This window comes from Rhinoraja longicauda, chromosome 20 (genome assembly GCF_053455715.1).
Source record: "Rhinoraja longicauda isolate Sanriku21f chromosome 20, sRhiLon1.1, whole genome shotgun sequence".
In the NCBI taxonomy this organism is placed as follows: domain Eukaryota; kingdom Metazoa; phylum Chordata; class Chondrichthyes; order Rajiformes; family Arhynchobatidae; genus Rhinoraja; species Rhinoraja longicauda.
Window position 1 is genome coordinate 33,455,059 of NC_135972.1, and position 219,174 is coordinate 33,674,232.

The 219,174-nt window shown below is 41.8% G+C and overlaps 3 protein-coding genes across 3 annotated transcripts; all 3 read right to left on the reverse strand.

Annotated features, from left to right (window-relative positions):
- Nucleotides 1–4,824: 4,824 nt before the first annotated feature.
- Nucleotides 4,825–136,319, reverse strand: otogl (otogelin-like). Its single transcript, XM_078416640.1, has 58 exons — nucleotides 136,199–136,319; nucleotides 135,560–135,605; nucleotides 135,358–135,406; nucleotides 130,589–130,649; nucleotides 125,760–125,858; nucleotides 124,956–125,110; nucleotides 124,748–124,869; nucleotides 122,851–123,056; nucleotides 119,351–119,478; nucleotides 118,232–118,338; nucleotides 118,021–118,127; nucleotides 115,593–115,718; nucleotides 113,977–114,085; nucleotides 113,693–113,739; nucleotides 111,307–111,452; nucleotides 102,541–102,673; nucleotides 100,191–100,368; nucleotides 98,015–98,139; nucleotides 97,665–97,877; nucleotides 95,132–95,297; nucleotides 93,597–93,671; nucleotides 93,001–93,044; nucleotides 91,470–91,641; nucleotides 86,088–86,195; nucleotides 84,815–84,953; nucleotides 72,874–73,008; nucleotides 69,266–69,412; nucleotides 64,412–64,531; nucleotides 61,405–61,521; nucleotides 60,027–60,183; nucleotides 57,677–57,703; nucleotides 55,536–55,703; nucleotides 49,153–49,431; nucleotides 42,606–42,723; nucleotides 37,581–37,660; nucleotides 35,650–36,473; nucleotides 34,433–34,526; nucleotides 33,033–33,175; nucleotides 30,096–30,119; nucleotides 29,898–29,987; nucleotides 27,666–27,855; nucleotides 25,377–25,597; nucleotides 24,213–24,351; nucleotides 22,485–22,676; nucleotides 21,152–21,364; nucleotides 20,296–20,400; nucleotides 20,028–20,135; nucleotides 19,554–19,655; nucleotides 18,055–18,159; nucleotides 17,936–17,976; nucleotides 16,134–16,197; nucleotides 15,008–15,186; nucleotides 12,987–13,088; nucleotides 11,997–12,116; nucleotides 10,286–10,331; nucleotides 8,261–8,332; nucleotides 5,672–5,751; nucleotides 4,825–5,310 (listed from the first exon to the last, which is right to left on the reverse strand). The coding sequence occupies exons 1-58, from the start codon at nucleotides 136,317–136,319 to the stop codon at nucleotides 5,110–5,112; spliced, it is 7,785 nt and encodes a 2,594-aa protein (XP_078272766.1). The 3' UTR covers nucleotides 4,825–5,109.
- A 14,938-nt stretch (nucleotides 136,320–151,257) lies between these two features.
- On the reverse strand, nucleotides 151,258–160,585 carry rps16 (ribosomal protein S16). Its single transcript, XM_078416641.1, has 6 exons — nucleotides 160,504–160,585; nucleotides 160,348–160,400; nucleotides 157,376–157,477; nucleotides 152,429–152,525; nucleotides 151,542–151,589; nucleotides 151,258–151,447 (listed from the first exon to the last, which is right to left on the reverse strand). The coding sequence occupies exons 2-6, from the start codon at nucleotides 160,393–160,395 to the stop codon at nucleotides 151,302–151,304; spliced, it is 441 nt and encodes a 146-aa protein (XP_078272767.1). The 5' UTR covers nucleotides 160,396–160,400; nucleotides 160,504–160,585; the 3' UTR covers nucleotides 151,258–151,301.
- Nucleotides 160,586–165,006: 4,421 nt separating this feature from the next.
- gnsa (glucosamine (N-acetyl)-6-sulfatase a) lies at nucleotides 165,007–197,181 on the reverse strand. The gene is made up of 14 exons (XM_078417374.1): nucleotides 196,959–197,181; nucleotides 196,388–196,447; nucleotides 195,612–195,818; nucleotides 194,132–194,197; nucleotides 193,722–193,820; nucleotides 186,855–187,022; nucleotides 181,971–182,053; nucleotides 181,760–181,878; nucleotides 179,196–179,299; nucleotides 174,455–174,556; nucleotides 173,840–173,947; nucleotides 171,788–171,898; nucleotides 170,255–170,415; nucleotides 165,007–167,148 (listed from the first exon to the last, which is right to left on the reverse strand). The coding sequence occupies exons 1-14, from the start codon at nucleotides 197,094–197,096 to the stop codon at nucleotides 167,076–167,078; spliced, it is 1,599 nt and encodes a 532-aa protein (XP_078273500.1). The 5' UTR covers nucleotides 197,097–197,181; the 3' UTR covers nucleotides 165,007–167,075.
- Nucleotides 197,182–219,174: the final 21,993 nt, after the last annotated feature.

Sequence of the window (219,174 nt, forward strand, 5' to 3'; positions counted from 1 at the left end):
AATGTTAAGTGTATTTAACAGTAAACGCACACCGGGCGCTTGAAAACTATCAATTCGGCCACAATTCAGAGCTGTAACTTAGTGCCAGGCTGTGTTATTACAGCACATGGAGAAAGATGCATGTTGGTTGCACTGTAGTTATCAAGCCGCATCTTTCAGTATGTTGTTTATTATTAATTCCTAGGTATTTTGGGCGCGAAAATTCCAACGCGGGTGGAATAAATGAAGGTTATGTGTAGGAAGGAACTGCAGATGCTGGTCCACACCGAGGATAGACACTCGCTGAGTTACTCCAACATTAATGAAGGTTGGGCACAAAATGCTGGAGTCACTCAGCGGGACAGGCAGCATCTCTGGAGAGAAGGGGCTCCAGCATTCTGTGCCTATCTTCGATTTAAACCAGCATCTGCAGTTATTTCATACACATAAATGAAGGTTAAACGGATTTACCTGCAACGGGGAGAAGAGTTTGCGATCGGGAACAGACCTTTCTTTTCCAGGTGGGGGATTTAATGCTCAGGGTTCTCTCATTCTCTCCGGGCCATCAAACGATTCACAAGCGCTGGCTGTGGGTCGTCGCTGCTCCCTCCTCTCTCTTTGTTCCGCAAGGATGGTGTTGCCTTGGGGACACTAGCCTGTCTCTGGGCGGGCTTGGCTGACACCTGTGTGGGAAGGAACTGCAGATGCTGCTTTAAAACCGACGACAGACACAAAATGCTGGAGGAGCTGAGTGGGTCAGGCAGCATCTCTGGAGAGAAGGAGTAGGTGGCCCTTCTTCAGACAGAGTCAGGGGAGAGGGAAACGAGAGATACAGGCGGCGATATATAGAAATGAATAGAACAAATGAATGAAATATATGCAACAAAAACAATAACGACGATCAAGCTGTGGGCTAGGTGAAAACGAGTTATAGACAATGAAACTCACCAGGACGACAGTGAAACTAGTACAACGACAAGTGCCGAGGAGGGACAGAGAGAGAGGGGGGATGCAAGGGTTACTTGACGTTCGAGAAATCAATATTCATACTGCTGGGTTGCAAGCTGCCCAAGCGAAATATCAGGTGCTGTTCCTCCAATTTGCATTTGGAGTTTGTCAGCGTGAAGCCAAATGCAAATTGGAGGAACAGCATCTCATATTTTACAGGATGATACTATGAAGGTACCTGAATCAAATCCTCTGACTGATGCCCATGAAAGCTGGTAGGACTGCCTGTGTAGTATAAAGCATAGTAGAGGGTTAACATGCTTCCATTCAAGAGTCTATTTTCTTGCCCGAGACTCTGTACTGCAAACTCTAAATGATGGGGTCCATCATTCCATAAGGTTTTCAAAAAAAAAATCTTGGTGTCCTGAAAGAGTTGTTTGTTTTAAATTCAGAAAGCAGTTATTGCTTGGAAAATGATGAGATGACAACCCTTTATGTGGGAATGGTGTGGGAGGGTAATCCTTGTTTTTTAAACCCAACTCCTTGTCTGCCATTTTCATATCAGCAATATCCCCCTGAATATTCTCCCACTCAGTAATGGCACTTCTGAAAGCATTTCATGTTGAAATATTACAGCTGTGCTTAGTGTATCCAAGGAAGAAATTATATTTTATGTGAAGGTTTACTTGGAATTTGCATTCACATTAAATTTACTTTTACCACAAAATGACTTTAGCCGGAGTAACTACATTATTTTAAGAAAATTACAAAGCAGTACAGTGAAATTGGGATTCACAATTTAGTCCAAAGTTCCCATTTGACTGAGAACATTGACAAGTCAGAATGGATTGCGTATTCTGAATGAAAACTATAGCTTCATCACAAAGAAAATATTTTTCTCCTTTTTATATTTTGTATCAAATATTTCCATATCGTAGATAGCATAGTTTAATATTCTGCCCTGCCATTGATTTGTAATGTATTAGGAGACATTTCTATTTTGACCACCAGTCATCTTAGATGTTTCACTGGTTATTAATATATAAATATACTTGGAGCTTTGCCTAACAAAAATAATATTTCAACTGATGAGCATGCATTCTCCAGTTTAGTTTTTGAGTTTAGAGATACAGCGTGGAAATGGACCTTTCAGTCCACCGAGTCCGCCCCAACCAACAATCACCCCATACACAAGTTCTATCCTACGCACTGGGGACAATTTACAGCAGCCAATTAACCTACAAACCTGCGCATATTTGGAATGTGAGAGGAAACTGGAGCACCTGGAGAAAACCCACACGGTCACAAGGAGAACATACAAACTCCATACAGACAGCATCCGTGGTCAGGTTCGAACTCGGGTTACTGGTGCTGTAAGGCAGCAGCTCTACCACTGTGCCACTGTGCCACTGTGCCACCCCAAACTTTTGTCCTAATTTGCTTTACTTTTAGTAGGTAGAGAATTATTTGCAACATGTACCCACCTCTACTTTCACTCCCAGCAAAACAAGTTCTCCACCAAAGACACAGCAACATCTTCATACATTCTATCAGTTTATATTTATGGACTTTTGCCTTGAAGGCAGGATGGAAGCCACTCAAATTGATTTACACAGAGGAAACTCAAGAGGCATCAACCAAAATGGTCAGTTTGCCCAGTTCATAATCAATAATTATAGGTTGATGTAAAATGTATAAGTTCCCTCACATTGTATTAAATTGTCAAATTGATAAATTCTGTTGTTTGACAATGTCTCAAATTTGCACTTCAGTGGCAGTGTGGTTATATTCAGCAATTGCATTTAAATGTATATTTTAAATATATCCCTACAGATTTTTTAAAAAACAGTGGGTCACAATCCTTTTGTTCCTATTATTTTTGTCAAGAAATGTAATTACATATTATGTAAGAAAATAACTGCAGATGCTGGTACAAATTGAAGGTATGGGTAACATTTCGGGTCGAGACCCTTCTTCAGTCTGAAGAAGGGTCTCGACCCGAAACGTCACCCATTCCTTCTCTCCTAAGATGCTGCCTGACCTGCTGAGTTACTCCAGCATTTTGTGAAATAATGACATATTATGATTTTTACAGCAATATAATGCATGAAAATGGCTTTGTTTCTGGCTGGAATGCCAATACAATGGCTTGTGGGTTAAATTGCAATGCTTTGGGAATACAATCAGACACCCTCGAAAATTGACTGAGCACTTGCCACAAATCTCAATTGTGGAAATACTAAATTTGCTGCAGACACAAAGAATGCTCGTTTACAAAAACGAGCACCAAGTAGTGGACTAACTCAGAAGATCAGGCAGCATCTGTGGAAGGCATGGAAAGGGGACGTTTCTGATCTTGCAAACAAAACGATATCATTCACTGTGCAATGCTTGTTTAAGACATTGCCATGGGTAATTAGACCATGTGTATATGAAGCTTGTATGCTCTGGGACAATATATATCCCTGAATACCATGATATATATATTTTTTAATTATTAGAATTTCATGGATATCTCAATTACCACATGGAATTAACTGACAGCCATGAAATAGGACAATATATTAACTGACAACCAATGAAATATTTCATATGACTTAAGTGCGGAATGACTTCGTTCCCTTGGATCATCATTCAATACGCTTCTTTTTCCAATTATTTTCCACTGTCGCTTGCTGTCATTGCCTTTAAGGTTCATGTTATAAAATAAAATCATGCCTTTAAAGATGTTTGTCTTTTGGACCTGCTAATTCAGGACTGACAAAAAGTATTTCCCAAGAAAAAAGGATTGATTAACATATAATTGTGAGAACCAATTCAGTCCAGTTTATCCTTTAAAATACAATACTTGGCCTCATGTTCTGCTTTCTTTTCGTATGTTGGTGGAGATGCCAAGTTTTATTTTCACAATCGCATGATCAACGATAGGTGGCGCAGCGGTAGAGTTGCTGCCTTACAGCGAATGCAGCGCCAGAGACTCAGGTTCGATCCTGACTACGGGCGCCGTTTTGTACAGAGTTTGTACGTTCTCCCCGTGACCTGCGTGGGTTTTCTCTGAGATCTTCGGTTTCCTCCCACACTCCAAGGACGTACAGGTATGTAGGTTTATTGGCTGGGCAAATGTTTTTTTTTAAATTGTCCCTAGTGTGTGTAGGATAGTGTTAATGTGCGGGGATCGCTGGGCGGCGCGGACCCGGTGGGCCGAAGGGCCTGTTTCCGCGCTGTATCTCTAAATCTAACAATCTAAACCACTTTCAACATTGGAATGCAGTACACAATAAATCAATTTTCCTAATTGTCCCCTCTTGATGACATTTTTAAATAATATTGTTAATTGGTTCAATATCATGAGGAAATGTTGAAGAATAAGATTTTAAATAAATTTAAATAACAAAGGATGTTTTGAAGCAATTTATTTATTCATTTATTGCAATTTTTCATTTTATTATTTGTTACATAACTGAGCTTAGCAAGTAAAGTATGCTACACTGTAATTTACAATTCATAACTCCGGCAATTAATGAACAATACAATTTGTAGGCAGTCTATAAAAAGTAAATTGCTTGATATAAACAATCAGAAGGTAAAGCATCTATTTATGAAATTAATGTCATATAGCAAAGAAAATGCATGAGAAACTAAATTTTGTAATACAAAACATTTATCACATAGTCAAAGCATTAATAGTTATAAAGTATTGCTCTTATATAATAGCTAAAATAGGTGAATACAAATTTTATTGGATTACTCTTACAACATTGACCCTGCTAATTTCCACAAACATTTACTTCATTATCTACTTAATTTACAAATGTTATTTGTAAAGTATTAAACAAAACAATTATAAATTTGTAGTTAATGTTTTGAAATGTATATTTGAATGTTGAGTGGCCCAGAAATTGGTTTGTCTTGGAGTGTGTCTTCCCGCAGAGCAATGCAGTTCAACAATTTGTTATGGACCTTATTTAGAGAGAGTGAGCTGCAGACACCTACTGGTTGGGTTCCAGCAGCTCATCGGTGAAAGCCTCCTTTTGTTACAGGCACTACGATGCCTCTTTTTCTATTTCCAATAACAAGAGTGATTGGCACTCTGTTACATCATGTTGAGCATATTTCCAGTAAGACAACAACTAATTTCTAGGCCATTATCCAACTCTGTGTTTTACTCGTACTTAAAGTAGATTAATTCCATCGACAGGAACAATCTGTTGGCTCTTGAAATGTAAATTCAATCCAAGTGGCATTTCCCGCACAATAAAGTGGCACAGACTGATTTGTGAGGTCGACTTCTCGGCAGCATTTGCAGAATTTTGCATAGCTGTTGATATTAGTGTTGAATATCATAGCTGATGGACACTTACCATCACACGAAGCTACAGTGACCTGAAAGGAAGTAAGAACCATCAGGAATTGTATTATCTAATACTCAGGAGATTCTTCATACATGAAAATTAAGTGGCTAACTGCTTCCTTCCAATACTCCACATTTCCCTGACAACTAGATAACATTTACAGTGTTTACTGCCAATCAGTTGCATTCTTTGGTGTGTAACTGAGTTCAACAATTAATCATAATTTAGTCAGAGTTAGGTTATTTGGCAAATAGAAAATCAAAATACAGCTTCAGAACCTTTAGCAAGGAAACTTGTGAAATTGTACGTTGAACCTCTGCAAGTTCTGTTGAAAGCTGTAATTGGAAATATGTGGTTTTATGGAATGAAAATAAAGCTAGGATTTTACATACAGTGCCAGTGGTACGGCAGTCATCTTTTCTTATGATCATTTTGACATCTAATTTTCGGCAAGGCCTTACATCTTCTTTGCCTAGTAGCAAATGGGCACATTAAACAGTTTGAAATGTCAGCACGTTACTAATACAAGTGTTAAAAATAATGCAAATGTTATTCTTATTTGTTTTATGAACAGTCATGGCTCAGACCAATCCAACTATGAGCATATGTATTATTAGTTACATCATTTTATGACAGCAAATTAAAATAATTGTCATCAAGTCAGAGTTCAGTTGACTGCTTTAAAATATTTTCAAACCAGTGGTGTGTTTATTCCCCAAAAGAATAACTGCTCCAATGTCATACTAAATACAATGCATTTACTAATTGACAGTGCATTCATTAATTATAGCATTTTTAGATTATTGAAAAACAGGTAAATTTCCAATTAGATAATAAAATAAAAGTTGCATATTCAAACATCATTTCATATAACTTTGTAAGATTTTGGAAACATTTTTGATGGACATTGCCTGGTCCATTATGGAACATACAATCAAAGGGGTCTAACAAAAGAGCCTAAAGAAAGCAGCTAATATCATTGAAGACCCATAATACCCTGGCCATGCTTTCTTCTCACTGTTAGCACTGGGAAGAATGCACAGGAAACTGAGATCCATTACCTCCTGGTTCAAGAATAGTTTCTTCTCATCAACCATTAGGTTCTTAAAACTACCTTATTCAACCCTAACTCAACCATGTCAATTCTACTGAACAATTATGTCAATTCTACTGAACCATTTGGTGCTGTCACAACTATTTTAAATTCCCTTTTAGTTTTCCTTGAAAATGTAATGATGGTAATAACATGAAGCAGGGGTGGAGGGAATTTTAATTCCATCAAAGCTTTAATGTAAGTAAAACTTTGCAATTAATTTATTTTGTTTGATGAAATGATGATGTAAAGTGTTCACCAGTATTTCTCAGGCTACAGATAAGAGCCCATGTATACATTAATCATGGAAGTAGACACAAGGGTGCATTTTTCTGTTACTAGTTGGAAAAAGGAAGATTAAGGAATATGGAATGATAAGGAATGATAAGTTCAACAATGTGAAGGAGAATATTGCAGATTTTGCTCTATTAACATATTCAGTTGAATACACTTCTGGGACAGAACACTGAAAAATTATTTGGGAGGTGTGTGCCCATAATCTGGATATTCCCTAATTTTCAACCCGTCAATTTAAAAGCATTGGGAATCACTCAAGTGGCATTACAAAAATGCACTGGCTTCCATCCAGTTTAGCTTCTGTGCTGTATCTTTGGGAAATGATTGGTTACAAGAACAAATCTGTTTTAGTAGCAATCCATAAACCTCCCACACACAAACATAGTTCTGATAAAATGCCATACAAAGGCATGTAGAATCAGGTTTCAGAAAACAAAGATAGGAAGAATTAACTTTTGAAGACTAAAGGGATTTGGTAACAAGGTAGAGGAAAGTGGGAGGGGGGAATGGAGCCTTATGCAGATGTTAAAAGTTAATGTGTTATTTGGACTGAATGGTTTGATCCCGCATTGTGTATCCATGAAATTCACAGAGTATCCATATTGATCACAACTGGATGCATGTTGCTTGGCTATATCCTTGGTCTCAGGGTTGAGGCATTTTTGCATGATACCAAAATGTATCAAGGCACAGAATAACACAAAGTGAGTAGATTACGGTAAATATGATTTGATATATCAAGTGTGATAGTAAGATGAACAGAATATAAAAGAAGTGGAGGTAATGTTAAATCAATTTCTATGATTCTGTTCTTGACAGAGGAGAGGCAGGTTCCATTCTGGTCTTCAAGAGGAAACTGAATAAAGCTGTGGCAAGAACAATTTGCAAGACCATGGAGAAATGGATGGAGGGTGGAATTAGACAACAGTTCTGGTAGAGAGCCAGCATGGACAAGATGGGCTAAATGGCCATCTGTGCTGTAACCATTCCATGATTCTATGAAATAGAATCCTGTTAGATCTGACTTGCAATACAGTGTGCAAATTGAAAATTACAAGTCCTAAGCTGCAATACTGAAAAATGGATGGATATAATCTTCAAGAATGTTACCAGACTGTGTGGCTGCAACAATCAGGCTGTAGATTGACATGGGGAAAGGGAAGACTGGGAAGTAGGTAAAACATTAAAAATATATTTGGTAGAGTAAATAACAAGATAGTTTTCAACTTGCTGGTGTGCCCAGTACAAAGGAAACTATATGCAAGATATCTACGAACAGATCAAACAACAGATATACATGGAATATCTAGTTTGAGTGAATGAGACACTTTCAAATATAATTGATAAGGAAAAATGGAATAGAGAGGTATTATAGTAAGGTTGGAAGCAATAATTAGAGTGGTGTATTTGGATTGTAAAAACTAATAGAGGCAATTTGCAGTTTCTGCAGTGCGAGTTCCATGTAGTCCGATACAACACAGGTCATTCTGTGTTTTGTACATAATACCCAAACCATGCATCTCATATACAATACATTTTGCTGTTGATAAAATACTGAAATTGCAAATAAAGTACATAATGGGTATAGTACCTGTGTCACAGTTAGTACTACCAGTTGGGACTACTGGACTAATGGTAAAAGGTAATAAACCCAATCCAGAACCTGGCAGAATTATCAATATCAGTTTAATATAAAATGACAGCATAAATTACAATTAAATCTTATATATCTGGCATGCATTAACTCAAGCTGGTGTAAATGTTGCTGCCAAAAGGAATGCATATGAACAGAAGCTGGTGATGAATTTGAAAGGCCATTCAACTGCACATGCTTTTAGTTTGTGATAGCATGTTTATAAATCAAAATAACACTAAAGAATCACATGTAAGCAAGTGTTTTGAATTTAGGTGCATTCCCTGCAGCCACATCAGTTTAAACATATACAATTCTGAAGTATAACAGTTTTTGTATGCTTATGGACTATTACCTTTGGAAAGGATTTCAGTTGAAATATTATGTTTGTTTTACAAAGTATATTGGAGATTTAAAATATATTGGCCAGTTTATTTTAGCCCGTTGTTAGCGATGGTTAGCTTGGTCAGTTTACCCTAAATTTCCTAAACGCCTACAAGAAAATGTCCAGCTCCCACAGCTCTATGCTTTTCTTTGAGCAATATAGCACTAACTAATACTACCGCCAGCAATTGTTTAATGTTATGTGGCACGCTAACAACAGGACCAACAGGATGCGCAAACCCAACATTTAAATTTGGGCACCCAACACCCACCCCAAAGTCATTTGCTGCACCGGGTAGATTATGGATCAGTTCCCATTATAACATGTCCAAAATTTGAAGGAACAAAAAGCCTTAGAGGGACACAAAAAGCTGGAGTAACTCAGCGGGACAGGCAGCATCTCTGGAGAGAAGGGATGGGTTACGATTCGGGTCAAGACCCTTCTTCAGACTGGGAGATATAGACAATTAGGTCTCTTTTCAATTTCCATTTCCATTCCATTTCCAGAATACTGACTCCAAATGAATTAAATTTGACAGGTTATTAAACTTGTTCAAGGCATGTCTGTCAAATTGTAATCTTTCTACCTATTAGAATTCAGGAAAATATTTAATTGTAAAAATGGTAAATCTATTAATGTTACTGGTTTGTAAGCCCTTCCTTTTATCATTAATTAGATTTCAATTGTAAAATGGTGGAGCAGAAACGTAGGTATATTACCACATGAAATATATACCCTCTAAATTAAAAGAGAAAGCAATGAAGAAACATTGAGGGGAAATAGTTAAACAAAAAAACTGTTTAAAGTTAATGAAGATTAAATGGAAATTGAAAGCTAATGGAGAAAACAATAACAACATAAACGACTTACATATGAAAAATAGGGAGCCAAATATTGGGAGAGGAAGGATTCATGAATATCATTATTCTACTCCCCATCTATCAAAAGATGCAATGAAATTCACAAACTCTAATTTTACCCATAGACAATGATTTTGATCATTAGCAGGACAATAAAAGTCATAGAGCGTTTGTGAATATGAGTACATGAATCTCTAACATTGTGCTTCAGAATAATGTTTAGAGTTTGAGGGAGACTGTTATCTTTGGTCACTAGCGATAACTACAAAGGTTTGACTGGAATGTACTCAATGGCAAAGAGGATCGAAACATGTAGAACTGGCTGTCAGTATCTGTGCAACCGTTTGGTGCTAACGTCCAAAAATGAACATCTCTTCCATTTTTTCAAGTGGTATTGTTTCAAAGTTACTCCTTTCCTCATCAATAGTGAATAGTATTCCCAAACGTCCCTTTAAAATAAGATTGGAATAAATAATTCCACTTTTCTTTATATAACAGTTATACTCCAGAATAAATTTGAAAGTAACTGTATCAGCAGCCTGGATTTATGAAACAGCAGCCCCAATAAGCAGTGCAACAAATAGTTCACAACTGTTTACAATGTTAACAAACTGGCATTAAGACTGATTTCATTTATTACATGCTCTTTCCACTCCATTTTCCCAGCAATTCAGGAATGAACCACAGCTATCCAAAATCAAAGCGAAACAAGCATAATATGCAGCCTTGTTCACTTACAAGTCCTGCAGCAGCCATCCATATAAAGCTTTGTAATTCCCCCTTTCTGGAAAAAAAGTGCAATTATCAAAAGAAACAGATCTCAGTAACAGAGGACATTGCATTAATCATTTCTAATTAATGTCAGCTTCCAGGCACATTTGATAGGCACCCACACAAGAAACAATTAGGAAGAGGAAAACTACATGGAATTGGAGCCAACCTGGGTTTAGTTTAATGTTTAGAGATACAGCATGGAAACAGGCCCTTCAGCCCACCGAATCCGTGCCGACCATCACATGAGCCCAATTTCTCATCCACTCCCTACACACGAGGGGCAATTTACAGATACAGGCAGATGAAATGAGTGGAGACAATTGTGATGGATGAAGTTATATGTGAATAAACTTGAGATTATCATTTTGAAAAAAGATAAATCAGAGTATTTTCAAAATGGCTAATAAACAGGAAAATGGAGGGGTAAACACCATCAGGAGTCAATTTATAAAAATCAATAAAGGCCAATTAAGGGTTCATAAAGAATCAATGACAAATATATACAGAGCATGTATCGTGGGGTCTAGGGATATAATGGAAAACGATAGCTCCAGGTGCTTGTTTTTGTTAATAAAACCCACCTGGACAACTGGTTTTCATAGGAACTATATGTATCAGGACAGCTACAGCAGTCTCGGAGAAGGTGCAGAATTATGTGCACTGGTTGCAAGAAACTTCCCTCTGTTTGTTGAGCATAGATTATTGAGGAATGATCTATTCAATAGTTTTAAGAATATTTGCTCTCATCTGAGAATCCAGAATAAGAGGGCATAGTTTGAAAATCAGAGCCAAGCTCAATAAGGAAGTGAGAAAAAGCAGATGAGATATATCCATACACAAAGTTTATACTTCAAGGCACCGAGTAATTTCCAGTATTTTGCTGCAAAGTCATCCAAAGGAATTGTGTGAACAACTCAAGACAATAATTAAAATTAGGGAATCTCAAAATCAGAATATGATCTCAAAATGTCAGGTAACAATTTTATTCAGTAAGCAAGAAATAACAGCCCACAAAAAAAATATAACATATTTTCAAATATTGACTTTATATTTATTAGATAAAGAAAATAAGACACCTCCAAACTATTTGTACTGCTGACCAACTCCAGTATGAGTTATCTATCCTTGTCAAATATGATAAGTAATTGAATGCCAACTTCGCCACTCTAAATTCTGAGTTTGATTTTTCCTTTCATGAACTTTAGACTTCAGAGACAGCAGTTTTGTACCACAAATGGTTACGATACAGCCTAGTCTCAAATGTTTAAAGAACAGAGTGCGACTCTCCTACATTTCTCCAAATTGGAAGCAGAAAAACAGGGGGGAAAAATGCATACGAGTACAAAAGACCAAGAAACATGTTGTTGTACAGTCGACCTGCCACCGGCAGGTAAAAGGCAATAATATTTTATGTTCGACAGCCAGCCAGTCTTTGTTGGGGATGTTGAAATGTGTGTGCGTATGCATTTGTGTGTATGCGTGCAAGCATTGAGAAATGTTGATATCTGTGGGAGGCATTGCTTTCTCAAGTGGAACTCTATTTTTTTGTTGCTCTATGATTCTCTGCAGATGGAGAGCTTGTTCCTTTTTGAGCATTCAAAAAGTTGGATAGCTCTCTCCAAATTGTGTACCTCTGTGGAGGGAACGGTATTATTACGATGACAAAAGTACAAACCTGTATGCATTCAGTCTCATTAAATGGTGGGCAGACCATTCCAGAGCCAAGCATCGTGACTCCAACAGTTGTCTCCAGACATTCATATCTGATACAGTCAGCAATCCAGGAGCTTCCAGCCTGGAGTTAAATAAATGAGCATAAATGATATAAAACATTTTGGAAAGTCGACATATAATTTTCCTAATTTATATTAATTTATTATTAATTATGCATTTAAAAAAAAATCATGCAAAATTATGTACCAAGCATTTGGTAAATAAATGGTTAAACCAGACGGGAACAAAACATATCCAAAGTGTTCACCTCTGAAATTTGCCTGAGGAAATAAAATCTATGTAGAATGCTATACAATTTTGCAGGTTTTTATTATATTTGCGGCATTTCACAAATAATGATATGTATTTTTTAAATTTATATTCTAAAATTAATTAATATCTCATCCCATTCCATGTGGCAATATTTTATCTGCAACCCAAACTTAGGAAAATTAGGTAACTATTTGTATTCAGAAACAGAAAATGCCAGGCAGCAGATCAACCTTTTGTATTGTCATGCAGGGTCCTTTCTGAACAATCAACTATCTTCGACCACACACATAACCAACACCCCCCCTCCCCCCTCCCCACCCCCCTCACCCCCATCTCCCACCCCAGATCTGGCATCATAAATGGCTGCTGGTGAGATATCTGCTGTGGACGACATGTACAGTTTTAGAGGTGGAAAGTATAATGTCAACTTAAACCCTTTTCCAATGTCATGGAATTCATTTTTAATAGGGGAAAGTCCCCGCCCCACTGCAAATTCAGGCCTTAAAACAGGTTCACTTTTTCACCTATCGTTAGCTACTATTTCAAACTCATAATTTCGCAGCTTTATGATAGTTACAAATGTTCTTACATCTCTCTAAACAAATGACTTGCATGTCATTGGTATTAAATGAATAGAAAAAGAATTAATCATATTACATAATACCCTGGATCAACTTACATTATGTAAAATAATACTGCCTTCTTCCTCAAAAGGGCATGAGATATTCTTACAGGTTCCACAGCAAACGTACGGATCAGTTGAAGGAACATAGACTTGGTGCTGTTGATTAATACAATCATTATCTTTACGGCAAGAAAATCAGAAGTGGATTATCAAAAAAGATACTAAGAGAATTCCTATCACCTCAGTCTTGGTCAATGTTTACATAAATCACAATATCTTTGCTCAACAAAACTCATCACAGGTGATGATAATTGCATTAAAATTATTTGATACACGCATAGCAAAACATGTCTTCAATGTGTCATATTGCTGGCATATTGCAAAAGTTGTTATGAATCACAGGTTGGCAATTTGTTTTATAATAAATATCAGTAAATGTTGGCATAATTTATTATGCTGTTGTAAATGCAGTTGCACAAAAGTAAATTTGTAACCAGAATAAAGAGGTAGTTTCTCTTTTGCAGTTTGTATAAAACGTTAAACTCGACTGTGCCTGCAATTGAATCAACAATGTACAAGTTACAACATAAGGAACATCTGGCTGAAATAGATCAGATTATAAACTTTGTGAAGGAAAAAACAAATTGCATTTGAAATAGTATTCAAACTGATCCTTGGAAAGCAATGTTTCTCTTCTCAGGAATATTGCAAATAAATCAACTGTATTCACAAAAGAGATAGATCGTGCTACGCCAACATTAACTTTCATTGATATATTGTTTTGTTTAGAGCTACTTTAAAAGCCTGGTGCAGATAGATACTGGAGGTTAATGTGATTTAACAATCAGCAAAATACAAGGGCAGACATACAACTCAGAAGAGATGGATTTTAAAACAAGCGAACATAACAGGCACAGCAGTAGAGGAGATTATGGCTGTATTCACAGCATGGGAAATTTGTGGCTAAAAAAACTAAGCAATTATATTGGAATGACCCAAGGTAGAAAGGAGTGGAAAATGGGAGAGAATTAATGTACATTGTGAAGGAGGGGAGAGGGTAGGTGCAGATGAGGAGCCAAGGTCATAAAAATATTACATGAAATTTTTAATTTGAGGAACTATGGGGCCAGAATAATTACAACTATGGGACCAGGGTAGGCAATGTAGCAGATCCTGATGCTCTATAAGATATGGCAGCAAAGTTTACAATTACCTCAAATTTATGGAGTAAATCCAATAGGACAGGGATGAAGCTTTCAAACTCAGAAATGAATAAAACTTGCATCAGGTTTCAAAGTTAGATAGTCTGGGATATGGGTGGGGAATTGGAGGGAAAGAACATGGACTGTAAATCCAGCTCAGGATTAAACAGAACACTGAAGTTGCAAACAGCCTGGTGTTGCCAGAGTCTGAATGTAAGGAACTAGGCAGAGTCAAAGACAAGAGAAAAGGGTTTGTAATCATGAATGAAAACAATTCAATCTTCTGGCTGGAGGTTCTCATTTAATGCAGAATATTAATGCAGATAACTGCACATAGGCATTGGGAGCCTGGCAGTAATAAAGAGATTTGGTGGAGATATTGAATTGAATATCGTTGGTAGCCTTGTAGAAGATCACATGACACAACATGCAGGTAAGCAAAGAAAGATTCAAGAACAAAAACACAGGGATGCCAGAGGATGGTGAATGGTTGGAAAAGAGAGTGGTTGCTGAAGGTGCCCTTGTCATACACGGGCAACAATTGAACCAAGAGAAAGCCACTCCCGGCAAAAGCTTCGGAGAACACTTGTGTATTTGACCATCGTAGCAGCTGCAAAGTGTTCAAATGCAGAGGGGGGTGGGGAAGGGGGACCAGGCTCAGAGTTGCTGGGAGACTTGGGTTAAGACCAAATTATCAAAGACAAGAAATCTTTGATACTTGGAGAGTTAGTAAGCTAGACTGAAATAATTCTGTTACACATGAATTCTTTTAGCATAATAAATGTTAGTTGTTAACAGAAAACCTTATGTAGCATTGAAAGATGGAATACTTTGTAATTTTCAAAAGTCAAATGACTATATTTATAAACTTACAGGTTCACATTTTGCAGAACAGTTAACTATTGACACTTCCATTGAAGGAGATTCCATGGGTTGATCTGCACTCTGGAAACAACTTGCTATATAACATTGGTCACCTTCAAGGTGCTGAACCAGTGACTGACCAAGTTTAAGTGCAGTGACACCTTCGAAGAGACAGACATCAGCTTTTCCTGAAACAATTAAATGCGTACTCTAATTAATAATTATAGGTGCATTATCATCAGAATTATTCAGTTAAAATAAAATGTGCTTATTATTACTATTTTTTCAAAATTAAGCTATAATACCAATTGATTACTTAACCTAATCTGGAGCAATGAATACAAAATGAAATATAAATGAAAAATAATTGTTATCGTTTTATAAAGGGAGAAAAGCTTGTCTTAGTTCAATGGTATGGCAAAAGTTTCAGACTGTAGGCTACTCAAACCTTGGTGCTCATCCTTTGATATTACCCCTCGTAATGTACAAAGGGGTAAAACAAGCACCATTTAGTGTTAATGATCCAGGGAAACATTCTCCGCTGTAGATTCCATGTCTACTTATACAGTATATTTTACCTATTTGTGTTTAAAATTATTTAACTTATAACATAAATCTATTCAATAACATTAGTGCATTTCTATAACATAATTCATATTTTATCGAGATGGTATCTCATCCCAATTTCACAAATATTTTTCTCAAAATTCAGTTAAAGAAAAACTGGAATCAATGGTGGTATTCTATTCTTCTGTGAAATCTGGTTCAAATATGGACGTGGTAAAGGGAATTAAATCAATTTTTCTAAATATGCTGTATCATATTAAAAAAAATGAATTTGTGACATTTCGAAGTTAACAACACAGGTCGTCTCGAATATAAAATACAACTCAAACACTTGTTTGATAGATATATTGACTGGTAGTGAAAGAAAATAGATCTGGTGTTAGGGCATCCTAGCAGACCACCATGGGAATATTAATGACATAATAATCAGATGCATGTCAGATGCCAGCCCACCTAATAAATAAATGTGCATGGTTACTGTATGAAAATGCGTGAGCCAGCCAGCGGTCAGAGTGCTTCAAATTTATCTAAAAGATGCTAAAGTTCAGGTAAACAGCAGGGAACTTACTGCAGATGGAACGAGTACAGCCACAGATATCTTGAAAGCCAGGGTCCTCTGTTAGAACTTCCCCCTGATTTTTTAATTAAAGCAAAATTCAACAACATAAGAAATGACTCAAGAGTCACAAACAAGGATATACTGTGGCTACAAAATAGGCAGGCAATTGTTTAAAACTGAGGTGTATAGAAATCTCTCTTCTACGAGTGTTGGGAATCTCTGGAATTCTCTGCCCCAGAGGATGGTGGAGGGAAGATCACTTGAGCTTTTAATCAGCTCTCTGCAGATCAGCAAATGCCCTTGAACATTAACCATATTAGAGCATACTTATAACTGCATTAATGCAGTTTCTAGTATAATTTCAATAAGAAAAGTTGGCGAGGCAAAAATGTGTCCTCTGTTGTAACACCAATGCAGTAACATCTGTGTCCTTATCTCCATGCCATAGAGTCATACAGCATGGAAACAGGCCCCTTTGGCCCAACGTGCCCACACCGGTCAATATGCCCCAGTCCCACCTGCTTGCATTTGGCCCACATCCCTCTAAACCTGCACTATCCATGTACCAGTCTAAATCTTTTTTTAAAGTTACGATGGTACCTGCCTCAACTACCTTTACCTTTCAAAGTAATTTACCTTTTTACTTCTGCCATTGTTTAAATAAAGCTCCAATTTCCTTCCACATCCCAAAGACTGTAGGTTAATTGGCTTCTGTAAATATGTGCGGGAGTGGATACGAATGTGGGTTAACGTAGAATTGGTGTGAATGGGTGATTGATGGTTGGTGTGGACATGGAGGGCCGAAGGGCCAGTTTCCATGCTGTATCTCTAAACTAAACATTTGCCATGTTGGCTTGAGAATTGTTTATGAAATAACTTAAATGTAGAATTATTTTTGGTTGCTAGGGCTTGGTGTTTAAGTTACCGACACACCAATGATACCGAGGCAGCACAGTGGCACAGCAGTAGAGCTGCTGCCTCACAGCGCCAGAGACCAAGGTTTAACTTTGACCTCGAATGCTGTCTGTGTGGTGTTTGCACATTCTTCCTGTGACCATATGGGTTCCCTCAGGGTGCTTCAGTTACCTCCAACATCCCAAAGACATACAGGTTTGTAGGTTAATTGGCGTCTTAAATTGCCCCCAGTGTGTAGAATGCAAAAGTGGGATAACAGAGAGCTGGTGTGTAGGTGATCGATGGTCAGCATGGACTTGGTGGGTCAAAGGGCCTGTTTCCATGCTGTATCTCTAAACTAAACTAAACTACCTCCTCCGGCAGTTTGTTCCATACACCCACCACCCTTTGTGTAAAGACATTACCTCTCAGGTTCCCATTAAATCTTTCCCCCCGTCACCTTAAATCAATGTCCTCTGGTGTAAACCAGCATATGCAGTTCCTTCCTACACATTAAAACAAAATGTGTGAGACAGGAAGATTGAAGAATTGTAAATTAGGAAGCCAGAGGAAGGAATGTATGAAGAGGCCAGGGGGGGTGGAAGGGGAAAAATAGGTGTGAGTCCAGTTGGGGAACAGGGCAGGGGAGGGGAGGGAAAGAACAGGAGGGTTCCAGGGGAGAATGGGTAGGAGGGAGGGATTGTTAGAGGTTATCTAAAATCGGCGAATTCAACGTTCAACTAATTCAGGGAACTAATCAGAGATTTTCAGTATGTATGCATATGTCATCCTTTTAAAATCTATGTGCAGACAGATTAAAAAAAATATTTTGAGACATTATTTTATGTTCTTATTAGGCTTGTTCTAAGGACATACTACATAGTGATACACTAATTCACATTGCATTATTAACATACCACTCTACACATCTTCATGGTCGTGTTTTCACAGCTGCAATCTGCAAAACAAGAGAATAATTAACCGAAGCATTGATCTAAAACTAATTATGTTGTAAAAAAACACATTTCATAATTACCACATTGCCAGTCAGGGCAGCAGAGTCCTGAAATCTGCACTTTCACCAGTTTCATTCCAACAGCACAGGTCTTGTTGGGAGAGGGACACAAGTCTTCATCACAGACTGCATTGAAGAAGAAAATAAGAAACATAAAAATCGTTAAATTTATTTGAATTGAAAAGGATACCAAATTGTTACACAGTTCGAGTAGTATACACTACTTATCATTTCTCCAGAAAAAGGGAGACCAACTGAATCATCCTAACACAACCAGAGAGCAGTGCTGAACTACTGTACTATCTACCTCTTTGGTAACCCTTGGACTATCCTTGGTCAGACTTTGCTGGCTTTACATTGCACTAAACGTTATTCCCTTATCATGTATCTATACACTGCAAATGGTTCGATTGTAATATTTTTCATATTTCAGATACAGCACGGAAACAGGCCTTTTTCGGCCCACCAAGTCCGCACCGCCCAGCGATCCCCGCACACTAACACTATCCTACACACACTAGGGACAATTTTTACATTTACCCAGTCAATTAACCTACATACCTGTACGTCTTTGGAGTGTGGGAGGAACATGTATTGTCTTTCTGCTGACTGATTAGCAAGCAACAAAAACTCTTCACTGTACCTCGCTACATTTGACAATAAACTACATTGAAACTCAAGACATAGAAATGAACTGATGGAGGTCAGTTAGGTTGTGAGAGGACATGTGTAGAGAAGATGTTTCCACTTCAGAAGAGAGTAGAACTGGGGCCTTGAATGGAGGATATACTAATAAATCTAATGGAGTTGTCCAGAGAAACTTCATTACCAGGTAGTAATGTAATGAGGAGAGAATTACCCATGGAGTGATGGAGAAGATATTGTTATTAAAGAGGAGTTAGAGAAGCATGAGGAAGTAGAAGAATATGTTGATAGAGTTGAAATAAATAAAATGAAAGGAGATGCATGTGAAGCAGAAATACCCCATGCACCTGATGGACTGAATGGTGCTGTGAATTGGGGTTTTTTTGCAATCATACATTCTCTGGCATCATCAGCCATTTTGTCCTGAATTCTTCCTCAACTTAGCATATACATTTAACCTCACATCTGACAGCTTTAATAAAATAAGTTCTTCCCCATTGCATTTTGAAATGTTTGGGGAACAGATTCCCTTTATAATCTGGCCACCTTCCCACATATGTTTGTGATAACACCAGAGAAAACCTGTGACAGCTTTATTCCGTCAATGGTTATACTATCTTGTAAATGCAAAAGCCAATTGCTTAATGCATATCTGAAGAATGGTAATGTTAAGAAAGAAATGGAAACATTTTAGCACTTTTTAGTACATGTTAAGGAAGATTCTTCCCAAAATTGCCAAGGTATTTTATTTCTCTGAAAAGTGGATTATCATCGTTTCTATGACAAAAAAACATACATACATTAAAAAATATTAAATATGTCACATCAATTACTTAGCAAACAGTTTGAAAAAGTAAGTGTGATATTTCACTCACCACAGTGGTAGAGTGGACAGCAACGGTCAGCAGTGTTGAGATCTACTGCAAGAAAATCTTCTTCATTGCACATTGGAATTGGGTCAATGCATGATTCACACACTAGAAAATCCAAAAGTTATTTGTGAAATCAACAGTAATCATCTCACTAACTCTGTTTTTTTAAGTAGAGTTTTGTGCTACAGCCAACCAATACCATGCAGAAAACATTTTTAAAAAGCTGCCTAATGAAATCAATCATTTTTTTAATAAATATATACATGATCTACAGCTATAATATGTAGCTACTGGTTTCATTTTCCCCAGTGAATTAACCTTTCCTTTGAAGTTAAAAATAATTCCTACTGAGAACTGTTAATTGAGTTGATCCATTTTGCTTTTAAAATTTGAGTCATGAGAGACTGCCTTTCCTGTCCAATCTTGTTCACAGCACGCTCGTTAATATGAAAATCAATTCCTACATCATTAACTCACCGCATTGAAATGAGAAACAGCAAGAGTCGTCTCTTCGCACTTCAACCAGGAACTGGTCCTCCCTGCATGCAGGTAGTGAACTTGTTGGACATGCCAGAGGGTCACATTCTGTTATTTTGAACATCAAAAATGACATGATAGTAAATTAACAAAAGTAGCAATTAATATTTTGCATTGCCATAACATAAGTGTATTCAAATAAGAAAGCAATGACAAATTTGCAGTCCTCTTAAATGTAGTCAAGTGATGTAAACTTCCTTGAACTTACCACATCGGTACTCAGGGCAACAGGAGATGGCACTATAGCCGATCATCAATTTGTTTCCGTTTTCACATGTCAGGACATCACTTTCACATATGGTCAAGTTGCACTCTGAACAAAATGCAAGTAGTTAAAATGCTTGAAATCTATTTTTTAAAAATATTTCCAAGCAATGAATATAGTACACTTAATTAGATATTTAGCAAAAAGTCAAATGATAAGATCAGAAAGGCCATTTACTCCGTGAAGGAAAAATGAAAAAAAACACAGGGGCAAGCAATTCTTTTTCACATTTGGCCATGAGTAAAAGCCAGCTAATGCTTTGACTTAATTATCAGACAAGATTAGCAGAATAAATAGGGAAATTGCCTATGGCGGTACAAAAGATATTCCACTCACAATTTTCTCCCAAACCTGCACGTTTCACCACCAAGAAGGACAAGGGGAGCACAGAGGCAGCAGTACTTATATGTTCTCCAGCTAGTCACACAACATGCCAACTTGGAAATATATTGCTGATATTGTGTAGGAAGGGACTGCAGCTGCTGGTTTACATTGAAGATGGACACAAAATGCTGGAGTAACTCAGCAGGACAGACAGCATCTCTGGATAGAAGTAATGGGTGACGTTTCAGGTTGAGACCCTTCTTCAGACGAAGGGTCTCGACCCGAAACATCACCCATTCCTTCTATCCAGAGATACTGCCAGTTTGGTGATATTGTGGCTGGAAGTCTCCACTTAATTATGCACAAATGTTCTGCACAATTCTTGTCCAAAATGTGGACTCTACAGTTCATAAAAAGCAAAGAACTTTACACTCATTTCTAACAATGGAACTTGCTATTTACTCATAACACATACCACAAATCTTCTTTGGACAGCATGCTCCTTCTTCAATGACATTAATAATAATCTCTCCTTCTCTTTCACAGATTGGCGATGATACTTCACTGCATTCAGGTTCGATAGAGATGATGGTTCCATTATCCAAGCAGTTGTACATACAGCACCCTTTATGAGATCCATTCCAGGTCTCACCTGCCGATCGTGGTTGACCTTCATTGTCTGTGCAGGCTGGAACAAATCGAGACTTAAATAGTTAAAATCAACACACGTTCGGATCGCATGATTTATCACATCTTGTCCTTAAGTCAAATTTAACGATGCATTCATTTATGAGTTTTTTGGATGCACATGTGCATTAGTTTGTTCAAAATAATATAATCATTTTATTAGAAACTAAGAGATTCACTTTCCTTTAATGCATTTGTATTACAAACAAAGATTTAGTGAAAAATGACACCATGCATATTCATAAGTGATAGGAGAAGAATTAGGCCATTCAGCCCCTCAAGTCTACTCCACCATTCAATTATGGCTGATCTATCTCTCCCTCCTAACCCCATAATTCTGCCTTCTCCACATAACCCCTGACACTTGTACTAATCAAGAATCAATCTATCTTTGCCTTAAAATATCCATTGACAGCCTCCACAGCATTCTGTGGCAATGAATTCCACAGATTCACCACCCTCCGACCAAAGAAATATCTCCTCATCTCCTTCCGAAAGGAATGTCCTTTAATTCTGAGGCTATCACCTCTGGTCCTGGACTCTCCCACTGGTTGAAACATCCTTCCCACATCCACTCTATCCAAGCCTTTCACTAGTCGGTAAGTTGAAAACTTAAATTTGCTACTGTACGAAAATCAAACAAAATTGGATACAATTGCCAATTAGCTGATTAGCTTAACTACAGAGTAATAATCTTTGCTTACAGGTGAGGAGAAATTATGGAGGAGGTGCAGGTGAACCTCTGTCTCACCTGGAAAGACTGTTTGGGTCCTTGGATGGAGTTGAGGGGGGAGGTAAAGGGACAGGTGTTGCATCTCATGTGGTTGAAGGGGAAAGTGCCCGGGGATGGGGTGGTTTGGGTAGGAAGGGACGAGTGGACCAGGGAGTTACGGAGGGAACGGTCTCTGCGGAACGCAGAGAGGGGAGGGGATGGGAAGATATGGCCAGTGGTGGGATCCCGTTGCAGGTGACGGAAATGTTGGCGGATGATTTGTTGGATCCGCTGGCTGGTGGGGTGGAAGGTGAGAACGAGGGGGATTCTGTCCTTGTTACGATTACAGGTGTATTATTTTGATTTGCTACACATTTTGTAAATAATTCAAACTGCTGCGATTACTAACCACATTTTTCTTCAGTAATGCAATAGTTGGAATCAGGCTGGTGTAGCACGGTCCCACGCGGACAGACACAACTCTCACTGATGAACGAACAAGTGGGGTCGTGCTCCAAATAGAAGTCCTTATTCTGACACATTTTGCTTTCACAAGCTGGCACACAAGGTTGGTATTCCATGCCTATAGGGCAGCTAAGTGCTGTATGGACAACAATGGAATTAGTTAATGCAAAAATGTAGGCTTGAAGCCATCAATTTATAAATAGGCATCATACCTAGAAATATTTTATCAAGCAAAATTATCGGCTGGGCTGTTCATGAAAACCAATTTCGAATGCATACTATTTAGAAAATTTCCTGTTAACATACCTCTAAAAATTACATGCAATTCCAGTTCGACCAAAGTTGTATTCATGATTATAGACACACAAAGCTGGAGTAGCTCGGCGGGTCAGACAGAATCTCTGGAGAAAGGGAATAGGTGACTTTTCAGGTCGAGACCCTTCTTCAGACTGAAGTAGGGTCTCGACCCAAAATGTCACCTATTCCTTTTCTCCAGAGATGCTGTCTGACCCGCCGAGTTACTCCAGCTTTTTGTGTCTAACTTTGGTTTAAACTAGCATCTGCAGTTCCTTTCTATACACATTGTGTTCATGATTGTTCACCACAACATTTTAAGCATGGGTTCTAATTCTACTCCAAAACGTTGGTCACCTTACAAAGCACAAATCCTTGTGAATGTGTCCTTTGTTGTATAAGAAAATAACTGCAGATGCTGGTACAAATCGAAGGTATTTATTCACAAAATGCGGGAGTAACTCAGCAGGTCAGGCAGCATCTCAGGAGAGAAGGAATGGGTAACGTTTCGGGTCGAGACCCTTCCTCAGACTGGGTGGTAACTTACTTAACGATGTCCTCATTAATGTCCTTGTGGCATATTTCTGATTAGTTCTCCACTAACACAGTCATAACTTCACTTACACTGTCAATAACTTGAAGTAAATCTCGAGTAGATCATCCCAATGGAGCAGAAGTAGAAAGGAGAGGTTTGCCACGCATTAAAAAGCTGAACAGGAATATTTCAGACAATGAAAACTTGCTTGGAAACTCTTCAATCTGAGAACAGTTGCCTGTTGAGAAGAGACTCCTGAGAGACATGGCAGCTGGTTTGGTTGAAAGGCTTGGTGTGAATGGTTTGGTTTGGCCACTTTCCTTTGAATGGAAAAATCAATTCTCTACTTCCAGTCAGAGTACAGTTTTGGAAGAAAATCTACCTTAGAGATGGGTAAATGTGCTATCAGGCAAATGGAATCAAATGATTATAAAAGATAGAGCAAGGCTGGGAATAATTTGATATAATTTAATTACTTTTCTAGTTGCCAGGAATTGTTCTAGATCATTGGAGCAAAAAGAGACTTAATTACAAGTGTGACTGTAGAACTGTATGAAAATTGTAATATTATGACATTAATAAAATAATACAAAGTAGCAGGAAGTCCGTGCTAACATATTCTTTTTTTAAGACTCTTTTTTTTAAGACTTCGAAAGATGCACTGTAGAAACAGGCATTTCGGCCATCTAGCATTCTACTTCATTTTCATTTTATATATAAATCCAGGAAGAGTTGATAAAATTTAATTCTGACCAAACAGAATGAAAGGATTGGTTACTGGAGTTTCATGGCAATTATTTTCTAATGACTAATGATAATAGTACAGCAGGTATTAATACTTACGGCAAAATTCTGGAGTTCTCCATGGAATACAAACATTGTATTTATTGCAAGCAGCTGCATATAAAGCCAAGGCATCACACTGGTGTGTCACATAGTGAAAATCTCTAATCCACAGCTCACAAAATATTTCTGGGGTGACCTTAGTGTGGACAAGATAGTTATGAACAGGAACATGAACAAATAATGGAACCTTTATACCCATTACCCCTTGAATTAAAAAGCAAATCATCAATGCTTCTCCAAATAATTATTTTGTAACAAACATTACCAATCATAAATACATTCTCATGGAAATCAAAAACGAAATTTCCGATGCTGGACATATACAATAAAAAAAGGAATCAGAAGCAAAATTCTGGATTAAGTCAGCAGGACAGGCAGAATAAGAGTGACCCCATTCCTTCTCTCCAGAGATGCTACCTGTCCCGTTGAGTTACTCCAGCATTTTGTGTTTATCTTCGGTGAAAAGCAGCATCTGCAGTTCCTTCCTACAAAAAAAAGAAACACTCAGGCAGTCAAGCAGCATCTGTCGAAAAAGAAACAAAGTTCACATTCAGGATGCTGGCGAAGAGTGAAATGTTCATTCTTTTTTGCTTTTTAACAGATGCTGGTTGACCTGCTCTGTCTTTCCAGAACGTTCTATTTTTATTTCATCTTAGTAGGAATTGGATTGCTGTTGCACTTTGATATCTGAAGGTAGGATTGCGAGAAAATGAATAATATTAGTAACTACCCACCCAAGCAATTTCCAACTGAAAGTTTGTATTCCAGTGTTCAAGAATGCAAAGAGGATTGTTAGCTACTTGATACCATCGTGATTTATATAACCCATTTCCTGATTTGTTTTTTCCATGATTATTGCAGAGGCCATTTTGCTTGCTCTCCCATATTAAAATATGTTTCAATTCTTACCACGAGTGCACTTCACAAAATTAAATTAGGCCAAGTTATAAAGGGGCAGTGGGAATGGAGGTAAATGGATCACGTGCAGGCAGAGGAGATTAGTTTTATGTGGCTTCAAGTTTGGCATGGACATGGTGCTGATATCTATAGCGACAGGTCAATGTTCGATTTATCCACGAGGACAACACCACATTTCTTCTATTACACAAGATTTTGATTAATGCATAATTCGAAAATGAGATGGGTCTTTTCATTACTTACATGCTGATGACATAGGGTCCAAGGATTCTGATTCAACATATCAAAGCAAGCAGTGCAGTTACCAGTGGTGCAATTCTGTTTTCGGCATCTAAAGCAGTCTCGCTTTAATCCAGATGTTTCAACCATCCAGCTTTCGAGGAAAAGTCCTATATTTTCCACTTCTGTAACAATAGTTCCATTCGATAGCTTGAGATCGTCAGCAGGGCTGCCATTGCAGCAGCCTGTGTAAACAGATATTGATCAGTCCATAACGCGTCCAATAATTTCTTGTAGACAATGAATTAAACAGATATTGATCAGCCCATAATGGGTCCAATAATTTCTTATAGACAATGAATTAAACAGATATTGATCAGCCCATAACAGGTCCAATAATTTCTTATAGACAATGAATTAAACAGATATTGATCAGCCCATAATGGGTCCAATAATTTCTTATAGCAATGAATTGAAGATGGCATTCCCAGCTATGTACATTGTCTTAATTTATTCAAACTAATATCTTCCAATAAATGTTAAAATAATATGGTAGGAAGGAACTGCAGATGCTAGTTTAAACCGGATAGACACAAAAAAGCTGGAGTAACTCAGCGGGACGGGCAGCATATCTGGAGAGAAGGAATGGGTGAGGAAGGGTCTCAACCTGAAACATCACCCATTCCTTCTCTCCAGAGATGCTGCCTGTCCCGCTGAGTTATTCCAGCTTTTTGTGTCTATCTTCAAAATTATATGGTGTTCAGTGATGGAATTGTAAACTAATAAATAGAATTGAATGATTATTTATAACACCATTTATCAATGTGGTTTTAGTATGGCAATTCATTTATCATCCAAGTCAGAATGCCAATATTTTGTGCTTTCTAAATGTGACCAGAAAGTCGCAGGTTAGAATTTTTAATCTATGTCGGGTTAGCTGAATGTAGTCAGTGTGGCCATTGTGGATGCTTCATTTGATTTCAAACAGCTCAGCCCAGACAAACATTGAGCAAAGCTTGCTCTCCTCATCAAAGTTTAATGAATTTCACTGAACAGCATTTGCAGAAATAATAAAGACTGAAATTCACTCGTTCAGAAAATATTCTCATAATACTTATCCACAAAATGTTTGTGTGTAGGATGAGCCCTTGTATAAAATATTGTTGTCAGTATGTATTAAATCATAAATTGTTAAAGACTTCAGGAAATAATGGGAGAGATGGTGGTGATTGGGGGTGGATGAGTGGAGACAGGCAATCTCCTCCATTCGTCAATGAACATATTAGGACTCATGCATATCCCAACAAGTATAATATATATCTCCCACACACTCTTCTAAAAGCAATCAGAATCGAATTATTATTTATTCTCTCATGTAGATGACAAACTTGCATTTGTTTCTCAATCATTTTTAGTTGTACTCTGCCTCAGAACAAAAAAAAAATGATTTTAGTGCTGTGGAGTACAGTGCATCATTCTGACCCCTGCATTTAAGAGAGAAATGTACCGGCATTGAAGCCATTCCAAGAGAGATTCATTAGGCTAACTCCAAGGATCAGGGTGCTGTCTCATCATGACGCCAAAAGATGTTGGATCTTTATCCATTGGAATTTAGGTGAATGAGGTGTGATTATATTGAAACATACAAGATCCATAGAGGTAGAGTAGATATCGAGATGTTTCTAGTATTGGGAGAAAATTGAATGCGAGGATGCATTTACAAGATTAGGAAGAGGTGATTTAAAACCAAGACATGTAAAAACTTCTTCTTCTCCATTTAATTCCTTCATTTCATTTAACCCCTTTAATTCATTACGTGATGGACCTTTATTAGAATCTCATTGATTTGTTCTCAAAGCATGCGAGAGGAACGTTTTGCATGGTATATGTTCTATGTATATAAACTGCATGGATATGCGCACACACACTGTCAACTTTGAAAATTACAATCCCATTAAACTGGGGTTGACATCAGTCTCTTGATTTTCTAACCTGACCATTTCAGCACAACTTCTGACTGCAGAATTTTCCAAGGACATTGCCAGGGAGACGTAGGACATGTTCATTCCTTTGAGATGTTCTCTAGGGTATCCTTTTTCCATCTAAGATGTTCCAGCAGTTTCGCCCCAACCTTGATCAAATCTCTTTATCTCTTCCTGCAATGGCATGGCATCCCACAGGATGCCCCCCTATGCTCCCCAAACCCTCCCCATGGTTTCCCTTCAAATCAGTGAGGGCCTCTTGCATTGTACCGATTCATTGTCTTTTTATCCTCTGAAGAATATTTTGGCCTCGTATCTATGGTACACTCACCACATAAGCCTTTAGTTCCTATGGTCCTGTTGGAAGGCAAACCAAATTCCAACACAATGATGCCTGTGCTACGATACCACTGAATAGTGACATCTGCTGGAGTCTTGATCAGGTACATTGCTCCAGTATCCTGTATGTGGAAGCCTAATTTTGTGAAGGGGAGTCGAGCAGGCCGAGAGTTCACTGTTGTCTGCAAATAAAATAGATACGTCAACAACCTTTTCAAACAATGTGCAGCCGGAGTTGAATATTTATACACATTAATTAGCTAATATAAAAAATGTATTTGCAGTGTATTTATTTAAGGCACAATGCCCTCTGGTACTAGCTTTTTAGTCTATATTTACAAATGCTTACTGAAGCCAGAATATTACATTAGTAATTGTGCATAATTTTTTCAAGTAGCAAATTTGATCATAATTTTTGTGGCCCATGAGGAATCAAATCTAATGCATGTAGTATTCAAAGCCTGGCAGATACTACAGATACTCATAGGTTTGTTTGCCTTACAGCCAAGATTCAAATCTCAAAAGTGTATCAAACTTTTCCAGATCATTTGTTGTCATGCAGACCATGTCCAAGTTTTGTCTCCTCCTCTGATCACCCTCCTTCCAACTTCAACTCTGATCATCCACCTCCCATTGATCATCGGCCTCCCAATCCTCTCAATCTCCATCATCCCTATCACATCCTCCAAAGTGCCTTACCATTTTGCTCCTCAGTACCTTCTTTCCCAATCACCCCTGTACTGATCAGCTCGGGACATCATGCCACGATGATGGCCCGAGCACCTTCTTTTCCCAGTCACCCCTTTTCCAATTACTGCATTTCCCATTTACTAACCTCCCCAGTCACCATCCATCACCGTTGTCTTCTATCCTAGTTGCCCTTCCGACTAGTTGCCCTTCCGACTATCCTAGTTGCCCTTCCGACTGTTATCTGGCAGTTAGCCCTATCTTATTTAATCACTTTTCCCAGCTACAATTGAATCCAATCACCTTCTTTCTCAAAAGCTCCCAGTAATTGCCTTCTTTCTCATCCACCAATTTTCCAGTGTCCTGGTTGCATCCCACCCTACTGGTCATGTTTTTCCTAGTCATGACTGATTACAATCTTTCCTCTTTGCTCCTTTTTAATCATCTTTTCTTTATTGATTTAACCATTATCTTCTTTCCCACCTGCAGTTCCTGTGGAACGTTCCTCGCCAAGTTCCACATCCCACCTATTCATGATCACCCTTTTCCAAGTTGTTTCCTCAGAATGGTTTACAGCATAGAAGGAGGCCATTCAACCCATCACAATCATACCAGCTCTAAGCTAGAGCAACCTATTCCATGCCATCTGCCTCCACAACTACCTTTGGCAGAGCAGTTCACATCCTACCTTCCTGATGTGTGAGAAAAAAAAAATCCTCATGTCATCTTTGGTTCTTTTGCCAATCCCCTTCATTCTATGTCTCTTCGTTTTTGACTTTCCCACCAATGGGAACAATTTACCTCTATCTACCCTTCATGATTTCAAACACTTCTATCCGATTTACTGACGGTTTCACAGCTCCAAGGGGTATCATTGCAGTTTCTCCAGTCTGTCCACATAACAAAAGTTCTCCATGCCTGGAATAATTTCAGTAATTCTCTTCTACACTCGACAAACCCTTCACACCTTTCCTAAAGTGTGGTACAACAAAGTGCCACAATACTCAAGGAGCAACCAAGCCAACATTTTATAGACACTCACCATGAGTTCCACCAACCTCCCTCCTTCCCAGCCACCCTTCTCCAGAACATCAAAGCTCACAATGGATGGAAAGCAAGCAGTCGAATCTGCTCAATGAGTTCACCAGTTCAGGATTAGGAATTCCCTCTACCCAATATTGGAAGACAAATATTTTAGCCCAACTTTTGAAGGAAAGGGAAAACACAAGTGCTTCACCAATGTAGTTTTGTTTTATCAAGTACATCACATTTCTAGATTGCTTAACACAATAAATTAATGTGCCTGAGATGGGAAAGTAATATCATACAATAAATAACACGAAAATCATGAAATAATCCAATATATCACTAGAATGGCAAAAAAAAAGACAATTTATTACTTATGGATGATTGATGTCTGGATAATACTTTACATTCGTTTTGCATTGGTAACATATTAGTAACAGCAGGAGTGAATTTAGAAAATTAATGTAAAAGAGGTTAGCTATCATATTTAAATTATGAGTCTTGCACTTACCAATCTTTCAAGTCGATCAATGAGAACTCTGTGCTTACGTGAAGTTATGTTCAACTTTTTAAAGCATAATCCAGAGTTTCCCCCAGGCACCTTATAGGCAAACGAAATGTGCAAAATTACAAAACAAATATCCTGCATTGATAATAATTTGAAATGAGCAGCATCAAAATTTAATAAAAATAATTGTCATTTACTTACAGGACGCCTTATAGAATTTGCACTCTGGAATTAATAAAAGTATTTTTGAGAAACATTTCAGCCAATACGTTCCAACAATCAGTGAGTAATTTTCATTAGATGATAAAAATACTATGGCTTAGAAATTAATTTAACACAAACGTATTAATAATGAACAGCAGTAGGTCATACGGCATCTTAAGCCTGCTCTAACATTGAATAGGATCATGGCTGATCTGATCTGGGACTTGACTGGCTAAGTTTTCCCAGTATTTTCTGTTTTTGGTAACCCATAATTCTCCTATTGATAGAAACGTAACCTGTTTCAGCCTTCCATAAACTCCACAGCTCTCTGGGGGAGAAAACTGCAAAGATTCATGACCTTCAGTTAAAAGAAATTCTTCCTGCGCATCACCTGTAATGAATGACTCCTTATTATGAAACACGGGCCTCTAATTCTAGATTTCCCCAAAAGGTGAAAACATCCTCTCGGCATCCACTCTCTCTATCCCCCTATGATCCTTCAGTAAGGCATCTCTTCTCCTTGCAAACTATAGGTCTTGCCTATAGGTCTTTCTACACCCAAATGAGTAAGAGACCAACCTGAACAATGTTTATTCATAATACAATGCCTTTGTTTCAGGACTCTTTGTGACCAATCCATCGCCAATCCCTCCTACTGGAGCCCAAGCTGTTTTGCCCAGGTGTGGTCTTGGTTGCAGCAAGACTTGCCTGAAGGGTTTTACACTCCATCTCCTTGCCATAAAGGTAGTTTTTGCATTTTCATGATTTATTTTGTCTACATACTTATTTCCCATGCTCCATTTCCAAGGACCGTTAAATTCCCTGTACAGCATCATTCTGGAATCTCTTTCCATTTAAACGCTGTTCAAAGGTTTCAAAGGTCAAAGGTCTTTTATTGTCACATGTACCAATTAAGGTACAGTGATATACGAAATACCATACAGCCATACGAAAAAAAGCAAGAAGACACACAACTACACACAAGTTAACATAAACATCCACCACAGCAGATTCCCCACATTCCTCACTGTGATGGAAGGCAAAAAAAGTCCAGTTTTCATCCTCTTTATTCTCCCGCAGTCGGGGCAGTCGAACCATCCATCCATTGAAGCTCCCATAGCCAGCAGTCGAAGCTCCCGTGTCGGGGTGGTCGAAGCTCCCGAATCGGGCCAATTGAAACTCCTGTGGCTTGGAGTTATCATATCATCATCATATATCTACAGCCGGAAACAGGCCTTTTCGGCCCTCCAAGTCCGTGCCGCCCAGTGATCCCCATACATTAACACTATCCTACACCCACTAGGGACAATTTTTTTACATTTACCCAGCCAATTAACCTACATACTTGTAAGTCTTTGGAGTTTGGGAGGAAACCGAAGATCTCGGAGAAAACCCACGCAGGTCACGGGGAGAACGTACAAACTCCTTACAGTGCAGCACCCGTCGTCAGGATCGAACCTGAGTCTCCGGCGCTGCATTCGCTGTAAAGCAGCAACTCTACCGCTGCGCTACCGTGCCGCTGAGTTCCCGAAATCAGTCTCCAACCAGAGACCGTGAGCTCCGCGATGTTAATGTCCGCAGGCACCCACGGCTGGAGCTCCGAGGTCGATCCCTGGCAGAGGGATCGTGAGCTCCACGATGGTAAGTCTGCAGGAACCTGCGGCTGGAGTTCCCAAAGTCGGTCTCCAGCAAAGGCCGCTAACTCCTCGATGTTAGGCCACTGTGAGGATGGTGACATGATACGGAAGAAAATCGCATCTCTGTCGGGGTAAGAGATTAGAAAAAGTTTCCCCCAACCCCCACATGAACAAAACACTAGAAACATACATTCAACACATACTATTAAAACACAAAGAAGGAAAGGACAGGCAGACTGTTGGCGAGGCAGCCATTACTGGCGCCACCCAGTGGTACCTCAGGTTCTGATGTTCTATCTAAAAGATCTTTTCTATCTTCTTGTCACATTATACTATCAGCCAAATTTCTGCCCACTCACTTAACAGTTATAAAGATGCACAAAATACCAATAATGATGAATAGCATATTATTTTGTAAAGGCTGATGGCAGTTTAATGCCCTGCAACCTCAAGAGATGTAACACCTGTCCCTAACCTCCTCTCTCACATCCATCCAGGGATACCAACAGTGCCACCAGGTGAGACAGAGGTTCACATGCATTTTCTCTAACCTCATCTACTGCATTGGGTGCTCCCAATGTGGCAAGACCAAGCGTAGACAAGGCAACTGTTTCATGGAACACTTGTGCTCGATCCACCAAGGCCTGCTGGATTTCCCGGTTGCTAACCATTTTAACTCCTCTTCCCATTTCCACACCAACCTTTCGATCCTGGGCCTCCTCCACTGCCAGAGTGAGGCCGCTTGCAAACCAGAGGCACAGCAGCTCACCTTCCGCTTGGGTAGCTTACAACTATAAGGTATGAATATTGAATTATCCGATTTTAGGTAACTAACCAACAACAACAACCCTTTTGCCTTCCCCCATCCTCTTCCACCTGTACCTTTCTTCTGGCTTCACATTTCACTCCTCTTCTCTCCTAATCTTACAGCCTTTTGTCTTCTTTCCATCTCTGGCCTTTATCCACCCATCAGCAAATCAACCCAACCACCCCCCCCCCCTTCCCCGCTCACCTGTTTGCACCTATCACTTGCCAGGCCTGGTCTCATCCCCACCCCTCTTCTAGCTTTCTCCCTACTACTACAATCAGTCAGAAGAAGGGTCCCAACCCAAAATGTCACTTATCGATGTTTTCCCCCAGAGATGGTGCCTGACCAGTTGAGTTAATCCAGCACTTTGTGCCTTTTTTTGTTGTAAATCAGCATCTGCAGTTCCTTGTGTCTATAATTTAATGCACATTTTTAATAAAAGTTCTACCTTCAATGTTACATTCTAGTCTTAGAAAAGCAGTTCATTACCTCCCGGGTTGAACACTGTTCAATATGAGCAACAATAGTCTCTTCTGGTAACAGGGTCAATACATAGGCCGCAGCATCATAAACTCCTACGTCATTGCCATCAAATGTAATGACGTGTAGGTCAGAGAACATTGAGCAGCGACCTGACAAACCAAGTTTAAAAAATAATTATTTGAATTAAAAGAATTATAACATATAATTCTAATATTTTATGTACATTGGGCTTTTCTATATTTAATGAGGGAACTGTGGTTCACACAGTTTCCAGGCTAGATTTTTTTTTTAAAGGTTTATTACATCTCCAACGACACTTGTTTTTTGCTGTAGTTTCCCAAAATGGCATTTCCCATGCACACCTAAACCTAAATTATACTGGCATAGGATGATATAAGTATTTTACCACCTTCTTCTTATGTGACCAATAGTCATCCCAAATAGATCTCTAGCTGTAATGGTTTATCGGAAAATAGCTGAAAGTGTGATCAAAGATTGCAGGGATTGCACTTCTCTCTTTAAAAATAAGCATTCACCTTAGACTTCCAGAAGGTCTTGATGTTGTTAACCAGTTCCAAAACCTTTTATTTTACTTATTTGGTCACAAGATATGGACACAGTCAACGTTTACTGCCCATCCGCTTTTGACTTCTAACTAACTATGCTAGTTAGTTAGAAATCAACACACAGGTGAACCTTGACTGATGTGGTAAAGACTGCAGATTTTGTCCCCAAAGGACATTGGAGAACATGATGAGTTTTGCAATAACTGTTACTGAAACTTACATTTTTTTTTAAATTACAAATTGAATTAAATACTTTACATTTGCCAACAGCCATAGTGGGATTCAAACCTGTATCTCTAGATCAAGAACACAGACGGCTTGTTCAGTAACTTAAGCAATGCACTGCCTTCGCCTTACAGTTGTGCTACTGATTTCTGATCTCATCGCCAGAACAAATCTAGCTGAGTGGGAAATGAATCTGGGTTGTACCCACAACATAGAAGTGAAGTTCAGGACTGGAGTTCTGAGGATGTCTATTACCCACTGAAAGGCAAGTGTAACAAAAGCAAAAAACTGCTGGAAATACTCAGCAGGTCAGACTGCTTCAGTGGGAAGTGAAAGAGTTAACATTTCAGGTGGAAAACTTTCCTCAGATCCTCTGAAATATTAACTCTGTTTCACTTCCCACAGATGCACTCCGATCTGCTGAGAATCTCCAGCATTTTTTGCTTTGATTTCAGATTTCCAGCACCTGTGGTTTTTCAGGTTTTCAATTTCAGGAACAAATGGACTTGTTCTATGTTATATTAGTGCATTTTCTCTTTGGCGTTTTGTTATGTATGGTTTTCCATAGGAATATTGCCTAATGTGGCACAGCACAAATCTGAAACCAATACTCACATGGACATTCCCATTGTGGACAGCACCTGTCACTGTTGATCTGGACTGGCATTCCCAGAAAACCACAACTTGGCTGTGTCACATTAAAAGGGCACTGGAAGACATAATACAGAATTGAAAAGAATATACGAAGATAAATATAATACATTCACTAAGCAACATGAAGTAATGCTTGGTAAGAAGATGTCTGAGTAGTGACAAATCTGTTGCGATGTTTTGTTTCAAATACAAATCATCATTTGACAAATATTCATGGCACTTGGTTCAAAAGATGGCTGCCATAAGGACTCATCAGAGTTCAAATCATACAAAGCATAGAATCCCAAGCTTTGTCCCCATTACTAAACAGGTGTTAAGATTCACTTACAGCATCGGAAAAGCTTTGGATGTTTAGTATGCACTATTCATCCAGATTGTGCAATAGAATTATAGACTGAAGCTTGGATAAATGTCAGGCACACATGCTCTAAGAGCTGACATAGGCTTGATGTTGACTGGCCTCCTTCAAAGTTGTGAGCAAAGCTGTGAAAAATGCTATTAAATATGAACATTCAGATGGCAAAGTCTACCATCATGTTTAATTTTCAGGTCAATATATTTTTGAGATATATCGGGATGAGAGATTTGGAGACATTTTGCAGTTCTGGTCACCACAACACAGGGAGGTTGTAACGGCACAAGGGAGGGTGCAGAGGAATTTAAAGAGAAGACTGCATTAAACACTCCCCCATACCAAAGATATATAAAACAAAAGAATATAGATCTAGAGTAAGGTATAAGGGATCTGAGAGATTTAGAGGGGATCTGAGAGAGAGATGAGTGCATGGAATAACTGCAGAGAGAATTGTGGAAACAAGGTTACAAGCAGCATGCAAGAATCCAGAGGAGTACATGAATTGCCTAGCCAAGGAATGATATGAACCATGCGGGAAATAGGATTAATTCAGATGGGTACCCGCTAGTAGGTGCAGATGTGGTGGGCCAAATGGCCTGTAGTCAAGTTGGATAAGTCCATAAGTGTACGATAGATAAATTACTATTTTTCTTCTGAAGGAAATGTCTGTAAACTATAACACATTATAATTTGAGCATATATAGAACATTACATGGATATTCACATTTCCACCAAGAACTTAAAGAATGCTAGCGTTTTATTTTTAATTTTTCATTACGCTGTTTTCATTCAAGGAGGAAAAGAAAGGTGAATGTGCTCCTACTGTGCATAGTGCTGGAGTCACCAACAGGGCCACGGTTTGAGATTCAGAGATTCCAAATGGAATTTCAGTCTCTGGCTGAGGACTGGTTGCAGAAAGAGGTGTTGTCCGAGTTAAAGGAGAAGTCGGTGATGCTGCGGGCAGTTCCGATGTGGCTTTCTCCTCAACGCTCATCGATGAAGCTGAAACTGAGGGAGTTGGAGTTGTCACAAGGGTGGCAGGCACTTCCGGAGTGAGGGTAGATGTCCTGCTCGTGGTAACAGGTGCTGCAGACTGGCTGGTTACCTCCTCTGTTGTGATTACTGCCTCCGCCACTGTTACCTGTTGACTCGTTGCAGTTGCTGTGCTTTCAGTGGTTGTGCTATACAGAGGTTTTATTACTTCTGGCTGAACAGTGGTATTTGCACCATGTGTTGGGTAAATAATCACTTCAGAAATGTTGCTAGCTAATGTGGTTGAGTAGCCCACACTGGTGGAAGGAGGCATCTTTTCAGTAGTGTGTATAGAAGTTCCAGGTAGGCCTGGAGCCTCAGTTGTTACATCTGTTGCACTGGTACTCCCGACAGAAGTTTGAGTGGTCTCCGTAGAACTTATAGCAGGTTCCGTAGATGTAAAAGATGTTGTGTGAACTGGTGTAGGGGAAGTTAACGAGGGTTGAGAGGTAACTGTTGTCATCGTTGAAAGAGCTGTTGTTGGACCAGTAATGGTAGTCATTAACTGTCTTACAGATGAAGTCATTGGTGTGGTGGAAGATCTGTATGTTGCTTCTGTTGTTGGAGATGTTGTTGGTGTTAGATAAGGTAAATCAGTGGTGGTTACATTAATACCTGTTAGAAAAAAAAAATTATTGTATCATTTATTGTTACTAATATCACATTCAAATCCATACTCTTTATTACTTTCATTTTGAGTTGCCATTATTTCCCTATTTTCATTCTGAGGAAAGGATTCTACATTCTTGTAGTTCTATTCCATTTGTGTATTATGAATCTAGTGACACATTCTTTTTGGATAAACTAAGGAAATGTACACCTTTAGACATGAACCATTTTTAATTTACGATAGACGTTAACTTAATTCCAAAAGGTATTGTAAATTAAAAGATCTGTATAACTTTAATTTGTTTTGGTCTTGCTTCATTATGGTTGATATTACTTTGACAATATCATGTCAATGACCTGAATCACAAATATTAAATGAACTAATGGAAATCAGGAAGACTTGCATTTACAGAGCACAATCACATTCCATTCAGACATCCCAAATCAGATAGAGCCATAAAGTCATAGAGTGATACAGCTTGGAAACAGGCCCTTCAGCCCAACTTGCCCATACCAACCAACATGTCCCAGCTACTCTTGCCCCATCTGCCCGCGTTTGGTCTATATCCCTCCAAAGCTGTCCTATCCATGTCTACCGGTTTCTTAAATGATGGGATAGTCCCTGCCTCAACTATCTCCTCTGGCAGCTTGTTCCATACACCCACTACCCTTTGTGTGAAAAGGTTACCCCTCAGATTCCTATTCAATTTTTTTCCCTACCTTAAACCTATGTCCTCTGGTCCTCGAGTCCCCTACTCTGGACAAGAGATTCTGTGCATCCACCCGATCTATTCCTCTCATGATTTTATACGTGATACAACTTGAATCTACAAACTTCTAACTCAGAGGCAAGAATGCTACCAACCAAGCCATAACAATAGAAAAATAACAGTTTCTTGGTCTGGTCTCACTTCTAAGTGAATTGGCATTGAGAAGGTGAAGTAGTCTGTGCAAATAGGGGAGACAATTCAAAGCATTAACACTAAACTCTCATATAAACGGCCGAGAAATAATCAATACTTATTAGTTTTCTATTGTGAGTTTCATCCTTCATCTTAATGAGTAATAGCCAAAAAAATTAAAATTTGCAATTCAATAAACTGAAACACTCACAATCCTCCGGATGTACGCATCTGAGTGTGACTTCATCAAATAGCATGTCCTTTGGGCAATGTGCCATACATCCCTCTACCCTGCGTGATAAAAATATAAAAGTTTATTTCTTCTCCGGAATAAGATCACAAGAAAATAGAAGCAGAATAGCCTACTCAGCTCTACAGCTTGTGCTGCTATTGAGTATGATCATGGCTGATCTGCCCTAGGTTTCACCCCCCCCCCCCCACTTCTCCACCAATTCTCAATACCCTTCAATTCCTCAATCTCTCAAAAATTGATCTATCTTCTCTTCAAATACCTCGAATGATTGAGCCTCAAGATCCCTTCAGGATGGAGAATTCCAGAGATTCACCATCCTCTGTGAAAATTCCCATGCATTTCATCTCTTATTGACCATTCCCTTATTCTGAAACGATGTCCCCTACTTTTGGAACTATCTCAACGTTTACATCGTCAGGTCCCTTTAGAATATTATATGTTTCAAATTATCCCATCTCATTCATCCAAATGTTGGTCAATTGGTCCATTATATCTACAGCCAATTCCTTTAATATCCTTGAATTTGAGTGAGTGGACAAGATCCATGTACTTTTTCTGCTTTTCTCTTTGATCTCTACAGACCAGACACAAATCGCAGGTGAGTGAGAAAGCAGGTAGTTAATCCACTGGTTTGCTTCAATCATTTGCCATCTCCTGTAAGGGCAAAGGTCTCAGGGACATTTTTCTCTTCCACGTTTCCTTCAGAGGTATTTTTGCCTCTGCTTTTCATTACAATTGCTAGAAGAAGAGGAACAGAAGAGAAGGCAACTGCTAGAAGAAGAAGATTGGAGAAAGGAGAGCGATCGATTGAAAAGACAGAAAGAATGATTGGAACTGTAGTCTAAAATGGCAGCAGCCAAGACAAAACTCAGTGTACTTAGCGCTCCAAGATCAAGAAGCAGCTTGATAGCATCTGATAGGATGAGTTCTTATCCAGGACGAGGAGTTGCTCAAAGCCAGTTGCCAGTTGGACGGGAACCATCTGCGACTGAACCCTGGCATGAATGGGAGCCACAGGTTGTTAGACCGAAGCAAACAACCTGGAGACCATTCGTTAAAGCTAATGGTACGGCACACTTTAACCCACATCCTCTTCAAGGGTAGACGGCAGGGTTTCATGAACCGAGGAATGAGCAGGGACGTGCTCGCACTAAAGCCCCGGAACGTCATGATGGAGACCGACGTAATATATGTGAGCTATTACGGAAGCAAAATCAAATGACCGAACTTCTGGCTAAACAAAATCTTTCTTCTACCCTACCGGCAAGAGACATTCCCGTGTATGATGGTGATCCCTTGCAATATCAACCTTTTATCAAGGCATTTGAGAGAGGAGTAGAAAGGAAGACTGACGATGAAAGTGATCGTTATCATTTTCTGGAACAATATACTAGAGGACTAGCCAGAGAATTAGTTTGTAGCTGTCAACATTTGCATCCCAACCAGAGCTATAAAGAGGCAAGAAGATTGCTTAAAGAGCATTTTGGTCATGAGCAGAAGATTGCCGCTGCCTATATATCCAGACCATTGGCCTGGCCAACCATCAAGCCAGGTGAGATAAAGGCTTTACAAGCATTCTCATTATTCCTTAAAGGTTGTTGCAATGCAATGCAGCATCTTAAATATATGGATGAAATGAACGTTCACTCCAATATGATGACCATTCTTCGAAAGCTGCCTTACAAGCTCAGAGAAAGGTGGAGAGATCGGTCATATGAAATCCAAAGAAACGGGAAACGTTTGCCTGCGTATCCCGACTTGGATAACTTCATGAAGGTACAAGTGGAGATACTGACAGATCCACTTTATGGGAATATTGATGAGGCCAAAACACCAGCAGCTGCTAAAGGCCCTACCTCCGGTAAGTCAGGAGAGAAGCCAAGGACGACCAAAAGCAGTTTTGCTTTGGCTGCCGAACCCATGGAAAGAACAGGCCCAAAGGAACCTGACAATTAAAGGAGAGAAAGCGGACTCACCAACCGGCAAGCAGCAAGATCCTTGTCTGTTCTGCAACATGAGGGGTCACACACTGGAGAAGTGTCGGCAGATCAAAAAGAAGGAACTAAAGGAGAGAAGAGAATTTATAAAGGAGAATAGAATTTGTTTTGGATGCCTGAAAGAAGGTCATATGAGCAGAAATTGCAAGAATCGTTTGACTTGTGCTGTATGTGAAGGAGAGCATCCGGAGATACTTCATTTTGAACAGAAGGACAAAGAAAGGAAACCTGAGCAACCAGCCAAGGAAAAGGCGAGCCAGAGTGACGCCACTCCTCTTTCTCCGATGTGTGGACATATCGGGGCTGGTGAAGAAACTTGCATCTTCTCGATCATACCAGTGTAAGTGAAGAGCTACAATGGCAGCACTGTGTTGCAAACGTACGCTTTCTTGGATGATGGAAGTTCAGTTACTTTCTGCACCGAAGTCCTGGTAAGAAGGCCAAAGATCTCAGGACAAAAGGAAAGGTTTACCCTGCATACCATGAATCAAAAGAAGTCTATAACCAGTTGTGCTATTTCAGGTTTGGAAATATCTGGTCTGGACAGCAATGATTTTGTTCAACTACCAGACGTGCTTACCAGTAAGACCATTCCTGTCTCACGGTCAAACATTCCTAGACAGGAAGACCTGGAGCAATGGCCTTATTTGAAGAATATCAAGATAACTGAAATAGACTGGTATTGACTTACTCATCGGAGCTAATGCTTCCAAGGTATTGGAACCTTGGGAAGTGGTCCACAGCAAAGAGGATGGACCATTCGCCATGAAAACCTTGTTGGGATGGGATGGGTTGTTTGTGATCCACTGAGAGAGGACCATGACAACACGTTGGAAAAGGCTTTCCTCCAGTGGTTATTAATCGAATATCCATCGTTAATCTGGAGGAACTTCTGGTCAAACAATACAACCATGACTTCAATGAAGAATCCAGCAAGGACAAGGAAGAAATGTCGAGGGAAGAGGTGAAGTTCATGGATATTATGAATCGTTCGGCAAGGATAACAGATGAACATTATTGTCTGGACTGTGCGGCAGTCTTTAAGGGGACATCACTTAACTGCCAGCTGCTACAAGGTCCAAACCTAACTAACTCACTCATTGGAGTTCTCATCAGATTCAGGCAAGAGCCGGTTACTTTGATGGCGGATATTAAAGCAATGTTTCATCAGGTCAAGGTATCGAAAAAGCATGTTGACTATCTGCGATTTCTATGGTGGCCCGACGGTGATGTGCAGCAAGATATTGTGGAATACCGGATGAAGGTACATCTTTTCGGAGCCGTGTCATCACCAAGTTGTGCAAACTTTGCATTGAGAAAGACTGCTGAGGACAACGGAGCACACTTTTCGGAAGAGGTGGTAGACATGGTGAAGAACAACTTCTATGTGGATGACTGTTTGAAGTCCATGCCTTCGGAACTAGAAGCAGTCCGGATGGTAAAAGACCTGACTGACATCTGCCAAATGCGTGGACGTACGCTATCGAAGTGGATCACTAATAGCTGTGCTGTACTAGCATCCATTCCTCAAGCAAGTAGAGCTAAGGAGATCAAGGCGTTGGACCTGAATCAGGACAATCTGCCGATGGAGAGAGCACTAGGATTGTACTGGTGCGTGGAAACCCAAGGGTTCAAGATCAAAATTGCTGTACAGGAACGACCATGCAACAAACGTGGCATCCTGTCAGTAGTTGGCTCTATTTACGATCCTCTGGGATTTCTGGCACCATTTACTCTGCCTGCTAAGTTGATTATGCAGGAACTCTGCAAGGAGAAGCTTGGTTGGGATGACGATATACCCCAAACTTTCCATCAGAAGTGGACAGGATGGCTGATGGATCTTGACAAGATTGCGGAGTTTGAGGTGGACCGGTCGGTGCATGAAGCCTACCGACTTTGGTCAAATCAGAAATGTACAGCTACACCACTTCTCAGACGCAAGTGAAAGTGGTTACGACACTGTTTCATATCTGAGACTGGAAAGCCACAGTAAGAAAGTGCATGTTGCATTTGTAATGGGTAAGGCCAGAGTGGCACCATTAAAACAGATGACGATTCCCAGAATGGAACTAGCACCTGCAGTCTTAGCTGTTAAAGTTAATGTAATGCTGCGAAAAGAATTACAGCTTCAGCTAGACAAATCCGCTTTCTGGACTGATAGCACAACAGTGCTTAAATACATCAACAACGAAAGCAAATGCTTTCAAATGTTTGCTGCTAACAGAATCGCTTTTGTGAGGGATGTTACTGACGTATCGCGATGGAGATATGTTCGTACAAAGGAGAGTCCCGCAGATGAAGCCGGAGGACTAACGGCAGACCGCTTCTTAAACTGGAAAAGAAGAAGGCTGAAAACTCCTGGCTGATGGGCAAAATATTGGAGACCATACCGGACGCATGCGTGCACGGGCGTACCGTTCAGCTGCAGACTAAGAACAATATCTTGGAAAGACCGATAACTAAGATATGTCTGCTACTGGAAGCTGATACTTGAATTAACATGGACTGATGCAGGAGGAGGAGAAAGGTGGGATGAGGGGAACAGGGTAGAAGAGTGGCTGGGAAGAGGACAAGTGCTCATATAAGCTGGTGAGTTTGATGCAGAAGATGATGAATGTGAGAGGGGCCAGGAGGAACAAAGGAAACAAACAAAATGGTGGATCGGGATTTCTCTCAACAGTGGAAATGGGACAAGTTTGATTTAGGGAATGTCTCTGTAGCATAATAATGAGATTGAGGATTTGATAGTTTTGTAGATCAACATCAAGAATAATAATTATAGATAGATTATATACATCAGTAGCATCAGTAGGTGGCAGCATGTAGGTTATTCTTTCAATCAGTTGTTGAAATCTGTATTTTTATTGATAAATATGTTAATAAGATATTGATAAATATGTTAAATATTTCATGTTACATACAATAAAGCAAAGGCAGAAATATAGTAAATGCTGAGATCTCCAGATTATAAAATGCATGCACTTACGGTGATAAAAACGTGCAGGCCATTGCTTGGGGGTCGCTACATGTTTTAATGCAAGGATGGGTGCAGGCTTCATATCGAAATTCACACATTGTTCTGTACGGTATAACCAGGCTGCTTTCTGAAAGAAAACCCTCTGTATTAATATTGGCCCCTTTCTGGGTATTTAGAATCTCTAAGATATAACAATAGACAATAGACAATTGACAATAGGTGCAGGAGGAGGCCATTCGGCTCTTCGAGCCAGCACTGCCATTCAATGTGATCATGGCTGATCATTCTCAATCAGTACCCCATTCCTGCCTTCTCCCCATACCCCCTGACTCCGCTATCATTAATAACAAAATAATCAATTCATTATTTTACAAAGTAAATCAAATTCCTGTGCCCCTGGGTGAAAAATCTCATTTCATCACACGTTGTTTTGCTAGCTGCAACTTCCCAATGACGTCACTGGAAAGCATCACTTTGAATTCCCCAGGAACTGAGACAGGAATATGTCAAAAGTGAGGTAACCTGCAGATGAAGTGGGGAAAAAAAATCCATACGCTACTGTCAGTCTGTGCGGAAACCTAGCCTGGCTGAATTGGAGAGGAATGTATTAAGTTATGAAATTTGTTAAATTTCTCACAACTCCTGTCTCGAAACAACCACCAGCCTGAGATCCAGACACCAATAGCCAGGTCAATGTTTAGTTTAGTTTAGTGTAGAGATACAGCACGGAAACGGGCTCTTCGGCCCACCGAACCCACACCGACCAGCAATCTCCGTACATTAACACTTTCCTATACACACTAGGGCAATTTTACATGTTATACCAAGCCAATCCACCTACAAGCATGTACGTCTTTGGAGTGTGGGAGAAAACAGAAGATCTCGGGGAAAACCCACCTGGTCACGAGGATAACGTACAAACTCCCAACACCTGTAGTCAGGATCGAACCCGGGTCTCTGGCGCTGTAAGGCAGCACCTCAACCGCTTACCCAATGGTGGGTAAAAGTGGGGTCAACAAAAGTAACAAAGTAAAAAATGGGGTAAGAGTTTCAACAATCAATGATTTAGCTTTTATGTGTTTAGGAAGGAACTGCAGATGCTGGTTTACACTGAAGATAGATACAAAATGCTGGAGGAACTCAGCGTGACGGGCAGCATCTCTGGGGTGAAGGAATGGGTAATGCTTCGGGTCGAGACCCTTCGTCAGACTGGGAGGGGAAATGTTGGACTCAGGTTGCCAGGAACTGCTGAGTTTAATGAGTTTCTGAGCAATTATCACATTATAAAAGATGATTATCCTTGTTGGAACTGCAGCGGCAGGTCACGGTGGTTCGAAACCCATACCAGAGCGAGCACACTCAATCGAGACTAGAACCTCAATAAAGGATTATTGTATTAGGAGAAGCATTGAGAATTTTGGATGAGGGAAGTAAATATGCAGGCAGTGGTGTACCCATGTACCCGCTGAGCCTGTCCTCCTTCGTAGTAACGTTAATGGGTTAGGGAAATGCAGACAAAGCAGCTAAGGTGGGTGACCACAGCACATTTTGCGGATGATGCACATTGCAGCTACTAAGAGGGCTCTCGTGGTGTAGGAAGTGAATAGCTAGTGTACTGGATAGGGTGCCATTCAAATGGGCTTGATGGTCTCAACCTTCTTCAGAGTTGATGGAGTTGTGCTCGTATAAACAGAGAAACATAGAAAATAGGTGCAGTCGGCCAGTCGGCTGATCATTCAAAATCAGTACCCCGTTCCTGCTTTTCCCCCCATATCCCTCATTCCGTTAGCCCGAAAACCTAAATCTAACTCTCTCTTGAAAACATCCAATGAATTGGCCTCCAAACTCATCCAGACAAGTGCAAAGTACTCCATCACACTCTTGCCATGTGCTTTGTAAGTGGCGGAAAGGCTTTGGAGAGTCAGAGGTAATAATCACTCACCGTAGGTCATCCAGCCTTTAACTTGCTCATGTAGTCATTGTTTTTCACGTAGTCTAAATCTATCTTTAGTGCACTGAATGCCACAGGAGATCCTTTTCCCCTATGGCTATCAAACTGTACAACTACTCCCCTTCTGTCTGTTGTGGGGTAGACTGACTCCCCTTCCAACCCCCCCATCCCCACCCCCTCCAATCCCACACCCCCGCCTCAATCTTTGCACATCCCCAATTCTGGACTTTCCTCTCGGCATTATAATTTCATGTTTCACGTATCTTTTTGTGTTTTATAACTGTTGGCAGACCAATTTAGCTCCTGGGATCAATACATTTCTATCATATCATATTGTATCATCTCGTATCGCAAATAATAGAGTAAAAGAGCATTTGGGAGATTTGTACTATTTTTGCACATTTTCCCTACTTTGCTAAGCTTATGGGTTTTATTTCCAGAGATTCTGCCTGACCCACTGAGTTACTCCAGCGTTTTGTGATTATCTTATTGGTTTCAGACACTTCTTTTTGCTCATATTTATTTCTAATACCAGTTATGCTTGGATACCAATATGTCCCAACAATCAACAAAATTACTCAATAATAAGTTATTAAAGTTATAACTCCATCTGCATATTACATTTAGCAGCAGTGCGCTTGCCATTTAAATGGGAACCATAACATTGTACAGTAGAAGTAAAAACCATTGTACAATGAATCCACAAAATATGGTTGCTCAGCATTTTTAGAATAATGTAATTACTATAAAAATATGAACTTTCAGAAACAGACACATTAAAATATTTTCCTTATCCTACTATGTAGACAGCTGTGCCAGTTAGAAGATACAGTTACAAGCAACTTCCGTGAACAGAACAACCTTTTCCCCTTTAGAGTATTAGCTGACTCTTTATATGCAGAGGGTCATGGGGAAAAACCAAGGGCTAAATCTATGCAGCAACACAGCTTGAAGAGGGCATTGTTCTGACTGTTTTTGGTTGGCTCTCTTTGAGTAGTTTTAGTTTCAGTGCAATATCCCTGACTTGCAAGGCATCTCCTTTTACATTCCATTGCTTCAGGATTATTTCGTTGCTTTTGTACCTTAGAAAATACGTGGTATAATGAACGCTCCACAGTCAGAAAGCAAAGAGGCCCAGCCTTGTGCTTCACATGGCAATATCTATTTGCCATATGTGAGTCCAGCAGTTATTTTATAACCTCTATTACGCCGTAGGTGGAACAAAATGTTATTTATAAAAAGTTGGAAAAGAAGAACATGGATAATGAAGTCGGCACCCATTTGTTTCCCACAGGGATGGGACGTAAAGAATAAATCAAAGAAATCAAAACTGACAAGAACATTAAAAATGCATATCCACTAAGATATCTGTATACTATTTGGTATTTCTTGTGATAAATGACAATTAAAATAAATATGCGTAGGAAGGAACTGCAGATGCTAGTTTAAACTGAAGATAGACACAAAGTGCTGAAGTATCACAGTGAGGAGGTGACTGGAGGAGACTCATGGTGATGGATGTTTATTTTGTTTGGTGTTAGTTTATGATTGTATGTGTTATTGCATTTTTATTGATTATTCTTATTGGTCTTATTGTTGAACTGCGGGTAATTTTTCATTTCATTGCACATTTCTGTGTATGTGACAAATAAATGACTATTGACTATTGATTAACTCAATGGTTCAGGCAGAGAGACAGAATGGGTGACGTTTCGGGTCAAGACCTTTCTTCAGACTGAGAGTCAGGGGAGGGGAAGATACAGAGATAAGGAAGTGTAAGGAATTAAAATAAATATATTGTTTCAAGTCATCCATTAAACCCCATTTCCATTGACCAGAATGTTCAGAATGTCTGAGGCTTCCAAAGCCTAATAACAGAAATGTCATGATCTGGAATTTTAACATTAGCTGGAAATAAATCCTGACCAAGACCAGATCAGATATATTTTTGTTTCTCTCCTCACTCTTCAGTTTTGTGAAGATTAATTTTTATGTAACCAATTACTCTGGCTACTTACAAACAAGTTTTAAAAAAAAGGAAAATAAATGGAAGATCGTTTGGGCACTGAAATTAGATAATAATAAATACAATTTAAAATAGTAATTTTGTTGAATGCTCTGAAAGTGTAGGTCAAAACATTTAAGCTGCTAACCTTTCCACTTTAGCAATAGTAAGCTCCAACCTACATGCAGATTTGCAATGAAGTAATCTGGATATTATATTTAAATTAAAAAATTAGGTGAATTACGTTATGTAACATTAATACAATATATGTTTGTGATTTACTCCTGGTGGGATGGTTTTATATTTCCACTTCTAAAGCACCATAGGTATTTGATTTTCTTTCTCATAAGTAGTTTTCCAGATGCAATTCACACATTTTATTTGTAAGATGAGAAATACTAATACACTTGATGTGATTGCTCCATTACACTATTGTTCAGTGCATTTAATGGAATTACTAACAACATGCACTAAAATTAACTGTAGTCAGTTCATGGTATATTGCCTTTTTAAAGCTTCAATTGTGTATTTAATTTGTGATTTTGTAACATTTAAAAGTTGTCCTGGTGTCTTCAGGTAATGTGTGACGTGACACCTGGATGAAAAGATGAGGGTTGAGATGGTTGATATCAGGTATGCTGCAAGGTGGGGTTGCTCCAATCAGCTTCATTCTTTGATCTATATACTAAAACACTTGTTTCTATGTTTGTTTGTCCCTGAACTACAGCCAAAGCGGTACACGAGAGCGCAACAATTTTAGGCCCACCTTCGTCCCTTTGGTGCTAATGGAAGAAGTTTCATTGAAATCGGTGTTATATTTTTAAAGTTATTCACATTTTAAAGTTTAAATCTATCTCCTAGGGAGGGTGGGGGGAGGGAGGGAGGATAAGGGGGGTTGAGGGGGATGGAGTGGGGGGGGGGTAGGAGGGGACGAGTAAACCAGGGAGTTATGGAGGGAACGGTCTCTGCGGAATGCAGAAAGGGGAGGGGATGGGAAGATATGGCCAGTGGTGGGGTCCCATTGTAGGTGACGGAAATGTTGGCGGATGATTTGTTAGATACGCTGGCTGGTGGGGTGGAAGGTGAGAACGAGGGGGATTCTGTCCTTGTTACGAGTGGGAGGAGGGGGAGCAAGGGAGGAGGGGGAGCAAGAGCGGAGCTGTGGGATGTGGAAGAGACCCTAGTGAGAGCCTCATCTATAATGGAAGAGGGGAAGCCCTGTTTCCTGAAGAAGGAGGACATCTCTGATGCCCTAGTGTGCAACACCTCATCCCGGGCGCAGATGCAGCGTAGACGGAGGAATTGGGATAAGGGATAGACTTTTTGCAGGAGGCCGGGTGGGAAGAAGTTTAGTCCAGATAGCTATGCGAGTCAGTGCCCTGCAACCGCATGAGATACAACACCTGTCCCTTTACCTCCCCCCTCAACTCCATCCAAGGACCCAAACAGTCTTTCCAGGTGACACAGAGGTTCACCTGCACCTCCTGCAACCTCATCTATTGCATCCGCTGCTCCAGATGTCAACTTATTTACATCGGCGAAACCAAACGCAGGCTCGGCGATCGCTTCGCTCAACACCTGCGCTCGGTCCGTGTTAACCAATCTGATCTCCCGGTGGCTGAGCACTTCAACTCCCCCTCCCATTCCCAGTCTGACCTTTCTGTCATGGGCCTCCTCCAGTGCCTTAGTGAGGCCCACCGGAAATTGGAGGAACGGCACCTCATATTTCGCCTGGGCAGCTTGCAGCCCAGTGGAATGAACATTGACTTCTCCAACTTTAGATAGTTCCTCTGTCCCTCTCTTCCCCTCCCCCTTCCCAGATCTCCCTCTATCTTCCTGTCTCCACCTATATCCTTCCTTTGTCCCGCCCCCCCTGACATCAGTCTGAAGAAGGGTCTCGACCCGAAACGTCGCCCATTCCTTCTCTCCTGAGATGCTGCCTGACCTGCTGAGTTACTCTAGCATTTTGTGAATAAATACCTTCGATTTGTACCAGCATCTGCAGTTATTTTCTTATCTAACCACTCTAGTATCAGCCACAAAGTAGGCAAATGCGGAAGCACTGCGAGGACAGGGGACTAAGTTCAGGTTTGGTCAGAATCAACCATGTAGCTAAATAATACAATTGCTCTTCCTGCATTCAAAGCTTGGTCAGATGAGAGATTGCAAGGGTGTATGGTATGTTATAGTAACATCAGACACCATTTTTCAGAATTATACCAACAAAAGGGATGAGGTTATTTTGAATCATACAAAACCGGCATTTGGTAGCTCATATTATAACGTGAATGTCATGAGTGAAATATTATTGGGATTCATGATACCAGTAAAGGGGACTGATATAGGGCACGTTTTTAGGGTATTCATGAAGGAAACCCAAAAGGCATCTATATTTATGACAATGAGTCAAAACAGCAAAGTATCCTGGTGTTCCTTGAAAAAAACTAACTACACGATATGACTACTTCATTCCATAAAATAGGCGTCTTTAAACATTGGAACATTTTCCACAAATAGAGTTATCCCATCACTGCTAGTAAGGCCCTTTTCAAGCACGTTCATTTAGTTTCAGGAAGCTTTATGGGCCTGTGGTCACTTACCTTCAACTCTGAAGCTACTTGAGAGCTTAAATGATTCTGAATACTCATATTGAACTACTTTAACAGCTGATGTTGTCAGCGAGATGAAATATCCCTTCCTGCTGTATAATTCAAACGTGCTATAGCCTGGGATCCAGTTGCTTTGGTGATGAATGAATGAAGCAGCTTCACGGAAATGTTGGTTGTCTTCCCATTGCTCCAAGCGTAGATTATCACTTTCACCAATGTGTATGAAGTAATTTGGTCTTTCAGCAGACTCAAGGGAAACAACAGGCAATCCTGTAACATTACAACAATATATAAATCAATTCCTGGCCGCTCAACCATAAAATTAGGTTAAAAGTGTTCAAAATACCATGCAAAATGGTTTAGGTTCTAGCGTAGAAATGTAAATATCCTGCAGCTACGTACCATTATACGTTTAACATGAATATAAAAATTGATAAAAAGCGTTTTGTTTTCTCTAGGGCTCCATGTAAGTACAACAACACAAAATAGATATGTTAACCAAATGCAAACATATCACTTACATAGAGGAGAATCTTTCAAGACAGTTTTATCAATGAGTTCGACGAAATATCTGAGAGGGACCTTATAATGTTTGTAGAATCGCAAAACCCAATTGATAAAACAGCATCTGGCACAGATAAATTACCAACAGCTGCCAAATGAACACTTAAGAATGGTCCAAGGATCATCAATGCATTAGAGAAATTAACTTCATGACTCTTGTCAGAAATGATAAATAAGACATTAGGATCTGATTTTATTAATGCTTACACCAGCCAAATGCTGTCCTATTCAATTTTGGAATTTAATTTTTTTTTAACAAAATTGCTGTTTACCATCAGTTTCTTTTTAGTTCAATGTTTCTCCTGGTTGACAATTTAAAAGACATCCTACTTAAAATTGTTCATGATATTCAACCACAGAAATGCTTCTCATTGACAAAATAAACACAAGATTATTTTGCTATTATAGACAATACAGTAATTTTACATTTGGCTGCTCAGTCTGATGGGCATTTTGTTTTTAAATGGGACACAATAATAAAGTTCTGTAAAGCTAGAAATGTGAAAAAGGAACCAATATCACTAATTACTATGTTTATAGGCAGTCAATTTTAATGACATTTAATAACATATGATGAGCGTTTGACGACACTGGGCCTGTACTCGCTGGAGTTTAATAGAATGAGGGGGGACCTCATTGAAATTTACCGAATAGTGAAAGGCCTTCTTTTATTATGTTTTTAACACCAGTTAATCTTCTGAAACTTCCCTTATCTGTTGACAATGAGATTGCAGAAATAATGTAATGAAAATACTTTGGACTCAACACCATGTCATACCTGTGCAAAGCAAGAACAGGCAGATTTCATTCTATATGGTAGAAACAGCTTCTCTTCTCCCTTTGTCTGTATTTAAGATGCATCACTTTATTTTTTCCTTTACATGATGCAGAAAAGATTTAACTACACCTGATCCGATGACTCAGCTTGAAATTATACACATTTACGTGAGAATCAAACTCAACAGTCAAAAGCCTCTCAAGATAAGGCGAATATGAGGTATATTCTTCAGATAAACTGTCACATATCAGAAGGGTCTCGACCCAAAACGTCACCCATTCCTTCTCTCCAGAGATGCTGCCTGTCCCGCTGAGTTACTCCAGCATTTTGTGTCTCTTCGGTGTAAACCAGCATCTGCAGTTCCTTCCTACACATATCAAAATCCATTCTTTCCAAATAAGAGGATAAGTAAACCATCTCTGATTGAATGCTTTCATGACATGTATTCTGTGTAAAGATGAGGTGGCAGATCTTGGAGGTGCAAGGTAGTGCGGAGTGCTATAACATTTGAAATGTTTTTTCAGATTCTGAACAATTCACAACACTACAGAACATTTTAGGGCATCCAAATTTCCAGGTTTCAGAATTACTGAAAGTTTGCAGTAATAAACATTGTATCTTTTTGATTTTTGACCTCTGTAGTTGTGTTTTCTACTGTGATTATTGTCAAGTTCGTGACAAAGCTTAGTTTAGTTTAGAGATGCAGTGTAGAAACAGTCCCATCAGCCCACCGAGTCCGCACCGCCCAGCTATCCACGCACACCAGCGCTATCCTACACACTAGGGACAATTTACAATTTTACCGAGCCAATTAGCCTACAAACCTGTACATCTTTGGAGCGTGGGAGGAAACCGGCGAAAAGGCTCTGAAGAAGGGTCTCGACCCGAAATGTCACCCATTCCTTCTCTCCAGAGATGTTGCCTGAGTTACTCCAACATTTTGTGTTTATCTTTGGAGAAAACCCACGCAGGTCACGGGGAGAACGTACAAACTGCATACAGACAGTACCTGTAATCAGGATTGAACACGGGCCTCTGGCACTGCAAGGCAGCAACTCTACCTCTGAGGAAGAGATTGACAACTTTATCGTGATTGGGATAGAGGAATCCAGGGCACTGTGCCTCCATGCAACACGGTGGCGCAGCGGTAGAGTTACTGCCTTACAGCAAATGCAGCGCCGGAGACTCAAGTTCGATCCTGACCACGGGCGCCGTCTGTACGGAGTTTGTACGTTCTCCCCGTGACCTGCATGGGTTTTCTCCGAGATCTTCGGTTTCCTCCCACACTCCAAAGAGGTACAGGTATGTAGGTTAATTGACTGGGTAAAATGTAAAAATTGTCCCTGGTGTGTGTAGGATAGTGTTAATGTGCGGGGATCGCTGGGCGGCGCGGACTCGGTGGGCCGAAGGGCATGTTTCCGCGCTGTATCTCTAAATCTAAAAAAATAATAATGTAGGCACCAACACAGGGGATACCTGATGGACTTGAGTTATCCCAGCCTGCGTACACTTGCCTTCATTAATGAACGGCACTTTATTTTATGACATTCAACTATCGGCTAAATCTTTAATGTTTACCAAGAGCTGAGTGAAGGTCAGCTCTGAAGCAAGCTAGGAGATTGAAATTAAATCACTTTCAATTTGCCAGTTTTGTAGGGCAGCTGGTATGAAGGATGAAGGTGTGATCTCACACGACCACATCCTATTGCAAATAGGTGCTCAGCTCCACGGTTACACCTATTCCCTCATGCAAAACTGCTACTTGACTTTCATATGAAACTAAATAGTTTAGCTATTACGTTATTTAGCTTTCATAGTTTAGCTTCAACTATTTAGCTTTAATAGTTCTGTATAAACACAATAAGAAGCTGAGGGAGATGAGCATTTCCATAACTCCTACTTAGCACCCTTGCAATAACTTCTATTTACATTTTTATCTGATTGCAGCCTATAACTATTAATTTTCTTGTCCAGACATGGGCGTTACGTAAAATGTCACTTCCTGCTGCATAACAATCTCTCGGTAATATTCCGGGTATTAATTCTTTAATAGGATTTACCACAGCAAAAATTGCTGAATAGAAAAAATATACAGGAGACTTAATCCAAATGATACAGTGGTCGTATCTCTTACTTGGCTGTTTGACATTTTCAACTTTGTGAGGCTGCAGTGCATAGAGTCTTATACACAGATTCAGTGGAATTTAAAAAATACCCTTCCCCTACATTCACTGACTGTCGATAAGGCATTACCATTTCGGCAATATTTGATTTTCTCCATGTGTTTAGATCATGACCAGGGACCTTTAGTTTCTTTTAGAGATACAACTTGGAAACAGGCCCTTTGGCCCATCGAGTCCGCACCAACCATCTGTTCAGACCAACTCCATGTTATCCCACTTTCCCATCCACTTCCTACATACTGTGCAGCAATTCCACTAGAGCTGGCTTAACTGAAATTTCATCTCCCTATTGCACAATTAGAGTGAAGGGCAAGGCAACTGAGAGTAAGAAACCCTGGATGATGAGAGACATCGAGGCTCTGTTCAGGAAAAAGAACAAGACATGGCCCAGGTGAAGGCAGCAGGGACCAAATGTTTCTCTGGAGTGGTTTAAGGGACTGAGGAGCATACTTAAGAAGGATATTAGGAGGGTGTATAGGGGCAAGAGATAGTTCTGTCAGATAAATTTAAGGAGCATCTAAAGTACATTAAGGGAAAGAGAGTAACCAGAGAGAGAATAGGGCACCTCAGAAACCAAAGCCGTCTTCTTTGTGCAGAGCCCCAGGAGACGAGCAAGGTTTTCAATGAGTATTTCTCCTCTGTTTATAGGGAGAAATACTCATTGAAAACCTTGAGTTTTCAAGGGGGAAAACATGAAGGCTAAGGAACTTGGGACAGTTAGCGGAGATGTCTTGTAGTATTATGATGGAGTAGGTGCTGGATGTCCTAGAGTGTACGAAGGTACATAAATCTCCCTGGCCTGATCAGGTAGATCAAAGGACACCGTAGGCAGCTCGAGAAGAAATTACAGGAGCCCTGGTTAAGATATATAAAATCATCGTTAGACACAGGTGAGGTGCCAGATGACTGGAGTGTGGCTAATGTTGCGCCTCTATTTAAAAAGGGCTGCAAGGAAAATCCTGGGAATTATAACCAGTGAGCCAATTGTCTGTGGTAGGCAAGTAACTGAAGGGGATTCTGAGGGATAAGGTAAATATGCACTTAAACGGACAGGGGCTAATTAGGGATAGTCAGCATGGTTTTATATGTGAGAGAATCTGTCTTACGAATCTGATAGAATTCTTTGAAGAAGCAACTAAAAAGGTCATAAGGGCATGGTCGTAGATGCTGTCTATATGGTCTTAAGCAAGGGCTTTGATAAGGTTCTGGAAGATTAGATCACAAGGGATCCAGGGAGACCCAGTTGACTGAATACAGAATTGGTTTCATGGAAGGAGGCAGAGGGTGTTGGTGAAAGGGTGTTCTTCAGACTGGAGACTTGTGCCTGGTGGTGTGTTTCAGGAATCAGTGCTGGGCCCATTGTTGTTCGTGGTTTAAATCAATGATTTGGATAAGAATATACAAGACACGATGAGTAAGTTTGCAGATGGCACTAAAGTAGGTTGTGTCATAGACCGTGAAGACGTTTATCAAAAATTACAGCAGGATCTTGATCAGCTGAGCAAGTAGACTGAGATAATGGCTGTTGGAGTTTAAAGCAATAAGTGTGAGGTGTTGCATTTTAGGAAGTAAAACCAGGCAGGATCGTCACAATGAATGGTTGGGCATTAGACAGCGTTGTAGAGCATTTGATCTAGGAATACGAGTACATTGTTCTCCGAAAATTGCATCACAAGTAGATGGGGGAAAGAAGGCTATTGATACATCAACCTTCATCACAGGGTATTGAGTTAAGAGGTTGGAACGTTATGTTACAGTTGTACAAGACATTGCTCACACCACATCTAGAGTGCTGTGTTCAGTTTTCAGTTCCAGCTTGAGGGAGTATGTCATTAAGCTGGAAGGAGTGCAGAGAAGATTTACAAGGAAGCTGCCCGGACTTCGGGGCCTGAGCTATTGGGAGATGTTGGACAGGCTAGGGCTTTATTCCTTGGAGTACAGGAGGCTGAGGCTTATAGAGGTGTATAAAATCGTGAGGGAATAGACAGGGTGAATGCACAGAGTCTTTTACCCAGGGTAGGGGAATCAAAAACCAGAGGCCTTAAGTTTAAGGTGAGGGGCAGATTTAATAGGAACCTTCAGAGCAATTTTTTCACTCAGAGGATGAGGAGCATATGGAACGTGCTGCCAAAGAAAGTAGTTGAGGCAGATGCTATAACAGCGTTGGAGGACAACTACATGGATAGAAAAGGCTTTGGGAGAATGGGCCAAAGTAGGACTAACTTTGATGGGGTATTTTGTTCGCCAAGGACTAGTTGGGTCTCAGGGTTTGTTTCCATGCTATATGACTATTAAAAATCAAAAAATGTGCAGATGCTGGAAATCTGAAATAAAAACACCAAATGCTGGTTGCACTGAAGAAGGTTATGCTGTTGGGAGGGAAGTGGAGATGTGTGAACAAAAATGCCTAGTTTTCTGTGCTTTCCCAGCATTTACTCTTTCCGTATCAAAGCCATTTTCAACGAGGTTAAAGCAAAAATGGGACAACATCATTTAGAATTAAAATGAAGAAGAACCAGATGAAGTGTGGCCATTGATACAGTGATGCCAAATGGTGAACTGCAAATAGATTCACCAGCCATTTTTATCCACAATGACTAAAAATAAAAGCTTTCTACCTTGTTGAATATATGTTTCATTTTTTTTTCCTTAGTACCTAATCAGATGTACAGCACTTTGGTCAACGTGGGTTGTTTTTAAATGTGCTATACAAATAAAATTGACTTGACTTGACTTGACTTATACAGAAACAAAAACAATGTATTTCATACTCATATATTTGACAGGAAATATACAAAATCATTTGGCCATCCATTGCGTTTTTCAAATTGAATTTGAAAAATGCTCACCTGATTGTTTTGCTTTGTACATTCCAGGTGTAATCATGAAATTCATCAAATTGTTCTCTCCAGCATTGCCGATTTGCAAAGGTAAAATGCTCCCATTTATCCTGTTGCTTGCAATAACTGTATCATTCCACAAGTAGTTTATGAACATAAAGGGCCCTTCTCCAAGATCTGAAATGATTCAAGTGTAACTTAAAATACGACATCATTACTTTTTGGTGAAACTAAATGTCAGGGAACCACAAAATGCTGGAGTAACTCAGCAGGTCAGGCAGCATCTCTGGAGAGAAGGAATGGGTGACGTTTCGGGTCGAGACCCTTCTTCATCCATTCCTTCTCTCCAGAGATGCTGCCTGACCTGCTGAGTTACTCCAGCATTTTGTGATACCTTCGATTTGTACCAGCATCTGCAGTTATTTTCCTGCACAAATGTAAGGGAACGATACATTCAAATGCAATTTTCCTCTTCTCTCCCACCCAAGGTATCCAAGACTAGCTTCTTCCTTTGTTCCCACATTAAACTGGTTCACTCCTGGATGGAGTAATTCATAGAGACATGGCAGGAAAGCCCTCAAACCTTTCGGGACTGTAAAGGTTTCAGTGCCCCCGACCTTAATGTCACCCCAGTCTGTCACCTGTTGAATAAAAAGAAGCAGAGGATGAAACGTGTTGACAGGATTTTTAATGGTTCCTGGCGTGGGATAATTGGGCCAGCAATAGAACATATAGAATATAGAACATAGTACAGCACATACACAGGCTCTTCAGTCCACAATGTCTAGGCCAAACATGACGCCAAGATAAATTAATCTCATTTGCCTTCATATGATCCATATCCCTCCATTCCCGTGTAACTATATGCCTGTCTAAAAGCCTCTTAAATGCCTCTCCCGTGATTGCCTCCACCACCACCTCTGGAAGCTTATTCCAGCCACCCACCGCCCACCATGTAATAAACCTGCCCCACACTTCTCCTTTAAACTTTGCCCCTCTAACTTGGCCTCTCTAAAGCTTATGCCCTCTAACATTTCCTCCCTGGGAATATTTCCACCCTGCATAAAAGGCTCTGGCTCTCTACCCCTCTCAAAGCCTGTCATCATTTTATCTACTTCCTCGAGCTCCTCCTTCAACCTCTGTAGTTCTGGAGAAAGCAGCAAGAGATAACGAGCAGTGAAAAGAAAAAAAAATCATTTTCAAAGTATCCACAACAAGTACAGCACAAAATGTGCCACTGATATTTAAAAAAATGTTTAATTTTCCAAATGGGATGATTACTGTGTCCATTTCCAAAACTAGAATAAATCAGAATGTCACTACTGATCAAAAAGAACACACTGAGATAACTTTCCCTTCTCAATGACTATCTGTAAAATATTCCATGGATGCAATTGAAGGTAAAACACAACAGAACCAGTCTGACTTTCCTTCCACCAGGATAAAATTTACTTGATGAGCTGCCCACATTTAAACACAAGAGTAATCCACACATTCAACCTGGGAAAACCCACATTTTGATATTTGTTATATTCTGGATTTTAACCAGCAACAGCCTGAATAGACAATAAATAATAGACAATAGGCCATTCGGCCCTTCGAGCCAGCACCACCATTCAATGTGATTCAATTTTGTCTTCTCTATATTAACTTTATTAACTTTATTTATATGCTGTAAATGTAATTCTTTTTTGTGCACAATCCGCAGGCATTGCCACTTTCATTTCACTGCACATTGTGTATGTGCATGTGACAAATAAACTTGACTTGGGCTGATCTTCCACAATCAGTACCCCGTTCCTGCCTTCTCCCCATACCTCCTGACTCCGCTATCCTTAAGAGCTCTATCTAGCTCTCTCTTGAATACTGCAAGACCCTTGCATGTCTGCATGTGGAGGTGTTTGTCATCTACAGCAAGACATCACAATGTGTGTTACTTTGAAGAAAAACGCCTTCTGTACTGAGATGGAACAAACACAAAAGTGGAGAGGTTTGGAAAAGACAGGCGGAGATGAGCTTTAAGGTGCCTGTCAAAAATAGGTAATGTAACAAAAGAACTACTGTGTAGCAGATCTTTAAAAAATCACTTCTCATTGACATTTGTAGAGAGGTACTTAAATTCATTTAAATAAGTTTAAAAATGTACATACCTCGATTGTAATATTCACAGTCAAAAGCTGAAAGATGTCAAGAATATCAAGTAAGTGAAAATCATTCTAAATACTGTTGCTGCAATTAAATATTTATTTCCATTGAGCTGGTTTGTCTTTTTTGTGTCTATGTTTAAGTCAAAGATCAATGACCAATATAATGTAAGATGATGGTAGTATTGACTTTAAAATATATTTAGTGGATGACTGGTATATATCATTTTAACCAGTTTTTTTTGGACTTTGTCAACATTGGAATAACATGTCTGAAGAAGGGCCTCGACCCGAAACGTCACCCATCCCTTCTCTCCTGAGATGCTGCCTGTCCCGCTGAGTTACTTTAACTTTTTGTGATACCTTGGAATAACATTGATTACTCTCATCTCAATCAATGGAGTAAGGCTTACTGGAAGCTTTAATAACATAAGGCTTCCAATATTTAGGATATTACTACATGATATCCTAATATAGTGGAAGCCTTAAGTTAATAACATTAGAATCTCAATAAATTTAGATTTAGATTTTAGATTTAGAGATACAGCGCAGAAACAGGCCCTTCAGCCCACCGGGTCCGCGCCGCCCAGCGATCCCCACACATTAACACTATCCTACACTCACTAGGGACAATTTTTACATTTGCCCAGCCAATTAACCTACAAACCTGTACGTCTTTGGAGTGTGGGAGGAAACCGAAGATCTCGGAGAAAACCCACGCAGGTCACGGGGAGAACGTACAAACTCCGTACAGTACAGCACCCGTGGTCAGGATCGAACCGGAGTTTCCGGCGCTGCATTCGCTGTAAGGCAGCAACTCTACCACTGCGCCACTGTGCCGCCTAATGGAATTACCAACACAAGAATAATAAATGTTATTATCATTACTCTAATCTATTATTTGACTATTGTGTTTTCAATTTTGTTTTGATTATGGAATATGGCACTTTCTATCCACAAGTTCACTGATTTATATTCAGTTTTATGACGGGCGACTTTAGAGAGAGGACACAAATGAAATCATGAAAATGTGCTGTAAGTGAAAATAGATCTATTGGAATAATTTCTATAAGCTAACTCATATAGTATTTACATATTTGATTGAAGTTACAAATGTATTCCTACAAGCCACATTGGCTGAATTCCTATGCATCTGATCTTTTGTTTTTTGTACTTCCTGATAGTCAAATAGTGAGAAATGTTCACTTATTCACCTATTCCTAGGAATTAAAAGCACACCCAACTGTATTTGCTCCCAAACTATTATAAATCATAGCCTTACCAGATTGCTACCATTTCAGTAAGCCTTCTTCTGTTGTTTGAGATGAGTTTAATCAATGTTTTTTTCAGTTGGCAATGTCCAAAGAAAATGATACTTGCCAGTCATCCACTAAAAATATTTTAAAGTCAGTACAACCACCAACTTATATTATATTGTGTTTCTTCATCTTTTATATTGCTGCATATTTTGAAGCACTTATTTTTGTGTGAGCCATTATTCCTGTGACAAACCTAACATAGAACATAGAACGTGGAACAATACTGAACATATAATAGACCACAAAATGCTGGAGTAACTCAGCGGGACAGGCAGCATCTCTGGAGAGAAGGAATGGGTGACATTTTGGGTCGAAACCCTTCTGCACACCCGAAACGTCACCCATTCCTTCTCTCCAGAGATGCTGCCTGTCCCGTTGAGTTACTCCAGCATTTTGTGACTATCTTTGGTTTAAACCAGCATCTGCAGTTCCTTCCTACCCAATACATAACATACACCGATCAGCCAAAACATTATGACCACTGACAGGCGAAGTGAATAACATTGATTATCCTGTTACAATGGCACCTGTCAAGGAGTGGGATATATTAGGCAGCAGGTGAACAGTCAGTTCTTGAAGTTGACGTGTTGGATGCAGGAGAAATGGGCAGGAGTAAAGACCTGAGCGACTTTGACAAGGGCCAAATTGTTATGGCCAGATGACTGGGTCAAAGCATCTTTGAAATGACAAGGCTTGTGGGGTGCTCCCGGTCAGCAGTATCTACCGACAGTGGTCCAAGGAGGGACAAACCACAAACCAGCGACAGGATGTTGGGCGCCCAAGGCTCATCGATGCGCGAGGGCAACGAAGGCTATCCCGTCTGGTCCGAACCGACAGAAGGTCTACTGTGGCACAAGTCACAGAAAAATGTAATGGTGGTCACGGGAGGAATGTGTCACAATGCACAGTGCATCGCACCCTGCTGCGTATGGGGCTGCACACGTAGGGCCAATAGCATATTAGGCAGGTGGTCATAATGTTTTGGCTCATCAGGTCATAATGTTTTGGCTGATCGGTGTGTGTCTGATAATACTCACGGCAAACACTAGGTGACCTCCAATAGATCGCCACTCCTTTCTGACAGCACTTGTGAGCATAAGCAGTAACACTGGTACAGAAACATTCACAGTCCCCACCACGGTTGCAGTTACATGTGTCAGTGAGACAATTCTTGTAAAACCAGGTGACATCAACCTAGAAAAAAACCCAATATCTTTATTACTTTCGCAGAAAATGAAAATAAAGTCAATCTTAAATCAAAATGAATTCTGTACAAAAGATATTTTAGACATTTTTAAATATGCACAAGATTTTCAAGACCACAGTTATATGACTCAACACTGCCATCTAGGGGATGGTGGATAACTAATAATAATGTGTGTCATTTCATTGCCCTATTTAAATAGCGTTTATGAAAAACTGCTCTGAATAGAATGCAGACTAAATATTCAACGGTGGAGAACCCTTTGCTTCCATTACAGTGGAAGCCCCGGAATTGTAATCACAGGGCTTTGCCTTTTTTTAGTTTTTAGAGAATACAGCGCGGAACGGCTGTGCAGCACGGTGGCGTAGCGGTAGAGTTGCTGCCTTAAAGCGAATGCAGCGCCGGAGACTCAGGTTCGATCCTGACTACGGGTGCTGTACTGTACGGAGTTTGCACGTTCTCCCCGTGACCTGCGTGGGTTTTCTCCGAGATCTTCGGTTTCCTCCCACACTCCAAAGACGTACAGGTTTGTAGGTTAATTGGCTGGGCAAATGTAAAAATTGTCCCTAGTGGGTGTAGGACAGTGTTAATGTGGCGGGGAACGCTGGGCGGCACGGACCCGGTGGGCCAAAGGGCCTGTTTCTGCGCTGTATCTCTAAAATCTAAAAAAAAATCTTTAAAAAATCTAAAAGAAACAGGCCCTTCGGCCCACCGAGTCGTCCCGACCAGCGATACCCCCAAATTAACGCTACCCTACACACATTAGGGACAATTTACACTTATACCAAGCCAATTAATCTACAAACCTGTACATCTTTGGAGAGTCCACAGAGTACAAGGAAGCCATGTGCCCAGCTTGCTCAAACCCAATTTGGCTTTCTCTGTGATTGTAACACCATATTCAGCATTCTGTTCAGTTTTTTCTCGTGCACTACCTTGTTGTACTTATGTATGGTATGATTTGCTGGACAGCACAGAAACAAAGTTTCTCATTGCATCTTAGCCCCAGTGACAATAATAAACCAATACAAATACCACCCATCGGGAAATCGGCTCAGGCCTCCTGAGGGGGACAAACTAAAGCATGAATTGCAAACATGAATAAAGAGACAATAAAAACACTGGACTGGAAACAATCGGCATTTGGTCATAGTCAAGGCAAAAACCGTCTAGAGTGAGGTGAGTAAAAGAAATAAAACTCTCACACTTACCACATTATGACAAGCAGCAAAAACCTCACTGTACAGAATAGCACATTCTCTCTTTGCAAAAGGCTGCCTTATCAAGTCAGCCTCACATGGCCTGGTGATACCATTCCTGCTGACACACTCGAATAAAATAAGAAGGTAAAATATTAATTATCAATCATAAATAGTGATTAATTAATTCGCTCATAAATAATATTGGGAGAGGTGCATAACAGGTAGTCAATTAGATTTCATTTGTCTCCAACTTGCCTGCTGAATTACTGATGGCGATGAACAAATTCTCCGACACCTGCCATCCCACCCCTATACTATGTCAATACAGTCACTCTGGACTATGAGAATCAGTTCTGGCTGTTCAGCTCGAATCTTACCAGCTCAGTCACCACTGTAGAGCAATATTAGATAGAAGGCTGGATAACCCCGTCATCCTTAGTCCACTGAACACAAACGTCACCATCACATTACATCCTCAGCACCCTCCATAATGACTGGAAGACTGGATTCTGGATTCCAAGCAAGGGCAGAGATACAGACATTATTGTTATTTCAAAGATGCCCAGGATCAATTCATCACCGATAGTGAGAACCAGGGAGAAACTTCCTTCCTTTTGCTGACTGGGCTAGCTGTTGGCAGGCTTTGCTGTTTGCATCGCTTGAAGCACATGCCAAAGTCTATGCTTTGTGATCCACTCAAGGACTATCGATGAAGTGGAGAAAAACAGCAATAAGTTCTCGCGACATTCAGCATTCCCAGAAGGAACCGTGTGGACATGCCCAGTCTGGAGAAGCTGGGGCAAGGGTGGGACAACCACCATGGTAAGACATCAGTGTACCCAGGCTGAGGCCAGTCAGCAAACCAGACTGTGCCCAGGTGCCTCCTGTAACCATGGTGGCAAGAGTTGCCATTCAAGCCTCTGGCTCTTGATCTGCAGCACTGGCTGACTGACTGGCTGATTAGCTGTCATGTAGCCCTCCATCTTTGGAGAAGCAGGATGACTTCCATTCCTCTGCCAATCTGCTATCCGCAGTTACTCAGGGTAACAAGGGTAAGAGTCATCCTGAACGGCAGCTCCAATTCACCTCCATTTCTCTGGGCAGTTTCTCGAGATTCCTGTAACCTACCCTGCACGAGTTAAATTTCCAGTCAAATTAACAACAATTTAAGATATCTCAATGTCACCTTAGATGTTAAAAGTGCCTCAGATTACCTGCATATATTTGATTAGTAAATCCTTATATTCACCAAGTCGACTTTATACCTGCATCAAGCAAGTATCCATTACATGCTGGGAGGGGCTCATTGGAACTGGCTCCTGCTCTAAAAATCAAAGCAATTTATAGGCCGCCCACTCACCTCTGTCGTAAGGTTATAAGGGATAGAAACAGAATTAGGCCATTCGGCCCATCAAGTCTACTCCGCCATTCAATCATGGCTGATCTATCTCTCCCTCCTAACCCCATTCTCCTGCCTTCTCCCCAGATAGAAACCATGACAATAGACAATAGGTGCTGGAGGATGCCACTCGGCCCTTCGAGCCAGCACCACAATTCACCGTGATCATGGCTGATCATCCACAATCTGTACCCCGTTCCCGCTTTCTCCCCATATCCCTTGACTCCGCTGGATATGGTTGAAGTGGTCTCCAGTTATTTCTGCCAGGCAGAACAGGAATGGCAAGCTCCCGGCTCAGTGTTAGAAATTATCCACAGAACTGTACAATTACAATACCCCAATTCAGATATTGCCTATTTTAAACCAGAAGCTACTTCCAAAATTCTGTTGGACGGACTCAAGGTCAAGTCAAGTCAATTTTATTTGTATAGCACATTTAAAAACAACCCACGTTGACCAAAGTGCTGTACATCAGTTCAGGTACTAAGAACGAACATACAATGGCACACAAACATAACAGCACATACATAAACAGTTCACAGCGCCCCCTCAGAGGGCCTCAAACGCTAGGGAGTAGAAATAGGTTTTGAGCCTGGACTTAAAGGAGTGGATGGAGGGGGCAGTTCTGATGGGCAGAGGGATGCTGTTCCACAGTCTAGGAGCTGCAACCGCAAAAGCGCGGTCACCCCTGAGCTTAAGCCTAGACCGCGGGATAGTCAGTAGCCCCAAGTCGGCTGACCTGAGGGACCTGGAGATAGAGTGGTGGGTTAGAAGATTTTTGATAGGGGGGGGGCAAGCCCATTTAGGGCTTTGTATGTGAATAGGAGGAGCTTGAAGTTGATTCTGTACTGTACCGAGAGCCAGTTGAGAGAGGCCAGAATCGGGGTGATGTGGTCCCTTTTACGGGTACCCGTCAGGAGTCTCGCTGTGGCGTTTTGGACCAATTGCAGGCGGGACAGGGCTGATTGGCTGATCCCAGTGTATAGGGAGTTGCAGTAGTCTAGGCGGGAGGAAATGAATGCGTGGACGGTGTGAGTAAGCCGGTGATTTTTTTTGGTCTCATTTCCAACTGCTGGCTGTCCTGTATTTCTGCATAAAACAGGTGGTATGTTGAAATAAAATACCCTAACCAATTTTAAGTCAGGCTATTTTAATAGGTTTTTATAACTCAATATTGCATGTTTCAAACAGAGAGAATAGCTTTGTTCACTCTGCTTTTTAAAAAGCAGTGGTGCATGAAATGGGTTTGCACCAGAAAATGATTCTCTCGCTTCTAAATGTAAAGTACCAGAGGCCTCAGTTTAGACGGATCCACATTTTAACACCGAACAAATAGGCACAGAAGATTTACCTCCATTGAGAAGCTTTTCTTTCCTTGTTGAGGTATGGAAATATTATTTGTTACCCAGAAGTGACAGAATTAAATGTTAGATTATAAAGTCATACTGGATCACATTGCGGGTCTACCTTTCACCAATTTGAGAGTTTTTTCAGCAGTTTTTAATGAGACCCAAAAGATTAAAACAGCTGTGATTTACTAAAATGTAATAAATCATAGTCTGCAACAAAAATGCCACTGTCTTATTCGGAACTATTTTTTGTCCTTTAGGTGCTTACCTGTCCAAGAGCCCAGCTATCTCCAAACGCTTGGGCATTGCTTACTTCCATGTTGTTTGATGTAGTCATGTCATTCGCTGTATTTTTGTCAAAATTTCCACACAATCCTATGACCTTACCCTGTCAACAGTTGAAATAATAATGATTATTACAACACAACTGCCTAGAATCCATCATATCTCTAACGGCACATTAGCTGGCCACTGCATGTTGATCCAATGACTGTTTTGGTTGGGGGCAACCGCCAAGAGCCTTTCCTGCACGCATGTAGGCCATGCAAAGGCTATTAGGTACATCTAGTGTTCCAGCCGGGGTTGTGGCCGGGGGGATGAAGATTAGGAGTAACACAAGGGTAGCGGAGGGTTGTAAATTAGATGGAACAGGGTGAATGTCAGATGTAAGGAATCTGAGAATCCAAAGTCTGTGATCAGAGGTAAGAATGTCACTCCAACTTTACATTTCACTCCTCCTCTTCTTCCCTTATCTGACACACATTTTTCTCCTTTTCACCTCCAACGTTTGTAACTTACACCACCCCCTCTGCCAAGCACGCTCTCCCCCCTCACACACCTGGATCTCCTGTCACTTGCCTGGCTTTGTACACCCCTCCTCTCTTTTCCAGCTTTCTTTCCCCCCCCCCCCCTTTTCCCATCAGTCTGAAGAAGGGACCTGACCCGAAACGCTGCCTGTCTACTCTGTCTACAGATGCTGCCTGACTCGCTGAGGTTATGTTGAAGACAGGTTAGACCACAATCGGAATATTGTGTTTAATTTTGTACACTTTAGAAGAATTGTTAAGGTGCTGGAGCGGTGTGGGAATGATGTATTGGAATTATTCCCAGGTTGAAGGATGTTCTCGGCCCACTGCATATGACAATTAAATTCTTGACTCTTGACTCTCTTTTTTCATGACCAGAACACTTAGAAGTGTATGAAACCCTGATGGGTTTAGTTTATGATAAGTAAAGAGAATCCTGATGCCATCATCAGGAAGTCAGGATGGGTGGCATAGGGCCACACTTAGTAGAGCTGCTACCTCACAGATCCTGCAACCCTCTTCAATGTCCACTGCCAGAGTGAGGCCCAAGCAAATTGGACGAACAGCACCTCATATTTTGCTTGGGCAGCTTACAACCCAACCGTATGAATATCGATTTCTCGAACATCAAATAACCCTTGCTTTCTCTCCCTCTCTGTCCCTCCCCCACCCTAGTTCTCCAACTAGTTTTACTGTGCTCCTGATTAGATATTACTGATTGTATGCCTCCTTGTCACCTTCCTCTTAGTTAACAATGAACCGTTCTACATTTCCTTGAGCATCGTCTGCTTTGATCTATCATTTCCACTCATCGTCCTTCCATATCTCTAGTCTCTCTGTCTGACACTCTGTCGGAAGAAGGGTCTCGACGTGAAACATCACCCATTCTTTCTCTCCAGGGATGATGCCTGTCCTGTTGAGTTACTCCAGCATTTTGTGTCAATCTCTGGTTCAATCTTGCATGTTCTCCCCGAGACTGCTTAGGTTGCCCCTGTTTCCACCCAAATCTCAAAGACATGGAGGCTGCTACGTTAAATTGCCACTCTAAATTACCACAAATGTGCAGTGGATTGGTAGAATCAGGGCCAGTTTACGGGAATGTTGGGAAAATAAAGGGGCCCCTGCAGCGTTAATGTAAATAATGCTGATTGGTCAGCTAGGGTTGCCAACTTTCTCACTCCCAAATAAGGGACAAAAGGTGACATCACCGCCCTGCGCCCCACGTGATCTCATCCAGCCATTGGCCACGTGCTCCCGCTCCACCAATGGCGCGAAGGATACCTCCATTAGGCGGCACTCGGACCTCCGGGCCTACACTGATCAGGCCGACAGCAGCCCCCAGGCCTCCTGTGGCTGGGCCTACAGTGTCCAGGCCTACAGTGTCCCCCCGGCCTACAGCACCCCCTGGGCCTAATATGGGACAAGAGCGGTCCCGTACGGGACAAACCAATTTAGCCCAATATACGGGATGCCCCTGCTAAGACGGGACAGTTGGCAACCTTATGGTCAGCATAGACTTGGTAGACCGAAATACCTCTTTCCATGTTTAATTACTTTATGACTCTTCGGATAAAGAAACAGACCGAAAGTAATTGACAAAAGGTGCAGAGGGAACATGAGAAAAATCCTCCATGCAACATGGATTTCCTGGACTTCCTTCAGAGCATCCTGGACAATACAGCTCACCCCCTCCATGACACACTGGTCAACCTGAGGAGTTCCTTCAGCAACAGACTGGCTCCACCAAGATGCAGGACAGAACGCCACAGGAGATCCTTCTTGCCTGTGGCTATCAAACTGTACAACTGCTGCCCCTTCTGTCATGGGGTAGTCTGACTCCCCTCCTCTCCCCCTCACTCCCACCTCCCCCCCCCCCCCCCCCTCAATCATTGCACATGCCTCAAGCCTTTCCACTCGTCACTATAATTTAATGTACCATGTATTTTGTGTTTTATGACTGTTGGCAGATCAATTTCCCCCATGGGATAAATAAAGTTCTATCGCACAGTGCCATATCATCTCGTATTTGCAATCAGGAGTGCACCATCTGAAAGCCTGCTGGATGCAGACTCAGGTGCAGCTTTCAACCCGTAATTGGATCCCATACTGGGAGGAAACGGAGTTGCCGCAAATAACCTGGAGAGAGAGTGGGGAGTAACCTAATTCCTCACTCAGCCTCCACTTGCATTTACAAAGATGCCATAATTTTATAAATCAGTTTTATAGACTTCATCAGGATGCAATCTAACGTAATGACAGGCTGTTCCACAGGCCCACTTACCCCTCCCTCACGGCAAAGTGCAGTTAATGTTTCATCTACATTCAAGGGAATGAACTTTGCAACCCACAGTGTGGAAGGAAACTCATTTCATTGACATTTCTATGTTTCTATTTTTTTTTCTCAGGAAAAAGCAACAGCTGAGAATGCTGAGATTTATCATCATAACAAAATGATCTAATTTTTGTATATTTTTACTTGGACACTCCAAAGTTTCTTTCCAGTGAATGATTATAAGTTTGACTGTCAGTGCCAAAATGTATCTCCATGTAATGCAGAAACTTCCTCTGCATACTGCGGATGGTTTCAAATGGCAATTATTGGCATAAAGCATTCCTCATATAACATCTCACTCACGCATTGTTCTTTGTTGAAGTAAATGATTTAATGATAGATTAATTGCAACTGCTTGTTATTAAATTAGCTACTCACGCGGCTCCTTGGTTTTGTGTTCGTAACAATACAATGAAAGATATTGGCCAAAGGTACATGCAGCAATGAGGTGTGAGCCGAATCCCACAAATAACAGAAGCAACACCTGGCTACAGCACACTGGGGGATTTACACCCAGATTTAATTTCTCAGGTAAAGATGGGTTGCATGATGGTAAAACAACGTTTGGCTGCAACCTTAACATTGTTTTGGGGGCAAGTTAAATCTGCTTAGTTACAAGGTGAACTTGGGAAATCACCTCATTCATAAAGATACAAAAAATACACTAGTGTCACACATTAACCACCAACCACCTCATTAATGAAGATACAAAAAATACAAAAGTCGGGCCATAGACCATGGAAACGGGCCAGTGAGTCCACGCCATTTGCACAAATTGTATTTTATCCTTCCCATGTTCCCATCAACTTCCCTCTATCACTCACCCTACACAGGGGCAACTGACAGTGACCAAATAACCAACCTACCTGCATGACTTTGGAATGTGGGACAGACAGGCAGACAGACCAGGCAGGCAGACCAGACAGACAGACCAGGCAGACAGACCAGGCAGACAGACCAGGCAGACAGACAGACCAGGCAGACCAGGCAGACCAGGCAGACCAGGCAGACAGACCAGGCAGGCAGACCAGGCAGGCAGGCCAGGCAGACAGACAGACCAGGCAGACAGACAGACCAGACAGACAGACAGACCAGGCAGACAGACAGACAGACCAGGCAGACAGACAGACCAGGCAGACAGACCAGGCAGGCAGACAGACCAGGCAGACAGACAGACCAGACAGACAGACAGACCAGGCAGACAGACAGACAGACCAGGCAGACAGACAGACCAGGCAGACAGACAGACAGACCAGGCAGACAGACAGACCAGGCAGACAGACAGACAGACCAGGCAGACAGACAGACCAGGCAGGCCGACCCTTCGAGGCAACAACTCCACGCCAACCACCGATGATCTATTCACACTGGTTCTACATTATCCCACTTTCGCATTCACTCCCCACACACTTGTGGCAATTTACAGAGGCCAATTAGACTTTAAACCCGCCAGTCTTTGGGACGTGGGAGGAAACCGGAGCATCCGGAGGAAACCCACGCAGTCACAGGAAGAATGTGCAAACTCCACGCAGACAGCACCCGAGGTCAGGATCGAACCCAGGTCTCTGGCACTGTGAGGCAGCAGCTCTACCACCTTGATGGGATGAAACCAAAGCACACAGAACAAACCCATGCAGTCCCAGGGAGATTGTGCAAACTCCACACAGTCAGCACCAGAGGTCAGGATTGAGCCTGGGTTGTGGAACTGTGGGAAAGCACTGCCAGTAACTGCATGGTGCTGTTATTTATCAATGGCACTGGCTGGAAATGGTTTACCTCTTCGAAAGGTGAATTCAACTGGTCGAGCATAGGGGACTTGTGTCAGTTTTGTTCCTGACTTACAGACAACAGGCATAGCATACCCAAGGCATTGTGCACAATATTACAGCTTTGATATTTCCCATTTGAAATAATCACTGATTCCTGCTCTTTGTTAATATAATATACTTCAGTTGGGCACGATGAGTTGAAAGAATCTACTTACTTGCCACTGTGGTCCAAGCTGAATGTGAATGGTTGTCTTTTTATCCCAAAACACTGTAATCTCCTGCTGTGGGTAGTGTACCACTGAGTAATAACCGGCCTTCCAAAGCTGAAAGGCAATCGCTTCCCTCCTCACTCCCGACAAGCTCTAGGATCAACAACAAGCACATGGGAGAAATTACACTGTTCGCCTGTTTGCAGGTTTCTTAAAAGCATTTTCACTGAAGATCAAAATTTGTATCAAGTATAATTGAGGCATTTAACAATTTAATAATTGTTCAGTTTACCAATATATTGATAGCCATATTTTTCAAAAAACTAACTAGCTTCTGAAAAGTAACTGCAAACACTGACTTGTGGCAAAATAAGGACAGTACAATATCTTCATTGTACTGCTATTTCATTGTCATATTGTACTAGTAAGTAAACAATAAAACTATGCTTGGTCCTATCTATTGCAATAGTCACTTAGTAGTGAGACCAGAGTATTTTTAATATCATTCATTCATTTCAGACTCAGATTACAGATAAAAGGTATTGCTTACGATAAATCACGTGCCATGATTGTTTTGAAACATCAAATGTAATATGTAGATACCAAGGAACTGGAGATGTGGCTTGACAATAAAGACAGAAATTGCTGGAGTAACTCAGCGGGTCAGACAGTATCACTGGAGAACATGGATAGGTGATGTTTCGGATCGAGTTTTCTTCAGAAGAATGTAATATTCTTCTTGTAAAGTGAATCTTTGGAGCACAACTAATTTTGGATAAATGAAGAAGTTTAAATTTAACGAGATTCTGACTGTAGGAGAATCGGAAGAGAGCAGGGCTGAGAGTGACTTCCTTGGTTTTGATGTGATCAACCACTGTGGCCTTACAATACTTAGCTTCAGCTGCCTGCTATAAAACAAACCAGATAATCTCTGGAAATTACCTCCATAACTGACTGGGAAGTTCAGGACTTCTGCATTGATGATTCTGTGAGTTCTGAGTGGCTGGTTATGTACACCCAGAGGTCTCTTTGTTGATAGGAACTGGCTCCCGACAGGAAGTCCACATCATGTGACTCAGTCAAAGGCAGGTTTCATTGAGTAGACACCTTGAAAATATAAGCAGCTGCCCACTCTGCTAACAAACTGAACTGAAGTCTTCTAAGGGTACCAGGGGCTTTCAATAACCCCTCCTCCCTTCACTCATTACCTTCTTCCCTGAGCCCCACCTACACTTGCACCCATTTCTCCCCTTCTCCCCCCCCCCCCATCCATCCATCTACATCCCTTCCTCTGCCTTCACAATTCGCAACTCTTCTATCCTTCTCTCACGTCTTTTGTCCAACCAACTACCTATCAAAACCTCCCTCACCTGTACCGATCTACCACTTGCCAGGCTTTGTCCTGCACCTTCTCTCTTCCGGTTTTCTTCCCCTCTCCACCACAATCAGTCTGAAAAGGGGTCCTGACGTGAAACGTCACCAATGCACGCTCTCTACAGAGGTTGCCTGGCCCACTTAGTTACTCAAGCACTTTGTGTCTATTTTTGTAAACCAGCATCTGCAATTCCTTGTTTCTGCAGTCTTCTAGTCTTTGAAATCACAATAAGGGTTGCAATAACCTTCTGAACAATTGAAACCAAGCTTTTTTAATTGATTTTTTATTCATGGATTATGAATATTGTTAACAAAGAGAGCATTTACTATTTATCCCTGGTTGTCCCTGAACTAATGGGTAGTTGAGTCTGGAGTCACATATAGACCACAGGGTAAAGATGGCAGATTTCATTCTAATGAGCTAGTCATTTTTTTAACTACAATGTTATAGTTTTATTACCATTATTGAGACTTGCAAATTTTTAATTGCAATTTTTTTAAATTCTTGAATTAAAAATTCTTAGCTGTCACTGTGAATGTGTGTCAATTGTTTACATTTTAATCATTAATAAATATGTAATTGTTCCGCCCAAGATAACAAAGTCTACAGTCTTTAACGCTTGAAGCTATAGGAGTCCCTTCCATCACTTCCCTCCACATTTCTTAAAACCTAACTGTTTGACCAAGATTTTGGCCATTTGCTCTCATTTTCCAGGTGGTTCAATCTCTGTAAATCTTGGTGATGCATCATTAGACAGCGTGTTGTGTTAAAGGTGTTATTACCTAAAGGTTGTTGTTGCTGTTGATTACAAACCTGAGCAAACTGTTTCCCACCAATAAACCAATATAAACATAGCACAAAAAGTAAGGAAATGTGTGTTTGGTAGATTATTTCTTTGTTGCAACAATGCTTCTTGGCAATAAATCTTATACCGTTGGAAAGCCTGTTTATTTCCCTTTTAAATGGTGCCACATTTGTAAGGAACATGCATTTGTGGGATGAGCAGCAGAGCTGAGTATATGGGTTGCGCCCATGAAAAATTTGCCAAATCTTCTCTGCCAATGCCAAACAGCTTATTCTGCTGTTGCTATTGACTCTTGTTTTGGGCTGCCTGATTGGCACCTGATTGGCAGCATCTGTGAGCATGGGCCCTGCTACAGTGGTCAGTAGGTGTCTGCTCCAAGAATCGGCATGCCACGTTTGACTGATCTGGATAGGGCCCGTGCGATAGGGCAACTTCAAGCTGGTGACATTGCTCGCCCCCACAGAGCAGGGTTTCTCAGAGACTACCTCCAGAATTTGGGAGTGGAGAGCATGGAATGGCCTGCCAGCAGTCCTGACCTCAACCCCATTGAACACTTGTGGGATCAGCTTGGGCATGCTGTTCGTGCCAGAGTGACCAACACAACCACGTTGGCTGACTTGCAACAAATGCTGGTTGAAGAATGGGATGCCATCCCACAACAGTGTGTGACCAGGCTGGTGACCAGCATGAGGAGGAGGTGCCAGGCTGTTGTGGCTGTGTATGGTTCTTCCACACGCTACTGAGGCTCCTGTTTATTAAATGAATAAATTGTTAAATTGCCAATATGTCTTGTTTCTTCAGACTTCAATCATCCAATCCACCAAACAACACCGAACAAGAGTCAATGGCAGAATAAGCTGTTTGGCATTGGCAGAGAAGATTTGGCAGATTTTTCATGGGCGCAACCCACATACTCAGCTCTGCTGCTCATCCCAGAAATCCATGTTCCTTACAAATGTGGCACCATTTAAAAGGGAAATAAACAGGCTTTCCAACGGTATAAGATTTATTGCCAAGAAGCATTGTTACAACAAAGAAATAATCTACCAAACACAAATTTCCTTACTTTTTGTGCTATGTTTATATGTACACATGTGTAGGAAGGAACTGCAGATGCTGGTTTACACCGAAGATAGACTCAAAATGCTGGAGTAACTCAGCGGGACAGGCAGCATCTCTGTGAGAATGAACGGGTGATGGACATTTCGGGTCGAGACCCATCTTCAGGCTCCTGAAGAAGGGTCGAGAACCTGATACTTCTGTCACCCATTCCTTCTCTCCAGAGATGCTGCCTGCCCCGCTGAGTTGCGTCCTTTTATATATGTACACACAGTTGGCGTGGGATGAGATTAGAAGTTTAGAAGCAGTACGTGATAACTTTTTTAGTTTACTTACATCCAGATCAGTTTGTGCTTAACTAAAGTGTATACTTACTGGTTTCCCAGAGTTGTCATTGAAATAAAGATTGGTGCCTCCAACCGAAATAACAAGGGACTTCATGCAAATAATTCCACTGTCATAACAATCCTCATTTTGTGCAGTTATAAGAACATTCAGACTGGAGGTGCTCTGGAAAACAGATAGAAAAATTTGTTAAATTCTTCATGATTACACGTTTTCTTTCATTACATTACAGGATATGTACATACTTTTTAAAATCTGATCTTATCACTTATCCTGGCGATGTCACTCCATCGTTGATTACTGTCAGAGCTCCTTTAAACCATATTTCAGAAATACCGCTTTTTGTCAAACAAGCAGTTATTCAAAGCAAGAGGTTCTGCCTTGAAACTTGGATGTTTTGACTGACTAATCAATATGAAATAGTCACACATGCAGTAAGATACAAAAAAAAACATGGAAATTTAGATCCATGGATCTATTTAATTCCAGCACAATGTAACTGAAAATGGTTCATTTCTAACATGGAATGGAATTGTAATTATCTTAGTTTAGTTTGTTTTAGTTTAGAGATACAGCGCGGAAACAGGCCATTTGGCCCACCGGGTCCGCGCTGACCAGCGATCCTCACGCATTAACACTATCTTACACACACTAGGGACTTTCTTTTAACATTTACCAAGCCAATTAACCTACAAACCTGTACGTCTTTGGAGTGTGGGAGGAAACCGAAGATCTCGGAGGAAACCCACGCAGGTCACGGGGAGAACGTACAAACTCCGTACAGACAGCGCCCGTAATCGGGATCGAACCCGGGTCTCCGGCGCTGCATTCACTGTAAAGCAACAACTCTACCGCTGCGCCACCATGACCGCCCAAAATTCCTGGAATGAGCCATTCCAGAAATGGGCTGAAATGAGCTATTCCAGATATGTAACCAGGTACTTCCCATTGCCGTGATCTCCTGCACACTTTATGTGAACTCCACTTCAGTCCCACAAAGGCTGACAGCATTGCCTCTGCAACACCTCTATATCTCCTGGTCTTGCTGTTCTGAGGAGTACCCACCATAAGGGCACTCCCTAGAATGACTGTATTTACATAATGTGATTTCCAAGTCCACCAGTTAAAGGAATAGAATTAGGCCATTTGGCCCATCGAGTCCACTCTGCCATTCAATCATGGCTGATCTCTGCCTCCTAATCCCATTTTCCTGCCTTCTCCCCATAACCCTTGACACCCATTCTCATCAAGAAATTGTCTATCTCTGCCTTAAAAATATCCACTAACTTGGCCTCCACAGCCCTCTGTGGCAATGAGTTCCACAGACTAACTACCCTCTGACTAAAGAAGTTCCTCCTCACCTCCTTTCTAAAAGAGCGCCCTTTAATTCTGCTATGATCTCTGGTCCTAGACTCTCCCACCAGTGGAAACATCCTTTCCGCATCCACTCTACCTATGCCTTTCATTATTCTGTAAGTTTAAAGAGAGGCTCTTCCAGCAGATCCCAACCCAGCACTAGGAAGCTGCCCCAGATAGATTCCATTTAACTTCCGGTCTTCTTGGGTGGCTCCAGCAACACCACCTTCCCCTCTGCACAACCTTCCCAAAGTTTGTGCCCCCAGTTTTCTGACGCATGCTTCAATTTCTGGCTGCACCATGAGGAAACCCAATCTCAAGTCATCAGTGTCACTCAGGACCCTGTTCTCCATACCCTAAACAGTGATAAGCACTGTCCCATTCACTGGGTCCTCTCTCCCCCCCTCCCCCCCCCCCCCCCCCCCCCTCCCCCGGGACAAAGTTTAAAGAAAATGTGTGTGGCAAGTCTTTTTTACACGGAGGGTGGCGGATGTTTGAAAAGCACTGCCTAGTGGTTGAGAGAGATATGACAGTGGCATTTAAGAGACTTTTGGAGAGGCACGTAGATATGCAGAGTGATATGGATTATGTGAAGGCAGATAAGTGTTGGTCTTGGCATCATGTTTTGCACAGATGTCGTGGGCCGAGAGGCATGTTCTTGCATGTAATTGGTCTATGCCCTATGTTCTCTAAAATCATAGCTGATGTGTGAACAATTTTGCTCTCTTCCTTAATAGTAATAAAGAAACATTTTCTGACTGTCAAGTCGACCCGAATGTTATGGTTAAAGCTGAAAAAGATGCAGATCCAGTGAAAGAAATACAAGAACTTTAACAAAGAAAAAGACACCAATTAGAAACCTCCACTATGTGTTTAGCGCTGGGAAACAGAAAGCATAAAATTACTGAAACAAGTTGCCCTTTGTTGTCTTTTCTTAACTTTGACCTGTTTATCCTTTGGATTTGACATTTCGTGGGGTTACGTTACTGCAATCCCGTTCTAATTAAAAATGCCTCTGATTTAACCAAGATTAAAGCTTTGGAAATGTGCAGGTATCTGTTTCTGAAGGATATGCTAGATTGCTGTAAGGTAGAAATGTCTTCTGGTTTTCATTCCCCTTTCCTCATAATTTATATTTCAAAATGATAGGTGTTATGGAAATTCGACAATGCTTCCAAATGGTCATTAACGTTCAAATCAAGCAGCTAATTGAGACATTGTAAGAGCATAATGAGTATTGCTGTTTGCTCTATGACAAAGTGCCACCCTTGTGTCTCATTCACATTCACACCCAGGTTATCGGAGTGTGAAGGACAAAATCTCGGTACAGTCAAACAGCTGAGCGAGAATAGAAATATGAGGTGATTGTGTGTGACCCATTTTCATTCAAGTCCTACATAAAGGCAGTAAACAGTCCTTGCAGGGAATTGAAAGCATGATACCTACCTACCTGCTTGTGGTCCAAGGAGTTTGAGGTGGGATAGTAGTAACAAAAAAGATTAAGTACATTGACATAGATACAAAATGCTGGAGTAACTCAACGGGTGGTAACTCAGCTGGAGTCACTCGGCATTCTGCCTATCCCGCTGAGTTAATCCAGCATTTTGTGTCTACCTTCGATTTCAACCAGCATCTGCAGTTCTTTCCTACGCACAAGTACATTGACATGCCCTTCGGGGTTTTTTGTATATATTGTATGATGCCCGAATTCACTAGTTAACTGTCCTTAATCTGCCAATGCCAAGAGTCTCCCAGGATCATAACAGGTGGAGCATCAGGAATCTTCGCAGATAAGTAAGATGGATTTGTCACTGACCATTTCCCAGGGCCTTGAAAAATGTTCTGCCTGCCCCATTCAGTAATCTGCCAGTGATCTGCTCCATCAACACAGGTCAATGGTTGGAGTCGGTAGCAAGGCTCTTTTACGTTGTACTCCTGTGGAGCTATGTTGCACACTTAAAAAGTACATTGCCAGCAAATTGGATGCACATTTACATCGCATATTCTATTATTTTCATTGATGCACAATTTCCATCTACTGATTTCAATCTATTTGAACAGGCATAACACCTGCAATTTTACAAACCTGTGCCAATCAAATATTTTGATTTACCAGCTTCATGGAGTTATACCAATGTCCTTGTATTATGACATAAATTACTGCAAAACGTGAGCAACTTTAACTGTTCTTGGTGGAGATTTGTAATCATCTGCATTTTTGCCTGCAAATAACATTAAAATTACCTTTAGTGTAGTGCACTGCTACGATAGAACTGATGAGTAGTATAATAGTCATTTTTGTGGCAGATTTATTTACTTTATTCATACTTCTATCAAGGACTTTCTGCTGAAAAATGATAAATGCAATTTACACCCATGTATGTGTGGATCTACCTGTGCTGTCCACCAGAACTTTGTTGGAGTTCAGTTGCTTTCAGATATTACAGGTCTCTGATGCAAACGTAGCTTGCTCACCAAATGTGCACTAAACTTTTCGACAGATTTTTAAAAATAGTTTTCTGGATTTCATCAACATCACCTTTTTTCTTTGTTTATCTTTACCCAGACTGACTGCTTTTGTATTATCAGCCTATTTGAATGGATATTTAGGGGCAACTATAAAAATTGACACTTCCACTCATTGTAGCTCCTAAACATTTTATTCATGAACTGTGATCAAGCTACATTGAGTAAAATCGGTCCAACATTGAGCATTCTCTATTCCAACTCTTCCTCATTCATAACATTCACACCATTAAATTCAATGAGAAATATGTTGACTGTAAATCCATGTTTGTAGTAATTTGGACAGAACAACTGTTCTCCCTGGATGTCCATGCAGGTATAGTTTGAATAAAAAGTCTCTGCATTGTGATTAGTTTCAGGCGATCTTGGCTGACTTTTAATTCCAAACAAACTAGGGAATGCACCAAATAATGAAGGGCTTGGATAGAGTAGATGTGGAGAGGATGTTTCCACTAGTGGGAGAGTCTTGGTCTAGAGGTCATAGCCTCGTAATTAAAGGCCGTTCCTTTTGGAAGAAGACAAGGAGGATTTTTTTTAGTCAGGAGGTGGAAAATCTGTGGAATTCATTGCCACAGAAGGCTGTGGAAGCCATCAATTGATATTTTTTAAGGCAGAGATAGATAGATTCTTGATTAGTATGGGTGTCAAAGGTTATGGGGAGAAGGCAGGAGAATGGGGTTAGGAGGGAGAGATACATCAGCCATGATTGAATGGCGGAGTAGAATTGATGGGCCGAATGGCCTAATTCTGCTCCCATCACTTATGACCTTATGAATGTAACACAAAGTGTTAAAATGTTTAGTTTAGTTTACTATTGTCATGTATACCAAGGAACAGTGAAAAGCTTTTCTTTTCATCGTGGTTCTTCAAATAATCATTGATTTTGAAATAACTGATTGAAATGTCCTTAATGCTATGGTTCTGAATGATCTTTGCTGTCTCTAGAATATTCCAGCAGCTGAAATGGCTCGGTGATATTTGGCTTAAAGACCACTTAGCATGACTACATTGCATGCATGGCTAAAAACAAAGCACTCTTTCAGTAAAAATTAATGAATGCAATGGAGTTTCATTAATGGCTGCAGAAATTATGGAATAGTGTACAATTGTCTGAGCTCAGAAGTTCCTCTCAGCTTTCCTTGATAATAATATCAACTTACTCGTAAACTAAATTAATAGAATGTACAACTGAAAAAAATAGCCTCATCACTATATTGCTAAATAAACTAGAAAACTTGCAATTCTTTATTCTGGTTGAAATTTCCTCAACTTTAGCAGTACCCCTCTAACCTATTTTTCTAATGTTCTAACTTATTTTATGTTAAATCATTCACAAAAACAAATACTTTGAATTGCTGAACGAGAAGTTAATGACAAATTCAACGACAGACATGATTGCACAATTAAATTTAGTCTGCCGTACTGTTGAAAGACGAATTTCAACTTTAATTCCAGTTTATTTCTATTAATTCAAAATAAATGACAGAGGTACGGCATAATTTTATTAAAGTTTCATGGCTAATTTAATCTCAAGTGAACTAAACCAGACCAAGCGCAGGCTCGGCGATCGCTTCGCTGAACACCTGCGCTCGGTCCGCATTAACGCAACTGATCTCCCGGTGGCCCAGCACTTTAACTCCCCCTCCCATTCCCAGTCTGACCTCTCTGTCATGGGCCTCCTCCAGTGCCATAGTGAGGCCCGCCGGAAATTGGAGGAGCAGCACCTCATATTTCGCCTGGGCAGTTTGCGGCCCGGTGGTATGAACGTCGACTTCTCCAACTTCAGATAGCTCCTCTGTCCCTCCCTTCCCCTCCTCCTTCCCAGATCTCCCTCTATCTTCCTGTCTCCACCTATATCCTTCCTTTGTCCCACCCCCGACATCAGTCTGAAGAAGGGTCTCGACCCGAAACGTCACCCATTCCTTCTCTCGCGAGATGCTGCCTGACCTGCTGAGTTACTCCAGCATTTTGTGAATAAAAAGATTATTCGCAATATGAATATTCTCACTTATGACCTAAGAGAAATGTAAGGCTTCAGGATATTTCAGAAGAATTAAAAACATCACCATTTAATTAAGAGATCTGCTGTGGCACAATACCACGAATAAATATTGCCCGTCAATTCTATCCACTATCCCATGAATAAATAAGTTAATTAAAAGAGGTTTAAGTAACTCCACCAATAGAAGCTGCCTCCCAGTGCCCCAGCTAATGCTCTGTACACCTGCAGTCAAACTGTATATGGTTACAGTTGCAGCCAGTTATAGTCATGTGGCACGGAAACAGGCCCTTCAGCCCACCAGGTTCCTGCTGTTCATCAAGTAGTTTAGTTTAGTTTGGTTTAGAGATTATAGAAACAGGGCCTTTGGCCCACCGAGTCCACACCAACCAGTGATCCCCACACATTAACACTATCCTATACACACACACTAGGGACAATTTACATTTATGCCAAGCTGTTTGACCTATAAACCTGTCCGTCTTTGGAGTGTGGAAGGAAGACAAAAGTCTCAGAGAAAACTCATGCGGTCAAGGGGAGAACGTACAAACTCCATACAGACAGCACCCGTAGTCGGGATCGAACCCAGGTCTCCGGCGCTGCAAGCGCTATAAGTCAGCAACTCTACCACTGCGCCACCGTGCTGCCAAGTACCTATCTATACTAATCCCATCTACTAGCATTTGGTCTCCGGATTTCCATCCTTTGATAATTTAAGTGCTCATTCAGCTTCTTTCTAAATGGTGTTCGAGTACCTACCTCCAACTCCTTCTAAGGAGACTACAATCACTCTCTTGGTTTGAAAGAACTCTTCCTCTAGCCCCCTTGCTCCTCATTTTAAAATCATGTCCCCTGGTTTTAGAGGATATACGGGGAATTTCACACTTTCTAACAAGATGGAGACCAACCCAGGCGACTATATGTGTGCTACCCACAGAGGCAGATCTACAAACTCATATTACAATCGATCCACACTCTTGAATCTCTATTCCTACAGCAACATTTCTCCCTTATCATGTATCGAAACACTGTAAATGGACCAATTGTCATCATGTATCGTCTTTCTGCGGACTGGTTAGCACGCAACAAAAGCTTTTCACTGTACCTCAGTACACGTGACAATGAACTAAACTGATCTCTGCTCTCCATAATTTTGTATCCCTCTATCAGGTCCTCCCTCAGCCTCCTCTGTTCCAAGGAAAACCAACTCAGCATTCCCAATCCCTCCTTCCAGCCGAAACATTCCACCCCAAAAACATCCTGATGAATTTCTTCTGCATTTACATTATTCCAGTAGTGTGGTGAACAGAACTTGACACAGTATTCCAACTCTAGCCCAAACAAAGTTTTATAAATAGGTACCATGATCTTATATTTTATACCCTGACTAATGAAAGCAAGCAACCCGTATCCTTCTTCATGACCTTCTCTACCTGTTCTGTCACCTATAGGGATTTATGGACTTACACACCGATTCCTAGTTCCTTCTGATTCATGGTGTACGTCTTAGACACCCCAAAATGGACGGCTTCGCATTTATTAGAATTAAACTGTATTCATCATTGTTCCTCCTAATTTATCTGCTGAATTATATTTTTTTGTAATTTATAACTCCTCATCATCAACATAATAAAATTGTTGTTGTCTATCGACTCATTAATCATATCTCTTACATTTATATCAAAATCATTAGTGTTTATGACAAACAGCAAATGATGGAATAGACTCGATGGGCCGAATGGCCTAATTTGGCTCTTGTGACTTATGAAATGTAGCTTCACCAATTTCTTCTACAACTGTAATATAACATCCCTACTTTTATACAATACTCTGACTGATGAAGGCCACAAGTACCAAAAGCCTCCTTGACCACCCTGTCTACCTGTGACGCCACTTTCAAGGAACTATATATTTGCACTCTTCTGCTCTGCAGCATTCCCCAGAGCTCTCCCATTCACTGTGAAGGGCCTGCCCTGGTTTGACTAAAAAGCAATACCTTGTACTCATCAGTATTAAACTGCATTAACCATTCCTCAGCCCACCTGATCAAGATCCTGCTGCAATTTTTCATGACCATCTTCGATGCCAACCACTTTTGTGTCAGCTGCAAACTTATTCATCGTGCCTTGTACATTCCCATCCAAATCGTTGATGTAAACCACAAACAACAAAGGGCCCAGCACCACTTTAAGGCACACCACTAGTCACAGGCCTCCTGTCCGACAAACAACTTTCCACCATCACCCTCTGCTTCCTTCCATGAAGCCAATTCTCCATCCAGTTGGTTGGCTCTCCCTAGATCCCATGCAAGTTAAACCATGTAGACTACATCAACCTCATTGCTTTCATCAATATATCTTGTTACTTTCTAAAAGAAACTCAATCAAATTAGTCCAATGGGATCTTCTACCAATTAAACCATATTTAATATTCCTAAATAATCCTGCCTTTCCCTATATTGATTAAACCTGTCCCTCAGAATGTTTTCCAATGACATTTTGATCATTGATGTTGGACTAATACACCTTTACCCCTTTACTGCCATGCCTGTCTCCTTTCTTGAATCTATTCAAGAAAGTACCACATTTCTAGTCATCTGGTACCTCACCTGCTGTTGAGATTCTCTATCAGGGCCCCAGTAATCTCCCTTACCTTACACAGCATGCTGGGACACATCCGACTTTGTGCTGATGAATACATCTAATACACACTCCTTTTTTTTTATGCTACCATACTGCCATGTATCCTCAATCGCTTGTTGAAATCCACAACTGCAATGTTTTTGGTCTTAGTGAGCCTGAGCCACTTCCTCACTCACTGATGGCCACTTTAGTCCCGAATGGGTAATTGAGCCACACCTTTATGCCGATGTTCTTTAGATTAAAGAACCACTGATTCACATAAAACCTTAAAATGCTGGATTGTAACAACATCATATTGTAATCTGCTGCTGAAATTCATCTATTAGTCAATGGAATGAAATTTAAGAGGCAGAGTAGGAAGGGTTATCTCTATCAACATTAATCTGACATGTTTGTCCTGTGGCAAATGTTACCAGATTGCTCTGTAGTTCTTTGGTTGTTTCGCCAAGCTTATCTACCACTCTGCGATGTTAACTTTGACCCGTCTGTGCTGTTTCTCTGATTCAGGTTATTTCTGTGCATTAGAAGTGGAAGTGATCATCCTTGGCCGGACACTACTGCCTTTGCTTTCTTTTGTGTTCACACATCTAGCAGAGTGTAGTGACAGATGTAGCGGCATCAGCCAGCCTGCAGACCCTGGACTAACACCGATCAGCCAAAACATTATGACCACTGACAGGCCAAGTGAATAACATTGATTATCTTGTTACAAGGGCACCTGTCAAGGGGTGGGATATATTAGGCAGCAGGTGAACAGTCAGTTCTTGAAGTTGATGTGTTGGATGCAGGAGAAATGGGCAGGAGTAAAGACCTGAGCGACTTTGGCAAGGGCCGAATTGTTATGGCCAGACGACTGGGTCAGAGCATCTCAGAAATGGCAAGGCTTGTGGGGTGCTCCCGGTCAGCCGTGGTGAGTACCTACCGACAGTGGTCCGAGGAGGGACAAACCAGCAACAGGGTGTTGGGCGCCCAAGGCTCATCGATGCGCGAGGGCAACAAAGGCTATTTTGTCTGGTCCAAACCGACAGAATGTCTACTGTGGCACAAGTCACAGAAAATGTTAATGGTGGTCACGGGAGGAATGTGTCACAATACACAGTGCATCGCACCCTGCTGCGTATGGGGCTGCACACGGAGGACCAACAGCATATTAGGCAGGTGGTCATAATGTTTTGGCTGATCGGTGTACAGCAGGTTTGCATGTCCATACTTACTCCCATTGGAACGGCTGATGCCATGGCTCCAAACACATCACCAGGACAATATGCTCATTGAAGCAAGCAGCCACATTCTTCTATTATCCATATATCCCAAATCCTCTTTAAAAATCCCATGTCTTTGGATTAATTATTCTTTTATATCTGACTTCATTCACTTTGTTTACAATTATTACTTTGGTCTCTTCAACCAACCTTTTTATTAATTTTTTGAACATTTCTGTAATCGCCCTGTTAATCTTATCGTCCTCTATTTAGTTCACTTGGTACTGTCTTGTGATTCTGTTCAGAATTACTGTGGTTAGTCTGCACTCATGCTTTCAACATACTTTGCTTTCAAGCATCCATCTTCAATGTGGATTTTGAGTACAAGCTCATCATTTGAGTTGACCAACTCTTCTTCCTTGAGAGCAATATGATTTTCACAATTCAAAGCAGCAATTGTTAAGAACTTCCCTAAAATCTTATATTTTTCCATCAAATTGCTGTTCCTTTTTCCATAAAATGTGTTTAATCTACTATATGAAACATGATTGGAAAATAAATATAAAACTCATGTTTATCTTAAGAGAGAAGATCTTGTTCAACTTAATTGGCGGTGTTGCACTTGATATATAAAGCGTGGATAGATATTTTAAGGTAAAGAATTTTGGGACTTTTGAAGTTATTGGAATAAAGTGCAAACATAAATCCAATAAAATATTCCTATGATCAAACCAAAATTCCAGAAATCTAGAGAATATACTTAAATCCTATTTATCACACTCTTTCATTTAGCTTTTGATACTTTCTTGGCAAAGCTGCAAATCAGACATTGTAATTTACCTCTTTAATTCAGATTTGCATCAGAATCTAGCAATGAAAATAAATATTGTTTCACTGGTGGCTTATGAGAATACTAAAATCTGTATTTAACTGATCTAATGGACTCGGAGAAAGTGGACCTTAAAATAATCAGTTGATAAACATTTGCCATCACAACAATCTCTCTCAACTTCATACTCTCAATGCAGAAAACATTTAATATTGCCATTTTTCTCCTGTAGATTAAAATTCTTCCACCAGTAATCTCCATTCCACCATCTTCTCTGGGGCCAAAGCATTTTCTCCGATGGACAATATCATTTAGAATGTAGACACAAAATGCTGAAGTAACTCAGCGGGTCAGGCAGCATCTCAGGAGAGAAGGAATGGGTGACGTTTCGGGTCGAGACCCTTCTTCAGACTGATGTCAGGGGAGGGGGCAGGACAAAGATAGGATGTAGTCGGAGACAGGAAGACTAGTAGGAGAACCGGGAAGGGGGAGGGGATAGAGAGGGGAAGCAGGGACTATCTGAAGTGGCAGAAGTCAATATTCATACCGCTGGGGTGTAAACTGCCCAAGCGAAATATGAGGTGCTGTTCCTCCAATTTGCTCTGGGCCTCACTCTGACAATGGAGGAGGCCCAGGACAGAAAGGTCACATTGGGAATGGGAGGGGGAGTTGAAGTGCTGAGCCACCGGGAGATCGGGTTGGTTGAGACGGACTGAGCGGAGGTGTTCAGCGAAACAATCGCCGAGCCTACGCTTGGTCTCGCCGATGTAGAGAAGTTGACATCTGGAACAGCAGATACAACAGATGAGGTTGGAGGAGGTGCAGGTGAACCTCTGCCTTACCTGGAAAGACTGTTTGGGTCCTTGGATGGAGTCAAGGGGCGAGGTAAAGAGACAGGTGTTGTATCTCCTGCGGTTGCTGGGGAAAGTACCTGGGGAGGGGTTGGTATGGGTGGGAAGCGACAAGTGGACTAGGGAGTTTCGGAGGGAACCGTCTCTGCGGAAAGCAGAAAAGGGTGGAGATGGGAACGGCCAAATGGCCTCCTCCTGCACCTATTTTCTGTTTCTATGTGGCCATTGTGGGATCCTGCTGGAGGTGACGGAAATGTTGGAGGATAATTTGTTGGATACGCTGGCTGATGGGGTAGAAGGTGAGGACTGGGGGGATTCTGTCCTTGTTACGAATGGGGGGAGGGGGAACAAGAGCGGAGCTGCGGGATATAGAGGAGACCCTAGTGAGAGCCTCATCTATAATGGAAGAGGGGAACCCCCATTTCCTAAAGAATGAGAACATCTCCGATGTCCTAGTGTGGAACACCTCATCCAGTGCGCACATGTGGCGTAGACGGAGGATTTGGGAGTAGGGGATAGAGTTTTTACAGGAAACAGGGGATTGGGTTATATCAGAAGCTCCTTACCTTCACCAAGTAAACTTGGCAGTCACTGACATAATCATACTCAAGTCCATCAAAGCTATGATAATGCCGATCACTGTAGATGGTGCACACAGCAGGACATGGATGGTATGTGCAGTTAAAAGCTCCTCGTTGACATATACTAAGGAAGGAAAGTATCATTAAAGTCCGACAAAACTGCACCATTTTACTCAAATTAACGGAAGAACTATAATAATTAATAGCACGAGTAAATATTGAATGCCAAACAATCTGCTGAAGGAACTTAATGGGTTGAAGAACATTTGTGGATGGAAAGGATTAGGTCAAACGGTGCATCAGGATGGAGAGTGGAAAGGGAAGATCTCTTCATTATCATTTCAATAGATTCAGAGCCATGCAGGCACCAGAACAAACCATCAATAATTAGACAAAATGTGCAAGAAGGGACTGTAGTTGCTGGTTTAAACCAAAGATAGAGAGCATCCTGTCCGGCAACATTACAGTCTGGTTTGGGAACAGCTCTGCCCAGGACAGGATGGCCCTGCAGAGAGTAGTGCGTTCGGCAGAACGCACCATGGGAACTACACTCGTCCCCCTGCAGGACCTATACATCAGGAGGTGCAGATCCAGAGCAAGCAAGATCATGAGGGACCCCTGCCACCCCAGTAACGGACTGTTCCAGATGCTACGGTCAGGCAAACGCCTCCGCTGTCACGCTGTGAAAACGGAGAGGATGAGACGGAGCTTCTTCCCACAGGCCATCAGGACTGTCAACTTTGATAACCCCAGAGACTAAATTTTTGTCGACACTTTTGGTGCTATGTTTAGTAACTTATTAACTTTATTTATTGTAACTGTAATTATTTTTGTGCACAACCCGCAGGCATTGCCACTTTCATTTCACTGCACATCGAGTATGTGTATGTGACAAATAAATTTGACTTGACTTGAAATAAATTTGACTTGAAAATGTTGGAGTAACTCTGAGACAGGCAGCATCTCTGGAGAGAAAGAATGGGTGGCATCACCCATTCCTTCTCTCCAGAGATGCTGCCTGTCTCACTGGGTTACCCCAGCATTTTGTGTCGATCACCACTAATTAGACTGGCCAATGGAGCATCAATAAAATTTGCAAGGGAAATAAAGTCTCATAATTACACAACCTGTGAAATAAGAAGTGGACAGATCCCTGTTTCAGATTTCAAGAGTCTGCAGGCGTGTGAGGTGTCTTGGACGTAGGTGGGGAGGGATTTAACCGAGCGTGTGAGGTGTTATATAACAGATTTGTACCTACCAAGTGGAACAAAGTGTAGAAACCATTTCTCCAGGCAAATATTCCTGTCCTTTCCAACTGCATGGACAACTTTCAGGCAGAAAGCAGTCTCCACCGTGTTTGATCAAACTGGAGCACAATGGAACAAAAGCAAAAGTCAAAACTTTTAATTCTATGCATGTCCTAAAAAGTTGAGAAGATCAAATAATATTATTTTAAGAAACTGTAAATAGAAAACCGCACAAGTAAAAAATTGACATTTGAGAAGGATAATCATAAAGGAAAAGGAAATAATGGATGCGATCACTGCAGTGGTGATATATGATTTTGGCTCTGAAACTCAAAGTGTAGAATCACTTTGGGTGGAGATAAGAATGACCAAGGATGCAGGGTCAGCACAATGGTGTACCTGCTAGAGTTGCTGCCTCACAGCATCTGAGACCCATATTTGACCGTGACTTAGGGTGATGGCTGTGTGGAGTTTGAACATTCTCTCTGTGACATGTGGTTTCCTTCAAGTGCTCCTGGTTCATCCCACACTCCAAAAAAGTACAGGTTTGTAGGTTAATTGTCTTTGGTAAAATTGTAAATTGTTCCTCGTGTAGGATAGTGCTAGTGTATGGTGTGATCGCTGGTCGGAGCGGACTTGGTGGGCCGAATGGCCTGTTTACGCTCTGTACTGTATCTCTCTAAATTCTAAGCTGTAAAGTGCTCCGGTTTCCTCCCACAACCCATGGATATGTTGGCCGCTGTACATTGAACTACAAGATTCAAGATGTATGGGAGCGAATAAGAAGCTGAGATCAAGATTTGTCAGCCATGACCTGACCAGATTGTAGAGCACACTTGGGGATCAAGTAGACTGTCTCCACTTCTGTTTTTCTGCTCTTCCGTTCTAAAACATTAAGTCCTATAAAACATTAAGTCTGCTCAGCATGTCTCACTTAACTATTATAGTTTTGGTAGAGTCATACAGTGTGGAAACAGGCCTTTTGGCCCAACTTGCCCACACATGTCCCAGCTACACCAGTCACACCTGCCCGCAATTGGTCCATATCCCTCCAGACCTGTCCTATCCATGTACCTGTCTAACTGTTTCTTAAACAATGGGATAGTCCCAGCCTCAACTATCTCCTCTGGCAGCTTGTTCCGTACACTCACCACCCTTTGTGTGAAAAAGTTACCCCTCAGATTCCTATTAAATCTTTTCCCCTTCACCTCAAACCTATGTCCTCTGTTCCTCGATTCACCTACTCTGGGCAAGTGACTGTGCATTTACCGATCTATTTCTCTCATGATTTTATACACCTCAATAAGATCACCCCTCATCCTCTTGCGTTCCAAGGAATAGAGTCCCAGCCTACTCAACCTCTCCCCATAGCTCAGACCCTCTCGCCCTGGCAACATCCTTATAAATCTTCACTGTATCCTATCCAGCTTGACAACATCTTTTCAATGACATGGTGCCCAGAACTGAACACAATACTCTAAATGCGGCCTCACCAACATTTTAGGCAACTGCAACATGACATCCCAACTTCTATACTTAGTGTATAAACTCCTTTTATAACATGTAGGCAGGATTAGTGCAAGATTAACACTGAATATTAGCAACAAATGGAAGGAAGACCAATGAATTGTTTTTTGCACGTCTGTCCAATTACTGTGCAATGCAGAATCTTGTTTTAGATTATTGTTAAGTGATGTCATTATCTGGATATGGAATTCTTCTATCTTTCAGACTTCTGGACTGTGCAGACATGTACAACCCAATTGAATTCCATTCAAGCTTTCAAACTATTTTCATGGTCCTTTTTACTGCTAATATTAGTTTCCATACTGTATATCAATTTATGACTCTAGCAGGGTGTTGTCATATTTTAATACCATTGTAATACAATTTTCATTAACCCACAGAAGATGCTTAATATTAAACGTATTATGTTCTTCTACAGTTTATTAAATTTATTTTTATTTATGTTGAATATTGTGGGAACGTATTTAACTATGTTATTTAAAACATATCAATACAATATAACGACTGCACCATCTCACTGGTTCACAATAACCAGACTGAAATGTTCAGCTTGTTTCTTCACAGCACCTATATTGTAAATGCCTTACAACAACTTGCATATATATGAAGGCTTTAACAGCAAAGCAATGCCCCACAGCACTCCACAGTGCTATTACTGATGAAAGGTCTTGAGCTGGTGGAAAGGTTCTTTAATGGAAAAGTGTCTTTAATGGAAATCTTAGAGGGAAGCAGGTGGAGGTGGGTGGAGAAGGGGATTTATTGATGGTTGAAAGAAAATTTCAGACTGGGAATCCAAACTACCAAAATGAGAAATGAGATAGGGATGTAAAGACGACCAAAATCAGAATGATTGCAGCAGCAGTGTGGTGTCTAAGAGGTTACAGAAATGAGAAGGCACAAGGCCAGGAAGAGGTTTCACTTACGAATTTCAGGCTGGATCAGGAGCAGGTGCCAACACAGTATAATTCAGTGGAGCAAAGTGCAGAGTCATGCATTTTGGTAATAAGAATAAAGGCACAGATTATGTTCTAAATGGAGAGAGAATCCAGAAATCAGAGGTGCAAAGGGACTTGGTTGGTGCAGGACTCCCAAATAGATCATTAGCAAGGCTCGTTGCTGGGACCGCAGCTATTTACAATATCCATTAATGACTTGGATGAAGGGATTGAAAGTAACATTAGTAAATTTGCAGATGACGCAAAGCTGGGTGGCAGTATGAACTATGAGGAAGATGCTATGAGGTTGCAGGATGACTTGGACAGGTTGTGTGAGTGGGCGGATGCATGGCAGATGCAGTTTAATGTGGATAAATGTGAGGTTATCCAATTTGGTAGTAAGAATAGGAAGGCCAATTATAATCTGAATGGTGTCAAGTTAGGAAAAGGGGACATACAACGAGATCTGGGTGTCCTAGTGCATCAGTCACTGAAAGGAAGCATGCAGGTACAGCAGGCAGTGAAGAAAGTCAATGGAATGTTGGCCTTCATAATAAGAGGAGTTGAGTATAGAAGCAAAGAGATCCTTCTGCAGTTGTACAGGGCCCTAGTGAGACCGCACCTGGAGTACTGTGTGCAGTTTTGGTCTCCAAATTTGAGGAAGGATATTCTTGCTATTGAGGGCATGCAGCGTAGGTTCACTAGGTTAATTCCTGGAATGGCAGGACTGTCGTATGTTGAAAGACTGGAGCGACTAGGCTTGTATACACTGGAATTTAGAAGGATGAGTGGAATCTTATTGAAACATATAAGATTATTAAGGGATTGGACACGTTAGAGGCAGGAAACATGTTCTCAATGTTGGGGGTGTCCAGAACCAGGGACCACAGTTTAAGAATAAGGGGTAGGCCATTTAGAACGGAGATGAGGAAAAACTTTTTCAGTCAGAGAGTTGTAAATGTGTGGAATTCTCTGCCTCAGAAGGCAGTGGAAGCAAATTCTCTGGATGCTTTCAAGAGAGAACTAGATAGAGTTCTTAAAGATAGCGGAGTCAGGGGGTATGGGGAGAAGGCAGGAACGGGGTACTGATTGTGAATGATCAGCCATGATCACATTGAATGGCGGTACTGGCTCAAAGGGCCGAATGGCCTGCGCCTGCGCCTGCACCTATTGTCTATTGAATCAGTGGTAAGGAAGGCAAACTCAATGTCAGCATTTATATCAAGAGGACAGGAATACAAAAACAGAGATGTAATGCTGAGGCTCTATAAGGCGCTGGTCAGGCCGCATTTGGAGTACTGTGAGCAAATTTGGGCCCCATATCTGAGGAAGGATGTGCTGGCTCTGGAGAGGGTCCAGAGGAGGTTTACAAGAATTATTCCAGGAATGAGTGGGTTAGCATATGATGAGTGTTTGACAGCACTGGGCCTCTGCTCACTGAAGGTTGAGGGGGGACCTCATTGAAAATTACAGAATAATGAAAGGCATAGATAGAGTGGATGTGGAAAGGATGTTTCCACTGGTGGGAGAGTCTAGGACCAGAGATCATAGCCTCAGAATTAAAGGGCGCTCTTTTAGAAAGTAGGCGAGGAGGAAGTTTTTTAGTCAGAGGGTAGTTAGTCTGTGGAACTCATTGCCACAGAGGGCTGTGGAGGCCAAGTCAGTGGATATTTTTAAGGCAGAGATAGCCAAATTCATGATTAGAATGGGTGTCAAGGGTTATGGGGAGAAGGCAGGAAAATGGGATTAGGAGGCAGAGATCAGCCGTGATTGAATGGCAGAGTGGACTCAATGGGCCGAATGGCCCAATTCTATTCCTATAACTTGTGAACTTGTGAATACAGTTCGGCAAGGATATGTAGGTGGGGTAGAATTTGACCCATAGTGGATGAAGGATGAGGGGTTAGCGACAAGAGAATTGAAATGATCACATCCAGATATAACAATGGATGATTGTTTCAATGATGCAGGGGCTGAGGTATAATAGAAGCAGAGATTATTGTGGAGGTGGAAGGATTGTGTAAAGAGGGTAAGTAGCAGAATTCTGGATAGAAGACAGCATCTAGTTTTAAAAAAGCATGGTCATTATAAATCACCAGCTGTGGAGTCAGGTAGAATCAACGCCAAAGTTCCAGAGTTTGCAGTGGGAACCAAGGTGGTGTTTAACTGGAGGAACTCGGAGCACCAGTCTGAAGCTGGGAACAATACCTAGGGACAATATGGCCATAAACTGCAATCTCTCCTGTGAAGAAGTTCCACCTGGTCTCAACGGTTTGCTCAGCAAGCTATTGCCACAAAGAAAAGAGTTTCATCGAGGATCTTCACCACCTGTTCCTAAGCACAACATCCCAGTGCTCCGGATAGAGACAATCCAGTGTTCTATGATGAGTGAACATTAATAAAGTAACCGATTGTGAAAATCTAGCGTCTTTAATGACTTTATGTCACCATAAAGTTTTAATGCCGAACAGAGGATTCATGAGGTGCAGTCATTGTTGGAGTGCAGGAAAAGCAACAGGCAGTTTGCACACGGCAAACTCCCACAAGTTGCAAAATGACAATGATCAATTAATTTACCTGAATTTAATTGAATGAGGGATGTGCATTGATCATGAGAGCGGTAATAACTTCCATGCTCTCACAGAATCATTAGTACAGGATGGATGGGATGGATGAACAAACCAGGCCTCAGTTTAAAACCTCATCCCAAGTACCTCTGAGAGTCTAGATATCTCACAGTACGGTTGTAGGATGTCAAGCCAAAGTTCCGTGCACAAACCTTTCGACTGGAACTCAAACCCACAAGTTTCTGCCCCCGGGGCAGGAGAACTGGCAGACGTCCCATTATGATGCTATTCCAATTATTGATGTCTGAAAATAATGATAAGCTTTCAGATTTATGACTGTGCTTTGGCATTTCAATGCACTTACCCAGGGGAACAAACACATCCTGAAATGCAGGGTGTCATGGGTGAACAGGTAACATTCATCATCAGGTTTTCACAAGTGACCTCACACGCTGCCCCTGTCCAAGGCAGGCCAGGCTGGGGATCTCGACAGTCAAAATATCTCTTATTGTGCAGACAGTCCCCTGGTTCAGGCTCTGCATAAAACAGAAATCATCTTTGTTTTAACGTTGCTCACAAATCAAATGGATGGTTATGATAACAAATTATTTGTCGAGCTAATCGAAACATTAAGATCAGGGATGCATTTTTTAATTTTATGTTTAGAATTAAATGCAGAAACCATCTTCATCGTATATATCATCAGAGTTGGTGTGAAACAAGTTGAAGATTTGCATGTATTTCCCCTACTTGGATGCGGAATTGATTGCACCCCGATTTGTCAGTTTGTCATTTGACTTGGTCCAAAGCCTAGTCTCTCCCATGGACAAGCCGCACTTAAAAAAGGGATCACGGGGACCTCAAACCAGAACACCCGGTACCACAGTGATAGAGTTCAACTCAGGGCTGCCTGCTTGTTGTTTAGGTTATCTTTCAGTAACTGAAGGCTGCCTTGTCAAAGGATTGTTCCTGCGAACAGCTCATAAACATCCCTGCGCTTAGATAACCATCCAACTCAAGTGCCAGTAACTGAGAAAGAAGACTCATGTACAGGCCTCCTGTCTCACCTTCATAATAGTTCTTCGATTTTACCTCAGCCAAGTCCACTAACTCTGCCCTGTTCCTTTCTATTCTACCTACCCATGCAATGGAGGCTGCATTTTAACTGTGAGTTAGAAGATCTAGTTTCAGGAATATCATATTAGTGATGTGTTTGTTTTTAGTTCTCTAAACCAGTGCTTCTTAAACTCATTCACCCTTGAGTCTTTATCACAAAATTTAATTCACCCTCGACTAAATTTTCTTATGTTTTTTGGTAATTTTCGCCTTATTCTCCCTTGTGTATAAATTTATACACATTAAATCATTCAGCCTTCATGCACCCCTCTAGTTTCATTCACCCTTTGGTAAACTATTCACCAGTTTAAGAAGCACTGCTCTAAACTGTAAACTTAAATGACAAATACATGTAAATATAAGAAAATAACTGCAGATGCTGGTACAAATCGAAGGTATTTATTCACAAAATGCTGGAGTAACTCAGCAGGTCCGGCAGCATCTCAGGAGAGAAGGAATGAGTAACGCTTCGGGTCGAGACCCTTCCTCAGACATGTAAACATCTACAAATCAGGATATATTTGTCTGAAGAACAAAGTCTGAAGAAGGGTCTCGACCCGAAACATCACCCAGTCCTTCTCTCCAGAGATGTTGCCTGTTCTGCTGAGTTACTCCAGCATTTTGTGTCTTTCTTTGGTGTAAACCAGCATCTTCAGTTCCTTTCAACATATATTTGTCCAAAATGAGTTTAAGAATGGTAACAGGGGAACATTTCTTGAAAATATGATTCACTTTCCCAATGTATAATTGCATAAAATGCAACGCAAATTGTAATGTACCTGGTTCTCTGGAGGCACAGTCCACTCTTCCATTCCTGCACAAACTGGAAAATAAGGAACATCCCATTAGCTCCGCTGGAAAACATAGAAACATGGACATAGAAAAATAGAAAATAGGTGCAGGTGGAGGCCATTTGGCCCTTCGAGCCAGCACCACCATTCATTGTGATCATGGCTGATCACCCACAATCAGTAACCACTGCCTGCCTTCTCCCCATCTCCCTTGATTCCACTGTCCCCTAAAGCTCCATCTAACTTTCTAACTAAAACATTTACCTTTCCTTTATAATTATCTTAGAATTATAACAACCAATGATCAGCCATAATCACATTGAATGGCGGTGCTGGCTCGAAGCCCGAATGGCCTACTCCTGCACCTATTGTCTATTGTCAATGTGAAATGTTGCATGTTGTGTGCACGACAAACTGAACAAAACTAATAATTAGATCTATATAAATCAGAAAATATTTAAAACAGATCTTTAGCCTGTTTTTAAAAAATTGCTCAAGCTACTTTATACCAAACTGTGTCGTGCACAAGTGTACTCAATAATAACATTTGATAGCAATCCTCAACTAGGAAACAGGGGTCATACCATGGTCCAGAGTTACTGAAAGTGACTTCTCCTGCCTGAAATATCCCTCCCATAAAGTGACAGGAGCATTGCGATCTGGAAGAAACACAAGGGAGAAATGGAACAATTTTATTATTGATAGAAGACATAAAAATGTAAAGGCTTTAATACATAAACATCTAGAAAAAAACAAATTGCATTGGAACGGAATCTTTGGAATAGAGTTCACTTGCATGCAGATAAACTGCAATGTCAAGCATTGCATGCAGATAATGGGGAGTATGTATACAGACCATGGATTTAATGGTTGGTCTATGGCACAAGGCGGTCTGTTCTATGTTACAATTCAGCTAAAGGATAATAGTAATGTTCTGAAAATACAGTCAGAAAGGCACATTTACACAGAAAAGCAATACAACTGTTTATGATTCTAAACTCAAATGTGGGTTCAACATTCTCAGTAAAACAGCAGCTCATGATTCCCTTTGTTCTCAAAACAAAAGGCATTTCCCTGTTGACACTGACGAAAGAATATACAGTTTCTGAGTACAGTAAATAAAAGAGCAGGCACGTTGTTATGTGTCTCCTTTTTCATTATACACCATCAAATTAGACAGGATTGGGCCTAGAAATGTGACAAACAAAGGCAAGCAGGAACTGAGACTGGGGTTGGACCTTCCATAGACTTAACAAACTACATATTAAAGATATTTTGCTCCCTCCTCCTCTCAACGCTTGGTCATTGTGACTTCCGTGTTCCCTTTCCAATGGCAGCCAGTAGACCCTTAAACTGATGCCCGGTCAGGAGACCTCGAGTCTGCAGTTATTCCCCCATCTCCATCTTATCCCAATCAACGCAAAACATTAGTGAGACCAAGATCTTGGCCTGAATTGCAGGCCAATGGTATTGGTCATGGAAATTGATCAAGGCAGAACACTTTGGGAAACTCTTGCCTTGCTAATGAGGAGCCCCTGAGTTTAGGAAACATAAATAATATTTTCAAGACTTTTAGGTTAAGTAATATGAAGATCATGTGGGGTTGATGGATCTTTGTATAGGACCGAACACCACAGTAGAAGTACTCCAAGATCGGTGTCTGGCTTACTGTTTGGTACTTGAATGAAGGAAGCTCCAGGTTAGTGCACTGAAGCTGGTATGAAGGTAAATGAAATATAAAATGCCAATAGCACTGACACAACACCTAAAACATTAAGCGTAAGAAGGAACTGCAGATGCTGGTTTATACTGAAGATAAACACAGAAGCTGGAGTAACTCAGCGGGTCAGGCAGACCCGCTGAGAAGGAAAACATTAACACCTTTTATCACTTCACAGATTCTGCCCAACCTGCTGAGTATTTCCAGCATTTCATTTTCAATGTTCAGTTTCTGCAGTGTTTTGTTCCAGGGTAAATAAATTACCTCGCACAGGAAAGTGAGAAAGAGTAATAATATTGAGCTGGAGATGCTGGTTTACACCACAGCGATAAAGAGCTTTTGCCTAGTAATGAACATTACTGATGTATCGAGACAGATAGGTACACAAACAAAACTTACTTTGTCACACAAAGATGTGCTATTTCATCATAGAATGTCCCATCGGGGCAGTTGCAGCCTTCAGCACAATCATCACGACAACTTTCATACAAAGAGAGCGATTCACAGGTGCGGCCACAAGATGAAGAACAAACATGGTACAACATGTTCGCCGGGCAGACCACACCTGTGCAGAGAAAATACAAGCAGCAGCTCATTACAAAAGACAAAGGGATTGTTCACATCTTTTCAAAAACAAACTTGACCAAAAACAAACAGACCTGCGCATCAAAATCCATCTCTGAGGATGAATCTTCACACAATCACCGTTATTAGATTCCAAATTCGTTATTAGATACACTCCAAAGACGTACAGGTATGTAGGTTAATTGATTGGGTAAATGTTTTTTTTTTTTAATTGTCCCTAGTGTGTGTAGGATAGTGTTAATGTGCGGGGATCGCTGGGCGGCGCGGACTCGGTGGGCCGAAGGGCCTGTTTCCGCGCTGTATCTCTAAATCTAAATCTAGATTTGAAACATATTTCTGAGATAATCCAAGCAATTGCATTAAAATGTGCACTTTATGTATTTTAATAGAGTTTAAGCACAATTTTATATCGTGCACTGTTGCAATTCAAATATTTCCCTTAGTAATTTATCTTCTTGGAGATATTGTAACTTGCCTTTTTGATAACCATGAAACAAATATTTATAAAAGACTAAAATATTGCCAGTATATATGATTCTTTTATTGATTTCCATTCTAAATTAACTAATATTTGCATATTCCAATAGCTTATGGTAGTTTCAAGGAAATAAATGCTGTATTTTTATTGTAGATGTTTTCATTGATCATAATTTATTTAAAATGATGAAATGTGTCATTACTTGGCACAGCTCTTTAGACCTATAAGCAAGCACATTTATTAAGTGTCCGCTTATTTTTGCCTTTCTCCTCAATTTTGCTTCATCTTTTACCTATTCAAGTAGTTATTTGATTGTATAGTGCCAAATGCTTTCAGAGTTTAATGGTCAATGGTCTTTATTGTTACGTATACCGAGGTACAGTGAAATTTGATTTGCCGAACAGTCATACATAAAACAACAAGATACATAACAACATAATCATTAAACATAAACTTAAACAGCCACCACAGTGACATGTGAGAATCCCCAGGGCACACAGCATAAGCGGAGGCCCGCAGCCATCAGTTCAATGTCCAGGCCGTATGCACGCTCCTTCACCATGATGTGACCAGAGTTGTACCGACCGCTGTCACTCTCTCTGCAGCCCTTGTCTGCCCGAACAGTCAGAAAGCCGTCCGCACTTGCAATAGACTCCGGGATGTCCTCATGGAGCCATGTCCCCGCAAAACACCGAGATCACTGCACTCACGGCACTCCCTCCGAGTCCTCACCAGTGCAGTCAGCACGTCCATCTTGTTTTTTCGGCGACCTCACATTCCCCACTGCGATGGAAGGCAAATAACTTATACCTTCTTTCCTCCTTTTCCCCTGCGGTCGGGGCAATTGAAAAATCCGCAGTCGGGACGAACGAAGCTCCTGCCGTCGCCGATCGAGGCTCCCGAGATCGGGGCGGCCGAAGCTCCCGCGGTTGGAACTCCCGAAGTCGATCCCCAACAAAGGGACCGCCAGCTCCACGATGTCAAGGCCGCAGTGCGGATGGAGATGCGATACGGAGAAAGTCGCACCTCCGTCGAGGGAAGAGATAAAAAAAGTTTCCCCCAACCCCCCACATAATACAAAAACTAAAAGTACACTAAAACATACAAGTAAAAACAGACTAAAAACAACAAACACAACAAAAGAAGAATAGGATAAGACAGGCTGTTGGCGAGGCTCATTCCTTCTGTGATAAACCAATTCACAAGGCAATTGAATGGAGGTGGACCACATTATCATTCTCATGCACCCTAATCTGGAACATGTATAATAAGAGTGTGATGTTTCATTCAGCAGCTCATTGAGAAATGGAGTAAATAATGATTTTTCAAATGACCCAAGTGAATTATGTGACAAGGTATTTCTGCTCCTATCGTTCTAACCTAACAGCAAAGGCATTAATCTCGGTATCAAGTTGTGTAGGAAAATAACTGCAGATGCTGGTACAAATCGAAGACTCCCAATCTGACCTTTCTGTCATGGGCCTCCTCCAGTCTCTTAGTAAGGCCCACCGCAAATTGGAGGAACAGCACCTCATATTTCGCTTGGGCAGCTTACAGCCCAGCGGTATGAACATTGACTTCTCTAACTTTAGATAGCTCCTCTGTCCCTCCCTTCCCCTCCCCCTTCCCAGTTCTCCCACTGTCTTCCTGTCTCCACCTATATTCTTTCTTTGTCCCGCCCCCCCCCCCCCCCCGACATCAGTCTGAAGAAGGGTCTCGACCCGAAACGTCACCCATTCCTTCTCTCCAGAGATGCTGCCTGACCCGCTGAGTTACTCCAGCATTTTGTGATAATCTCGGTATCAAGACTAAAGTAAATAAAGGGTGGCATAATCTTGCTCACTTTTCTGTTCATCATATAAAACTTACCGCAGTCTGACACGTCTGATCTGAAGTCAATGAGAATCTTGTGTTTGGCACAAAGATAGGCATAGTGTGCAAGGGCAGTACACATGCACAAACTCCCACATTTGCAAGCATCATAGCGGCACTGCTGATGGTAGACACTAGGATTCACAAAGGTATGGCACGGTGCAAAGAGGTCTTGATTGAGAATATCACACATTGTGGATGAATATAAAGCTGGATTTATAGATAATACAAAAGGAGACTTAAATTATGAATTTTTCTGAAGTTAAAAGTCAGAAGTTTACAATTGGAAATGAGTTAGTGAAAAATAAAAAATTATATAACTGAAATTATGTAACTGAAATAGGTACCATTTTGTTGGTTGGTGTCGCAGGGATCAACCAAAGGAATATTTACTGGAGTTATGCAAGCTGATGAAATCTTCCACGCATTAGCGTGTAACTGTGGCGTTCCTTCAATCATACCTACAGGGGAGCTACATGTGAAAGGAAATGGTTAGGGCATATTCTCATCAATATATCAACTGATAATCCAAGATATCTGAAACAATCAACTGGACAAATCTCATACGCTGGGATCTGAACTGCACTGACAAGTATTTTGGAGAATTATTCACATTATGTACGTCATATTGCTTAATCATTCAAATGTTTAATGACAACACTTGAACAGCTAAACTTCCATTAATACCACTTTGAAGGATAACGCTTTTCTGTGTGGCTCTGGACCAAAACATTATCACCTCTGACGGCTGGTTCTGTAGGGAACTGTCAGCAACGTCCGCCTTACAAGTCTGTTTGTCTCTGACTTCTGCACCTACGCAGCGAAATGCTGCAGTCAGAGATGAACAAGACGTTCAGCCCTGGGTCCAGGAACTCAGCACACAGATACTGAGCTGAGCAGCCAAATGCGATTCACATTGGACGCTCATCTTTAGCCGAGGATGGATGGAGATGCTGCGATGCAGAGATAAGTACGGCCAAGGTGCTGGATCACTTTCCTTAATTTTACATTTTCTTCATGTTCTAAGTCAGTTTCTAATAGATTTAAGTTACCTGTAAGTAAATTATTTTTCTTAGTTTTCTCAATTTTTAAATATTTTTAAATTATATATTTTTTTAGCTGTTCTCGAATGTTTAATTTAGTCATTATTATATAACTAGTTTAAAATGATGAAATATATTATTCAATGTTTTAGGCCAATAAGTAAGTTACATCTGTAAGGTTTATCCCTATTTTTACTTCTGCAAACCAGATTCTCCACTTGAAGTCTATTCACCATTTCCCTCTGTGAATGCCAGGCCTTGAGCTCCAGTTTAATTTAGTTTAGGTTAGAGATACAGACAGGAAACAGGCCCTTCGGCCCACCGAGTCTGCGCCGACCAGCGATCCCCGCACACTAACACTATCCTAAACACACTAGGGACAATTTACAATGTTACCAAAGCCAATTAACCTACAAACCTGTACGTCTTTGGAGTGTGGGAGGAAACCGAAAACCTCGGAAGAAAACCACGCAGGTCACGGGGAGAACGTACAAACTCCGTACGGACAGCAGTGGTATCTGGGATCAAACACGGGTCTCTGGCACTGTAAGCGCTGTAAGGCAGCAACTCAACCGCTGTGCCACCTTGCCGAATTTTTGGTTCGACTATAACCACTGAGCCACAAGTGGTGCTGGGAATAGGAAACGATTCAAGGATGTGCTCAAAGTGAGCAAAGAATATTTTGGATGGCATTCAGATCACGAGACCCTCCATAATCAGTGGAAAGAGCAAACAACCTCACCAACAGTCCACTGCCTGCCCAGTTACCCACGACCTGCCCAGTTACCCACGAACTGCCCAGTTTCCACTGCCTGCCCCATCTGCGGAAGAGTCTGTGGGCCTCATTTGCCATTTCAAAACCAACAGAGGATGCAGGTGGCAGGCCACCTAGAGCAAAATCTAGCCTTTAGTTAATATACCATTCCATTCCTAAGACTGAAGAAGTGTCCCAACCTGAAATATTACCAGTCCATGTCCTCCGCCATTGCTGCCTGACCCGGTGTATTACTCCAGCACGTTGTTTTTTTTAAATTGTAAACCAGCATCTGCAATTACTTGTGTCTATATACAAAAAAAAAATTATGACTACTGGCACAAAGTTCTGGAGTTACTCGGTGGGTCAGACAGCATCTCTGGAGAACATGGATAGGCGATGTTTCAGATTGTGACTCTATCACTTGTCAGACTTTGTGCCGCCCCACCTCTCCTGCAGCTTTCTTCCCCCTTCCCCCCCCCACCCCACTACAATCAGTCTGAAGAAGGGTCCTGACCTGAAAACCCTATCCATGTTCTCCAGAGATGCTGCCTGACCCGCAGAGTTACTCCAGCAATTTGTGTCTTTTTTTTTGTATCTACAGTTCCTTTTGTCTACATTTAACACCACTGTCCAGGGATGAATTTGTGGGCACATGTTATATTATTTAGCCTTTATATTTAGTTGTAAATAATGCATCACTTGGAATCAGCAATGTGCACTCACTGAAAGTCATCTCGTAGATTTCCATTATATGTTCCACACAGACCCACAGTGTTTCCCTTCCACCTGCTATCAACCTGGAGATACAGCCTTCCACCTTCATTGTCAAACTTCATTGAGAGACCTAACGTTGTCTTCACTTGTACAAATAAAGATGACAGCCGAACAATTTCAATTATTCCTGTAGGTAAAAAGATATAAATGTTTACAAACTTTATTTTAAGCACTGGCATTGGACACAACCAAACTAAACAAGACACATTAAGGTATAACACTGCAATATGTATGGAATAACTTCTCACAGCCTAAGCTCAGTGAACATAATGCACACATCTCTGCTGGAAACTCATTGCTGGTGGGCAGAACTAAATATGCCCCATGAAATGAGAAGTCCAAGTCAGCAAGGATTTATGAAAGGGCTTGACTAATCTTCTGGAATTTTTTGAGGATGTGACAAGTAAAATGGATGAAGGGGAGCCAGTGGATGTAGTGTATCTAGACTTTTAGAAAGCCTTTGATAAGGTCCCGCACGGGAGATTGGTGAGCAAAATTAGAGCACATGGTGTCCTGCCATCCCAGGGATCAATCTGGTGAACCTTCTCTGTACTCCCTCTATGGCAAGAATGTCTTTCCTCAGATTAGGAGACCAAAACTGTACGCAATACTCAAGGCGTGGTCTCACCAATGCCCTGTACAACTGCAGAAGCACCTTGAATCACCCATTAAAGGCGACAAACCCATTGAAGGTAAATGGCATTAGTGTAGACAGGTGAAACATGCAGCATTGACACGGTGGGCCAAAGGGCCTGTGTCTGTGCTGAACGACTTCATGGCGCATTTAATCACAAAATGCTGGAGTAACTCAGCAGGTCAGGCAGCATCTCAGGAGAGAAGGAATGGGTGACGTTTCGGGTCGAGACCCTTCTTCAGACTGATGTCAGGGGGGCCGGACAAAGGGAGGATATAGGTGGAGACAGGAAGATAGAGGGAGATCTGGGAAGGAGGAGGGGAAGGGAGGGACAGAGGAACTATCTAAAGTTGGAGAAGTCGACATTCATACCACTGGGCTGCAAACTGCCCAGGCGAAATTTGAGGTGCTGTTCCTCCAATTTCCGGTGGGCCTCACTATGGCAATGGAGGAGGCCCACGACAGAAAGGTCAGACTGGGAATGGGAGGGGGAGTTAAAGTGCTCGGCCACCGGGAGATCAGTTTTGTTAATGCGGACCGAGCGCAGGTGTTCAGCGAAGCGATCGCCGAGCTTGCGCTTGGTTTCGCCGATGTAAATAAGTTGACATCTAGAGCAGCGGATGCAATAGATGAGGTTGGAGGAGGTGCAGGTGAACCTTTGTCTCACCTGGAAAGACTGTTTGGGTCCTTGGATGGAGTTGAGGGGGGAGGTAAAGGGACAGGTGTTGCATCTCGTGCGGTTGCAGGGGAAAGTGCCCGGGGATGGGGTGGTTTGGGTAGGAAGGGACGAGTGGACCAGGGAGTTACGGAGGGAACGGTCTCTGAGGAACACAGAGAGGGGAGGGGATGGGAAGATATGGCCAGTGGTGGGGTCCCGTTGTAGGTGACGGAAATGTTGGTGGATGATATGATGCATGTTGATAGCCATTACACAGCTTCTTTTCAGTGGCCAGAAGTGTTGTGCATCTGCCGTAATGAGACCTACATTAACGATGCAGCATCAGGATGAAATATAAGAGAGACAAGGTACATAAAACACTTGGAAATGTCTCAGGGTGTTTACCAGGATAAAGAATAGTTCAAGATAAGAAATAATCAGACAGTGAAAATTTGGCAGAGATTTTAAAGGTGCATTTCAAATCCACAGGCATGTCGCATTTCACGTGTTTTTGAAATAACACGCAGTTCAATTAATAACAAAACCTAATTTTGGTGTTTTTTTAAAATAACGCCCTCAACTTTGCGCCTGTTTAAATGTATATGTTTAATGTACACGTTTTTGAATTACCCACTGCCTTTCTGGAGGGCGACTCCCGTGTGAAACGTGAGGTGCCTTTATATTTGAATGCACACCAGCAATAATTAAAATTGATGAGCTGCAGATGTGAGTCACTCTCTAGCAATGGAGTCACTATAATAGTGACCTCGTTTAAAGGAGGGGAGGATCACATATGATACCTCTTTGTAACAGTGCATGTTTTATTGCATTGCATTCATTCAAAGCACTATTTTTTTTAAATCCTTCTAATCCATTTGCACTTTTAGTATGTATTCTGTCCATTTGAGATGCTGTGATTTGCACAGGTTATTTTGGTAAATTAGATACAGCTCGCTCATCCGGAATGCACATAATTCCCCTTTTACAGGTTTCTCTAATAGTAATACCGTTGTTATAAGGCAGGCTAATTGCCTGGTGGATGCCAAGGTGGATTTCTCCTGTTCTGCTTAGGGTTACTTGGTTACTTGTATCACCTTCTGTCACCAGGGTTACTGACTGAATGCAACTGTGATCCAGATTCTGCAAAAATAAATAAATAAATTCTGTAAGAGATGCGCGATAATCTTGGTGTTGGCTTTACATTATCATATCATATCATCATATCATATATATACAGCCGGAAACAGGCCTTTTCGGCCCTCCAAGTCCGTGCCGCCCAGCGATCCCCGTACATTAACACTATCCTACACCCACTAGGGACAATTTTTACATTTTACATTTTACCCAGCCAATTAACCTACATACCTGTACGTTTTACTTTGTCATGTTATGAGCTTATGGGATTCAGCTGCAGCCTGGAACATTTATCTGCACAATGTGCTGGAGAAATGTGATTCCATTGAGTTTAGAATCAGAGCACAACATACAGCCGTTCTGTACATAACACGTTAGTATTTCTGACTGTGTTGGATTTCGAGGCAGCCATGTCACCCAGCACTTCCAACACAGAATTCAGAAAACACGTGGTTTAAATAAACATCTTTTTATTGTAGAAAATATCCTGTTATTCATTCATTTGTGGACATTTTGCAAAACCCATGATTAAATAAAATATTATTCTGGAACGCAATGTAAATGTCAAATGCTCCATATTCAATCGAACCCACTTAAGCTTTTTAAATCCATGAACAAAACTCAATATAGACCAGAAATTCATTACACATAATTAAATTTCTTGAGGGGAAATGCACATTTGGGAGAAAGTGTTTCATCAGAATTGCTAAAGGAAAACAAAATCATTTTCTCATGCAGTGCGTTGGAAGTTGCCTCTGAAATTAATTTCATCATCTTCAGTGTGCATGACTGAGGGCTTCTCATAGACAGCTCTAGAAGATTCAGGACTGGAGACAGAGGCATGCATTTGAAACTTTAATCTGGTTTTACTTTCACAAGTGATTGGTAACTCACACTGCTCCCATTACTGTTTTAATTTCAGATTTCCAGTGTCCAATTACAAATGAAAAATCGACAGTAGGATTTTATGCGGACGTTTATCTGCAGTTGCTATGGCTTCGTGCGAGGGCTGAAGAAACAGCCATCGGTTGTACACACTGCAAGTGTGAAGATTGAATTCAGCACATAAACAATAGACAATAGGTGCAGGAGTAGGCCATTCGGCCCTTTGAGCCAGCACCGTGTAGAATTGAAAGGTAATGCAATCTGGAAGGGTAAAGAAGGTGAGAGAATGCATGAGGAATGACAGAATAATATGAAGTGCGGAGGAATAGAGGAAGCACAGAGTGTGTATAGGAAGGAACTGCAGAAGCTGGTTTACACCAAAGATAGACACAAAATGCTGAAGTAACTCAGCAGGACATGTAGCATCTCTGGATAGAAGGGAAGAGGTGATGTTTCAGATCAAGACCCTTATTCAGATGGAGAGTCAGGGGAGAGGGAGACACAGAGATATGGAAGGGCAAGGTGTGAAAATGAGACATCAAAAGAGATGCAGCTCAAGGGACATGTAGAATAGATCATTGTTAGGACAAGGTGACAACAAAGCAAACAGAGATAAAATGCAATCGGGGACAGTCAGACTGGTCGGAGAACTGGGAAGGGGGAGGGATGGAAAGAGAGGGAAAGCAAGTGTTACCTGAAGTTAGAGGTCAATATTCATACCGCTGGGGTGTAAACTGCCCAGGTGCTGTTCCTCCAATTTGCGCTGGACCTCATTCTGACAATGAGGGAGGCTCAGGACAGAAAGGTCAGTGTGGGAATGGGAGGGGGAGTTAAAGTATTTAGCAACCGAGAGATCAGGTATGTTTAGGTGGACTGAGGGAAAGTGTTCAGGGAAACGATCACCGACTGTGCACTTGGTCTGGTTGGGTAGATCCCTGAGTGTAGCAGGTGAGTAGATAAGATAACAAAGAGGCAGTATGTTTTGGTTGGCGTCTCTTTTTTGCCTTGTCTAATGGAGCAAAAACAAATTGCTGGAGGAACTCAGCAGGAGGCACAGGGAGAGTCGACATTTTAGATCAAGACCCTGCATCAGGACTGATAGGTCAGCAGACAATCTGCAGCAAGCAGAGAGGACAAATGCTTTTATTGGCTGAGGCAGAGAAAATGGGAGCAAGAAGATTATACGAGAACTGTATAAAAGATTTATTCGGCCACAGCTACAGAAAGGAGTTGAGTATAGGAGCAAAGAGGTGGAGTTGAGTATAGGAGCAAAGAGGTGGAGTTGAGTATAGGAGCAAAGAGGTCCTTCTGCAGCTTTCAAGAGAGAACTGGATAGAGATCTTAAGGATAGCAGAGTCAGGGGGTATGGGGAGAAGGCAGGAACGGGGTACTGATTGAGAATTATCAGCCATGATCACATTAATGGTGGTGCTGGCTCGAAGGGCAAATGACCTACTCCTGCACCTATTGTCTATTGTCTAATAATACCAGAAAGGGTGCAGATGAGATTTATTAGAATGTTTCTAAGATTTAGAGAATAGTGTCTATGTGGTTGGTTTTCTTTAGCATACCGAAGATGATTTAATTAAGAGATGCGTAGAATGAGTGAGCAGAAAGGACCTACTTTGCCCATCATGGAGCCCATTAGCAAAATGATTTGAATATAAGTCATTAGGATTCAGAGGAAGTTGATTACATTTATTTTCACCCAAAGACAACTGCAGATCTGGAATCTACTGCTTAAAAAGATGGTTGAAGCAGGACCCTCACAATGAAATTATCTCGGGAAGAACACTCAAAGAGACATCAATTTCAAAGGCAAAGAAAAGTGGGCATTCATTTTGGCTGGCACGGACATCATAGGCAAAATAGTCTCCTTTTCTGACACAAGCTTCTGTGATTCAATGAAAATAAGTGGCCTATATTTTCACATGTGCACAACACTGTGGAACAAAGAGAAATTTCACACCCAGGAACTTCTATGGTTACAACCATTGTAGAGAACATTGTTGTAATCTCTACAGTGTTAGCTTCATAGTTTTCAGGAGTCAATTTATCTAATTCACTTACATTGTTTAAATCATAAGCAAATCTAGCAGTGTAATAGAGTTCGTCAGTGTGGAAATTAGAAACTAATCTTTCATGCTCTGGCTAGTCTGATAATTATTTTGATCTGTGATACCTGTCCCTTTAGATTCAGCTAAGGACAGAAGGGCATCAAGTGATACAACTGTTAAATACACAGACCTTAATTCCAATGTACAAAATATAATCCGCGAGTAGGTGAACTATTATTAATTATTGTGATTACAGTAATCATTGCCAGCTTTAAGAAAATGGATGACAAACGGACGGAACTTTTCAAGATAGGGCCAAAGCCAGTTGACCCTTTGTGCGCTGGTCCCAGAAGTGGATCCACTATCATTTATCACAATTGCTCCCTTCTTTTAAATCTTCATTTCAACAGCAGCTTTTCTTACTCTAACTATGCTCTTAATCTCACTAAATGTTATTCCCTTTATCCTAATTCAGCACACTGTGGACGGCTTGATTGGAATCATGTCTAGTATTTTCGTTGACTGGATAGCGCGCAACAAAAAAGCTTTTCACTGCAACTAAACCAAACCAAAACTGAATAAGGTGGACTTGTACCATTATAATTTTAACCTGCAAATGATTTTAGATTAAGCATTAACATGCCATGATTTTAGGAAATGCTTGGGTTCTGAACATAAATAAATGAATAAATTAATGAATAAATTAACACCAGAAATTAACAAAAGTGCTGGAGTAACTCAGCGAATCAGGCAGCATCTCTGGAGAAAAAGGGTAGGTGATATTTCGGGTCGGGACCCTTCTACAGACTGAAAGTAGGGGTGGGGGGGTGAAGAGCTGGAGCTGAGAAACACGCCTTTTTCTCGCCTCCAGCTATTCCACCCCCTTCCCCCCTCACCCCTACTTGCAGTCTGAAGAAGGGTCTCGACCTGAAACGTCACTTTGGTATAAACCAGCATCTGCAGTTCTCTGTTTGTACGTTCTGCTTATCTGAACCAGGTCAAGTCAAGTCAAGTCAATTTTATTTGTATAGCACATTTAAAAACAACCCAGGTTGACCAAAGTGCTGTACATCTGATTAGGTACTAAGGAAAAAATGAAACATACAGTAGCACGCAAACAGTTCACAGCTCCTCCTCAATGAGCCTCAAACGCTAGGGAGTAGAAATAGGTTTTGAGCCTGGACTTAAAGGAGTCGATGGAGGGGGCAGTTCTGATGGGGAGAGGGATGCTGTTCCACAGTCTAGGAGCTGCAACCGCAAAAGTGCGGTCACCCCTGAGCTTAAGCCTAGACTGCGGGATAGTGAGTAGAGGTGCGGGAGGTGCTCGAACCCTCTGTATAGGAATGAGAGAACTAAACAAAATGGAAATTGATTCTTGAAATTTTCACCAGATCAGTGGAAGCAATGAACCTAGAGGTTCACAGAGTATGAATTTTGCAGTTGATACTGGTGACTTCAATCTACCAGGAATAAACTGGGAAGTCAAAAGAAATGGGTGCAATAGGAGGGCAAAGTTAACCAGGGACACAATACTGTATTGTTACATGAGGCAATGAGTCGAAAGACCCATGTGAAGGGGTGGTATTAGGTCTCACATTATGTAACAAGTAGGAGATGATGGAGCAGGTCAAAGGCAGAGCAGTCTTGGCAATATTGCAGTTTAAGATATGCCTTGTAATGGGAATAGTTAATAGCACAATGGAATCATTCAACTTCGGAAAGTCAAATTTTGAGGGTTTAGCCAAGAAAACCATTCTGGAATTCACAGTTTAAAATGAAAACGACTCTTCCCCCCCAATCATCAGACTCTTGACTGCTACAAACATGAACTGAACTGTGAGCTATGAACTGTCTTGGTTACACAATGAGCTTCAGTCTTTTTGTAGTAATATTGTTTTTTAAATTTATTGGATATTTTTTATGTATTATGTTATCTATGAGTATTGTGTTTACAAGCCTGTTGCGATGCTGCAGGTAAGAATTTAATTGTTCCATTGTCAGTACATTTGACAATTAAACTCTTTTGAGTTGAAATAGAATCACAGTTTTGAGTTTTTAATTGACTTGGCTTTAATAGCTTATTGGAACTGATATGAGAAAACATTTCTTCACACAGAGAGTGGTGAGTCTGTGGAATTCTCTGCCACAGAAGGTAGTTGAGGCCAATTCATTGGCTATATTTATGAGGGAGTTAGATGTGGTCCTTGTGGCTAAAGGGATCAGGGGGTATGGAGAGAAGGCAGGTACAGGTTACTGAGCTGGATGATCAGCCATGATCAAATTGAATGGCGGTGCAGGCTCGAAGGGCCGAATGGCCTACTCCGGCACCTATTTTCTATGCTTCTATGTTTCTATGATAGCTCCAGATTTCAATTATAAGAAGAGGTTGAACAAACTCGGATTGGGTTCTCTGGATCATTGAGGGGAGACCGGATAGAAGTATATAAAGGTATGGAAGGCATACAGAAACGATGAGAAACTTTTTCTCAGGATAGAAATGTGAAAGACGAAAGAGCACAGGTTTAAGGTCAGAGCGGGGAAGTTTAAAGGAAATGTGCAGGGAAGTTTACACAGAGAGTGATGGGTGCCTGGAACAACGGCCAAGAGGGGTGAAGGCAGCAGATACAATAGTGGCATTTAGATAGGCACATGGATATGCAGGGACTTGAGGGATATGGATCACATGAAGGTAGAGGAGATTAGTTTAACTTGGTGTCATGTTGACATAGGCATTGTAGGTCCAAAGGGCCTGTTCCTGTGCTGTCTTGTTCAGTGTTCTACCGTATGTAGGAGTTCTAAGGAGTATTTCTGTTAGAACAATATCCTGTCTGTACTGCTGTTTAAATGTTGATAAGTGCATAACTTCTGCAGCTACAAATGCAGGTCAAAGGCTTAAGATACCCTCCAGTAACTCAGCTCCTGATACCACAAATTTACCACTATCTACAAAACATGGTAGGTATCCGCTTGCTTTTTAACAAAGTCAATGTCAATAACTCTCAAGAAGCTCAACAGAATGAAGCAGCCTCCTTTAATAGCACCCCATCAACCACTCTAAATGTTCATTCACCCCCACTGCCAACAGATGGTGGTTGCAGTGTGCACCATCTACGGAATGCAGTCCTGCTACTCCAATGGCACCTCCAAGCCCATCATCCGCAGCACTTAGCACGAGGGCAGCAGGTACAAGAAACACCACCCCCTGCAGGTTGCCGTCCAAGTGGCACACCGTGCTGACCCAGAAACATATTGTAGTTCCCTCATCATCCTGGAACCTCTTGCCCCACATCACTGCAGGCGTGTCTTCACCACAATCACCGAGGTTCACAGGTTCACAAGTTATAGGAGTAGAATTAAGCCATTCGGCCCATCGAGTCTACTCCGCCATTCAATCATGGCTGATTGCTGCCTCCTAATCCCATTTTCCTGCCTTCTCCCCATAACCCTTGACACCCATTCTAATCAAGAATTTGCCTATCTCTGCCTTAAAAATATCACCATCTTAATTCACCAGGCCTTCATTCGCCATCTCCTTCTCAAGGAATTGGTAATAAATACTGGCCCAATGCCATTCCGCTCTGAAAAATTAATAATTGAAGATAACTTCCCAGATATCCTGTGTGCTTTACCCTCCGGTTTACAGTTTGCACTTCCATCAACTTACAGAGGAAATATATATTTTAGCCGAAAGCTGTTAACAGACCAGATTGCACCAGATTTTGGTCTTCTTTCTTTCCTGAGCTCTCTTTTCTTCAGCAACAAATCATTAGATTGTTCACCAGACCTTTTGATCCACAGACCCTTTGTTGGATAGTAGCATTGTTTCCATTTTCTGGTTATTCTCTGATGACTCTGCCATCGTCGGCCTCATCACGGGCGACAATGACAGGGCCTACAAGGAGTTTGTTGTCTGGTGCCAGCGGAACCGCCTCCGGATCAACGCGGGGAAAACCAGGGAGATGGTGGTGGATTTCCGCAGGCAGAGCCAGGTCCCCCCGACACCGGTGAACATCCAGGGAATGGACATCGAGAGGGTGGATTCTTATAAGTACCTGGGTGTCTACCTCAACAATAAATTGGACTGGACTGAAAACACCGATGCACCATACAGAAAGGGCCAGAGCAGACTTTATCTGCTAAGGACACTCAGGTCTTTTGGAGTGCAGGGGGCACTCCTAAGGACCTTCTACAACACGGTGGTTGCATCGGCCATTTTCTAAGGAGTGGTCTGCTGGAGCAGCAGCATCTCAGCGGCGGAAGGGAAGAGACTCGACAAGCTGGTCAGGAAGGCCAGCTCTGTCCTGGGTTGCCCCCTCGACTCAGTGCAGGTAATGGGAGAGAGGAGGATGATGGCAAAGCTAACATCGCTGCTGGACAACGACTCCCACCCCATGCAGGACACTGTCACTGCACTGAGTAGCTACTTCAGTGATAGACTCCTTCACCCCAAGTGCGTGAAGGAGAGATATAGGAGGTCCTTCCTTCCCGCTGCTGTGAGACTGCACAACCAGCACTGCTCCCAGCAGATGAGTCAACAATAACAGCTAAGAACACAGAAAACTGATGACAATTTATGTATCTTTTATTTATAATGAATGATCCCTTGCTCTCTTGCTATCCACTTTGCTGCTGTAACACTGTAAATTTCCCCGGTGTGGGCGAATAAAGGAATATATTATCTTTTTTTTTCTATATCCAGTCATAATGCGGCCATGCCTATGTTGTCCAATATCATAGGATATATGTTGTATCACTCCAGCTTCAGATCTCAAGATATGATAAGCTGCTGCCCCACAAGTTTCATCTTAGTCAACTGTGCTCAGATGTGCAACTTATGCAAAGTAATGTTGCCTGCCTTCACCTTGGTTATCTTTAGCCTGTTGTATTTTCCTGTTGGTGGGTTTGTTAAAAAGGACTACCCAAAGTCAATGTGGACAGATGATATGGAGAATCTCAAGAGAAAACTGAATAGGTATGCGATGGATTGGCCAATGCATATATAGCACAGAGATTTGCAGGAAGGAACTGCAGATGCTGGTATATACCGAAGATAGACACAAAAAGCTAGAGACTCAGCGGGTCAGGCAGCATCTCTGGAGAGAAGGAATGGGTAACGTTTCGGGTCGACACCCTTCTTCCGACTTCTTCACAGAGATTTCCTGGTTTTTACTGCTCCCATATCTGTGCATGCTATCAGGTCTAGATAAAACAAAGGGGGTTTCCAGCATTCAGGGAGATCAAAAATGAGTTCCAACTAATTCCTGCATTTCAATGAATCAGATTTTTACCTCTTTCAAGCCCTTCATCAAAAGATATATCCTTTTGATATAATTTGTTTGGAAAGTTTTAATTCCCGCCCCATAGGTTTCAAACACCTTCCTGGCAATGTAAGGACACTCTGAAAAATGGTCATCATGACTCATCAGCTCAGAGTACATGAACAACGACAATTCACCTTACAATTATAGCTTTGGTGTCTTGGAAATTACCAACTGACCAGATTACAAAGTGCTTTTGTGAAACGGAAGACACTGTTGCAAAACGTACTAGCTGATTTGTTATTGTTCATTTTACATGCCAACATTTTACTCTCTTATTACCGTCAGTCAAGTTATAAAAGAACCAGTGTGTAATTTAAATGTCAATAGAATTATTTAATGCTACATCTCAATCTAAAAAGGATACGTATTTTGTTACCTGACCACAAGGTGCATTCTGTAATGTCACTGTGAACTTGTTATTTCTGTGGCTCTTTGCAAAGATATACTGGCATGTGCCAAGGAATGTAAAAATCCGACCATCAAAGGTGGTAAAATGCATGTCTCCTGTGACTGAGCATTCAGCTAAAAGAAAAGAGTGTTTGTTACATTTTCATTTTGGAGTTTTTCATATCCTCAGGCTAGTCCAAACTATTTGGAATAATCATAAGTAAACAGATGAGGAATTAACTTTAGAACGTAGAACATAGAGCTGTAAAGCACAAGAACAGGCCCTTCGGCCCTCAATGCCTGTGCCAAACATGATGCCAAGACTGAAGAAGGGTCTCGACCCAAAACGTCACCCATTCCTTCTCTCCAGAGATGCTGCCTGACCCGCTGAGTTACTCCAGCATTTTGTGTCTATCTATGATGCCAAGACTTACAACTTGCATATAATCCATATCCTTCCATTCCTTGCAGATGCTTATGTCTATTCAAAAGTGTCTTAAATGCCTCTAACATATCTCTTTCAACCACCAACCTTGGCAGCACGTTCCAGGCACTCACAAGGTCATAAGGAATCGGAGTCGAATTAGGCCATTTGGCCCATCAAGTCTACTCTGCCATTCAATCATCGCTGATCTATCTCTCGCTCCTAACCCCCTTCTCCTGCCTTCACCCCATAACCTCTGACACCGCACAACTCTCTCCACCCTCTGTGCAAATAAAATTGTCCCGGACATCTCCTTTGACCAAGACCACCTTTGTCCATGGCACACCTCGCCATGACCAGGAACCACACCAACACCTCTGCTTCCTTAGAAGACCGAGGACAATAGACAATAGACAATAGACAATAGGTGCAGGAGTAGGCCATTCAGCCCTTCGAGCCAGCACCGCCATTCAATGCGATCATGGCTGATCACTCTCAATCAGTACCCCGTTCCTGCCTTCTCCCCATACCCCCTCACTCTGCTATCCTTAAGAGCTCTATCCAGCTCTCTCTTGAAAGCATCCAACGAACTGGCCTCCACTGCCTTCTGAGGCAGAGAATTCCACACCTTCACCACCCTCTGACTGAAAAAGTTCTTCCTCATCTCCGTTCTAAATGGCCTACCCCTTATTCTCAAACTGTGGCCCCTTGTTCTGGACTCCCCCAACATTGGGAACATGTTATCTGCCTCTAATGTGTCCAATCCCCTAATTATCTTATAGGAGGTTTGGCATGTTCCCAACAACTCTCACCAACTTCTACACATGTGCCGTAGAAAGCATTTTCTATCGGGATCCTTCACAGCTTGGTCTGGGAACAGCTCCATCCAAGGCCGCAAGAGATTGCGGAGAATTGTGGACACAGCCCAGCCCCTCACACAAACCAACCTCCCTTCCATTGACTCCATTTACACTTGACGCTGCCTCAGCAAGGCCACCAGCATAATCAAGGACAAGTCTTGCTAGTCCATGATTATTGACTCCCTCTTCTCCCCTATCCCATCAGGCACGAGGCACAGAAGTGTGAAAACACACACCTCCAAATTTAGAGTTAGTTTCTTCCCAGCTGTTATCAGGCAACTAAACCACTCTATCCACAACCAGAGAGCAGTCCTGAACTACTATCTACCTTATTGGAGATGCACGGACTATCTTTAATCGGAATATATTGGACTCTATCTTGCACTAAACATTATTCCCTTTACACACTGTAGATGGTACGATTGTAATCATGTATTGTCTTTCCGCTGACTGGTTAGAACACAACAAAGGCTTTTGACTGTACCTTGGTACTCATGACAATAAACTAAAGTTTAACTTCAACGTAATCTTTGTCCCTCTCACCTTAAAGCCATATTCTAGTATTTAATTTTTCTATCTTACAAAAAAAGGTTCAGTTTCTACTCAGCTCTTACCAGACAACTGAACGGTTCTCTCATCAGCTAGAGTGTGATCCTGAACTCCCATCTACTTCATTAAAGACCTTCGAACTATCTTTAGTCAAACTTTATCAGACTTTACCCTGCACTAAATAATATCACCTGTATCTGTAAACTGCAGAGGGCTTGATTGTAGGGATTTCACCTATGGAGTAATTCCTCAGTATAGTTCTGGATTGTTAGCATAGATCATAAGATCAAATTCTGGAGTAGAAAATGTTCATCTTCCAACTTCTGATTTGAAGTGAGAATGTGATTGAAACCATCAATCTTATATTGAGAAAATTCAGAATCTTTCATTATCAAACTTAATAGGATAGTTTAAATATATTATTCGCCTTTAATCTACCCGATAAGGCAATAATGACACTTTATTCTGAGTTGAGTATATTATCAATATGTTACATTTCATTAAAAATTGTGATTAAAAATTGTAGAAAGGACATATATTACCTGGGCAATCACTGTTTGTACAATTCCAAACGCCACTTCTGCAAATGCTGCAAACATTAAACATTCCAGTTTTGTTAACAGTTTTGTTAAAATTTAACAACTATGTATGACTTACAATATATCAATATACCAAAATAATCATGGACTAGTGAGCAAAAAATGGACAAAAATGTTCAAAGTCTATAAAACAATTAAGCATTACTCACTTAAAAGCCGCTAAATAATTAAAAGATAAATCTTTTTATTTTTATCATTTTTTCAAAATACAATATGCAGAAACATACCACATATTGCAGCCCTCCTGTAAGTGGGATCCTATTGGGTAGACGGTGCCATGGTATATACATGGACAATCAGACACTGATATACAAGTTCCATTTTCCATGACAAGTCCTAAAACAAATTAGAAAAAAGCACACAAAATAATTACGTTGTCTTAAAATGACATGGTGAATTCTGATGGGAATTCTGCAAAAAAATCCCTGTGCTCATGTTTAGTTGCTAAATGTTTCATCCCAGGAACAATGGTGAGTGCAAGCGCATGGCAAGTAAGTTATTTCCATAAACTACGCAACACTGTGTTTCTTTGCACTGGTGCAAATTTGATAAGAGGTACTAAAAAGATTTTTGTATGTTTACATTCCAATCAAGGTTAGATTGACCTTCAGTTTAACGAAAAGCTATTTGGCTTGTCCTAACAGTTAGTTCACCCAATCTTTTATTAAAGTAAAACATTGTACACCTGATCAAAACATGAAATGCTAACATTCACATCAGTTTCATTAAGATCCAGAAGCTTTCTTTGTGGGTGGAAATGATGAAAAAACTATAAATTGCATTGATATGTTGCAAAACTATAAACTATAAATTGTATTGATATGTTGCAAAACAAAATGTGCCAAAATTCTATCTTGACCAGGCAGCATTTTGGAAGAAATATCTTTTTTTTTAATTGTTTACTTAAGAAAGTTTCTTATATATTTAAGCATGCAAACAAGATTGAGTTTGATTAAAACAGTTGAAGATGTATTGATCAAAAAACCATCGCAGTATCAATCTACCATAACTGAGAGAAACATGAATAGGACTTTAAAAAAATATATAGAACACATTATGTTTCTGAATTAAATAGAACAATATATCAGTAAGTTTCCAAGAATATATATAATAATATTTTAAAACTATTATACCATTCTTTATGCCCTAAAGAATCAGCTTTTTTTTTGGAAGCTTTTCAAAGGCGAGTGCAAAAAGGTTAAAAACTGCCTATAGTGTTTAGATAATTCTGAGGACATAATCAGTTCTGAGGACAGTCCCAAATTCACATATAATATTTTCTCAATTACAAACATCACAAACTCAAGTTGAGAACAACTTGGACTTTCTGTACTGATTTTGACAAAATAGAGATCAATCTAATTTATTGGAAACTCAAGACCCCATTGTGTATTTTTACTGCTTTAAGTTTTCAGCTGGGATGAATCCTACGTATGAAAGCGTAGAATGGTTAATAGCAGAGAGTACATTTAAAGTTAAAACTGCAGCTTCTCTCTGGCTGTACTGAGGCAATAAAGTTACCAACACTAAAATAATGCTATATCGTTTGAGAGATAGAAAAATTGAAATAAATCCTACTAGTTAATGTTACCATTGCATAATTTTGCTAATGTAAATTCAATCTCATAACTGGACTTATGGTAAGTTCATTTATGCCTCTAAATAAATTTAGAGAGCAGTAAAATTATACAACGAGAATGTGCAAAGTCACTTAAAGTGACTTTCTCCCAATTTCAATACCAGACATAGGCAAGTGAAGTACGTGCCACACTTGGTCAGAAATTGTTCATCACAGAAATTTTCTTTTTAAATTGACATTAAAAAACTAAATGAATGTTCTTACCATTGGGGCAGTAACAACCATCCAGGCAATGCAGGCTACTCCCCAAACACTCCTTTTCAAATGTGCAAGTCAGTGGACAGCAGCTAATACAGTCACGGTGAACAAGACTATCTTCACACTGATCAACTGAAATATAACAAAGAGTCAATACAAATGTTTAGATGCTGCACAATTTACAGGGAACAAAACAATTTTTTATGAAGAGAATGACCCAATGGCTTATATTGATGTTGCATGCATTACAACAATGTAAAAATGAATTTTGTTCTTTATGAGTAACAGTATTGCAAGTGAAATGGTGCACATTTCATCTATTTTTTCTCTTTATTATATAAAAGACATTCTCCCTTTATGAAATATCAATCAATCTCTACCATAGAAATATTAGTTTGGTGTTACCTTGGGAATCTGTTTCCAACTAGTCAGGTAAGAGAGGTTAGAGTGAAAGTGATTTATCAAAATACAGTATTACAATGGTAGGTAAATCTTTGATAATTTGCCAAATAATGGGGAATACTTGATTTCCAGCTTTAACATTGTACTACATCCAAATGCATAGACATACTGCCCCACTGAACAACAGTATGGATGGACACACAGTGATGCAGTAAGAGAGGTTAGAGTAGTCTCGACCCGAAACGTCACCCATTCCCTCTCTCCTAGATGCTGCCTGACCTGCTGAGTTACTACAGCATTTTGTGATACCTTCGATTTGTACCAGCATCTGCAGTTATTTTCCTACGTATTACAATGGTAGATCACTTTCATAATCATCATCATCATCATCATATATGTACAGCCGGAAACAGGCCTTTTCGGCCCTCCAAGTCCGTGCCGCCCAGCGATCCCCGTACATTAACACTATCCTACACCCACTAGGGACAATTTTTACATTTACCCAGCCAATTAACCTACATACCTGTACGTCTTTAGAGTGTGGGAGGAAACCGAAGATCTCGGAGAAAACCCACGCAGGTCACGGGGAGAACGTAAAAACTCCTTACAGTGCAGCACCCGTAGTCAGGATCGAACCTGAGTCTCCGGCGCTGCATTCGCTGTAAAGCAGCAACTCTACCGCAGAATTGTGGCAAAGTGGGTACACATTTGAAGAGGTTAAACCACCTGAGCTTATTACCATTCATTGTGATGTTGTTACAAAGCAGATACATCACTTGGCACTTTGCCCTACTGCATCACTCTGTGTCCATCCATACAGTTGCTCAGTGGGCAGTATGTCTATGCATATGGATGCAGTGCAACGTTAAAGCTGGAAATCAAGTGTTCCCCATTATTTGGCAAATTATCAAAGATTTAAGGAAAGATCCACCCATGAAATACCTGATTAGCAAATTAACCTTTCAAAACAGTGCACACAGTTCTGCCCCAGAACAAATAATCCTCAAATCAAGACCTTTTTGTTTCTGGAGATATAAATAGTTTTGGTAAGTGCACCCATGTGACTGGGCCTGTGGTGAGGCAGAGATTCATTGTTGGTCAAACCGAGAAAACTGAGGAGTGATGGATATTAGTCTTCAAACCACATAAATGTTAAGTGCTCTTGAGCCATGGTATTAGTGCATGGCTGTTGCAAGGCACTGGAGGGTCATTAAAACAGACTACATTGTGGGACCTGATTACAACTGCAGATAGAGAGTTCACATGACTCATCACCAATGATGAAACACAAAGGGCTGGAGTAACTCAGCAAGTCAAGCAACCTCTATGTCTCCTCTCTGACCTGCTGAGTTACTCCAGAACATTGTCCTTTACTCAAGGGCGGCACGGTGGCGCAGCGGTAGAGTTGCTGCCTTACAGCGAATGCAGACTCAGGTTCGATCCTGACTGCGGGCGCCGTCTGTACGGAGTTTGTACGTTCTCCCCGTGACCTGCGTGGGTTTTCTCCGAGATCTTCGGTTTCCTCCCATACTCCAAAGACGTACAGTAGGTAGGTTAATTGGCTGGGCAAAATGTTAAAAAAATTCCCTAATGTGTGTAGGATAGTGTTGATGTGCGGGGATCGCTGGGTGGCGCGGACCCGGGGCCCGAAGGGCCTGTTTCCGCGCTGTATCTCTAAATCTAAATTACTCAAAGCATCTACAGCGCCTTGTGTCTTCATGACTGATGGTTTTTGGTAGATTTTTTCCACCGGCCCACAAAGTCCCACAAATTTAAACACTGGACAATCACCTCACATTGAGGTGCCCAAACCATGCCCCCAAAATATTGTTGCAAGGTATTCCAAATTATAGCCCCCTACATTAAATTAAAGGATTAGGGAAAAATCTACTCCGTTTCCATGCAATCCACACTTTTTCTGCACACTTTACTCACCTTGTTCAATGGATCATGAAGCTGTTAGAGGTCATATTTTGTTTGTTGTTTTCAAAGTCAAAAGCAATTATGTATAAAACAAACAAAAAAAACTTACTGCAAGCAGGAAAATCATCCCTCCAGTCTGTTATGGGATAGCCTGCATGAGCACATGCCCTGGCATATTCTTTTAAGGCACGGCAATGAGTTTCAGTGTCATCCACCCTGTCCAATGGAACAATATGCTTACTCACCAGACAACAACTTTGCATGTTGATTTGCATATTTAAATTAACAGTAATACATTTGGTTACAGAAGGAGCACTTACTTGCACAGGTCATTAATACAGCTGGCGACATATGAATTCGGCTGGACATTTTCACGGCAAGAAAAAAAAGGGAAACCAACCAGAACTTCACATTTTGCAATGATATCCTGAATTAAATTGAAAAGAGCCACACTGAATAACCATTCCACAATATTTTTTTCAAAACACCTGCACAGAAATTATGATTGTAATTTTCATATCACCTAGTTGTCAAGTCAAATGTTATGATCAGACTGTTGATTGTAAAACGTAAAGTAAAATCGCCATATAAATATATATATATAAATTCTTCTTGTGTAGGATGCTGGTTTACTCCGAAGATAGACACAAAATGCTGGACAGGCAGCATCTCTGGATAGAAGGAATGGGTGATGACCCTTCTTCAGAGTGAGAGAGAAATTCTTCTTCGAGTTTTTTAAATTTTTTATTAAGATTAAAATGTTCCCATTTGCTAATTCTATCATATACTAATATCATGTCGAGTCTGACTTTGTCAATTTTCTCCTGGGTGGCTTGATACACCAGGTCATGTTGTGGGTACATAATCTTGAAATTAGAACCAAGGTTTTCAGTGTGAAATCAAGCCAAACATTTTTACTCGAAATGTTGTAAAATTGGGGCAATTAAAATTTCACACCCAAAAAAATATCAAAATACCTTTCTCGGATAACGATATCAATGAATATAAGAGTATATCAGGGAAAACAGACTGAATAAAATACAATTCAAAGGTGAAACAACTGTTTAATAGCTTTATCTATTTTCTTTATCAGACGATTTGTCCCTCATAATCTAAAATCAATGTACATTAAATTAATTCTGAGCCTTTCTAATGCAGTGGACTTAATACAGTATTTGTTTCTCTTCTTAATTCTAGCTACCTATGTCATCATTTAAATCTCATAAAGAACATAAACACAAACATATCAAAACTCCACAGTATCATTAACCCCAGTGCTGCAATTGAACTATAAACCACAGAATCATGGATATTTACAGTAAAGAGGACATTTAGGCATTTCAGAACAATATTTCAATGCAGTACTTTCATAAGCAATTAATTCCTATTCAATTTGTCCTAAGCATTTGTAATGATAAAGAAATACAGAAGGCACTGACGTTAATTTCTGCTTCTTTGTACCGACATGGACTAGGGAAATCAAATGGAATAGATTCACACGGGGAATCAAAGGGAGATTGTGACATCCAACTGTTTCCAAAGACAGCAACATCCTCAGTCACCAGATCTGAAAAAAATTATATGTGTATTACAGAAGGTTAATATAATGCATTCTGTTTCACTATGGGGAGGGTCACTGAAAATTCTGATGAACTCTCTTTCATGGCCCTCCACTGCTATAGTTTTCTCCAGTACCGCACCAGAAACACTATCTTCACATTTATTTAATTAGAAACATAGAAAAATAGGTGCAGGAATAGGCCATTCGGCAGTTCTAGCCAGCACTGCCATTCAATATGATCATGGCTGATCATCTAAAATCAGTACCCCATTCATGCTTTTTCCACATATCCCTTGATTCCTCTAGCCCTAAGAGCTTAATCTAACTCTCTCTTGAAAACATCCAGTGAATTGGCTACCTTCTGTGGCAGAGAATTCCACAGATTCAAAACTCTCTGGGTCAAGAATGTTTTCCTCATCTCAGTCCTAAATGGCCTACCCCTTATTCTTAAACTGTGACCCCTGGTTCTGGACTCCCCCAACATCGTGAACATTTTTCCTGCATCTAGCCTGTCCAAGCCTTTAAGAATTTTATATGTTTCCATAAGATCCCCTCTCATCCTTCTAAATTCCAGTGAATACAAGCCCAGTCAACCCATCATTTCATCATTTGTCAGTCCCGCCATCCCGGGAATTAACCTGGTGAACCTACGCTGCATTCCTTCAATAGCAATAATGTCCTTCCTCAAATTGGGAGACCAAAATTGCACACAATACTCCAGGTGCGGTCTCACTAGGGTCCTGTACAACTGCAGTAGGGCCTCCTTGCTCCTAAACTCAAATCCTCTTGCAATTAAGGCCAACATGCCATTAGCTTTCTTCACTGCCTGCTGTACCTGCATGCTTACTTTCAGTGACTCCTCCTCAGCGCTGCTACCAATTTGGTTGGCGCAATCTACATGTAGATTAAAGTCACCCATGATTACCGCTGTACCTTTGCTACACGCATCCCTAATTTCCTGCTTGATGCTATCCCCAACCTCCCTACTGCTGTTTGATGTTCTGTATACAACTACTGCTGTTTGGTGGTCTTGTTGTGTATGTCTACATGCAAAAGAGTAAAGCGTTACAATGTATTTGATCTTCAGGCTTCTATTCTAGGCCTTATCTACCCTCAAACACAGACAGAAAAATATCCCTGGCACAAGTCAGAGATAAACAGGGCAGTTCCTCCGATATCCATCCCACAATTTATACTACAAACAACATTCCTAAAGTAGATAACCTGGGCATTTATTCTCATTAAACTTTGGTGAATATTTCTGTACACAAAATTTGCACTAACATTTTTCTATGTAATGATAATCAAGGTATCAGTTGCTATGTTCTTCAATTCCTGGGATGCACTTCCTGTGGTTATGAAGGTGCCATGTTAATGGAAATATTTATTTCATATTGTTTTTAACTGTACTCATGGTAAGCACAGACCTATGAACATGGCTTTAATCCACGTGCCAACTGATTCATTTAATGTCACATTTTTCCCCTCAAGACATATTGGGTTACAGGTGATGACAGAGAATATTTAGCGCTGGAGGTAGGATAAAGAGGAGATAACTGATTTATTTAATGCATCAAAGTCTGTGAGAACTGACACACATGCTTGGCAAGACATGTCAAACCTCAGTACTAAAACTGAGGACACTTCCATGTAATATATAGTTCTCTAGATGGATACGTCGAGGAACTAACCAGTGAGAAGATCTGGTATTGTATAAAACAAAAACAAAACCCAACTCTGCTTTTGGAAGTCGTAAACAATGGGAAATGAAGAGCAATCCACATAAAGACGGAGGTGAAAGTCTATCATGATGTCGTCATGCCCACCTTATTCTATGCAAGAGGGACATAGACAGTATACATGTCAGACAGATTAATCACCTTCACATGACCCGTCTACACAGAGTGCTTCATGTCAGGTGGCAAGTTAAGATTCCAGACACACAGATTTTGTCCCAAACAATCTCCCCAGCATCTACATATTATTGAATGAATCAATGGGCAACATATGTCAGAGGAATGATGACAGAATACCAAGGCTGCTGTTTTGTAGAGAGCTGAAAGGGGCAAACAATCACATGGTGAACAGAAAACAGGATTCAAAGTCTTTCTCAGAGTTGCAACCTTGACACAAATTACTGGGAACAACAAGCTCTGGATCGTCCTCGACATAAAAAGCAGTGTTCACTCATATGGGGAAGGTAAAAGGGAGGAAGCAACGTTAGATGGAGAATCTCAAAAAACAAGAATCACTGATGCCGTAGCATCTTATACCTCTGTCACCTGTGTGAAAGGAACTTCTGAGCCCAGATTGGGCTAATCAGCCACCTCCGTACATATTGCCACACTGGGGAGACTAGATGTAATAGTCTTGCTGGAGAAAGTGGGATGGACAGCAATAACAGTACAAACTTCAGAGACCCTCGAGTGCAGCTAGGGTGATGTGATACAGCACTGCAAGGCTTTTGCTAAACCAATCCTGGAAGCAAAGTACTTAACACTGTTCACATTTTACAAATATACAAAGGCACAACCTACAAGCAATACCAAGACATCTTAAGAATCTCATTAAATCATCCTATTGTGAAAGTTTCTGTCTTTTAAACAAACGTTCTTTGACTATCTGAGGTAAGAGATATCAGTGATATTTAGATGAACTATATTCACATTTCACACCTGAATTCATACAGTATGCAGCCCGATACTTGTAGATTTGTATGTCCACATTATGATCTCTTTTAGACTACAGATATCAGACCAGTTACCATAATTCTGAGATGTAGGTTTATGCCCAGGAAGAACTAAGTAATTTTTTTTAATTCCTTATGTTTAAAGTCAGCGTGTTTTACAAGCATTCAAACATCTCATTGTTCTAATTTAGCAATATCATGATTTAAACTTTTTTTTTCGCGTGCTTATAAAACCACAGAGTGGGGATCACTGGGCGGCACGGACTTGGAGGGCCGAAAAGGCCTGTTTCCGGCTGTATATATATGATATGATATGATATGATAAAACAGCTAAAAAAAGAAAAGCTTTTTTATTAATGTTGCCATCTTGATGCCTGCCCTTCATCCATCCCTGACCTCAAGGCTTTCTCTTGCACTTTCCCCAAATACTGAGATCAAAACCTTAGTCAGTCTATCAGGCTTAAATGCAGAAAGGAAGTGATTACAACTCCTAGCTATACTTCCTTTGTGATAAAACGCAAGTTATGAAGTTTTTAGACATGTTAAAAGTACAAGCCTTTCACCAACACAGATTTCCTAGCAGCCAACTCAAGAGTAGTCACTCGTTTAATGTTTATCTGCTGTGAAAAGTGTGCGGGTGCAACCGTGGGCATTAAGGAAGGCAAAGATAGCTGAAAAACATGACTTACTATAGCTTGCATTGAAATCATCAGACATATCCCCATTGTAGTTACCACACAGACCACAAGGTTTGCCTTTGTGTTCCTCAGTGAGCTTGATATAAACACCAGAGAGCCCATCCCATGCCAAGGAAAATCCAAATGTCGTTTTCACAAGTATATAATCAGCAAGGCGTTCAAAGAATGCGTGCCCAATAGTCTGAGGCAAAGCCAATCTGAAAGAAAGATATTTAAACATTTACAATAATTACATAAGAATCATAATGATAATTACTTTAAAGATTTACAGGTTTAACAATACTCTTTGAAATTAGTAAACACACTATTCCTCTGAAGATGCATTTGGTAAAATCTACATCTTTTTATTCATATCAAGATACTCACTTATTAATCCAATTAAAAACATTCACTGATCCCTGTACCATCTCATATCAGCCCACTAATGTTATTTATATATATAAATGTGTGTGTGTGTGTGTGTGTGTGTGTGTGTGTGTGTGTGTGTGTGTGTGTGTGTGTGTGTGTGTGTGTGTGTGTGTGTGTGTGTGTGTGTGTGTGTGTGTGTGTGTATGATGAGAAAATAATGTTCCTGGGACCAAATGAGCTGTCTACAAAGGATGACTAATTAAGGTCTACTTTTGGCCTATCATGTCTAAAATTGCACATACAATTAGTTCAGATTTCCACCATCAACAATTTATTTCATTTTCATTAAGTTAGTGGACTAATATTCAGAGACCTGACCTGATCAGAGAATGGAGTAATTTTCCTCCATTATCAGTTTATTGGCATACAAAATAGTCATGTTAATTATTTTGTCATTTTATTTTATTTTATAGTACTGTAAACCCTCTTTATAATAGATAATAGCGGAGTGGGGGGGGGGGGGGGGGGGTGGTGTCTGCAATAACTGAATAAGGGATTATCATTTTAGGTAGCACGAACAAAGAACTGCAGATGTTGGTTAATAGGCAAAAGGACACAAAGTGCTGGAGCAACTCAGCAGGTCAGGCAGCATCTCTGGAGAACATGGATAGCAGTCGTTTCAGGTCAGAACCCTGCTTCAGGCTGATTCAGTCTGCTAAGTTATTCCCACACTTTGTGTCGTTTCACCTTAAGGCTAGGTGCCGATGCCGTTAGTCTGCGCCAGTGAGCTCATCTGCTCCAACTGGTTCACCGTCCAGTTGACGAGGCTGTTGCTGTGGCACGCTGGCCCACAGCTATTTTTACAGGCCGCTGCCACCGTCAGTGTGGGGCTCCCTCCCCTCTCACCAGCGGCCGCCTCTTTCTGTTAACTGTTGCTTTGTCCGCTCCCCCCCTCCACCGCTGCCTCCTCTTCCTTCCCCCATCGCATTGTCCACTCCGCCACTCCCTCCTTCACCACCACCTCCTCCTCCTCCTCCTTCCCTCCCACAGTCGCCAACATCTTTCAAGGTGGAGTATGTTGCCAACTCCGGGGGTGAAGGAGGAGGTGACGATGGGGGGGCTGGGGGGGGGGGGAGACAAAGGGGGTGGGTGGACAAAGTGCCGGCCAACAGGAAGAAGTGGCAGCTAGTGAAAGGGGAGGGAGCCCAATGGTGACCAAGTGCAGCCTGTCGGTGGCGGCGGCCTGAAGAAAGCGTTGTCAGCCAGGGGCTACAACGTGAGCCACAACAACAGTTGCATCAACCTGACTGTGCAGCAGCTGGTGAAGAAGGGCTCGCTGGTGCACCGTGCGAGCCGGGCACGACGTCAGTAGCCGGGCGTGTAAGTGGGTGGGGAGACAGTGCCAGCGTGTGTGGTGTTGGAAGATTCTGCTGTCCACTATAACCAAAATCCATTATAAAGACGTCTGTTAAAACAAAGGTTTACTGTAGAGAAGAAATTTGCTTCCGTCAACGAGCGTTGTTTTTGGTAAGATATGCACCTGATTCTTCCTTTTGTAACCGAATGACCAAGAATAGTTATTTCCTCTTCATTTGGGAAAAACAAGCTTAAAGTCCTCGAGCAAGAGTAAGGAGAAGATGTGCATTCCTCATTGTTGTGGACCTGAATAAACAGAAATCCAACAGTGAGATAAAGGCAACTTTGTGATGCGATAAGTTGAGTGGTCAGTGCACGCAGTTAATTCATACCTCCACCATATACTGGGGCTCCGTTGTCCTACAATCTTTTGCAAGAATATAAGAACATTTTCCAGGAAAATAAAAGTAAAGCCCATCGAAAGTCTCAAAATGGTATTGTCCCCATGACTTGCATATTCCCTCTCTGTCCAGTCCGAGATTTGGAACTAAAGAAATAAAAAATGAAATGTTTGGTTAAAACTTTGCTGAAAAGTAATTTCTGGCCCTAATACAAGCTATTATTTTTTGGATTGAACAGTTTCCCTGAGTGCAGGTAGTGCAAATAATTCATTCAGACATACCCATTACACAAACAACCACCAATAAGTAAATTATATAAATTATTTATGTTATAAAAATAAAAAGACATAAATATAACTGGCATGATATGACGAAAACATTATTTTTTACTAACCTTAAACAAATTATAGGTAAAGGAGTCTATCTTTTTGGTTTCAGAAAATTGTAAAAGTTTAGTTTAGTTTAGTTTAGAGATGCAGTGCAGAAACAGGCCCTTCGGCCCACCGAGTCTGCGTCGACCAGCAATCCCCACACATCAAAACTATCCTACACACTAGGGACAATTTACAATTATACCAAGCCAATTAACTGACAAACCTGTATGCCTTTGGAGTGTGGGACGAAACTGGAGCTCCCGGAGAAAACCCATGCAGATCCCGGGGAGAACGTACAAACTCCGTGCAGACTGCACCCGTAATCAGGGTCGAACCCAGGTCTCTGGTGCTGTAAGGCAGCAACTCTACTGCTGCGCCCCTTAAAGTTCTATTATATCTCCAGAACATCCTGTGCACTGACCTGTCTGACAACGGCTCCCATTAGCCTGGCGCTCCCTGCAGTCACATGTATCATCCCCACTGCAAAAGCCACCATTGAGACAATCATATGAACAAACACCTGGAAGTCCAAAGAAATTGGTCATTTTGCAGAAATGGTCATGAAATAACACAAAGTTAAGATAAATACCAACATCCCGAATTACTTTGAAATTATTTCTATAAATTGCTTAAAGTGTTTAGCAAATCAGATCAGATAGCATCTACAGTATATAAAGAGAAATCGACTAAGTGTTCAGGTCAATGATCAAGTCAAGTCAATTTTATTTGTATAGCACATTTAAAAACAACCCACGTTGACCAAAGTGCTGTACATCAGTTCAGGTACTAAGAACGAACATACAATGGCACACAAACATAACAGCACATACATAAACAGTTCACAGTGCCCCCTCAGAGGGCCTCAAACGCTAGGGAGTAGAAATAGGTTTTGAGCCTGGACTTAAAGGAGTCGATGGAGGGGGCAGTTCTGATGGGGAGAGGGATGCTGTTCCACAGTCTAGGAGCTGCAACCGCAAAAGCGCAGTCACACCTGAGCTTAAGCCTAGACAGCGGGATGATCTTCCACTTCAAACTAAGACATGAAATCTGTTTCCTCCTCACAGATGTTGCTCGACCAGTTCAGCATTACCAAGGAGTGACAAGGAACTGCAGATGCTGCTTTATGAAAAAAGACACAAAGTGCTGGAGTAACTCAGCGGGTCAGATAGCAACCTGATCTCCAGAGATGCTGCCTGACCCGCTGAGTTACTCCAGAACTTTGTGTCTTTTTTCGTGTTATCCATACTTTTTGTTTTTATTTCACTCCTGAAGAATTTGCCATTATGTTTTAGATAATGCCCTGAGACTTAGATGATAGAAATAGTCCATTAGTTTCTTCTAATATTTTCAAAAAAATCAAACTATAATCTTCTGAATTCTGAGGAAGGTAAACCTAATTTCTACAATTTCCCTTCATAATAGGAGTCTAGTACATCCCTCCTTCCAATGATTAAACTTGACTCCGATGTTATCACACAATGCTGGAGTAACTCAGCGGGTCAGGCAGCAACTCTGGAGAGAAAGAATGGGTGACGTTTCGGGTCGAGACCCTTCTTCAGACCCGACAAACTTGACTCCGATGATACGGTGCTCAGAATTGCCCATAGATGTTTGCTAGTGGTTTAACCAGGACTTGGCATATGTATGAGAATAAATACAATCCCATGAATTTTAGTCTACATATTTAATGCACACATAATTAAATAAATAAATCCGAGTCTGAGAAAACTATAGTTCGAGAGCTTAAAATTGGGCTTTAACTTCAAGTTGATTTTGGCTGTCACAAGCATGAAGGGTTGAATAGCCTCCTTCAGTGAACTCCTTTCCATGATTCTATGCCTCTGTCATGATATTTGTTTCAATGCTTCAAAACATCTCTTTTGAAAAAACATTTATAATGTGAAAAATAATCTGTTTGATGCTGTATTTTATTTCATACATGCAACTTTCACATCAGTAATATAACTGCTAACGTTTAATCGACATATTTAGATCCTTCCCAATATTAAAGGATATTTAATGTGAGAGTCACGTAATTGGTTCTACCTCGGCAGATGCACCTTGAAAATAAATGTCCAGGACAAGCACAGCGAAGGAAATCAAATGTAGGATTAATTGCTCCACTTCCCACAGCTACATGACACCAGTCTTCCAGGAAAAGTAAAGAACATCATTCAGGGCTCGACCATTTGCCTTTTCCACCATTTAATGAGGCAATGAGGAAGGACGTCCTTGCTAATAAGGCAGTGCAGCATAGGTTCACGAGGTTAATCCCTGGGATGGAGGGACTGTCATATGAGGAAAGATTGGAAAGACTAGGCTTATATTCATTGGAGTTTAAAAGGATGAGAGGGGATCTTATAGAGACGTATAAAATTACAAAAGGACTTGACAAGCTAGATGCAGGAAAAATGGTCCCAATGTTGGGGGTGACCAGATCCAGGGGACACAGTCTAAGAATAAAGGGGAGACCATTTAGAACTGAGGTGAGAAGGAACTTTTTCACCCAGAGAGTTGTGAATTTGTGGAATTCTCTGCCACAGAAGGCAGTGGAGGCCAATTCACTGGATGAATTTAAAAGAGGGTTAAATGGAGCTCTTGGGGCTTGTGGAATCAAGGGATATGGGGAGAAGGCAGGCACAGGTTACTGATTGTGGATGATCTGCCATGATCACAGTGAATGGCGATGCTGGCTCGAAGGGCCAAATGGCCTCCTCCTGCATCTATGTTTCTAATGGCTGATCTGTGATTGAACTTCACAAACATAAGTTTTGGCATATCCTTTATTATATATATGGCGGCACGGTAGCGCAGCGGTAGAGTTGCTGCTTTACAGCGAATGCAGCGCCGGAGACACAGGTTCGATCCTGACTACGGGTGCTGCACTGTAAGGAGTTTGTACGTTCTCCCCGTGACCTGCGTGGGTTTTCTCCGAGATCTTCGGTTTCCTCCCACACTCCAAAGACGTACAGGTATGTAGGTTAATTGGCTGGGTAAATGTAAAAATTGTCCCTAGTGGGTGTAGGATAGTGTTAATGTACGGGGATCGCTGGGCGGCACGGACTTGGAGGGCCGAAAAAAGGCCTGTTTCCGGCTGTAGATATATGATATGATATGATATGATATTATATCTATAAATCAGAGAGTTAAAATTAGCAATTCATCACCAGGTACTGCAGTTTGCAAAAGGTGGTTTATACTTTACCATCCATTGCGTGAGGGTTGGGTTTGCTCCTGCACTAGTTTCCTCAACCAAAATGGTTTCTCTCGATGTATCAAGTAATTTAATTTATTGTCTTGAAAACCTAGGTGTAATTACCACTTAAGGTTTTGTAAATCTATGGAATATAACCTCAATTTATGTAATCTGCAATTTAACCACTGGCTCCAGTAATTCTGTGTGATGCTAGATGATCTACACATAAGCCCATTGCTCTCCTTTCTTTTTCTCAAAGTCTCTGGAGGAGCAGTCCTACTCATGTTTTTATTGCAGACAAGCATTTCTACCTTTGCAGCAATGCTGTATGTGGCTGGGAAAGTATGTTCCTATCCATTCCAGTCTAACTCTAATGATCAGAGATCTCTCTGAAAGACCAAGTAATTTGAGCTTGACAAGATGTGAAATGTAACTCTGATAGCTGAGCAGTGTTAACCATGTCAGAGATGTTCCCTTTGTCCTATCCACCCTCTCCACAATGCAAAACTAACATGTTCTCTCACTTTTCTTTGCACATTGACTTTGTCTCTCTCCCCGCAGATTCTGCCTGATCTTTTGAGTATTTTCCAGCATTTTCCATTATTATTTCAGATTTTAAGCATCTCCATTTTTTTTTTTTTTACAAACTGTAAAAAAATTGTCAGGTCTTCCTCGTAACTCTCTTAAGCGTTTGAAGTTCCGTCAGTCCGTTTAGATGAGAATGAGAGAAGCAAAGTGCTGACTGATGCCATGGAGGAAGCATTCAGGTGGGGGGCACAAGCAAGAATATATTGGTACATGTGGATACAATAGTGACACTTAAAAAACACTTGAATGCATCCTGTACATGGCTTGGAAAGGCTTGGATGGAGATGAGCAAGTGGATTAACTTGCTGAAGCAACTTGGTGGGTATGAATGAGTTGGGCCGAAGGATCTATTTCCATGCTGCTTCACTCTATGAGTATATGACTCTCGGAAGAGAGAGCGAGCACAAATTTAAGAGTAAATCAGGATGTAAGATGTTAAAAAAAAAAAAAGATAAAACTAAAGGCTCTATATCAAAAGGCACAGAATTCAAAACAAAACAGATGAACTGCAAATAGAAATGAGTACGTTTGATTTGGTAGATTTACAGACACAATACTACAGGGAAATGGAGATATGGACCTGAATAGGGAAGGGTGTACGGCATTTAAGAAGGACAGGAAGTTAGGTAAAGGTGGATGAATGGCTTTGCTAATTAATTATGGTGTTCGTGCAGCAGAGAAAAGTTACCCAAATTGAAGAAACCAGGATCTGGAAGGCGGTTTGTGTGGATGAGAAATTATAAATACAATTCACTTGTAGGAATGATTCAGGTGTAAAATAACCACATGTAGGACAATGGCAGATGGAAGAAATTGTAGGAGTTTGTCAAAAGGTGTTACAAAAGCCTTTTAAGATTTTAATCTTTATAGAGATAAGAAAAATCAGATGCTGTCTAGATGAGGAGTTAATAGAATGTTGGTAGGATGTTTTCTTAGAGCCAGCTAGGGAGTAGATCAAAATGAACTATTGTGTAATGGGTGAGGAATTAGTTAGTAACCTCATCAAGAAGTTTCTCAGGGAACAACAATATTAACATGGCTGAATTTTGCATTCAGTGAGGTAGCAAAGAACAGTTTCAAGATAAATATTTTACTTGTAAAGAAGGGTCTTATCAGGAGCATTAAAATAGAGTTAGCTAGAGTGACCTGGAAGTTTAAGTTAATGGATCATACGATCAAGATGCACAGGCAGACATTTTAGAGTGTCTTTCAAAATACACAGATTAGATACGTTCCAATGACAAAGCTGATTTGAGCAGTGGAGTACCGTACTCCTATTCTTAGTTAATGTGTTCATACAAAACAGTGGTGAATCTAGAACTGAATTCAAACTTTTGCATGCACATTTGATCACGTATCTCTCTTTAGTTTTACTTCAAAAACAGAACAATGCTTGATGAAATTCATATATCAGCATGCCAATAGCTCAAAAGCAACATGAAAATAGTTATTGCTTTCTGTCATACCTTCAGAGTTTGTAGAATTGTAGGTTAAACTTGCCTGTGGCACAATGGATGCACTATGATCCTGTAAAGAATATAAAAAAGTATGGTCAATTGAAGCATTATGACTGTGTAACTTCTGGAGCAATGATTTTTGACTTACAATGTAGCCTGATTCAACTCCTAATGAAATGTCCATATTTCCATGTGTTTAAATTGGTTTGCAAAATGCTTGACTTCTAGCAGTTACAAATTCAACATTGTTCAGCATTTATAAAATATAAACAGTTGTTTCAAATTGGCACAATATTCAAGTTAAAGTAAAAGCTTTTGATTAAAGAAGGTGGATTTGGTTTGCAATAAAACCTCTTAAGTGGTTTCTCCACAGATGCTGGAGGGCTTCATAAGTAAATCTGCAGCAGCATCTTAGAAAAAGTCACTTCCAACATGCTGGCTTCGATGGCCAAATCGAATACTATTCAAATAATTAAACTGACATTGCAAGAAAATTAAAACAAAAAATGAAAATATCAGGCAGGTATGTAGTAGGTCAGAACAGGAGAGAATTAAGATAAACAATTCAAGTACAAATGACTGTAAGAAACAACTTTCAATCGCATATCACTAACCTTTTGTTCTCTTATTTAAACTGTTGGGTAGTCACAGAATTTTGTTTTATTTCTGACATCCTTCATACAGTTTTAATATCATCTATATAAACTTTGGGACCTCATGCCTCAAGTGTTAAAAGGAGCAAAGAAAAAAATATGTTCTTTCAGATAAAGATTTTTCTTATTTAATTTCAGACCATGACAAGAAGATCGAAGTTTCACTCAGCTCCTGGATTGTCTTTGAAAGGTGCTTGAACAGGAAGGAATATGAACCAATATCATCTGTTTCTCCTTCCACCTAATTGTCTTCTTCCTATTCTTCAAAATGCTTAAGAGTGCAAACAAATACAAATTGCAATGTTTTTAAACTGCAATTAAAGCACAAAGTACTTGTGCTATAACACCGGAATAAGCACTCAATCAAGAAAACCAAGACGAAAGCCAAAGTACTATCTAAACCGATTATGCAAACTTCTGCTAAAGACAATAACTAACTCCATATGCAATAATCAGCTACCTACACGTTAACAAGCACATTAAAACAAAGTGATCATGTAGATACAAGTATATCATTGGAGTTATCAAGTGGGCACCTCCCTTCACTGGTGTTTCATTGAGTTTGGCCCACAACACCTTGGGAAGACTCAACAGTTAGTTCTGGCATCCCAGAACAACCTCCATCAATAAATATTATATGTTTGGAGACATCTTCCCTAAAATGCAATGGGGCAGATCTGCTTCATGATAAATTCCAAACTGACAAAATTCCAAAAACAATGTATGTTGACGAAGGTTAAGAGTAACAAAGAAAATCAAATATTGGGGAACAAGAAGATTAACTGATGCAAGCACCGAATAATAGACTTGTTATTATTAGTCCTCTGAAATAAGAATAGGGTTGAGATGGAGCTCAGTACAAATGATCTGGGTAAATTGTTGTGAGTGTTGTTCCTACAGGATTGTTCGTCCTTCGGGTTGGAAGATGACCATGACTTCACTTTCAGTTGGACTGTGGGTCCAGAAGTGACTGGTGAGGCCAATCGGGGCCCGGAAGGCACGCTCACATGTAGGACACAAATGGATGGGTGCTGCAGTGGAAGTGGAGGTAGCCCGGGCTTTGCGCGCGGTGCGTTTCCTCTGGGCCTCTGCAGTGCGTCTGTTCTCTTCTGCACGGGCTCCTGTGGTGAGCTGGCTATGCCAGGTTGGACGGTCCAGAGCAAGAGACTCCCAAGTGCTGAGATTGATGTCCAAGTCTTTGAGGGACACTTTGAGGCGGTCCTTAAACCGTTTCTTCTGTCCTCCTACTGAGCGCTTGCCCTGACACAGTTCTTCGTACAGAAGCTGTTTTGGCAGTCGACTCTCGGGCATTCTGACGACATGGCCTGCCCATCTGGCTGCTGTGAGTACAAATGAATGGCACACTGAAATATTATGAAACATAATATTATGAAACATAATATTTGAACCAAAGTTGAGGTAGTCCAATGCACCAAATGTGGCCCAGTCTCTTTTCTTGCCTCTTGAACTTAGAGCAATTATTATTCCCTCCACAGTCACATAAACCGTGGAAAAATCAATGGTTGAAAACAAGAATTCTGTGCCTTGTTGATAATTGGAGGTGTGCAGAGGAAGAAGAGCTTCCTTCTATATTCTTAGATGCTTTCTGTCTGCACACTTTATTCAGAGTCAGATGATCCACAATCCTGTAGGTACAAGTTCACTTCATTCTTTTACTCTTTCTGCCAGGTTTTAAAAAAGTCAATGCTGGAAGTAATTTAGATAGCATGCAGCAGAAAATGTTAATATATTTAGCCTTGGGCATTCATCCATAAGAAGAAAAAAAATTGTGCAAAAAATTACTGAGTATTACAAGGAAAAACACGTCAAAATCCGTTAACGAATTCTCTTCTTTGGTACGTTCTACTTAATTTCAAGAACAATTCTTAATTCTTATAGACCCTTAGAATATAGGAATTCTTAGACCCTTTATTATCCCAAGATCCTTCATGTTCAAATGCCCACAAAATAATTGCAAATGAAAGAAGATAAAAGACTTCTAAATTAAGGAAAGGAACATTCTGGGGAATATCATAGGGGAGACAGAGAAGCAGTGGCAGGTTTTTTTAAGGGGGATAATGGCGCAGAGTTGAAAATGCATGCATGGCTGCAAATGTTGGTGCAATGATATAAAGAAGCATAGGACGTCAGAACTGGAAGTATGTAGAATGCTAATGGGATTTGATTGCCAGAGGAAGTTACATAGTAAGTAAGGGAAAAGTCCATAGAGTAGAAAGGTCAAAGTTTAAAACTGTAATTTTTAGTGGAATGGTTTTCTATCGTAGGTCAAAAGATGCAGTTGTGGTGACTGGTATTTTTGAGTGGGTTTGAATTCAGTTTACATATTTGAATGACTGAAGTTTACAGTCTGTGGAAGATGAAAGACAGGCTGGGAAAGCATTGGAAGAGTCAAAACGTAGACACAAGGAACTGCAGATGCTGGGTTGCACAAAAAGAGAGTAAAAAGACAAAACCTGGAGTAACTCTGCAGGTCAGGCAGCATCTCCGAAGAACATGGATAGATGATGTTTCGGTTCCGGATCCTTCTTCAAACAGATTGTAGGGGGCGGGAACGAAAGCTGGGAGAGGGGAAAGTCAAAGTGTGGCAGGAAATAGGTGGACACAGGCTGAGTAGAGGGGGTGGGGTTGATAGGTAGATGGTTGGAACAAAGGCCAGAGATTAAAGCAGAGGTTATGGTACAGAAATATTGAAGAGTTGCAGATTGTAAAGCCAAAGGAAAGAATGTCAGAGGAAGTGGAAGAGTAGGGGAGAAGCTCCTCCAGAACCTTTAAGTCTACTCTTACAATTTTGAAAGGCCCTGAATCAATATATGCACTGTAATATATACCAGTTTATAAATTAATTTTAATGGTGGCATTTCATTATATGAAGAGCAGGGGGGAAGGGTGGGTGTGAGCCAGGTGGAGCACAGGGGAGGTGGGGGAAGAACGGGGGGTGTAGTAGAGAAGGAGGGTGTTTTGTGAGAGGTTCATGTGCACCTCCTCTAACCTCATCTACTGCTACCGGCGTTCCCGATGTGGCCTCCAGTACATTGGCAAGACCAAGCTTCGATTTGGCACCTGTTTCGTCAAACACATGTATTTGGTCCACCAGGGCCTACTGCATCTCCTGGTTGTTAACCATTTTAACTTCCCTTCCCCTTCCCAGACAAGCCTTTCTAGTCCTGGACCTCCATCGTTGTCAGAGTGAAGCCACACACAAGCAGATGAACAGCACCTCAGATTCTGCTTGGGCAGCTTACAACCCAATAGTTTTCAAAGTTTAAAGTTCAAAAACACTTTATTTGTCCGCGTGGGGCAATTTACAAAGGCTCATAGAGTAGTACAAAAACTATTGGGAAGGGGGGGTTAGTGGGGTGAGCAGTGGGACGGGGGTGGTTGGGAGTTGGGGACAAAAGTTGCCTTTCTCTATGTCCTACATTCTGGGCAGCGAAGCCGGCATCCTGAGGGGAGCCACTCAAACGCAGAGAACAGGACATGAGGGGTCCTGTAAAATCCTGCCAGCTGACCTTAGCATCTGCTGGTCGCATAGGGTGGAGAGGGCTCTGACAGGGAGTCCAATCATTTTGGAACAGACTTGGGCTGTGCTCTGCAGGCGGTTTCTTTTCTGAAGGCGATGAACATTGAATTCTCCAATTTCAGGTAATCTCCCAGAACCAACAATCATTCCAACAATTAGCCAAACTAATAAAACATTAGGTTCAAAGAATGATTACAATCAGGCCAATTTCAATTATATTGTATATCTTTAACTTTTTAAGCTTTAAAAAAAATTAAACTTACCTCATGCACCTTTATTCATCCAGAACTTTTAAGTTTATTCTTACAATTGTGAAACAGCCTGAATCAATCAATGCACTGTAACATATACCATTTATAAATTAATTTTAATGGTGGCATTTCATCAGATGAAAAGAGATTTGATTTCAGGTGGCATTTCCAAATAGCAGAAAATTAGCAACCAAGTGTTATTAAAAATGCCTGCACTGAGCAGAGGTACTGAAACTTCATCTTTTAAAGCTTTTATTGCTGCAAGCAACACAAAGAGTTCATTGTGGCGACAGAATTGTTTTAGAGTTCACTTTCTATTACATGTTAGCATACCTCTACCGCTAAGAGATTCCGTTTCTGGAGAACTGCATCAAATCTGCTCCTGTGGAAGAAAAATAGCATTCAATACCTCGAATTCTTCTTCAAAAATACACGATACTTGGCTTGGAGTGTTCGAATTGAACGCTATCACATTCCGCTATTTAATTCTACTTCAGCTTCTCTTAAAATTAAAGTCAACTGCTTTGTGACTTGCCTTTTTGATTGGTTTTGCCCAGGGCCCGTGGTTTCACAATGAGATCCTGTTAAAACGATATGAAATATTTGGTTAAGTTCCTTATGACCGTGTAAACTAATCAGGGTAAGCTAAAACAGGTTGATTCCCTGTTAAATTACAACGTCTTAAGCGTAAAATCTTTCACAAGGGGCTTAAGAGTTTTATTCCTTGAATAGAAGCAGACCATTGTAGTTTTATGAAGGAGATTTCGTACATTGCAATTCCACCTGCAATTATTGGTATCATGTCTGATATTTTTCGGAGATATCGGATTTTCGCAGATATATTGGTATTTGTTTCATTGGACATTATTTTCCTTTGCGCCACTTTGCTGACAGATGCACCCTTGAAAACATTTCCAGAATTTCATTCACATTGTGTTTCGCATTCACAATTCAAATGAAATCAAATACTTTGTGATTAGCATTTAATGAAAACAGGCATCAAGAAAAAAGAAAACAGGCGTGGATAAGTCTGAACTTAGCTTTCCAAGAATTAAATTCGTTTCCTTTACGCTCTATCTGTCCACAATGCTGGCTCGCACGCATTTTACTGTTAAAACAAATGGTTCCAGAGAACAAGTCGGGTTTTCAAAGATACTGCAGCGTACGCACTTACCTTGAAATAATTGAAGAAGTGAATAAAAGACTAACACACTCCAGGGTACCATTAATTTAAGTTTCCGAGCAATGTTCATTTCAATGGATTTCTGCTGTGAACGAGGAAAGGAAAGATTCATTGCAATCAACGGAATTTCAATGTCATTTTAGACCAATTGGTTTCCCAATTCTTACATTTTCCTTGTTTACAAAGAAAGAAAGAAGGCGAGGTATCGGTTACAATTAAACGCTCAACTCCTTGTGGCGACGTTTGGCTGCGCCTGGGCGTTCATTTGCAATGTGTGCTAGAATGGAACAAAGTGGGTTTGTTGTCCGAGGCAGATGAAGGAGTGACCTCGTGGATACACTGTAACTCAACTCAATTCCTTTGGTTTACTAAATTACGCAAGCCGTTTAAAACAACCCTTGCTTGTTCGTTGCAGGTGTAAACCAAAGTAATGCGCGAAATGGTCTATTGTGGACCCGCAGTTGAAATTAATCCATCTCTATTCTTACATCGAGATAGTGAATTCAAAAATCTTCAAACCCTTTTACGTTTTTAATGCAAGTTACCTAGATAGAGCAGATCTTATGTCGGAAACCTGTGGGTACTGTAGCAGTTCTGAGCTGACAGCGTGGGAGCTCCAGTTTCAGGTGTTTTGCTAAAGGCACAACCTCCCGATTGGTGTCCAGTACTGGTACCTTCAACCTATCCAGAACTAGTTAACACGCTTTGTTATCCTTGAGTATTAACTGGGAAAACACATGGATTTCTACTCAATCAGATGTGAAGACCATTGGAGTGACATGCCGACCTGGCCGATGCCTTCATTTCATTGTGTAGGAAGGAACTGCAGATGCTGGTTTAAACCGAAGGTAGACTCCCAGTCTGAAGACGGGTTCGACCCGAAATGTCACCTATTCCGTTTCTCCAGAGTTGCTGCCCCCCCCCCCCTCCCTCCTCCCTCCCTCCTCCCCCCTTTAACATCGTTCTTTGGTTGACCACTAAATTACTCGCCATCATTAGGTTCCCCTTATTCCAAGTCCCAGCTCTAACCTTGTGCTTTGGGCCGTTCCTGATATCTTGTTTAGAAACTGAAAGGAACCTAAATTAATTGTGAACTTGTTCCTGAAGGATTGTCTTCCTTCATTTGCTTAAAAACGTACATTCTTTCGCATTATCGTGGTGCTGGCTCAAAGGGCCGAATGGCCCACTCCTGCGCCTATTTTCTATGTATCAGTTTCCCGTTTTGAATTAAAGCTTTGTTTCAACCCAGTCTTCGGTTAAACCCCATTTTACGCGCGCAAAGTAAAAGCTAGGTCCGAATCGGGTATCCTTTTTAAAAATTTAGTTACTACCAGATTGGAAATAAATATGTTTTTATTTATTATGTGACAACTTTCAAATGGACTAAAATAACAAATTAGACAACATTGCAGCAAGCAAAATTAAAACTCTGGCCTTTGAAAAACAATTCTCAACATCCCATCAAAGTAGATGTAATGGCAAACGTTAACAAGACCTCCTGCAAACACGGAGATTGAACGAGGATCAAAGGTGGAAGAATGTTCTGAAGAAGGATCTCGACCCGAAACGTCACCTATTCCTTTTTTCCAGAGATGCTGTCTGGCCCGCTGAGTTACTCCAGCATTTTGTGTCTATCTTCTGATGTAAATTGGGTCATCGCACACCACAATATCTATTTTGGCAGAATTGGTTATTTGCATTTAATACTCGTGTTTGCTGGAAGTTGTCGAGAATTTCCATCCAGTTAGAGGCGACCTTTAGATCATTTTATCTGATAAGGGGTGGTGTTCATCACGAGGTTGAGTGTGGCTTTGTCAGAACGAACTATCTCACCTTTAACTGAACGTTGAACTTTTGTCACTTTCTTTGTCCATGTTAAAATAAGCCCAAAAAAGACCTTTTACATTCAGATGATTATTTTGTCATCCGGTTTCTTTCATATCATATCATATCATATATATACAGCCGGAAACAGGCCTTTTCGGCCCTCCAAGTCCGTGCCGCCCAGTGATCCCCGTACATTAACACTATCCTACACCCACTAAGGGCAATTTTTACATTTACCCAGCCAATTAACCTACATACCTGTACGTCTTTGGAGTGTGGGAGGAAACCGAAGATCTCGGAGAAAACCCACGCAGGTCACGGGGAGAACGTACAAACTCCTTACAGTGCAGCACCCGTAGTCAGGATCGAACCTGAGTCTCCGGCGCTGCATTCGCTGTAAAGCAGCAACTCTACCGCTGCGCTACCGTGCCGCCCGTTTCCGTCGTTGACACTAATTGTTCAATAATACTATTCGTGATTAACCCGGTTTTAAACATCTCTGCCAATGTTATTTCCAGTCAGGGCCTCTCGTGATCTACTGTATTGGGCAACTCGTGACGCCCTACCTGCCCAGTGCCGTTGTTGCCATTTGCGCTATGGATGAGAACGAATATAAAGGACGCAACTGACGATGGACACAAAATGCTGGAGTAACTCAACGGGTCAGGCAGCATCTCTGGAGAGAAAAAAGGATTGGTGACATAGAAACATAGAAAATAGGTGCAGGAGTAGGCCATTCGGCCCTTCGAGCCTGCACCGCCATTCAATATGATCATGGCTGATCATCCAACTCAGTATCCCGTACCTGCCTTCTCTCCATACCCCCTGATCCCTTTAGCCACCAGGGCCACATCTAACTCCCTCTTAAATATAGCCAATGAACTAGCCTCAACTACCTTCTGTGGCAGAGAATTCCACAGATTCACCACTCTGTGTGAAAAAAAACTTTCTCATCTCGGTCCTAAAAGACGTTTTGGGTTGTGTCACTTTTTTGGTATCTGCACTTCTTTGTTTTTACGTGAAGGATACAACGAAGGGTCTCGCCCGAACGTCACCCATCCCTTCTCTCCAGAGATGCTGCCTGTCCCGCTGAGTTACTCCAGCATTTTGTACCGATACAACTGACAGTTTCAAACGAAATCCAAACAAAACGTTTAAAACCTGATCAAAATTTTGTTTTTGTGTTGTAATAGTGTAACTACGTTAATTAAAATATATTGGAGCGCACAAATATATTGGAGCGCAGGATAGTTACAATTTACGAAAATATAATTGCATCACCTTGCTTTCCCTCTCTCTCCATCCCTCACCCATCCCCATCCTAGTTCTCCGACCAGTCTGACTGTTCCTAGATTACATTTTATCTTTGTATGCTTCGTTGTCAGCTCGCCCCAGCTAACAATGATCTATTCTACATTTTCCTTGAATACCGTCCCCTTTGATGTCTCGTTTTCACACCTTACTATATATCTGCGTCGCCCTCTCCCCTGACTCTCGGTCTGGAGAAGGGTCTCGACCCGAAACATCACCCATTCATTCTATCCAGAGATGCTGTCTGTCTAGCTGAGTAACTCCAGCACTTCATGCCTATTTTCTCGATTGTATCACTGCTGCCCGTAATGCAAACCTTAATCGTTAATAGTTTCGTGGTTAATTAATTTCAATTTTGTCAGGGGAAGTGGAAAAATGGACACATTTCTGTGTTCTAAGCATATATATTTTTTGCAATTGGTTAACTTAAATTAGTCACGGTGACACATTTCCAACGCACGCTGACACAATGATAGTCAGAGGATGGAAGTATGTCATCTATAGTATGTCTAACCCCTTCTAAAGTATGTCTAACCCCTCTCTGTTGTTCGACACAAAAAGCTGGAGTAACTCTGCGGGTCAAGCAGCATCTCTGGAGAAAAAGAATAGGTGACGTTTCGGGTCGAGACCCTTCTTCAGACCCGACCCGAAACGTCACCTATTCCCTTTCTCCAAAAATGCCCGAGTTATTCCAGCATGGTTTGTCTATCTTCGGTTTAAACCAGCATCTGCAGTTTTTACTCTTTTACTCAGTCTTTTACTCTCACTGAAGAAAGGTTCTGGATATATCTCGGGTCTTATTTTCTGAATGTAGCTCTTGTTTTCTTTTTCATTGCAATTAGTTTACAGACTTGGAGCGAGACGTAGAGCTGGCAACACCCGAGCGCCATTGCCCCTGCACGAAGTTCTCGCCTTCCTCCAACACCAACAGCCTGTGTGTAGGGATGCAACCTGCCCTCTTCCTCGGTTGCAATTTAATAGATGATTGAGCGGCTATCAGTTTTCAATATTTAAAAGAGCTCAAGGCTCTATTTATAACGCTCTTTTGGTGTCGCAATGAATTATTTTATAACCATTTACCGTGAGAACATAGACCAGTACAGTACAGGAACAGGCCCTTCGGCCCACAATGTCCCGCCCCCCTGACATCAGTCTGAAGAAGGGTCTCGACCCGAAACGTCACCCATTCCTTCTCTCCCGAGATGCTGCCTGACCTGCTGAGTTACTTCAGCATTTTATGAATAAATCGATTTGTACCAGCATCTGCAGTTATTTTCTTATACTACTTGTCTCTCCATATCCATATACCTGTCTAAACGCCTCATAAACGCCACTATCCTATCTGCTTCCACCGCCATTACCCCACCACTCTCCCCTAAATACTTGTCCCGCTTATCTTCTTTAACCCCCCGCCCCCTCCAGACTTTACAGTTATGCCTTCTAGTCTTTGACATTTCCATCCTGGGGAAAAATAAGCTTCTGATTGTCTACCTTAACTGTGACTCTCGTTTTATAAACTTGTTACAGTCTCCCTTCAACCGCCGACGCACAAGAGAAAACATTCCAAATCGGTTCAACCACTGCTTGTCGCTAATACCCTTCAATCCAGGTAGCATTCTTCTGCACCCTCTCTAAAGCCTCCACATCCTTCCTGAAATGGGCGAAGAGAACTGCACACAATATCCCAAATGCGGCCTAGTCAAAGTTCACATAGCTGCATCATGACTTCCTGACTCTTATAGAGATTGGCGAAGTATGTGAGTGGAAGCAAAGTCTAGTCAATATTACTCGTCCTGCTATCTCAAATGTCTTCATTGGTGAATACCTGACGCGGGAGTTATTTTGCCACTTCAGCCCTTTTCGTTTAAAATTAAACTCATGCTTGTAGCGAATATTTTGAAATTTCACCTCTTAAAATGATCCAGGCATGTTGGAAGATTTTTAACACCATCTCTGACCAGGTACATAACTTTGAACTACACCAGAGTTCGTGGCTCCCATTGTGTTTTTTGTTGTTGTTGGGGAGCGGTAAAGATGTTGACTCGGCAACAATGAGGATGTATCCACCACCTGTTGGCGTTTATGTGGGTGCGGGGTGAGGTCAAATAACCCAGCAAGGGACACTTGCAGGCGTGTAGCGCCTTTGCAATCTGAGTGTGTTCTACACACTCAGGTGTTCCACAGTGAATGAAATAATTTTGAACTGCAGAATGTATTGTAAGAAACGCAGCGTCTGATGTGTGCACGCCAAGCTCAATGCAATGATCTGAATAACTCAAGTCTTTCTGAGCCAATTGACGAGGCCTTGTTTTAAAAGTTTTAAAAGTTTTAAAGTAATGACGATACCTCAAATAATGCAGCACTTCCACAATTATACCTCTGGAGTGCCAGTCTGTGGTTTGGAGTTGGACGGTTTGAAAATGAATGACCGAGAGCATACACCACATTAATTTTACATTATAATGCGTTCGTCAGCTAATCTCCACATTGTGTTACAGTTAATGACAAATAATGACCAAATTACCTACATTCTCGAGGGAAAAAAATTTATAACTCACAGTCTGATTGGAATAGTCTTCTGAACATTAAAACAGTTTCGGCTTAGGTAGCTGCATCCGAAGAAAAATCACGGTCATCTGTCTCATAGACGCGAGTGCTTCCAACTGGTCCATTTGTGCCAAATCAACACAACCAATTTCAATAATAAACCAGTCTCAGCACATGAAGTCACGGATTAAAATAGAAACCTACCTGTTGGTATCCGATATGTCTTGGTTTGGCGCTGACGTATTTGGGACTCGTCTAGATGTAGGAAGCCTTTGTCCGGACACAAAGCAATCTCATTAGAACAAACTTCTCAAGAGCGCCAGCTTCGCTGAGACACTACAGTGAAAGGAAGACTCTAAAGCCTATATTTTTAACCTTAACATGTTACTGTTTTCTTCCGCTTCAAACTGAAGTTGTGCCTTGCTGAGTCTGTAACGACAGGAGGGACAATAATACTGCGCTTGTTTCACGTTTTACACTTCAGATCTTTGACTGTAACAATTATTTATAAACTTGCCAGTGCCTCATATGGAAATTCAAAATGGTAAAATTATAAATCGAGAAAGGTTGCATCGAACGTGTGAATAATCTAATGGAGGTTCGTCTTTGGTGTTTCGACGTTTTATCCGTTTAGAGAGCGCTCAATAGCGCGGCTAGCGACTTTGTTTTCGATGTTTTCCTCTCTTATCACCGCAGGTTACAAAACAAAAAGACTGAACGACAGAACCTAGAAATACAACTACGGAAAACGTTGGAGATAACATCGGTAAATGTATGCAAAACGTCAGGGGATTGGGATCCACATTCTTGTTGTCAGATTGGTTGTGGATTTCGCACATGTTTGTTATATTTTAAATTACAAATCGACAGAATCTTCTTGTGTTGTACATAACCTCTCCCCCCTCCTTGTTTCTGTACAAACATTGATCAATAATCCTTCACAAAGTCAGGATTAGTTTATATTCACGGGATCACGAACTATTCGGGAGGTGTATGTAAGTCGCAGCAACAAAACGGGTATATGATCCGAATTAATAATACATTTGACATATTTATAAAACTGCTAAAACTTGCTACGGCCCTTTATCTACCGACATAAATTTTACGCCTCACCCACTACACTTGCTAATGCCTATAATGATTATATATTGGAATATAATAACAGCCACATTAACAACCTCCCGATATATACTATATAAACTATATATAATTGATATATAATCTCGGATAGCCTGTGTCGGAAATAGTTTTGTGAAGCGGACAACTATTTCTATTAAGCGAGTTCGATGTGCAAAAGTATCTTCATAAACAATCTATCGATGAAATGGTTTGGAGTGTTTTGCTTTCACCGCAATCTTTAAAAGGCTACAACTCATCGCGACCTAGAAATTAGATTTTAATCTCTTTATAGATGCTAAATGCACTTTGCCTGTAATATTAACTCGAAGGCCTCAAAGAAACGCTGCAAGGTTGAAGGAGGACTTGGGTGGACCAACAGAAATGGCACTTTCTAGACAGAAGCGCCTGCTCAAATAAGATATGTGTGGGGCTGCGGGGGGAGTTGGTAGATGTGGTTGCTCTGGTCATTGGAAGAAGGAGCGGCGGATCGTAAATATGTTTTTTTTGCAAACAACCAAATGTGTGGGAAGGTGGGATAGCGACCTTCCTCAGACCACTATCAGGCATAGGACAAACAAGGGACAAATATCACACCCCGTAACCAAGTGCTGAAAACAGGCCGAAAAGCGCTGCGTGCAAGTGCTCCAAATCAAAGACGATTTGGACTTTCTGTACTCACCTCTACACAATGCGCTCCGACCGTTCAATGAACGTCGTAAGTTACACCTACAAATTCCAATACTCGCTAAGAAGGGATGAATGTGTGATGCGCACTTGAATTACACGTCAATGTGCCCAATCCAATTTTCTAATACGCATGATTTCAACGATAAATAACTCTTGGTGCAATATGACTCAGGTCAGATCCAGTGCATATGATGTACCTAAATGTGTCTTTATCTACATTTTTATGTTTGAAAAAAATGCAATTCTAGGCTAATGCGTCTACACGATAGTTTGCAATTGCGTGGTTGGCTCCTTCCAAATGGGAGTCTGCAAAAAAAGGTACACGTGTACATCTTGTCAGTAACAATTAGAGTGGAGAGACAAGATACTGCAGATGCTGGTTTACAAAAATAACAAAGTGCTGGAGTAACAGGGGTCAGGTAACATCTCTAGAGAAGTTGGATAGGTGACATTTCGGACTTGGACCCTTATTCAGTCTGATTGTAGGGGGGGGGGGGGGGGATAGAGAAGGGGCAGGACAAAGCCTGACAGGCAACAGGTTGATACAGGTGAGGGGTTTTGTTGATAGCCAGGTGGTTGGAGAAAGACCAGATGAAAAGGCAGAAGGTGTGAGACATAAGGATTGAAGAGTTGTGAATTGAGAAGCTAAAGGGAGGAATGTAGGTGGAGAGGGGGAGAATAGATGCGAGTCCAGCTGGGACACAGGGGAGTGGGGTGGGGGGGGGAGGGGGTTGTGGGGGATGAAGGGCGAGGGAAGTTGCAGTTACCTAAAATTGGAGACTTCAATGTTCATACTGTTGGGTTGTAAGCTACCCAAACGGAATATGAGGTGCTGTTCCTCCAGTTTGCGCGTGACCTTGCTCTGACACTGGAGGAAGCCCAGGAGAGAAAGGTCAGCATGGGAATGGGAAGAGGAGTTAAAATGGTTAGCAATTGGGAGATCCAGTAGGCCATGGTGGAACGAGCACAGGTGCTTCGTGAAACGGTTACCAAATCTACACTTGGTCTTGCGGCAGTGCAGGAGGCCAGAGTGGGGACACCAGATGCAGTAGATGAGGTTCAAGAAGGTGCACGTGAACCTGTCTCAGTGGAAGGACTGCTGGGTCACTGGGTGGAGGTGAGGAAGGAGGTACAGGGGCAAGAGTCACATCTCCTGTGCTTGCAGGTAAAGTATCTGCTGAGGGGGCTTTGGGTGGGAAGGCATGAGTGAACCAAGGAGCTGCGACGGGAGCAGTCTCAGTGGAAGATGGAAAGGGATAGGGATGGGAAGATGTGACTGGTGGTGGGATCACATCAGAGGTGACAGAAAGAGGGGATTTTTAGTTTAGTTCAGAGATACAGCGCGGAAACAGGCCGTTCGGCCCACCTGGTCCGCGCCGACCAGTGATCCCCGCACATTAACACCATCCTACACCCACTAGGGACAATTGTTTTACATTTACCAAGCCACTTAACCTACAACCCTGTACGTCTTTGGAGTGTGGGAGGAAACCGAAGATCTCGGAGCAAACCCACGTAGGTCACGGGTAAAACTACAAACTCCGTACAGACGGTACCCGTAATCGGGATCGAACCCGGGTCTCGGGTGCTGCATTCGCTGAATGCAGAGGTTGGTAGGGTGAAAGATGAGGTCCAGGGGAACTCTATTCTTGTTCCATCTGTGGAAAGTGGGAGCAGAACTAAGGGATGCAGAGGAGATGCAGGTAAATGATCCATCTCTGACAGCAGGGATGGAAGCCATGTTTACCAAATAATGTTTATCAGGTGTCCGAGAATGGAAAGCCTTGCCTTGATAGGTAGGAGTTGGTCGGTTTGTGATAGATATCAGTTGATAGTCTGTCCCCTGTGATGGAGACAGAGAAATCAAGAAAGGGGAGAGAGGTGTAAGAGATAGTCCTAGTGAATTTGGGGGGTGGGTGGAAGTTGGTAGTAAAGGTAATGAAAGGGTGCAACGCCGATGCAGTTGTCAATGTAGGTGGGGAAAAGTTGGGGGATGGTGCCAGTTTACGTTTGGAACTAGGGCTTTTCAATGTAACCAACAAACAGGCAGGCATAGCTGGGGGCCATGGCTGCACCTTGGAGAAAGTGAGAGGAGTGAAAGGAGAAGTTTTTGAAGGTGAGGACAAGTCCATCAGGCGAGTGTTAGCGGAGGGAAATTGATTGGGTCTCTCTGTTCAAGGAAGAACCGGACGGCTTGAGACATTCCTGGTGGGAGAAGGAGGTGTAAAAGGGCTGGATGTCCAATTGTTGTTTGATCCAATTGGTTCCAGCCAGTTCCACAAGCCCTTAAACCTACTTGCACATTAAAAAAAAGTTTATTTGGACCATCCAGCATGGATACAGATCCTTCGGCCCACTGAGTCTATGCTGACCATCGATCATTCACACTAATTCTGTGATCCCACTTTCTCATCCACTCTCTACATGCTCAGGGCATTTTATCGAGGCCAATTAACCTACAAACGTTATTGGGATGCGAGCGGAAACCAGAGCACCGGGAGGAAACGCGTGCGGTCACTAGGAGTGTGCACAAATCCACATGGACAATACTCAAGGTCAGGATGGAACCCAGGTCTCTGGCACTGTGAGACAATAGCTCTCCCACCTGCGCCACCCACTTTTGTATCAAGTATTTCCCCAGCTTCTCAAAAGGATGTGTAATATCTGCCTGAACTTCTCCATGTAGTAACACATTTAACCACAAACTATAAAGTTTATTTGATGTTTTAATAAAACAGTAAAAAAACTTAATTACCGTTGGATTTAAGCTTCTCATTGTAATTTATGCCAATTGAACGCAAGATGTATCCGGAGAACTAAATTCAACCGGTCATTAGCAGCTGGGGCAAAACGGTTACCACAACTGCCACAACGTCAGAGTCCCAGGTTTGTTCCTGACCTTAAGTGCTATCCATGCAGTTTGTACACTCTCTCTGCAGCCACTTTGGCCATTTAGTTTACTCCCACATAAGGCCATAAGGTAAAAGGTGTTCGGAGCAGAATTAGGTCTACTCCACCATTCAATCGTGGCTGATCTATCTCTCCCTCCTGACCCCTTTCTCCTGCATTCTCCCCTTAACCTGACACCTGCACTAATCAAGAATCTATCTGTCTCTGCCTTAAAAATATCAATTGACGATCTCCACAGCCTTCTGTGGCAAACAATTCCACAGATTCACCACCCTTTCACTAAAGAAATTCCTCATCTCCTTCTTAAAGGAACGGCTATAACCTCTTATCCAAGACTCTCCCACTAGAGGAAACATCCTCTCCACATCCACTCTCCGCAAACCATTCATTATTCTGTACGTTTCAATGAGGTCCCCCCTCATTCTTCTAAAGTGAGTACAGGTCCAGTGCCACCACTCATCATATGTTAACCCACTCATTCCTGGGATCATTCTTGTAAACCGCCTCTGGACCCTCTCCAGGGCCAGCACATCATTCCTCAGATATGGTGCTCAAAATTGCTCACAATATTGCAAATGCGGCCAGAGAGCCTCAACATGACATCCCTGTTTTTGTATTCTAACTCTCTTGAAATTGCATTTGCCTTCTTTGACTTGCAGATTAACCTTTTGGGAATCCTGCACCAGCACTCCCGAATCCATTTGCACCTCAGATTTCTGGATTCTCTCCCCATTTAGAAAATAGTCTACGCCTTTATTCCGACTCCCAAAATGCATGACTCCACACTTTGCTACACTATATCTGCCACTTCTCTGCCCATTCTCCCAACCTGTCCAGGTCCTTCTGCTGAGTCCCTGCTTTCTCTGCACTACCTGCCCCTCCACCTATTTTCATATTATCCACAAATTTGGCCACTAAATCCCCTCATCCCAATCATTAATATACAATGTGAAGAGTAGCAGCCCCAGCACTGACCCCTAGAGAACCAGAAAAAGCCCCCTTTATTGCCACTCTTTGCCTTCTGCCATCCAGCCAACCTGCTATCCATGCTAGTATCTGCCCTTTGATACCATGGGCTCTCATCTTCCTTAGCAGCCTCACATGCAGGACCTTATCCTAGTAACATGCCTTTGGGAGACAGCATGGACATAATGAGCTGGATGACTTCCCAGTCAGTATCTAGAACTTCCTCTTCTAGAACACTTGAACAAGGCAAGCTTCCCGCTTGCCCTTATCCCCATCCCACCCCACCAGTTACCATATTGAATCAACCTCCATCACTTTTAGTGTACTCAACAAGATTCCACAACCAAAGTGACCTTGGTCCACTCTTGCATCTCCATTACAATCTCACTCTTTTCATACTTCTCTGCAGGAGCCGGAAATCCATCTACCATTTGATTTTACTTGCAAATTCCCAGTATCCATGGACAAAACATCCCCTCCTGAAGAAGCAGTATTCACTAATACACATTACAACCTATTGCACTACTTGCGCACACAATGTAGTTTCTTCCACATTGCAGAAAACCAGTGACCGTTTTGCAGAGCACCTATATTAGGTCTACACGTTTGGGGGGCAGGTCCATCCAAGGCAGCAAGAAATTAGAGAATTGTGGATGCAGCCCAGACCATCAATCAAACCAACTTCCCGTCCATTGACTCCATCCACACTGCCTTGGCATGGTCATCAGCATAATCAAGTACAAGTCTCACCCCAGACAATCCCTTTTCTCCCCTGTCCCATCAGGCAAGAGGTAGATGTGTGAAAACACATACCCCAAGATTCAAATTTCTTCCCAGCTACTATTAGGCAACTGAACCATCCTACCACCAACGTGAGTTGTCCTGACCTACCATCTACTTCATTGGAGACCCTCAGACTATCTTTAATCGAACTTTATCTTGCACTAAACTTCATTCCCTTTATCCCGTATCTGTACACTGTGGATGCTTGATTGCAATCATGTATAGTTTCCGCTGAATGCATAGCATGCAACAAAAAAGTTTTTCGTTGCATCTCTGCTCACGTGACAATAAACTAAAAATTAAGGCCTTTAATTCTCACTCCACATGCACTCTGATCTGTCCAGCTTTGGCCTCTTCCAGTACTACAGAAACCCAATCAAAAGAACAGAACTGCATTGCTACCTGAGCACCTCACTATCCACAGGATGCAATTTGAATGATGTCATTTGAATAATCACCCATTGCAGTTTGTGATACCGGACTAGTTCTCATGAGACGTCAGTTTATCTCCACAGGTGTTTCTTGAACCTCACGGCATTTCCAACCATATGTTCAGCATTTCAACTGTTAAAAGCAATATTCTTCTCGTATAACAAGCCTCGCCACCCTCTCAGATGGCACACATATGGCTTCTGGACTCTCTTGGGCTTCATCCCTGCAGACATCCCTTTAGTCCTCTCCCTACTTGGCACCCAAAAGCAATTGCTTTCACCGGGTACCCCAATTCTTATTACAACTCACCATCCTAAAACATTAAATTCATTCGCTGTTTGCAGGTCGATGTGTCCGGATCAAGCTGTCAGTGGAGTGGGCCGCTGCAGGACCTACCACAACCAGGGGCTCAGATAGGGCATTGCTCCAGCAGCCAAACAAGCAGATTGGACAGGGTCTGCAGCGGCCCAGCAACCATGCAGGACAATTACATCGCCTGGCATGACCCAACCCTTCAACTCCAACCCAGTGCCACCACCAAACGACAGGCTTTTAAAGCAAAATTAAGACACTAATATTTTTAACTCTGAAATCGAAGGGTGAAAGATGGCGCCAGAAACATGGCTACTCCTATGTACTATCTCTGTGTAACCCATGATTGAACTCAAGTATGATTTTGCTCATGTACCCATGATTTTTACCAAACCTTATGCAAAAAAATAATTTCACTGTATGTCAGTACATGTGACAATAAAGTAAAATTGAACCATTGAGATGCTACTTGGCCTGTAGCCAGTATCTATCGTTTACTTTGAGCATCAGTAGAATTTGTTCATTTAATGCAATAATTCTTCTGAAAGCAAACTTAATAAGAATTTAGATTAATCGAGAAAATTATTCCCTTAAATTTAAGACTGGTCCCACTGGTATCCATGAATGGGTCATTTAGCCACGGGGCCGAGGCCACTGACACCCTCTCCCCTCTCTACGAGGAATGGGCCCAACGGGTCCACTTGGTCTAGTATAAAAGTAAAATCAGGTTTCAAACATGTCTTTTTTCCTTTTGTACCCCAATAAACTGTTATCAGTACTCATGTAGCTCTATAATTTGAAGGTAGACACAAAATGCGTAACTCAGCGGAACAGGCACCATCTCTGGACAGGAATGGGTGACGTTTCGGGCCGAGACCATTCGTCAGGTCTCGACCTGAAACGTCACCCATACATACCTTCCCTCCAGAGATGCTGCCTGTATCGGAGTTACTCCAGCATTTTGTGTCTAGCCTCAATATAAACCAGCATCTGCAGTTCTTTCCTACCTCTATAATTCGTTGCTTATGTTACTGCACATCTTGCACCTTTTTGAGCGCAAATTCACCATTTCAAACTACATTTCCAATCAGATTCTGGTAGTTTGCCCAGTTCATACAGCTCTCCCTGTGATTTTTTTTTATCAGTTCCAGTGCCATCAAAATTCAACTGTACTTGAAAGCTAGCCCCCCCCCCCCCTTTGAGATAACCCATATCTTAATGGCAAATTTCAAGGGCAACTTATTCCCATTAATCAATGGGAGATTAATGAAAGAAAACAAATTTAATTTTCACCTAAAGAGTTTAGAATTACTTTTCTTCATGTAGCAGACTGTTAAGGCTCGCAATGCGTTTCCAGATAAAACAAAGGTTGCCGGTTTCATCTATATACTAAAACTTTTGTTTGTTTGTTCCTGAACTACAGCCAAAACGGTACACGATAGCGTGACAATTTTAGGCCCACCTTACTCACCGTCATCCCTTTGGTGCTCGTGGAACTTTCATTGAAATCGGTGTTATATTTTTAAAGTTATTCACATTTTAAAGTTTAAATCTATCTCCTAGGGAGGGAGGAGGGGAGGTTCAGGGGGATGGAGTGGGGGTATGGGAGGAGGGTGGAGGAGAGGGTGCTGCACCAATGCAGGAGAGGTTTGGGCCCAACGGGTCCACTTGGTCTAGTTTCTTTTAAAAATGCAGCACGGTGGCGCAGTGGTAGAGTTGCTGCCTTCCAGCTCCAGAGACCCGAGTTCAATCCTGACTACCCGTGCTGTCTGTACAGAGTTTGTACGTTCTCCCATGACTGCGTGGGTTTTCTCTGGGTTCTTTGGTTTCCTCCAGCACTCCAAAGGTGTACAGGTTTGTAGGTTAATTGGCTCGGTGTAATTGTAAATTGTCCCTAGCGTGCGTTGGATAGTTTACTGTGCATTAATGTACGGGAATCGCTGGTTGGCGCGGACTTGGTGGGCCGAGAGCCTGTTTACACGCTGTTTCTCTAAACTAAACAATTATTTTAAAGAAAAATTTAAAGAGCGAGAACAGAAAGACAACCCAGGGATTAGAGCAGAAGATTGTAAAAATCTACAAACAATGACATATTAACTGATGTAGTGAAACAGATCATCACTTTATAGGAACATTTTAAAGATATAAAAAGTCTATTTGACAGTTAGATGTTTATTTGCCACAAATCAGAATAAAACATTTAACGATAAGATTTCTGGTATCGTGCACGCGCACCAGGTCCACCAAACTTCTTGGCCTCACACCGACGAGGATCGGCAACCAGCAGGGTCCTGTCATACTGTATCAGGATGTCCTTGATCTCCTTTTTGGAGGCTTCATCGACATCTGCAGAGCAACAACAACACCCATAACTTTAACATTGCCCAGGGGGGGGAAAAGGCAGATAATGTACTAGAGTAAAAAGCTGACAAAAACGTACATTTCTGATAGTAAGCCACCAATGCCTTAGAAATGGATTGACGAATAGCTGTTAAGAAAAGAAGAAAAGGTTAGCCACTTTCAAAAAAAGGGTTACAAGGATTAACTACTCCAAACATTTGACCTATCTAATGTAGAGTATCTTGCGCTGATTTGGAACAAAGGTTCTTTATTCAATGGACATTCCCTTCTAATTTTACACACCCAACGGAGCCAACTCTCATCTTCAACCCATCAGATTGAATGGGTCCGGGTAACTGCTGGTATTTATTCCCACCGCTATTTGTCCCAGAATGGGGGAGGTAATAAGAAATCAACTGCAGACTTGTTGGGAGTCTTGTTGGTTACCCCTCCCCTCCTGACTCCCACCACCCCACATTTACATAACTAGTTGAATTTAGAATTCCCCAGACACCAGTGTATGGTCCAAAACTTGATAGTTCCTAAATAGGCACCAGTTCCAGGAACCTAATCCATTACCCGTACAACAAATATCTTAGTTAAAGAGATGAAACCCTGAATCAATGCCATGGACAGATACCCTAGCTCACCCAAAACATCATCCGACTACATCCTATCTCTGTCCCGCCCACTCCCCTGACATCAGTCTGAAGGATCTCGACCCGAAATGTCACCCATTTCTTCTTTCCAGAGATGCTGCCTGCCCCGCTGAGTTACTCCAGCATTTTGTGTCTACCTTCAATTTAAACCAGCATCTGCAGTTCTTTCCTACATATGTTCTCCTTTAGGGGCAGGCAGTAATTGGCAAGAGGCAAATGCAGATACTCCTATACTTGTGGCACAATATTTTCCCCAGGCAACATGACTTGGAATTAGAAGAATTTCTGAGAAGGAAAACAATATACAAATAAATAGTGTAGATAATACCATAGATTTGAGCTACGTGACCACCACCCTTCACACGAACACGGATGTCGACCCCAGCAAATCTTTCTTTACCCAACAGCAAAACTGGTTCCAAAAGCTGTAAAGAAAGAAAATTATGCTACTTTTAATCTATGTATATTTTGCAGTGTAAAATTTACATTAAGACTCCTAATACTTCCTAACAACCCAGAAAGATCATAATTATTCCGGCTCTTGGTTCAAAACAGTTCCTTCCTGCTCCAACAGCCGTTTTCTACTTCTGAAATAGTAAAATTGCATGGATACATAACAATTGAAAATAAATGAAGGTAAAACAACATTTCATTGTCTGAAGAAGGGTCTCGACCCGAAACGTCACCCATTCCTTCTCTCCAGAGATGTTGCCTGTCCCGCTGAGTTACTCCAGCATTTTGTGTCTACTTTCATAGTCATTATCAGGGTGGAAATGTCATAGACCAAAGGGCAGAGCTTTTAAGTTCTGAGGGGGAATGTTTAAAGGAAGTGTGTGAGGAAGGTTTTTTTTAAAAAAGCACAGAGGGTGATAGGTTCCTGGAACACACCATTAGGGGTGATGTTGGAGGCAGATATTATTGTGGAATTTAAGAGGCTTTCAGATAAGCACATGTATATGCAGGGAATGAAGGGATATGGATTGCGTGCAGGCAAAGGAGATTAATTGACTATAGTAGCATGTTCGGCACATAGTGGGCCGAAAGGCCTGTTCCAGCGCTGTACTGTTCTATGTTCTAAAATATGGGACACTTAGTAAATTAGACCAAAACACACCAAACAATTGAGTACATTATATAAAAAATAACTTTGCCATTCAAGTTTGAACAGCATCACTATTCAGTTTCTGATCAATTAGCAGCTTTGATGGAAGGGCACTGACAGTCTCTCCCGCAGATGCTACCAGCCCAGCTGAATATTCCCTGCATTTACTGTTTTTTTAAATGATTATCGGAATCCATCATTTTTTCGATTTGAACTAGCAAAATCTCTATTCCATCCTGGCATAACATGCAAAGCCCAACAGTGACAAAGAAACATGTTTGAGAACTAATGAAGTCTAATGGAAAGAATGCAACAAACACACAGAATACAGAACACAAAGATGCTTGTCATAGCCATGGTGACCATCAGTGCAATTTCTTGTTCCTAAGCTGCAAGCTGTATGGGATGGTTTCTCCTTTTAAAAAAAATAAGAGATGTTTAAAAACCCATATCCAATTTGATTCATAGGAATGACACCCACCACAAGCTCTGTTAAGTACACCAATGCAGCCCATTCCCAGAATTAAATAGAATCGATTGATAATGATGGTCCAGAATTTGCTACCAATAGCGAGATGCTTGCATTTGGCATAGATCTCCAAATGCAGTAAAGGCCCACGATGTGTGACCCCACAATCAGCCAATGCAGCAAGGCCTTGTACAACAACAGCACCCCCCCCCCCCCCCACCCCCCACAGTATAATGGAATCACACGTGGTTGGATGGGGTTGACTGTTAAATGGAGCAATCCCCAAGACAATGCCACTGGAGCGTGGCGACTCCTGGCGTGCTGGTCTCACAGGAGGATCTACTATCATCCCATACAAATCAATCTACTCTTCAATCTCTTTTCTGCCGATAAAAATCTAGCACCATTTTGAGTTGTTCTAATAATATTCTCTTTATCTATGGAACTGGTGCACTACAATGCTGCGAACAATATTCTGCACTGTGCATTTTTCCCTTTGCTATAGGTAGTCAAACCCTAACCTACCTTGAGTTTGACTTGATTGTATCTACGTATGGTACCATCTAATTTGACCAGAGCCTGCAAAATATAGCTTTTCACTGTACCTCAATACATGTGACAGTAATAAAATTAAACTAAAACCTGACAGTCAACTAAGCCATATTCAACTCTGTAAACTTTGAAAATCTAAAAAACAATTAAAACACAAGGAACTATGAGAAAAAAATATTTTTTTTAATGAATAAACCCACAATTTGGGCCTCAGTCTATACAGAAACCCCAACACTACTTGTAGTAAATTGTTATTGCAGCCACACAAGCAATGTCCAACAATTCCCTATAAAATTCATACAATCAAGATCCACCCCCTCCCCCAGAAGTCACAATAGATAGCAGGGGACAACCTCAGAACAAAGATTCTCACAGAAGAACCATCTTTGTTTTTAATTAGTGAATTAACTAATGTCAGTGCCAATCATAGTCTACAAATATCACACCACACAACTAACCTCCAACAGGTGGTGTTCAGTACATTTATCCTAAATTTTATGAAATTCCCGTAACACCGAATCTTCATTGTGGCCTGGAATATTGCAAATGCTGTTTCCAAGATGAAGAATCGCTGCAAAAGCCTTGTTACACATGTTCCTACTGTTTTCCAGAGCATCGGAGATGATGTACCCAACTTTCATTTTAGGCAGAATATGCAAGCACTGAATAAAGTAACATACACATCAACTACTCAACCAGAAGCCGGCATAAAATTGCAACGGTAAGGCAGCTTCTAGGAGAGAGGGAATGGGCAACGTTTCTGGTCGAGACCCTTCTTCAGACTGATGTCAGGGGGATGGGACAAAGAAGGTTTCTTACCCTTAACAACTTCTCCTTTGACTCCTCCCACTTCCTCCAAACTAGAGGCACAGTTAGGGGCACTCGTATGGGCCCTAGTTATGCCTGCCTCTTTGTCGGGTACGTCGAACAATCCCTGTTCCAGACGTACACCGGCCCCACCCTTGAACTCTACTACCGCTACATTGACAACTGCATTGGTGCTACCTCTTGTACCCATGCAGAACTCACTGACTTCATACACTTCACCACTAATTTCCATCCTGCTCTTAAATATACGTGGACTATCTCCGACATCTCCCTACCGTTTCTGGATCTCACCATCTCCATTACAGGAGACAGACTAATGACTGACATCTACTACAAACCCACTGACTCCCACAGCTATCTGGACTACACTTCTTCCCACCCTGTCTCCCGCAAAAAGTCTATCCCCTACTCCCAATTCCTCCGTCTACGCCGCATCTGCGCCCAGGATGAGGTGTTTCACACTAGGGCATCAGAGATGTCCTCATTCTTCAGGAAACGGGGCTTCCCCTCTTCCATTGCAGATGAGGCTCTCACTCCCCTTTCTGCGTTCCTCAGAGACCATTCCCTCTTTACCTCCCTGGTCCACTCGTCCCTTCCTACCCAAACCACCCCCTCCCCGGGCACTTTCCCCTGCAACCACAGGAGATGCAACACCTGTCCCTTTACCTCCCCACTCGACTCCATCTAAGGACCTTTCTGTCATGGGCCTCCTCCAGTGCCATAGTGAGGCCCACCGGGAATTGGAGGAACAGCACCTCATATTTCGCTTGGGCAACTTACAGCCCAGCGGTATGAGCATTGACTTCCCCAACTTTAGATAGTTCCTCTGTCCCTCTCTTCCCCTCCTCCTTCCCAGTTCTCCCACTGTCTTCCTGTCTCCACCTATATCCTTTCTTTGTCCCGCCCCCGACATTAGTCTGAAGAAGGGTCTCGACCCAAAACGTCACCCATTCCCTCTCCTAGATGCTGCCTGACCTGCTGAGTTACTCCAGCATTTTGTGATACCTTCAATTTGTACCAGCATCTGCAGTTATTTTCCTACATAAAATTGCAAAGGAGACCAACAGATCAAAATATCAAATCTAGTGATTTTTTCTGGAATAGTTTCACAGTTCCACACTTTGTACACAAGATGCAAACTTTTTTTTATCTACACCAAATCTAAACCCAAAAGAAGTAAGGTCCATAGTCTGTCTAAGTTGGTTAGCCAATGCCACCAGCCTCAGCTCCATTAAGACTCAATCTCAGACAAGGATAAACTACACTGCTGCAAAAAAAAAATATTTGGCTGAGTCATCAGACTGAACCCTGATAGGCAGAAAATATCTGAAGAATATCTAGGGTACAAAGGAGAGTTCGCCAAATGTCCAGCAATTATTTACCTTCACCAACAACATTACTGCTGTTTAAGGGACAATGCCATGAGCCACTTGGTTTATGTTTTGCCACAATATCAGCGCTTCCCCAAAAATATTTAATAGAAAATCACTATGACACCAAATCTAAAGACATGCAAGATCATCTTGAGAACAATGCACAAGCTCCTTATATCAATTCAAAGGCTACAGTTCAGCCCACATGCTTAGTACCACATCTGTTAACTCCACGTTCCCAACTTAATCTTAGTTACACTCACTAGGATTGTTCAGTATGATGAACATGGATCACTTTCAAATGATCTGCTCTGAAAGTGAGGAACAGCTAGATCAACTCTCCAAAAGACAACAGCCCCCTTGAAGGTTTTGGGATCAGATTTTCATTTCTAAAGGGCATGGACGAAACCCAGGATCATCTTGATTTGTTGACTTATTATTGAAGCATACAAAATTAGATCTTCTGCAACCTCAGCTTCTTCAAAAGAACATAACCCACAAAAAGAAAGCCTGCATGCATTTCAGAACACCCTAATACATCAACAATCTATTCAATACACACTCTGATAGAGCACAAACAGTCACAGATCCTTTCTGTATCCCAGTGAGCAAGGCCTAGCCCCCCAGCAGGCCTGGCACACCCGCCGAGGACAGAGGACACGCGAGCAAGGGGACCGCCGGAGAAAGAGGAGGGCTGCCAGAGCCGCTGAGAACAAAGGAGGGGTGGGAGGGACCCGGTTGAATGGGGGCTGCTGCCACGTGTGGTGGCAGGCAGTAGACAGGACTGTTCGGTGAACTTTTGTAATTTGGTTGGCATCAAAACGTGGCGACACTAGTGTACTGCATCGATGAAATGTGATTTTACCGGGTTGTGTGCAAAACAAAACATTTCACTCTGCCTAGGTACATGGGACAATAAAGTATCATTGAATCTTATGGAACTTTACTTACCTTGTACTGTAAAGTCCTTGGCTCAATCTGTTCCAGGGGCCTTCCATTCACTTTGATTAGGCCATTTCCCCTTTTGCAATGGGCAACAGCAGTTGCTGTTTTCTGTAAAGCAGAAATTTTTCAAGTTGATGTTTCATCTAAAGGTGAATAGCAGCATTAGGGATAGACGCAATCTTAAACATTATGGTAACGCTGAAGGAGATACAGCATAACAGAATGCATCCTAGGAGACTGAGGGGCAAATCGTGACAGGCATAAATATTTTACATCACATTTCTGTAGAGCATACCAGAGGACTGAAGAATGGCCATTGTAAATCTATTTTCGAAAAGAGGACTGAAGAATGGCCATTGTAAATCTATTTTCGAAAATGGGGAGATTTAATATGGCTGCATTCACATTCAGAAAAAAATTAGTGTTTCTGAGTTGTCGGTGAAACTATCAGAACATCCAAATGAACACTTAGATGTAGCGTTTAGATTTCAAAATAAATAACACAAAGTAAATTTCAGTTACTCAAAGCAATAGAACACATCAAAAAGGATAGAAATTCACTGGATACAGCATGCAGTAGGTCCAAGATTCAATGCTTGTCCTAATGTCCGTGCACACAACATACAGGCAGTTCTGCTATCACATGATAGCTACATTCCTAAGATATTTCATATTATAGAAAATGGTGTTATTAAAACAATTCAGTCAATGGGGGCAAGGTGGTTAGGGGCTTGAGAGTTTTCGGCTCCTAATATCAGTTATCATTCCCCACAGGATTTTCAATAAAAGACTCGTCACTAGCAATAAGTTTACATTTGTTACTGCAAACTAAAGATGTTACATTGATCTATAATCACGCACCCTTCACGAGAGATCGGAGGGACTGTTTCTCTTTCCATGAATGCTTCTAGGACTGTGGTCTTTTCCCCCCAGCATTTGACTCAGTATGCATTGAGGGGACAAAGCACAGTATTAAATGGATCAGTTAGCAAGTTGATTAGAAGTTGTTTTTTTAAGGTTTGGTATAAATTGGTAATATAGACAGTGAAGTTTATCAGGAATTACAGAAGGATCATCATCAGTTGGGTAAGTGGGCCGAGAAATGTCAAATGTTTATTTCAGATAGTTGGAGTCATTGCATATTGCAATGTCAGTACAGGGTAGGTCTTTCACAGTGTATAACTGGATCAATGGGAATTGTGTAGACCAGAGGCAGTACAAGTACACCGTTCCTGAAAATGGCATCACAGGTAGGCAGGGTGGTGAATACTTTTGACATGCTAGCCTTCATCAATTCAGCACACTGAGTAGAAAAGTTGGGATGTTATGTTGCAGTCACACAAGTCATTGGTGAGGGCACATTGGAAGCATTGTGTTCAGTTTTGGTCACTCTGCTATAGGAAAGATGCCATTAAGTTGGAAATGGCGTGGAAAACTTTTACACGGAGCAATATTTTCATACATAGGGTGGTACATATATGGAACAAATACATTGTTATTGTATCTGCCTCAACTGCTTCTTTTGGAAGAATTAGTTGAGGCAAGTACACTAACAACATTTAATAAATATGAAAATGTACAAAAGATTGGAGTGGTTTAGAGGGATACATACTGAGAAAAATAAGTCCCCTCAATGCAGACTGAGTAAAATGCTTGGGGGGATGGGGGACTCCAAATTCTAGAAGCATCCATGGTAAGAGAAACAGTCCCTTACATTTAGAGGGATATATGTCAAAAGTGGGCAATTGGGACTAGTTCAGATGGTTATTCTGGTAGGCATGGACAAGTTGGGCTAAAAAGCCTGTTTCTGTGTTGTATGATTTTCTGACTAAAGGCTTTATAGTACATTATTTAATAGAGTATTGCTGCTGGATTATTCATGATGTGTTCATTAAGGAACTGCAGATGCTGGTTTACATCAAAGATATAGACTCAAAATGTTGGAGTAACTCAGCGGGTCAGGCAGCATCTCTGGAGAAAAAGAATAGGTAACGTTTCAGGTCCAGACCCTTCTTCACTTCAGACTTCTTCCATCTGAAGATGGGTCTCGACCCGAAACGTCGCATTTTTCTCCAGAGGTGCTGCCTGTCCCGCTGAGTTACTCCAGCATTTTGTGTCTATATATTGCTGGGTTACTACGTTGGCAATTATTAATCCTTCGACACTCATATCTTTGGCTAATCTCGAGTAAATCGCATCGATTCGATTTGCACGCTTTGTTTTGGTATGGGAGGCTCTCAGACCTGGGAGATAGACAATAGGTGCAGGAGGAGGCCATTCGGCACTTCGAGCCAGCACCACCATTCAATGTGATCATGGCTGATCATCCCCGTTCCTGCCTTCTCCCCATACCCCCTGACTCCGCTATCCTTAAGAGCTCTATCTAGCTCTCTCTTGAATGCATTCAGAGAATTGACCTCCACTGCCTTCTGAGGCATAGAATTCCACAGATTCACAACTCTCTGACTGAAAAAGTTTTTCCTCATCTCAGTTCTAAATGGCCTACCCCTTATTCTTAAACTGTGGCCTCTTGTTCTGGACTCCCCCAACATTGGGAACATGTTTCCTGCCTCTAACGTGTCCAACTCCTTAATAATCTTATACGTTTCGATAAGATCTCCTCTCATCCTTCTAAATTCCAGTGTATACAAGTCTAGTCACTCCAGTCTTTCAACATATGACAGTCCCGCCATTCCGGGAATTTGTGTGTAGGGAAAACATTGAGGGGGAAGGCGGAGACATTGACTGCAGGCCGCTGGCTGCAGGCCGCCAGTCGCCCAGCAGAACAGCTCGAGCTCGGCCCCGGGCTCCATTTTGGAACGCCAGCGGGCGCGCGACAGTCAGTGAGGAGCGGACTCGCGCCCAGGGACGTTCTGGAAGCGCCCGGAGACGTTCCATCGGCGGCCGCCCGCCCTGCCGCAGCACGAGGCCCGGGAAACCCCATCCTCCACACACCACTGGAACAAAAAAACTCTCACCTTTCGCCCGAAAACCTGAACAGACTGCAAGGGACCTTTAGCGGGCATGTTTCCTAAAATTGAAACAACAAAAAAAAGGGTAAAGTCAGAGGGGCCACACAAAAGGCAGTGAAAGAACCCCTAAGAGCCTCTGATCTGACACAGCGCGACGTTCACCTGGTGCAGCGGCGGCGGAAAGAGGGCGTGCGGGGTCTCCCACACGACAAATCAGGGGCTGCTTTTTGCGACATTCATCCGGTCGACGCGACCCGCTTTACGGTAGCTCCGCCTGCGGAAGACGGGCCAGGTTTTCATTGGTATGTTGGTGTCATGTGTGTTGACATCAAAGATACTAGAGGAGCACGATGGACCACTCCGTTAAAGTCGCCTACATTGACGTGTATGCAGTGCGCAATGGCCGCCATTTTAGTAAGCAAAACCCGCCTCTCGCAGTGTAATCAGTGTTTTGGGGAACAGTATGTGTGATGAAACCATAAAAATGCAGAATGTATCTCATCTGTCAATTCACAGATTTTTGTTCTTTTTCTTTTTAAATGTTCCTGCAAGTTTCTGCCTCCTAAGATGGCGTCATGACGTGCTACGGTTTTTATGGTCGAGTGTCCATCTTGCTCTGACCTCTGCTCTGTTATCTTTGATTGCTGTCCAGACAAATGCGTGAGTACAATCAAACCATACATGATGGGTTATGCAACGAGAAAGGAAATCGTGCTCAGACCATAGTGGAAGAAAATAACTGCAGATGCTGGTACAAATCGAAGGTATTTATTCACAAAATGCTGAAGTAACTCAGCAGGTCAGGCAGCATCTCAGGAGAGAAGGAATGGGTGACGTTTTGGGTCGAGATCCTTCAGACTGATGTCAGGGGGGCGGGACAAAGGAAGGATATAGGTGGAGACACGAAGATAGAGGGAGATCTGGGAAGGGGAAGCGAGGAACTATCTAAAGTTGGAGAAGTCAATGTTCATACCACTGGGCTGCAAGCTGCCCAGGCGAAATATGAGGTGCCATGGTGAGGTTCACCAGAAATTGGAGGAACAGCACCTCATATTTCGCTTGGGCAGCTTGCAGCCCAGTGGTATGAACATCGACTTCTCCAACTTTAGATAGTTCCTCTGTCCCTCTCTTCCCCTCCCCAGATCTCCCTCTATCTTCCTGTCTCCACCTATATCCTTCCTTTGTCCCACCCCCCTGACATCAGTCTGAAGAAAGGTCTCGACCCGAAACGTCACCCATTCCTTCTCTCCCGAGATGCTGCCTGACCTACTGAGTTACTCCAGCATTTTGTGCTCAGACACAAAAAGCGGGGGGGGGGGGGGGGGGGGGGTGACTCATCGGGTCAGGCAGCATCTCTCTGGAGAAAAGGGAGCGGTGAGACCCTTCTTCAGACTGAGGGGATAGGGAAATGAGAGTCAGTCGTAGAGAAATATAGAACAAATAAATGAAAGATATGCAATAAAGTGATAAAGGAAACTGGCCACTGTTAGCTAGGTGAGAACGAGTACAGACAATGAGACTCAAAGACGACTTTGAAGCTGGTCAACCATAGTGTTACAGTAAAAGTGCAGATTAAAAAAGGCAAGGACTGAAAACAAAGTGGATTGGACGATAGATAATTTATTCTCAGCATCAGAGTTTTGTTCAGGACACTGGGAAGACAGTCCCGCCACTGCACATCTTGTATATGTATGTGACAAATAAAGTTGACGACTTGACTTGATTTAAAATAATATGCGGAAAAATTGCAGGGGGGATGGGAGGATAAAAATCACCCAGTGTCAGGGGTCCAGAGTTCATTGTCAGAAAGTATGTTAAAGGTAGTAACATTCAAAACACATTTCAAACAGAAGCAGACCATTCGGCTCCTCGTGTCTGTCGTGCAGCAATGGAATCAGTTTTATTCCCTCATCCGTCTTTGTTAGCATATAATAATTTATATACTCTCTCAAATGCTCATCAACTCTCCTTTAATTCCTTTGCCATTCTCACACACTAAGAAGTCATTTGCAGTAATCAACCAACCCACCAGCATGTTTTTGAGATGGAATGCTGAACACCCACAAGAAGAATGATGTAAAGTCCAGAGTTCCAGTTGCATCTCACATCTCAAACACTTGGAGGTTGGCTTGTTAAATGGCCACTTTAAATTGCCCCTAATGTACAGATGAGTGGTGAAATCTGTTGTGAAAGAGAGAAGTGGAAATAGGTGCTTGATGGTCAGAACGCTTGCTTCTATTGACTTTGTAATAGTACATTTAAAAAATGCAATCATTATGGTGATTTCAATCATTAAATAGATTAGTTAAATCAAATTAGCCACAGTAGCATTGAGGAGAGTTCATAGAATGTCGAATGATTTAATTGTATAATCAGAGAGCATATGATTTTAGATCTGGTATTTTGTATTGAAACTGATTAGTGATATAATGGGGAAAATCCCGAGAGAAGCATTGTGGAATTTTTAATTTATTTGGAGGGTGAGAAGCCTGGATCTGAGACCAGAGGCCTAAGCCTAGGCAAGTGTCAAGAGTATTTATTTGTCATATGTACCAGCAACTGAACAATTAAATCCTTACCTGCTGCAGCTTTACAGGCCCATTAATGCAATAACACAAATATATTTGCAATGATACAATAAATTAATAATACTTGATAGCCAGATCATAAAAATGCAAAACTGAAGTATGTAGTGCAACCAAAACAAAGGCCATAGTAGATCATAGCTGCTGAGATAGTTAGTGTTGTGCAGTGTTCAAGAGCCTAATGGTTGCTGGGGAAAAGCTGTTTCCTGGACCCCGACGTCGTGGTTCTCAGGCTCCTGTGCCTTCTTCCTGATGATAGTAGAGGGATGTGAATGTGGTCGTCAATGTGCTGGGCCCAGGACAAATCTTCAGAGAGTCGGAGGTGATCTTCAGAGATATGCATGTGGCGAGCCGGGGCTAAGCCCTCCAGCAGTCCTGGCCCACCCACCACGGACCCGAGACTCGCTCACCAAGGACGGGAGACCCACCCAGTAGGCCCGACTTGCCCATTGGTGGATTTTGAACTCTGCCTCAATCCACCAGCGTTGACAGGACCTGCACCGCCCAGGGCGGGCCCCGCAAGCAACTGCCGAGAACGAGGAGGGCTGCCCGGAGCAACCGTTAAGTGTGGAGTGGACCACTGAGAGCGAGGAGGGTTGCCGAGAACTAGCTGGTGGGGGGCAAGGAGAACAAAGGGGGATCTGATGAGGAGTTGTCGGGAACAAAGGGGTGACCCAGACTCCCTTCCAAAGTCTGAGCCATCATTATCTGTTATTGGTCTAACACTGGCAGCATCACGAGTGAAATTAAAGTCAGCATGGGAACTGTGTCTGCCTATACAGTCATGATATACAGTGAGTAGAGCAGAGCGAGTCAGAACAACATGCACCTGTGGCATGTAGAAGTTAAGTAAAAAGCCACAATATTATCACAGTAATTCAGAACTATAAAATAAATTCAGGAGACTTGGGATGGACAGCAAAGCATCTTACTCCTAAAACAATCTGTGATAAAGCCAAGTTTTTCTTAGTGTGGTTCAAGTAACCAAAAGCAATTTTCTCAAATAATTATTTTCAGGTACTTTGCATATTGCAATATTATACAATATAGAAATAGTGGAGACAAAGAAGAGGATGTAGGATGACACCAACAATGTGATGGTTTTGTATCAAGAAATAAAAATGCAAAGAGCAGTTATCTTTGAGCCAAGGCAGCTGAAGACCAACAGAATAGATGCCTTTTAAAATAATACACTTGAGTAATTCAGGTCATGCAGCATCTCTGGAGGGAATAGATAGCTGACAGTTGGGTCAGGACCCTTCCTCAGACCCAGTAAAGAGGAAAGTTTTGCTCCAAAAACACCTGGGTATACAAAACAACTGTATAGATAAGTTTATTTTGGCTTAAATAGTGGGTGGTCTGGTTTCCATTAAAATAAAGTAATTAATTGCATAGCTGAATCTACTTATAAAAACTATTTTGTTTTGAATGCCAATTGTTTTTAAAGTTAGTCCGCTATACAATGTACTGCGATTATACATCGCAGACACTAGAAATCTGAAATAAAAAGGGAATGTTGAGAAATCCCCATAGATCAGAGCATTTCCAACATTGTGTCCAAGGGAAACTTCAAATTTGCATTTAAAACTGGAACATTCCTATAATATTTCTGAATAAGATCAGATATTTCAAAAATGTGGGGTAATTTTAATGCTCCAAATGCAATCATAGCTAGACAAATCTCATTAACATTGGAAATTTGTTCATTAATATTGGGAATCAACCTTCTGAAGTGGGTTCATTTTTAAAATACATTTCAAAGCAGATTTCCAACTCTGAAGCCCGTCACCTTTCAGCAGGAAGGTAACCAAAGAAATGCCTAACACAAGGGTTTATGGTACATAGGTATTGGAAAGGGCAACATACATAACAGAATATCAGAATTAACAACATTACATGTGTAGCTGCCATATTTGGCAACATTTCATTCTGGGTGCTACCTCTAAGAATGCAGAAATAATAATAATTCTCAACTTGAAAAGAGGCACGATCTTTCTTTTGGGTGATGCCAACATTAAGACTCTACGTTGTTTATTGTTAGTGGTGCAAGGGAGGGGGTGGCAAGATTGAAAGATTCAACTTCAAATTGTAAAGTAGTTTATTAAATAAGTGCAAGGTTTGAATTATGCCATCATATATACACACTCTCAAAAATACAGTCAAGGGCACTTAAATCATCTTTGGAAAAGGCATGATATCTCAATTCAAAAATCCACACTACAAGTGCCTCAAATCTGAACCCTCTTAATAATATTGTTTATACAAATGGTTATCCAAAGTGCATAATTTACTTGTTTAAAAAAGGTGAAAACAGTTTGACTGAAAATACAGGATTTGTAATCAGTAATGCAATAATGATGTGCAAATTTTTTTTTGAGCCCCTGCATTCAATGGCAAATCAAATGTGCATGATTACTTGAAGATTTAACAAATACACCAGGCAAAAGACAGACCTTAGTCATCAAGCATTGCTAGTTAAACTTCTTCACTAATGCACGTCAAAACTTAGGCTTCTACCCTAGATGCATTGTATCAACTATATACTAACCATTTATGCCAGTGAAAAAAACAGCTTAGCTGCAGTTTGTTTGTCCTTCAGATAATTTACATTGCTTCAGCATACCACTCAGAATGTTAGTTCGCACTTTATACCACATATCAAGCAAAGCCTTCCACAGTTGGAATAATCAACAATGTAAAACAAAGTAATAATTTCATCCTTGAATATAAAGACTAGATATTCTGATAGTTTATACAACAGTGCAGGATACAATATGAAGTGGTTAGTTTGTGTAAAACTGAACAATATGCCAACACTTGATAGACGAGAGGCATTTTGATAGCTATGTGGCAGATAACATGGATAGTGGATATCGCTGTGATTCTGGCTGTATTTTGTAAGCAATTATGAGCTACCGAGTCAGATCTTCATGTTCAGCTGGGAAGGAAAATGTGCAAGAACACAGATCCAGCAAGTTTGATATCATCCAGAAGTAGAGACTCAAAATCCTTCAGTGCAATTATCTAAACTGTCACTTGAAAGTAATAATTTCATGCCAGTGGAATCAAGTTTTAAAAACAGAATTCTGAACCAAATGGATATTATACTCTTGAAGCACCTCATGTTATAGAAAAAATTAAGGTCACATTTCCCCTTTGATATTGAATAATGCATATTGGAAATAAACTTGACAGATACCAAATAAATTGCAATGCGACTTGGAACAAAATCACTTCAAGGACGCAAGGAAATGGGGAGGTCAGAGAAATAGTCATAGCCAAGAAATTAAGGAATCTCATAGCCCTGGACAGTGTAGGTCAAGTATGTTAATGACCTTCAGTTGATAATAAACAAAATCAGCTGGGGTAGAACAGATATAATTGCCCAAAATGATATAATTGTAGAGCATTTAATACTGGAGAGTGTTTGAACTCAAAGACAAGTGGATTCAGAATTAGATGAGTTTGCTTTACAATAGTCTGACCCAAGTGTTAATAGGAAATCCCATTATTTTTCACAGCAAAATATTCTGTTCCCTTTTGAGACAGCAAATGAAAAAGGGAATAAATCTAACATTGAACATAATTTAAATGTTTGATCAATTATTGTCCTGTCAAGCATAAAGTGAAGATTCCAGCACGGTGGAACTGAACTGCCCTCTTCAAATTTCTGCTGTTTTAGGTTATTACATTATCTTTACAGTGAAGTTTGTTCAGGAGTTACATGCAAACTGAACTATTAGCACAAAGATCATGCTATGGTGTTCAGATACAGGAACTTCACTTGAAAGGTCATGCAATACCCATTAGAGGAGGGCCTGTGGTTACTAGCCAGCAATTCATGCAAGGAACTCAGAGGCTTAAACTATCTGATTTGGGTCATATCTCATGAGAAATTATATGCATTCTTTCCTTTAAATTAAAGACAGTAACTTTTGCAAATAAATAGTGCTGCTGCAACAGAACTAAAAATATAAGAAATGCCTGAATTACATTTCCATTGTTTTTTTAAAAAAAACATTGTAATAATTCAGAGGATGGGGAGGAATCTGTGATAGGAAAGGAGGGGGGGAAAAACAATAACATTTCTCACAATTTAGATTTACCGCACAGAAAAGGAAGGTGCATATCACAAATGACAAACAGACCTCATACAATTTTATGGAAGAGCTTGGTTGCAGTGGGTCCATGATGGAACATTAGCCTCGGGTCAAATCTGTACCTAAAGAACAAAATATCTTGTTAAATTACATAATGATCCAACAAAAAGTAACATTAATATTACCAGCATAAAAAGCAATCAGCATTCATGGATGAACAAGGTTCTGCACTTCTTAGCTTAGCAGCAGAGTTTGTGTGCCTAGGCGTGTTTTCAGAGGTTTTACCTGTTATTTTGGCCTATCAAAATTGTAATGTTTCAGGTTGTTGGGAAGTGGCAACTATGCTGAAAAATGCAAGAGCTAGACCAAAGTGGAATATTGTGAAAACATTTTACTGTCATGTACTGTAACATATCAAGTAACAAAGTGGAAATCCATCATGTAAAAGAGGAGGAGAATCTGTGACATTTGCAATGCAGCCACTATGGGACCCATACAGGATAGTTTCATGGAATATTACTATGAAGGGACAAAGTCAGTAAATAAGTCAAAAGTAAATATCAAGGCAGTAGAAAAATGACAAAAATCTGAACAGTTTCTCATGGAAACTGCATTCACTATCAAAGCATGAGGGCACGATGAAAATATCTTATGAAACTATGACAGTTAAAAGATAAGCTGTCATCTGCACAATCAGGAAAAGTTATATTCTGCAATAGATTCACTCAGATCACATACGTACACTGCGAGAAGTAGAACTTGTCAGAGTCACTAGGATAATTAAAAGTCATTAAATGACATGGTCTTACAAAACCTAAGATAATCAAAAATGAAGCCCTCTCCCAAGTTAAGATGAAAGTGGCAAAAATAAATTCTAGTTTTACATTTTGATGCCTATTGGCTCAGGGGACTGGGATATTATAGCCATAACGGACACATGGCCGAGAGAAAGAAAAGACTGGCATCTCCAGAGTACAAGGGTGATAGAGATATAGATAAGTCAGGAAAAGGGATGGGGGGGGGGGGGGGGTGGGGGTGCCTTTATGACAAGGCAGGACAATGAAACTGCTTTGAGAGACTATTATTGGAGGATTGTCTACAGGTCATATGGTTAGAACGTAAAAACAAGGGAATAGTCACTTTGATGGCACTATTATAGGCCCTCCAAAAGACAATAGGAAATAGTGAAGCAGATGTGCAAGGATATTGCAGATCACTGTAATAATAATAGCGTGGTACCAGTGAGAGATTTTAGCTCACACAATACTCACTGGTACACCCATTGTGCAACAGCTTGGATTGGGTGGAATTTGTCAAATGTGCCCAAGGAAAATTAAGCAATAGAGGGCCCTTCTGAAGGTGGCACAACACTGCACCTCCTTTTGGGAAACAATGTAGGACAGTGATTGAAGTGTCAATGGGGCAGCATTTTGGGGAAAAGTAACCATAAATGTACGAGTTTCAAAAACAGTTATGGTGAAAGAAAGGACTGATCCACAAGTTAGGACTCTAAATTGGGCAAAGCCTATTATGGAGGCATTAGGCAGAACCTTGGTTGACTGGGCGAGACTCTTTGGAGTTAAAGGGATGTCTGACAAATGGGAGACTTTTAAAAGTGTGATGGCAAGAGCTCATGGACAGAATGTTTTACCTAGGGTAAAGAGCAAGGCTGCCAAGTTTAGGGAACATTGGCTGGTGGGAAATTTGAGTTTTAGCAGGTGTAGGCAGTGTTCAGCAAAGGAGTGTACCAAAGAGGGAAAAAGGTAACCACGAGGTGGATCTGGCAAGCAAGGTAGAGTAAAATTCCAAGAGATTCCACAAGTAGATCAAGAATTATAGGCTGGCCAGGGAGAGAATAGGTCATCTTAGAGGAACATGGCCATCCATGCCTGGAACCACAGGAAATGGGTGAAAATTTCAATATTTCTCATCAGTTTTTACTGTGGAGAGTTCATAAAAGTTAAGAATGGAGGCAAGCGAGCTATGTCTTGGACCACACACGATTACCAGAGGTATTACCAGTTCTAAAGCACATTATGGTACATAAATCCCCAATGCCTGACCATTCCTAATCAACCCATCTTTCCAAATGCATGTATATCTTATCCCTCTGAATTCTTTACAGTAACACTCCTCCCACAAATGTTAGGCTTACTGGTCTAATTCCCAGGTTATTCTCTGCAGCTCTTAAATGGAGGCACATCATTAGCCACTCACCAGTCTTCCAGCACTAATTTCATGTCCAACAATGATAGCAAGTTTGCAGTTGACACTAAAATAGAGGTATTGTAGACTGTGAAACTGGCTGTCAAAGTTTAGAGCAGGATCTTGGTCAGTTGGGCAAGTTGAGGAATGTCAAATAGCGTTTAATTCAATCAAGTGCAAAGTGGTGCATTTTGGAAAGTCAATTCTTCCTCTTTCCCCCCCATTAACACAAGGATCTTCATAACATGATTTTCCACAACAAGATTTCTTAGGAATGCAAATATCTTGTTATAGCAGAACCACTTGTGTTGTGGTTTTGGTCACCCTGCTATACAAATGATGTTGTGAAGCAGGAAGAAATAGTGAGAAGATGTACAAGAATGTTGCCTGGTTTCCAGGGCCTGTGTGAAAGGAAGAGATTAGGCAGGCTAGGACTTTATTCCTTGAAACGTAGGGAACTGAATGGTGATCATATATTGCTGCATAAAATCATGACCTGCAGAGGCAAGGTGAATGCACACACTCTTTTTACCAAGGGAAGGGAAACTCAAATACTGGAGGGCATAGGTTTAGGATGGAGAGGGAAAATTTAAAGAGGGACCTGAAGAGTAACTTCTTCAAAGGGTGATGCACATATGGAATGAGCTGCCAGAAAAGGTAGTTGAGACAGGTACAATGATATTTAGAAGTCATTAGGAAAGGGTTAGAGATATTATGGGCCTAATGGGTTGGGCCCATAAACTTGTTATGAACAAGTACAAGTGAGGCTGATAGCCTGTTTCCGCATTACATTACTCTGACCTGCCTAACTTCAAATTCTGGATCCGCACTAATAACAGACAAGTGCAGCTACTTACATACAGATGCTACTTACATGCTTAGCTGATATTATAAGATAGAGCAAACAAACAAAGGAAGCTGTAACTAACTCACTTATTATTGTCAGGACAGCATGAAGAGAGCAACAGAAGTGCTGCATTAGCAATTGTTGTGCACTTAGTGATTATAAACATACTTTCTTACCTTGGATCATATACCCCTGGCGTATGGCACGTTGATCCAGAACAAGACTGTAACATCATTAGACGATGGTTCATCTTCTCAAGAATTTCTTGATCAATGCTCTTTGCTATGTTCGTGATCTGGTGTGGGTCAGATGTTAGATTATAGACTTCCACAAAGACCTAAATACAAAAAGGAAAACTCAGTTCATGGAATTTTTGGGGGTTTTCTTTGCTGTGATGAAAACTGCTCAACTGCCAATGTTCATGCTGCACTTACTACTGTAGTTAATTATGCACTGCAAACATCACTGCCTCAAGTCTCCATTTTATCCACATTTCATTATTAACTACTAATGAAAACTTCTTTGCTCCCAGTCATTAAAAATTGAACAGACAGCACAGAAACGTCACATGCCAATGCCAATAAATTGCAGCTGAAATAAAAAAGGTCGATTAAAATAATTACCCAGAGTAATTCCAGAATCTAGTAATAGTTATGTTAGTAGACATTTTGCAAATGCACATAATGAACACATCTGCATTCACTACCTGCCACCTATTATCCCTGCCCAAACCATCTACATCCTGCAATGGTAATTCTTAGGAGTTTATCAAATCACAGGACAGAGATAGCCAAAATACAAATGCATTTTCTACTTTTAAAAGGCAAACCAAGTCAGGTTTATCTGAAAGGCGACTCAATTTAGTACACAGAATTGAATTTACTAGTGGAGTTATGCCAATTCTACCTTCATAATCATATCCAAGCAGTGTCATGTTAAATTTAGATTATATTTCATGGCAACTTTTACCCTTTTATTCTACCACTCTTTCAGCTACTGCAAGTAGGTCAGACTAGAAACTTTGAATAATTGAGAATTTAAAACAGAACAATTGTTACTTCATTACAGGCCGTCTAAGCAGATCAAGACTGCCCATGTTACAAATCAAATACAAGTGTTACAAGTAGGCAAAGAAGCTCCTCAAACCTGCAATATTTTAATAAGAAAATGGTTGATCCAATTGTAATTTCATTTCAATATTTCTGCCCTTCCCAACAATTTAACCTCTTGCTTATTAATATCAACCCCTGCTTTAAAAATATTCAAAGTGTGCGCTTTTGTTGTTCTTGGAGGACAAATGTTCTAAAGGTTAACAACACACAGAACCATATAGAGTATAACATGTAGTTTCATTATGTAGTTAGAATTCCAACTCATTTCTTGCTGTAAATGTTTTTCATTTGATTTACTCAGGTGGGGAGAAAGAAAATGTTCATCAGGACCAGTAATCTGAAGTTGGCCTGCAACCACAAACTGCCATCACAGGGTAGAATCTTCATCTTCAAAAGCTAGCCATAACCTCCAATGAAATTGCTGTACCTTATATTTTAACCACAACTATAAATGTCAAAGCAGTAATTAGTATTACAGTTGCATGTCAGAAGTAATCCCAACTAGGCTTATGCCGTTGAAACGGCCAAACAAGAGAAAAAAAGCACCATTTATTAAAGGAAAGGGCAAGCAATTCTCCATAGCTCAACTGCACTCACCTCATTATCATCAAATTCACAGTACTGCAGGTCAGTTGAGCCCGCAATTGTTCTCACACATGCATAGGTGTTATTATATGCATCTTCACATACACAGTCAGGGAAACACTCCTGCAAGAAAAGGTTTGATACACTGAGGCAAGATACTGATTAACACACAGAATATGGCCAATTGGCCTAACATGTCCAAATTAGCTCCCAAAGAAATTCCATCAGTACCGTCCTCTTTTCCATGTGGTGCTATAACTTATTCTCCCCAAATACTCATGGACGTCCCTTTTATGTTTTTGACACCAGCCTACACCAAGGAACAATTTACAGCAGCCATCAAAAGAATGTGAAGAAAGCAAGCCTTACTTGTTCACACATGGTAAAATACAACCTCCCTAGCGCCATCAACTATTTTCAAATAAATGCGTAATATATCATAGACACCACTTTTTAACAATCCCCAGGAAAGCCAACTGGGGCAGCTGAATGAATCTTGCATGAATTACAAACATCCTTTGGAGGTTTTCTCAGTGTTATCATCAAAACATCACAGGCTCCTTTCAACCACAGACAACAGGCCCGGTTGTGAGGCACTCCAGGTTGGGAAATGCACCTTTGAAAATATTTTCATTGAATTTATTCAAACTTAATAAGCCACATACTGATGGCTAAGCAGTGATGGCTCTCTGCTAGTTCCAGTACACACATCAATTCATTCCTTCTGACCCTACCTGCACATAGCAGCGTAGACATTTGGGGCATTTGAGGTCCAATGCAGCTGCATGTGGATTTGACATTAAATCCAGGATTGTTGTGGAATTCTCTGCCTCAGAAGGCCAATTCTCTGAATGTATTCAAGAGAGAGCTAGATAGAGCTCTTAAGGATAGCAGAGTCAGGGGGTATGGGGAGAAGGCAGGAACGGGGTACTGATTGAGAATGATCAGCCATGATCACATTGAATGGTGGTGCTGGCTCGAAGGGCCGAATGGCCTACTCCACCTATTGTCTATTGTCACGCAAGTATGCAGCTGAGGAGCCAGAGGTGTACAGCATGGATCAGACCTTTGGCTCAATTCATCCATGCTGAAGATATCTAATCGAGCTAGTCCCATTTGCCTGTTTGGCCAATGCCCTCTAGATATACTTATTGTAATTGTACCCACCTCAACTTTTAACTATCACCCACTGTCTGTCAAGCTTCTAAACCTGGCCCCTCAGCCTATGCCAATCATAGCTGGCACACAAATACACTTCCACCAGTCTTGGACCTCTGATGATCAAAGACAATGGGGAAACAGTGGAAAAGGCCTTTGATCACAAGAGGATGTTGGGAGCCATACAGCCAGAAAAGGTAAACGCAAATCGCTAAAATCCTGCTGGATTCACAGCACTATTTCAAAAGTTAGTCCATAAGAAATATATTCCTACTAGGCGATATGACAGAACACAATCACACAGGCCGATGGTGAACTAACAAATCAACTACTGATGTCAGTAAAATGGAAGATGTAGTTTGTAAATGGAGATGTGGCATTGCTATTGCTTCAGCAACAAGATCGAAACAACCTCTATATTTGAATGAGACATACACGGCATTAAATTCCCCCATTACCATTACATTCTCTCATTTAGAATGTTAAAACAGGAAATTCAGCGGCTCTCCTGACACATGGTTCCAATTTCATCAATGTCGAGGTTTGTCCGATCAAAGAGTCAGTGTCTCCACAGGTTGATAGTAGTTCATGACTGTTCTCTAGTTGTGGCACGATAGTTCAGTTGCCTGCAAACAGCGGGGAAGAAACTGTCCCTGGATCTGTAGGGAATGGCCAGGGTGCGACTCGCCCTGATAAAATGCTTTCTACGGTGCATCTGTAGAACTTGGTGAGAGTTGTTGGGGACATGCCAATGTAGGCATCATGCAAATACACTATGCAGAAAATTGCAGCAAACCACAAACTGAAAAGTTCCGAATGTACAGTTTAGTAACTGCGACTAGATGAGTTTAAACCACATGTAATGCAATTCCCTACTAATAACAGTGTCAAAAGCAAGGAACTTACGGTCACCCCAGGCCCTAACAAGGGGCAGGTTGGATCGCTTGTATTCTGTCCCTCTCCTTGATACTCCACAAGGAAGTCAGTCCTCCATGTCACATTTGCCACGTTATTCTGATGAAAGGAAAGTTAGTCACACAGTGAGGAGTTTAGATATATTGCAAGCAAATAGATATAAAACCCAAAATGCTTCATGCTTATCAAGTCTAGGTTTATTATCATCCTACTTTATCATTCAATATTTGTGGCCAAAATAAAATGGATCGACTAACAGTTGATGGAATCAGTTATTGCACAGGAGTTATGTTTATTAATTGTAATCAGTTTCAGTTTAGTTTATTGTCACGTGTAACAAGATACAGTGAAAAGCTTTTGTTGAGTGCTATCCAGTCAGTGGAAAAACAACACATGTTTGCAATGGAGCCATTTACAGTGTATAGATACATCAGGGAATAACATTTAGTGCAAGGTAAAGCCAGCAAAATCTGATCAAGGAAAGACCAAGTGTTACCAATGAGGTAGATAGTAGTTCAGATATTCAAGATACCGAAGAAAGAATTAGCCATGCAAGTACAAGTAATCCATGAAAACAAGCAGCTATAAATATAATCACAAACTTACCAGCAGAGGCACGAGAGACATGCCATCCATCCTAGTCTTGTTAACATCATAGCCAGCAATTTCCAATATTGTGGGAGCCAAATCAATATTTGCTACAAGCATCTGAAGGAAAAAAATCTTCATTTAGAGTTTTGCCACAATCTTTCCAACTTAAAAAATATGTTGAAGAGCGAACAAATGAGAACTGGCTGTTAAATTCAGAATCAGTAGCACACAAAATCAGAAGAATATGATAAAGTCTGAATTTAGAACCATGAAAAATAAGATCTTGTGATTAAATGCAGAACACAAAACCTTTGCTGTATTATTCAAAATAAAAGTTAGCTCCATGTATTTAAACGTGTTGATTGGTTTCATTGAACAGAGGATCTCTTCAATATTCACAGGTGTTTGCACTACTGAACAAGTTGCTAGGTTCAAAAGTAAAGTGGGATTGTTGTAATATAGTGCAGGGCACCCCCCCACCGACAGCTGTAACTGCTCCTATTCACATCACGTTCCTGCTGGAAGGTGTTGATCACCAATCAAAGTGCCACATCACAAGATATCAGAAAACTCCTAAACTCGGCATCAGTGGATCATTTTTGCCATCAGCGATTTGCATTTCGTCAGGATTTTTCAGCCCACTTGGACTACAGTATGGGAACCTCTGGTTTAATGAGATCCTGGGAAAGAAGGAGGTCTCAGGTTCAGCCTACCATTTGTAGATGGATAGCACTTCTAAACGAGGGAGAGCATAGGCACACAGAAACAGAATTTTGACACCTGTCGATTTAATGGACACAATTTCAAACAGCTTCCTTCAAGTAACAGCCTAATTTGCCATTTCACAAGATGCAGCAAATAGTAGAAAAAAAGTCATCAGATGGGCCATATCTACTTGCACTTTCGAGTCATGCATCAAGGAATATAATGACGCATACAATCATGGTAACTAAATTGTCATTTCCCTGCTAACCAATAAATATGTATTTTTGTCTGTTTATTGGATGGAAGGTCTTTCAGCATGTTGCGTGAAGTGTATTGTATTCTCTCCATATAACAGAAGCTGTTCACCATGTGTGGGAAAGAGACCATAGAATGAGGGGCAGAGGATCCACAGACAAAAATGTGGTTGATCCAGGAAGAGTGTATTTTTTTGCTTAGATCATTTGAAGTACTGATTCAAATAATTCAGAGAGGTACAAGATAGTTGCAGCTCAAGAAACCTGTTGCTTGAATAAAAAATGTTTTTACCTCAAGGATCCTGTCCTCGTCAATACTCTCCTTAAAGACCCTCAACTCACAAAGTGGAGATAGTGCAGAGAAGCCACCTCGCCACTTAATACTGAAGCCAAAAATATTGTGTGGTTGTACTGACTGACTGAAAAGATGTTTTTGCTCTTTGGCTTGCATCAACAAGTTGGCCTTTTTGTTTGTCAAATTAATTATGGATATCACTTGTGCAAATTGTAGAAAAATACTTTTGGCATGTTCTGTAATTTTAATGAATCAGTCCGTTGCTTTCTTGCCACAGCTTAACTAAAGTCTGAATTCTTGAATAAACTTATTGCAAAGGAATCTGAACAACAATGACAAGACCATAATTAAAACATTTAACTATTTGTTCCCACAATCTTGGATAACAAAAAGGAATCTGGATGTTAGGCATTGCTTGCAAGGTTGGAGAGTAGGGAGTGTGGGTTGCCTTTAATGCTGGTATCATCAGCACAGATGAAGCCATGATCCTCCTACATGAAATCCTATATACAACAAGACCGCCAAGCTGTGTTATTTGCCATGGAGGGTCTGCTGAACAACATTGGGGGTTAAAAATTGCATCAGAGATGTCCTCATTCATTAGGAAATGGGGCTTCCCCTCTTCCATTGTAGATGAGGCTCTCACTAGGGCCTCCTATATCCCGCAGCTCCGCTCTTGCTCCCCCTCATTCGTTACAAGGATAGAGTCCCCCCTTGTCCTCACCTTCCACCCCATCAGCCAGCGTATCCAACAAATCATCCTCCAACATTTCCGTCACCTCCAACGGGATCCCACTACTGGCCACATCTTCCCATCTGCTCCCCTTTCTGCTTTCCGCAGAGACCGTTCTCTCCGTAACTCCCTGGTCCATTCATCCCTTCCTACCGAAACCACCCCTTCCCCAGGCACTTTCCCCTGCAACCGCAGGAGATGCAACACCTGTCTCTTTACCTCCCCCCTCGACTCCATCCAAGGACCCAAACAGTCTTTCCAGGTGAGGCAGAGGTTCACCTGCACCTCCTCCAACCTCATCTATTGTATCCGCTGGTCCAGATGTCAACTTCTCTACATCGGCGAGACCAAACGCAGGCTCGGCGATCGTTTCCCTCAACACCTTCGCTCAGTCCGCCTTAACCAACCTGATTTCCCGGTGGCTGAACACAACTCCCCCTCCCACTCCCAGTCTGACCTTTCTGTCATGGGCCTCCTCCATTGTCAGTGAGGCCCACCACAAATTGGAGGAACAGCACCTCATTTCGCTTGGGCAGCCCAGCTGTATGAACATTGACTTTTCTAACTTTAGATAGCTCCTCTGTCCCTCTCTTCCCAGTTCTCCCACTGTCTTCCTGTCTCCACCTATATTCTCTTTGTCCCGCCCCCTTGACTTCAGTCTGAAGGAGGGTCTTGACCCGCAACGTCACCCATTCCTTCTCTCCAGACATGCTGCCTGACCCGCTGAGTTTCTCCAGCATTTTGAGATACCTTCGTTAAAAATTGCCAAGTGTTTTCCAAACAGTCCATGCCAAGTTAAAAAAACTGACAGATGACAAGTTAGACATTCTGACCCTGTAAATTAAGGTGCTCCTCCGAAGACTATGCTGCATCAGAAAAAATATTACTTTGCTACAAAATAATCGCTGGCATTGAATTCCTACTTTGGTTTTTTAAGTATCGCCAAGATAACCAGACTGAAAAATATATAAACATAGCACAAAAAGTAAGGAAATTTGTGTTTGGTAGATTATTTCTTTGTTGTAACAATGCTTCTTGGCAATAAATCTTATACCGTTGGAAAGCCTGTTTATTTCCCTTTTAAATGGTGCCACATTTGTAAGGAACATGCATTTGTGGGATGAGCAGCAGAGCTGAGTATATGGGTTGCGCCCATGAAAAATTTGCCAAATCTGCCAATGCCAAACAGCTTATTCTGCTGTTGTTATTGACTCTTGTTTTGAGCTACTGGTACCCCCGGTGCTGACAATCAGGTGCCTGATTGGCACCTGATTGGCAGCATCTGTGAGCATGGGCCCTGCTACAGTGGTCAGTAGGTGTCTGCTCCAAGAATCGGCATGCCACGTTTGACTGATCTGGATAGGGCCCGTGCGATAGGGCAACTTCAAGCTGGTGTTCCGCAAAACCAAGTTGCGGCATTATTTGGAGTGAGCCCTAGTACCATCTCCAAAGTGAAGGCCAAGTTCCATGTAGCAGGGGATGTCAGAGTGGGCGTCCCAAGAAGACGACACCCGAAGACCGTTTCCTCACCCTGTCAGCACTTAGGAACCGTAGGCTGTCTTCTACAGATTTGCAGTCAAGGTTTGCAGGACGATATGGCCGACGGCTCTCTGCCCAGACAATTCGGAACAGACTGCACGCAGCCGATCTCCGGTCTCATAGGGCTGCCAGGAGGCCTGCCATGACTGCCCTTCACCGTCAGGCCCGTTTGCGCTGGTGTCGGCAACACGCGCACTGGAACCTGAACATGTGGAGGAACGTTATGTTCAGCGATGAGTCCAGATTCTGCCTACGGCAGTTGGATCATAGGGTCAAAGTGCGGAGAACACATGGAGAACGCTATGCTGATTGCTGCACCGATAGAGTAACATCTTTTGGTGGAGGGAGTGTGATGGTGTGGGGCGGCATCTCCCTCACTGGAAAAACGAGGCTTGTCATCATTGGAGGCAATCTCAATGCAGAGAGATATCGAGATGAGATTCTGCAACCAGTGGCAATCCCATATCTCTACAGTCTGGGACCAAACTCTATCCTCCAAGATGACAATGCTCGCCCCCACAGAGCAGGGTTTCTCAGACTACCTCCAGAATTTGGGAGTGGAGAGGATGGAATGGCCTGCCAGCAGTCCTGACCTCAACCCCATTGAACACTTGTGGGATCAGCTTGGGCGTACTGTTCGTGCCAGAGTGACCAACACAACCACGTTGGCTGACTTGCGACAAATGCTGGTTGAAGAATGGGATGCCATCCCACAACAGTGTGTGACCAGGCTGGTGACCAGCATGAGGAGGAGGTGCCAGGCTGTTGTGGCTGTGTATGGTTCTTCCACACGCTACTGAGGCTCCTGTTTATTAAATGAATAAATTGTTAAATTGCCAATATGTCTTGTTTCTTCAGACTTCAATCATCCAATCCACCAAACAACACCGAACAAGAGTCAATGGCAGAATAAGCTGTTTGGCATTGGCAGAGAAGATTTGGCAGATTTTTCATGGGTGCAACCCACATTCTCAGCTCTGCTGCTCATCCCACAAATGCATGTTCCTTACAAATGTGGCACCATTTAAAAGGGAAATAAACAGGCTTTCCAACGGTATAAGATTTATTGCCAAGAAGCATTGTTACAACAAAGAAATAATCTACCAAACACAAATTTCCTTACTTTTTGTGGTATGTTTATATTTGCTTACATTCTTATTTAGATAATTTCAAACATAAAACATTTCATTCTGTCACAAGTTTTTTTTTAAATCAATGTGCATCACATACCTTATTACTAGTATTAGATTTGATTCCAGGTCCACGCACAAGCAATGGAACTTTAATATCAAATTCATACAGCTGTCGTTTGTCAATTGGCAAAGAAAATTGACCTAAAATTATACAAAACAGGCTGTTAATGTAGCAGAGAATGCCATTAAATCTAGATGTATTGATTCATTTCAAATATAGTTTTATTTTCTGCAAATAAACACTCCAAAATAAAACTTCTGTTGCAAAGTCATCAACTTCTCAGTATTTCTCTCATGCAGCTACTGCCAGTTTGTTTTTATTTCAAGAATTATTTTATTCACCAAAGTTTCCTTTGGCACAGAGTAAAGAAATGCTGTCTCGGTATTGTATTATTTACAAGCAGCAGTTCTGGGATGTGCATTTTGATAAGTGATAACACCTTATAGACCTAAGGAACTGCAGATGCTGGTTTAGAAAGGACACAAAGTGCTGGAGTAACTCAGTGGGTTAGGCAGCATTTCAGGAGAACTTGGCTATGTGACGTTATGGGTTGGGACCATTCTTCAGACAAGTTATAATTGTAGTTCTCACAAATATTACAGCAAGCAGAAGTTTATGAAATAAAGACAGAGAAGCCCATTTGAACAAATTTAACACCCAGCCATAATGCAGAATTCTACCTACTTCAGTTACAATAGTACACATTGTAATCCAAAAGTTTAGTTTAGAGAAACAGCATGAAAATAGACCCTTTGGCTCACCGAGCCTATGCCAACAATCGCTCACCCGTTCACACTAGTTCTGTGTTATCCCACTTTCACATCCGCTCTACAAACCCACACGTCTTTGGGATGTGGGAGGAAACCGGAGCACCCAGAAGAAACCCACAGTCAGAGGGAATGTGCAAACTCCACAAAGTCAGCACCCAAAGTCATGATTGCCCCCAGGAATCAGGTGCCCAGGCAGCAGCTCCACCAGTTGCATGAAATGCTTTGAGAGGCTAGCCAAGAAGCACATCTGCGCCCTCCTTCCTCGCAACATAGACCCACTACAGTTCGCATACCGTCCGAACAGGTCCACGGATGATGCTGTCTCCCAGGTTCTACACACCGCTCTCTCTCATCTGGACAGCCAGGGGGGCTATGTGAGGATGCTGTTCATTGACTTTAGTTCAGCATTCAACACAATAGTCCCCAGCAGACTGGTTGAGAAGCTGCTGGAACTGGGGCTTAGCACCCCTCTGTGTGCCTGGGTCCTGGACTTTCTCACTGCCAGGCCCCAAGTGGTCAGGGTGGGGGAACACACATCTAGCTCCCTCACCCTGAACATAGGATCCCCCCAGGGCTGCGTCCTTAGCCCCCTACTGTACTCCCTGTACACACATGACTGTGGGGCCAGGTTCAGCTCAAACTCCATCATCAAGTTTGCTGATGACACTGTGGTGGTGGGCCGGATCTCCAACAACGATGAGAAGGCCTACCGGGAGGTGGTGGCTGATCTGGCACTCTGGTGTCAGGACAATAGCCTCCTCTTGAATGTCACTAAAACAAAGGAGCTGATTGTGGACTTCAGAAGGGCTAAAAATCCAAGGACGTACACGCCACTCGAGATAAATGGGTCTATTGTGGATAGGGTGAGCAGTTTCAAATACTTGGGAGTCCGCATCGCAGAGGATCTGACGTGGGCAACGCACATTGCCGCACTGGTGGGTAAGGCTAAGCAGCGCCTTTACCACCTTAGACAACTGAGGAAATTCAGAGTGTCGCTGAGGATCCTTCATTGCTTCTACTCTGGGGCTGTAGAGAGCATCCTGTCCGGCAACATTACAGTCTGGTTTGGGAACAGCTCTGCCCAGGACAGGATGGCCCTGCAGAGAGTAGTGCGTTCGGCAGAACGCACCATGGGAACTACACTCGTCCCCCTGCAGGACCTATACATCAGGAGGTGCAGATCCAGAGCAAGCAAGATCATGAGGGACCCCTGCCACCCCAGTAACAGACTGTTCCAGATGCTACGATCAGGCAAACGCCTCCGCTGTCATGCTGTGAAAACGGAGAGGATGAGACGGAGCTTCTTCCCACAGGCCATCAGGACTGTCAACTTTTATAACCCCCAGAGACTAAATTTGTCGACACTTTTTGTGCTATGTTTAGTAACTTATTAACTTTATTTATATGCTGTAACTGTAATTCTTTTTGTGCACAATCCGCAGGCATTGCTACTTTCATTTCACTGCACATCGAGTATATGTATGTGACAAATAAATTTGACTTGACTTGACCACTACACACCACCCTTTTCTTCCCAATACATTTTCTTTGTGTGAAGAGAAGTTTACAGATTGTAAATGTACAGCTTTAACATTTCTTAGCGTCAATAGCATCCGATATGTAAAGTTTCACTGCAAGAAAGATGCACTGATCAGTATCATACACACTTTGTCCTAAAACACAGTGACAGACTTTTTCTTCAGTCTCCCATTCAATGATGCACAGTACAAGTACATATTGGGCCTGGAATCCCATTGCGCAAGAGGACAACAAATGAACTGTCCGACCAATTTCAATATCTTATAATAGAACAAGGCTCAGATTGTTTACCTGTATGATAGCCATTGTCAGATGTAAAGAAAATATAGGTGTTATCCAACTCTTTGATTGCATCCAGCTTCTTTACTACTTTTTCCACGAGATCGTCCACTGACAATAATGTCTGCCATCTAAAGCGATCAAAAAAAAAATCACCTGGAATTAGGAATTCATTTGCAAATCTTTAAAAATAAAAGTTAAAATGCGAGCAAAGGAACTATACCTTTTCCGAAAAGCGTTATCCAGAAATTTGATTGAAGTATTGGCCATGGGAGTCTTTGCTTGCCTGATTAGCCAATGTTTGTCCTGTGAAGAGTTCAAAATAACTAAATAATTAAGATAAGACTACTCTTTAGGAAAGGTTCATAGTTAAATACAGAATTGATAGACCAATATTTTGATGTGCAGTCATCCATAAATTGAAACATTTACCTTCCCATTTGCCTTAATCCTGCATAATGAATGCACAACTAAGCTTTTATGGGATGTCCCATTAAAGATATGCTTTACAGTGCCCTCCATAATCTTTGGGATAAAGACCCATCATTTATTTATTTGCCTCTGTACTCCACAGGCATTTGTTATTGCTCAGGTGTGTTTAATTGCCTCCTTAATGCAGGTACAAGAGAGCTCTCAGCACCTAGTCTTTCCTCCAGTCTTTCCATCACCTTTGGAAACTTTTATTGCTGTTTATCAACACGAGGACCAAAGTTACATAGAAACATAGAAAATAGGTGCAGGAGGTCATTTGGCCCTTCAAACCAGCACCACCATTCATTGTGATCGTGGCTGATCATTCACAATCAGTAACCTGTGCCTGCCTTCTCCCCATTTCCCTTGATTCCACAACCCCCTAAAGCTCTAACTCTTAAATTCATCCAGTGAATTGGCCTCCACTGCCTTCTGTGGCAGAGAATTCCACAAATTCACAACTCCGGGTGAAAAAATTTCTTCTCACCTCAGTTTTAAATGGTCTCCCCTTTATTCTTAGACTGTGTTCCCTGGTTCTGGACTCCAACATTGGGAACATTGTTTCCCTGCATCTAGCTTGTCTAGTCCTTTTATGATTTTATATGTCTATAAGATCCCCTCTCATCCTTCTAAACTCCAGTGAATACAAGCCTAGTCTTTCCAATCTTTCCTCATATGACAGTCCCTCCTTCCCAGGAATTAACCTCGTGAACCTACGCTGCACTGCCTCAATAGCAAGGACATCCTTCCTCAAATTAGGAGACCAAAACTGCACACAATACTCCAGATGTGGTCTCACCAAGGCCCTATACAACTGCAGGCCTTCTTTGCTCCTGTACTCAAATCCTCTCGTTATGAAGGCCAACATGCCATTAGTTTTCTTCACTGCCTGCTGTACCTGCACGCTTACTTTCAGTGACTGGTGTACAAGGACATCAAGGTCTCGTTGCACATCCTTTACCTAATCTGACACCATTGAGATAATAACCTGCCTCCTTATTTTTGCAGGCAAAGTGAATAACCTCACATTTATCTACATTATTACTGCACCTGCCATGCATCTGTCCACTCACTCAACCTGTCCAAGTCACCCTGCAACTTCCTAACATCCTCTTCGCAGTTCACACTACCACCCAGCTTTGTCATCCACAAACTTGCTGGTGTTACTTCTAATTCCATCATCCAAATCATTAATATATATTGTAAATAGTTGCAGCCCCAGCACCGAGCCTTGCAGCACTCCACTCTCCACTGTCTGCCATTCTGAAAAGGACCCATTTCTTCCTGCTTTTTGCTTTCTGTCTGCCAACCAATTCTCTATCCATCTCAAAACCCTACCCCCAATACCATGTACTCTAATTTTGCTTACCAGGCTCCCATGTGGTACCTTATGTTGTGCCAATGAAAGTCAAAGAAACCATTATGAGACCGAGAACCAAGAATAAAACAGTTAGAGACATCAGCCAAACTTTAAGCTTACCAAAATCAACTGTTTGGAAACAAGGCTTGCACAAGGGGTGTGGCCCTGTCGCGGGAAGTGCCCTGTCGAGGGAAGTGGACGGGGAGAGCTGGTGGATGTGGTGTACCTTGACTTTCAGAAAGCCTTCGACAAGGTCCCACAGGAGATTAGTGTGCAAAATTAGAGCACATGGTATTGGGGGTAGGGTACTGACATGGATAGAAAATTGGTTGGCAGACAGAAAGCAAAGAGTGGGGATAAATGGTTCCCTTTCAGAAATGGTTCCCTTTCTTTCACAGGCAGTGACTAGTGGGGTACCGCAAGGCTCGGTGCTGGGACCACAGCTATTTACAAAATGCTGGAGTAACTCAGCAGGTCAGGCAGCATCTCAGGAGAGAAGGAATGGGCAAAGTTTCTGGTCCAAAACGTCGCCCATTCCTTCTCTCCTGAGATGCTGCCTGACCTGCTGAGTTACTCCAGCATTTTGTGAATAAATACCTTCGATTTGTACCAGCATCTGCAGTTATTTTCTTTTATTATACACAGCTATTTACAATATACATTAATGACTTGTATGAAGGGATTAAAAGTAACATTAGAAAATTTGCAGATGACACAAAGTTGGGGGGCAGCGCGTGTTGTGATATTGCTGGGACTACTTTGTGTATCCAAGGACTACTTTGTATGCCTGTGTATATAAGTGATTGGTGTGATTAGGCAGTCACTCTGGATCCAGGCGGCCTTGGAATAAACAGCCTGGAGTTAAGCTCCACCACGGAGCTTAACATCTTAAACATGTGTACTCGTGGTCCTTCCAGAGTCACAACAAAGGTACAACAGGTACCGGACCACGAAGTACAACAGTGTGAACTGTGAGGAAGATGCTATGAGGTTGCAGGGTGACTTGGACAGTCTGTGTGAGTGGGCGGATGCATGGCAGATGCAGTTTAATGTGGATGTGTGAGGTTATGCACTTTGGTGGTAAGAATAGGAAGGCAGATTATTATCTGAATGGTGTCAAGTTAGGAAAAGGGGACGTACAACGAGATCTGGGTGTCCTAGTGCAACAGTCACTGAAAGGAAGTATGCAGGTACAGCAGGCAGTGAAGAAAGCCAATGGAATTTTGGCCTTCATAACAAGAGGAGTTGAGTATAGGAGGAAAGAGTTCCTTCTACAGTTGTACATGGCCCTAGTAAGACCGCACCTGGAGTACTGTGTGCCGTTTTGGTCTCCAAATATGAGGAAGGATATTCTTGCTATTGAGGGCATGCAGTGTAGGTTTACTAGGTTAATTCCCGGAATGGCAGGACTGTCGTATGTTGAAAGACTGGAGCGACTAGGCTTGGAATTTAGAAGGATGAGAGGGGATCTTATTGAAACATAAGATTATTAAGGGGTTGGACATATTAGAGGCAGGAAACATGTTCCCAATGTTGGGGGAGTCCAGAACCAGGAGCCACAGTTTAAGAATAAGGGGTAGGCCATTTAGAACAGAGAGGAGGAAAAACATTTTCAGTCAGAGAGTTGTAAATCTGTGGAATTCTCTGCCTCAGAAGGCAGTGGAGGTCAGTTCTCTGAATGCTTTCAAGAGAGCTAGATAGAGCTCTTAAGGATAACAGAGTCAGGGGGTATGGGGAGAAGGCAGGAATGGGGTACTGATTAAGAATGATCAGCCATGATCACATTGAATGGTGGTGCTGACTCGAAGGGCCGAATGGCCTACTCCTGCACCTATTGTCTATTGTCTTTCATTAAGAAGAAAGAGAGCACTGGTGAGCTTACTAATCGCAAAGGGATTGGCAGGCCAAGGAAGACCTCTACAGCTGATGACATTCTTTATTATAGAGAATTCTCTCTTATAATAAAGAAAAATCCCCAAATACCTGTCCGACAGATCAGAAACACTCTTCAGGGGTCAGGTGTGGATTTGTCAATGACCACTGTCCGCAGAAAACTTCATGAACAGAAATACAGAGGCTACACTGCAAGATGCAAACCTCCAGTTATTTGCAAAAATAGGATGGCCAGGTTAGTTTGCCAAGAGGTACGAAAAAGAGCAACCACATTTCTGGAAAAAGGTCTTGTGGACAGATGAGACGAAGACTAACTTATATCAGAGTGATGGCAAGAACAAAGTATGGAGGAGAGAAGGAACTGTCCAAGATCCAAAGCATACCACCTCATCTGTGAAACATGGTGGTGGGGGTGTTATGGTTTGGGCATGTATGGCTGAAGGAACTGGCTCACTTATATTCATTGATGATACAACTGCTGATGGTAGTGGCATAATGAATTCTGAAGTGTATAGACACATCCTATCTGCTCAAGTTGAAACAAATGTCTCAAAAAACTCAGTCTTATTGTAGAATGAACTGCTGGCCAATGATCCCAAACATACTGCTAAAGCAACAAACTAGTTTCAAAGCTGAAAAATGGTCAATTCTTGAGTGTCCAAGTCAATCACCTGATCTGAACCCAATTGAGCATGCCTTTTATAAGCTGAAGAGAAACCTGAAGGGGACTAGCCCCCCAACAAGCGCAAGCTAAAGATGGCTGCAATACAGGCCTGGCAGAGCATCATCAGAGAAGACACCTAACAACTGGTGATGTCCATGAAATGCAGACTTCAAGCAGTCATTGCATGCAAAGGATATGCAATAAAATACTAAACATGACTACTTTCATTTACATGACATTGCTGTGTCCCAAACATTATGGTGCCCTGAAATGGGGGGGGACAATGTATAAACACTGCTATAATTTATACATGGTGAAACCAAAATGTATAAAAATGGCCTTTACTAAAATCTGACAATGTGCACTTTAACCACGTGATTTGTTTTCTATTACAAATCTCAAATTGTGGAGTACAGAGGCAAATAAATAAATGGGTCTTTGTCCCAAACATTATGAAGGCCACTGTAACTACCTCAACAGAAACGCATCCAAAGCCAATGGTATCCTTTCTTTCAGCCATGCTTTCCTCACATTGCAGAAAGCAGATAGCAACATCAAATAACAATTAATTTACAGCCCATACTAGAAACTAGACAACTGGCTTGACAGTTAATATGATGCAAGAAATTAAAATGAGTCACATATATATATATATATATATATATATATAGCTAAAAATGACAATTTTATGACAAAATCCACCGTTCAATATTTGTTACCTTTCCATGTATATTGAAGTTATTGTTTCTTGGTGCTTTAACATTCAAAAAACTTTTTTCATATTGTGGGGCAGGAGTCCAAGGAGAGTGTGGTGCTGGAGTCGAGATCATCATGAAGAAAGGTGCATACTTGGGTCTGTATTCCAAAAAGTCCAGTGAAGCATTTGACTACCAAATAAAAAAGTGCAGAAATTAAAGTGAAAATTTGTAAAACATTACAGTATGCCAGCACAAGGCAATACATAAATACACAGCACTCAGTTCATTACACCATGAGATGAAATTTAGTTCAAATTTCATCAACTACAAGTTTAATTATCATACAGATTCTGTGTGCTGATTTACCATTTGAGTGGATCTTAGTTTATTGAAGAGGCCATATCTAATTAGACTTGCAATTCATTCTTGAACAATGTCACTGTTGATGTTGCACAATTATGTTCCTGCTCCTATTCTCCCCCTTGTTGAATGTGATGAAAGCACACAAGATACAAGATGCAAAGCAGCAAGGAAGAAGTCAGGATAGTCACAAGGTCATAAGGAAGAGGAGTAGAATTATGCCATTCGGCCCAACAACTCAGCTCCACCATTCAATCATGGCTGATCTATCTCTGCCTCCAACCCCATTCTCCTGCCTTCTTCCCACAACCTGACACCTGTACTAATCAAGAATGTATCTATCTCTGCCTTAGGAATGTGGTGCATCTGGACATTCCACGTGGAAAGAGCAATGGAAGCAACACCTTCAAGCTCTAAGGCTCAATTTAAAAGCAACAAATGTAAATACACCTGATTGAGAAATATTAAAGTATGAATTCTAATTCATTATATTCATGTCAGCTTGTCAAAATCTGGAGCTCCAACTACGATAATGGATCCAAGCTCTACTCCCAGATGTAACATTACTAGACTGATATCCTGGAACATCTCTAAGTAATGCATGGCCAGAGTTGCCTCCCTTTCCAATATGGTATGCAAAATAAAAAGGCCCCTCAACAAAAATAGATCAACCAGAACAGATTTCCCCCAGGTGGCATCTAAAATCAATAACCTGGTCTTTTTTTGCTGTTATTGGAACTCGAGGGTGTAAGTAGTTGTAATGTTTACTACATTACAACTGTCCGTTTGGATGGATGGCACCTTGGGACACCCTAACCCTGCAAAAAGCCTGTTCATGAACACCAGTTTCTTCTAATTGAAAAAAGACTGGATACTGGGAAATAAAGACAGACACAAAATGCCGGAGTAACTCAGCGGGCCAGGCAACATCACTGGAGAAAATGGATAGGTGATGTTTCAGGTTGGGGGGCAATAGATGACCTTGGCATGGAGGTTCCCCGATAGGCTGATTTGTGACTAGAGATGGTGTTAGCTCAAGGGATAGATAGTTGCGAATTGCACAACTGATTAATGAACTTTTAGCCGAGGAAGGGGGGTGGGAGGGAAGAGGGTGAAAGGAGGGTGGCGGAGGCATTTGTAGAGGTTACCCGACATTTGAGAACAAACATACCGCTGGGTAGTAAGCTACCCAAGCGAAATACAAAGTCCTGTTCCTCCAATTGTCATGTGGCCTCACACTGGCAATTGACGCAGGCCATGGCAGAAAGGTCAGTGTGAGAATGGGTTAGAGAATGAGAATGAGTTAGAGCTATTAGCAACCGGAGATCCAGTAGGCCTTGGCGAACCAAGCATGCGTGTTCAGCGACAAGGTTGACGGGTCTATGCCTTGCCAATTTACAGGAGCCCAAATTGGGAACACCAGATGCAGTAAATGAGGTTAGAGAAGGTGCTTGTGAACCTCTGTCTCACCAGGTAGGACTTTCAGGAGTTCTGGATTGAGTTGGGGGGTTGGGGAGTACAAGAACAGATGTTACGTCTCCTGTGGTTGCAGAAGAAAGTACCTGGGGAGGGGGTGGTTTGGGTGGGAAGGGATGAGTGAACTAAGGAGTCACAGAGAGTGGTCTCTGCGGAAGGCAGAAAGGTACGATTAGTGATAGGATCACGTTGGAGGTGATGGAAATGTCAGATGATGATGAGTTTGAAGCGGAGGCTGGTGGGGTGAAAAGCGAGGACCAGGAGAACTCTGACCTTGGGGAGAGGGAGAGAGAACAGAACTTCGACACAGAAGAGGCATGGGTGAGGGAACCATCTATGACAGCCGGGGAACCACAATGGACCCTGGGAAATATTGTTCCCCAAAAATCTTTTTATAGATTGCTCAGGAATGGATTGGAAGACAAAAGCTTTCCACCAAACCACATCACAAGGATAATAACATCTCCCTCATTGTCAGCAAGATGAAGGAGCTAGTTATTGATTTCAGGAAGCACGGTGGAACACGCGCCACAATTCCCAATAATAGTGCAGAAGTGGAAAATGTTGAGGGAGCTTCAGGTTCCTTAGGATTAATATTACCAACAAATTATCATGGACTAACCACAACAATGCAGCAGTCAAGGCCTCTTATTCCTGAGGAGACGGAAGAAATTTGACACGTCTCCAATGACCCTTACAAACTTCTACAGGTGCACCCTGGAAAGCATACTGTTAGGTTGCAACACAGATTGGTTTGGGAACAGCTCTGCCCAAGACTGCAAGAGTTATAGATGTAGCTGAGTCTCACTCATACATCAGACTTTCCACCATTGACTCCATCTACACGCAAGTCTGACTCAGAAAAAGCGCCAAAATAATCAAAGACTTGTCCCACCCTGGTCATTCCTTCTTTTCTCTGCTTCTGTCAGACAAAAGGTACAGAAGTTTGAAAGAGTGCACCACCACTCAGGGCTTCCCCGCTGTTATTCTTCAAAACCGTCCTGTCACAAGCTAGAATACTGTCAGATTCATGTCTACCCCTTTGGAGATATTGGGCTTTGTCGATGGAACAGAAACGCCATAATGCTCTTGACTATATTCTGTGCTCAGTATCTTCACCTTTAAGTATATTTTTTACTTTTGCTTGATTGTATTTATATATGGTCTTCCTGTCTCCGTCTACATCCTATCTTTGCCCCGCCCCATCCCCTGACATCAGTCTGAAGAAGGGTCTCGACCCAATACATCACCTATTCCTTCTCTCCAGAGATACTGCCTGTCCCACCGAGTTACTCCAGCATTGTGTCTACCTTCAATTTAAACCAGCATCTGCAGTTCTTTCCTACACATTGTATTTATGGATGGCATGTCTGACACCGTAACAAAGATTTTCATTGTACCTCACAGTACATGCAATCATAAACTTAACCCAGCTGCTGAAGTGCATTTGCTTAGTTCAGTTTATTATCATGTATACCAGGACAGAGAAAAGCTTTTTGTTGCGTGCTATCCAGTCACAAAAAGAGTATGGACAATAGACGCAGGAGGAGGCCATTCGGCCCTTCGAGCTAGCACCACCATTCAATGTGATCATGGCTGATCATTCTCAATCAGTACCCCGTTCCTGCCTTCTCCCCATACCCCCTGACTCCACTATCCTTAAGAGCTCTATCCAGCTCTCTCTTGAATACATTCAGAGAATTGGCCTCCACTGCCTTCTGAGGCAGAGAATGCCACAGATTCACAACTCTGACTGAAAAAGTTTTTCCTCATCTCAGTTCTAAATGGCCTACCCCTTATTCTTAAACTGTGGCCCCTTGTTCTGGACTCCCCCAACATTGGGAACATGTTTCCTGCCTCTGACGTGTCCAACCCCTTAATAATCTTATACATTTCGATAAGATCTCTTCTCATCTTTCAAAATTCCAGTTTATACAAGCCTAGTCGCTCCAGTCTTTCAACATATGATAGTCCCGCCATTCCGGGAATTAACCTAGTAAACCTACGCTGCACGCCCTCAATAGCAAGAATATCCTTCCTCAAATTTGGAGACCAAAACTGCACAGTACTCCAGGTACGGTCTCACTAGGGCCCTGTTCAACTGTAGAAGGACCTCTTTGCTCCTATACTCAACTCCTCTTGTTATGAAGGCCAACATTCCATTGGCTTTCTTCACTGCCTGCTGTACCTGCATGCTTCCTTTCAGTGACTGATGCACTAGGACACCCAGATCTCGTTGTGCGTCCCCTGTTCCTAACTTGACACCATTCAGATAATACTCTGCCTTCCTATTCTTACCACCAAAGTGGATAACCTCACACTTATCCACATTAAACTGCATCTGCCATGCATCCGCCCACTCACACAACCTGTCCAAGTCACCCTGCAACCTCATAGCATCTTCCTCACAGTTCACATTACCACCCAGCTTTGTATCATCTGCAAATTTGCTAATGGTACTTTTAATCCCTTCATCCAAGTCATTAATGTATATTGTAAATAGCAGCGGTCCCAGCACTGAGCCTTGCGGTACCCCACTAGTTACTGCCTGCCATTCTGAAAGGGACCCATTTATCCCCACTCTTTGCTTTCTGTCTGTCAACCAATTTTCTATCCATGTCAGTACCCTACCTCCAATACTATGTGCTCTAATTTTGCCCACTAATCTCCTATGTGGAACCTTGTCAAAGGCTTTCTGAAAGTCAAGGTACACCACATCCACCGACTCTCCCCTGTCAATTTTCCTGGTTACATCCTCAAAGAATTCCAGAAGATTAGTCAAGCATGATTTCCCCTTCGTAAATCCATGCTGACTCGGAACAATCCTGTTACTACTATCCAAATGCTCCGCAATTTCGTCTTTTATAATTGACTCCAGCATCTTCCCCGCCACTGATGTCAGACTAACTGGTCCATAATTTCCCGTTTTCTCTCTCCCTCCTTTCTTAAAAAGTGGGACAACATTAGCTACCCTCCAATCCACAGGAACTGATCCTGAATCTATAGAACATTGGAAAATGATCACCAATGCGTCCACAATTTCTAGCGCCATCCCTCAAGTACTCTGGGATGCAGACCATCAGGCCCTGGGGATTTATCAGCCTTCAGTCCCATCAGTCTACCCAACACCATTTCCTGCCTAATGTGGATTTCCTTCAGTTCCTCCGTCACCCTAGGATCTCTGCCCACTAGAACATCTGGGAGATTGCTTGTATCTTCCTTAGTGAAGACAGATCCAAAGTACCGGTTCAACTCTTCTGCCATTTCCTTGTTTCCCATAATAAATTCCCCTGCTTCTGTCTTCAAGGGACCCACATTTGCCTTGACTATTTTTTTCCTTTTTACATACCTAAAAAAGCTTTTACTATCCTCCTTTATATTATTGGCTAGTTTACCCTCGTACCTCATCTTTTCTCCCCGTATTGCCTTCTTAGTCATCTTCTGTTGCTCTTTAAAAGAGTCCCAATCCTCTGGCTTCCCACTCTTCTTTGCTTTGTTGTACTTCTGCTCTTTTATTTTTATGCTGTCCTTGACTTCCCTTGTCAGCCACGGGTGTCTCTTACTCCCCTTGGAATCTTTCCTCCTCTTTGGGATAAATTGATCCTGCAATTTCTGCATTATTCCCAGGAATACCTGCCATTGCTGTTCCACCGTCTTCCCTGCGAGGGCCTCCTTCCAGTCAATTCTGGCCAGCTCCTGCCTCATGCCTCTGTAATCCCCTTTGCTATACTGTAATACTGACACTTCCGATTTTCCCTTCTCCCTCTCAATTTGTAGAGTAAAACTTATCATATTGTGATCACTGCATCCTAATGGCTCTTTTACCTCGAGTCCCCTTATCAGATCAGGTTCATTACACAACACTAAATCCAGAATTGCCTTCTCCCTGGTAGGCTCCAGTACAAGCTATTCTAAGAATCCATCTCGGAGACACTCCACAAACTCTTTCCTGGGGTCCATTACCAACCTGATTTTCCCAGTCTACCTGCATGTTGAAATCTCCCATAACCACCGTAGCATTACATTTGCGACATGCCAATTTTAGCTCCTCATTCAACTTGCACCCTATGTCGAGGCTACTGTTTGGGGGCCTGTAGATAACTCCCATTAGGGTCTTTTTACCCTTACAATTCCTCATTTCTACCCATACTGATTCTACATCTCCTGATTCTATGTCACCCCTTGCAAGGGAGTGAATATCATTCCTCACCAACAGAGCGACCCCACCCCCTCTGCCCACCTGTCTGTCTTTTCTATATGTTGTGTACCCCTGAATATTCAGTTCCCAGCCCTGGTCCTCTTCTAGCCATGTCTCAGTGATTCCCACAACATCATACTTGCCAATGTCTAACTGAGCCCCAAGCTCATCCACTTTATTTCTTATACTTCGCGCATTTAAATACAACACTTTAATTTCCGTATTCACCCCCCCTCTCACACCGGTCACAATTGGCCCTGACCTTACTCTCTTATCCCTTCTAGAACTTCCCTCCCCATTCATTCGAGAGTCCTTTGCAATTTCTCCTGTATTTGCTTCCCCTTTAACTCCATCTCCATATTCCCAGTTTGTCAACCCCTCCCCCCCACCACTTAGTTTAAAGCCACACTTGTATCACTAGCAAACCTACCTTCCAGAATGTTGGTCCCCCTGCTGTTAAGGTGTAACCCGTCCCTTTTGTACAGGTCACCCCTACCCCAGGTGTTGCAAACAAGCTGTCCACAGTGTGCAGATAAAGGATACAACATTTGGTGCAAGATAAATTCAAATAAATTCCCATTAAAGACAGTTCAAAGGTCTCCAATGAAGTAAATGAGATCAGGACTGCACTCTAGCTAGCGAGAGACAGTTTAGTTGCCTGATAACAGCTGGGCAGAAACTGTCCCGGAATCTGGCCTTTTGCGTTTCAAACTTCTGTACCTCTTACCTCATGGGAGAGGGGGGGGGGAAGAGGGGGTGGCACAATACTTATCCTCATCAGGAAACTGGTGGTCACTGCTTAAATAGTTTGTACTGCAATCTCTAGTAACAAAACAAATGGAGAAGAGACTTACCAGTAAATCAGTTAGATAATCTTGACTATAGTTCTGGCCATGATTCTGCAGTTTTCCATTTACAGAAAGTGAGTAGTTGTAATATTTAGAATTCTTCACCTGAAAACAAAGATAACAGTCAGCTTTGGGATTACACTCAAACATTACCCCCTGCCAAACTTGTACATTAATAAAACACCAAAATAGCCAAAGGATGTTCATTGAAAATAATACATCATGTTCTCATTTCTTGTGAAGTTTATTAACCACATTTCTCATCCAATTAGTATCCAAACCCACTATTATTACTGAACCTCATTTGAAATCCAACTTCTTCAAAATTCCCCATACGGTTAGTCTGCGGGCTTATGAAAACTACACATTCAAGCAGGTGTTTTGAGGATAAATGCAAACTCATTACAAACACCTACCAGAGCATGCCAGTAATCCCAACCTGGTGGAACATGTTCAACTCCACCAGCAGACTTGGATCCGTACTGTGGAGAAAGCAGTGCACAAGGTATCATCATCGGTTCCAAAATACTTAAAGCACAATTTTATTTGCAGTTCAATTAATACTTTTGCCAGAAAATGCACAATAGAAAACAAGGAACATAGCACAGGAACAGGACCCCAATGTCCATACCAAACAGATTGCCACTAACCCACCTGCACATAATATATATCTCTCCATTTCTTGCACATCCATGTGCCTTTAAGTCTCTCAAATGCTACTATCGTAGTGGGCTCCATCACCCCCAGCAGCACATTACAGGCACTCACCACCCTGCCAAAAAAAAAAAAAAAAAAAAAAACTTGCCCCAAACATCTCCTTTAAATTTTGCCCCTCTCATCTTAAAGTTTTGCCCTCCAGTATTTAATATTCCCATCCTTGGAAATGCATTCTGGCCATCAACCCTATCTCTGCCTCTCATAATTTTATTTACTTCTATCAGGTCTTCAGTCAACCTCCAAAGGGGGGGGGGGGGGGGAAGAGAATAAATCAGGATTTGTCCAACTTCTCCCCCTAGCCTCAGTCTGAAGGGTCTCAACCTGAAGCATCACCCATTCCTTCTCTCCAGAGATGCTGCCCGTCTTGCTGGGCTACTCCAACATTTTGTGTCTATCTTATAATTGAAATGTGGTGGCATTGAAAAGAAATGAACAATTTCAGGGTAAAAGTGCAGATAAGGAGCTCAAGCATAACTACATAGCTAAAGAGTATAATCAGCAGTTTGTTCATTGTAACAGAAATTATCCAATTCCAGACTTGCCACACAGCTATTTGATAAAAGTTGACATTATCTTTTCCATGAGCTTTGTCATATCTCATCATAACAAATGGAAACAGGCCAAGGACAGCAAAGAAACAAACTGTCCTACGATTAAATGTTCTGAAAACATAATGCTAGCATCAGGGAATCATAGGTTCTATTGTTCTTTATTTTTTAATTCACTAATTATGCCACACTATTTGGTGCAAATACCTCCATAAACTAAAGCACAGAGTTACTCCAGCTTTTTATATGTCTATCTTCAGCACAATCTCAATGTTCAATCACAAATAGAAAAGCCACAAAATGCAAGAAAAATCACCAGTGCCAATCAGCATTCCTAAATACATAAGCAAAAAGTTTAAAAGTCTTAACTTTTTATATAGCTCACAGATTTAATTTTTGTGCACCCCAGTATCTTATACTTCACCTTCCACTTTGGAAGGGATATTTAGAAAACTGCTGATTATCTTTTGGAAAGCCCTTCCTGAGCTTGCAAGTGGCACTCAGAGCAATCCATGGAGTCTCAAACAGAATATGATTACACATTAAACACCAAGTGCAAAACAGCAAACATGCACGTTGTTTTGTTAATCAGAGTCAATAACATTGCAATCACACAAAAATTAAACATTACCTCATTCAAATATTTTCCTGCAAAAAATGTTCGATATCCACAATGATTATGGAGGATGGCTGGGAAGGTATTAGGCTCTTGTGTTTTCTGCCATGCTTTACTACTGCAGTTTCCTTCCAGTGTATTATTAAATACACGATGATTGTGTGGATACTTTCCAGTCAGGATACTGGATCTACTTGGGCAACACAATGGGCTGGCCACATACTGCATTAATGCAAACACGTATAAATTAAGAAACAGACAGTTAAAAGTGTACAATTGCAGACTTTGCTAATATATATATTTAAGCCTTTGATATTATCCATTGCCAAGGTTATACCAGAGATGTTTAAACAAAATTATCAGGAGATAGAAATATTTAAAAACAATAGCTAGCCAAGCATGTTTTAACACTGTGTAATCTGCTGATTAAGCAGAAAAACAAATCAGAAATCTAAAACAATATTTTTTAATTATACTAGACAAAGTGGACCCCTTGGGCCCAAACCTCTCCTGTGTTGGTACAGCACCCTGTCCTCCCTGTTCCCCCTTTTAAACTTTAAAATGTGAATAACTTTAAAAATAACACACCGATTTCAATAAAACTACTTGCATTATCACTGAAGTGACAATGGTGAGTAATGTGGGCCTAAAATTGTTGCGCTATCGTGTACCATTTTGGCTGAAGTTCAGTCATAAACAAGATAATAAACGAGTTTCAGTATTATAGATATCAACACAGAAAGCAGACCACTACACAAATTACACGTTAAACCATCTTTTAATCAACTCACCACATTAGTAAAGGTTATTCCAAGGTCTCCAACAAGTTTCCTTGTCTTCTTCAATGGTGTCTGTAAAGGTGGTAGGTAGACTTTATTCAAACTGGAGTAGACTTAATTACATTTAAAACATTCCACACTTAAAACGGCGATGTAAAAAAAGGGTAGGGTCTCAAATTAGGACATTGTAGTCACAGGCAACACTTGCAGGGGTGACATTGTCGTCACAGGCAACACTTGCAGGGGATTATAATATATGGTTAGTTTCAAATGATTAACCACATTTTTAAATGAGATTTAGTAAATGCCCGCAGGTCACCAGCAGTGTTAGTTTGAACAGGATTAGCGACTCGTGTCAAAGTAAAGACCCTTTATCGGAAGCAGCCGTGTTTATATCAGTTGCAGAACCCACACATTTACAAATGCGTTTTTAATTCCGGCCTACACTGCCAGCAGGGCCTGGGAACGTGATGATAACACCAGCTCACTTTGGAAGCGAGCGCTGCTGCTGCTGCTGTTGCTACTCTAAAGCACAGACACTCAGCCCGGCTCTCACCCTCTCTATCCCCGACCCCAGACTCACCATTCCCCCCAGGAGAACATCCTGGTCGTCGGTCAGGATCAACACCACGTTGGGTTTCTTCGAGCTGACCAGGGTGAAAGCGGCGACGTAGAGAAGCAGGAGAGTGAGGGCAGTGTACGCCGTGGGTAGTGTAGCCATCGCGCTGTGCTCTGCTGTGCTCCGCTCCGCTCCCACTGTAGACTCCGCGCTGCGCACTCCACTGCCTTATTCAATGATTCACCAGTCACATGCACACCAGGAAAAGATCATCAGCTGATCACCAACACCTGGCCAGACCTTTCAAAGGGCAACAACAATGAGAGGAATGCTTCATTTCATAGAAACATAGAAAATAGGTGCAGGAGGAGGAGGCCATTCGGCCCTCCGAGCCTGCACCGCCATTCAATATGATCATGGCTGATCATCCAAATAAAAGCAGCTTTCTGTGTACAGTGTTGGTGCTACTCCACAGCAGTTACTGGAACAAATTTCTCACCTTTTAACTATTTCTGGAAGTATTTTCAATTATCAACTAGCATAACCATGCTATGAAATCAACCAAAAAGCTTCATTATGGTAAAATCTGTCATCAAGCTACTTGCTTTATCTTTGCCCAAATTGACCCAAAAACCAAAGACTATTATCTTTGAAAAGGTAAAATATAAAAATTTGAATACCCATGGGTTTCCTCGTCATACAGTCCAACTGGTTGATGTACTGATGTAGCTTACTGCTGAAGAATGGCATGGAACAGATATTCAACACTTAATGTACCCCATGAACGTAGACATTCTCACAACACTTAAACATAGAAACATAGAAAATAGGTTTCTTCGAGCCTGCACCGCCATTCAATATGATCATGGCTGATCATCCAACTCAGTATCCCGTACCTGCCTTCGCTCCATACCCCCTGGTCCCTTTAGCCCCAAGGGCCACATCTAACTCCCTCTTAAATATAGCCAATGAACTGGCCTCAACTACCTTCTGTGGCAGAGAATTCCACAGATTCACCACTCTCTGTGTGAAAAAAACTTTCTCATCTCGGTCCTAAAAGACTTCCCCCTTATCCTTAAACTGTGACCCCTTGTTCTGGACTTCCCCAACATCGGGAACAAAAACAGACAAGCACCCATAGTCAGGATCGAACCCATGTCTCTGTCACTGTAAGGCAGCAACTCTACCACTGCACCACTGTGTCCCCTCAAGGGTTTTTGTTTTACTTTTCACTCCCACACCAGCGGGCTGTGATAAAGGAGCAGGACTGGATACATTTAGTTGACAACTCAACTTTAAACTTGTCGGTGGCGCCCACCGCAGTTGCAACCTGCCTGCCGGAGAGCAACACAATTGTTTCCGTCCTTCGTTCCAGCGAGATATTATATGAAGCAATGTTACACAACTGCCCAAGGCCAATGGGTTATCCCAGAGTCACTTTTTGTAAATAGAGAAGGTAATTAATTGTTGCTGAGCAAAAAGCTTAGTTGACTGAAAGTTAAAGGATAGTGAAATATTAATCTGCACCTATCAGGAAGGGAAGTCGTTAACAATAACTAAAAAGTCCTTAGATATCCCACTGATAAATATATTATAAATATATAATACATTCATACGCACACACATGCATATATATACACACACACACACATATACATACACACATACACATACTTATACATATATACATATACACACACATATACACACATATACACACACACACACATATACATACACACATACACACACACACACACACATATACACATACACACACACACACACACATTTACACACACACATATACATACACACATATACATACACACACACACACACACACACATATACATACACACATACACACACACACCGACACACCACATATACATACACACATGTATACACACACATATACATACACACATATACACACACATATGCACACATATACTGTATAACTGGCTGCAAAGTGAAGTCAGGCAACATCATGGGTGAGAGTGCTGCTTAACCTGATGAACTTAATGCTTTCTATGCTTGCTTTGAGCACAAGGCCAATGGAGCAATGACATCCATCCCATCAGACTCAAGTGTGCCTGCTCCCAAGGTCACTGTTGCAGAAGTGAGATTGGCCTTCCTGAAGTTGAACCCATGAAAAGCAACTTTTGTCAGAGTCCCTCGCTGTGTCCTTAGAAACTGTGTGGTGCAACCAGCAGGAGTACTCACAGACATGTTTAATCTCTCCCTGCTCTGATTTGAGGTACCCCACTGCTTCAAGAAGACTACCATCATCCCAGTGGTGAAGAAAAGCAAGATCCCATGATGTAACGACCACCGTCCAATGACCTCGACATCCACCATCATGGTTTAGTTTAGTTTATTATCAGTTGTACCGAGGTACAGTGAAAAGCTTTTGTTGCGTGCTAACCAGTCAGCAGAAAGGGAATGCATGATTACAATTGATCCATTTACAGTGTGTATGTATACATGATAAGGGAATAACATTTAGAGTAAGGTAAAGTCAGCAAAGTCCAATCAAGTATAGTCCGAGGGTCACCAAAGAGGTAGATAGTAGTTCAGGACTGCCCCCTGCTTGTAGTAGGATAATTCAGTTGCCTGACAATAGCTGGGAAGAAACAGTCCCCGAATCTGGTGGTGTACGTTTTCACACTTCTATACCTTTTGCCTGATGGGAGAGGGGACAAGAAGGAGCGGCAAAGATGCGATTCATTCTTGATTATGCTACTAAGCAAATTTGACCCATTGCAGTTTGCCAACCACCACAACAGGTCCACAGCTGATGCCATCTCCCTGACCCTAAACTCATCCCTGGGACACCTGGATAAGAGAGACACCCACATCAGACTTTTATTCATGGACTATTTATTGCTCTGATTTCAATACCATTATCCCACCCAAGCTCATCACCAAATTCATGGAAGTTTGAGTCTGCACTCATCTCTGCAACTGGATCCTCAGCTTCCTGACCAACTGACCAATATCATCCCCTCTATGGCAATTCATCCCCTCTATGTTAATCCTCAACATTGGTGCTCCGCAAGGATGCATTCTCAGCCCCCTTCCTTACTCGTCATACACCCACGACTGTGTAGCCAAGTACAAGCCGAACTTAATTTACAATTTTGCGGATGTCACCATTGTAGTGAGCTGGAAATCAAACAATAACGAGACGGAGTACAGGAAGGAGATTGAGAGCCTCATAACCTGGTCTCAAAACAACAACCTTTCTCTCAAGGTATTTATTCACAAAATGCTGGAGTAACTCAGCAGGTCAGGCAGCATCTCAGGAGAGAAGGAATGGATGATGTTTCAGGTCGAGACCCTTCTTCAGACTGATGTCAGGGGGGCAGGACAAAGGAAGGATATAGGTGGAGACAGGAAGACAGTGGGAGATCTGGGAAGGGGGAGGGGAAGAGAGGAACAGAGGAACTATCTAAAGTTGGAGAAGTCAATGTTCATACCACTGGGCTGCAAGCTGCCCAGGCGAAATATGAGGTGCTGTTCCACCAATTTCCGGTGGGCCTCACTATGGCACTGGAGGAGGCCCATGACAGAAAGGTCAGACTGGGAATGGGAGGGGGAGTTGAAGTGCTCAGCCACCGGGAGATCAGGTTGGTTAAGGCGGTCTGAGCGCAGGTGTTGAGCGAAGCGATCGCCGAGACTGCGTTTGGTTTCGCCGATGTAAAGAAGTTGACATCTAGAGCAGCGGATGCAATAGATGAGGTTGGAGGAGGTGCAGGTGAACCTCTGTCTTACCTGGAAAGACTGTTTGGGTCCTTGGATGGAGTTGAGGGGGGAGGTAAAGGGACAGGTGTTGCATCTCCTGCGGTTGCAGGGTAAAGTGCCTGGGGTGGGGGTGGTTTGGGTAGGAAGGGACGAGTGGACCAGGGAGTTATGGAGGGAACGGTCTGTGCAGAACGCAGAAAGGGGAGGGGATGGGAAGATATGGCCAGTGGTGGGGTCCCGTTGTAGGTGACGGAAATGTTGGCGGATGATTTGTTAAACCTTTCTCTCAATGTCAGCAAGACAAGACAAATTGACGCCAGAAAGCAAAGCAGTACACAGATCCCAGCGAAGTAGAGATGGTTGAAAGCGTCAAGTTCCTAGTTGTAAATATTTTATCGCCAGCAACTTGTCCTGGAATAGCCATGGAGAAGCAATGGCCAAGAAAGCACACCGACGCCTCTACTTCCCCCAACAACTCCCACCAACTTCTTCAGATGTGCCGTAGAAAGCATTCTATCGGGATGCTCCACAGCATGGTTTGGGAACAGCTCCAGCCAAGACCGCAAGAAATTGCAGATACTGTAATTGTGGACACTGCCCAGACCATCACGCAAACCAACTTCCCTTCCAATGACTCCATCTACACTTCACTCTGCCTCGGCAAGGCCACCAGCATAATCATGGATGAGTCTCACCCCAGTTACACCCTCTTCTTCCCCCTCCCATCAGGCAAGAGGTACAGAAGTGTGAAAACACATACCACCATATTCAGGGACAGTTTCTTCCCAGCTGTTTACAGGCAACTGAACCATCCTTTCAACACCTAGAGAGCGGTCCTGAGCTACCATCTACCTCACTGGAGACCATCGGACCATTTTTAATGGGACTTTATTGATCTTTATCTTATACTAAACATTATTCCCCTAATGCTGTATCTGTACAATGTGGATGGCTAGATTGTAATCATGTATAGTATTCCTGCTGACTGAATGGCCTGCTACAAAAAGCTTTTCACTGTACCTCAGTACATGTGACAATAAACTAGACTAACAAACAAAAAAATATATAATACCAGAGGTGAATTGTACATCTTTGAACAGTGTTGCAAGCCTTGAAAGCGTAATTTATGTGAAACCATAAAGACACAAAGTGCTTGAGTAACTCAGTCGGTCAGGCAGCATCTCTGGAGAAAATTTGCACAATGTATTAGAATTTTTACAAAAAACTTTCTTGTGCAAATTGGATTTAGAAGATAGTGCATGCTACCCCCCTGTTAGAGTACAGTCAATATAGGAAGCAGCAATTTGAAATTCCTCCTCTGAAATGGCCCTACAACTGTGACAGGTAGCAAATCCCATCACCCAACTTGGCCAGCTGTTACTGCTTTTTGGGTTGAATTCTTTTCTGAATGTCTTGGATGTTCAGAAAATCTAAAATCCAAAAGATGGAATAACTTAAATATTTGAGATATCAACAGGAAGACTGTTTTAAAATAATTGTAGAATGTTAAAACAATTTCTCAAAATGTCCTCGCTGGTTTTTCCGATAATTCTCATTGATAAATTTTGGGACAAAGGCCGCGGCCGCCAACAGGACTCATCAGGAAGGCTGGCTCTACCCTGGGGGTGGAGTTGGATTCATGGGAGGTGGTCTTGGAGGGGAGGATGCGCCTCAAACTGCAGTTTGGACAATCTGGACAATACAGCTCACCCCCTCCATGACATGCTGGTCAACATGAGGAGTACCTTCAGCAACAGACTGGTTCTACCAAAATGCAGTACAGATCGCCACAGGAGATCATTCTTCCCTGTGGATATCAAACTATATAACTCCTCCCCCTTCTGTCATGGGGTAGACTGACTTCCCTCCCCCCCCCCCGCCACCCCACCCCCTCTCCTCCCCTCCAAACTTTGCATATCCCCAATCCTTTCCATTCGTCACTTTAATTTCATGTTTCATGCATTTTGTGTTTTATGACTGTTGGCAGATCAATTTCCCTCCTGGGATAAATAAAGTTCTATCGTATCGTATTCTAGTTGTATGTTATCTCACTTTTGCACCCATTCCTTCCACAAGAGGGCAGTGTAGATAGGCCAATTAACCTACAAACCTGTATATCTTTGTGATGTGGGAGTAACCAGAACTCTCAGAGGAAAGCCACTTGCTCACAGGGAAAAATGCAGACTCTACACAGACAGCCCCCGAGGTCAGGATCGAACCAGGTCTCTGGCGCTGTGAGGCAGCAGCTCTACCAGGTGCGCCACCGTGCTGCCACTCAACAATAGTCTACCGCAGACCATCCCAATGTGATGAAGGTCAAATACAGCTCTTGGTATTGGTTTTAACAAAAGGTTAGGTGTGGAACTGAACAAGGCCAAAACCATTCAAATTACCTTTGGGGGCTTTGTAAAATGGAAAGGATTGGAATGGTGACCACAGTACACACAGTTGCCACTCTACCTAAGAATGTTATTCATAACTTTTACTAAATTGTGGGCAATACAAAATGAAGGTGAAATATTTTTAAAAAATAATAATTGCAGAGATGAAGGCAGTGCATTCATGAACTTCAACCTGCAAAGGAACTTAGGTTATAATTAGAGCATAAATGAATCAAATAGAAATTTGTTATGAGCTTTCCTCATGCTTGTTCTGACGCACGAAAAAAGGAAATACTACACTTCTCTACTGCATATACAATATACAGACTGAAGTATGACTGGTCATTCTGCTATAGTGCGATAGTTTTGTTCTGAAGAAACCCGTGTTCTAGAAAAGTATGTTATAATCATGTCAATCATGTCAAAGGGGGGAAAGGAGGTTCGGGACTAGTGAGTTTCAGATGCACAATAACAAAGTTATTTTTCCAGTAGGATTAAAAAATATATCTTTTAATAGCTATAACTTTATGTTCACGAGTCATAGGAGCACAAGTAGGCCGTGCAGACCATCAAATCTACTCCGCCATTCAATCATGGCTGATCTATCTTTCCCTCTCAATCCCATTCTCCTGCCTTTTCCCCATAACCCTTGACACCTTTACTCATCAAGAATCAATTTCAGCCTTAAAAGTACCCAATGACTTGGCCTCCACAACTGTCTGTGGTAATGAATTCCACAGATTCAGCTCTGTCTGACTAAAGAAATTCCTCCTCATCTCCTTTCTAAAAGCATGTCCTTCTATTCCGAGGCTATGCCCTCTGGTCCTAGACTCTCCCACTAGTGGAAACACCCTCACTGCAACCACTCTAACCAGGCCTTTCACTATTCAGTAAGTTTCAATGCAGTCCCCCCTCATCTTTCTAAACTCCAACGAGTACAGGCCCAGTGCTGTCAAACGCTCATCACACATCCTTCCTCAGATATGGGGCACAAAACTGCTCACAATACTCCAAATACGGTCTGACCAGTGCCTTATAAAGCCACAGCATTACACCCCTGATTTTATTATTCTAATCTACTCAAAATAAATGCTAACATTGCATTTGCCTTCTTTACTACTGAATCAACTTGCCAATTACCTTTTGGGAATCCTGCACCAGCAGTCCCAAGACTCTTTGCACCTCCGATTTCTGAATCCTCTGCCCATTTAGAAAATAGTATATGCCTTTATTCCAACGACCAAAATGCATGACTGCACACTTTGCCACACTGTATTCCATCTGCCACTTATCTCCCAGCTTGTCCAAGTCCCTCTGCAAGATCCCTGCATTCTCGACACTACCTGCCCCTCCACCTATTTTTGTACAATGCAAAAAAATTGGGCACAAAACTTTCAATCCCCTCATCCAAATCATTGATATAGAATGTGAAGAGGAGCGGCCCCAACACTAGGCACTGGCAGTCAACCACAAAAAGCCCCCTTTATTCGCACTCTTTGCCTTCTGCCATTCAGCCAGCCTTCTATCCATGCTTGTATCATACGTCATACCATGGGCGCTCATCTTCTTTAGCAGTCTTTTTCTAGGTTACTGCAAGCTAAAAGTACTGAAGGTGTGATGTTACATATTTTAATTGTGTATCATTGCCCAAGTGTCATTAGAAGAGAGTTCTTGTTAATTTCCACAGGCATCCAGGATTAAAGTAGCAGCTGAGTTCTGAATGTGATTGCTATCATGCAAACGTTCCCCGACATTCCGTCAGGGTTACGTCCTGCGGTCCTTGCATAAGTCAGATGTTACGTATGTCGGGAACTGCGCACGTGTAGATTTACCATTCGATGCAGAGACCACGAGGGAGGATCCAGGAGAACAATTGACTGGCTTACGGAAAGGGCCGCATGTGCAGTAACGCCCTGCTTTTGTGACTACTGAGATGCGCAACTCGGAAAGAAAGCAGTGGACTTAAAGAATTGCTACGTAAGTGCGAGTTTACTTAGGCCGCCCATTACATAAGTCAGGGAGGACCTGCATCTGTAATTCTACCTTTCATTCTGCCTGGGGAAATAGCCCTTATTTTGTTCTGGCTTCACTGCCAGATGTGATGCTGGAGAACTGTTGACCACACTGGGGAATGGCTGCTGGATGGTGTTTTATTAGAGGAATATTAGAGGAAATGAAAGTAATGATCAGTCTAGATTCTTCATGAACAGAAATGTTAAAATAATTATTTATTAAAAGGTTATGGATGTCTATTGTTTTTTATAAAAGTCATCGCACATGACTATGCAAAGACTGCAGCAGTTCCTGAGTTCAACACCACCGTATTGGCTTGAACTAAACTGAACTAATCTTGAACTGCTTATCTGTCTTGACAATAGTGTGGAATTGTGCAATCAACCAAAGGCTACTTTGCAATCGTTCTTATGTAATCGTGATCCTTGGCTGACATGAGATACCACCGCCAGTCCTTCCACAGATATGGTATCAGCCAGTGAAAGTTCCAGAGTCAGTTTCAGGACATAACAAAAATCAGTCTAGATTCTTCATGAACAGAAATGTTAAAATAATTATTTATTAAAAGGTTATGGATGTCTATTGTTTTTTATCTATCCTAAAGGATTCAGAATATACTACATGATGACCATCAGTGGTAGCTGTGCAAAGAGGTTCCAGAAATCTGAGTTGTGCTTTTGAAAATTTAAATATTTATTTAATTTTCACTTCGCCGAGGCTGTTAAATATTAACAGCATTTTCTATTTGGATTTCTTCAAATCCTGATCCTATCAGATAATTTCAAGATGACCTCTCCTTCAACCACAGACTGGAATCCGAGCACAGTTTCATGAAGAAGCTTCTGGAAAAATTCACCTCTTTTGCATAATTTTTTAATTGAACCCAACTTCTTTCCAGTACTCACTGACCACTTGGTACTGACTGTGGCTTAATTCTGCTTATCTCCTCTCTGACATTGGGCGGGCGGCACGGTGGCGCAGCGGTAGAGTTGCTGCTTTACAGCGAATGCAGCGCCGGAGGCTCAGGTTCGATCCTGACTACGGGTGCTGCACTGTAAGGAGTTTGTACGTTCTCCCCGTGACCTGCGTGGGTTTTCTCCGAGATCTTCGGTTTCCTCCCACACTCCAAAGACGTACAGGTATGTAGGTTAATTGGCTGGGTAAAATGTAAAAATTGTCCCTAGTGGGTGTAGGATAGTGTTAATGTGCGGGGATCACTGGGCGGCATGGACTTGGTGGGCCGAAAAGGCCTGTTTCCGGCTGTATATATATGATATGATATGATGATTATGATAACTTTCCATAGTTTCATATTTGCTGTCCCAGTGCACCTATGAAATCTGCTTTGGTGGATTTTCCCAGCTCTGGGTGGGTGGATCCCTGCACAGGACTCCAAGGCTCTGTTCTTGAATCCCTCCCTCTGTGCCACAACCTGTAAGTGCTGAATCAGTTTATGCTTATTTACTGCTGGCATGTGGCTCTATTTTGTTGCAACCTCCAGCAACACCATAATGCCTTCCCTGTTCCCAAACTTTTGTCAAATCTCATTGGGTAAACCTTGACTTTCTCCATTTGACTCTAGGACATCTTACTCATGTGGTGGCACATTATTAGTCACCATGGTGTATAGCAGGGCTTTTGGCAAAGCCCTGCCAAAGGTAGAATTGCAGATGCAGGTCCTCCCTGACTTATGCAATGGACGACCTACGTAAGCTCGCAATTACATAGCAATTCTTTAAGTCCACTGCTTTATTTCCAGGTTGCGTGTCTCAGTAGTCACCAAAGCAGTGCGTTACTGCTCACGTGGCCCTTTCCGTAAGCCAGTCCATTGTTCTCATGGATCCTCCCTCCTGGTCTCTGCATCGAATAGTAAATCTACACGTGCGCAGTAGATTTACTTGAGATCAACAGTTGACAAACAGTTTGAATTTGATCAGAGATCAGCCTATAACCAATTACCTGGATGCTTTCAAGAGAGAGTTAGATAGAGCTCTTAATGATAGCGGAGTCAAGAGATATGGGGAGAGGGCAGGAACAGGGTACTGATTGTGGATGATCAGCCATGATCACGGTGAATGGCGGTGCTGGCTCGAAGGGCCGAATGGCCTACTCCTGCACCTACTGTCTGTTGTCTATGACACCCAAGTGAAAAAGGCAAGTTGGATGCAAATGGCTTAGCAACATAATAATGAAATGGATTACAGTTAATGGGAATTTCAAAGTCCATAAAACCACTTCATGTGCTGTTCAGAGGAGACACTCTCCAGCCACCAAATGGATAGAAACACAATATTACATTGCAGCTTCTATGATATGTATGTCTCATACAAATATTCCTTAATTTATCTATTATCAACAGTTCTCTGGCCACTGGCACTGTTCCAACCTGTTTCAAGCACGTGGTGGTCCAGCCCCTACTGAAAAAACCTAACCTAGACCCCACCTTGCCTAGCAACTACAGACCCATTTCCAAACTGCCATTCCTGTCAAAAGTCCTTGAAAAGGCAATTCTAAACCAATTAATGCCCTACCTACACCAAAACAGCATCCTGGAACGTTTCCAGTCAGGTTTCAGAGCCCACCACAGCACAGAGTCTGCCTTGTTGAAGGTACACAACGACCTGCTTCTCGCCATCGACACCGGCGACTGTGCAATCCTGCTCCTTCTCGACCTCAGCGCAGCGTTCGATACAGTGGACCACACCATCCTTATTGACCGTCTCCGGTACGCGGTTGGCATTGATGGCACTGCCCTGAGCTGGTTCGTTTCCTACCTCAAAGATAGGAGTTTCGCCATCAACATAGGCAGTTATTCCTCTTCTCCAGCTAGCCTCTCCTGCGGAGTTCCACAAGGCTCCATCCTAGGCCCCATTCTCTTCTCTCTATACATGCTCCCCCTTGGCCAAATCATTCAAAGGCACGGCATTTCTTTCCACTGCTATGCCGATGACACACAGCTTTACCTCCCCCTGAAACCCAACAACCGGTCAAATTTAAACAGCCTCTTACACTGCCTTGAGGACATAAAATGTTGGATGGCACAGAACTTCCTCCAATTAAACGAGAGCAAGTCTGAGGTCATCCTATTCGCCCCCCCCCCGGACTCCATCAAAACGATAACAGGCAGCATTGGAAGTCTATCCTGCCTAGTCAAACCGCATGTCAAAAACCTCGGCGTGATATTTGACTCTGCATTAAAGTTTGACAAGCAAGTCAACGCTGTGGTAAAAGCCAGCTTCTTCCAACTTCGTACCATAGCTAAAATCAAACCTTTCCTCCAATTCGACGACACTGAAAAAATCATTCACGCTTTCATTTCCTCCCGCCTAGACTACTGCAACTCCCTATACACTGTGATCAGCCAATCATCCCTGTCCCGCCTGCAACTGGTCCAAAATGTCGCAGCGAGACTCCTGACGGGTACCCGTAAAAGGAACCACATCACGCCGATTCTGGCCTCTCTCCACTGGCTCCCTGTACGGTACAGAATCAACTTCAAGCTCCTCCTATTCACATATAAAGCCCTAAATGGACATTCCCCCCCCTACATCAAAAATCTTCTAACCCACCTCTGGATCTGTAAGGCAGCGACTCTACTGCTGTGCCTCCGTGTTCTTCACTGTTATATCTAGTAATATCAGAATCCTATTTCAAATCAATGCTATTCTCTTCATTGTAGTATCCCCTTTCCACCTGATGATGCAATGATGAAAGAAAAAGGGTTGCATTTCCACTTTGTGCATTTCCACTTTCACAAGTTCAATAGCAACTTTCACTGGTAGGATTTTATCTCCATCACTAGTTCGGTACAGGGATGTGGATCGAGGTTAATTATGAAATAGATTCTTGGGGACTCAGGAGAACACAAAACAGCCAAACATAATCTGTCATGTCTAGAATTACGCGTAGGAAGGAACCACAGATGCTGGTTTAAACCGAAGATAGACACAAAATGCTGGAGAAACTCAGTGGGTCAGACAACATCTCTGGAGTAAAGGAATAGGTGATGTTTCGGGTCGAGACCCTTCTTCAAACGACACCTATCCCTTTTCTCCAGGGGTGCTGTCTGACCCACTGAGTACTCCAGCTTTTTATGAATAAAAGTATATTATTTTAGAAAACAGCAATATACACTGAGAAAGCCTTCTATTTTACAGTTCCAGATATTGGGATTTGATGCTGACCTTGAGTGCTATCTGTGTGGAAATTGCACATTTTCTTCATGATTGCATGAGCTTAAACCACATCTTAATAGATGCTTTGTTACTCCAGGTAAGTAGTACAAGAATCAAATGGGAGTTGATAGGCACTTGAGAGAGAACCAGTTGCAATGGTACATGGAAATAAGGAGAGGGGAGTGAGACTATCGCGAGTGCCTTGGCGGGGGCTAGCATAGACTGAATGGCCTCCTTCCTGTCATTATAATTCATGACACTTCTGTGAGCTCTGGAGGGGAGCTCGTGATTTAACGATTCATGCCACAATTTCTCTGGGTGTTAAAAAAAATGCATTAATACTGCATCAATCTCTTTCCACAGATACTGCCAGACCTGATGAGTTTTACCAGCATTCTCGATTTGTTTTCAGATTTCAGCATGTGCAGTTTATTTTAGAATTTGAATTATTGGTGATGCTTGAAATGGGATCATAGCTTAAAACACAACTTCCAACTGCTGGAAAATGTTTGGTTGGCTTAAGGCTACATCGGTCCAATGCTATGGTAACTGTTCCTGATATAGACACAAAATGCTGCCGTAACTCTGCGGGACAGGCAGCATCTCTGGATAGAAGGAATCTGTTCCTAATGCCCACCCCACTCACCTCTTCCACACGTCGATTTCTTCCTCTAACTATGGTGGGGTGGGGAGGGGGGGATTATTGTCCAACAACGAGGACAGACTTGATAACACGATTGAAGGCACAGGACATGATGTTCAATGGAGATTATGAGAAAATCGCATTCAATTCACAGAAGAATTGTATTATTGGCGCATGTGCACAGAACCGTGTAAGAACCAGTAAAGCAAGTCGACCTCAGTGTTTAGCGTGAAGGTGGACACAAAATGCTGGAGTAACTCAGCAGGTCAGGCAGCATCTCAGGAGAAAAGGAATGGGTGACATTTCGGGTCGAGACCCTTCTTCAGACTCAAGAAGGGTCTCGAAACGTCACCCATTTCTCCTCTCCTGAGATGCTGCCTGACCCTTACCTAATCAGATGTACAGCACTTTGGTCAACGTGGGTTGTTTTTAAATGTGCTATACAAATAAAATTGACTTGACTTGACTTGACTTAATTGAATACAACTTGCTTCTTGCAAACCCTGATCATTCACAGCATTTGACAACGTCAATGGCTTCATGGATTTGTCCCTCTTCTGCTGTAAGATACCCTTTATTGTTTCAAATGTGCTTGCTTTGCAGCTAAAACATCATAAAAGACCCTTGTTTTTCAAGTTGATATCAATAATTTGGCGCACATTGGAGCTGTGGTTGAGATTTAACCTCGAGTGTGACAGCACCCTCTCTCGTGGATGCTGTTCTGATTCCTCTAACTGGCAGACAGGCCAGGAGAGGCCAATCCCCAGCACTACTAACTGGTCCAATGACCTGTTATTGGTTGGTCACTTCATCATTGTCTGCCTACTCCCTGCAAACCCCAGGCATCCGAGCATCCCAGTTGTGTTCCCCTGTTGCAGGTTTGAGGAAGACTGTTCCATTGGGACAGATCTGAGACTGGACTGCACGATAAGAGGCCCTTCTTCTTCTCTGTCGTATGTCTTTTAGACCTGCAGCTCCGTTGAGGCGAGCCAGGCCAACGTGTCATCGTCCAGGCCAATCAGACCTCGTTCACCATTCGGTGGCCGGTATTTGGGGCAACTGGTGACTATGTGCTCCACTGTCTATGTGCTCCAAATCGAACAGATTTTGGAAAGAGGCCCGAGGCAGCCAGACAGCACCTCTACCTGAGGCTAAGACTGAGTGGGTAGGGAAAGCTGGAAATGCCAGAACCTCTTCCTATAGTAATAATACATTCCTTTATTCGTCCCACACCGGGGAAATTTACAGTGTTACAGCAGCAAAGTGGATAGCAAGAGATCATTCATTATAAATAAAAGTAAAGACAAGGATAAATTGTATTCCTTAGCTGTTACTGTTGACTCGTCTGCTGGGAGCAGTGCTGGTTGTGCAGTCTCACAGCAGCGGGAAGGAAGGACCTCCTATATCTCTCCTTCACGCACTTGGGGTGAAGGAGTCTGTCACTGAAGGAGCTACTCAGTGCAGTGACAGTGTCCTGCATGTGGTGGGAGTCGTTGTCCAGCAGCGATGTTAACTTTGCCATCATCCTCCTCTCTCCCACTGCCTGTACTGAGTCGAGGGGGCAACCCAGGACAGAGCTGACCTTCCTGACCAGCTAGTCAAGTCTCTTCCCCTCCGCTACTGAGATGCTGCTGCTCCAGCAGACCACTCCATAGAAGATGGCCGATGCAACCACCGTGTGGTCCTTAGGAGTGCCCCCTGCAATCCAAAGGACCTGAGTCCCCTTAGCAGATAAAGTCTGCTCTGGCCCTTTTTGTATAGCGCATCGGTGTTTTCATTCCAGTCCAATTTATTGTTGAGGTAGACACCCAGGTACTTATAAGAATCCACCCTCTCGATGTTCATTCCCTGGATGTTCACCGGTGTCGGGGGGACCTGGCGCTGCCTGCGGAAATCCACCACCATCTCCCTGGTTTTCCCCGCGTTGATCTGGAGGCGGTTCCACTGGCACCAGTCCACAAACTCCTTGATCAGTTCTCTGTGCGCCCTGTCCTCGTCGCCCGTGATGAGGCCGTCGATGGCAGAGTCGGCAGAGAACTTCTGTAGATAGGAGTCTGCAGAGCTGTGCCTGAAGTCCGCAGTGTACAAGGGTGAACAAGAATGGAGCTAGCACTGTTCCCTGCAAAACCCCTGCGCTGCAGACCACCCTGTCCAAGACCAGGGATTGTACCCACACACACACACAGAGCAAAGACTGGCCACTAGGATAATCCAGAGACCGCCAGTGTTGCCTTTTCAAGCCCAAAGCTGAGCTGCTTGGAAGAAACCTGGGCCATCAGCATCTCCTATTGAGGCAATGAGGCAGCATCTCTTTTGAAGCCTGAGATTGCCTGGCCTCCTCCTTTGAAGATCAGAACTAAGCTGTTGGGATAAGCCTGAGTGCTAATGCCATGACACACGTCCCATGAGCCACCCGGGCCCGATCCACCTGCCGATTAACCACGCTGCCGACCGGAACTACAGACCTCCCAGGGGACTGTGGAGAAGGTGGGCGGCGAGACCTGTCTGGGCCGAAGGAACCAGCGGCGGCAGCGGCGATAGGGGCGATAGGAGCCTCAGCCGCTGCAGCAGGAGCCTTGGCGTCAGCATGAGCCTCGACATAGGCAGCGGCGGGGCCTCGGCAACAGTGGGTGCTTCGGTGGCGGTAGGGCCTTGCGATCGACCTGCGATCAGGAACTGCTGTGAGGGATGGTGGGAGAACAAAGGGGGACCCAGTGGGGGGGGGGGGGGGGGGTGGGGAGGGGGGGGGGGTCGGTGCGGTGGTGGCACTCTAGTTTCACAATCCTCTGCCCAGGGGATAAGCCTGCGTTTGTTTATTTATTTGTTCATTTGTTCCGGTGAAGGCGCTGTGCACACGGCAGCCAGCCAACAGTCGCTTGTCTTTTTCTGTTTGTTTTCACTTTTAATTTAATTGTAATTTCACGTTTTCATGTACCTTGTAGTGTGTTGTGACTATTGCAGACCAATTTCCCTCCGGGGATGAATAAAGTTCTATCGTATCGCACCGTACCGTATCGTATGTATTCTGATGCCGAGGGACAGTGCCCCCATGTGGCTGTGGATGTTATTACCACTGTAAATATAATATGTAATGCTCGTTCACCCGATTGAGAGTCACTGCTGAACCTGGCTTCGTCCTTCACAACACCTAGGAAATGTGGTTAATATCTTTGCAGGTGATTTCAAGATGTCAGTGTGGCAAGGAAGGAAGTTTTAGAACAACATAGATATCAGTGAAGAAGCATGGAACTGCAGATACTGGTTTACAGAAATAGAAACAAAGTGCTGGAGTAACAGCGGGTCAGGCAGCATCTCTGGAGAACATGGACAGGTGACTTTTTGGGTTGGAAAACGTGATGTATCCATGTTGTCACAAGATGCTGCCTGACCCACTGAGTTACTCCAGCACGTTGTGCCTTTGTTTTCATAGATATTAGTGGGTGACTGGAGGAGACTCACTTTTTGTTTGGTGTTGGTTTATGATTGTGTGTTATTGCATATTTTCATTGCTTATTTTTATTGGTCTTATTGTTGGACTGTGGGTAATCTTTCATTTCACTGCACATTTTTTGAGTATGTGACAAATAAATTGACTATTGACTATTGACCAAAAAGGCTGCAAATGGGACTCAGTAGGGAAAAATCTATTGAGGATATGAAAGCAAAGCAAGAAAATGATCAATAAATGGTAGGTGACTAAGAAGAGTACAGGAACAAGGCCATCTTGAAGCGCAAATCCACAAATCAATGAAGGTAGCAGGATAGGTAAATAAAATCTGCTAAGTCCTTCTCATGTTCACTGGGGAACTTGAATCTAGATTGGAAGAGTTGCCCCCACAGATTAGTCAAGCCACAGCCTGACTCACAAAAGCTTATCATATAGCCTATATGGCAGATACTCACCTCCATCACAGAGCCCAAGAACGTTCTGTTCAACTGGAAAGTACTGGCCCAGCACACTAGAGTATATGACAGAATGGTATGAGAAGGATGAGGTAATCATGGGATTCCTTGACTTTGACTTCAGACCCTATGAAGTCATAAGGTCATAGGGAATAGGAGTAGAATTAGGCCATTTGGCCCATCACAACTACTCCACCATTCAAACATGGCTGATCTATCTCTCCCTCCTAATCCCATTCTCCTACCTTCTCCCCATAACCTCCCCATAACCTTTACTAATCAAGGAGTCTCGTGGAATCAGGTAGACATGGTTATGTCCTTCAGTTAATGAATCAATCCTCCTCGAAGTTGAACAATACGTAGAAGGAGCACTGAGAATAAGAAGGTTACTGAATGTATTAGAAGGTAGACACAAATAGCTGGAGTAACTCAGCGGGTTAGGATGCATCACTGGAGAAAAGGAATAGGTGATGTTTTGGGTCGAGACCACCCTTCAGAATGTATGATTGATCAAGTGCTTTAATGTCCAATGCCAAGAATGTTATGTTAGCAACACAGCTGATGGACATAGCTGGAAAATTGGGCTTTGGTAGGTACTGAATTAACTAAATTCAGAGATAAAAATACCAAATCTTGTGCTCACCAATCTATCTGGGGAAATTACATCTGTCCATCATAGCAATGGTAGAGTTGACCACCACATAATCCTTGTGGAAACCAAGTCCCAACGTTATGCCAAGTTATAAGGCACCAAAATCATGCCAAGCAAGATAAGCTTAGATCAGAATTGGGCATCATGAGGTAATATGGATTATTACTATCCTCAGAAGTGTGCATGACCACAATTTGTAATCTTCACATTTGTCATGTTCCCTAGGCCTGGAATCACTTTGTTAAATGTCTGTGAATTCTCGTCAAAACCTACACATTGTTTTTAAGAGTGTGGCATCCAGAACTAAACAGTATGCTTCAGTTGTGCAAAGTTTTCTGACATCCTTACTCTTACACTTAATGTTTCTATTTATCATGTCCAGGATCCACGTGCTCAATCTACCCTGCCACTTTCAACATAATATGCACAAAAATCTCTCCACGAATTGTGCCATCAAAGCTACATTGTTGCCTCTCACTCTTCCCACTCTTCCCATCAAAATGTAATGTTTAACATTTCTCAGCATTAAAATCTATTTGCCATTCATCCTGCCTGTCGTTATCCCCTTGGAGTCTACAATTGGCTTCCCTCGTATGCCTGCAACCTACTGTATGCGTTATCTGCAGATGTGGAAATTGGATGTCCCACCATAGTCCGAGTCATCAATATATATATTTTGAAAACCAATGGTCCCCGTACCAAATCCTAGGCAACATAGCTTTCTTTCAGTATGGAAAACAAACCTTTTAACCACAGAAGGCTGTGCAGGCCAAGTCAGTGGATATTTTTAAGGCAGAGATAGATAGATTCTTGATTAGTACAGGGGTCAGAGCTTATGGGGAGAAGGCAGGAGAATGGGGTTAGGAGGGAGAGATAGATCAGCCATGATTGAACGGTGGACTTGATGGGCCGAATGGTCTAATTCTACTCCTATCCCTTATGACCTTATGTCCTTAACCACTCTTTATCTTTCTGCCAAGGTGGAAATATCAAGTGCTGGAGGGCACAGCTTTAAGGCGGGAGAGGGGAAGTGTAAAGGAGATTCATATCAGTTCAGTTTAGTTTAGTTTATTGTTACATGAGGTACCGTGAAAGGCTTTTGTAGCGTGACATCCAGCCAGCAGAAAGACAATACACGATTACAATCGAGCCACTACAGTTTATAGATAAAGTAAGGAATGTTGCTGTAGGAGGAGAGATCTAATAATGTGGAGCGATTGTAATATTTGATTGTAGATCTGCTTCTGTGACTAGCACGCAAACAGTCGCCTGGGTTGGGGTCCATCACGGAGACTTGTAGGTGCCTGAACAGGCTGCCATTGAAGTGATGGAAGCAGATTTGATAGCAATGTTTATGAGGCATTTCGAGAAACTCACGACAGGTGGGGGATGGCGAGGGATAGATCATATGCAAACGGACATGCAGTTTAAATTAGCATCATGATCAACATAGACATTGTGGGCCAATGGGTCTGCTCCTGTGCTGTACTGTTCTATGTTGATCAATGCACTCTTTATTTCCTGTTACTGAGCCACTTTTCCGTCTTTCTGCAACCAGCCCTTTTGTTCCAAGGCCTTCATTCTTGATGGTAAGCCTATTATGTGGCAACATATCAAAAGCCTTTTTGTTGTAAGTCTTTATTTCCTACACCATGGATCTGATCAAACAACTCTATCAAGTTAGCTAGACCCAATTTGTCTTAAACAAATCGATGCTGTCTTTTTCTAATTAACTTGTATTCGTCCATATGACTGCAAAATTACTTTAGTTTAGTTTAGAGATACAGCGCAGAAACAGGCCCCTCAGCACGCCAAGTCCGCACGGACCAGCGATCCTCCACACACTGGGGACAATTGTTACAATTACACCAAGCCAATTAACCTACAAACCTGTAGGTCTTTGGAGTGTGGGAGGAAACCGGAGCACCCGGAGAAATCCCATGCAGGTGTCACGGGGAAAACGTAGAAACTCCGTACAGACAAGCACCTGTAGTCAGGGTCGAGCCCGGGTCTCTGGTGCTGTAAGGCAGTAGTTCTACCGTTATGCCACCGTGCGACCCAATATTCTGTCCTGGTTATTGTTTTTGGAACTTTCCCTATAAATGCACATAGAGAAAATTCAGGGTGCTTCATTTTAACACAGAGAAAATAAACGGAGCATGGAGAGATGGTAAGCTGTAGACTTTATTCACTATTAAATAAAATCACTTTTATTAAGTTCCACGGCTATGTTCCTGCAGAGATTGGTGCATAAGTTAAATAAACCACATTCAATGAAAATGTACAGAAACTGAAGAAGGAATTTCTGGAAATTATAAGCAAATAATGAAAGTTTACAATATGGTCAAGCTGGGAGACTTGCATATTGGGTAAGGGTGAAGGGTACATGGATAAATTGATGGTCACATTGGAAGAGGCAGTTATTAATTCAGGGCATTGTTTAGATAGCTGGAGCCAAGATAAGTTCATAAGTAAGCAGAGTCACTACCGGAAGGACTTGGGTCATCTAGAGACTAAAACTATCGTTTGTTTGTTTGTTGTTCATGAACTACAGCCAAAACGGTACACAATAGCACAACAATTTTAGGCCCAACTTACTCACCGTCATCCCTTTGGTGCTAATGGAAGAAATTGGTGCAGGAAAATACCTGCAGATGCTGGTACAAATCGAAGGTATTTATTCACAAAATGCTGGAGTAACTCAACAGGTCAGGCAGCATCTCAGGAGAGAAAGAATGGGTGACGTTTCGGGTCGAGACCCTTCTTCAGACTGAAATTGAAATTGGTGTTATATTTTTTAAGTTATTCACATTTTAAAGCTTAAATCTATCCCCTGGGGAGGGAGGGAGGGAGGGGGGGGAGGGATAAGGGGGGGTTGAGGGGGATGGGGTGGGGGGAGGGGAGGGGGAGGGGGTAGTGGGGGGAGGGGGTAGTGGGGGGAGGGAGGGGAGGGTGTAGGGGAGGGAGGGAGGGAGGGAGGGAGGGAGGGAGGGAGGGAGGGAGGGAGGGAGGGAGGGAGGGAGGGAGGGAGGGAGGGAGGGAGGGAGGGAGGGAGGGAGGGAGGGAGGGAGGGAGGGAGGGAGGGAGGGGATCGGAGGGGAGGGGAGCGGTGGGGGGAGTTGGGGAGGAGAGGGTGCTGCACCAATGCAGGAGAGGTTTGGGCCCAACGGGTCCACTTGGTCTAGTAATTTATAACAGGCATTTATCGAACAAATGGGGAAGATGGCTGTTTGGTGAAGGAAGACCCGTCCAGTTGTCAAGCAGATAGAATCAACTCCCACTGGGATCAAAACTCCCCACAAGGATCAAAATCTACAAAGAAAAGTGGATTACTGGTGAATCATTGTAAAAATGTGAAATCCACACATAACCATTGTAATGCAAATACTATGCATTGCTGGAGGATCTTTGCATCTTCACTGCTTCTTAGGTAAGTAAATGACTAACACACATGACTCAGTGAGTTACAATTTGAACACGGAATTGAATAACAGATTTAATCTGTGCATGCAATTACTTTGATGTTTTTTCTTCCAAGGAACTGTGTACAACCCATAAAGGTCATCACCAGGGTGAGCTGATGTTTCCTTGTTTTTAGTCCAGTTAATCTAGAGGTTTGTGCATTTTGCCCTTACAGCCAGACTGTGCTTTCAATTTCCAAATAAGGTGCAGGATGATTCGATGATTGCCAGGCACTTGGCACTAGGCAGTCTCGTACCTGGCACACTGCCTTCTGGAACATTGCACCTGATGGCCAGCTCCCCGCACAGAGGCCCACCCTTCCATTTATATATTCATGAATAGACCCTTCCAGTTCTTGCTGCAAATCCACACTTTATCCCGGTAAGATGCACATTGGCTTCATCTAGTCATGTCAGTCTATGAACAGGAGGAGGGATTAGCCTGGCCTTTTCTATAGAACAGAAGGCATTGCCCTCTTCCTGCGAAGCTCATTCTCAGCTCAATCTCGACGCAGATTATGTCAATTTTGATCAATGTTGAGGAAGGGACTGCAGATGCTGGTTCACACCAAAGCATTGTGGGATCTGAGCAGAAGATGCCATGATCCCCAGAACAGGAACATTTTTACTTTAGTGCCCTCTTTGATTGCCACTCTTTAAAATACTTACCATCCCTACTCGACTGGAGATGTAGATGGGTACATCACATGGGCACGACGGGGGAAGGGGGGCATTCTAGTTTAACATCGGGTCGAATCAATCAAATGCCCGATTCCTGTCCATGATAGAAAAATGTGCAATGGATATTGGATTCAAAGCAATTTTATCCAATTTTGCATTATTTTTCTGAACATCTTAGATAACACCTTCATTGTGTGTGTGGGAGAGAGTGAGAGATGGAGAGAGAGAGAGAGAGATCTTGTTTAAAGCCTTTTCCTGGTACAAGCTACCTATTGGGGAGTCCAGAACAAGGGGCCACAGTTTAAGAATAAGGGGTAGGCCATTTAGAACTGAGATGAGGAAAAACTTTTTCAGTCAGAGAGTTGTGGATCTGTGGAATTCTCTGCCTCAGAAGGCAGTGGAGGCCAATTCTCTGAATGCATTCAAGAGAGAGCTGGATAGAGCTCTTAAGGATAGCGGAGTCAGGGGGTATGGGGAGAAGGCAGGAACGGGGTACTGATTGAGAATGATCAGCCATGATCACATTGAATGGCGGTGCTGGCTCGAAGGGCCGAATGGCCTCCTCCTGCACCTATTGTTTA

Bases quoted from the DNA above. Each gene is read 5' to 3' on its own strand.
- rps16 (XM_078416641.1), bottom strand. From the start codon at position 160,395: ATGCCCGCTAAAGGTCCCTTGCAGTCTGTTCAGGTTTTCGGGCGAAAG. The intron at 157,478-160,347 runs GTGAGAGTTTTT...TCTGCTTTACAG, and splicing joins TTCAGGTTTTCGGGCGAAAG to AAAACAGCAACTGCTGTTGC. The intron at 151,590-152,428 runs GTATTATCTACA...TTTTCTTAACAG, and splicing joins TCACGTAGCTCAAATCTATG to CTATTCGTCAATCCATTTCT.
- otogl (XM_078416640.1), bottom strand. From the start codon at position 136,319: ATGAATCTTTCCTTTCCTCGTTCACAGCAGAAATCCATTGAAATGAAC. The intron at 22,677-24,212 runs GTAAGTATTAAT...TTGTCCATACAG, and splicing joins GAGAACTCCAGAATTTTGCC to CACTTAGCTGCCCTATAGGC. The intron at 8,333-10,285 runs GTAAGTGAACAA...TAATTCTGCCAG, and splicing joins GGATGGCTGCTGCAGGACTT to GTTCTGGATTGGGTTTATTA.
- gnsa (XM_078417374.1), bottom strand. From the start codon at position 197,096: ATGGCTACACTACCCACGGCGTACACTGCCCTCACTCTCCTGCTTCTC. The intron at 187,023-193,721 runs GTAAGTCTCTTC...TTTATTTGGTAG, and splicing joins ATTATCTAACTGATTTACTG to TCAAATGCTTCACTGGACTT. The intron at 167,149-170,254 runs GTAAGAAAGTAT...TTTGTTCTTTAG, and splicing joins CCAGGGGTATATGATCCAAG to GTACAGATTTGACCCGAGGC.